The following is a 288,358-nucleotide window of genomic DNA, read 5'->3' on the forward strand; positions in this document are numbered from 1 at the left end:
CTCGCTCCCCCTCGCTCTCACTCCCTCAGCCTCGCTCTCCCTCTCTCCCTCTGCCTCTCTCGCTCGCTCTTGCTCCCTCCGTCCTCTCTCTCCCTCCCTCCCTCTCCCTCCCTCCCTCCGTCCTCTCTCGCTCTCCGTCCCTCCCTCCCTGTCGCTCTCCCTACCTCCCTCCCTCTCACTCTCCCTACCCCCTCCCTCTCACTCTCCCTACCCCCTCCCTCTCGCTCTCCCTCCCCAGCTCTCCCTACCTCCGCCTCGCTCTCCCTCCCTCCGCCTCGCTCTCCCTCCCTCCCTCCACGTCTCTCGCTCGCTCTTGCTCCCTCCCTCCGTCCTCTCTCACTCTCCCTCCCTCCCGTTCTCCCTCCACCCTCCCTCTCGCTCTCCCTCCCTCCCTCGTCCTCTCTCGCTCTCCCTCCCTCCCTCCCTCCCTGTCGCTCTCCCTACCCCCTCCCTCTCGCTCTCCCTACCCCCTCCCTCTCGCTCTCCCGACCCCCTCCCTCTTGCTCTCCCTCCCCAGCTCTCCCTACCTCCGCCTCGCTCTCCCTCCCTCCCTCCGCCTCGCTCTCCCTCCCTCCCTCCACGTCTCTCGCTCGCTCTTGCTCCCTCCCTCCGTCCTCTCTCACTCTCCCTCCCTCCCGTTCTCCCTCCACCCTCCCTCTCGCTCTCCCTCCCTCCCTCGTCCTCTCTCGCTCTCCCTCCCTCCCTCCCTCCCTGTCGCTCTCCCCTACCCCCTCCCTCTCGCTCTCCCTACCCCCTCCCTCTCGCTCTCCCGACCCCCTCCCTCTTGCTCTCCCTCCCCAGCTCTCCCTACCTCCGCCTCGCTCTCCCTCCCTCCCTCCGCCTCGCTCTCCCTCCCTCCCTCCGCCTCGCTCTCCCTCTCTCCCTCCGCCTCTCTCGCTCGCTCTTGCTCCCTCCGTCTTCTCTCTCCCTCCCTCCCTCCGTCTACTCCCTCCCTCCCTCCCTGTCGCTCTCCCTACCCCCACCCTCTCGCTCTCCCTACCCCCTCCCTCTCGCTCTCCCGAACCCCTCCCTCTCCCTCCCCAGCTCTCCCTACCTCCGCCTCGCTCTCCCTCCCTCCGCCTCACTCTCCCTCCCTCCGCCTCACTCTCCCTCCCTCCCTCCGCCTCTCTCGCTCGCTCTTGCTCCCTCCTTCCGTCCTCTCTCGCTCTCCCTCCCTCCCTCCTGCTCTCCCTCCACCCTCCATCTCGCTCTCCCTACCCCCTCCCTCTCGCTCTCCCTACCCCTCGCTCGCTCTCCCTCCCTCCGCCTCTCTCGCTCGCTCTCCCTCCCTCCCTCCCTCCGCCTCTCTCGCTCGCTCTCCCTCCCTCCCTCCGCCTCTCTCGCTCGCTCTAACTCCCTCCGCCTCTCTCGCTCCCCCTCTCTCGCTCCCTCTCCCTCCCTCCGCCTCTCTCGCTCCCTCTTCCTCCCTCCGCCTCTCTCGCTCCCTCTCCCTCCCTCCGCCTCTCTCGCTCCCTCTCCCTCCCTCCGCCTCTCTTGCACGCTCTCCCTCCCTCCGCCTCTCTCGCACGCTCTCCCTCCCTCGGCCTCGCACGCTCTCCCTCCCTCCGTCCTCGCTCTCCCTCCCCAGCTCTCCCTACCTCCGCCTTGCTCTCCCTCCCTCCGCCTCGCTCTCCCTCCCTCCGCCTCGCTCTCCCTCCCTCCCTCCGCCTCGCTCTCCCTTCCTCCGCCTCACTCGCTCGCTCTTGCTCCCTCCGTCCTCTCTCGCTCTCCCTCCCTCCCGCTCTCCCTCTCGCTCTCCCTACCCCCTCCCTCTCGCTCTCCCTACCCCTCGCTCGCTCTCCCTCCCCCTCCCCAGATCCCCCTCCCTCTGCCTCGCTCACCCTCCTTTCGCTCACCTTCCTTTCGCTCACCCTCGCTCTCCCCCCTCCCTCTCGCTCTCCCTCCCTCTGCCATGTTCACCCTCCTTTCGCTCACCCTCGCTCTCCCCCCTCCCTCTCGCTCTCCCTCCCTACCTCTGCCTCTCTTGCTCGTTCTCCCTCCCTCCACCTCTCTCCCTCCCTCCGCCTCTCGCTCTCCCTCCCTCTCGCTTCCTCCCCTTCACCCGCTCTCCCTCCCACCCCCCTTCGCTCTCTCTCCGCCTCGCTCACTCTCCCTCCCACCCCCTCTCCAGCTCGCTCGCTCTCCCTCCCTCTACCCCTCGCTCGCTCTCCCTCCCTCTACCCCTCGCTCGCTCGCTCTCCCTCCCTCTACCCCTCGCTCGCTCTCTCTCCCTCCCTCTACCCCTCACTCGCTCTCTCTCCCTCCCTCTACCCCTCGCTCGCTCTCCCTCCCTCCCTCTACCCCTCGCTCACTCTCCCTCCCTCTACCCCTCGCTCACTCGCTCTCCTTCCTTCCCTCGCTCGCTCTCCCTCCCTCCCCCTTCTCTCTTACCGTCTCATGCTGTGCATCCATGTGGGCCAGTTGCCCAGACAGTCTGCCGTCTCTACATCCACTTCCTACAGGAGGCAGCAGAGAGCTAGATCAATAGAAAACCAACAGCGCTCATCAGAAAACCACAAACACTATTAGTTGTTCCAACTAAATGGGTGGCATTTTCATAATATTGCTTACACTAGTATTTACCAATCTTGGTTCTGGGGACCCAAAGGGGAGCAATAAGACACTTGATTAAACTAATCAACTCATCATAAAGTCTTTAGCTTAATCAGGTGTATTGGTGCTAGGCAAAAACAAACATTTGTCCCTTTGACCAGGAGTGGAAAACACTGGCTTACACCAATCCAATCCTTTAATATCTACATGAGTGCCTAGGGGGAAAGAGGTAAGAAGAAGGGGCTAGGGTCGATTTGAAATTCAGCACATAAGAACCATGACACACTCTATTCCTTCAGCCAGCAGGTAGCAAGCTAGACACTGCAATGCAGAGAAGAGGGGGGGGGGGGGTGGAAAGAGCTAATTAGCTTTTAGCTCATCCAGCCCTTTTTAAGTGCCTGATTAATTGGTGATGAATTCAATTACTCCTGGTGCTAGCATTTACATCTGAATGAAAAACGGGATAGGTCCAGGGTGGGAACCTTTCTGCTGTGGCTGCTGGAACACATGGGGCCCTGATGGATGTCACACAAGAGGCAGGCGGTCTGTTGCTGTTATCTCTAGGCAAACATGAGCCTGTCAATTGGAGAGAGTTTTGCACTCGCAGACTGTGGACTGTAAAGACTAAAGAAATCCCCCCTACATGACCCTTCTCCTCTCATCGCTTAAGGTCAGCTGTGCTTTATCACACCGTCTACTGCTTTGAATTAGAATCAGCTAGCTCCTCCAGCCTTCAACGCGTTGTCGCTGCTGAACCAAACATTGTATCCATAGCCCCAGATACAAGCTCAAAAGAACACTCAGAGAAATAGCTGACCAGACAAGACCAGACCAGACAATGGAAGCTGTCCAAAATGTAGCTTAATCAATAGCCAATGGCAAGGCTGGACTTCAAATACCCAGCCATGCCTTGTTGACCTCTTCCAAGGCCTGTCTGTCGGCCGTCTGTCTTCCGAGAAAGACTGTAGCCTCCTCCCGAGGAGCTGCTTCCAACACTGGTTCACAATCACATTCAATCTCTCTTCTCCTTTCCACTCCCTGCCTGAGTCCTTTTCCCACCGGCTCTAGTCTCTCTCCACACTCCAGCTGCTTTCCTATCGGAGCCAGAGGCTGAGCCAGCCAGCAGCATTACTGCTCCGACTATATTACTGTCTGTATTACATCTGTATGGGATAAAAGCCTGAATGACTCAATAAGGAGACATGAAAACAGCATCTCCCACATCTGGGCTGACATTGGAGAGGGGTGTGATGTGGCAAGCAGGGAGGGAATGAGAGGAAATGGGATAGTAGGGTTTGTTAAGACTGGGGTTCTCGGGTTGCGTTGTGGCTGCTGGCCCAGACTGTAGGAATGATGATCAGTTCAACAAAGTGGGTAGAGATCTATAGAGCTACAGAGGAGCTGCTGGACTATGATGAGACACTCAGTTGATATTCGTTTAATAGGAGAGGATTAAACAGTGTTGGCAAGTCGTGGCAATAGTGCCATCTAGTGGTTATTATAATTTAGTGCAGTTGCATTAAGCTCCCAAAGAGATATTGGCCCTCTGAATGTTCAGATTAATTATCTTTCTTTCCACCCATCTTTGCCTATTTGCATTTCGAAATATTTTCTTTTTGAAGATGATTGTACTTCATTGCAGATGAAAATTGGGTACAAAAGTTGAGCTACCACAAGTTAGATCTATGTCTTTATGCATGTTCTATATCGACAGTAGCACACATTAAAAGTCTTCTCATTGTTTGAGAATATATAACAAACGAAGACAACAAATCAACACAACTACTAAACAATAACACCAAAATGGCCGCCAGGGGTGCAGGAGTGAGGTCATTCCCAGGCCAACATCCTCCCACTCCAGTCGGACACGCAGTGGCATATCAGTCTGGCACTGGTAGGTAGTGGTAACGGTCTGTCTCCTAGCTCCTCGTGGGATATGAATGCCTCCATTCCACTGTATTGTTAATATGTACCCTCTCCTTAAGCAGTCTCTCCACCGTGGCATCCAGGCTGCATTCAGGGACAGCTAGGACAGTGGAGGTGGTCTGTTGGCCAGCCAGCCTCTCCTGCAGCTCACAGGTCTGGGCCTCCAGAGACTCATTGTCCTCCTCAAAGCAGCACATCTAAAGGGCACAAACAGCACGTACAATGATATAGCATGTTTTTTTTACACAGGAAATGACATGCATGTTTAGGGTTGCAAAAGTCTGAATTGTTCAGAAAATTGCCTGGTTGTCCAAACATCCCGGTTGGAGGATTCAGGTGATTTGCTTATTTCCATCTGATATTCTAACCACCATATCTGAGAAAGATGGGACTTTGGGGAAAGTTACTGGAATTTTAGAACCCTGTGTATGTTACATTTAATGGGTTGCTTCCTTGGAGCATCCGACTACAACAGACTGACTACAACATACAGTATAAGAAAAACACTTTTGATTTATTGTAGAGTTTTGCACTGGTTATATGGTGTTGGTCCATCTCAAAACAATGTTTGCTCAACCTTAGGACAATGTTCCTACAACCGTAGGACAATGTTTAGAGGGTTGAATCCATCTCGGCTTCACCATGTTGATGAGTGCAACAAAACGATCAGGGCGAGAATAACGCTGTGGTCTTCAGTGAATTGGACCAGACTCTCCTTGTCGAGCGCCTTGGCAGCCACGAAGTCCAGCTTCTCACACGTACACTCCTCAGCAGCCACACCCCTGTGGGAGGGGTGCACACCACACACACACACACACACACACACACACACACACACACACACACACACACACACACACACACACACACACACACACACACACACACACACACACACACACACACACACACACACACACACACACACACACACACACACACACACACCCCTATAGGCTAAATATCACAAAAGTATTGGTTTGTTTTGTGCATGTACATTGAAAATCAAGGGCCACAAGATCAAAATCTCTGAAAAGTCTTGAATGAATAGCATTGCTGCCCCTCCCAAATCAGCTCTGTGTAAATAAACACCGCCCGGGGTAACCTGATTTCATTGTTTGATGCAAGTACAAAAGGCGTTTGTCATCATCTTTCAAACTTTTCCCTTGGGACGAACAAGGCGTAACTAACACTAAACACTGTTAAACGGAGTGACATTCTATACTGTATATAGAAATAGTGCAAAGCTTACTCAGACATACAAATTATCATAAACCTTACAAGTACTGTATGTCTCAACCCATCTCCAATTTGCACAACACAATACAAACATCATATTCTTTCCATTAGCCTCCTTCTAGTAAACCAGTGTCACTCAAACTCTGGTGACTGGACCAGAAACGGTCCCTCGGATGTTGCTGCCCGGTCCTTCAGAGGGTGGTCTGATACATTCTAGTTTAATGGAAGAAGTCCCCCAAGAAGCTTCCCAGCCTGTTATAAAAAAGGTTGATACACCCTGTAGTAAACCATCCTCGGTGCACAGTGTTCTCCACACAGCCCATCTCCTGTAGTAAACCATCCTCAGTGCACAGTGTTCTCCATACAGCCCATCTCCTGTAGTAAACCATCCTCGGCACAGTGTTCTCCATACAGCCCATCTCCTGTAGTAAACCATCCTCGGTGCACAGTGTTCTCCACACAGCCCATCTCCTGTAGTAAACCATCCTCGGTGCACAGTGTTCTCCACACAGCCCATCTCCTGTAGTAAACCATCCTCGGTGCACAGTGTTCTCCACACAGCCCATCTCCTGTAGTAAACCATCCTCGGCACAGTGTTCTCCATACAGCCCATCTCCTGTAGTAAACCATCCTCGGCACAGTGTTCTCCATACAGCCCATCTCCTGTAGTAAACCATCCTCGGCACAGTGTTCTCCATACAGCCCATCTCCTGTAGTAAACCATCCTCGGCACAGTGTTCTCCATACAGCCCATCTCCTGTAGTAAACCATCCTCGGCACAGTGTTCTCCATACAGCCCATCTCCTGTAGTAAACCATCCTCAGTGCACAGTGTTCTCCATACAGCCCATCTCCTGTAGTAAACCATCCTCAGTGCACAGTGTTCTCCATACAGCCTATCTCCTGTAGTAAACCATCCTCGGCACAGTGTTCTCCATACAGCCCATCTCCTGTATTAAACCATCCTCAGTGCACAGTGTTCTCCACACAGCCCACCTCCTGTAGTAAACCATCCTCGGTGCACAGTGTTCTCCACACAGCCCATCTCCTGTAGTAAACCATCCTCAGTGCACAGTGTTCTCCATACAGCCCATCTCCTGTAGTAAACCATCCTCAGTGCACAGTGTTCTCCATACAGCCCATCTCCTGTAGTAAACCATCCTCAGTGCACAGTGTTCTCCATACAGCCCATCTCCTGTATTAAACCATCCTCAGTGCACAGTGTTCTCCATACAGCCCATCTCCTGTAGTAAACCATCCTCAGTGCACAGTGTTCTCCATACAGCCCATCTCCTGTAGTAAACCATCCTCGGTGCACAGTGTTCTCCATACAGCCCATCTCCTGTAGTAAACCATCCTCGGTGCACAGTGTTCTCCACACAGCCCATCTCCTGTAGTAAACCATCCTCGGTGCACAGTGTTCTCCATACAGCCCATCTCCTGTAGTAAACCATCCTCGGTGCACAGTGTTCTCCATACAGCCCATCTCCTGTAGTAAACCATCCTCGGTGCACAGTGTTCTCCATACAGCCCATCTCCTGTAGTAAACCATCCTCGGTGCACAGTGTTCTCCATACAGCCCATCTCCTGTAGTAAACCATCCTCGGTGCACAGTGTTCTCCACACAGCCCATCTCCTGTAGTAAACCATCCTCGGTGCACAGTGTTCTCCACACAGCCCATCTCCTGTAGTAAACCATCCTCGGTGCACAGTGTTCTCCATACAGCCCATCTCCTGTAGTAAACCATCCTCGGTGCACAGTGTTCTCCATACAGCCCATCTCCTGTAGTAAACCATCCTCGGTGCACAGTGTTCTCCACACAGCCCATCTCCTGTAGTAAACCATCCTCGGTGCACAGTGTTCTCCATACAGCCCATCTCCTGTAGTAAACCATCCTCGGTGCACAGTGTTCTCCATACAGCCCATCTCCTGTAGTAAACCATCCTTGGTGCACAGTGTTCTCCACACAGCCCATCTCCTGTAGTAAACCATCCTCGGTGCACAGTGTTCTCCATACAGCCCATCTCCTGTAGTAAACCATCCTCGGTGCACAGTGTTCTCCATACAGCCCACCTCCTGTAGTAAACCATCCTCGGTGCACAGTGTTCTCCATACAGCCCATCTCCTGTAGTAAACCATCCTCGGTGCACAGTGTTCTCCATACAGCCCATCTCCTGTAGTAAACCATCCTCGGTGCACAGTGTTCTCCACACAGCCCATCTCCTGTAGTAAACCATCCTCGGTGCACAGTGTTCTCCACACAGCCCATCTCCTGTAGTAAACCATCCTCGGTGCACAGTGTTCTCCACACAGCCCATCTCCTGTAGTAAACCATCCTCGGTGCACAGTGTTCTCCACACAGCCCATCTCCTGTAGTAAACCATCCTCGGTGCACAGTGTTCTCCACACAGCCCATCTCCTGTAGTAAACCATCCTCGGTGCACAGTGTTCTCCATACAGCCCATCTCCTGTAGTAAACCATCCTCGGTGCACAGTGTTCTCCACACAGCCCATCTCCTGTAGTAAACCATCCTCGGTGCACAGTGTTCTCCACACAGCCCATCTCCTGTAGTAAACCATCCTCGGTGCACAGTGTTCTCCACACAGCCCATCTCCTGTAGTAAACCATCCTCGGTGCACAGTGTTCTCCACACAGCCCATCTCCTGTAGTAAACCATCCTCGGTGCACAGTGTTCTCCACACAGCCCATCTCCTGTAGTAAACCTTCCTCGGTGCACAGTGTTCTCCATACAGCCCATCTCCTGTAGTAAACCATCCTCGGTGCACAGTGTTCTCCACACAGCCCATCTCCTGTAGTAAACCATCCTCGGGCTGTATGGAGAACACTGTGCACCATCTCCTGTAGTAAACCATCCTCGGTGCACAGTGTTCTCCACACAGCCCATCTCCTGTAGTAAACCATCCTCGGTGCACAGTGTTCTCCATACAGCCCATCTCCTGTAGTAAACCATCCTCGGTGCACAGTGTTCTCCATACAGCCCATCTCCTGTAGTAAACCATCCTCGGTGCACAGTGTTCTCCATACAGCCCATCTCCTGTATTAAACCATCCTCGGTGCACAGTGTTCTCCACACAGCCCATCTCCTGTAGTAAACCATCCTCGGTGCACAGTGTTCTCCATACAGCCCATCTCCTGTAGTAAACCATCCTCGGTGCACAGTGTTCTCCACACAGCCCATCTCCTGTAGTAAACCTTCCTCGGTGCACAGTGTTCTCCATACAGCCCATCTCCTGTAGTAAACCATCCTCGGGCTGTATGGAGAACACTGTGCACCATCTCCTGTAGTAAACCATCCTCGGTGCACAGTGTTCTCCACACAGCCCATCTCCTGTAGTAAACCATCCTCGGTGCACAGTGTTCTCCATACAGCCCATCTCCTGTAGTAAACCATCCTCGGTGCACAGTGTTCTCCACACAGCCCATCTCCTGTATTAAACCATTCTCGGTGCACAGTGTTCTCCATACAGCCCATCTCCTGTAGTAAACCATTCTCGGTGCACAGTGTTCTCCATACAGCCCATCTCCTGTAGTAAACCATTCTCGGTGCACAGTGTTCTCCATACAGCCCATCTCCTGTAGTAAACCATCCTCAGTGCACAGTGTTCTCCATACTGCCCCACAATCTCTGTTGGACTCTCCATTCTCACTACACTGCTCCTCCTCAAACTGCCGGTGGTAGAAAGACTCTCACCATGGCCATGGTTGGTTTACTGGGACTGGTACTGCAGGCGGGGGCTACAGTAACGAACACAGCCAAACGTATGATAGTGAGTCCAGGTTGAAGACTTTATACATGGAGATGAGGGGGAATGTTTCATCCAGGCGATGGATCTCTCCCAGCCCACTGACTGGTCTAACTACAGGGGTTAGCGTCAGCAGCTGGACATTTGACATGTAGCAGACAAGTCAGCCATAGTAAGTATGTCACAATATTGTTGTTTTTCATCTAGATGGTGTTTTACAGGATAGAAAGGATTCCCAAAGGGCTGTTGAGTGTTTCACCTGTGAACAACCGGATACACCAATAAAAGGTTAGATACAAAGTGTTTTTTTCATACATTATTTTATTTCCGTTAAATAAATTAAAAATACCAAAAACAGCTGTGCACATGTAGCATTATTACTAGACATACCATTACAAAAGCCACAGTATGAAGGGGAGCAGAGCAATAAAAGACAACACATGAAAACACAGACAGGCCACAGATGAAGGGACAGCTAGGACAACATGAGTGTGGGCTCATCTCCCAAATTGAATATTAAATTCTGACAATATCTCTGCAGCTGGGGATGACCTCGTCTCTGATGTAAAAGCTTTGTGTTGTGAATGAGATGACAATCTCAGATTCACTGTTCCTCCTTGGTTAGAGTCCGAGACAACAGGTAGGACCAATCCATCCAGGGCCAATCATGGTTTGGCAAAGCTAAGCAAAGCGAATGTACTGTACGGATGATTGCAGTCAGGAAGTCACACACGACTTGGGCCAACTCCACTCAAAATCCTCTCTGGGTGAGAGCTGACAGAGAGACAACCAAACTGTTAAGTGCTTTGATTAACAGCCTGTCATTGTGTCAGCTACAAGATCATGCAATATTTAAAAAAACACTTTAAAACTTTGAATGCCTTTTCTGTAGCTTTTCTGGCTAGATTACAGTACATGTCTGTTAACAAAGTAACAGGCTTTTCTGGCTCGATTAGTTGACCGGAGACATAAGAGAGGGAAACGTTTCCAGTGGAAACAAGTGTCATAGACCAACCGTGTCACAACAGGCCAGCCAGGAGCTGTTTTCACACCTTATTACCAGTTACTAGACGACAGTGTGGAAAACAAAGGGAAGAAACACTGTAGAAATGTCACAGTATTAGAGTTCTTCGTTTCACAACCATAACACGTTCCACGACGGCATTTAGGGGGGAAAAAAACAGTTGTGTCTCAGCGGAGAGTAATGAACATCTAAATCCTGTTCAACCTGCACTGTACAAAATGCTTTGCCACTGAAAAAAGTATTAGGGTACGTCCGAAATGGCACCCTTTCCCCTATATAGCACACTACTTTTGACCAGCGCTCTCTGGTCAAAAGTAGTGCATTATATAGGGTATAGGGTGCTACTTTAGATGAAACTCAAGACAGTAAAACAGGGCATTATATTGTCTGAATCGACTGTGACAAGAAAGGCCCCTGCCTGAGCACACAGGCCCAATACAATGAGGCTCTAACCAGTATGAAGGCAGACAGCGAGGCAGACGAGGCTGAAGCGAGAAAATAAACATATAAACAAGCATTTAATCGATGGTACCTGCATGACCAACAAACAATACATACATATTGAACACACGGTTTGCACCACCATAATAAGAGGTGACAGCAGAGTCAAAAAACCCACAAGAGGTCAATGCGGACAGGAGCGGGACTGTTTGCAACAAATGTTAAGACGTCGATGCCGTAGTGGGTTTGTCTTTGTTATGTTCTGTAGCACACTGTAGGGAGGGTTTTTCCCAGACTCAAGACTAAAAGCCAACTAATTTTAGTCATGTAGCAGACACTCTTATCCAGAGCGACTTACAATTAGTGCATTCATCTTAAGATAGCTGGATGAGACAACCACATTGAACCACTCTTGAACAACAACAAAAAAGCATGCTCAATCGCGAATGTTAACTCTCCAATAAGATGAATCTGGGTCTGAAAAACTGGCCCGTAGAATAGCAGATACTGTACAAGCAGGAGGGATGACTGATCACTCTACTGTCAAGTTAGTGTCAAGTTAGTGTGACTTGGGTTCAGAGTTGTAATGTACTTGAATGGAGAAATCAGCCTAACTCACGATAACGCTCAATATCCAAAATGTGGTCTCTTAAAAGAAGTATGAAGTTGAAATAAACTCTAAAGATGGTCCAAAGTTATGTAAGGAAAGAATATAAATCATAAATAACATGTTTACACCATAGCTGACAGTTCTAACACATCTCCCAATATGTCTCCCAGATCCCAGAAAGGACTGCTCCGGATTGTCATCATTATCTTGTAGAAGAACGTCAAACTTCCTTGGACGGTATTTCGGACAAGCAAGGATTCATTTAGTCTCTCTGTGTTCCCCAGAAGTCTCTTGCCTGCGATATCACTACGTACCCATTGGTTGAATCATTCACTCTGAGAGGAGTATCCACCAGGTAGAATGCGATCCAAATTTTCTGCACGACCCTCTACGTGTATCTTTAGTGTAACGTACTAACAGATCATCATTATCTTAGTATCTGTGGGTTCATACATATTGTACTTCCATTCAGATTTCACATTCAAATCAGGTAAAGGGAGTCGTTTTGGCACGGAACAGTCCTCAGTGGGGGTTGAATGGGGCACGGAACAGTCCTCAGTGGGGGTTGAATGGGGCACGGAACAGTCCTCAGTGGGGGTTGAATGGGGCACGGAACAGTCCTCAGTGGGGGTTGAATGGGGCACGGAACAGTCCTCAGTGGGGGTTGAATGGGGCACGGAACAGTCCTCAGTGGGGGTTGAATGGGGCACGGAACAGTCCTCAGTGGGGGTTGAATGGGGCACGGAACAGTCCTCAGTGGGGGTTGAATGGGGCACGGAACAGTCCTCAGTGGGGGTTGAATGGGGCACAGAACAGTCCTCAGTGGGGGTTGAATGGGGCATGGGTTGCCTGGGGAGTGGGGCGTCAGCCAGTTGTCTGTTCACTTTCACTCCAAGCTGCCCAACACCTAAACTCCTGGTCCTGCAGCCACACAATGAGCAGACATGAAAACTATGGGACTTGGTTAATGGTGATGGTTGTGAGTGACTGAAGTACAGCACTACAAAGGCTGGGGGCTGGGGCATTGATAAGAGTCTGATAAGAGAGGGTCCCATATAATTGCAATGTTTGTTCTCCCACAACACAATCCACCATGGTCCCTTACACACATACATGGACCGTGTGTCCACCAAAACCCCATTCCTCGATCTGTCATCAAAAGGTCCCGGCTGTCTGATCCCCTGACCCCTCACTCCTCGTCCCCTCCCATGAGGAAGCCCAGAATGAAGTCGATGGCTCTCTGTCGGTCCTGCGCTGTCTGTCGGCCCACCATGTTGGGCGGGGGTCGGATGAGCAGGCTGGCAAAGAGGGTAGCTGGCATGGGACACAGTGGAGGAAAGAGAGGTAGAGGAAGATGTGAGAAAGAGGCATTTCTAAAGCAACATGGGTTTAGAGCCGTTTCATTTAAATTCAGTCAGGATTCACTGAATTGAAACTCCAGTTAAATGTTTTATCAACATTACTGAAAATAAATCACGTTTCTATTCTAGACTCGGGAATTTCATTTCCTGAATTGAAGTAGTATTGACCCTAAATCTGGGTTGTGTTCAGTATGGAAGATATGTTTTGAATTGGAGAGAAGCGGGGACATACTACTATATCTGAACAAGTCCAATAAGAACACAGATATTTGCATTCCGTGGCATAACGCTTTGCTACAGTGTACCCTACTGGAAAAGCACATGTAGGTTATAGAAATTGTGGCTATGGGGAACTGACCTATGAGGTTGGCAGTGAGGTTGTTGTTGTGGGCATATTTCAGCAGCTCCTTGAGGAAGGCCATCAGGTAGCGGAAGACGTTGCGGTGAGCCCGGGGCAGCTGGGAGATCAACTGACAAAACAGCCCAGAGAAAAGACAGATGAGAACTACAACCATCCCCTTGTAGAGCCGAGAGGACAAACTATGTCGTACGTTTTACAATGACTATACATATTAACTTTATTGATTCAACAGAAGTCAATGACTCCTACTCATATCCATTTCCAGATTCATATAAAATGACTTTTATGTGAAAATATTTAATGTTAGGTCACCCTAAAATCGGAATTGAATTCACTGCACCTGTTTGCAGAGGCGGCTGTCGTGGGAGCAGTCCAGGCTGCGCTGGTAGTTCTCGTAACAGACCACTGGCTCCGGCAGAGCTTCCAGAAATATCAACAGGGCCTCGGCCACGGAGTGGTTACAACCAGCTGACACACAGTCAGGGAACAGTCAGAAACAGACAGACAAAGTTGGGGGGACACAGATTTGTGGCCGAGGGTGGGTGTACAGTGTTTGAACATGACTACATGTTGAATCCCTGATCTACAAATCCCCTTGAATCCTAAACAGCTACTCATTACGTGATGAAGATTAGCAATCAGTTCAAAGTGATCCCCTCAAACAAGCTGGTTGTGTGTGTGTTGGTGCGTGAGCATACGGACGGACAGGAAGATTGCAAACCGTACACCCCCCAACTACCACAGATATCATACTTCCTCGACACTGTTAATCTATGTTGCGCCTTGGCACCAGTCTGTGTATAGCAGCCACTTTATCGCAGTGACCCAACTAACTGTGTGGCATCTCAGTCACAGTGTCCTGTTACAGGGCTGGGCTTACTAGCGGATCTGGGCCAGGGGGGTTGGAATGACTAGGGACATATGAGTAAGGATACGGATGGAGTCAGGAATGACTGGGGACATATGAGTAAGGATTACGGATGGAGTCAGGAATGACTGGGGACATATGAGTAAGGATACAGATGGAGTCAGGAATGACTGGGGACATATGAGTAAGGATTACGGATGGAGCCAGGAATGACTGGGGACATATGAGTAAGGATTACGGATGGAGTCAGGAATGACTGGGGACATATGAGTAAGGATACAGATGGAGTCAGGAATGACTGGGGACATATGAGTAAGGATACGGATGGAGCCAGGAATGACTGGGGACATATGAGTAAGGATACGGATGGAGCCAGGAATGACTGGGGACATATGAGTAAGGATACAGATGGAGCCAGGAATGACTGGGGACATATGAGTAAGGATACAGATGGAGTCAGGAATGACTGGGGACATATGAGTAAGGATACGGATGGAGCCAGGAATGACTGGGGACATATGAGTAAGGATTACGGATGGAGTCAGGAATGACTGGGGACATATGAGTAAGGATACAGATGGAGCCAGGAATGACTGGGGACATATGAGTAAGGATTCCGGATGGAGCCAGGAATGACTGGGGACATATGAGTAAGGATACAGATGGAGCCAGGAATGACTGGGGACATATGAGTAAGGATTCCGGATGGAGCCAGGAATGACTGGGGACATATGAGTAAGGATACAGATGGAGCCAGGAATGACTGGGGACATATGAGTAAGGATTCCGGATGGAGCCAGGAATGACTGGGGACATATGAGTAAGGATACAGATGGAGCCAGGAATGACTGGGGACATATGAGTAAGGATTCCGGATGGAGCCAGGAATGACTGGGGACATATGAGTAAGGATACAGATGGAGCCAGGAATGACTGGGGACATATGAGTAAGGATTACGGATGGAGTCAGGAATGACTGGGGACATATGAGTAAGGATACGGATGGAGCCAGGAATGACTGGGGACATATGAGTAAGGATACAGATGGAGTCAGGAATGACTGGGGACATATGAGTAAGGATACAGATGGAGCCAGGAATGACTGGGGACATATGAGTAAGGATACAGATGGAGTCAGGAATGACTGGGGACATATGAGTAAGGATACAGATGGAGTCAGGAATGACTGGGGACATATGAGTAAGGATACAGATGGAGTCAGGAATGACTGGGGACATATGAGTAAGGATACAGATGGAGCCAGGAATGACTGGGGACATATGAGTAAGGATACGGATGGAGCCAGGAATGACTGGGGACATATGAGTAAGGATACAGATGGAGTCAGGAATGACTGGGGACATATGAGTAAGGATACGGATGGAGCCAGGAATGACTGGGGACATATGAGTAAGGATTACGGATGGAGCCAGGAATGACTGGGGACATATGAGTAAGGATACGGATGGAGCCAGGAATGACTGGGGACATATGAGTAAGGATTACGGATGGAGCCAGGAATGACTGGGGACATATGAGTAAGGATACGGATGGAGCCAGGAATGACTGGGGACATATGAGTAAGGATACGGATGGAGCCAGGAATGACTGGGGTCATATGAGTAAGGATTACGGATGGAGCCAGGAATGACTGGGGACATATGAGTAAGGATTACGGATGGAGCCAGGAATGACTGGGGACATATGAGTAAGGATACGGATGGAGCCAGGAATGACTGGGGTCATATGAGTAAGGATTACGGATGGAGCCAGGAATGACTGGGGTCATATGAGTAAGGATTACGGATGGAGCCAGGAATGACTGGGGACATATGAGTAAGGATACAGATGGAGCCAGGAATGACTGGGGACATATGAGTAAGGATTACGGATGGAGCCAGGAATGACTGGGGACATATGAGTAAGGATACGGATGGAGCCAGGAATGACTGGGGTCATATGAGTAAGGATTACGGATGGAGCCAGGAATGACTGGGGTCATATGAGTAAGGATTACGGATGGAGCCAGGAATGACTGGGGACATATGAGTAAGGATACGGATGGAGCCAGGAATGACTGGGGACATATGAGTAAGGATACGGATGGAGTCAGGAATGCTGGTGTCCAGGCAGTCAATGACACCCTGCAGCTCCTCCTGCAGGCCCGGTGTCTGGAACAGGTCCTCCTGGAAGAACGGCAATGAGTTTACAGGAGAATGTTGTTTTGAAATGACGTTGAAATAAGGGTAGGGTAGAATACTATTTACGGGCTGAAAGACTAAGTCTAGAATAGTGCCTAGAAGAGTTAGCCTGGCATACAAACTGAATTTTGCTCTGTTTCACTTCTTCAAACCGAAGTGACAATAGTGAAATGGAGTGATATTCTGTTTGGATTCCTTGTTACCCAAGGTTACCCCTCTAAGGAATAGCTCATTCTGAAAATCATCCAAATTCACTGCAAACAGCATTTCAGAATCTTCATTACAGAGATTAAAAACAAACTCGGATGTGGTACGACCTAGAAATAAAAGTGCTGTGAACATTTCCCTGAACTATCCTCTCACCTGCTGGCAGGACATGGTAAAGAGGTGGTTCACCAGCAGCCACACCTCCTTGGGAATCTTTAAGGGCTTGTCCTCCGTGCCGGCACTGTCCACCATCAGGAAGCTCACCCTGGACTTCTCCTGAAGTAACACACAACCACAGCATGTTAGAAACATAAGATAATATACTGAGAGAACCATCACAACATGTTAGAAACATAGATACAATACTGAGAGAACCATCACAACATGTTAGAAACATAGATACTGTACTGAGAAAACCATCACAACATGTTAGAAACATAGATACGATACTGAGAGAACCATCACAACATGTTAGAAACATAGATACTATACTAAGAGAACCATCACATGTTAGAAACATAGATACTATACTGAGAGAACCATCACATGTTAGAAACATAGATACTATACTGAGAGAACCATCACATGTTAGAAACATAGATACTATACTGAGAGAACCATCACATGTTAGAAACATAGATACTATACTGAGAGAACCATCACATGTTAGAAACATAGATACTATACTGAGAGAACCATCACATGTTAGAAACATAGATACTGTACTGAGAAAACCATCACAACATTTTAGAAACATAGATACTATACTGAGAGAACCATCACAACATGTTAGAAACATAGATACTATACTGAGAGAACCATCACATGTTAGAAACATAGATACTATACTGAGAGAACCATCACATGTTAGAAACATAGATACTATACTGAGAGAACCATCACAACATGTTAGAAACATAGATACTATACTGAGAGAACCATCACAACATGTTAGAAACATAGATACTATACTGAGAGAACCATCACATGTTAGAAACATAGATACTATACTGAGAGAACCATCACATGTTAGAAACATAGACACTATACTGAGAGAACCACAACCTGTTAGAAACATAGATACTGTACTGAGAGAACCATCACATGTTAGAAACATAGATACTATACTGAGAGAACCATCACATGTTAGAAACATAGATACTATACTGAGAGAACCATCACAACATGTTAGAAACATAGATACTATACTGAGAGAACCATCACAACATGTTAGAAACATAGATACTATACTGAGAGAACCATCACATGTTAGAAACATAGATACTATACTGAGAGAACCATCACATGTTAGAAACATAGATACAATACTGAGAGAACCATCACGTTAGAAACATAGATACTATACTGAGAGAACCACAACATGTTAGAAACATAGATACAATACTGAGAGAACCATCACGTTAGAAACATAGATACAATACTGAGAGAACCACAACATGTTAGAAACATAGATACTATACTGAGAGAACCACAACATGTTAGAAACATAGATACTATACTGAGAGAACCATCACATGTTAGAAACATAGATACTATACTGAGAGAACCATCACATGTTAGAAACATAGATACTATACTGAGAGAACCACAACATGTTAGAAACATAGATACTATACTGAGAGAACCATCACATGTTAGAAACATAGATACTATACTGAGAGAACCATCACATGTTAGAAACATAGATACTATACTGAGAGAACCACAACATGTTAGAAACATAGATACTATACTGAGAGAACCATCACATGTTAGAAACATAGATACTATACTGAGAGAACCACAACATGTTAGAAACATATATACTATACTGAGAGAACCACAACATGTTAGAAACATAGATACTATACTGAGAGAACCACAACATGTTAGAAACATAGATACTATACTGAGAGAACCATCACATGTTAGAAACATAGATACTATACTGAGAGAACCATCACATGTTAGAAACTTAGATACTATACTGAGAGAACCATCACATGTTAGAAACATAGATACTATACTGAGAGAACCATCACATGTTAGAAACATAGATACTATACTGAGAGAACCACAACATGTTAGAAACATAGATACTATACTGAGAGAACCATCACATGTTAGAAACATAGATACTATACTGAGAGAACCATCACATGTTAGAAACATAGATACTATACTGAGAGAACCATCACATGTTAGAAACATAGATACTGTACTGAGAAAACCATCACAACATTTTAGAAACATAGATACTATACTGAGAGAACCATCACAACATGTTAGAAACATAGATACTATACTGAGAGAACCATCACATGTTAGAAACATAGATACTATACTGAGAGAACCATCACATGTTAGAAACATAGATACTATACTGAGAGAACCATCACATGTTAGAAACATAGATACTATACTGAGAGAACCATCACATGTTAGAAACATAGATACTATACTGAGAGAACCATCACATGTTAGAAACATAGATACTATACTGAGAGAACCACAACATGTTAGAAACATAGATACTATACTGAGAGAACCATCACATGTTAGAAACATAGATACTATACTGAGAGAACCATCACATGTTAGAAACATAGATACTATACTGAGAGAACCATCACATGTTAGAAACATAGATACTGTACTGAGAAAACCATCACAACATTTTAGAAACATAGATACTATACTGAGAGAACCATCACAACATGTTAGAAACATAGATACTATACTGAGAGAACCATCACATGTTAGAAACATAGATACTATACTGAGAGAACCATCACATGTTAGAAACATAGATACTATACTGAGAGAACCACAACATGTTAGAAACATAGATACAATACTGAGAGAACCATCACATGTTAGAAACATAGATACTATACTGAGAGAACCATCACATGTTAGAAACATAGATACTATACTGAGAGAACCACAACATGTTAGAAACATAGATACTATACTGAGAGAACCATCACATGTTAGAAACATAGATACTATACTGAGAGAACCATCACATGTTAGAAACATAGACACTATACTGAGAGAACCACAACATGTTAGAAACATAGATACTATACTGAGAGAACCATCACATGTTAGAAACATAGATACTATACTGAGAGAACCATCACATGTTAGAAACATAGATACTATACTGAGAGAACCATCACATGTTAGAAACATAGATACTATACTGAGAGAACCATCACATGTTAGAAACATAGATACTATACTGAGAGAACCACAACATGTTAGAAACATAGATACTATACTGAGAGAACCACAACATGTTAGAAACATAGATACTATACTGAGAGAACCACAACATGTTAGAAACATAGATACTATACTGAGAGAACCACAACATGTTAGAAACATAGATACTATACTGAGAGAACCATCACATGTTAGAAACATAGATACTATACTGAGAGAACCATCACATGTTAGAAACATAGATACTATACTGAGAGAACCATCACATGTTAGAAACATAGATACTATACTGAGAGAACCACAACATTTTAGAAACATAGATACTATACTGAGAGAACCACAACATGTTAGAAACATAGATACTATACTGAGAGAACCATCACATGTTAGAAACATAGATACGATACTGAGAGAATTCTGATTCTGACACATCATCTCTATGGTTTGTAACGTGACTGGAACCAGCTTTACCCGGTCGATTCAAATCCTCCTAAGGAGGTGCCATCACCTTCGCATTGATCAGAACGTTGATTCCATTCCTAAAATTATTACATAATATGGCACATTGCGTGTCATTTCAGGTATAGGGAACATATTACAGTGGATTATCTCGAGGTTTGGATGTCGGGTCGTCTTGGAGGACAGCCATTTAACTGGGAGTGGATCGCATTGTTTTTTATCTAGCTGAGAACAAGCGAGAGTGGTTCCAAAAATAAGCTCTGGCAGTGGGGGTCACACATACGGATACACACACTCACAGGACTGGAGTGGGACACCGTGATAGCCTGCAGAGCCAATTACAATATCAAGAGCAAGGCCGAAGTTACTGTAAGAGTTAGAGAGCCTCTCAAAGTGTTACTGTTGTTCCTTAAGGGTATTTGAGTGTAGCTTCTAATAATGATGTCGCCTTGGCTACAACCAGAAATAAAGGCTTTTACAGAGGCTCTATTACATCAGGCCCTGGATGTTGATTTACTACCCTCCTGTAGGTTTTAACTCCAACCCTGTTCCAGGAGAGCTACCCTCCTGTAGGTTTTAACTCCAACCCTGTTCCTGGAGTGCTACCCTCCTGTAGGTTTTAAATGTCAAATCAGAAAAGCAACATTACTTGACGAGAACCTGGGTTGCCTACATCGCTGAGCAACAGCAGGGCATCAGATTAGCATCACAGTGGAGAGTGGGACACCATAGAAATAGAACGACTCTAACTATTCTATTTCTACGGTGGACACACCGAGTAGAATGTACCTTTTCCATGTAGCTGTCCTCTCCCTTCGCCCCCAGCAGAGCAGTGAAGAGTTGGAAAGGAATGATCAAGGCAATGAGAGGCAATGAGGGAGGAGACAGAAAGAAGAGAGAACAGAGGAGATACTGTAGACAAGAGATAATGCATAACCACCAAGGAGTCAGGAAGATAATGATAGGCTGTGTTAAAAGTGCGATCTGTAGGTCATTTCTGATTTTAAAAAAGTATTGTCCCGGGCTGCCAAGACTGGGAGAGAGTCTTTATGTGAGTGTAATACACACTGATTGTAGTGTTTTTTTGTGTCAGCATTGATTTCTTGAGCATTTCAGGGGGTCAAAAAGTTACAGATTGAACCTTTAAAATTGAATTATTCCACCCAAATGTACCCGTGCATAGTCAAACAGAATGACATTAGAATAGTGACAGTGGAAGCAAGAGATCATTTGAAATGGATCATATAAACATAGAATCTAACTAAGGCCAAGGTGGATCTAGATAGCCCGTGTAAAATAACAATATGGAGAAATGCATGGACAGACTTTTTGTATTATAAAGTAGACCCGAGTATATGACTAGTCTCGACTTAGTCAGTGCTCCCAATGTTTCAGGAAAACCCTTCTGACATTTGTACACACTAATTGCCACTTCCTTATCCCCTTGGGGATTCTAAACACAGCCACAGGTTGAGACATGGACAAATATCTAGACCAAATCTATGTACTCTTCAACACCAGTCTTTGAGGCCTGCTGCAGTGTTAGCTGCTTTTGATTTCTTACCCATTTAGAGGGTTTAGGGTTAGGGAAGCCAAGTTTAGCGGAAACTCATGCCAAAAGTGTCATGGAGAAAAACAACTGTCTGCCATTGCGGCCTTCAATGACTAAAGAAGTATATTAAAAAAATGGACATTGTATTGACTGTTCAATTAATCCTGCATGAACACTAAATGTATTGACTGTTCAATGAATCCTGCATGAACACTAAATGTATTGATTGTTCAATTAATCCTGCATGAACACTAAATGTATTGACTGTTCAATTAATCCTGCATAAACACTATTTAAATGGCTTTTCAATACATACATCACTCCTATCCTATCTTGAACGTATCCCTCCCTGGTTGCTACAGCAACTTCACATTAGCGAGTTCCACTCACCAGGTCGATGAGCTTGGTGATGGGGACCTCCCGGATGGGCTTCTTTATGTGGCACAGGGTCTCCAGCGAGGTACCGAAGCAGCTGGGCAGGTAGTTGCCGGAGATGGTGATGAAGTAGTCCTTGCCTCGGTCCAGGTGCAGCACCAGGATGTCTTCGATGGCGTCCTCTCCCAAGTTGAGCAGCGTCACCGAGTCCTTGCTCACGTACACATCCAGGAAGATCTCTAAAGTTTCGTCTGGTGGGGAGAGACCGAGAAGGGAAGTGTTCATTTGGGTATGCCATTGACAACAATTTGTAATAAAAGTAGACATGAGCGTTTCTTATTGAACAAATCCAGGTAGGATTTGTTTGTCTATTTTCTTTGGTTTTGGTGCCTCAAGAAAACAGCCCTGGTGGTATGACAAAAGATGAATGACACCATTGAGAACAGTACATACAGTGGGGCAAAAAAGTATTTAGTCAGCCACCAATTGTGCAAGTTCTCCCACTTAAAAATATGAGAGAGGCCTGTAATGTTCATCATAGGTACACTTCAACTACGACAGACAAAATTAGAAAATAAATCCAGAAAATCACGTTGTAGGATTTTTTATGAATTTATTTGCAAATTATGGTGTGATAATTATGTGTGACTGCCTGGCTGAAAGTGAAGGAGACTTACTGGGCTCTAGGAAGCCTTCGCTGGGCTCAGCACGGAGCCAGTTCTTGCAGTATTGCAAGTCGTTGAGCTTGGGGATGAAGACAAAGTGGCAGGCGACCTGCCCATCGTTAGAGATCACAAAACTCTCCCGCTGCAGCTGGCGAAACTTGACGTCCTTAAAGGTGAACTATGGGAGGCGAGGGAGAGATGGAGAGCAGGGGAGAGAAAGAGAGAGGTTGAGAGGAGGACAGACTCACAGACATTGTTATAGTAAGCCAGAGTGCACGAATGTTTGTTTGATCTATGCAGTAGATTGTTTGAAATGCAAATAGATCCCCATACCATTCTACACCTGCAAAGTAACTCAAGCATCTGGGCAGACTTGTCCATTTTCTTAGGCTATCATTTTTCATCCGGATTTTAAATCACAAGTCCCTGACTCAGTACTTGCTGTCTTGGTATCAACATGACTTCACTGACAATCACTGACAAAACAGACTTATTGATCTGACACAAAATATCAGGGGGGAGGAAATGCTGGACAGGAAATGAATAAGATGAGAATCATGTCTCTGTGTTCTGTCGACTCACCTCTCTGTGGGTCAGTGCCAGAGACGGGAGGAATTCGTTCTCCATCCTGTCCATCATGCGCACGATCTCCTCAAAGACTTTCTTGTGGCGTGCCTCGTTCACCACCTTCACCTGTGACACACACAAATAGAATTTCTCAATCCAACAACGATCCATTCAATATAGCATAAAGCACGCTACTCAAGAACAAACCTGTATTTTATGATCCTCAATGAGCTGTATAGTATGTTAAAGGTACGTGTATTTTACTAAATGGACTCCTTGTGAATTGTGAATGTCAGGTCTCCCTTGACTGTCTCAACCTCAATCAGTCAGATGTGATTTCCAGATGCTGTATGTGTGTTTCCATGATCCTCACCCCGACACTGAAGAGGGAGCTGACAGGCTTGTGGTCGCTGGTCTTCAGTTCCATGTGACTCCTGTAGTGGAGCTGCTTCACATTACTGCCCCTCCACAGGATCCGATCGCACCACGCTGGGACACGACACTTCCCACTGCAGGAGAACCCCAGAGAAAAAGACAAGGGGTAGAGACACAGGGTCAGCTGTTCATTCGGCACCAAATGAAAGATAGCAGATTGAAAACAGTGATTAACAACGTGGACTAGTCCAATAAGGCAGTGGTTCCCAAACTGTGGGGCACGCCCCCCCCCCTAGGGGTCGGCAGGGGGGCAAGGGGGCCAGTAATAGTAGAATGCATGAGGTGCAATTTCGAAATTGGGTAGTCAGTCATTGCATACCTTACAGAGCTTTTTATAACTTGGTAGAAATGTCTAGAACAACAAAAAGTGTTGATTTTTTTGTCACTCAAATATCACATGAATACACATTAGACATGCCAACATTTATAGAATTGCAAGAAAATGTGCTTTAAAACTGCAGTGTTCTCTGCACCATGACAAAATGTGTAGGATTGCAGGGAGTAAGCTTTAAACCTGCTAAATCCTCTCCGACAATAAGAGGGGTTGAACAGTTTGTATCATTAACAGTGCTTGTGCCCTTAGAAATAGACATGGTGCCCACGGGGGGAGGGCCCTTGGAATAAGGAACAGTCATTTTCGTTTCCGTTACAAATGTTCAGTTAAATGCCACACAACCCAGTGTTTCCCTAAATACCATAGATTTCCAGGTAAGTCACATAAGCCCCCAAAGAAACATCCTGGGTCTTTTCAAGTTATTTAGGCAGTGGGGTACAAAGCTGCTCAGGGGGCCCGGCCCACCTCGTCAATATTGGAGACAATGGTTGGAAATATGACTTTTCAGGTTTGATCTTACCAGGTATGTTAACCTGAATAATCATGGCATATGAGGATTAGCCTACACAGGGTATATCCTTTGGACTCAGTTGGGTGGAGGGTGGGGGGGTAACAGCTGACACAAACTACAAAACTCTATGGGTGTTCTAGAAGTATGTGATTGGTGCGAAAGGAATCCGGATCAGTGGTATTTTACCTAGAGTCCCATCGGTCCGTCTTGGAGTCATACTTGTACGTGGGCATGAAATTGATCTCTCCCTCCATGAAGTCTGTGAAAGCTCGCTTGTTCTGTCTCTGGATATTCAGCTTCATAGAGGCAGAAGGGGAAATATACCAACAACACACATTATTCAGAGACAGACAGAGGAACTCCAGTATTTATAACCCTTTAAACAACCAGAGAAAAGAGGAAATGAGGAGGATACAGAAATCCTAACTCCACTGTACAAATCCGGCTTTGTTATATTGAATGTCTTTCTTTTTGTTGTTGTGCAGAACTTTAAAATGCCAACATGACTTCAAGCAGTATTAGTTCATTCGTATTTTAATATTTTTAAAAAGTGTTTAAAACATTGACAACGGACTAGATAACAGATGTGTGTGTGTGTGTGTATGTATTCTCACCTGGTCATACTCCTGCAGTTTCCTCAGTTGGTTGTGGGAGATGAGCTGTTTGACCTCAGCTGCATCGTACACAAACAACCGGTAGTTCAGATCTCCTACCCAGATCACTACACTGGACCACAGAATGGATGAAGAGTTATGTATTGTAACACAACAGCATGTAAACAGTCTTACAGTAATACCATACATTTACATATTACACTGTATGAAGAAAAAATACTGTGGCATGGTTACACTATTCTACAGCTAAATGACATGCCGGAGTATTACCTGAGAATGTCTCTCTCTGGGATTTAATTACATTAGCACCAAAGAATTCCATCTATAATAGCAATGACTACTGTAAGCCCCTTGACCCTGAAACATATAGTAGTACTGAGAATACATGGCTAATGCACTAAGTGGTATGCTAATGTAGACATTGGAACTATGACTCTACAGTATGGGTCTTGAAGGGGACTGACTCGTGTTTGACGATATTGTGGGGAGGATGGTCTAGCAGGTGGAAGCTCATGCGGGCACAGATGTCTTTGTAGTCCTGGTTCCTCCTCTCAAAGTCCTCGACATGGGCCGCCAGGTGGGAGTTGACAAAGCAGAAGCTGGTGTTGTGGAACACAAAGCGCACAGCCACACCTCCCTTGTTGCCCTGGAATGAGAAAAGAAAACATGTACATTGACTGACTGATTGATTTGTTTGTTTAGTAAAGCGTCCTTGCTGTCCCCAGTCCACCTGGCCGTGCTGCTGCTCCAGTTTCAACTGTTCTGCCTTATTATTATTCGACCATGCTGGTCATTTATGAACATTTGAACATCTTGGCCATGTTCTGTTATAATCTCCATCCGGCACAGCCAGAAGAGGACTAGCCACCCCACATAGCCTGGTTCCTCTCTAGGTTTCTTCCTAGGTTTTGGCCATTCTAGGGAGTGTTTCCTAACCACCGTGCTTCTACACCTGCATTGCTTGCTGTTTGGGGTTTTAGGCTGGGTTTTTGTACAGCACTTTGAGATATCAGCTGATGTACGAAGGGCTATATAAATACATTTGATTTGATTAGATGCTCAGCCCGTATGGGTTTAAAGGACACTTGTTACATGAAAAACTATACCTTTTACAGTATATGAACATAATAATACAATACTTTGCAGTAGCAGTATATTACTGTGGTATTCAAATATCTCATCATTTACATTATGTCTATGTTCTATGTACCTACTGTATCTATAAATGGCATAAAGTTTAAAGTTATGATGTTATTAAGTCATAAAGTTAATGGGAGCAAAAGGCAAACACAAACACTTCCTCTTAGTTGACTTGACTCGTTCGTACCATTTTCCCCATGATGCCAGTTCCCACGTGCTCCGCCGCAACCTCTTTAATGTGATTCTTGTGCACCTTGTTGACAAACACCACTAGCATCATGCCCACTAGTCGAATGGTACGCACCTGGGGAGACAGAATTGGATATGGATGCTTCTATCAACCTATTATGAACCAAACTTGTCATTTTATCAACATCTGCTGCTCTCAGTGTATAATTACAATAAGATAATATTGTAGTTGATTAAACCATTTGTGTTTTCCACTGAAGATGAGAAAATTCTGCTCATTGACTCACCATCTTGTACTTGGCTTTGGGGTGCAGACTTCTCTCCACAGCCTCTACCCACAGCTGCTCCTTAGAGGAGTCCAGATAGAAGAAGGCCTCTGTGCTCAGGTCCAGCTCCTGGAAACTACAGTACCCAGAATGCACAGGGAAATCAGTGCGGTAGTTCCAATGTTTGGGAAAGTCTTCAAAAGCACTCTTTATAGTATGTAATGAAATGTCTAGTTTACAACTAGCAACGTCCATCCCATCATTAATGAGGAATTAAGAGGATCCAATTGTTAGTTCCACAACTCTGGGTCATATTCACGAGGCAACAAACAGAAGAAAACGGACTGAAGAAGAGAGGGACTACCTGAAGTTGTCCAATAACAAACGCTTGTCTTCGTTTTTCGTTGCAAAACATTTTTGCTACGGTATGCACTGATGAATACGACCCAGGTTCATTCCTTCATACATGCTGTGTAGAAGACATTGGGTACTCAGATAGACATGTCACTGACCCCAGAGCGTAGACGTCAGGGGGTTCTAGCGAACAACAAAGCCAGGGCTCTAGACTGCTGTCTGGAGACTGGCCATTCACATTCCACGTTCCAGAAAAGAATCTGAAACACACAAAACATTCTTATATAGACATTCACATACTTATGTAGACAGAAACATGTGAGTTTAGTGCTAGAGTGTAGCCTGATAAGGGTTACAGCTAGAATAAGAACTTACAGCTCAGTGACTAAAAGTTGGCTTAGACACTTTTAGTTCAACCCAGGACCCTGCACATTTTGAAAATGGACCAAGGAAAAACTTCCGGAAAATGTGGAATATCTGCTGCTATAACCCACTTTCAATAGATCTCCTCAACTTTCAATGGATCTCCTCAACTTTCAATGGATCTCCTCAACTTTCAATGGATCTCCTCAACTTTCTGGCCAGACTCACAAGTGGCTACTGCAAGGGAGCATATGTAATGGAGCTGGTTCAATGAACCACTCTTGTGATGTTACCTTGGCTGAGACCTGAAGACTTGCATCATCTCCACAAGCTAATGTGGTCACACAGGAGGCCCAGGTTTGAACCCAGCCGGTGACTCACTGCCCCACCCACCATCCACACAAACCCATGGACAGTCACCTGAAGTCCTTGATGTCTACGTACTCCTTCTCCTTCTTGGCCAGGCGGTGTTTGATGAGGTACTCTCTCTGGCTGGCCTGAGTGGAGAACATGGCGTTCCGCATGCTGTTGGTGGTGGGGCTGTCACACCACGAGGTGGGCCGGTCAACACTAAGACTGCAACATCAGGTGAGGATGAGTCATTCCCACAGTTATTCCATTACATTATTTTTCAGGTAGGATGTGATGTAAAGGCTACAAATCAAGATCTAGGCCACCGAAATTATAAATAGAGGCCCTTTGACACCAAATGAGCCCCACAGTGAAGGTGCCATAATACCCATAAAACTTAGCGGTCAAACAAGGAAATGGTTCCATTAGTTTTTCTATTCATTTTTCCCATAGGGGATTTGATAAACACTTCAAATAAGGGCTGTATTTCGCTTAGGCTTACCCTGATGTGACGTTTTGATAACCATGTATATCTCTCTAGGACAAGGTGACTTATCAAAATGCTAATTAGCATCAAAGTAAATTACATGCAAAACTACAAGCTCCTGCACGTCATCTCTAGCTAACACCTTTGCTAACAGGTATTGTGTCAATTTAAAACTTGCATAAGACAGTTCATAGAATTGTCCATTTAAAGAAATATTGCCAATTTATTTATTACTACATTTAGCTAACATCAGATAGTTAATCCAGAGATCCTTACCGTTGACTCGGTTCAGCAGTCTCATCCAGATCATCATGGAATTTGTAGTTCTTTATGATAGCCACATTAGCAGCTAATTAGGATTTCATTTTTGAGGGTTAAATACAGGTGAATATAATGATAGAAGTCACCTTGTCCTAGAGAAATGTACATAGCTATCAAAACATCATGCCAGGGTAAGCCTACATGAAACACAGCCCCTATATTAAGTGTTTCTAAAATCCCCTATGGGAAAAATGAACGGTGGAAAAGTGATAGGAACCATTTCCCTGTTTGACCACTAGGTTTTATATGTATTATGACTCTTACTGTGGTATTCTACAGAAGCCAAATACAGATGGTTTTTTCCCTTTAAAGAACTATCTCCAATAGGATGAGCATACTATGGGACGGTCCTACTGGTAACACTCACTCTGTTTTGGCAGGCGTGATGAAGGCGGCATCTTTAGCCTGTATGGACGAAACTCTGTCTTTGGAAGTGGGGATGGGCGTGGGTGGGAGAGGATTGGAGGGAGTGTAGGAGCCTTTACGTGGAGGCAGAGGGGGAACTGGAGGAGCTTCCCGGGGGGGCCCGATGCCATTCTGATGGTTCTTCTTCTCCTCCACTTTGAGGGAATTATTGAAGTTGTCCTCAAAGCCAAAGTCTATGGCCAGAGAGAGAGCTGGGTCCTGTCTGTCAGCTGAGATAGAGAGATTCATATGTGAGAAACCTTGTGACATTCACTGTATCATTCAACCGTCATATGCAACAAGTGTCTAGGATTCACACCTGACCTCTTGACTGTAATGTGTGCTGATGTCTGGTAACTATCCGGTGCAAAATGTCTGCAGTAGCATCACCCAGCTGGGTGCTGGACATTGGTTCTGGATAAGGTTACGTTCCTCTATACAATATCAAGGGCTTTGAGAATCTGGAAAAGCTCTATATAAAATGCAATCAATTTGAACTTCTTCATTCAATTTGACCAATATTATCCATGTGTCCATACCTGTGCCGGTCTGGCAGGCTGAAAAGCTGTCGTTGAGGTTGGGAGGCGGTGGCGGTATGCCGGTGGGCTTGGTGTGAGAGTTGACAGCTTTGTGGATCCCTCTCTGAGGAGGGATGGGTGGGACTGGGACAGAGACCTTGCGGGGAGCCGGCATGATAGGATCCATCGCTTTGATTTGCGTGCTTTTGGACTCGACTGTGGAAAAGTTGGCAGCGCTGGATCACTCAATCAAGAGACAAAGCTCCTCTGTGAGTTACATGAGACAGCATTTCTCTACACGTTGCAAACTGCAAATGTGGAAAGCAACCTAATACGAGTGCTAAGAATGATCTCATAGATTACAGTAAATCTAGGTTGTTTTTTGCAGATCTAAAGAGAAATGCAATACAATGACAATAGCACGACAACACTCCCTTCCAAGGATCACACTCATTGTTCTATACACACCCATCTTGTTTCTATTGACCTTTCACAACGCAAATACTACTAGAGATAAAATGTTAGGGAAATGAGGCAACGCCCAGCACAGCAGGGCTGTTAGAGAGAAAGAGGATGTGTCACAAATGGCACCCTATTCCCTATAAAGTGCACTACTTTTGACCAGGGCCCATAGGAAATAGGGTGCCATTTGGGAAGCAACCCTCAGCCTGTGGTAATGAGGTTACACCTTCTCAATCATTAACCAGCCATCAAAGGCAACGGTTCGACATTTCAAAACTGTTACTGTCCCCAATCAAGCCAAACTGCTTGGGGACCTATATTTAAAATAGCTATTGCTACCTATTGCTTTCAATATTCCAGGAGTGGGTGTTGTAAATGAGGTCATAATCATTAAGAAATGTAATGGATTTTCTATATTTTTAGCACTGTTGGGGGGTTGAAAGATTAGTCTATATACAATGCATCTATAACAGAGAAGTGATGGGACACAGTCAGGGCTCTACAGTGAGACCATTTCACTCGCTTATGCGCCTAAATATTTTGTTGTTTAACCTGGAATGTTAATTTAGGAGCACCAGTGCGCTTAGAAGAATGAAGGATTCTATCTATAACACCGTTCATATTTTTAATTGTGCTCCTAAATGTCTTTGTGTGGGCCTACATTTTTCAACGTACACACACACACATGCACCTTGTAATAAAGGTCAGCGTAGAGCCCTGCCAGTCTTTTAACTGTGGCATATTATATGAAGACAGTGGACACCAATATTAACTTGATACGAGTAATCCCATTTAGATAAGCCACAATCCACATCAACCACAGTCAAAACTAAATCAAAAGACACGGCAACAGGAGATTATCAACTGTGGCTCTGGTAACTCAACATCAGAGATAGGACATACCAGTAGGTACGGTGCCACTGCCACCTTGAAAGGGGCCTCTGACCGTAAACATAGCTGAGGAATGTAACCGGTGGACATAGGTGAAACGTGAGAGAAGAGGACGTAGGGGGAAATTACTAAGGCGTGGAAGTCAGTCACCCTGGGGAAATAAATACATGTTGGATGAGTTCATGAATAATACATGCACTAGTGAGTAAGGGCGTCTGTAGGGTACAGTAGTGTTGAGCAGAGAGAGAAGCAAGAGAAAGAGAGAAGCAAGAGAGAGCGCGAGACAGCGAGACTAAGAGCATGAGACAGCGAGAGACAGAGAGCGAGAGAGCGAGACAGCGAGAGAGAGAGAGCGCGAGACAGCGAGAGATAGAGAGGGCGAGACAGCGAGAGACAGAGCAAGACAGCGAGAGACAGAGTGCGAGAGACAGAGCACGAGACAGCGACAGCGAGAGACAGCACGCGAGAGAGCGAGAGACGGAGAGCGCGAGACAGAGAGCGCGAGACAGAGAGCGCGACACAGAGAGCGCGACACAGAGAGCGCGACACAGAGAGCGCGACACAGAGAGCGCGACACAGAGAGCGCGACACAGAGAGCGCGACACAGAGAGCGCGACACAGAGAGCGCGACACAGAGAGCGCGACACAGAGAGCGCGACACAGAGAGCGCGACACAGAGAGCGCGACACAGAGAGCGCGACACAGAGAGCGCGACACAGAGAGCGCGACACAGAGAGCGCGAGACAGAGAGCGCGAGACAGAGAGCGCGACACAGAGAGCGCGACACAGAGAGCGCGACACAGAGAGCGCGACACAGAGAGCGCGACACAGAGAGCGCGACACAGAGAGCGCGACACAGAGAGCGCGACACAGAGAGCGCGACACAGAGAGCGCGAGACAGCGAGAGACAGAACGCGAGACAGCGAGAGACAGAACGCGAGACAGCGAGAGACAGAACGCGAGACAGCGAGCGCGAGACAGAAAGCGCGAGAGACCGAGAGCGCGAGACAGCGAGAGACAGCGAGAGACAGAGAGCGTGAGACAGAGAGCGCGAGACAGAGAGAGACAGAGAGCACGAAACAGCGAGAGACAGAGAGCGCGAAACAGCGAGAGAAAGAGAGCGCGAAACAGCGAGAGACAGAAAGCGCGAGACAGCGAGAGACAGAGAGCGCGAGACAGCGAGAGACAGAGAGCGCGAGACAGCGAGAGACAGCGAGACTAAGAGCATGAGACAGCGAGAGACAGAGAGCGAGAGACAGAGAGGGCGAGACAGCGAGACAGAGAGCGAGAGACAGAGAGGGCGAGAGACAGAGAGGGCGAGACAGCGAGAGACAGAGAGCGCGAAACAGCGAGAGACAGAGAGCGCGAAACAGCGAGAGACAGAGAGCGCGAAACAGCGAGAGACAGAGCGCGCGAAACAGCGAGAGACAGAGAGCGCGAGACAGCGAGAGACAGAGAGCACGAGACAGAGAGCACGAGACAGAGAGCACGAGACAGAGGGCACGAGACAGAGAGCACGAGACAGAGAGCACGAGACAGAGAGCACGAGACAGAGAGCACGAGACAGAGAGCACGAGACAGCGCAAGACAGCAAGAGAGCGAGAGACAGCGCGAGACAGCGAGAGACAGAGAGCGCGAGACAGAGAGAGACAGAGAGAGACAGAGAGCGCGAGACAGCGAGAGACAGCGAGAGACAGCGAGAGACAGCGAGAGACAGAGCGCGAGACAGCGAGAGACAGAGAGCGTAAGACAGCGAGCGCGAGACAGAAAGCGCGAGAGACCGAGAGTGCGAGACAGCGAGAGAGACAGCGAGAGAGACAGCGAGAGAGACAGCGAGAGAGACAGCGAGAGACAGAGAGCGCGAAACAGCGAGAGAGAGACAGCGCGAAACAGCGAGAGAGAGACAGCGCGAAACAGCGAGAGAGAGACAGCGCGAAACAGCGAGAGACAGAGAGCGCGAAACAGCGAGACAGAAAGCGCGAGACAGCGAGTGCGAGACAGCGAGAGACAGAGAGCGAGAGACAGAGAGCGAGAGACAGAGAGCGAGAGACAGAGAGCGAGAGACAGAGAGCGAGAGACAGAGAGCGAGAGACAGAGAGCGAGAGACAGAGAGCGAGAGACAGAGAGCGCGAAACAGCGCGAGAGAGAGCGTGAGACAGCGAGAGACAGAGAGCGCGAGACAGCGAGAGACAGAGAGCGAGAGACAGAGAGCGAGAGACAGAGAGCGAGAGACAGAGAGCGAGAGACAGAGAGCGAGAGACAGAGAGCGAGAGACAGAGAGCGAGAGACAGAGAGCAAGAGACAGAGAGCGAGAGACAGAGTGAAAAGAGAAAGAGAAAAAGAGAGAAAGGGCGAGGGCGAGAGAGAGACTGGCTCACCTTGCTGCTTGGCTCTCTTCAACTGGGAGAAGAAGGACTGGCTGCGCTCATCATCCTGGAGCTCCAGAATCAGCTCCAGGGCTTTCTCCCCTCTGACCCGTATCCTAACGCAAGCTGGAGGGGCAGGGAGAAACACACATCCACCATTGACTCCCCTTATGGCTACCACAGACTCATTCAATTCAATACACTATTTATTCCTAAGGGGCAATTATTGCTGGGTATAGAGTGACCGGCAGGAGGGGCAGGCAGACAACACATGACAGGATACGTTGTTACATTCACCACAACTTAGCCTATACAAATATACCATTTACTCACTCACCACAACCATGGAGACACTACCCATGTCCACTTGCATGTCTACCAAATCCGCAGAAAATGAGGTAGACAGTGATTTGCCAACAGTGAGCTATTTCAACAGAGTGCAGGTGGTCCCATCGCCACAGGCAACTCATGACCAACTTTTGCAACTAAATAAATCTGCAGAGACAACCAGGCATGGAGCTCAGGGCATAAACTAAAAATCTAACCAAATTGGATGAAGAGCTCTGTTACAAACGATTGTCATGTCTTTATTGTAGTACTGTTGCCACAACACTGGTCTTGCACATAAGCTCCTATAATAAAGGTAGAAACAACAACACAATGATGCTGAATTACTTATAGCAAACCTCCACTAGAAACAATTCCTATCAAGGTGGATGACCATTTAAAAAACGGAAGTATGAGGAGAAAAGTCTTACTTACTTTTTGATGGCAAGTCAATGAGCAGCGCTTCTTCGGCCTCTGAAATAAAGCAGATAAAAAAAGAACATTAAAGAGTTGTAAACGTGAGGCTCAAAGGTCTGTGGGGAAGAGTGAATATGTCATGGCAACAGGTTTCAATAGGCTCATGCTACTAGCTGTTGACTTTCAAATGTCTGGCCATCGTAAACAAAGCACCTTGGACTTGTTCCACTACGACAAGCAATAACCTTGAGTTAATACTGCTACCATGGTAGGGAGTTAAGGAATGTCAAGTTTAAATGCCTGCAGGCTTTATACAAGAGAGGGGCTCTGCATCACAATCAGCTGTCTGTTGGTACAGGAACTGTTCTATATCAAATCTCTGAAATCTGCTCTGAACTGTAGCAGTTCAATAACATTTCCAAAGCATTTCCTTAGCATGCACTGCAAACAATGGTACCATTCAATAACACTTCCCAAACATTTAGCCTAGTTACATTGAAAAACTAAATGGTAGGCATACATGGAATTTAAAAGGTGAATTGAGACCCGGTGGTCACTTACCTCGCACAATCTGAAAATGACTGTTGATGGGTATGGACAACTGATGTACCGGACAGGACACAACAGTATCAGGGTTAGCCAAAACACCTAACCTGGAGGGAGAGGAGGAAAGTATCTTTGAATACAGCACCCTACATGGTTGGTCTTCAGATAGGAAGTTTAATTTAATCTAATTTGTATAAAACCTCATGCAGTATAGTGAGCAAGAGAGGTGTTGTCATAGTGATTTTACAGACTTCCCTAAAACATTTAAGTGGAAAAAGATCAACGTAAACAGAACTTATGTAACTTAGCCCAAACAGTTGCCGTTTCATGATGTAAGATATTCAAATGCAAGCGCAATGAAAAGTAAATGATTAGGTATTTATGTTAGAGCTTCAGAGCTGTAATGTGTGGGTTAATGTAGGGTCATATTTCTCTCCCTGATGACGACAATGCAACAGCCAAAGCATCAGTGAACTGAGGTCGATTCCAACCGAAATCCATGCAAGACATTCAAATAAATGAGAGCCTCATATGAAAATGATCACAAGGCCTGAGCTTTAATCCAACTCAAATGGAGCGTCCGTCTGAGCTGTGATGATGGTTAATGTAGGTCAAGTCTCACTCCCTACCAATGACTGTACAGCAGCAGGCAGGGCGTCAGAACATGTCCACACTTCCTTTCAACTCTTAACAAGAAATGGGATTACTGTGCAGAAGTGGAAAATGATGTAACCATGGCTGCTTGTCTGAATGTGTCAGGTCAGGACACTCTGTTCCAAATAGGCTAGCTGGTGATGGCACCGTAAGTAGTATACCCAACTTCTCCTCCAAAACACCCATATAAAGTCCCTTGTCATTATATATAGACCTAATAGGTTCCACCTATCATCAACAAGTAGACCTAATAATACTATGGCAAGCTCTGTCCCTCCAGTTTCCCGGAAAGAAAACAATCAATTCAGTGTGTGACAGAACTGGGCGATAACCCTAACTCTAACACTAACCCATATTGTGATAAATTCCATGAATTGATGCGACCACGATAGATAGAACAATACGATCATAACATAGATGTCTACCACAGTTTAACGTTTTTTTTATGATCCTTTAAGCTACTACTAGTTTGATGGCTGGAGCCATCAATTGTCCCATTAACGAGTATTCAGACCCTTTGCTATGAGACTCGAAATTGAGCTCAAGTGCATCCTGTTTCCATTGATCATCCTGGAGATGTTTTTACAGCTTCATTAGAATCCACCTGTGGTAAATTCAATTGATTGGACATGATTTGGAAAGGAACACACCTGTCTATATAAGGTCCCACAGTTGCCAGTGCATATCAGAGCAAATACCAAGCAATGAGGTCGAAGGATTGTCTGTGGAACTCTGGGACAGGATTGTGTCGAAGCACTGGGGAAGAGTACCAAAAAAATGTCTGCAGCATAACACAGTAGCCTCCATCATTCTTAAATGGAAGAAGTTTGGAACCACCAAAACTCTTCCAAGAGCTGGCTCTGACAGAGCTCCGGAGTTCTTCTGTGGAGATGGGAGAACCATCCAGAAGCACAACCATGTCTGCAGCACCAATCAGGCCTTTATGGTAGAGTGGCCAGACGGAAGCCACTCCTCAAAAGGCACATGACAGCCCGCTTGGAGTTTGTCAAAAGGCACCTAAAGGACTCTCAGACCATGAGAAACAACATTCTCTGGTCTGATGAAACCAAGATTGAACTATTTGGCCTGAATGCCAAGCGTCACGTCTGGAAGAAACCTGGTCCCATCCCTACGGTGAAGCATGGTGGTGGCAGCATCATGATGTGGGGATGTTTTTCTGTAGCAGGGGCTAATAGTCTAGTCAGGATCGAGGGAAAGATGAACGGAGTAAAGTACAGGGAGATCCTTGATGACATGCCCCAGAGCACTCAGGACGTCAGACTGGGGCAAAGGTTCACCTTCCAACAGGACAACGACCCTAAGCACACAGCCAAGACAACGCAGGAGTGGCATCGGGACAAGTCTCTGAATGTCCTCGAGTGGCCCAGCCAGAGCCCGGACTTGAACCCGATCGAACATCTCTAGAGAGACCTGAAAATAGCTGTGCAGTGATGCTCCCTATCCAACCTGACAGAGCTTGAGAGGATCTGCAGAGAGGATTGGGAGAAACTTCCCAAATACAGGTGTTCCAAGAAGACAAGGCTGTAATCACTGCCAAAGGTACAGTGGAGAAAAAAGTATTTAGTCAGCCACCAATTGTGCAAGTTCTCCAAATTAAAAAGATGAGAGGCCTGTAATTTCCATCATAGGTACACCTCAACTATGACAGACAAAATTAGAAAAAAAAATCCAGAAAATCACATTGTAGGATTTTTTAGGAATTTATTTGCAAATTATGGTGGAAAATAAGTATTTGGTCAATAACAAAAGTTTCTCAATACTTTGTTATATACCCTTTGTTGGCAATGACAGAGGTCAAACGTTTTCTGTAAGTCTTCACAAGGTTTTCACACACTGTTGCTGGTATTTTGGCCCATTCCTCCATGCAGATCTCCTCTAGAGCAGTGATGTTTTGGGGCTGTTGCTGGGCAACACGGACTTTCAACTCCCTCCAAAGATATTCTATGGGGTTGAGATCTGGAGACTGGCGAGGCCACTCCAGGACCTTGAAATGCTTCTTACGAAGCCCCTCCTTCGTTGCCCGGGCGGTGTGTTTGGGATCATTGTCATGCTGAAAGACCCAGCCACGTTTCATCTTCAATGCCCTTGCTGATGGAAGGAGGTTTTCACTCAAAATCTCACGATACATGGCCCCATTCATTCTTTCCTTTACACGGATCAGTCGTCCTGGTCCCTTTGCAGAAAAACAGCCCCAAAGCATGATGTTTCCACCCCCATGCTTCACAGTAGGTATGGTGTTCTTTGGATGCAACTCAGCATTCTTTGTCCTCCAAACACGACGAGTTTTTACCAAAAAGTTCTATTTTGGTTTCATCTGACCATATGACATTCTCCCAATCTTCTTCTGGATCATCCAAATGCTCTCTAGCAAACTTCAGACGGGCCTGGACATGTACTGGCTTAAGCAGGGGGACACGTCTGGCACTGCAGGATTTGAGCCCCCGGTGGCGTAGTGTGTTACTGATGGTAGGCTTTGTTACTTTGATCCCAGCTCTGCCAGCTCTCTGCATTCACTAGGTCCCCCCATGTGGTTCTGGGATTTTTGCTCGCCATTCTTGTGATCATTTTGACCCCACGGGGTGAGATCTTGCGTGGAGCCCCAGATCGAGGGAGATTATCAGTGGTCTTGTATGTCTTCCATTTCCTAATAATTGCTCCCACAGTTGATTTCTTCAAACCAAGCTGCTTACCTATGCAGATTCAGTCTTCCCAGCCTTGTGCAGGTCTACAATTTTGTTTCTGGTGTCCTTTGACAGCTCTTTGGTCTTGGCCATAGTGGAGTTTGGAGTGTGCCTGTTTGAGGTTGTGGACAGGTGTCTTTTATACGGATAACAAGTTCAAACAGGTGCCATTAATACAGGTAACAAGTGGAGGACAGAGGAGCCTCTTAAAGAAGAAGTTACAGGTCTGTGAGAGACAGAAATCTTGCTTGTTTGTAGGTGACCAAATACTTATTTTCCACCATAATTTGCAAATAAATTCATTAAAAATCCTACAATGTGATTTTCTAGATTTTTTTTTCTAATTTTGTCTGTCATAGTTGAAGTGTGCCTATGATGAAAATTACAGGCCTCTCATCTTTTTAAGTGGGAGAACTTGCACAATTGGTGGCTGACTAAATACTTTTTTGCCCCACTGTACTTCAACAAAGTACGGAGTAAAGGGTCTGAATACTTATGGAAATATGATAGTTATTTTTTTTGTATCAATTTGCACACAAAGCAAATGTTTTTGCTTTGTCATTATGGGATAGTGTGTGTAGATTGAGGGGAAAAGACATTAATTACATTTTTGAATAAGGCTGTAACGTAACAAAATGCTGAAAAAGTCAAGGGGTCTGATATTTTCAGAATGCAATGTACATATACACAGGTTGGAGCAGGGGGCTGTTAGATACATAGAGGTTGGAGCAGGGGGCTGTTAGATACATAGAGTTTGGAGCAGGGGGCTGTTAGATACATAGTGGTTGGAGCAGGGGGCTGTTAGATACATAGAGGTTGGAGCAGGTTAAGTGCCTTGGCTCAGTGTGTACATAGTTTTAATGCATTTAGGTAGTCGACCATGGAGTTTGTGTGCGCTCTCATGTGAGTCTCATTAGAGTGGTGGTGGGATACAGACATAATAAGCAGCGTGATGGCTGGCACTGGGGCTAACCTCTGTCTCTCTACTGCACACACACACCAGCTGAAATGGTCCTGAGTATTATCACACACTAAACAAAAACATCAAACAAGCAACCATGTTCAGAGCTGATGACCGAGAATCTCCTCATGTGCTGGCTGTCAGATAAAGCCTAGAGTGGTACTGTAAACCCAGGCTTCTCAAAGTGGGGAGGTACTGCAGGGGGTCCGTGCCCAGATATCAAAACAATATATAAAAACATCTGATTGCAGAAAAAGCCACTTTGGCAGCTGACTGCCTCAACATGAGATTCTGACATGAAAACCACTAGGCAATCTGAGGTTTGTAATAAATGGTCTGCATGCATTTGGCAGTGAACTCCCATCAGGACACAGCCTGCGGATCAATTCAGGCATGCTGCACCGGTCTATCGTTTTATGCTGTAGTGCTGCACTGTGTCTTTCTAGAGGCATACCTGTCAATCATCACTCACCCTCAAACATTATGCTGCTAAAAACATAATGAGGAACCTTGTAATGCAAGGTAGACTACAGAACACCATGGCAAACATTGGTATGGTCTTTCTGCATAGTCTTGTACAGATGGTCCACACAAGCAAAAATGTCCTGCAAGTAGCAGTCGGACAGGAAGAGGTTTTGCAATGCAATGTTTCATCTCAAATTGTACACCACTACTTGACAGAAATAAACCTGACCACTTGAGTACAACTCATCATTATGACCCAGTATGGGTGAGAAAGGCAGATATGAATGAACATACATTTTCAGACACTGAGTTCTCTAATGTTAGTACTTACATAAACTCCCCAGAGAACTCAATCAGTGACAGTAGCCTGGGCTCCTTCTGACCGGACAACCTTACCTCCTGTCCTCTTACAGTTTGAGCATCACTATTAAGGAACCAGCAGCAATGATGAGAGGGCAGGGACACACACTAGGGCAGGCTAGAACTTGAAGATGAAACTACAAATAGGCCGAGTGACCAGAATATCGGCTATGATTTGGTCAACAAATACTTAACCACACTAGCTATTCCAGACTGTTGTCTATTCAAGGTTGTTGTGAAATACTTCAAATGGAGCTAACAATGGAAGACGTGTATAAGGCTTATGTGGTATTATTGAGAGAAAAAATTGTTAAGCTAGTTAGTACAGTTGCACAACCTACAAAACAGTAAGTCATCATGACCATATACTATATGGACCAAGTAACTGGTTATTTGGTTACATTGTTTTGGAAACTGAAGCAAAAAGCAAGAGTTTGTAGGCTGTTGCGATTCCAAGACATGCACATGGACAGAGCCATAGAGATCCTATTTAATTATATTTTGTATTATAATTATATGGACAGAATATTCCTAGCTAGCTAACTAGGCTTACTGGGTTAACAAATCACACTTTATGGATGCAAATGCAGAGAACAAGGACTGTAGAGTCTAATCTGTGGTAAAATATATATATATATATAAAATAAATTTAAAAAGCTGAAATGTAATAAAATAATATATACAAAATATTATTTATCTAAAAGAACTGAATGACTAAAAGACTAAGATCACCCTGTGGAAAAACAAAGATAAAAAGGTGTTAAATATCTCTTTTAAAAAATGCCCAAAGTTTCACAGTTTAAAAACTCAGGTTCTCTGGCAGGCTGTTCCAGGGGCTGAGGACATAGTAACTAAAGTCTGCCTCTTGGTCCAAGGCTTTGGGATAGTTAAAAGGCTAGTGCCAGAGGAACTGTGGGACCTACTGGGTACATTCTGCATGTCTGTCATGTATTGGGGTGTACAATCGTGAAGTGATTTAAAGACTAATAAAATAATATTGTCTAAATAAATTCTAAAACTTTCAAAATCTATTCTAAAAAACACACAGAAAATAAACACAGAGAATTAAAAACCGGTGTAAGGTGTGCTCTCCGTATGGTCTTGACCAAAGGCTTTCTCGGGTAGTATTAAATCAACCCTGCTAGTAAAACATGGATCATTACTTCAGTGTCAGACTGAGAAAAACACTAATCAGCTGAAATATTCAGAGTAAATACAACAAAATGTTTGACCTGCAAGACAATATTATTAAAATATAAAATGCAACCAAACCTAAACAGTTAATTTAGCTGGATAACTTAGCGACCTAAACACCTATAGCTATTTTAGCATGCTAACAGCTACCTAGTTTTTAAAAAGCAAAACAAAAAAAATGGCAGACTTTCATAAGGATATTGCCAAGCACTGCTCGTCACTCCCGAAGCCCGAGGAGGAATCCATTCTCACCAATATATATTTAGCTACGGGTGGTAACTAAGGGTATATACACGGACCGTCCAGACGTTTACCGAAGGAAAGTTCCAGGTGACAGCTGTCTACCGGGACGTTTAGCCGGCGGGGGAGTGCTAGGGCCTAGGCTTGTAGTAGTCATGCTATGTTGATATTGCTGTCATGAGAAAATGTTAGTCTGGTCCTGGAAGTTTGTTTTCAGACGCAACTCACGTTCGCAGTCACACAAAATATGAGTGGTAGTTAACGAACGTTAGCTGTGTTTATCAAAATGCCGGTAGCATAGCTAGCTTTTAAAATAATGTAATTAGATCGCTAGTAAATCCTCCATGTGGTACCTTGTCTTCAATGCTGTCTTCCCTCCTCTTCAATGTCACAGCTTCCAAGATGCCAGGCAAGACAGCTAGCCATCCAGCTGCTACGAAAACCGGACTTGCGAGGTGTGGTTACTGCCAGTGTCAGATTTCGCTAAAGAGAACTTCTACGCTGCGCATCATTTGCGCATATATATTAAAAGAGAAGGACGGTCATAATATGGGAAGGGGAAAAAAATATTCATTCCCATACACAGGCTACATCAGAACAGTCTGGACGTATATTATCAGAATCATAAGGCCTGCTCCAGCATCAAAGTGTGTTAGCCCAAAGGCCGGCAGATGGAGATATTGATTGAGTCTTTTCCATCATATCGTCCAACGCATTGTATGCAGCCGGCAATACAATCATATCCCGGTGGACCGGTTTGTACCTAAAACATTCTCCATGCAGGCTACAAATGCATCGATTTCCCCCTTAACTAGATTTAATGGCAAGAAGGGGGGAAATATGCGTACTTTCTTTATGAAACACCATTTTCCACAACTAAATGTTGCATATTGCATCCAGGTGGTGGAAAATTGAGTTTCATGAAGAAAGTATTCATATTTTCAGACATTAAATCTAGTTAAGGAGGAAATCGACGCGTTTACAGCATTCAATGCATTTGGACGGTAAAATGAAAGCATTAATACCAGCTCAACATAGCCATCTGCCGGTCTTTGGGCTATATGTGTGGGTATGATGAAAGGTATAGAATACAATTGGTTGCAAATTGATCATACCTTAAGGAATGAGTCCATAAAAACCCATTTAGCTCATATTCACTTTATTAGGCTAATACAGTACCTAATTAGGGACTACGTTTACAAAGCTCTCTGATCCGTTTATAAAAATGATAATCTCTTACCTGGACTAACATTATCAATAATGTATTTGAGACACAGTTGAACCTATGCAGCAGGAATCCTAGCGGTTAGAGTGTTGGGCCAGTTTTCAAAAGGTTGCCAATTTGAATCCCAGAGCCGACAAGGTGAATAAATCTGATGTGCTCTTGAGCAAGGCACTGAATGCTAATTGCTTCAGGGTCGCTGTTGATAATGGCTGACCGTGATCCCATTATCCAAGGGTGTTACAGGGGGAGTTGGGATATGCAAAAAAACACATTTCCAATTGTGAAATAGGACAAATATAAGCACCCACCAAATTCTTATTATATGCTTGATGGACAGTTTAGTGTAGGCTACATTAAGATCAAATCAAATGTATTTATAAAGCCCTTTTTACGTTAGCAGTTGTCACAAAGTGGTTGTACAGAATCCCATCCTAAAACCCCAAACAACAAGCAATGCAGATGTAGAAGTACAGTGGCTAGGAAAAACTCCCTAGAAAGGCAGGAACCTAGGAAGAAACCTAGAGCGGAACCAGGCTCTGATGGGTGGCCAGTCCTCTTCTGGCTGTGCCGGGTGGAGATAGTACATGGCCATGACCAGCAGGGTCATTTAGAGGTCAAGACAGCAGGCGTGGTAGAGGGAGAGAGAGTCCTCTTTACAGTTGAAGTCATTTAATAGTACAAAATCAAACAAACATTTGATTTGACTCAATGCAACTGAAATTGATCTGTAATTTCCCAAAACTTCAAAGCAATAAGTTGAAAGACCTCACCAACTAAAACCATGATGTCATGTTATTGTGTGTATTGTTCACTCAAGTCATCTCAATATAAAGAGGTTAGGTCACCATATCATATACTACCAGAGTTGGGTAGGTTACTTTCTGAACGTTATCTGTTACAGTTACTACTTACCTATCAAAATTGTATTCAATAGCGTAACTTTTGGATTCCACAAATTCAGTAATGTAATGTGATTACTTTCAGTTACTTTTGAATTACTTTCCCCTTCAGAAGCGTTAGAAGAAGACAAAAAAGGATCCAACAACAAACTTCAACATGCTCCTTTTTTCCATGCTGAATTGAATGTCATTGAGAAAACAGAAAGGTTTCATCATGAAAAAATAAATATTGGAAAAATCCTTTCTGAATTTAAAAGTAATCCAAGAAGTAATCATCTAGTTTTTCAAAAGTAACTGTAATCTGTTTACAATATTGTCACTGGTAATGTAACTGATTCATGTTTTGTAAACAGATTATATGTAACATTTACATGTAATCAGTTACTCCCCAACCCTGTATACTACGTATATTAAGGAAAGGTAGATCACATGAAATAACAAGAAAATAATTGGTACTAAATGTTCATTTTCAGTCCATGATTAATGTGTTGTTGCTGTCTATTCCCACCAGCTTCCCCGTGGATTCTCAGGTATTGCAGGCCTTTTAGAATATAATACCATACAATAAATCCCTGTAGATATTCAGACACTGCAGGCCTTTATCCCCCAGCTCTGTCAAGTCCTTGCCGTCCCTCACCACGGTGGAGCGCAGGCCGAACAGACAGAGCAGGAAGACTAGACCGGGGCAGATCCCTAAGACAAAGTAGAGGACCACTCTCTCTGGAAGACCTGTGGATGGAGGGATGATACACTAGTCTTGGGTGAAACTAGCATGACATTGTTCAATGAGGAATAAATAGAAGAACTAGCATAATATTATTTAATGAGGAATAAATAGAAGAACTATCATGATATTGTTCAATGAGAAATAAATAGAACTATCATGATATTGTTCAATGAGGAATAAATAAAAGAACTAGCATGATATTGTTCAATCAGGAATAAATAGAAGAACTATCATGATACTGTTCAATGAGGAATAAATAGAAGAACTATCATGATATTGTTCAATCAGGAATAAATAGAAGAACTATCATGATATTGTTCAATCAGGAATAGATAGAAAAACTAGGAGGATATTGTTCAATGAGAAATAGATAGAAGTAACATAATATTATTCAATGAGGAATAAATGGAAGAACTAGCATAATATTATTCAATGAGGAATAAATATAATAACTATCATGATATTGTTCAATGAGGAATAAATAGAAGAACTATCATGATATTGTTCAATCAGGAATAGATAGAAAAACTAGGAGGATATTGTTCAATGAGAAATAGATAGAAGTAACATGATATTATTCAATGAGGAATAAATGGAAGAACTAGCAGGATATTGTTAAATGAGTAATACATAGAAGACAAAGCCTAGGTTGACAGCTATACAATCAAGAGAGTTACATTTGGTTGGCCTGGTCCCAGATCTGTTTATGCTGTCTTTCCATCTCCTACAGCTATACAGCATAAACAGATCTGGGACCAGGCTAACGATTGGTGCCTGCTGATCATTAAAGTAAAACAAGGCATACTATATACAGTACAAAAAGCCCTGCGTATGAGAAACCAGCCTACATGCACACAGCAAACAATAGACATACCCAGTAAAGATTTCAAGAGAGTTGGTATGAAACACGTTTTGAGGCCTGATGATGCTGGGGCCGGTGTACCAGTAACAAAACACTGATACACTGATAGACAAGGACAGTCACACACATTTAAAATACAATTATATACAAACAATACAACTAAAATAATACAAATAATAAAATAATACAATAAAAAAATAATGTGTGTGTGTTAAAGTGTGTGTGTTAGTGTGTCTGTGTGTGTTTGTGTCTTAAAGTGTTTGTGTTTTAAAGTGTGTCTGTGTATGTGTTTGTGTGTTAAAGTGTGTGTGTTTGTGTTTTAAAGTGTGTCTGTCTATGTGTGTTAAAGTGTGTGTGTTTGTGTCTTACAGTGTGTGTGTGTTTGTGTTTTAAAGTGTGTGTGTGTTTGTGTTTTAAAGTGTGTCTGTCTATGTGTTTGTGTGTTAAAGTGTGTGTGTTTGTGTCTTACAGTGTGTTTGTGTTTTAAAGTGTGTCTGTCTATGTGTTTGTGTGTTAAAGTGTGTGTGTTTGTGTCTTACAGTGTGTGTGTGTTTGTGTTTTAAAGTGTGTCTGTCTATGTGTTTGTGTGTTAAAGTGTGTGTGTTAAAGTGTGTCTGTGTGTCCCCTCACAGTCCCCGCTGTTCCATGATATGTTGTTGAATCTTTTTTTAAAAGGTAATTTTGCTGTTTGCTTGAGTAATTGGAGATGGAAGGGAGTGATGGCAACACGTCATTCAGGGCAGGTGGACTGAGCCCCACCTGTTTTTTGGGGGGTTGTTGCTGGTTTTGCATGTTATTTTGGCATTAATATGTGTCAGATATCAGTTTGCAAACAATGTAAAAAAGTAAATAAATAGCCTCTTATCCGCTAGTTGTCCCCTTATGCCATAGTTGTCTCAATTGTCAGTAAAAACCACATTTGTTTAAGCAAGTCACCATTTCAGCTTTGTTTTTTTAAGGCAGTAAATGAGGCTGAATGAACTGTTTCACTGCCAGACAAGGCTCCGCTGATAGCCAGGTGAAGCAGTGGTAAGGATTCACTCCATGGTGCTCAAAAGAAAGCTCTGCTATTGGGACAGCTTTATGTAGCTATGGCTCAAACAGTTTGTGGGCACCGTTTGTCACCATAATAGTGCAATTAATGTATTGTTTAGTGTTGTGGTGTAAAGTACTTAAATACAAATATTTTAAAGTACTACATAAGTAGATTTTTGGGGTATCTGTACTTTACTTTACTATTTCTATTTTTGACAACTTTTACATTTACTTCACTACATTCCTGAAGAAAATACTGTACTTTTTACTCCATACATTTTCCCTGACACCCAAAAGTACTTGTTTTATGTTTTATGCTTCGCAGCAGAGGAAAATGGTTCAATTCACGCACTTATCAACAGAACATCCCTAGTCATCCCTACTGTCTCTGATCTGGCGGACTCATTAAACACACATGCTTCATTTGTAAATTATGTCTAAATGTCGGAGTGTTCCCCTGGCTATCCGTAACTGTAAAAAAACAAGACAATGGTGCAGTCTGGTTTGCTAAATATATGGAATTTGACATTATTTATTCTTTTTACTTTTGATAATTAAGTACATTTTAGTGATTAAATTAACTTTGATACTAAAATATATTTAAAACCAAATACTTTTAGATTTTAACTCAAGTAGTATTTTACTGGGTGTCTTTCACTTTTTCTATTGAGGTATCTTTATTTTTACTCAAGTATGACAATTGGGTACTTTTTCCACCAGCTTTGCTGGCATGCATCCAAGATTTGCTCCACCAAGATTTACATGCTGAAATTGCCACTGTAAGGAAGTTCCATGCTATCACGGCTCTGTATACTGTGCTTTGCCAGGAATTCGTTTTGGACTTGAGAACTGTGAAGAGACTCCTGGTGTCTTGTGGGGTATGTATTGGTGTCTGAGATGAATGTTATTTGATTATGCAGACAATCTGGAATTTTCATTACAGTAATACTTCTCATAAAAACTAGGAGATGCTATTCATCTCTGGTCAACCCTCAACCCAGAAAGACTGGCATGCATGCTGTTGATGTTAGTTCTGTATGTGCAATTAAGGGCAAGGCGTGCCGCTCCGTTTTGAGCCAACTGCAGCTTTGCAGGCATATTACCAGACAGTAATCAAGATGGGATGATACCAGAGACTGAACATCTAGATCTTTGTGTTACACAGATCATCTTTTTGTAACAGCCATACCCCTCCCCATCTTCATAACTTTATCAATATGACTTGACCATCCAGTGTTGCACCTAGGAATTTAGCTTCCTCAGCTTGCTCAACCGTCACACCCTTTATATGCAACATTATCAATAACTTCAAAGGCTGCACTGAAATATAAAAATACAGCTCCAACTATCCTCTTTTAATCCATATATTTTAACCAATCATCAGTCATCTGAGTCAGTGCAGTACAAGTTGAGGGCCTTTCTCTATATGCATGCTGAAAGTCAGTAGTTAACTTGTTCTCTGAAAAATAGCATTGTATTTGGTCAAACACAATTCCCACCATCAGTTTAGTAAGAGCATGCAGCAAACTGATTGGGCGGCTGTTGGAGCCAGCAAAGGGTGCTTTACAGTTTCACAATTAACACACGTTTGCTGAAACTACATCTCAGGTACTCAAAACAGTTAGCCAATTTCTCCAAACCCCACAGACATCTTGCAAAATGAAACACAGCAATCAAAATAATGTACTCCCTGCTCAAAATAAAAACATACATCAAATTAATCTAACTTTGTGATAACGAAGATCACACTAATGGGACATTCAAAACACTACTATCAGAACCTATTTCAGTGTAAAGACTGGTTTTGTTGTACTGTATGTTGTTTGTGTGTACTCAAACTAGAAAGTAACACAATTGCAAAAATGTACGTTTTATATTTCAACATTTATCAATACATGTCAAACAACATACTGTAAGCACACATACAGTAAAAATGCAAACATAAAGCAAATATATTTTGCATATTCAAAGGAATAAAAATAGGCATATTTGTACTACTGTACTGTATGTTAGATCAATTGTACAGAATAGATAAAGAAACTCTCAAAATACAGTAAAATCATAAGTCAGGAAACAAATACTCCATTGCAAAAACAAAATCAGTCATATCTGTTGTTTTGGCCCAGCAACAGATTTTCATCAACATCACAGGCAATATTCTCCTTGGCCAGACAGCGGGGGAAATTCCTTCTGGCATGACTCATCCGGAATGTCACCACAGGCCTCCCCATTGCCTGGAGAACAGCCATACGTTCATGGGGTGTGCGATCATACACCTTCCACCCCCATGTGGAAAACAAATCAATGGGATTGAGAAATGGTGAATATGGTGTGAGATAGAGAATTGTAAACCTGGGATGTCATGGAAGCAGTAGCGAAACTCACGTTGTCCCAAATTAGAACATACATTTGCTGCTCAGGATCGCCTGGCCCTCTCTGCTCTGTCTGAAAAAGATTGTCATGTAAAGTGTTCAGGAAATTAAGGAGATGGGCAGTGTGTATGGTCCAAGGGTGGCATGGCAGTGGAGGACCCCGTTGTGGCTCATAGCTGCGCATATGGTGACATTTCCCCCGCGCTGGTCTGATACCTCAATGATGGCGCGTTGACCAATGATGCTAAGTTGAATCCAGCCTCACTTATGAATATGAATTCCTGGGGGACAGGACTTGCATCCAACTCCATGATTCTCTGAAATAAGAGTAAATACTGTAATTGCTGTATGGTAAAGTTCACTGGCAACATCAATGAGTCTAATGTTTCAGGAGTGTAATACCACTACATTGCTTACTTGCACATATTCGTACAGTTTATCCTTCACTCTTTGGGAATTCCTTTCAAATTGGACTCTGTAGATTTGCTTCATCCGGAGATGGTGTTTCTTAAGGATGTGAGCTATTGTTGATAAGCTCACTGATGTTTTCAGTGTTTTCAATAATCTGTTGTTGGATTTCCGCAGTGTTATGGCATTATTTTCAACTACCATTTGCACAATGGCAGCCTCCACGTACGTGGTTGCAAAGTAGTAAAGTAGTTGCAAAGTAGTATATCTCCCAATTTCATACATACAGTAATACATGATACATTGACTTTGTTTCCCCTCACAGTATGTATTGGAATCTACAGTCTTTACTCAGCTTGATGTTGTACTACTGTCAGGTAGTAAAAGTAGTAGAGAGGTCCAATGTCTACAGTACATACCAATCCTCATTTTGGAACGTCCGGTTGATGGATGCTACGGTGAAGCAGCTCAGATTGGCCAGCACTCTCTGCCCAGCCTCTTGCATGGTCAAACCATTGGTTGGCAACATGGTCCACCATAGTTGCCCAAATTTCATCAGAGATTACTCTGTCCACCTCCACCTTTGTCCACCTCCACCTCTCTCTGCCAAATGTGCTTCCTGTCACGACTTCCACCGAAGGTGGCTCCCCTGCCTGTTCGGGCGGCACTCGTGGTCGTCGTCTCCAGTCTACTAGCTGCCGACGATCCCTTTTTTCCTTTTCTGTTTGTTATGTCTGTATTGATTTCACCTGATCCTTGTTTAAGATTTGTTTTAGGGCTATTTAAGCCGGTTAGGCCCGTCTGCTTTAGTGCGGGCTTGTTTTCTGTTTGTCTGTGGATGGTTGTGTGTGGTATGTTCTCGGACCTTTTTGGTGTCCCGTTTTGGGTTGGTCATATGTTGTTCGCCTGTTGTGTTGGCGTTGACCACTTTCCCATTGACCGAAATAAAGTCAGTTTTCTATGAATCCTCTGCTCTCTGCGCCTGACTCCGCACCCACCACTCCTAGCTGTGTGACACTTCCACTGTTCTCCAAACACCGGAGTACTCACTGGTGGCCTTTTTATCCATAACAAAAGGTCTGATTGCAAAGTGAACATTTAAGCAATTAGTGTTTTCACATGTGAAGAGTGAAAGTGATCAATTGGTAATTGAGCTTAGCTTGTTGAACAGTGTTGCTTTTCATTTACACACAATATATTTTAGTTGTGAAGGTTGTACCAAAGGTAGCGAATTGCATGTTGTGTTTTGTCAAATGTTTATTTTAGAATTGCAATCTGAGTGTAAAGCTAAACATGTGCCAGTAGTACCGCAGATCTGGTGTCTGGTTCTACTAAATGAGTTACAGGTGAGGGTCATTGTGTCTCATGGGCCAGTTTTAGTGTGTAAACATTTGGGCAAAACTGTAATAATAATACTAATTTATTCAACTTATATAGTGCTATTCATTATATAAAAAAGTTGATCGACGACCAAGAGACTGAAGGTTGAGAAAGTTCATAACAATAGTTTTTCCACCTCTACCACACTAACTTGACCAAATTCAAAACAGCAATCCTACTCCTTAATTATTAGATATTTTATACAAAAATATGGTTCACTATTCAATGTTGTCATTTCTCTTCTTAGTTTTTCCACTTTACTCGTGAAATAGTCATTGAAATGACTGCCAATATCTAAAGGTTTTGTTATAAATGACCCATCAACTTCAATGAACGATGGAGAGGAATTGGGTTTTCTGCCTATGATGTCATTTAAGGTATTCCAATTTATTTTTCCATTCTGCTTTATGTAATTTGCCTTGGTAATATAGTTTCTTCTTTGTTAAGTTTAGTCACAAAAGTTCTCAATTTACAGTATGTCAACCAATCAGCTGAGTAGCCTGACTTGTTTGCCACCTCTTTTCCATCATTTCATAGAAATACTTCCAGTGATGCATCTAGATTAACTTCCTCATACACATCAGAACAGCATAAATGTTTTACATCGTCACCTTAAAGAGTCCTGTCAAGACGTGTGTGTGTAGGTGACAGGGAAGTCAGGCGCAGGAGAATCAAGCTTGGTATAATGGAGTAGTTTCATAACGTAAAACAAAAACTCCAAAACCAAAGTCCATAATAAAATAAACGTGGGCACAAGAACGTGTCACACACCAATCCATAAATCACGAGCATAACAATAAACAATATCTGACAAGGACATGAGGGGAAACAGAGGGTTAAATACACAACAATTAATGAATGGGATTGGAACCAGGTGTGTAGGAAGACAAAACAAAATCAATGGAAAATGAAACATGGATCAATGATGGCGAGAAGACCGGTGACGTTGACCGCCCGAGCACCGCCCAAACAAGGAGAGGCATCGACTTCGGCAGAAGTCGTGACAATTCCTAAGAAAACATTTTTCATGATCTCTTATGAATTACTTTAGCCCCAACCTTTGGCACTTTGGCTTTCCTTGTTATTATTGCTTTGGGGCAAAACTCTGCAGCATTAGTGAAGATATGATCAATACAAGTGGATGTCACAGATCCAACATTATTGGTATACACTCTAGTTGGTTGAGTGATAACCTGGGTCATATAATAGGCATTAGACACATTTAGAAGCTTCCTCTTGAGAGGGCATCTAGTTGCTAACCAGTAAATGTTGAGGTCAGCAGGAAAATATACGTCTCTGGTAACATCACACACACTAGTAAGCATTGCACACATATCATCCAAATACTGACTGTTAGCACTTGGTTACCTATAGCAGCACCCCAAAAGACCTCCGGTCACTCACTACATATGACCTGGTGCCAGGGAAACATGGGTCCCCAAAGCTCTGAGTGTCCCCCTGAACTGAGTAGTTGGCTCGGCCATGACACCTGCATGACACCGTCATCAGGGCAGATAGTGACAGACACTCTGAAGGGTAGATATATACTCTGATCAGACGTGGGTCAAATGTCAAATACGTTCAAATGCTTGAGCTGTGCTTGATTTAGTCAGATACAAAGAGCCAATGGTGTAGTCCCACAAGCAGTGATGTAAAGTACTGAAGTAAAAATACTTTAAAGTACTACTTGAATAGTTTTTGGGGGTATCTGTACTTTTACTTCACTAGATTCCTAAAGAAAATAATGGACGTTTTCCCTGACATCCAAAAGTACTCGTTACATTTTTCAGGAAAATTGTCAAATTCACAAACTTATTATCAAGAGAACATCCCTGGTCATCCTCTGCCTCTGATCTGGCAGACTCATGAAACACAAATGCTTCGTTTGTAAGTTATTTCTAAGCGTTGGAGTGTGACCCTGGTTATCTGTAAAAAAAAATACATTAAAAAAGACAATTGTGCCTTCTGGTTTGCTTAATATAAGCAATTTTAAAGGATTTATACTTTTACTTTTGATACTATAGTATATTTTAAAAATTGCATTTACTTTTGATACTTCAGTATATTTAAAACCAAATACTTTTAGACTTTTACTAAAGTAGTATTTTACTGAGTGACTTTCACTTTTATTTGACTCATTTTCTATCAAGGTATCTTTACTTTTACTCAAGTATGACATTTGGGGACTCTTTCCACCACTGACCAAAAGGACAAACTCCAAGCTTAATCAAGCAAAAATATTTGAGATAGGTATTTGACCCTGGTTTGACTCTGATATACAGTAGACTATAAAGGTTGAAAACATGCATAGGTTGAGGGTATATCCATATAACCATGTGTATGTAGTAAGTGACATATTAGTAACACACTAACACACTATTGATATGCACATTATTTGCATCCTAGTATTTGACCACTAGATGACACTTTAGTTCCCTTTATCAGACCAATGACTGTCTGGTTTCAGACCCATGTCAGGCTGTGGTGCAGATTCCTGAGGACAGTTGAGACTCCCATGCAGCAGGTGGCCAAACGTAGCCGAATTGATAGCCAGGACAGTGTCATTCTTACACACCAGCTTCAGTGTCTTGCTTTCACACAACAAACTTAGTACGGTGGTGCTTTGAAAGATTAAAACAATAGTATGATCACTGACAAAGTGACTGTATAATATATTTCAATAGAATTCGATAATAATATTGTATTTTATAACAGACAAATGTCATTCTAAGTCCAATGATACATTTCCTGATATAGCTGATGTGTCCAGGAATACTTTCTTAGATATTTTGTCTCCTAAATTCACAACCACAGTTTATGACCGTTTATATTACCCGGTGGACTCGTCTCACCGAGGCTTGTAGGACACAATGAGGTACTTGCTGGTGAGGTTCCCGACCAAACACTGGACTGATGACAGGTATATGACAAGAACGCTGGTCCTGACACTCTGACACCACTTTCGGCAGGGACAAGATAACATAACGTTCAATCATTACGTCTCAGGAGAAACCTTGCCTGAGACCTAAGGACTTTCATTAGCTCCCAGAGCAGACTAACACAGTCTTGAGGCATACCAGAGACCCAAGTTCGAACCCACAACTTATTAAATCACTGTTGGAGTTATTCTTGACAGTATGTGATTAATATTATTTAGGTGAAGAGCAACATTTTCATAGACTTGTCAACTTTTGGGGCCAACTGCTGATAACTGCTTCTGTTTAGCTTTCATTAATAGAGGACAACTCTGAGTGGTACAGTACTGTACTCTACCTGGATAGAGGATAACTCTGAGTGGTACAGTACTGCACTCTACCTGGATAGAGGACAACTCTGAGTGGTACAGTACTGCACTCTACCTGGATAGAGGACAACTCTGAGTGGTACAGTACTGAACTCTACCTGGATAGAGGATAACTCTGAGTGGTACAGTACTGAACTCTACCTGGATAGAGGACAACTCTGAGTGGTACAGTACTGCACTCTACCTGGATAGAGGACAACTCTGAGTGGTACAGTACTGAACTCTACCTGGATAGAGGATAACTCTGAGTGGTACAGTACTGAACTCTACCTGGATAGAGGACAACTCTGAGTGGTACAGTACTGAACTCTACCTGGATAGAGGACAACTCTGAGTGGTACAGTACTGCACTCTACCTGGATAGAGGACAACTCTGAGTGGTACAGTACTGAACTCTACCTGGATAGAGGATAACTCTGAGTGGTACAGTACTGAACTCTACCTGGATAGAGGACAACTCTGAGTGGTACAGTACTGAACTCTACCTGGATAGAGGACAACTCTGAGTGGTACAGTACTGCACTCTACCTGGATAGAGGACAACTCTGAGTGGTACAGTACTGAACTCTACCTGGATAGAGGATAACTCTGAGTCGTACAGTACTGAACTCTACCTAGATAGAGGACAACTCTGAGTGGTACAGTACTGAACTCTACCTGGATAGAGGACAACTCTGAGTGGTACAGTGCTGTACTTTACCTGGATAGAGGACAACTCTTTATTTTCTTTCTTTATTATAATTTTATTTCACCTTTATTTAACCAGGTAGGCAAGTTGAGAACAAGTTCTCATTTACAACTGCAACCTGGCCAAGATAAAGCAAAGCAGTTCGACACATATAACAACACAAAGTTAGTTACACATGGAGTAAAACAAACATACAGTCAATAATACAGTAGAAAAATCTATATAGTCTATTTATACAATGTGAGCAAATGAGGTGAGATAAGGGAGGTAAAGGCAATAAATAGGCCATGGTGGCGAAGTAAATACAATATAGCAATTAAAACACTGGAATGGTAGATTTGACAGTAGATGAGTGTGCAAAGTAGAAATACTGGGGTGCAAAGGAGCTAAAGAAATAAATACAGTAGGGGAAGAGGTAGTTGTTTGGGCTATTTATAGATGGGCTATGTACAGGTGCAGTGATCTGTGAGCTGCTCTGACAGCTGGTGCTTAAAGCTAGTGAGGGAGATAAGTGTTTCCAGTTTCAGAGATTTTTGTAGTTCCTACTCTGTACTCTGAGTAGTACAGTACTGTACTCGACCTGGATAGCAAAATAGGAAGTGCATTCAGTGTTGTCCTTGGTTATGTTTCTGTTTGCGTGGGTGACACAAGTTCTTGCTTGGGACACAGCGTCTGTAGAATGCTGACAGGATGGATACAGAGGACCTGGAGGGACACTTGATAGACAGGGTGTCCCCATCACAGGCATGAGCAGTGTGGTTTCTCAGGACTGAAAAGGAACAGATGGTTTGCATAGAGAAGAGACTTAAACCTCACGCATCAACCTGGTGTCCTGCTGTTGATCATCATCAAATGTCCTATCACCACCTCTAAAGAAATTTAGCATCAATTTCACATAGAAATTGTTCTAACAAATAGGCCCTACACAGCGTGGATGGGGATTATTATGCAGAAATAATGTACTGTAATTTATTCTACATTTAACAGGCAGGCAATCTCAGCCAAATGCCAACAGTACAATATGACGCTGGTCAAACACCAAGTCAAATGTAATCTCCCAGGAGTGGTTTTAATCATCTTTTTATTACTTGACAAGCTGTTCAGAGTTTATGAAACATATGTCAGACATAAAGGATGACGTCACATCCAAGGAGCCGTATAGGGCTTGATACACTTGAACCAAGACTAAATAGAGATAGTAGTAAATAATTTGCCATACAATTCGAAGAACCGACCTAACGCAGAATTAGTTTTCTGTTCCTAAGTCAACATCTTTTAACAATGAAATTACATGACCTCTCCTAAACCCTCTTGGCTGGTTTCCCAGAAACAGATTAAGCCTATCCTGGACTAAAAAGCACTTTATATTGAGAATCTCCTTCAATTGAACATGCTTCTTAACCATAGCTTACTCTGCAAGAGCAAACAAACAGTTTGACACATTACACAATGTGTGTCCTGTGTCATTGTCCTCATGGTCACCCAGCCATAGTTACAAGAGGGTTGTGTCCCAAACACTGGGAGTATCTCTCCTGAGCAGTGTTGTAGTATGATACATAGACCTAGAAAAACACATAGGAGAACAAAGTTCATAATAGAGTTGGATCCATAGAAATAGAATCCCCTAGAAAGGACAAAACATTGACTTAAATGGGTATTATTCATTCTAGTCATTCTTATTCTATGGTTCAGTCTGCCCTCATCCCATTGTCACGATATCCTGGGCCATAGAAATAGAATGACTAGACAGAATATAATTTCTAGTCATTCTAGTCATTTCTTCTTCCTGACCCCTCTATGACTCTTCCTGGCTGGGTCTGTTTTGTGTTCCCCAGTGACAGGCAGCTCCACAGAGCCCGAGTAGGGCAGTACCAGGCTCTCCCTCACAATAAGCTATTCTTAGGGCAGCTCATAGCTCACACCCGTACACAGATGTTGATCCCTGTAAGGATCAAATATAATGTAGCAGTAGAGTGACAATGGCAAGCCCCCAGACAGAGGCAACACTGGTCAGTGGTGGTCACCCCTCGTGTGGACTGGCTGTCTATCTTGTCCAAACAAATCATCATGTAACATCTGTTTGTTGTCATGATGATGTGTCTTTCATTCGTCGATAAAGATGTAACCAGGACAACACAAATAAATCACTGCTATTATCTCAAATGGATGTCAATATCATTCTTATTTAACAACAAAAAATGACTATTACTATCATTCTAGATTCCCTTTGATATGTGTGTTGAAACAGACCATCGTGATGGCCAATCTCAATGATATGTGGCTTGAAACAGATCATCGTGATGGCCATTCTCAGTGATATGTGTGCTAAAACAGATCGTCGTGATGGCCATTCTCAGCGATATGTGTGTTGAAACAGATCGTCGTGATGGCCATTCTCAGTGATATGTGTGTTGAAACAGATCATCGTGATGGCCATTCTCAGTGATATGTGTGCTGAAACAGATCATCTTGATGACCACACTCAGTGATATGTGTGTTGAAACAGATCATCGTGATGACCATTCTCAGTGTTATGCGTGTTGAAACAGATCGTCTTGATGACCACACTCAATGATATGTGTGTTGAAACAGATCGTCGTGATGGCCATTCTCAGTGATATGTGGGCTAAAACAGATTGTCGTGATGGCCATTCTCAGCGATATGTGTGTTGAAACAGATCGTCGTGATGGCCATTCTCAGTGTTATGCGTGTTGAAACAGATTGTCGTGATGGCCATTCTCAGCGATATGTGTGTTGAAACAGATCATCGTGATGGCCATTCTCAGTGATATGTGTGTTGAAACAGATCGTCGTGATGGCCATTCTCAGTGATATGTGTGTTGAAACAGATCATCGTGATGGCCATTTTCAGTGATATGTGTGTTGAAACAGATCATCGTGATGGCCATTTTCAGTGATATGTGTGTTGAAACAGATCGTCGTGATGGCCATTTTCAGTGATATGTGTGTTGAAACAGATCATCGTGATGGCCATTCTCAGTGATATGTGTGTTGAAACAGATCGTCGTGATGGCCATTCTCAGTGATATGTGTGTTGAAACAGATCATCGTGATGGCCATCCTCAGTGATATGTGTGTTGAAACAGATCGTCGTGATGGCCATTTTCAGTGATATGTGTGTTGAAACAGATCGTCGTGATGACCACACTCAATGATATGTGTGCTGAAACAGATCATCTTGATGACCACACTCAATGATATATGTGTTGAAACAGATCATCGTGATGACCATTCTCAGTGATATGCGTGTTGAAACAGATCGTCTTGATGACCACACTCAATGATATGTGTGTTGAAACAGATCGTCGTGATGGCCATTTTCAGTGATATGTGTGTTGAAACAGATCAACGTGATGGCCATTCTCAGTGATATGTGTGTTGAAACAGATCATCGTGATGGCCATTCTCAGTGATATGTGTGTTGAAACAGATCGTCGTGATGGCCATTTTCAGTGATATGTGTGTTGAAACAGATCATCGTGATGACCATTCTCAGTGTTATGCGTGTTGAAACAGATCGTCTTGATGACCACACTCAATGATATGTGTGTTGAAACAGATCGTCGTGATGGCCATTTTCAGTGATATGTGTGTTGAAACAGATCATCGTAATGGCCATTCTCAGTGATATGTGTGTTGAAACAGATCGTCATGATGGCCATTCTCAGTGATATGTGTGTTGAAATAGATTGTCGTGATGGCCATTTTCAGTGATATGTGTGTTGAAACAGATTGTCGTGATGACCACACTCAATGATATGTGTGCTGAAACAGATCATCTTGATGACCACACTCAATGATATGTGTGTGGAAACAGATCATCGTGATGACCATTCTCAGTGTTATGCATGTTGAAACAGATCGTCTTGATGGCCATTTTCAGTAATATGTGTGCTGAAACAGATCGTCTTGATGACCATACTCAATGATATGTGTGCTGAAACAGATCGTTGTGATGACCATTTTCAGTGATATGTGTGCTGAAACAGATCGTTGTGATGACCATTCTCAGTGATATGTGGAGAATTTAACAAGAATTGTAATATTTTCAGAATTAAAAAGACTATTCTAATTTATTTATGTTGTTTTTATTGAACCTTTATTTAACCAGGAAGGGCTCATTGAGATTTGAAATCTCTTTTTCAAGAGTGTCCTGGCCTAAATTCCCTATAAAGTGCATCACCTTGGCTAAAGCCCTATTGGCCCTAGTCAAAGGTAAAGCATTCCATTGTGAACAGGGTGCCATTTGCCATTTAGTCACATGTACGGGGTTGATTCAGACTATTTAATAGTCACATGTACGGGGTTGATTCAGACTGTTTAATAGTCACATGTACAGGGTTGATTGACACTGTTTAATAGTCACATGTACGGGGTTGTTTCAGACTGTTTAATAGTCACATGTACAGGGTTGTTTCAGACTGTTTAATAGTCACATGTACAGGGTTGATTGACACTGTTTAATAGTCACATGTACAGGGTTGATTCAGACTGTTTAATAGTCACATGTACAGGGTTGATTGACACTGTTTAATAGTCACATGTACAGGGTTGATTCAGACTGTTTAATAGTCACATGTACAGGGTTGTTTCAGACTGTTTAATAGTCACATGTACGGGGTTGATTCAGACTGTTTAATAGTCACATGTACAGGGTTGATTCAGACTGTTTAATAGTCACATGTACGGGGTTGATTCAGACTATTTAATAGTCACATGTACAGGGTTGATTGACACTGTTTAATAGTCACATGTACAGGGTTGATTCAGACTGTTTAATAGTCACATGTACAGGGTTGTTTCAGACTGTTTAATAGTCACATGTACAGGGTTGATTCAGACTGTTTAATAGTCACATGTACAGGGTTGATTCAGACTGTTTAATAGTCACATGTACAGGGTTGATTGACACTGTTTAATAGTCACATGTACAGGGTTGATTCAGACTGTTTAATAGTCACATGTACAGGGTTGATTCAGACTATTTAATAGTCACATGTACGGGGTTGATTCAGACTATTTAATAGTCACATGTACGGGGTTGATTCAGACTGTTTAATAGTCACATGTACAGGGTTGATTGACACTGTTTAATAGTCACATGTACGGGGTTGTTTCAGACTGTTTAATAGTCACATGTACAGGGTTGTTTCAGACTGTTTAATAGTCACATGTACAGGGTTGATTGACACTGTTTAATAGTCACATGTACAGGGTTGATTCAGACTGTTTAATAGTCACATGTACAGGGTTGATTGACACTGTTTAATAGTCACATGTACAGGGTTGTTTCAGACTGTTTAATAGTCACATGTACAGGGTTGATTCAGACTGTTTAATAGTCACATGTACAGGGTTGATTCAGACTGTTTAATAGTCACATGTACAGGGTTGATTCAGACTGTTTAATAGTCACATGTACAGGGTTGATTCAGACTGTTTAATAGTCACATGTACAGGGTTGATTCAGACTGTTTAATAGTCACATGTACAGGGTTGATTCAGACTGTTTAATAGTCACATGTACAGGGTTGATTCAGACTGTTTAATAGTCACATGTACAGGGTTGATTCAGACTGTTTAATAGTCACATGTACAGGATTGCAGGTGTGATTGCAGGATACAATGAAAATCTTAGGCTCCTAGCTCCAACATGCAGGACTAAGTGACCATTGGGGGAGTGAGGGGGGTGACCATAGGGGGAGCAGCATGACCATTGGGGGAGTGAGGGGGTGACCATAGGGGGAGCAGCATGACCATTGGGGGAGTGAGGGGGGTGACCATAGGGGGAGCAGCATGACCATTGGGGGAGTGAAGGGGGTGACCATAGGGGGAGCAGCATGACCATTGGGGGAGTGAAGGGGGGTGACCATAGGGGGAGCAGCATGACCATTGAGGGAGTGGGGGGGGGGGGTGACCATAGGGGGAGCAGCATGACCATTGAGGTGACCATTATAATATACATATTAACAACTACAACAGTGAATCATGTTTTGGGGTGGGGGGGAGCAGCAGGTAAGGTACGTTATTGTTGAGGGAGGGTGTCCACATTTATCAATACATGTCAAACAGCATACTGTATGCACACATACAGTAAAAATGCAAACACACAGTATTTTGCATATGCTACTGTATTTGTAGTACTGTACTTTATGTTAGATCAATTTGACGGAATGGGGTTCCTTAAGGAATCGGGCTATGGTTGATAAGATCACTCTGATGTTATGGCAGATCGCAGGGTTTTCAATAATCTGTTGGATTTCACAATGGCAGCCTCCTGTTTGTTTGTAAATAGGCGTGTTCTACCACCACGTGATGGTCGTCTTTCAGTTCTACAAAAACAAAATAGCATACAGTACACAAGATAAACATGTTACAAAATAGTATAGCTCCCAATTTCATACATGAAACATTGACTTTAATTCCCCTTACAGTATGTATTGGAATCTACATTCTTTACTGTGCTTTGTTCTCCAAACACCGGAGTACTCACCGGGGGCCTTTTTATCCACAACAAAGGTCTGATATTTGAAAAGTGAACATTTAAGCAATTAGTGTTTGCACATGTGAAGAGTGAAAGTGATCAATTGGTAATTGAGCTTAGCTTGTTGAACAGTGTTGCTTTTCATTTGCACACATGAAATTTGAGTTTGTGTGTTGTGTTTTGCCAAATGTTTTTTTGTAGAATTGCAATCTGAGGGTAAGGCAAAACATGTGCCAGTAGTACTCCAGATTTGGTGTCTGGTTCTGCTAAATGAGTTGCAGGTTTGTGTCAGTGTGCCTCATGGGCCAGTTCTAGTGTGTAAACATTTGAGGAAAACTGTTATTGAGATATGGCTGATCTATCTTCCTGAGATAGGCCTTTCCTTTTGCTTTGATCTGAGGAAAGGGAAGAGAGAGGTCACTGGCAAGTAACACATTTCCAGCCAGCTCTGCATTTTTCAGTAACACTTCAGATCTCACAGGTCATTCTCACAATGTTTTTGTTAATACTGATTTCATTGCTCCATATGTTTGTGACTTACCTGCTGTTTCCCCTTTTCTTTTGCTGGTGAAATAAAAAGATGAACTAGGAAAAGTACATTACCCAAAGAAAAGTTGCATGTCAGCTGTCTAAAAGTAAAAGGGGATGAAAGTAAATAATAAGTAATATTTTGAATAACAGTAGTGTTCCTGCAAAACTCATTAATAAATATTGTCTTTTAGTAGACAGGTCTATTCAAAGCGACTTAAATGCACACCTGTATGTTCAATAGATGTGACCAGCGTGGTAACCAAACCTACCATGTTTCAACTGAGCTATCAGCACCACTCAGCGCAGTTGTCATAACAACCAAACATTGATAAATATAACTAGGAAACTCAGTATGTAGGTTCACCATTGCACCAAGTGGAGTGAGGAATGGCACAGTGTTATCAGTGAGAGTTGACTGTCTTGGATAAGAGCAGATAGCTAGTTGTTTATGGTGTAGGTCATCACATTTAGGAATGGCACTCCAGTGTTTTATTAGGAACCCTCCCAAACACAAACTCCCTCCTTGTCTCGAGAGGTCAAACAAGACCAAGAGGAGTCACACTCTTGGACATTCCTACTGTAATGGACTGATCCAGTAATTAAAATGGAATTCATAAGGGCTCGGGTAGATACACATCACTGCTGATCCTATTGCGAAACCCTATTCATCCCACATTTCCACCCTTTCCCTCACCACTTTATGATTCAGTTCTTTTAACATGATCCTGCATACATACCACTGAAATCCAGAACACCTCCCAAGGAGTGTCACTACGATGATTAAGTCCTCTAGGGAACTCCCACTATGTCTACTACACACTTAGAAACAAGGTGCTATCTACAACCGAAAAGGGTTCTTCGGAAACCCTTTTTCCTTTGATTGTATTGTGGAGCTGGGTGGACTGTAGAATCCCGGACATCAATACTTAATGGGAGTACTGGGAGGGGTGAGAAGAGCGTGTGTAAGAGATGAGGGCCGTGATATCCGACTCCAGCTACTTCAAACGTGGAAATGTGGGTCATTTCTGATTGAGACGTTGATGAGATTTCAATCGATATTCACCCATTTCAAAAGACAGTCAGATGTTTGTTGACATCCCAATGTGTTATCACGATGCTTTTCACCCTCCAAAAGAACAACCGAATTCCAATGGAAAAACCATGTAAGATTTTTGGTTTAGTTGTCACCTACTGTAAATGTATTATCATAGCACTTTCTACCATTTATAAGCACAACATAGTTCAAATGGGAATACAATGTCAGATATTTTGTATTTATACAACAAGTTAATGTGTTATTACTGTTCTGAATCTAATAGCACAACCAAATTACCTGGATTGTATTTGATATTACATGAACAGTACATAGCGCGATTGATCAATGCTGTTCAAGAGTCTGCACAGATATTTATATTGTGAAGATCCCCACAGACCTGCGACCTTTACATGCCATCTTGAACATGCAAACTTTCTATGATTGCATAAGAAAACATTTATAGTTACATTAACCTCAAAATGTGGTCATGGATGAGTTACTCATTTTCAGGTTGAATAAAGACTGTTACATTAGTTTGTAAGATGGTCTTAACTTTAGCCTATCTACTGTATTAAAAAAGTCATATTTAATTGTGTTAGGTTGACAACACAAGCAAATATCAACATTTAAAGTAGATCTACTGCTTGGATAATTTGAATGTTTATTTTTGGTTTAGTTGGAGATCCTTTGTTACTTTGTCGACAAGTTAATAGGCTATTTACTATATTGCAAAAGTGATGTTGAATTGTGTTTGAATGTCAACGCAACCAAATATCAACGTTGGAAGGAGATGTATATTTTGTGCCACTGATTTAGTCTAACTTTAATTTCAGCTTGTCAGCAAATGAATAATTGATATGTTGGATTCACATCTCCATCACAACCAGAAATCTAAGTGAAAGAATAGGACTAAATCAAATCAAACTTTAAATGCACTTTAAAAAAACGATGACTGAGAACGTTACAGAGGCATAAACATCACACCGTTCAAAAGGCTAACCTCCCCTGTTATTGTAATGGTGAGAGGTTAGAATGTCTTGGGGGGTATGATATTTGTGTGTCTGTAACTTTCTCACTCATTCATTCGGGATTACCCGTAATAATGGTAGCATCCAAATTAAACAAGTGTTTAGAAACATATTCTATTCTTATCTACAATAAAAAAGGGACTCCAAAATGACACAATACATTATTTACCATGAATTTCTATTGGGCACAAAATAATCTGAAACACAAACAAAACAAACAGCAATTGCATCCAACAAAGTTGTAGATTGTATGCTATGAATAGGGACCAAATACTTTGGACTGCGTTAATAGCAGCCTGGTGTCATAGACATAGATGTAGATGTAGATGTAACATAGTAAATATAAACTCGGGACACTCAAATTAAATCAAATCAAAACCAATGTAATTGGTCACATACACGGTTAGCAGTTCCTACATTGCAGTAATATCTCACAAGTAATCTAACAATACCTCCAAAAACAACTACCTAATACACACAAATCTAAAGGGATGGAATAAGAATATGTAGATACTGTATAAATATATGGATGAGTGATGGCCGAGCAGCTTAGGCAAGGTCCAACAGATGGTATGGTATAAGTGTCAGGACCCGGTTACGAACCTGGGTCTCCGGAGTGAGAAACAGTCACTTAACTAACTGAGCCACGAATAGTCAGCAGAACCCAGAAGATGAGGCAGACACAGCAGTACTTAAGACGGTGTATTTAATAAAGTAAAAAGGAGAAGTCCTTCAATACAAAAATGGCAAATCCAAAAGGTCGTAGGAATAGCACAAAAAAGCCTCAAGAGATACTCAAAAACAAAAACAGAATTCCACAAGAGCATCCACCGGAATCGACAAGAATACACAGAACACTAGGGCTGGGTGCTAACATACAAACACAGAGCACAGAACTGAGGGAAACTAAGGGTTTAAATACAATCAGGGGAAAACGAGGCACAGGTGCAAATAATAATGGGGAACAAGGGAAAAAACATAAGGTCAAAAAGCACAATGGGGGCATCTAGTGACCAAAATCCCGGAACAACCCTGGCCAAATCCTGACAATAAGGTACACTACCGTTTAAAAGTTTCGGGTCACTTCAACATTTCCTTGTTTTTTAAAGAAAGGGACATTTTTTTGTTCATTAAAATAGCATCGCATAGATCAGAAATACAGTTTAGACATTGTTAATGTTGTAAATGACTATTGTAGCTGGAAACGGCAGATTTTTCATGGAATATCTACATAGGCGTACAAATCAAATCAAATCAAATTTTATTTGTCACATACACATGGTTAGCAGATGTTAATGCGAGTGTAGCGAAATGCTTGTGCTTCCAGTTCCGACAATGCAGTAATAACCAACAAGTAATCTAACTAACAATTCCAAAACAAATTTCTTATACACAGTGTAAGGGGATAAAGAATATGTACATAAAGATATATGAATGAGTGATGGTACAGAGCAGCATAGGCAAGATACAGTAGATGGTATCGAGTACAGTATATACATATGAGTTTGAGTTTATTTATTTGAGTTTGAGGTTATTTTTATTTTTACAGGGACAGTGCACATTAATCAACGTTTCAGTAAAAGTGCCGGTTTTAGCCAGCCGGCTAATTTTCAACCCCAGTCCCTGGGCAGGTTATTAAAAACAATTACAATATAGACAATAGCAACATAGAACAAGCAAGACATAGCAACATAGGACAAGCAAGACATAGCATACAGACAGAGCAACATAGGACAAGCAAGACGTAGCATACAGACAGAGCAACATAGAGCAAAAAGCAGCAAGACAAAATTCATAAAAGCAACAAAGTGTTTCCACACCTCACAAGCTACAGACAACAGACAACATGGAAAGCGGCAACACACAGCTAGGGACCATGTTCACAAATCTGATTGACCTTTAGCCATGTCTTCAAGCATTTTTGTGAAAGTGTGATATGTGGTGCAGTTATGTGTGTCTGATGGCAGTGTATTCCAGACATGGGAAGCTCTCACAGAGAATGCAGATTTACTAAAGGTGCTTTTCCTTAGGGGAACTATACAGTCACCTCTCATGGCAGACCTTGTGGATCTGCTGCCATATGTCTGGGTTTTCTGTTTAACAAAAATATTGAGTGGAGGGGGAGCCAGGCCATTAAGGATCTTGAATACAAGACATGCGTCAGTGTATTGCACAAGATTTTCCCAACTCAAGAGCTCATGCTTTCTAAGGATGTGACAATGATGATGGCTATTGGGCTTCCTATCAAGCACTTTGAGAGCCTGTTTGTAGACAGGTTTTAATGTTGTACAGCAAGCTTGGGCCCAACTAGTCAAGCAGTATGTTAAGTGGGGGAGTATCATAGAGTTGAAGTACAGTTTTGCTACCTCTGTAGTCAAACAATTTCGTATATATCGGAAATTAGCTAGGTTGAATTTAGTTATTTGAATTACCTTTTTCACATGCTTTTTAAAAGAGAGGTTGGAATCAAGTATGATGCCAAGGTACTTAAAATCGGATACCACCTGCAGCTTCTCCCCTGACACATAGACATCTGGCTCAGTAGCATCTGTTGCCCTCTTTGTGAAGAACATGCAAACAGTTTTTTTCACATTGAGATGCAAACACGAGTCACTGAGCCACTATGTAACCTGGACCATTACAATAGTGAGTTCTTGTGCAGCTTGTTGTTTGCTCTTTGCATGCACATATATCACTGTATCATCTGCATACATTTGAACTTCAGACCCAGTACAGACAGAAGGCAGATCATTAATGTACAGGCTGAACAGGAGGGGCCCCAGTATTGACCCTTGGGGCACGCCCACATCATAGCTACGAGTGGGCGACAGCTTATTGCTCACTCTGACACACTGAGTTCTGCCTTCAAGGTATGATTTCATCCATCTCAAGGCATCAGGGGAAAAGTTGAACTTGGACAATTTTGTGATGAGAATCTCATGGTTAACAGTATCAAAACCCTTCCTTAGGTCCAGAAACACAGCCCCAACAGCACCCCCTTTGTCCATCTTGGACTTCACATTTTCCAGAAGAAAGCAGTTGGCCGTTTCTGTGGAGTGTTTCGCTCTGAAGCCAAACTGCATGGAGTGTAATGTGAAGGGGCTGTTGTTGAGGTGGGCAATCAGTTGTTCTGCTATACACTTTTCAACAACCTTTAACACCACAGGTATGAGATGAGTATGTAAGCAAAGTGGCATAGTTAAAGTGGCTAGTGATACATGTATTACATAAGGATGCAGTAGATGATAGAGTACAGTATATACGTATACATATGAGATGAATAATGTAGGGTTTAAAGTGGCTAGTGATACATGTATTACATAAAGATGGCAAGATGCAGTAGATGGTGTAGAGTACAGTATATACATATGAGATGAGTAATGTAGGGTATGCAAACATTATATTAAGTGCCATTGTTTAAAGTGGCTAGTGATACATTTTTTACGTCCATTTTTCCATCATTAAAGTGGCTGGAGTTGAGTCAGTATGTTGGCAGCAGCAACTCAATGTTAGTGGTGGCTGTTTAACAGTCTGATGGCCTTGAGATAGAAGCGTGCATTCTGAGCCCTCTCCTGTACTCCCTGTTCACCCACGACTGCGCGGCAACGCACGCCTCCAACTCAATCATCAAGTTTGCGGACGACACAACAGTGTTAGGCTTGATTACCAACAACGACGAGACGGCCTACAGGGAGGAGGTGAGGGCCCTCAGAGTGTGGTGTCAGGACAATAACCTCACACTCAACGTCAACAAAACTAAGTAGATGATTGTGGACTTCTGCTGCTGCCAAACAGCAGAGGGAACACCCCCCTATCCACATCGATGGAACAGTAGTGGAGAGGGTAGTAAGTTTTAAGTTCCTCGGCATACACATCACAGACAAACTGAATTGGTCCACTCACACAGACAGCATCGTGAAGAAGGCGCAGCAGTGCCTCTTCAACCTCAGGAGGCTGAAAAAATTTGGCTTGTCACAAAAAGCACTCACAAACTTCTACAGATGCACAACCGAGGGCATCCTGGCGGGCTGTATCACCGCCTGGTACCGCAACTGCTCCGCCCACAACTGTAAGGCTCTCCAGAGGGTAGTGAGGTCTGCACAACGTATCACCGGGGGCAAACTACCTGCCCTTCAGGACACCTACACCACCCGATGTTACAGGAAGGCCACAAAGATCATCAAGGACAACACCCACCCGAGCCACTGCCTGTTCACCCCGCTATCATCCAGAAGGCGAGGTCAGTACAGGTGCATCAAAGCAGGGACCGAGGTCCATTATCAGCAACAATCACTCCTGTGTTCCAATGGCACGTTGTGTTAGCTAATCCAAGTTTATAATTTTTAAAAGGCTAATTGATCATTAGAAAACCCTTTTGCAATTATGTTAGCACAGCTGGAAACTCTTGTACTGATTAAAGAAGCAATAAAACTGGCCTTCTTTAGACTAGTTGAGTATCTGGAGAATCAGCATTTGTGGGTTCAATTACAGGCTCAAAATGGCCAGAAACAAAAACCTTTCTTCTGAAACTCATCCGTCTATTCTTGTTCTGAGAAATGAAGGCTATTCCATGTGAGAAATTGCCAAGAAACTGAATATCGCCTTCCGGGTGGCAGATTGGTTTAAGGCACTGCATCGCAGTGCTAGCTGTGCCACCAGAGATTCTGGGTTTGCGCCCAGGCTCTGTCGTAACCGGCTGCGACCGGGAGGTCCGTGGGGCGACGCACAATTGGCCTAGCGTCGTCTGGGTTAGGGATATCCTTGTCTCATCGCGCACCAGCGCCTCCTGTGGCGGGCCGGGCGCAGTGCGTGCTAACCAAGGTTGCCAGGTGCATGGTGTTGGGGAGAAAAAGGGGTAAAAAATAATAATAATAATAAAATAAAAAACAACCACTGAATTGCATAGCGCCACATTCAAATAATATTACTAAAAATATTTATATTCATGAAATCACAAGTGCAATATTGCAAAACACAGCTTAGCATTTTGTTAATCCACCTGTCGTCTCAGATTTTGAAAATATGCTTTACAGCGAAAGTAATCCAAGCGTTTGTGTAAGTTTATCGATCGCTCGACAAAATATTATGTACACTTAGCATCAAGTAGCTTGGTCACGAAAATCAGAAAAGCAATCAAATTAATAATTTACCTTTGATGGTCTTCGGATGTTTTCACTCACGAGATCCCAGTTACACAATAAATGTTCCTTTTGTTCCATAAAGATTATTTATATGTCCAAAATACCTCTGTTTGTTTGGCGTGTTATGTTCAGAAGTCCACAGGAAATAGCGGTCACGAAAACGCAGACAAATTCCAAATAATATCCGTAATGTCCACAGAAACATGTTAAACGTTTTTTATAATCAATCCTCAGGTTGTTTTTAAAATATATAATCGATAATATATCAACCGCAACTGTCTTTATCAGTAGGAGAGGGAGAGGCAATGGCTGCCCAAACTCTGCTGCGCGAGCAAAACTCGTTATCTTTCTCGCTAATTTTTCAAAATAAAAGCCTGAAACTGTCTAAAGACTGTCGACACCTTGAGGAAGCGATAGGAAAAGGAATCTGGTTGATATCCCTTTAAATGGAGCGAAGGCAGTCTATGGAACATGGAGCTTTCAAAATAGAAGCCACTTCCTGGTTTGATTTTCCTCAGGTTTCGCCTGCAATGTCAGTTCTGTTATACAGGCAATATTTTGACAGTTTTGGAAACTTTAGAGTGTTTTATATCCCAATCTGTCAATTATATGCATATTCTAGCATCTGGTCCTGAGAAATAGCCCGTTTACTTTGGGAATGTTATTTTTCCAAACATAAAAATAGTGCCCCCTAGCTTCAAGAGGTTAAACCCTTTCCGTTTCCTTACAGTTCCTGCCACTCATCTGCTCCATGCCCTCACCCAGGGGACGTAGGCTGGTGGTTCTTCTATCATGACTTGATGACCCTGACCTTCCCCTCCCCTGTGACTCACCAAGCACCAACATTTCCCACAAACACCCATGTGGTTTCACTAAAATCATGCTGGCCAGTATCTACTGCCTGGCCAGGTATCATGCATTCCTGACATATTCTAAATGTAATTCAATAAATGCTTTATCACACATTTTTTCCAGGGAGGGAATACAGCTGTGTTGATGTTGGTAGATGTTAGTTTTATATTTAGGCAACTAACCGTGTAAAGGTTATGGGACATTTTGGGCAATTTCTTTTTTAATTGGTCAGAAATCCTAACACAGCATAAATAATATGTCATGTTTATTTGTGTCTCATGCATCTCGTCACAAGATATCCGCAGTGAGAGTTAACTAATGAGCACAACACATTCAGACTTTGTTGACTTACAGTAGCAGGTATCAAAACATTTCCAAATGAGGTGTTACTGGTTCCCAGTGTATTCCAACACAGTACATGCTTTGTATAGGGAGAGACAAAAACTTCAAAGTGTACACTGTTATTAGTGTGACAGATCATGAAAACACTATATTCAATATGTTGCTACGGTTGGCTTTATAGGGGGATATGATGGTTTTATGTCACATGGTGAAACTATATTTCTACATTGTTTGATTAACCATTATTAACTGACAAGTACTAGGACCTATTTTAGGCTCTCCTCACAGAGAGAGCTTGGCACTGTGTTTATATGAGAGAGGACCACACCCATCCTCAGGGCCCTCCCCCTCCTCCTACGTTTAAAATGTGTTCAGAGTGATAGCCTCAAGGAGCCCACAAACAAAACGTCCCAGCTACAAGGGTCTTACACTGCCTCCTAAGATCCATATATAAACCAGCTCACTGGAGCACAGAGATATATAGAAGACTCAAGGGAAGAGTGACGTTTTACATCCGTGGACTTGGAGTCTTCAAAGTTAACAGGTTTGTTTTGCTGAGACCTGACACTTGTTGGAGAAGCATTTCTGAACTTTGCACAACACAGCACAGCTTTTGAAAAGAATGGCGCAACGACAGAACTCCGACAAAGACCCGACTATTGAACTCTTCATAAAGGTCAGTATTTTGTTCATCCTTTAGTTTAGAATAAGAAAATAATAATTTGTATTAATTCTAACATAGTCTATGCATATAATTTCAACAATATGTGAAAAGATGTAAATCGTGTGATGATTGTAATACAGAAAAACATACCGCAATATTGTTTCATGTTAAAGCTAATGAAATGTACAAGATGTAATGCAAAGCTTCAGTCACTTCAGCCATAGCCTCTATTTCACAAAATGGCTCAATGCTTGTAGTGTTGTGTTAGGTAAACACTGGCATCTGAGCAAGATTTCATGTTCACTTAATAGCACTCTGAGAGTGTGTGTGTGTGTGTGTTTTTTTACTTGCCTAGTTACCTTTATTTAACTAGGCAAGTCAGTTAAGAACAATTTTTTATTTTCAATGACGGCCTAGGAACAGTAGGTTAACTGCCTGTTCAGGGGTAGAACGACAGATTTGTACCTTGTCAGCTCGGTGATTTGAACTTGCAACCTTCCGGTTACTAGTCCAACACTCTAACTACTTGGCTACCCTGCCACCCTGTGTGTGTGTGTGTGTGTGTGTGTGTGTGTGTGTGTGTGTGTGTGTGTGTGTGTGTGTGTGTGTGTGTGTGTGTGTGTGTGTGTGTGTGTGTGTGTGTGTGTGTGTGTGTGTGTGTGTGTGTGTGTGTGTGTGTGTGTGTGTGTGTGTGCGTGTGTGTGTGCGTGTGTGCGTGCGTGTGAGAGAGAGAGAGAGAGAGAGAGAGAGAGAGAGAGAGAGAGAGAGAGAGTGTGTGAGGGTGTGTCGGTGAGAGTGAGGGTGGCCTTTATCACTGTGTAATGACACCAGACACTGGAGGCCACCTTATCACCACCTAGAAGAGCAGGCGTGCGGCACACACACACAAGCTCTAACACACATGCACATTCTGAAAACTGAAATAAGATTGCAAATAAGTAGATATGGACGGTATCTTTGTAAAGTCATATGCGTACAGTACATAATGGTACATATTTGAAGCACACACATACACACATACACACACACACACGCAGAGAACCATCCCATTTGTTTATCCATACCAGAGGTAGAGTAGCATTGGTGGGTCAGTAATCAGACTCTGTGCAATAGGTGGGTACTGAGGAGAGCCCATGTCAATTTCTGTTAGCTTCCTCTCCAACTCAATGCCTGCTTTTCCTCTCAAGTAGCAGTTCCTAAAATAACCCAGCCAGTCTCAACACTACAAGTGTGTGTATTTGTGTCTTTGATCATGAGATGAATATGAATTGCATGATAGGGCAGGAGATCAGGACTTACTGTAATAGATAACATGGACAATGTCAACATCAACCATTGGAATTTGAATAGGGCTCCCTATCTTATGTGTGACCATGAGTCTTTGGTGTTTAAGGAGTTATCGTGTATTTCTGTCTGTGAAATAAACTACCACTAAACTAGCCTGGTCCCAGATGTGTTAATATTGTTTTGCCAACTACTATGGTCATTGTTTGGTGTGACAATGACCCTAGGAGTTGGCAAGACAGCACAAACAGATTTGGCAACAGGCTATAACTAAACCTAAACTAAAAAAATAATGTTGCTTGTCTTTCAGGCTGGCCACGATGGAGAGAACATGGGCAACTGCCCCTTCTGCCAGAGGCTCTTCATGGTCCTGTGGCTAAAAGGAGTCAAGTTCACCGTGACAACCGTCGACATGAGGAAGTAAGCCCCCGCCTCCCTGGCTTCCCGCCCTTCCAATTCCTGTTCATCTGTTTAAAGGTCGCTCACCCAGGGCTCTATAAAGAGTTCAGCAAGAACAAGGATGTTTTTCAGAAACCAAACTGTTTAATGGGGTGTGATACAGAGAGGTGATAGAGGGTGGGGCTTGAAAAACTAAAACATTTGCATAAAGGAGAAAGAGCTCTGTGTAGAATTGAACAAACACCTTTTCTTAATCTATCCCCTTTCTTGTGTAAATTTCTCAGGCCCATTACCGGTGAGCAAATAGGATCAGGAAACGTTGAAAGGATGCTGATAATTGAGTGATTGAGGAGCCACTCCCATGCCAGTGTGTTTTACTTACTGAATCATAGATTGCTGGAATCATGGCTTGATAACCTTTGTGTTCGTTGTGACTGTGTCAATGAATGATTAAGCATGGTATCTGTTGAAATAAAAGCTGGAATGATCCCATATTTGACCATGTCTACTCCCTTTCTTTTTTCCTGCCCGTTGCCAACCTCTCCACCCAACCCTGCCCTGGTACACTCTAGAAAACCAGCAGAGCTGAAGGATCTGGCACCTGGGACCAACCCTCCATTCCTGCTGTACAACGGCACCCTCAAGACGGACTTTATCAAGATCGAGGAGTTTCTGGAACAGACATTGGCCCCTCCCAGGTAAAGTATTATTATATTAAAGAAAAAGTGAATGGCACTAACCTTCTTCAAACAAACTCATACTCCTCTGGTCCCACTCCCTTCAGGTATCCACACCTTAGCCCACTCAGCAAAGAGTCCTTTGACGTGGGAGCTGACATTTTCGCCAAGTTTTCCGCTTTCATTAAGAATAGACCAGCCAACAGTACTTGTAAGTAAAGTTTCAGTCAGTCCACATTCATGTTTTAAATTAGACAATGTCTTATGAGGCAATGGAAAATATGACAATTAAATATACTGATGGAATTCCGACAATGCCCATGATTCAGTTATTAAAGCACACTGGCAATGGCGTATGCCTTAATGAAATGCTGGTTTGATGTGAATTTTAGGGCCCAGCCCAAGCCTACTCCTGGTCTGTATAGCATACTCAATGGAGAATCTCAACTGAAAGTGTTTTTTTAAATATCCATAAGGAATATCTCCAAAGCTCCAGACCTGTCTGACATACATGCCTGTGTCTCTCTAAATCCATAGTCCATGAGAAGGCGCTGCTGCGGGAGTTCAAGCGTCTGGATCTCTACCTGACCTCCCCCATCCCTGAAGAGATTAACCAAAACTCCAGAGAAAACATCCTTGTCTCCAAGAGGAAGTTCCTGGATGGCAACCATCTCACCCTGGCAGACTGCAACCTGCTGCCCAAGCTGCATGTCATCAAGGTGAAACAAATAGGCATATGGCATAAACAGTTTGAAATATGAATTTGATTATTTTCTGGTATTAGGCATGTCTTATGACTATACTACACAACCTATGCAATGACAGGACCCATCCTTACTTTCTAATAATTTTGGGGTGGCAGGTAGCCTAGTGGTTAGAGCGTTGGGCCAGTAAGCGAAAGGTTGCTAGATTGAATCTCTGAGCTGACAGTGTAAAAATCTGAACAAGGCAGTTAACTCACTGTTCCCTGGTAGGCAGTCATTGTAAATTAGAATTAGTTCTTAACTGACTTGCCTAGTTAAATAAAGGTTCAGTTTAAAATCAACTTTTAAAAATCCTATGAGAAGTATAACTCCATTTTGAACCATTGGGAACATTCTCTGCACATATTCTCTATTCTCCTTTACTTTAATAGTGTAATATGACTATTATGTTTATAGTGTCTCACAATTCAACTGTTTTGGTTTGGTTTTATTTGGTTTGGTTTTATTTGATAGATTGCTGCCAAGAAGTACTGTGACTTTGACATCCCGGTCCAGTTCACTGGTGTATGGAGGTACCTGAACAATGCCTACGAGAGGGAGGAGTTCAGTCAGACCTGTCCTGCCAACATCGAGATCGAGAAGGCTTACCTGGACGTAGCCAATAAGAGGCTGTAAACCTATAAACAATCTTTAGCCAACAATTACACAACCATTACACAACTATTACACAACATTTCCTCTTTTACTGTTACCATGGAAATGGTAAGCCATTCACAAAACATGAAGGAATTTTGGGAGGGGCCAGCAATCATTATTGAAATATCTCATGTCAACTGTTTAAAAATCAGCATTTATAAATTCCTGTGTGAGGATGCAGATAGGCATTCTAGAAATCAAAGTTCACAAAGAGACCCCCTCCTGCTTAATGTGCATTATGTTAATTTAGCACTAGGGTATGCACAAGATGAATGACTATGCCATATGTTTTACAGAGTGTGTAATAGTAGGCTGCTACAGTAACTAAGGTCTATGTATGAAGACAAGTACAGACTATTTATTTCATGTAATTATACTGGCAAATTTCATTATATGCCACACTAAATAGGCCAAGTGTGCAATTTGACTGTTTATCTAATTTAGTGAGTTTCTTTGTCCATAGTGTAAATATATATTTCTTACCTTGTTGTTTATGACCTGCACACCCATACTATAAGAATATATGAGTGTATTCTAATTATGTTTATGTGTAATTGAAACTAGTGATACAAAACCTATTGTTGATAGTTACCATTACCACTCATAATATTAAGCTCTCACCAACAAGACTGCAGTCAATTAGCATGTAAATAAGTTTAGGTATCAGGAAAAGATGTTTTACCATAATACAGTACACCTGTTCAAACTATGATGTGAAAGAAAATGTCTGACCCTTGAGTGTGTACGTATGTTTGTTTGTATGTGTGTTTGTTTGCATGTGTGTGTGTGTGTGTGTGTGTGTGTGTGTGTGTGTGTGTGTGTGTGTGTGTGTGTGTGTGTGTGTGTGTGTGTGTGTGTGTGTGTGTGTGCTGATCATTTCAAAGCATCCCATATACAGTATATGCAGTCAGTGATTTATGTGGTATGATTACACAAAATATGTATTTACTGTGCATTTCTAAATTAGTCAACTAAAATATAGTTGAAGTCTAATTTTAGTGTTTAATGTTGTTGACTTTATTCTGCTTCCAAGCATTGGTTTGAGGCATATACGTTGTGTATTTGTATAGAAATTGATATGAAATCTTACACAGTGTTGGTCTCTCAAAAACAAATTTGTTCCATTCAATCCACATGATATATTTAATTTTATTGTCAGCCAGTCTCAACGCAAGGCCCTTTTCAACCGGATTAAAAAATATATTTTCATAAATAATTTAGTCTAGGGTTATAAGTATAAACATTGTGTTGGGGACGTACATTTAATATGTAATAAGGGACACAGCTTGTTGTCCAGGCATCGTCGAAATGTCTCTTATCCTCCTTCACCACACAGCTTCTAGTTGGTCACACAGTATTTCCAGAAGCATGCTATCCAGGGAAGAAAGCGACAAAGATAGACACATGTCAAGATTCTGTGCATCAATTCTGCCTTCATGAGTCCTATCATGTTACATCTCCTACTGTTTGTATCCTGCTAGGCTATACCCACCGGGCACAGACGTTAATTCAACATCTATTCCACATTAGTTCAATAAACAACATTGCTTCACCCACTGTGTGCCCAATGGGTAGTTACTCCATCTCACCTTCGACGAGACAGTCCTTAGTGAAACATCCGTACCAAACACTTTATTGCATTGTAAATATGCCAGCATATATATGGTATTTTCTTAAGTTGTTGACGCAATACTGTGCTTTCAACTGTCCTCAGCAAACCTGCTCTTACTATGATCATAAGGAACACATAAGGAAAGGTGTTGCGACAGAGTCGGTCCAGGATAACGTTGATTTTACTCACCTCTCTTGTTAGTTTTCGGCAAGTTCTGCTCAGAACGAAGGAAGCCCTGAGAGCGAAGCTTGTCGGCTGCAGCGAGCTTCAACACCACCACCTTCAGATCATCAACCTAAAAAAACAGACAGAATATATTTTATTACACATTGATCCATATAGAATGTAATAGAATAGAACAGGTTCACCAGAGGGTTCTTTTGTATCACACAGTCAATAGAAATGTCTAGCACACTTACCATGTTGACAAATTTATCCTGCTGCACAGAATCTTTAGCTCCTGAAGGAAAATTGAGAAAATAAACCCAGTAAATATAGACCTCATCACGTTATATGGGTGACTAGCTGCTTAGAATAAAACCAACTGTCCTTTTGACTAACTCGTCTGCATATGGCAAAGAGTCATGGGATATCAGAACATTCACGTCCAATCCTTGGTATCTTCATTGAAGGTTTCGTCTCTCCTCACCTGCTTTATTCCATGTATCCCTGACTCCATCACGCTGCAGCAGGAGAGGGTAGAGATTCTTCACCTCTCTTTGGTCAGTCAATTCAGTGTTCTCTCCATCCTCCACCTCTGCCACCAACTGCTGGATCAGCACTGCTCAGACCAAACAGCTCTCAATAATCAAACAGTATTATCTCAGTACTGAGATTCACACCATTGCTGAAAGTTCCAGTAAACCCAATGACATGTTACTCAAAACTGGTGTTAAAAATCCAGACTCCGAGTGAAGTTAACTGTCAAAATAGCTATTGCCTTCAATGTTCTCAGAGGAAAATCTATCCCCATTTGTCATCTATGGTAGAACCACATTATCAGACAAAAGTTTGCACACACATACTCATTCAAGGGTTTTTCTTTATTTTTACTATTTTCTACGTTGTAGAATAATAGTGAAGACATCAAAACTGTGAAATAACACACATGGAATCATGTACTAACCAAAAAATGTGTCTATGTACACTGACGACTCAACAGTATGCATGTCGGCTGCAACCGTACAATAAATAACTGAGACGCTTAACATAGAGCTCAAGTCAGTTTTAGAATGGGTAACTGGCAATAGGCTGGTGCTAAATATCTCAAAAACTAAAAGCATCATTTTTGGGACAAATCACTCGCTCAACGCTGAACCTCGTTTAGATCTATTATTGAATAATGTGGCTATTGAGCAAGTTGAGGAGACTAACCTGCTGGGTGTAACCCTAGATAGCAAGCTTTCATGGTCAAAACATACTCAATGGTTGCTAAAATGGGAAAGGTTTGTCCATGATTGGGCATTGCTCTGCCTTCTTGACATCCGTGTCGACTAGACTGGACTACTGCCCAGCTGTGTGGTCATGTAAGGCAAAGAAAGACAGGACAATTGCAGTTGGTCCAGAACAAAGCAGAACGTATCGCACTTAGATGTACACAGACAGAACGTGTCAGTAATATGCATGTCAGTCCCTCCTGGCTCAAAGTTGAGGAGAGATTGACTGCATCACTATTGGTCTTTGTGAGAGGTATTGATGTGTTGAAGGTACTGAACTGTCTGTTCAAGCAGTTGGCACACAGTTCGGACAGGCATCGGTACAACACAAGACATGTAACCAGAGGTCTCTTCACAGTCCCAAGTTCCAGAACAGAGGCTGGGAAATGCACAGTATTAAATAGAGCCATGATTACATGGAACTCTGACAGCCCAGGTAACTCAAGCTCGCAAAATAACCAGTTTAAAAAAAAACAGATAAAAGGACACCTTACTGCACAAAGGGGACTGTGAAGAGACACGGCCATTTTATATATCTTGTATTGCATTTCCGACTGTGATGTATTAGACCTACACAAACGGTCAATAGTTTTAGAATGCCTACTCATTCAAGGGTTTTTCTTTATTTTTTTTTACTCTTTTCTACATTGTAGAATAATAGTGAAGACATCAAAACTATGAAATAACACACATGAAATCATGTAGTAACCAAAAAAGTGTTTTTATTTTATTAGTTTAACACATTTTTGGTTACCACATGATTCCATATGCGTTATTTCATAGTTTTGATGTCTTCACTATTATTCTACAATGTAGAAAATAGTAAAAATAAAGAAAAACCCTTGAATGAGTAACTGTGTCCAAACTTTTGACATGGTTGTAGATAATGAACTGAGACTTTCAGAGTTCAACATTGCCCTCACAACATTATGCATAGGGATCTAAGAATGAATACCAGAAATCTAAACACTATAAATGATACCAAGAAAAGATGAGACATCTTACAGCATGTCTCATAAGGAAGGTTCAGCTAGACAGGCCCTAAAATAGAACATCATAGACATGGTCAGATCAAAAGAATTCAAAGATACCACAGATTCGCTTGCCTACCTTCTTGGGGTTCCAAGCTTGTGTCTGGATACAGTGGTAGAGCATGTCTGGCAGGGCAAATAACAGCTAAAAAGTAGAACAGTGCTAAGGACAGCATGATGACAATAGCTTACGTGGCTCTGTACTGCACTACTTTATCTTGACTAGGAACTTCACTTTTATATCTTACTCGACCATCCATCACGACGGGATCGATACATCGTCATGTCACCCAGTCTCAGTCTTAATGGTTTGGACGTGATGGGCCCATCATCATGAACACAATTCAGGGGGCTCTGTCAAAGCAACTGGGGCCTATCTCTGCTTGTTCAGAGGGCCCTACAAATGTTTCCTCTCCAATAGCAATCAGTGGCCAGTCAGCAATCTCAAATTCTTTATATGTGACTGAAACCATTTTCTTGTTCAAATGGGTTGTTCATCCTACCCCAGACAACATGGTGGAACAACATGTATCACTGTTCTGATCAAGTCCCCTTTTAAGCACAGAGACTCTTTAGAAATATGTTGGGGTCTCTTTGTTTATTTTCTTTGTCTTACCCTTTGTCTTACACTCTCAGAAAAAAAGAGTATGGTTAGGGTACAGTATGGTTCCCCAGGGTATAAAACCACACCCTCATTAGCATATTTCCCAGCATGCTGTATTGCTAGTTTATTTTAAAAATTTTAATTGTTTTTAGATGCACATTGTGTGTTTTTGCATGTACATTGATTGATTGATAGATTGATCTTATGTTACACAAAGACAAAAAACATCATTTTTTAAATTACTAATCCAATCTATTAGTAATTATTGAACCCGTTACTGAGATAGTTGTTCCTGTTTAAATGGTTTAGGTACTCTCATTTATAAACTGATACTGTGGCAGTCATGATTAAATGTTCACATTTTGCGATTTCCTCATTTCCAACAGGAATAAATATCACTTTGCAAACTAGCATGATGTAATTTAACTGATTTCAGATTACTGTATTGGGATAAAACTAGACTGTTAAAGTATGGCTTTATGATATGTGTAATGTATTGTCACAAAAGGTTCTATGATAAAATATTAATTTAGGCACTTGGTGAAGGCTACAGGACTGAAAGTCATTGAATGCAACAACCATGTTTCATCCCCTGAGGCAGTGGTTCCCAAACGTTTTGGGTTACTGTACCGCCAAATGAATTTTACTCTGGGTGGAGTACTCCTGAAGTACACTCTCATCTGCATTTTAGTACCCCAAGTTGGAAACCACTGCTCTAAAATATATACTATTGGCTCTTAATGGTATGAACTGCGAGGGTACAATTAGGTACCTATAACTAAAGGTACAATGGACATACCTTACAGGGTTCCACTAAAGTGACAAGCATTTGTACCCCTTTAAGTAACAGTTGTCTACATCATTTTGTGTTTAGAGACCATCATTAGGCAAGCTTCAGGGAAATCGCTCACTCGGTAGTCTTCAGCCATTTCTCATTGTCCTAACATGAAGCAACACCCAATTACTGGCAAAGATAATTGTGTGCCCTGCTTTTCTAATGTCAGTTTATATGGGAAGTCATTTGAATGTTGTACATAAATAAATATTGTTGTATATGTATTTGCAAAACTATCCAATCATTTACATTTCACACATAACCTTGATCATACATAACCTTGTGATCCGTAGAAAAGAGAACACTAAAGTTCAAAGGGGCACAAAGAATGACATAGGGTGGTGTGTCATTGCTCTGAGTTTTAGCGGTCTCTTTGTCAAAATGAAAGGTTTCTAATAAACAGGAAATAGGAGTATGATCAAAAGGCCCAGACTGTTGTAAGTGATTGATAAGGTTATCATAAGCGTGTCTGCACAGGTTTCTGTTGAAATTACTGTTGAAAGCAATCTGGTGTCTCGCAAAACATCACAGGTGTCAAACTCCACGAGGCAGAGTGGCTGCGGGTTTTAGCTCCCCCCTTGTACTTCATTGATGAATTAAGGTCACTGATTAGTAAGGAACTCCCCACACCTGGTTGTCTAGAGCTTAATTGAAAGGAAAAAACATCCTGCAGACACTAGGCCCTTCCATGGAATGAGTTTGACACACCTGGTGTACATCATCTCAACTGCTAATTCTTAGGTGAAACATTTTGCTGAAAAACTTGTGCTGAAAGCAAGAAGAAATTCCTACATACAGTATTGTGGTTCTCAATTTCAAAATAAAAACCATGTATGATGTGTCAAAGTCTAATTTCAATGTAAGGCTATATAAAATAAAATGTTATATGATGAGTTATGTCATCCATGTAAGTTTGTACCATGGCTTTGAATCTGGTTTGCACCAACATAACTGGAATTTGATATATTCAACACATAGTTTAAGTTGACATAAGACATATTTTATTTTGCTTTTTTGTGTGCTTTTTATCTCACCGCCACAGAGATGAGCTGTCAATGATAAGTGAGTCACATGACTTCAGAACCCGGAAGTGGGTGATGAACCCTGAGATGATCCCAGGCAGTGTTTCCTTGTTGTATATAACTTTTTTTACCAGTTGTAGGTAGGGTATATTTGTAGGTAGGGTATACACTAGAACTGATGCACATCAACAAATAATGGAGATAAAGCACTGGAAAAAGACGTTGGGCGCATTACATAAATTCGCTCGGAGATGGTTAAAACTGCATTCTAATGGCGACTGCTTAATTTGAAAGAAAACGGTATCAAGCGAAGTGCTTTATGCATGTTCAGTTATTCGGTCTCGGGGGCTGCCCGAATGGATATTTGAAGTTATGGGGAAAAGGCCTCAATGAGACTGACATTATTCTAAATGTGAAGAATTATACATTTGCCTCTGTTGGCCATCAAGTAGCCGTAATGTATATGCCATTGTAGGCTACCATTTGATACAATAAATATGTTGAAATTACGATATCACTGGAGTCATTGCAAATCAATTTGTGGCACTTGTGTAGCCTACCTGGAGCTGGCAAACTAATGTAATAAATATAGCCTATAACTTCAGTTTATTGTTGTTGTAACCTTGTGTTGCTATGCAATTATTAATGAACACGTTTAGTTAATTACATTTGAAATTTCCAAAGCTCTATCGCAATTGCCGATCAGTTGATAGAAAGCATCAGATTGACGTTAACGTCAGATTAGGTTACAGGTAAAAATTTAAAAAAAAAAGTAAACACTGGCTGTTGTTGACAAGTATATTCAGTTCATATACATATTATTAATATTTAATTCAGTGATTGAAATGATTACCCCATCCTCAGTAACCTATTCCAGCAGGCTATTAATAAACACAAGCACTTCTTACCTCTTCATCACCTCGCTATTCATGTTGAAAAAATTAGTCTGTTCATTTGAACTAAGCAAGCTGCTAAATCGTTCAGTTTACACTTGCCTCATGTCTAGGCACCTGTAGATCTGAAATTAGATGTAGGCCTATCAGAGGCTATTGTCTACCTGCTTTTATCAAAGCAAACCATGGCAAAATTGAATTACAATCATAAACCAAGATTTTAATCTGTAGCCCATGCCTATCAGAAGGATAAATCAATCTGCAAATGGACCATTTGTAGTCTTAACATTTGGCACATAATAACAGCACAATTGCAAGAAAATAGCCTACATTAGTTTTTTATGTCCATCCAAGTTTTCTTGCTCATAGATTGAGATCTGTCGGGTGTATCTACAGTTATGCACATGTGCAAAGGGGATTTATTTACAATTATAAACCTGGTTTGAGCCCTGAATGCTGATTGGCTGAAAGCCGTGGTATATTTAAGCAATTAGGCCCGAGGGGGTGAGGTATATGGCCAATATACCACGGCTAAGGGCTGTTATTAGTCACGATGCAACGCAAAGTGCCTATGTACAGCCCTTAGCCATAGTATATTGGCCATATCTCACAAACCCCTGAGGGACCTTACTGCTATTATAAACTGGTTACCAATGTAATTAGAGCAGTTAAAATAAATGTTTTGTCATATACGTGGTATACGGTCTGATATAAGACGGCTGTCAGCCAATCAGCATTCAGGGTTCGAACCACCCAGTTTATAACAGACCATATACCAGGGGTATGACAAAATATTACTTTTTACTGTTATAATTACGTTGCTAACCGGTTTATAATAGCAATAAGGCACCTCCGGGGTTTGCGGTATATGGCCAATATACCACGGCTAACAGCTGTATCCAGGTACTCCGAGTTGCGTCATGCTTAAGAACAGCCCTTAGCCGTGGTATATTAGCCATATACCATACCCCCTTGTGCAAATGATCTGGTGAGTTTAGTGAGAGTGATTATATTTTCTCTTGCCACATATTCAAATTCCTTTATTATGTCACGTCATATCTTGCAATAATTATTATTTTGAGGAAACCTACATTTTGCTTCTAACGTCGTTACAAGTTACTATGATATTATTTCTTGGTTGGCTCGATAATGTTATAGAAAAAAGTTTTATTGTATAAATATGGCCTCTCGCTGTGAAAAAAATAATTGGGTTAGTTTTCAAACCTTTTGGGCAGGTCTTGAGTGGTCATTGGGCTAGAAATATTTTCTTGAACTGGCAACCGTGATCCCAGTGAGTAAGTAGTAGATTTGTGTCAGTACAGAAGGATAGGCCATTAAGTGTTTTGAGTAGCTTTCATACCAATGGTTATCATCTGTATTGCAGAAATGGAACATAAATCACAGAAAAAAAGATGTTGGCGGTGGCAGCTGCAGAGAAGTATTTGGGTAAACGAGATTTGACTTCTGACGAGTTACAGGGTGTGTTGAGTGAGGGTGCCCCATCCTTCCAGGCCATAGGCATGGTGTGGGAGAAAATAGTAGTGGAATGGGGTAGTGGGTTTTTTAATGAGTGTAGGTGTGGCAGCTGCAGTGAAGTACCTGGGTGTATGACATTTTACCGCAGAAGAGTTATAAGATGTTTTGAGATTCTTTATGAAATAGCGGTATATAGGTGTATGGTTGGTTGGTGTGCAATTTATTATTTCCCACCCCATTTTATTTTTTGTATCACAAATGCAAAGTGATTGAACACAGTAGGTGGCGGCATTCATAAACAAGGTGTGCGAACGCCATGATAGCAAAGAAGAAGAACCCGGAAGTTTGTTGTGTTTGTAAATCCAACAGCAAGCTTGCAACCTTGAGGTATATCAGCATACGGAAACTTCCTTCGACAGGAGTGGAAACAAAAAAGGAAAGGAGGGAATTCTCTGTCAGCTGCAATCGTTTGTAGGTAAGTGTTTTCTTGATTATATTTTTTTATTTTGGGGGGGGGGTTGAAACGTTTCTATTAATGAGATGCCTTTTTGTGACTATAGCTAATCGAGCTAGCTATCTGTAACGTTCGCTAGATATCAAGCTAACTAGCTATTCGCCTTGCTTCATTACTTGTAACCTGCTTGTCAAGTTATAGCTAGGGTAGCCAGCCATTAAATATTTTTTATAGTTTTGCACTGACAGTTGAGTCATGTCCTTGCTAATGCTAACAGCAAAAAGTTAGCTTGCTAACAGTAGTTAACTAGCAACACACTCGAATAACATGAAATGATAGTCATTGTTAGGTATGTAACTAGTGTGTTCTTTAACGGTCATGAGTATCCAGTTTGATTAGTAATATGGTGAATTAATGGTTTGTTCCTACTTTCAGCGTGTACTGTTGACAAACATGTTGTCGGAAGGCAGCTCCTTTGTGAAGGGGATAGCCCTGGGAGGCACATTCTGCCTGTTGTTGTCCCTGTTGGGGAGCTTTGCACCAGGCATGCAGTCCAGCCCAGAGGACCACCACCACCACCACATCAAGGCTCCCACCAAGGACGAGCTACAGAGCCTGTCTGATTCCCAGATGGTGGAGCTGAGCCAGAGAGTGCGAGTCTATTGCGTCATCATGGTTCAGCCTTCTGTCCTGGTGTATTGGTCCACAGCCAAGAACACCTGGGGTAAACACTGCGACCAAGCCGTATTCTACAGCTCTGAGTCAGCCAAAGCTCTGGAAGCGGTGGACCTTAACGAACAGGACGAGTGGGCCAAGCTGCGCAAGGCCCTGAAGCATGCGTATGACAATGCCGGCGACCTGCGCTGGTTCTTCGTGGCACGGCCCACCACCTTCGCCATTATCGAGAACCTCAAGTATCTCATTCTGGCCAAGGACCCCAACGAGCCCTTCTACATTGGCCATGCCATGAAATCGGGTGAACTGGAGTACGTGGAGTACCAGAGCGGCATTGTGCTGAGCTATGAGGCACTCAAGAGGCTGGTGAATGTGTTCAAGGATGCGGAGAAGTGTCCGGAGCGAGGCAGAGCCCTGTGGAAGCTGAGCGAGGAGAAACAATTAGCTATATGTCTGAAGTACACCGGAGTCTTTGCAGAGAATGGCGAGGATACACAGGGTAAGGGCCTGTTCAACAGTAAGAGTGTGGGTTCACTCATCCAAGACAGCATGGACAAAAAAAACTTGGATGTGGTGGAGGGCTGCTGCTCGGACTTAGCCATCACCTTCAGCGGAATGTCACCAAACCAGATGCAGGTCATGATGTTTGGAGTTTACAGACTACGCCCGTATGGGCACAACTTTCATGATTCCTTGATATTCCTGCCCCCTGAGGGCTCTGACAATGATTAAAGTGCAAGGCTTCCCACTTTGGGGCAGATATGGCATTAACCAGACTGCTGCTGTCAAGTGAATAAAGACAGTTTTCTTATTCAGTTTGTGAGCATGAGGGAGCTTGGCAAGTACTCGGGGGAGGCAAATCATTATTCTTAGTCTTCTATACCTTTTTGAATTTGCACTCTGCACATAATACCATAGTGGAAAAGTAATGAACAGATGAAGAAATTTGAAGAGCAAATGTGCCACGCATTCCACAGGGGGCCAAGTGTCTGCAGGTTTTTGCTCCAACCCTGTACTTGATTGATGAATCAAGGTCACTAATTAGTAAGGAACTCCCCTTGCATGGTTTAACACTCCATGGAATGAGTTTTTGACATTCCTGTAATCTAGTGTATACAATTTTCGTTAACACAATTGACATTTTTATTGGTATTTGTGGCTGATTTAGTTTAGGCTATTAAACTCAACAACAAAAATAAACGTCCTCACTGTCAACTACGTTTATTTTCAGCAAACTTAACTTGTAAATATTTGTATGAACATAAGATTCAACAACAGAGACATAAACTAAACAAGTTCCATAGACATGTGACAAACAGAAATGGAATAATGTGTCCCTGAACAAAGGGGGGTCAAAAGTAAATCTGTATCTGGTGGCCACCAGCTGCATTAGGTACTGCAGTGCATCTCCTCATGGACTGTGCCAGATTTGCCAGTGCTTGCTGTGAGATGTTATCCCACTCTTCCACCAAGGCACCTGCAAATTCATTCATTTCTGGGGGGGAATGGCCATAGCCCTCACCCTCCGATCCAACAAGTCCCAGGTGTGCTCAATGGGATTGAGTTCCGGGCTCTTCGCTGGCCATGGCAGAACACTGACATTCCTGTCTTGCCTGAAATCATGCACAGAACGAGCAGTATGGCTGGTGGCATTGTCATTCTGGAGGGTCATGTCAGGATGAGCCTGCAGGAAGGATACCACATGAGGGAGAGGATGTCTTCCCTGTAACGCACAGTGTTGAGATTGCCGGCAATGATAACAAGCTCAGTCTGATGATGCTGTGCCACACCGCCCCAGACCACGACGGACCCTCCACCTCCAAATCAATCCCGTTCCAGAGTACAGGCCTTGGTGTAAAGCTCATTCTTTCGCCGATAAACGCGAATCCGACCATCGCCCCTGGTGAGACAACCGCGACTCGTCGGTGAAGAGCACTTTTTGCCAGTTCTGTCTGGTCCAGTGATGGTGGGTTTGTTTGTGCACATAGGTGACGTTGTTGCCGGTGATGTCTGGTGAGAACCTGCCTGACAATAGGCCTTACAGGCCCTCAGTCCAGCCTCTCAGCATATTGCAGACAGTCTGAGCACTGATGGAGGGATTGTGCGTTCCTGGTGTAACTCGGGCAGTTGTTGTTGCCATCCTATACCTGTCCCGCAAGTGTGATGTTCGGCTCTACCGATCCTGTGCAGGTATTGTAACACGTGGTCTGCCACTGCGAGGACCATCCGCTGTCCTTCCTGTCTCCCTGTAGCGCTGTCTTAGGCATCTCACAGTACAGACATGGCAATTTATTGCCCTGGCCACATCTGCAGTCCTCATGCCTCCTTGCAGCATGCCTAAGGCACATTCACGCGGATGAACAGGGACCCTGGGCATCTTTCTTTTGGTGTTTTTCAAGAGTCAGTAGAAAGGCCTCTTTCGTGTCCTACGTTTTCATAACTGTGACCTTAATTGCCTACCCGTCTGTAAGCTGTTAGTGTCTTAACGACCGTTCCACAATTGTAAAAGAAAAAAGCATGAAAGTGTTTAAACCCTTTACAATGAATATCTGAAGTTATTTGGAATTTTATGAATTATCTTTGAAAGACAGGGTCTTTTTTTTTTTTTGCTGAGTTTATAAGGCCACATTGAGTGAACATTTTGAAATAATCTTGAAGTATTGAGATGTCTCTAAACAGTTTGCTACACATGTTTGGATGCCACCATTGTAATAGAAATTGTTGGTGGATTTGTTTGTTTAATTTTGGGGTATCTATTTTACTCACTTGAAACACCTGATGAAATAAATTGGCAGCCATGTTTATCCTCTTACCAAAAACTAAATTAAATGAATTGTTCTGCTGAGACTGCTGCATTTAGTCATAATGGGAAATCAGTTCTTACAGACAAGTGCTAAACCAAATACTGAGCACTGTAAAGCCAAATAGGCCTATCTCATAGTGAAGCAGTTTCTTACCCCTTGTTATTGATAAGCTAATAGATATATACGCACAGTGCTTTCAGGAAAGTATTCAGACCCCTTGACCTTTTCCACATGGTTACGTTAGTCTTTTTCTAAAATGTTTTTTTTTCCCCCTAAATCTACACACAATACCCTATAATGACGATGCAAAAACAGGTTTTTAGACATTTTTGCAAATTATACAAAATAAAAAGATTACATTTACAATTCAGACCCTTACTCAGTACTTTAATCTTTGGCAGGGATTGCAGCCTTGAGTCTTCTTGGGTATGGCGCTACAAGCTTGGCACACCTGTATTTGGAGTTTCTCCCATTCTTCTCTGCAAATCCACAAGCTCTGACATGTTGAATGGGAGTGTTACTGCACAGCTATTTTCAGGTCTCTCCAGTTGTTCGTCCAGGTTTGGGCTGGGCCACTCAAGGACATTCTGAACCAGGTTTTCCTCTATGATTTCGCTGTTTTTAAAGTCATCATTGCCCTCATTGTGAAATCCCGGAGCAGTTTCCTTCCTCTCCGGCAACTGAGTTAGGAAGAACGCCTGTATCTTTGACGGTGTATTGATACACCATCAAATGTAATTAATAACTTCATGCTCAAAGGGATGTTCAACATCTGCTTTAAAAAAATTAAAACATTAACAATAGGTTCCCTTTTCGATGCATTGGAAAAGCTCCCTGGTCTTTGTGGTTGAATCAGTTTAATTCACTGCTTGACCTTACAATTATCTGTGTGTGGGGAACAGATGAGGTAGTCATTCATGTTAAACACATTATACACAGTGAGTCCATGCAACTTATGACTCTATAAGCACATTTTTACTCCTAAACTCATTTAGGATTGCCATAGAAAAGGGGTTGAATACTTAACTCAGGACATTTCAGCTTTTGGTAAAAAATGTGAAAACTAATTGCACTTTGACATTATGGGGTATTCTGTGTAGGCCATTGACAAATCTCAATCCATTTTAAATTCCGGCTGTAACAAAATGTGGAAAAAGTCAAGGGGTGTGAATACTTTGAAGACACTATATATATAAAACATTAGGAACACCTCTTTCCATGAGACTGACCAGGTGAAAGTTATTCATGTCACTTGTTAAATCCACTTCCATCAGTGTAGATGAAGTGGAGGAGACAAGTTAAAGGATTTTTAAGTCTTGAGACATGGATTGTTGCCCATTGCAAGACAAAAGATTTTAAATGACTTTGAACAGGGGTAGTAGGTGGCAGGCACACCGGTTTGAGTGTGTCAGGAAATGCAACTATACTGGTTCACGCTCAACAGTTTCCCGTGTGTATCAATGGTCCACCACCCAAATGACATCCAGCCAACTTGACACAACGGTGGGAAGCATCGGAGTCAATGCCCCGACGAATTGAAGCTGTTCTGAAAGCAAAAGCAAGTCAATATTAGGAAGGTGTTCCTAATGTTTTGTACACTTTTTGGGACTAATGACTGTAATATGGCGAAGTCTGAAGCATTTGTATGTCCTTCAAAAATTGTCAGGCCCATTCCTTAATACCCCACTATCTGATAACTGGCTGAAACTGTAACCCTCATTTTGTAATCAGTTAATTTGCGCCAGTATGTGTCCATTATATTTTGTGGAAGTATTCTATGGATTATGTTTTCACTGATGTCAAAGCCATAATTTCATACCCATAACCTTTAAACGCCTACTGAGATTGGAAAGCAGGTATGACAGGTTTTTCCAAGGCCAAGTCTGCTTTTCAGTCGAGACCATGCAAGGAGACAACTTATTTCCGGATCACATCTTCTCTACCGACTTCCCAATGCTGTCAGAACAGGACCACGGCTGTATCCAACAACCAATAGGTGGTTCTCAATTGGGAGAAAGTCTGCTTTGTGACCCGAAAAGGGGCCGACATATGTAGGAGTGTGAATTTGTTAATAAGCAGGTGTGCTATCGAGGAGAAGTGGACAACTGTATCCTCTTGGCTCCCTATCGCTGAAGCCTTTTGAAATCTGCCACACCCCTTTTTAACAATTTCTGAGAAATGCGCACACGTTTAAAAACACGCCTGTATTCATGCCCCATCAAGCGTCATTGTACACCCTGGAATAGATTTCATATGGACAAGTGTCAGCTAGATTGCTTGTTTTCTCATACATAACAACACCTGAAATGTTGAATATGACCATTTTTATTTATTTTAGGAGTTTATCTTCAGTTAGCCTCCAATTCACTAAAGAGATTTTATTTATCATAAATCCATGTAACAGCATATACGTGGTACTATGATCTACAATCCATTTAAAATGTTTTGCTCCTGGTAGCAAGTGAATCCCAATGACATTGGCAAAGAAACCATGAAATGTAAAGGCTGTGAAAAGGGGAAAATATCTTGAATGCAGGTTTTTATTTGTGCATTAATTGGGGATTGGTTCAAAGCCTCCAGCTAGTTACACAGCTAAGTCCATTGGTGTAAACAATTGACTGGCAGCCTCACTGTCAAGAGCTTCACGTTGTCCAGGGGGGTTGGTGAAGACATCTCACTTATACGTCTTCATGTGCCACAGTCCATCATTAAGATAGTGAACAGTTTCAACTCCTACTCCCTTGTTGACTTTCTCTCTGCTCACAAAAAAAGTGAAGTGGAATGAGCATTAGGCAAGTTTACAAAAGTACAGTAGTATACACACAAGGAGGTTGGTGGCACCTTAATTGGGGAGGATGGGCTCGTTAATGGCTGGAGCGGAATAGTTTCCATATGTTTGAGGCCACTCCATTTGCTCTGTTCCAGCCATTATGAGCCTTCCTCCCCTCAGCCTGCACTGGGTACACATACAAGTACATTTATGCGGTGTAAATGGGTCTTTCTATAAATAAGGGGGCCAATGTGTGACTGATCAACATTTCAAAATGGTTTGAAAGAAAATGTTTTATGCAGTTCCACATGTGTACTTTAGAGGAATAAAAGTAAATATGCAAAGTGGCCCATAACTCCACCTATACAACATAGACCTTGGACTACACATCCTTTAAGTAGAGTACACATACATTGGCAAGTCAAATTCAGGGACTTTTTCGAGAACCTAATTGTCATTTGTTTATAGGGCCTAATATAGACCCCCCCCCCCCCCAAAGAAAAAGCATAGTGTCAAAGGTAGGCCATTACCACTTAAACTCCACCCAAAAACTTTTAGTCCATTGTTGATATACTGCCAAAATATATAAAGATGTCAGCAATCAGGTTTAAGATATGGAACTTTCAAAATATAGAATTCTGTCACATATGATACAAAATGTTGCAACTATTAGATAGCAACCATAGACTAATGAAACAACATACCAAAAATAAGAATGTATTTTTAGGCCTCTGCAATGCATTGATATTCAAATGATTAATTTCTAAAATGTGAGAATATTGTGGACATTGCCCAACTAAATAGACTGGATGCATGGCGATCTTTCTGTAGTCTGTGGCCAACGCAGGCACACATAATGGAAGGATTTGTATCGAAAGCCAACAGATGTTGTCGTCCTCAATAACCGCACGTGGTTTTACCACAACAGAGTAGGGCTTCACCCTTCAATTGAAGCAGCGGGAAACAAACAACTGGCCACATCGCTCACAAAAACAGATCAAAACTGAAATCACTGATAATTATATGGGAGCAGAACTTACAAATTGGCTACAATAATTACAAGGACTTTTCAAACACCAAATTAAGGTCAATATTTGATTTTCAAGCTCGGCCTATACCAGCAGTCTACTTGAAATTCTGAGCTCCAATTCAAGTTGGCTACTTTCAAGCCCCTTGTATTGTTTAAAATTGCAGGTGTAACAAGGAAAATAAAATGTATTTCTACCTAAGTTGTTTTTTGAGGGGGTATCTGTACTTAACTATTTATATTTTACTTTTCAACATTCCTTAAAATATTGTACATTTTACTCCATACATTTGCCTTGACACCCAAAAGTACTGGGTACATTTTGAATGCTTAGCAGGACAGGAAAATAGTCCAATTCACGCACTTATCAACCGAACATCCCTGGTCATCCTTACTGACTGATCTGGCGGACTCACTAAACACACATGCTTAGTTTGTGGCTTTCCATAAATAAATAAAATGGTGCCATCTGGTTATTAAATTATTTATACTTTTACTTTTGATACTTAAGTATATTTTAAACCAAATACTTTTAAGTCGAATGTTACTGGGTGACTTTTACATGAGCCATTTAATACGGTCAAGTATGACAGTTGGGTACTTTTTCCACCACTGTTTCATGTTATTTCATTACCAGATCATATTGTGAATACGCCCACGGGGCTATGAAATGTTATTTACAGTGTTTTCAGTTTTCCTTGACTTATTCCATATTTTGTTACGTTACAGCCTTATTCTAAATATCCCTCCCCTCTCAATCTACACACAATAGCCCATAATGACAAAGCGAAAACAGGTTTAGACATTTGCTAATGTATTACAAATAAAACATACCTTATTTACATAAGTATTCAGACCCTTTGATAAGACTTGATTGAACTCCGGTGCATCCTGTTTTGATCATACTTGATGTTTCTAAAACTTGATTGGAGTCCACCTGTGGTAATTTCAATTGATTGGGCATGATTTGGAAAGGCACAACTGTCTATATATGTCCCACAGTTGACAGTGCATGTCAGAGTAAAAAGCAAGCCATGGCGTCGAAAGAATTGTAGGTAGAGCTCAGACAGGATTGTCGAGGCACAGATCTGGGGAAGGCTACCAACAAATGTCTGCAGCATTAAAAAAGGTCCCCAAGAACACAGTTGGAACCACCAAAACTCTTCCTAGAGCTGGCCGCCCAGCCAAATTGAGCAATCGGGGGAGAAGGGACTTGGGTCAGGGAGGTGACCAAGAACCCGATGGTCACTGACAGAGCTTTAGAGTTCCTCTGTGGAGATGGTTGTCCTTCTGGAAGGTTCTTCCTCTACCAATTAGGCCTTTATGGTAGAGTGGCCAGACGGAAGCCCGCTTGGAGTTTGCAAAAATGCACCTAAAGGAATCAGACCATGAAAAACAAGATTTTCTGGTCTGATGAAACCAAGATTGAACTCTTTGGCCTGAATGCAAAGCATCACGTCTGGAGGAAACCTGGCACCATCCCAATGGTGAAACATGGTGGCAGCATCATGCTGCAGGGATGTTTTTCAGCGGCGGGACTGAGACTAGTCAGGATCAAGGAGAAAGATGAATGGAGCAAAATACAGAGCGATCCTTGATGAAAGCCTGCTCCAGAGCAGAGCTCAGGACCTCAGACTGGGGCAAAGGTTCACCTTCCAACAGGACAACGACCCTAAGCACACAGCCAAGACAACGCAGGAGTGGCATCGGGACAAGTAACAATGTCCGAGTGGCCCAGCTAGAACCTGGACTTGAACCCAATCTAACAACTCTGGAGAGACCTGAAAATAGCTGTGCAGTGACGCTCCCCATCCAACCTGATAGAGCTTGAGGATCTGCGAAACTCTGCAAATATAGGTGTGCCAAGCTTGAAGCATAATACCCAAGACTCAAGGCTGTAATCGATGCCAAAGGTGCTTCAACAAAGCACTGAGTAAATGGTCTGAATAATTATGTAAATGTATTAAAAAGTGTATAATTTGGCTAAAATTTCTAAAAAAATGTTTTTGCTTTGTCATTATGGGGTATTGTGTGTAGATAAGGGGGGGAAAAAAATCGAATACATTTTATAACAAGGCTGTAACGTAACAAAATGTGAAAAGTCAAGGGGTCTGAATACTTTGCGAATGCACTATATATCCAGAATAATTAATAGGAAAAGCGCTGGGTGTTGTGCAATAGTCTATCCTATAGAATTCTGCACAGTAGACTCAGTGTCCAATCTGAGGCGCAAAAACATATGTAAAGGAACTCATTACCTTGAGGCTTTCGCAGTTCAATCTTGGGATATTAGAACCAATGTGGATCCAGGGCACAACTGTCTTCACTGGTGTAATGAATGAGACACATTCTGGACATTCCTCAAACATTAAATGCGCTCTAACAACAGCTGAAAATTCCTTCCTGGATCAGATGTGAGAAAATATCACACTTAAATAAATCAGCTGGACACCAAATGCGCATCCAAGTATCAATGCATAATTATTTTAGAACCATGTTAATGACCGTATGAGTTTAAGTTAAGGTGACTCTTTCTGAGAGCCTTTTCTCCTGGGAAGATGGTGAGCTTATCAATGCCGTAACATCTGTTCCTTTGTTATTCTGTTTTATACGTTTTCATTGGCTGGTAACATGTATGTGCCTTTTGTGTCAAACGGATTCTCACGCAAAGTGTGAGCAATAATGTTAACCTATCTGGAAGAAGAGGGACAGAACATTCTTATGACTGAAATGCCATTTCCCCCCAGACAGGGAAGTCTGAAACCCCTGGTTTACAGAGCACCAGGACTAGTTATGCTGAGATACCATAAAAAGGGGAGATTGTGGCAGAGTACATTTTGATTTGTTATCTTATATGACCTGTAGAAGGGACAGGTCATTCTGTTCCTCATCTTGTCTGTAAGGTTGCTCTGTTCCCTGATATGCTCAAATCGCACTGTTTCAAGTTGCCCTTTTGTAATATAACTAGGGATGCGCAATATATTGGTAAGCAGATCGGAATCGGCCGATATTAGCTACAAAATGTCAGCATTGGATCTGTCTAGTTTAACGCTGTTGTGCAAAACCGATGTCAAAGCTGACATGAATACCTATATAATGTAGGTAGATGACGGCATGAAAAATACAGCGCTAGATGTGCAACACAGCATTTTTAACCTGGCCCACAATGTCTGCTGTGTGGATCTATTTTCAAGTTTCAAAGGAAACTAACAAAAAGGCCATATGTAACGTTTGTGCTGCTATTATTTCCAGAGGGAAAAAGTGAAATATTTCAATACCACAAACCTAATCACCCATTTGAAAGTGCATCCCCCCCCAGACGTTCAGCGACTACTTAGAACCAAAGCAGAAAAAAAAACTTGCCACACTTCCGACAACTAAACAAGTTCAAGTCCAGCAGTCATTTGAAAGAGTAAGAACATTTCAGCGAGACAACTCAAAGGCGAAATCGATTAATGCCAAGATAATGACAATCATCTGTGCTCTGTCGTGGATGTTGGCTTTCGCCGACTGGTTGAGCACCTCGAGCCCCGGTACACACTACCAAGTAGGCGCTATTTTTCAGATGCTGCCCTACCAGAGTTACACAGCATCCATGAGCTACTTGCTATGGGCGTCACTGCTATTAGCTTCACGACTGACATTTGGACCAGCGACGCCAGCCCCATAAGCATTATGAGTTTGACAGCACAGTGGGTCGACGAGGATTTCATACTAAGGAAAGCCGTACTGCAGGCTCAAGAATGTGCTGGTTCTCATACCGCTGCTGCCATTTCAATGGCATTTGAGAACATGTTTGAAACATGAACACTCCTAACTACATTCGAACAACTGACTGGAGAATTAAGCTCAAACTGTGTCTGCAGCAGACGTGTCATGGCAGTGAAACACCTGCACAACAAAACTGCAGACACAGACCGTGGAAAAGTAAAAAAAAGTACTCTACTAGAGGCTGTGAACAAGCGATTCGGTGGCATTCTCTCTGACCTGCTTTACTGTGTCGCCACCTTTTTCGATGCTAGGGACAAGGGCCGCTACTTCGATGCAGACAAACAGGGTTCATGTGAAATGTTAGACACAGCTGGACAAGATGGAAATGGACACAGTGCGCACCGAGGAAGAGGACCCATGACAGAAGAGGCCACGGACAGACAGAGCTGAAACTTCACTGCTTGACATTGTTGAAATCCTGGTTGAGAATGAAAAGACTGAACAAATGAACAACGAAACCCAGCAAATAAGTAAAATAAATGGGTTTCGATTGTTTTACAGGTAATGGGGACATATGTAAATGCCAACAAAACTTTTTGGTCCGTGTGTGTTATAGTTAACTGTACTAGACTATTTTAAAGGCCTTATCGGTATTAAGTTTATTGGCAAGGAAAACAATCGGGTATCCGCCAAAAATGTAATATCGGCGCATCCCTAAATATAACCAGTCTGTTTCTAAACTACTGTGTTCTAACTTCCTGTGAAACAATCCATCTATTGATAAGCAGAAGTAACAGGCTCATTCAAAGGACATGTGCAACATCCCTCCCATCCTGGGTCTGTATAAATGTCTGAAATCACCCCTCCCATCCTGGGTCTGTATAAATGTCTGAAATCTAAGAGCGAGTCGAATTGGTTTTTACCTTGCATGCATGCTTGTAATAAAGCTTTTTAGAATGAGATCTGACTGCCTTCTGAGTGGTTTTCCACCACAACAGCTGCACTGCATTTCTGAGAGCTCTATACAAAAAAAATACAAAACTGTCTGACAGCTAGATCCAGGATTCTTAAAGGGTTCAAGTTCAATGTCTAATTTAACTGATGAATGCTTCATACATGATAACGCCATCTTAAATGAAAGGTCAGAAAAGTAATGTTGCATGCTGCTCAATTTTGGGAAAAATCCATCAAGACACCAACCATGATAAAGGCTTAAACATCAACTCATGAATTTGATTGAATATGGCTATGCCCCCTTATATTAATGTAATGACATGAAGATTTTTTGCAGATTATTATCAATAACTTTCAACAGCTGAAACAAGTTGTTCAGTGTAGGAAATCCTCCCTGGTACCCTAGATTATAGAAAGACCCAAATAGGAAAAAGCACATGTGATACTTACATGTCTTCTGCAGACATCTTCATGACTCCGACACAAAGGGCATGTTGCTTGCCCTCCGCCATTATGGCCTGAAACCAATTGTCAAGGAAACACCATCTCACATGCACTTGATACTAACAGGAAGTGTCAAAAACACCAATGCTGGTGTATGACATCATTACAAGCTGACATAACGGTGTGTTCAGAAGGTAAAAATGTGTAAGAACATGTATGGGTCAAACTGCAACATTATACACACAAGGTTGTAAATGGCCTTGTTTTACCATATTTTGGTCAGAGAGTTGAAAGGTCAGTGACTCACACTCTGGTATCAAAATGCTGCTCTGAGTTTCCCACTTGGAACTCCAACTTGAGGGCCGATCTAGTGGTAAGCCATTTCCAACAGGAACTTGGACCTCCTAGTTTCTGAAAGCATCATCATGATCACAATGAATATGATTACATGGATGGGGGCCAGATCCTAAATAAACACTTTCACTATTAGACACTGAGAATACAGCCCAGTAAGATGTTGTACTGAACATAAATGATCAGCATAATCGGTCATAGGAAGGATACAACTACTGTTTCTGAGGCCGAGGGGTAGAGTTTGGCGCCTGGGGACGTCAATCCAGGACACATGATATTGGCTCCACTTAAGACAAACTTGATGGCCCCTTTGTCTACTTGTTGGTGTGGAAGAATAAAGGGGTCTGTAAAATATGAACAGAGAAACTTACTGAACAGTACACTGCAACACAGCAATTCATCAGACACCTGCACATCAAAAAGAGCAGAGGTCTTACACTTATGCAGCAGTCGGAGGGTTGGGTAGAACGGTCCTTCTCTTTGTCTGAAGAAGAGCAATTCTCCATTCACCGTCAAGATTTCAATGTGTTCATGGCTGCAGGTTGGAGGACGGAACACAAAACAACATGTCAAACTCTTCTCTTGTTCACCCAAGGGGGGGGCAATACCCAGCCCTCTTGGGTTCTCAGCCGAAGCATGCAACGCGGCCAATGTGTACAACAATCCCGACACCATTTCTAAATAGATATCCAGCATCTCCGAACACCTGTGTGTAACGGAAGAAGGAAGCTAGAAAAGTGTTGAAAGTTTTTTTTTAAATACTGTTGGCTGCAACAGTTAAAATGTAGAATAAGTGTTTTTTGCATTTGTAAAATTATTTTGATGTGATATGAAAGTAGAGGGCCTTGTATTTCTTGAACCAAATTGCAATTGAGAATCCATTCACATTTATATGGAGTATCAGACTGTTTTGGATGCCAGAGTCAATTTGCCTCTAGACATAACTTAAGGGCCTTGGATGGTAAGGAGTAGGCTAGACTACACTCCTTCACAGTCCACCTTGGCCTAGTAAAACTGATGTCAACAAATATTCCAAATACAATGGACTTGTTCGACATTGCAGCAGACAGTGCAGGTGACTTGTGACTGACTGATCAACTAATCACCTTGCATGATCATAAATAACTACTAATTATTATTTGTAGATCAGTCAGTCGGTCAACATTTACCCACACTGGGAAAGGGGGATACCTAGTCAGTTGTCCAATTGAATGTATTCAACTGAAATGTGTCTTCCGCATTTAACCCAACCCCTCAATCAGAGAGGTGCATCGTGGACATGCTGATCTGAAACCATTGACTGTACATAGTCTCGAACACGGCCACTGATAAGGGGGAAAATATTATCTTCTTGACTTACCATCGCACTATTTTGACAGGGTCCTTTTTTGGCATGATATGGTTGAGCCATGACTCAATGTCTGGAAACTGGTCCAACAGCTGGTTTTTGATGCCTTTGATTACAGAGGTCTTCAGCTGAATACAGTTGGAAACATTTTCCTTCTCATCAAATCTGAAACGAGACAATAGTAACACATTCATGTTAGTTTGACCCTTCATTCAAATGAAAGCTAATCAAGAGTTATCAGTTGATAAGTCTATTTGGAAGACTAAGAACATGTTATAGTTAGCTAGCTAAGTGGCTATAGTTAGCCTACTAGCTGCCTGGTCATGTAGATAGCGAGTTAGCTAGGGAAATCATGCGTAATACCTACTTCTTAAACATCCTCGTTGGTCGCGTTTACTGTGTTCTTCTCTACCTAGACAAGTCTATTATTTTTGCTTGATGATTGACTTTGATGAACAAAAATCCAATAACATGTATTTCAATTCAATAGTCTCCCCACGCCTGTTTCGCAGTTTATAGGCAGCAAGTGACGTCAACTTGCGACATGCATGCGACAGTTTCGAACGAAATACGGCAGGCTCCGAACCCGAAGGCCCCATTCGAATATTTTAAAGATGAGTCCTTCCTTCCACCCTTCTTTCTATGTTTTATTCTTTTCCATGTCCTTTCTATACGTTGAAAATACGTTGTAAACCATAACTTTTGACAGTAAACCAAAATACTTTAGATAGGAAAACATAGTTGGGTTACTTGGGTACATTAAAGCACACTATTAGACCATGTCAGAAGATGTTACTTCATGTAGCAGGCAGGTAGCCTAGTGGTTAGTGCGTTAGACTAGTAGCCGAAAGGTTGCAAGATCGAATCCCCGAGCGAACAAGCTAAAATGTCGTTCTGCCCCTGAACAAGGCTAGGAACTCACTGTTCCTAGGCCGTCATTGAAAATAAGAATTTGCTCATCACTGACTTGCCTAATAAAATGGAAATACATTTGCGCCATCTTGCGGTACATGACAGTTGTACAGCTTGCTTTTAGTAGCATAGCCACTTTTGCAGGTCGTCATTAGTTACTACAGACACAAAGTCCTAAACCCCGCCCATTTCTACAATTTATCTTCTGAAATGTATTATTTTAAACCTAACCATAACCCCACTGCTAACCTTATGCCTAACTCTAACCTTAAATTAAGATTAAAAGAATACATTTAATTTTAATTTTATGGCTGTGTTAACTAGTGGAAACCACTTTTGCAGCAGTAACATGTGGGGAAAGCACTTCCGGTAGGTCATGGAATCGCTTGGAGAAGGTACGTTTTGATATTGAACTTCCCAGGTGCTATGGCAATTTAACACTTGATACATTACATATTTCGGCTAGAAATAAGTCTCTATTGGATGCCGACAAAACTAACTACCGCTCCACAACATGGATATTAAAGAGAGGCCAAGCAATAGGAAGCAGTAATCAACCATCTTTCTTCTGCCAGCAGAAATAACAAGAACAGTGAGAGGGTCCAAGTCATTGAGCTGGTCCAAATGGGGCTATAGTTTGCAATGTATTGTCTGTTTCTTAGCTAGATACTTGTAAAAGACCGGACGACTCGGTTGGAATATAGCAAGATAAACCTTGGAATCGCGACTTGTTAACCCACGGCACATCTGGAGGTTTATGATTAGTAGACTGGCTATAGCTATTAGAATTTGTATTCATTTTTTCATGTTTCCAATAGGTTTACCTTCCCCTAATCCCCCACCGCCAACCCAAGAGGCTAGACCAGCAGCTTCAGATGTAAATAACGACAGCAGTATCACGTCTTCGAAGAAGAGGAAAATAAACAGTTCTGAGAGGGAAGACATTGATTCAATCTCTTCATCTCCTAAAACCACAAATTATTCATCTTCCTCCTGCACCTCCACTTCGCAACACATTCAGAAGAAGTTGAGGTTCGAAGATTCAGTAGATTTCATTGGACTGGATGTGAAAATGGCCGAGGAGTCGTCTGCATCGTGTTCTTCTAACAAGATGAAAACAGTTTTTTTGGCTGGGGGTGTTGGGCACCATGCAAACGGGCTGACGAAAACGGCAGGCTCCACTACGTTCTCCAACAGCAAACCTGGCGCTGCAAAGAAACTAGTCATCAAGAACTTCAAAGGTAGTGTGATATTCAAAACATTCTAGTGATGGATGGATGCAATGCATTGCTTGCTGTAATCCCATTTGTCCCTTTATAGTGAACGTTTCTTTTAAAATTGTGTTAATTACTTGGCCTTGCCTAAAATATGTGCTTTAGTCTGGCTAATCTATGCAATTTTACAGTTGAATATGTGTCATTGTAAAATAGGTGGTTCGAGCCCTGAATGCTGACAGCCATGGTATATCAAACCGTATACCACGGATATGACAAAATATTTATTTTTACTGCTCTAATTACACCGGTAACCACTTTCTAATCGCAATAAGGCACCTCGGGGGTTTGTGGTATATGGCCAATATACCACGGCTAAGCGCTGTATCCAGGCACGCCGCGTTGCGCGTAAGAACAGCACTTAGCCAGTGGCCATATGCCACACCCCCTCTGGCATTATTGCTTAGTTATAAAATGCACAATGATAAACTACTATTTAAATGCCTGACATGATGCAGCTCATTTGTCTGAATATTTTTTTTTTAGATGTTAGACTGATTGTGTAAAAAAAAACAAAAAAAAAAAACAGTGGTACAGATAAAAGAATGACACATCAGAGAATTACTGTTCTCAAACTGCTTCCCTGTCTCTTTCATTTTCTTCACAGAAAAGCCCAAACTGCCAGAGAACTACACACACGAGACCTGGCAAAAGCTAAAGGAGGCGGTCGAGGCCATTCAGAACAGCATTTCAATCAAGTACAATCTTGAGGAGCTCTACCAGGTACCTCAAAATGCTGCACCTGCCTCATGTCCCTTCAGAACAGCCCTGGGTCATGTTCGCATAATATTTTATTTTTCACATGCTTTGTAGACTAACAGTGCAATGCTTACTTACGGGTTGTTTTTCAACAATGCAGAGTTAAAGATAATAAATAGAAATAGTGACACAGAATAAATACACAGTGACTAACAAATAACAATGACGAGTAAAAATAACATGGCATTTGGCACCAAACCTGGACTTGTCCAATAAGAAGTGCTTCTTTTCATTGACCAATGCAAAATGTTTTATGCTCCCTGCCCTAATGAACACTACTCTGTGGTTGTGGTTATTATGATGATTGGCCACAGATGGGAAGCCCTCCTCCCCTGTGACCTTGACTTCTTATTCAAACCTATGATTTTGCAGTCAGTAAGCTAAACACAGTCTTAACAAACAAGCTATTTTGTTCTTCATGTCTCCAGGCCAGTATCTTGCGAAAGAACTTGACAATCATTTGTGTGATATGTCTGCACTGTTTAATAGCTGTGTTGAGTTATGGGATGTTTAGATTACTTGGTGGCGATGTCTTCTGTAGGATATTACATGCATAGATAATCAGTGTTTTAGCCCTGAAATGTAATAAACTCTTTAAGCACTCTCCTTTCTGTTTGTTGTTTTAGGCTGTGGAGAACCTCTGCTCCCATAAGATATCAGCCAAGCTCTACAAACAACTACAGGTTGTGTGTGAAGACCACATCAAGGCACAAATCGATCAATTCAGAGAATATCTTTTTTCTGTGTGTGTAAATAGATGGTACTAGAAAGATGGTTCAATATATGTTTAGACACTGCTCAATCCTTGATCACTCAATGTAGGCTTTCATAAGTGTAATGATTTTGTTCAAGTATTTAGTAGGGGAATAGCTTTTGTCATTTGAACTACAGAAACTGAAATCATGTTCTTATAAAGGTTGATATTGAATGCATGTCCTTTTAATCATGTGTACTGAAAGGACACTGCTGCTGCTTTGTGTTGTTATGCATATGAAACCGGCTACATCCTTGACTCAGTGCTCACGGATGCACTGGACAGTACACTCTTCCTGAAGAAAATAGACAAGTGTTGGCAAGATCACTGCAGACAAATGGTATGTCTAGGACTCTGTCCTTGATAGGATGTCATTTGATTCAATCTCATTCAAATCATTTCCTATAAAGAATTTCTTTCCTCTTTCACAGATCATGATTAGAAGTATATTTTTGTTCTTGGACCGCACCTATGTTTTACAAAATTCAATGCTCCCGTCAGTCTGGTGAGTTTCTCTCCCTCAAATCAAAATTCTGTAGAAATTGAACATTGTTTTCTAACGGTGTTCTGTCAATAGTAATTGGCTTTGGTTCATATTAATATCACCCCTCTTTCCTTCAGGGACATGGGCCTGGAGTTGTTTAGGTTTTACATTATCAGCGACATGAAGGTCCAGAGCAAGACCATCGACGGAATCCTGCTGCTCATCGAGAGGGAGCGCAGCGGCGAGACCGTCGACCGTAGCCTGCTGCGGAGTCTATTGAGCATGCTTTCTGACCTGCAGGTATGGCTAAGCCCCTTCACACAGGGCATGGGAAAACCTACTCAGTGGATTTCTTGTCCTATTCGCCCGGTTAATCAACCCTTAGCCCCTACCCCAGTGGTTCCCAAACAAGGGGTCGTGACCCCATGTGGGGTCATCTGATGAAAATAGGGTACAGGAGAATTTCCAAAATCCTGAAGGAAAAAAATATATACCAAAAATTTAAACGCAACAATTTCAACAATTTTATTTACAGTTCATATAAGAAAATCATTCAATTGAAATACATAAGTTAGGCCCTAATCAATGGATTTTACATGACTGGGCAGGGGCGCAGCCATGGGTGGGCCTGGTAGGGTAGAGGCCCACCCACTTGGGAGCCAGGATTAGTTTTTCCACACACAAACACTTTATTACAGACAGAAATACTCCTCAGTTTCATCAGCTGTCTGCGTGGCTGGTCTCACACGATCCCGCAGGTGAAGAAGCCGTACATGGAGGTCTAGGGCTGGTATGGCTACACGTGGTCTGGGGTCGTGAGGCCGGTTGGACATACTGCCGAATTCTCTAAAACGATGTTGGAGACAGCTTGTGGAAAATAAATTAACATTAAATTGTCTGGCAACAGCTCTGGTGGACATTCCTGCAGTCAGCATGCCAATTGCACACTCCCTCAACTCGAGACTTCTTTGGCATTGTGTTGTGTGACCTGCACATTTGAGTGGCCTTTTATTGTCCCCCGCACAAGGTGCACCTGTGTAATGACCATGCTGATGTAAACAAATATTTTAGAGAAGTAAGCCTTTTGTGTTTATGGAACATTTTGGGTATCTTTTATTTCAGCTCATGAAACACTTGAATCATTCCCATGGTGAAAGGCTATGACCGCGACGCACACTATTGCAGAGACCTTTATGTTTTCGGCGGCAATTGATATGGTGATAAAAATGTGTGGGGAGGCACAGAAACTCTTATCATTACCTATGTCGGATAACTGGTAAACAAAGAATTTATGCTATTGCTAGCAATCAAGAGGAAAGTCTGACTGACTCAAACTCCCCAGCTTATGCTTTCCAAATGGGTGTGAGGGCCAAGATGCCCATGCGTTGACTTGTCGGGGATGCTATTCATGAGGACCTATTGTTCTGTCCCACGATTCGTGAGCATGAAACAGCATAGCGGATGTTGGGATCGAATGGTGGGCTTTTGCACAGATGGGGCTCCATCTACAGTATGGCGGGCAGGCCTCTGCACTCTCGTTATGAATGTGTTTTCCTCTGCCGTATGGACACATTGTATGACACACTGAAAAAAAACTGGCGGCAAAAGAGCTGAGCACAGAACTCTGAGATACTGTATATGGCAGCAGGTAACTTTGATTGTAAACTACATCAAACCACATCCACTGTAGGCACACGTGTTCACAAAACTGTGGATATATGGGATCAGAGCATGACAATGTTCTATTTCACACTGAGGTTTGGTGGTTATAGAGGGGGAGTATTGGAATTTTTTTCTCGTTGGAAGAGCAGTTTGGTACCTACTTTCCAATCCATTTGACTGTGGTCCTGGCTCAGTTGACATGCCGGTAAGTGAAATCGAACAGTTGATCGAGCTGTCATGTGCTTGAATGCAGCAGACAACGCATTCACGGGTCACTACAGAGGGGTTTTGGTTCCTGACTCAAAGGGAATGCCCTGCCGTCTCCCTTTGAGAATTAATGTCGCGTTCATAACAACTCGGAAATCTCTGACTTCTGTGCGTTCAAGATAACTGGGAACTCGGAAAGAAACGAGCTCAGACTGGGAAAAATCATTTTGAATGGTTATCCAACTCAGAATTCCTTGTCGGGAACTCGGGCCTCTTTTTATAGACTTTCTGACCTTGAAGAGCACTAACGTCATGATTTGACCTCGTATTTTTCAGTTCCCAGTTGTTTTGAAAGCACCGTAAAACTCATGGTAGGCTACCTTTCACCAGCTCATATCTGTATGAAGCTGGATTCGGTGCTCTCAACTGCATTAAAAAAAAACAAATATCGACCCAGGTTGGATGTGACAGCAGAGATGAGGGGCGCCCTGTCGACCACGCCCCCTGACTGAAAACTTCCGATGCGACATGCTCGGCACTGACACAAATGACTAATGATTGGCTGAAAGACATGTATAGTAAGAATGTGGGAGCTGTTTTGTTCAACTTCAGTTCAGCTTTTGATGTTATTGATCATAATCTATTGTTGAAAAAAGGTTGGTGTTATGGATTTGCATCCTCTGCCTTTTATTATGGATTGAGAGTTACCTATCTAATAGAACAGAGGATTTTTGTTAATGGAAGCCTCTCATGCAATTTCATTTGAGTGTGGTGTACCGCAGGGCAGCCGGCTAGGGCTGTTATTGTTTTCTGTTTTTACAACTGACCTTCCACTGACCTGGATTAAAGCCTGTGTGTCTATGTATGCTGACAACTCAACACTATGCGCATCGGCTGCAACTGTAAAATAAATGAGACACTTAACATAGAGCTCCAGTCAGTTTTAGAATAGGTAACTGGCAATAGGCTGGTGCTAAATATCTCAAAAACTAAAAGGATAATTTTTGGGACAAATCACTCGCTCAACGCTGAACCTCGTTTAGATCTATTATTGAATAATGTGGCTATTGAGCAAGTTGAGGAGACTAACCTGCTGGGTGTAACCCTAGATAGCAAGCTTTCATGGTCAAAACATACTCAATGGTTGCTAAAATGGGAAAGGTTTGTCCATGATTGGGCATTGCTCTGCCTTCTTGACATCCGTGTCGACTAGACTGGACTACTGCCCAGCTGTGTGGTCATGTAAGGCAAAGAAAGACAGGACAATTGCAGTTGGTCCAGAACAAAGCAGAACGTATCGCACTTAGATGTACACAGACAGAACGTGTCAGTAATATGCATGTCAGTCCCTCCTGGCTCAAAGTTGAGGAGAGATTGACTGCATCACTATTGGTCTTTGTGAGAGGTATTGATGTGCTGAAGGTACCGAACTGTCTGTTCAAGCAGTTGGCACACAGTTCGGACAGGCATCGGTACAACACAAGACATGTAACCAGAGGTCTCTTCACAGTCCCAAGTTCCAGAACAGAGGCTGGGAAATGCACAGTATTAAATAGAGCCATGATTACATGGAACTCTGACAGCCCAGGTAACTCAAGCTCGCAAAATAACCAGTTTAAAAAAACAGATAAAAGAACACGTTATTGCACAAAGGGGACTGTGAAGAGACACGGCCATGCAATTCTGACTGTGATGTATTAGACCTACACAACCGGTTAAAAGTTTTCGAACACCTACTCATTCAAGGGTTTTTCTTTTCTTTTTCACTCTTTTCTACAGTGGTGAAGACATTGAAACTATGAAATAACACATGGAATCATGTAGGAACCAAAAAAGTGTTAAACAAATCAAAATATATTTGAGATTCTTTAAATAGCCACCCTTTGCCTTGATGACAACTCTTCCATTGGTTATTTCATATTCTTGATGTCTTCACTATTAGGAAACATAAAGAAAACCCATGAATGAGTAGGTGTTCTAAAACTTTTGACGGGTAGTGTCGATATTGTGTGTATGTAGTGATTTGTAGGCTGTGTGTGATGTTATAAATGTATGCAGTTCAATCCTTGACTAATAATGTTCTGTATTATGTCATGTTTCATGTGGACCCCAGGAAGAGTAGCTGATGCTTTTGCAGCAGCTAATGTGGATCCTAATAAATACTGAATCTCCGACACTGCTGTGTCTAAGACATCATGGGGTGTTTGTCAGCTGTGTTATTAGCGATCAACAACACCCGCGTTGGAATTTGAGTTGATGTACTATCACCTCCCCCACTTAAGAAATGGCTTTAATGACACCCAATGTTCTCCCTCCTCCTGACAGATTTATCAGGACTCCTTTGAGCAGCGTTTTTTGGAGGAGACTAATCGTTTGTATGCCGCTGAGGGACAGAGGCTGATGCAGGAGAGAGAGGTGATTTATCCCCCTGGGCAGTGCAACACCACTGACTGTCTACTCCAGACCTCAGAGCCCTATGTCATCATAAATTAGAATATTCTGAGTCTGACTGGAGGCCACATTTTGATAGCCTGGTTCCAGATCTGTTTGTGCTGTATAGCCAAACATGACATTGTACTGCCAAAACTTGACAATGATCATAGAAATTGGCAAGGTCTGTTCTTGCTCTTTTGCCAACTCCAATGATTGTCATGTTTGACAGTAAAATGTATTGTTTGGCTATACAGCACAAACCGATCTGGGACATGGCTAGCATTTAGAGTCTTGAGTCACCTTACAGTTACTTCTGGTAAAGAAAATATGTGATATGTGGAGTTGTTTTACATGGCACTAGATGTTTGTCTGACCCTGTAAGGATAGGTTGCTGTTGACTTCGTATCCCAAATGATTTAGCAGCTACTTGATGGTTTAATCTGATCACTTCTTGAATATCTCATCAGGTCCCAGATTATCTCCATCACGTCAACAAACGCTTAGAGGAGGAAGCGGACAGAGTCATCACGTATCTAGACCAGAGCACACAGTGAGTATTCTTTGTTAGAATACAAGGGGTTCGTCTTCCAAGAGTCCATCAGTATTGGTGTCATCTGTTTTCAGTTCCACATTTGACGTAATGAATTTTTGATTTGCTGCTGCCTTGGCACCGGTCTCAACGGGATCTACCTGTCTATATATAAAGGATGAAAAAAGAGAGATTTGACTCCTCATTTCCTCCCTCTCCCGCATTCCTTTTTCAGAAAACCTCTCATTGCCACTGTGGAAAAGCAACTACTTGGTGAACATCTCACTGCAACACTACAGAAAGGTATATATCAGAGACTACAGACTTACCACACTGGGGCATTTGTTTGCTTACAATGGATTACATTTTAACAGAGTAAAAAAAATATTGATGCTATTGTCATATCACTTATCACATGATGAGAACATCAAATGTAAAAATAAAAAAAAGATATGGACTGTTTTTTTTTAGTTACATGAACTAAATTGTCACTAAATACCTTAAACTAAACTACTATTTTCCATCTCCAGGCTTGAATCACCTGCTAGATGAGAACAGGATCCAGGACTTGTGTCTTCTCTATCAGCTCTTCAGTCGGGTGAGAGGGGGCGTGCTAGTCCTCCTACAACACTGGATCGAGTACATCAAGGTATGCTTGAAAATATCAGTAGTCCGAATCTGTAATTTACTCTTACTAATTCACGTTTTGAAGGTGTGGGGATACTTCCTTCCAAGTACAAAACAGCTGGAGATTTGGATCATTCATTTGTATAGTATATAACCTAAAGCAACCCTTGACACCTCTACCAACATCACACAGGCCTTTGGAAGTACGATGGTCATTAACCCTGAGAAGGACAAGACCATGGTACAGGAGCTGCTGGACTTCAAGGACAAGGTGGACCACATCATCCACGTCTGTTTCATGAAGAATGAGAAGTTTGTCAATGCCATGAAGGAAGCCTTCGAGACCTTCATCAACAAGAGGACAAACAAACCTGCTGAGCTCATTGGTTGGTATCTCATGATGATCGCTATGGGAAACATGGTAACGATAGCACTACAACGAGTGAACTGACTGAAAGAGAACTCATCTTTTCAAATTGTCTTCGTTCATAGACGTTTGTGTGCATTATCCTCCCATCAGTTTAAAGCTTCAGAATAAAGCTATTAAGCAAAAATTCTATTCCAGTTTTTTTATTTTTTTTTACAAGTAAACTACAAAAATGTAAATAAAACAACACATGGTTGTATTTTGTAGCAAAACACGTGGATTGGAAGCTGAGGGCGGGGAACAAGGAGGCCACGGACGAGGAGCTGGAGAAGATGTTGGACAAGATCATGATCATCTTCCGATTCATTTATGGTAATGTGGTCCCAACATATTCATTTATGGTCATGTGGTCCCAACATATTCATTTATGGTCATGTGGTCCCAACATATTCATTTATGGTCATGTGGTCCCAACATATTCATTTATGGTCATGTGGTCCCAACATATTCATTTATGGTCATGTGGTCCCAACATATTCATTTATGGTCATGTGGTCCCAACATATTCATTTATGGTCATGTGGTCCCAACATATTTCACCAAACCGTCATCTACTTCCAGGTTCTTTTAACTTTCCTCTTTGACAGGTCTCTTCGAAGCCTGTTGAAGTCTGTCTTTGTACTTTAACTTCATCCTCACCTTTTGAATTCTTGAATAGGAAAAGACGTTTTTGAGGCCTTCTACAAGAAAGATCTGGCCAAGAGGTTGCTGGTGGGAAAGAGTGCCTCCGTGGATGCCGAGAAGTCCATGCTGTCGAAACTGAAACATGGTCAGTGGGTTCCCATCAGACCTGGGTTCAAATAGTATACATTTTCCATCAAATGGCTGTGCTTGATTGACTGAGGCAGTGGAAAGGTGCTCAACCTACCCCACCCATCCGACACTTCAGGCAAGCTCAATCAAACGCTCAAAATAATTTTAAATATTTCAAATAGTATTTTAGAACAATTCCACACACAATCCCCCACCACTGTCTACATCAGAATCCACCACTAGGACTGGGAATGATATCACAATACTTAGGTGCCGATACGATATGTATTGCAATTCTTATGATTCTACATGTATTGCGATTTGATGTTCCAAACATATTGCTCACTATATGGGTTCTATCTTCGGCTGGCGGCACGGCGGCGGTAGTGCCAAACACACGTTAGTTTGCAATTTCAGCGTGTAAAAACTGATGCTCTGGTGTTTTCCACCCCATGCAACAGGTTCAATTTACTTGCTGCAGAGAGACATGAGAGAGTATGAGAAGATTAGTTTTGATCAGTCATATAAATATAAGTCCTGGAAACATGTTGGCTCACTATTTAAAAACTATATACAGTACCAGTCAAAGGTTTGGACACACCTACTCATTCAAGGGTTTTACTTTATTTTTTAACTATTTTCTACATTGTAGTAAAGACATCAAATCTATGAAATAACACATGGAATCATGTAGTAACCAAAAAAAGTGTTAAACGAAACAAAATATATTTTATATTTGAGATTCTTCAAATATCCACCCTTTGCCTTGATGACAGCTTTGCACACTCTTGGCATTATCTCAACCAGCTTCACCTGGAATGCTTTTCCAACAGTCTTGAAGGAGTTCCCACATATGCTGAGCACCTGTTGGCTGCTTTTCCTTCTCTCTGCGGTCCATCTCATCCCAAACCATCTCAATTGTTTTGATGTTGGGTGATTGTGGAGGCCAGGTCATCTGATGCAGCACTCCATCACTCTCCTTCTTGGTCAAATAGCCCTTACACAGTCTGGAATTGTGTTTGGTCATTGTCCTGTTGAAAATCAATTGATAGTCCCACTAAGCGCAAACCAGATGGGATGGAGTATCACTGCAGAATGCTGTGGTAGCCATTCTGGTTAAGTGTGCCTTGAATTCTAAATATATCAGACAGTGTCACCAACAAACAGCATCACACCTCCATGCTTCACAGTGGGAACCACACATGCGGAGATCATCCGTTTACCTACTCTGCATCTCACAAAGACACGGCGGTTGGAACCAAAATTCTCAAATTTGGACTATTCAGACCAAAGGACGGATTTCCACCGTTCCAAGCAAGTCTCTTCTTCTTATTGGTGTCTTTCAGTAGTGGCTTCTTTGCAGCAATTCGACCATGAAGGCCTGATTCACGCAGTCTCCTCTGAACAGTTTATGTTGAGATGTGTCTGTTACTTGAAATCTGTGAAGCATTTATTTGGGCTGCAGTTTCTGAGGCTGGTAACTCTAATGAACTTGCCCTCTGCAGGAGAGGTAACTCTAGGTCTTCCTTTCCTGTGGCGGTCCTCATGAGAGCCAGTTTCTTCACAGCACATGATGGTTTTTGCGACTGCACTGGAAGAAACTTTCAATGTTCTTGAAATTTTCCAGATTGACTGACCTTCATGTCTTCAAGTAATGATGGACTGTCGTTCTTTGCTTATTTGAGCTGTTCTTGTCATAATATGGATTTTGTCTTTTACCAAATAGGGTTATCTTTTGTATACCCCCCTACCTTGTCACAACACAACTGATTGGCTCAAACGTGTTAAGGAAAGAAATTCCACAAATGAACTTTTCACAAGGCACACCTATTAATTGAAATGCATTCCATGTGACTACCTCATGAAGCTGGTTGAGCGAATGCCAAGAGTGTGCAAAGCTGCCATGAAGGCAAAGGGTGGCTACTTTGAAGACTCTCAAATATAAAATATATTTAGATGTAACTTTTTTTTGTTGCTAACTACATGATTCTATGTGTTATTTCACAGTTTTGATGTCTTCACTATTATTCTACAATGTAGAAAATAGTACAAATAAAGAAAAACCCTTGAACAAGTAGGTGTGTTCAAACTTTTGACGTGTATGTGTGTCCGTGCACTTGGAAAGTATTCAGACCCCTTCGGTTTTACCACTTTTTGTTACTTTACCCCTACCGACATGTACAAATGACCTGGACTAACCTGTACCCCCCACAGTGACTCGGTACCGGTACACCCTGTATATAGCCTCGTTATTGTTATTTTATTGTAACAGCATTTTTTTAAATTATTTTTTTAACTTTAATTTATTCAGTAAATATTTTTTTAACTATATTTTCTTAACTGCTTTGTTGGTTAAGGGCTTGGATGTAAGCATTTTTTGGTATTCAGCGCATGTGACAAATACATTTGATTATTCTAAAATGTATTTAAATACATTTTTTGGACTAAGCGAAAACAGGTTTTTATTTTTTCCACTTATATAAACAGAAATACCTTATTTACATAAAAATTCAGACCCTTTGCTATGAGGTTTAAAATTGAGCTCCTGAGCGTCCTGTTTCCATTCATCCTTGATGTTTCTACAACTTGATTGGAGTCCACATGTGGTAAATTCAATTGATTGGACATGATTTGGAAAGGCACACACCTGTCTATATGAGGTCCCACAGTTAACAGTGCATGTCAGAGCAAAAACCAAGCCAAGAGGTTGAAGGAATTGTCCGTAGAGCTCAGAGACAGTGTCTCGGCACAGATCTGGGGAAGGGTACCAAAACATTTCTGCAGTATTGAAAGTCGCCAAGAACACAGTCTTAAATGGAAGAAGTTTGGAACCACCAAGACTCTTAGAGCTGGCCGTCCGGCCAAACTGAGCAATCGGGGGAGAAGGGCCTTGGTCAGGGAGGTGACCAAGAACCTGATGGTCACTTTGACAGAGCTCCACAGATGAACTCTGGAAATAGAAGAACCTTCCAGAAGGACACCCATCTTTGCAGCACCAATCAGGCCTTTATGGTGGAGTGGCCAGATGGAAGCCACTCTTCAGTAAAAGGCACATGACAGCCCGCTTGCTATTGGCAAAAAGGCACCGAAAGGCCTCTCAAACCATGAGAAACAAGATTCTCTGGTCTGATGAAACCAAGATTGAACACTTTGGCCTGAATGCCAAGCATTGCGTCGAGAGGAAACCAGGCACCAGTCATCACCTGGCCAGTACCATCCCTACGGTGAAGCATGGTGGTGGCAGCATCATGCTGTGGGGATGTTTTTCAGTGGCAGGGGGCTGGGAGACTAGTCAGCATTGAGGCAAAGATGAATGGAGCAAAGTACAGAGAGATCCTTGATGAAAACCTGCTCCAGAGCTCTCAGGACCTCCGACTGGGGTGAAGGTTCACCTTCCAACAGGACAATGACCCTAAGCACACAGCCAAGACAACGCAGGAGTGGCTTCGGGGCAAGTCTTTAAATGTCCTTGAGTGGCCCAGCCAGAGCCCTGACTTGAACCCAATCGAACATCTCTGGAGACCTGAAAATAGCTGTGCAATGACGCTCCCCATCCAATTTGACCTTGGGAGGATCTGCAGAGAAGAATGGGAGAAACTCCCCAAATACAGGTGTGCCAAGCTTGTAGCGGCATACCCAGTAAGACTTGAGGCTGTAATCGCTGCCAAAGGTGCTTCAACAAAGTAAAGGATCTGAATACTTACAGTTGAAGTCAGAAGTTTACATATACTAAACTTCTGACATTTAATCCCAGTAAAAATTCCCTGTCTTAGGTCAGTTAGGATCACCACTTTATTTTAAGAATGTGAAATGTCAGAATAATAGTAGAGAGAATTATTTATTTCAACTTTAATTTCTTTCATCACATTCCCAGTGGGTCAGAAGTTTACATACACTCAATTAGTGTTTGGTAGCATTGCCTTTTAAATTGTTTAACTTGGGTCAAATGTTTCGGGTGGCCTTCCACAAGCTTCCCACAATAATAAATTGGTTGAATTTTGGCCCATTCCTCCGGACAGAGCTGGTGGAACTGAGTCAGGTTTGTAGAACTCCTTGCTCGCACACACTTTTTTAGGTCTGGCCTCAAATGTTCTATAGAATTGAGGTCAGGGCTTTGTGATGGCCAATCCAATACCTGGACTTTGTCGTCCTTAAGCCATTTTGCCACAACTTTGAAAGTATACTTGGGGTCATTGTCCATTTGGAAGAATTTTGTGAAGTGTACCATTCCCTCCTGCAGCAAAGTACCCCCACAACATGACGCTTGAAATACATCCACAGGTACACCTCCAATTGACTCAAATGATGTCAATTAGCCTATCAGAAGCTTCTAAAGCCATGACATAATTTTCTGAAATTTTCCAAGCTGTTTAAAAGGTACAGTCAACTTAGTGTATGTAAACTTCTGACCCACTGGAATTGTGAATTATAAGTGAAATAATCTGTCTGTAAACAATTTTGGGAAAAATTACTTGTGTCATGCACAAAGTAGATGTTCTTACCGACTTGCCAAAACTATAGTTCATTAACAAGAAATTTGTGGGGTGGTTGAAAAATGAGTTTTAATGACTTCAACGTAAGTGTATGCAAACTTCTGACTTCAACTGTATGCAAATGTAATATCAGGTTTTTTTATTTATACATTTGCCACAATTTCAAAAACCTATTTTTGCTTTGTCATTATGGGCTAGTGTGTGTAGGTTGATGAGGGGGAAAAACAATTTGAATACATTTTAGAATAAGGCTGTAACGTAACAAAATGTGGAAAATGTCAAGGTAGGTGAAGGTGATTAATATATATCAGTATATGCTGTATATATGTGTTTATGTATTATTTTATTACAAAAATACTTTTGAGTCAAAGTATCAATATAATATTGCAGTATGTAACTATAATCAATCCCCCCATCACTAGCTACTACTATTAACTGTACAAATAGAACTTTGACCAACAACTATGAAGCATGTGACACTGAATGAAACTAGGGACTCGTAACCTTGGTCCTTTCTTTAGAATGTGGAGCGGCATTCACCAGCAAGCTGGAAGGCATGTTCAAGGACATGGAGCTTTCCAAGGACATCATGGTGCAGTTCAAACAGGTACACATGCTTTTGTCATTCTCTGTTTTAGGACAACAGTATCAAAGACGTTACGCAGTCAGCTATCCATATGTAAAAAAAATTATGTCTTTGCAACTTGTTGTTGTGGCAATATTTTTACAACTAACTTTAGAATTATTAGCTTAAATGTGTCTCATTAGACACCATTGATTGGTTGGTTTGTTTCTCCCTTTTCCTATTACATAGTGTCAAAACCTCCCTGGTAACATTGAGCTGACGGTGAACATCCTCACCATGGGATACTGGCCCACCTACGTCCCAATGGAGGTCCATCTGCTCCCAGAGGTTAGTGCAAGTATCAAACCCTTCAGTCTCTGTTATTTTATGACCTGCTATGTAATACATTTGGTTTATGTCACACCCTGTTCCCTTTTTTTATAGTGCAGTACTTTTGACCAGGGAACTATATAGGGAATAAGGTGCAATTTGGGACAAAGCCATAGTCATTGTCTATGATTATTTTAACACTCTTTTTTGGCCAGATGGTGCGGCTGCAGGAGATTTTCAAGACGTTTTACCTCGGCAAGCACAGTGGCAGAAAGCTACAGTGGCAGTCGACATTAGGCCATTGTGTTTTAAAAGCTGAATTTAAAGAGGTACAGTAGCTAGTAATTTTTATTAATCTAGTATGTTAGGCAGAAATTCATTGTGATAACATTTCCTTTTCCACAAACAGGGCAAAAAGGAGCTTCAGGTATCCCTGTTTCAGACACTAGTGCTGCTCATGTTCAATGAAGGAGAGGAATTCACCTTAGAGGAGATCAAACTTGCTACAGGAATAGGTCTGTATGATCACAATGTACTCAGTCATGACACAAATCCTAATGGATCCAATATAGCAGTCCTCTTGAGACATTTTCAGACATGTTGCTTAAACTGTATCAATTATTATCACTCATCTTTTCTATTTGATTGAAACAAGCTTTTGCCCAGTCTTTTTGGTTTGAGTTTGCGTTGACCTAAAGTGAGATGTGTGTGCAGAGGATGGCGAGCTGCGGCGGACCCTGCAGTCGTTGGCGTGTGGCAAGGCGCGCGTCATCCATAAAGTCCCCAAAAGCAAAGACGTGGAGGACGGAGACAAGTTCTCGTGTAACGATGACTTCAAACACAAACTCTTCAGGATCAAGATCAATCAGATCCAGATGAAAGAAACGGTATATTCTCTTTCTTTCTCAGCAGGGCTGTAGTCATTAGGAGGAAATATTTGTCATGTTTTTATTGGACAGGTTTGTTTTAGTGCATAATGAATATGTCGCAATGCTATTTAGATGGGAATATGAGTCTCAGTCCAGTCTAGTTCTCGCACTAACGTTTCTGAACTATGCATTGCCCCTTAGAGGCGGGTGTTCAAGTCTGCTACTCTCCACTATGTTGTAATGATAATAATATGCCATTTAGCAGACTTTTTTTTCCTAAGCCACTTAGTCATGTACGGTTGAAGTCAGAAGTATGCATACACCTGAGCAAAATACATTTAATCCCAGTAAAAATGCCCTGTCTTAGGTCAGTTAAGAACACCACTTTATTTTAAGAATGTGAAATGCCAGAATAGAGAGAATTATTTTTTTTAGATTTTATTTATTTCATCACATTCCCAGTGGGTCAAAGGTTTACATACACTCAATTAGTATTTGACAGCATTGCCTTTAAATTGTTTAACTTGGGTCAAACGTTCAAAGTAGCCTTCCACAAGCTTCACACAATAAGTTGGGTGAATTTTGGCCTATTCCTCCTGACAGAGCTGGTGGAACTGAGTCAGGTTTGTAGGCCTCCTTTCTCACACATGCTTTTTCAGTTCTGCACACACATTTTCTATAGGATTGAGGTTAGGGCTTTGTGATGGCCACTCCAATACCTTGACTTTGTTGTCCTTAAGCCATTTTGCCACAACTTTGGAAGTATGCTTGGGGTCGTTGTCCATTTGGAAGACCCATTTGTGACCAAGCTTTAACTTCCTGACTGATGTCTTGAAATGTTGCTTCAATAGTATCCACATAATTTTCCATCATGATGATATCATCTATTTTGTGAAGTGCACCAGTCCCTCCTGCAGTAAAGCATCCCCACACCATGATGCTGCCACCCCGTGCTTCACAGTTGGGATGGTTTTCTTTGGCTTGCAAGCCTCCCCCTTTTTCCCTCCAAACATAACGATGGTCATTATGGCCAAACAGTTCTATTTTTGTTTCATCAGACCAGAGGACATTTCTCCAAAAAGTACAACCTTAGTCCCCATGTGCTGTTGCAAACCGTAGTCTGGCTTTTTTATGGCGGTTTTGGAGCTTCTCTGTTGTTGAGTGGCCTTTCAGGTTATGTCAATATAGGACTCGTTTTACTGTGGATATAGATACTTTTGTACCTGTTTCCTCCAGCATCTTCACAAGGTCCTTTGCTGCTGTTCTGGGATTGATTTGCACTTTCTGCACCAAGGTATATTAATCTCTAGGAGACAGAACCCGTCTCCTTCCTGAGCGGAATGGCGGCTGCGTGGTCTCATGGTGTTTATACTTGCATACTATTGTTTGTATAGATGAACGTGGTACCTTCAGGCATTTGGTAATTGCGCCCAAGGAGGAACCAGACTTGTGGAGGTCTACAATTTTGTTTGAGGTCTTGGTTGATTTTCTTTTGATTTTCCCACGATGTCAAGCAAAAAGGCACTGAGTTTGAAGGTAGGCCTTGAAATACATCCACAGGTACTCCTCCAATTGACTCAAATGATGTCAATTAGCCTATCAGAAGCTTCTAAAGCCATGACATCATTTTCTGGAATTTTCCAAGCTGTTTAAAGGCACAGTCAACTTAGTGTATGTAAACTTCTGACCCACTGGAATTGTGATACAGTGAATTATAAGAGAAACAATCTGTCTGTAAACAATTGTTGGAAAAATGACAAGCAGATATCCTAACCGACTTGCCAAAACTATAGTTTGTTAACAAGAAGTTTTTGGAGTCGTTGAAAAATTTGTTTTAATGACTCCAACTTAAACTTAATTATGTAAACTTTCGACTTCAACTGTATACATTTTACTTTTAGGTAGTCCCGGGAATTGAACCCACTAACCTGGCGTTTCCAGTGCCATGCCCTACTAACTGAGCTACTTCATCAATCTCACCCATTTGATTCTATCTGTATCTGTCTATCTATAATTAAAAGGAAAATGGGTGGGGGGGGATATTAGCCACTCATTCATTTGGTGGATTGTCCTTGGTAGGTGGAGGAGCAAGCCAGCACCACGGAACGAGTCTACCAGGACCGGCAGTATCAGATCGATGCCGCCATCGTCAGGATCATGAAGATGAGGAAGACTCTGAGCCATAACCTCTTGGTGTCGGAAGTTTACAACCAACTCAAGTTCCCTGTCAAGGTGAGTGAACGAAGAACAAACGTGTGAAACACATGACCCTGTGTGCAAGAAGACTACTCACTCAGGGGGGAAGTTTTCCGAAAGGATTGTAGGGAACGTGGTACTTTATTTACACAGACTGACCTTCCAACATACATTTTGCAATTGTTTCTCCGGTCCCTGTTCATAACCTGGTCTCAGAGCATTTTGTATTATTCTGTATGCAAATCTAACAATCCATTTAGTATTATATGTTACGTTTTGTATGGTATTTATTATTTGTGGATGTCCATCACCCATTTCGTATGATATGTTACGAATTACAATTCAAATTATATGTTAAGAATTTGCGAAACGTACAATGTGTTACGAATTTGCAAAATGTAACGAATTTGCAAATCGTATGATATTTTTGAAATATATTAGTGGCTACGGTTAGCTCGCTCACTAATGTTAGCTGGGTTAGGGATAAGTTTAGGAGTTAGCATTTCTACCTTTATTTAACTAGGCAAGTCAGTAAAAAACAAATTCTTATTTTCAATGACGGCCTAGGAACAGTGGGTTAACTACCTTGTTCAGGGGCAGAACGACAGATTTTTACCTTGTCAGCTCGGGAATTCGATCTTGCAACCTTTCGGTTACTAGTCCAACGCTCTAACCACTAGGGGAAGGGTTAGTTAAAACAGAAACCCAGTTTAAAACCACAAACAGCAAGCAATGCAGATGTAGAAGCACGGTGGCTAGGAAAGACTTCCTAGAAAGGCAGGAACCTAGGAAGACACCTAGAGAGGAACCAGGCTCTGAGGGGTGGCCAGTCCTCTTCTGGCTGTGTCGGGTGAAGATAGAATATGGCCATGAAGGCCAGATTGTTCTTCAAGCTGTTCATAGATGACCAGCAGGGTCATTCAGAGGTCGAGACAGCAGGTGTGGTAGAGGGAGAGAGAATCAAAAACAGCAGGTCCAGGACAGGGTAGCACATCTGGTGAACAGGTCAGGGTTCCATAGCCGCAGGCAGAACAGTTGAAACTGGAGTAGCAGCACGACCAGGTGGACTGGGGACAGCCAGGAGTCATCGGGACAGGTAGTCCTGAGGCATGGTCCTGGGGCTCAGATCCTCAGAGAGGAGAGGGAGGGAATTAGAGGGAGCATACTTAAATTCATGCAGGACACCACATAAGACAGGAGAATTACAACAGATATAACAGACTGACCCTAGCCCCCTGTGGACACTGTGGCCCTGTCCAATGATGTCCCCGGAGACCCTTCCACCCCAACCAACCTCCTTTTGTTTTTGCCTTAAGTAACCATCTGTCTTGTTACCAAACAAAACATATCATACCAAATGGAGTGTCTCGGCTATATGTACAGATTAATATGAAATGCTCTGAAACCAGTTTGCTGTGTGACTTGGTGGCTGAGAGAAAGTGCCTTGTTCGCTACGAGGCTTTAGGATAACTCATGTATGATCCAAGCACATTTCCAAGCACTTCAGAGTGGACTGTAATTTTGAGATTTTCTGTTTGCTGACACTCACTTTCTCAACAGCCTGCTGACCTAAAGAAGAGAATAGAGTCTCTCATTGACAGAGATTACATGGAGCGCGACAAGGAGAACCCCAACCAATACAACTATGTGGCTTAAAGCAAGTTAGACAGAGCGAGGGATGAAGAGAGGGAGATGGAGAGCAGGTGGTCCAGTCAGGCTGAAGGCTTCCCTGAGCACTCTGTCTCATGGATGCTCTTCCTCTTGCTCTTCTGCACACATGGATGTCAGCGTTATCCTCTTTAACCCAGCAACCGACAACTGAATGGATACTGCTCAGCGGGATTTTATCAGGGGCCTGTTTTCCTGTGGACTGCATGCCCATTAAACAAGAATATCGTCCATTCATTTCTCAGTGCCGCTCGGTGAGAATTGGACTAGCTACCTTGGACAAAAAAAGACAAACCAATGTTGTTCAGTTTGTTCTTTTTTTACGGAGAGGGGAAAAAAAGTATTTATTTTCAAACTTAGATCTCTGTCCATTGTCATTTGTTTATGGCATTCTGTCCCTTGTTTTTTAAGTCACTACTTTATTTGATTTTAATTCACTCTGTACTGTCCCATGCAAATGTTCAAACACCTAACATGGCTCTTAATACTACACTTGGAAGAAAAGAGAAAAACAAAAGTAAAGCTTGTCTCATCAATCAATGTTGTATGTGAGACCCATGGATAAACATTCACAGTAGGATATTATTTTTCTGTGGTTGATTTCAGTGTCAAATGTGCGCACCTGCAGCCAAGTCAAACAATTCTCAGTATCTATTAGTCGCAACCTACTCCTGTTTATTAACAGCAACAACAGCAATCAATGGGACGATTGTTAAGTAGCAATATGAGGAATTGACAATATGTGCCAAAAATAGAGCACTTCTTTTGTTATATGATTTGTAAATGCTGCTAAACAAACACTTTAACTTGTACATGTTATATGCATTTAGTTTTCCATTTTACTTTAGCCCTGACTGTTTCAATGTTTTCTTTTTTTATAGACAAGACTTTACAAATGTATTAAAATTTTAGTTGCGAACTTCGACAGAGATTATGTACTATTAAAAGCACAGCCACATCAGCCCCCGTTTCCCTTCATGTTCCCAAGTATGATATCTCTTATGTTCCAAGCATTATATTCTTTGTAAGTCCTCTCTGTAGGCCTTATGGAAGGCCATGTGTTTGTGGATAGATGGAGTTGTTTGATATCTCAACAGATGAAACTGTTTATTGAGAAATCACGCTTGACTGGACTTTATGCCCTGTCTGAATAAATGTTTGTTTTACTGCTTCAGATTAAAATAATTGTCAGTGTTTCTATTTTGTTTCCCCCCTTCATATCTGTCAATTTTCATAGACCCCCCCCCCCCCCCCCCCCAATAGTAAGATAGTATTGGCATGTAGTATATAATATTGGGTTACCAACATATCAGCTGCACCTTTTTATTACAAGAAGTTATCCATATCAGAGTTTCTAAACCATCTTTGTCCGTATTGTCATACGATGTAAATAGTAAAATGTGTTCCCTCAAAAAAAGGGAGGAAATAGTATCTTTTGATTGGTTGTTTGGGTGATGTGTGTCACAAAATAAACAGGAACATGATTCTACAAAATCCATATTTTGTCACTTATTCAGGGGGAGAAGTAGCGACTAAGTTTATTCAAAGCACACGTATTGTGGAGTTCCGATACGTGCTTGGTATATAGGAAGCTCTGCCCGCAGGTCATATGACTTTAATTTCCTGGTGCTTTTGCGGTAGATGCTCGGGAGCTGCACATTTGGAAGGTAGCCGAAGTCGAACGCTGTTGTTTCCGGGTGAAGTGTTTTGGCTACCAAGTTATCATGTTTTGGTGCGCGTTTGTGGTTTTCTTCCTGGCTCTTGGAAATGGTATGTTTAGACAATTGAAATTAATATTGCTTTGTGTCACCGTTAGCTAATATTGTGGGTCACAAAAGAGGAAACTTTCGGTGCTCCGTCACTTCAGGCCTATCCTCTACCAGATTGTTAGCTTGATAGCTATTTATTTTCTACGCCAGTAGTTAGCAAACAAACGTTAACTATAATTTAGTTTAACGTTGTTTCAAAAAAATTGCTGTCCATAATCTCAGAAGTTTATGGAACTGCTGACCTGTCATGCTTATTTAGCTAGGTAATGCGCCTGTTGTGTTATTTAGCAGTTGCAGATAGGACTTCTTCCCGGATGGACAGGGAAAATAACTAGTTTTTCCTGTGTCTTTGGCCATAACCCAATGTCATGTTTAGACATTATATTTGGCTTTATATCGTCATTATTGTGTATCAAACCTTAACCTGTCAACAATCCACCAGTTCCATTCACCCAATTTATTTGGAACATGTGATAAAATGACTTGGCTCAGAACACTTATCTAGCTAGTTACTAATCTGCTAACGTCGTTAGTCACGTCGTTGCATGACATTTTCGTAGTTAGCAACCAGTTACTGTTGTGAATCCAAAATCTTGGTTTAAAGGAAATTAAGGATTCACACCTCTAAGGTTGTATCTTATTTAGCTAACGTTACCTTGCAAGCTTGTTGATCAGGAAGTTGTCTCATGACCAAGCTACAGATTTTACGCCAGATAAAGTGATATACCAAAGATTGGTGTCCATTACAACAGAGCCCCATACAAACTAACCTGCTTTCCTGTAACGCCAAGTAATGGACACCAACAGTCGTTGGTTTTTAACATTAGCTCGCGTACAATCTTTAGCAACTCATGACCAAGCATCTCTTGATTGCCCTTTCCCAACAGTATTGTTCAATTGTGAAACGGCTGCTGACTGCTGTGAAATCTTAAACAAGGGATCAACTAGATCCAGCCGTCCGGGGGGAGGAACAGAACAATAAATATGTTTAGACTACAAATTGACTGGAAGAAAGCTAAACAGATCATATTTGACAAAAAATATAATCATTTCAAACCTTGATTAAATTTGGGGACATTGCCCTGCTTAGGGTGATGTCTTTCATATGGGATGTTAAAATGGGTGTCCTGACTGGTCAATCAAAATCCCATAAAACTTATTGTAAGAGTAGGGGTGTTCACCCCCCTCATGGGTAAAGCCCCAACTTGGCCACATTCCATCATGGCCACCTAATCATCCCCCTCATTCCTAATTGGCATATCACACCTCATGTCCCACCTTATGCCGGAGTAGATGGCTGCTGTTTTACAGGTTCCTAACCAATTGTGCTATTTTTTTGTGTGCGTTATTTGTAACTTATATTGTACATAATGTTTCTGCCACCGTCTCTTATGACCGAAAAGAGCTTCTGTATATCAGGACAGTGATTACTCACCCCGTACTGGATGAATACTTTTTCTTAAAGAGTCAGCTGAGAAAGATTTACTTCAGACACTGGACATGGCCCAAATCCCCATCATTTGCATGAAGAAGAGCCAAGATATCGGGAACGTAGGTCAGGGTCCCTTGTAAGGATTTGATGGCGAGTTGGTAATCCGCCTCTACCATCAGTCCTATTAGCCAACGTGAAATCGTTGGATAACAAACTGGATGAGCTCCTATTAAGACTATCCTACTAACGAGACATTAAAAACTGTCAAATATGTTTCACTGAGTCGTAGCTGAATGATGACATGGATAACTTACAGCTGGCGGGATTTTCCATGTATCGGTAAGACGAGGTTGTCGGTCTGTGTCTTTGTCAATAACAGCTGGTGCACCGGGACAGTTCCCGGTGGCCTGAGGGTTGTTTTGTCCTGCCATGAATAGTAAACTTGACAAGCGACAATATAGCAAGCAGGAATGAGTAGACGGAGAATCCACGCATCAGGCGTGACTCTCCCTCTCGCTGCAGTGTCCCCGTGCCAAAAATGACATCAGGTCTCTCCGCGACGCACATAGCAATCGTCAACCTGCTTCTCTACCGACAACATTTTCGACAAGTCACATGGCGAAATGGACGGCCAGAAAAGGAAAGGTGGAGCAGAGAGTGAGAATAAAAAAAAGAAAGGCCCTTGCCACAGACGCTGCAAAATAGGCAACATGTTTGCCAGTAAGGGAGTCAAAAACACTAGCTAAAACACACACACCCACACGACACCCAGCATGGTTAACTAAGTAGCCTAGTTAATAATAGTGACACAACGGCCAGTAGGCTAAACAGTTTGCACGTCTTCGTGGAGGAATTATATCATGGCAATGAGTGCAACAGTGATCATAATGACATTGAAGGCAATATGTTTCAACTAGTAAAAAAGAATAAACCTAGACTATGGACATGCCAGCATTCAGTCATGATTCATGCCACATAAGCGAGGGAAAGCAGCAGCACTAGGGCGTCTGCGTCAGTTCAGAGTCAGACTCAGAGCAGGAACCTTCAGGTACAACCTGAGCACAAACCTAAACATATAGGCTATGATTTTAGGTTAATATGTTCTTTATTTATGAGATTATCAGTAGGACTGTAATCGGGGGGCATACAATCGATGACTGCACAAGTAATACAAGTTTAAGTTTAGGTTATTTACAATGTTAATCTCATTCTGCAGAGCAACCAGATGTGCAGAGAGAGAGGTTCAGAGCCCAGTACAGGGAAAACAGAAAGACAGTGAAAGCACTGAAAATCCGTTTGATTATTTTGCCCGTCCTCAGTCCAAGGATTTAGATTTTTTTTTTTCAGTACCACCCAAAACAAACCCCTCAGTCATTCCGAATGTATTCCACTCCAAAGATGGCACAAACAGAAAATGGCTAACATACAATGAAGTAACTCACTCCTTGTCCCTGCTCAATATCTCTTTCGTTCGCAAAACCTTCAGCCAGTGCATTTGTCAAAGGAGGCATGTAGGCCTGAAACATGCCCATTAGAGCGTACAGGAACATGAGAGAAGCAAGAACCATAGAGAAAGTGCAGAAGCCTTTTTCCTCAGAGCCAGCAAAACAGACATCCGTACCCTTCTGAGTGATAAGGAAATGTCAGTTCAACTTAAACAGGTCAGAAAGAGGAGGCAGGTCATGGAACATGTGATTGAGGTAGTTAAAATTATTGGTAAATGTGGGCTTAGCTACAGAGGACACAGACACGAAGCTGCATATAACTTGGAAAACATGGCTGTCAATCATGGCAAGTTTCTTGAGCTTATATTGTTGCTAAGCAAATATGATCTCTTCCTACCTGAGCATGTTAGTGATTGCATTGAGAAGAGCAAGAAGCAGATGGAAAGTAAAGGGAGAGGGTTCTTGGTAACTATGATGTCCAAAACAACAGCAAATAAAGTAATTTAAGTCAGAATGTTGATTCAGTAGACAATTGCTGTTGAAGTGAGAAAGGCAGGGATGGTCTCAGTACAAATGGACACAACACAGGATTTAACATCCAAAGAACAGTGGGCAGTAGTTCTGCGATATTTCACTGTTGTCCACGAGAGACTCATTGCGGTCATTGACCGTGAGTCATCAACTGGACAGTACTTTGTGGACCTTGTGAAAAAGACCCTTGAGAGATGGACAAAGATATCAAACAGTGTGTTGGTAATGCAACAGGCGGAGTAGCTAATATGCAGGACAATACAGGGTCTTCTCTGCATTGCTAACAGGAGAGTCTCCTAACCAAGTACACATATGGTGTCATCAACCTTGTGCTAACTGACACCACTGGGGTTTGGCAAGTGAATCCCTTTTCTCACTATTGAATGACAATGCTGTGTTCGCGCAAGATTCCTACAAGCGCATGAAGCTATGGGAGGAAACCAGTGAGGACAGGAGACGCAGACGGCTTGATGCAATTGGTGAAACACTGGTGGGTCAAAGTTGAGGCCTTGAGGAAAGTATTTGGAGGCTTTGCAAAGCCTGACCATGCACTTCACACGGATGTGGTCATCACGATGGAAAGAATTGAAAATGATGCGACCATAAAACCTGCCATCCGATGCAAGGCCCAAGGATACAAGGATGCTCTCCTAATGTATGAAACTATACTTACAGCTGAGGTTTCTCTCAGGATTCTTGAGCAGACGTCCCCCCCCTCTCTAAATACTTGCAAACAAGTGGCATGGATATCGTAACAGCACAGCACTTGGTGACGGGAATGGAGGATAACCTGAGAAAGTGTGCCCGAGACTTTGTGGGTGTGAAGAGGGCAGCAGACAACTTTGTTGGGTGGGCCAATGGCATTCTGGAGGAGCAGCAGGACTGTGATGCTGAAGCTCAGACTGCTCTCCCAGAGAAGAGAACAAAACAAATGAAGAGAACCAGGTGAGTTGGCAGAAGATAAGTCCATTGCTTATGCTGACATGGATTACAAAATCAAGATCCACAATGTGGTACTGGACACTTGTTGAAAGTATTCACCGCCATTATGCAGTAAACACAGTGCTGTGTGCAGATGTCTCCTGCATGAATCCGAAGCATTTTCCTGAGATCAGAGAAAAGGGCCTTCCAAAGACAGCCATGAAGGAGCTCAGCGAATGCTTACTGGAATTTGATGACCATGCCACTGTTGAGGCATTGCAGGCTGAACTGATCAGCCTTGCACAACAGTGGGAAAGACTGAAACAGTCAGCATTGGAGGAGTACAACACCGGGGCTGCCGCCGCCAGTGATGAATCATGGGAAGGCTTTGAGGATCCCGATGAAAGTGTGGAGTTGGTGAGCAGAAGTAGTTCTACGTGTAAAAACTGCCCGATGTGCTGCAATCTTCTCCTGTCTCAGTACAATCTGCTCAAGGAAGTGTTTCACATCATTGGTTTGGGCTACAAGTTCCTCCTCACCCTATCCATCACTCAAGTGGCTTGTGAGAGGACCTTCTCCACCCTGAAATTCATGAAGAACCGCCTAAGAACCTCCCTCACTCGAGAACCTTGACACGTTCCTTTTGATGGCAACCGAGAAGTGAGATTCTTATGGGACTTGACATAGATGACGACATTGACAAGATGCCAGTGAGTTACTGTGCCACCTGCTGGTTTACTAGTGGTAATTACAGGCTGACATGGGTGAAAGACAATTTGCTGTGAGTTAAAGCTTTTGTACAGAGGCATGTTTTTTTGGACTTTCGTATTATACTTGCAGTTATGTAGCCAATGTTCAATTTCATTGCCTCAGTGTTTAGATGTGTTTATTTTTGTGCTGTTTGCATTATGGGCACCAGTGAGTGAACATTGTAATCTACATTTTTTTGAAGAGTGCTTTTTTGACTTTTGTATTATACTTACTTACATTGTTGTAGCTTAGGTTCAGTGAATGTGTGTGTGAAGTTTTTTTGATATGCTTAATGCTTGAATATAGAGATAATCATTTGAGCTAACTTTGTATATCTCATTCTCTTTTAAAAAAAAGTGTAGGCTAATTGTTTTGTGTCTAGCCTTGTACATTTGTATGTGCTATGGTTGGTGTATTCCTAGTGAGATTGATGGTGGACCCATAACCATAGTTTACCTTACTCTGTGTTCAGATAGGCTACTTGTTGGTCAGTCCCAAATGTTTGTATTTTGTAATGTGGATAACTTTCTTCCCCAATGAACATAGTGGCCAAATGTATAACTCGTTTGGTACCCGTTACTTTAACAAATAGGGTTAGCCTACAAAAGTAGCCATCTGGTGGTTAGCGTGAACAGGGTGTCCTGGGATGGAGTCAAATTCCTGGCCTGAATTGTTGTTTCAGTCCGCCCCTGCAGACCACCATGGTCTCTGTGTCCAAGAACACCAAGGTAACCAGCCTAAATGACTACTGACCCGTAGCACTCACGTCTGTAGGCATGAAGTGCTTTGAAAGACTGGTCATGGCTCACATCAGCACCATCATCCCAGAAACCCTAGACCCACTCCAATTTGCATACCGCCCCAACAGATCCACAGATGATGCCATCTCTATTGCACTCCACACTGTCCTTTCCCACCCGAACCAAAGGAACACCTATGTGAGAATTCTATTCATTGATTACATCTCAGCGTTCAACACCATAGTGCCCTCAAAGCTCATCACTAAGCTAAGGACCCGGGGACAAAACACCTCCCTCTGCAACTGGAGCCTGGATTTCCTGACGGGCTGCCCCCAGGTGGTAAGGGTAGGTAACAACACCTGCCACCCTGATCCTCAACACAGGGGCCCCTCAGGGGTGCGGGCTCAGTCCCCTCCTATACTCCCTGTTCACTCATGACTGCACGGCCAGGCACGACTCCAACACCATTAAGTTTGCTGATGACACAACCAGTGGTCTGGCTCCAACACCATCATTAAGTTTGCTGATGACACAACCAGTGGTAGGCCTGATCACTAACAAAGATGACAGTCTTTTGGGAGGAGGTCAGAGACCTGCAGTGTGGTGCCCAGGATAACAACTTCTCCCTCAATGTGATCAAGACAAAGGATATATGATCGTGGACTACAGGAATCTACATTCTCATCAAAGGGGTTGTTTTGGAGCAGGTTGAGAGCTTCAAGTTCATTGGTGTCCACACGACCAACTAACTATTATGGTCCGAACACACCAAGACAGTTGTGAAGAGGGCACAACAACACCTATTCCCCTTCAGGAGACTGAAAATATTTGGCATGGGTCCTCACATCCTCAACTTTCTACAGCTGCACCATCGAGAGCATCCTGACTGGTTGCATCACTGCCTGGTATCGCAACTGCTCGGCCTCCGACCGCAAGGCACTACAGAGGGTAGTGCGTATGCACCAGTACATTACTGTGGCCAAGATTCCTGCCATCCAAGACCTCTATACCAGGCGTTGTCAGATGAAGGCCCTAAAAAATGTCAGACTCCAACCACCCTAGTCATAGACTGTTCTCTCTGCTACCGCACGGCAAGCGTTACTGGCGCACCATGTCTAGATCCCAAAGGCTTCTTAACAGCTTCTACCCCCAAGACAACTCCTGAACAGCTATTCAAATGGCTACCCGGACTATTTTCATTGACCCTCACCTCCATTTTTACGCTGCTGCTACTGTTTATTATCTATGCATAGTCACTGTACCTACATGTACATAATACCTCAACTAACTTGTGCCCCCGCACATTGACTCTGTACCGGTACCCCCTGTATATAGCCTCATTACTTTATTGTTGTGCTTTAATTATTTATTTTTATATGTATTTTTTTTACATGTATTTTATTTTAGTAAATACTTTCTTTAACTTATTTTTCTTAACTGCATTGTTTGTTAACGGCTTGTAAGTAAGCATTTCACTAAGGTATTCGGTGCATGTGACAAATACAATTTGTTTTGATAGCTGATGTGTGGTGAGCGTTCTGGCACAAAAATGGTTACTGTGCAGCACTGAGGTGGGTGCTACACATTGATAGGGGGTAAGGTGAGTTTCCCCCTACTCTGTAAAGTGCTTTGAGTACCCCAATTGGTGGAAAAGCACTATATAAATCCAATTAAATATTATTTTGTATTATGATCACAACTCTCTATTATACTTGGTAACAGATTTTAAAAATGAAAATCACTTGGAGCGGATTTCCTGGTGTTTTTAGTCTTATGTCCAACAATAAAAAAAATATATATAAAAAAATATATATTTATTTTTCATTAATTTTTGGGGGCCAAATAAAAGCAGTTGGGGAACTGTGTCTTAGACCCTCCCAGTTAGATAGACAGCAGCTGCTACAGCAATCACTTGTCTGCCATGATTCACTTTTAATATTCAATACAGTCAGAATCCTAGTTTTGTTTTCAGTAGTAAATCTCTGATTCCCCCCCCCCCATATGCATACAGTTTATATATACATCAATGTGTTCATTTGGCCTGAGAAATGGCCCCCAGAGTCCTCTTTTGCAAGCTAGTGCCTCTGATATCAGGTCACTCGGGGTGACGTGGTCCTTGTCACTCCAGGTCAAGCCTAACCGTGACCTACCATTTAGTCCCATGTGAGAGTAATCTGCTGATGAATGGTTTATTCAACAGTTTAAAAATGAAGGTTAGGAAATCGTTAGCCCATGTCGTGTTCCCCACTCTGACTTTTACAGTGATTTGAGGCCATTAGGCTACTTGTATAAGGGAAGTAGAGAATATCCAAAACGCATGTTCGACTAGCCTACCTATGCTGGTAGGATGTGCGTTTACCTTGAATTTATTGAAAAGGGATTTATTTACACATCTGCCTCGTGTTTTTTTTGTCTTCTCATTATAAAATGCAAGACTTTATTTCTATTTCAGAACTCCACCTGTCACATGCGACTGAGGTGTCAGTCAACAACACAGAGAATAAATTATGCCTCTACGCCAATTTGATGGTCAACTTCTCCGTCACCTATGAAGTTGGTGTAAATAAGGTGCGTAATCTGTATATTTACTCCTATTTAAATGGTTTTTAATTTGCAGGCTAGTACATCTAAGCCTTTAGAGAACTCCTAAAACAGTACAGGTATCAAGGGAGAGGGATGCTATGCTACTAGCCTCATGCCATGAATATGCATAGCCATCGAAAGACAACTCCGATATGTTTTTTTTTTCTCAGTCATCATCTGTCCTACTTATATCAATACACTTTTTACAACTTAAGCATTACTTGCAGCCACGTGAGTGCTAGTTGGCTACCAAACAGAACATTAAGCGAGCTAAGAACAGCCACACAAATAAACTGACTACATGAATATTGACTCTGGGTATAGGGGTGTAGCCCAGATGCTGAGATGTCTTCTGTTCATCCATTTTCTGTTTAGTTTTTTCCCCCTGTTGACTAAATAGTTGTGAGCCAAAATATTGACACCCTTTTGCACTTTTTTCAAGTAATGAACCATTTCTTGCTGAAACGTCTTGAAAGTAATACATATTTTGGTATCCACATATTAATGTATTTGGTTTGCAGTTGGAAAAAAAAGAAATCTGAATAATTTACTAAATGTTAACTTATTCAACAAAGAAATCATAAAATGGCCCGGACAATATTATTGGCACCTTCTAGAAGTAGTTACAAATAATTAATTTCAAGCAGGTGATTCTCCTTTACTTTGGAATTGAACTCGCCTGTGGTGAGTTGCAGGTGTCTACTATATAAAAAAATTACTAATTCAACCAGTTTGAATAGAGAAAAGGACTCATTCTCCTATTTCGTGTCACTGTGTACCGCAATGAGCATAGGGGAAAGAAAGAAAACCAGAAAATTATTTGAGGTCAGATACAAGATTGTAGCCAGGCATGGACAATCTCCAGAGACCTTGATGTTCATATTTCCACTGTATGTAATGTTAACAAGAAGTTTGAAGCCGATGCCACTGTAGCCAACCTTCCTGGACTTGGCCACTAAGGGGGCCCTTAAGGGATTTATATGGTAGTAGACCCAAGAGGACCCAACTGCTGAGAGAAAGACATACAGTGCCAAATAAAGTATTCATCCCCCTTGGCATTTTTCCTATTTTGTTGCATTACAACCTGTAATTTAAATGGATTTTTATTTGGATTTCATGTAATGGACCTAAACAAAATGGTCCCAATTGGTGAAATGAAAAAAATTACAGAAAATTGCTACATGCATATGTATTCACCCCCCTTTGCTATGAAGCCCCTAAATAAGATTTGGTGCAACCAATTCCCATCAGAAGTCACATAATTAGTTAGATTGCACACAGGTGGACTTTATTTAAGTGTCACATCTCGGTATATATACAGTTGAAGTCGGAAGTTTACATACACTTAGGTTGGAGTCATTAAAACTCGTTTTTCAACCACTCCACAAATTTAACAAAATATAGCTTTGGCAAGTCTGTTAGGACATCTACTTTGCATGACACAAGTCATTTTTCCAACAATTGTTTACAGACAGATTATTTCACTTACAATTCACTGTATCACAATTCCAGTTGGTCAGAAGAGTACATACACTAAGTTGACTGTGCCTTTTTAAACAGCTTGGAAAATTCCAGAAAATGATGTCATGGCTTTAGAAACTTCTGATAGGCTAATTGACATAATTTGAGTCAATTGGAGGTGTACCTGTGGATGTAATTCAAGGCCTACCTTCAAACTCAGTACCTCTTTGCTTGACATCATGGGAAAATCAAAAGAAATCAGCCAAGATCTCAGAAAATAATTGTAGCCCTCCACAAGTCTGGTTCTTCCTTGGGAGCAATTTCCAGTGTAAATCAATCCCAGAACAACAGCAAAGGACCTTGTGAAGATGCTGGTAAAACAAGTCCTATATCGACATAACCTGAAAGGCCACTAATCAAGGAAGAAGCCACTGCTCCAAAACCACCATGAAAAAGCCAGACTACGGTTTGCAACTGCACTTGGGGACAAAGATCGTACTTTTTGGAGAAATGTCCTCTGGTCTGATGAAACAAAAATAGAACTGTTTGGCCATAATGACCATCATTATGTTTGGAGGAAAAAGGGGAAGGCTTGCAAGCCGAAGAACACCATCCCAACACTGAAGCACGGCGGTGGCAGCATCATGTTGTGGGGGTGCTTTGCTGCAGGAGGGACTGGTGCACTTCACAAAATAGATGGCATCATGAATGAGGAAAATGATGAGGATATATTGAAGCAACATCTCAAGACATCAGTCAGGAAGTTAAAGCTTGGTCGCAAAGGGGTCTTCCAAATGGACAATGTTCCCAAGCATACTTCCAAATGTGTGGCAAAATGGCTTAAGGACAACAAAGTCAAGGTATTTGAGTTGCCGTCACAAAGCCCTGACAACAATTCTATAGAGAGTTTGTGGGCAGAACTGGAAAAGCGTGTGCAAGCAAGGAGGCCAACAAACCTGACTCAATTACACCAGCTCTGTCCGGAAGAATAGGCCAAAATTCACCCAACTTATTGTGGGAAGCTTGTGGAAGGCGACCTGACGTGTTTGACCCAAGTTAAACAATTTAAAGGCAATGCTACCAAATACTAATTGAGTGTATGTAAACTTCTGACCCACTGGGATTGTGATGAAAGAAATAAAAGCTGAAATAAAAAATTATCTATACTATTATTCCTACATTTCACATTCTTAAAATAAAGTAGTGATCCTAACTGACCTAAGACAGGGAATTTTTACTGGGATTAAATGTCAGGAATTGTGAAACTGAGTTTAAATGTATTTGGCTAAGGTGTATGTAAACTTGCGACTTCAACTGTACACATGTTCTGACAGCCCCAGAGTCTGCAACACCACTAAGCAAGGGGCACCACCAAGCAAGCGGCAATATGAAGACCAAGGAGCTCTCCAAACAGGTTAGGGACAAAGTTGTGGAGAAGTACAGATCAGGGTTGAGTTGTAAAAAAAATATAATTAATTTTGAACATCCCACAGAGCACCATTAAATCCATTATTAAAAAATGTTAAAAATGGAAAGAATATAGTACCACAACAAACCTGACGAGCGGGCCGCCCGCCAAATCTCACGGACCAGGCAAGGCTTTAATCAGAGAGACAACAGAGACCTAAGATGTCCGCTGTGGAGCTTTGCAGCTCCTTCAGGGTTATTGGAGTATCTGTCCATAGGACCACTTTAAGCCGTACACTCCACAGAGCTGGGCTTTACAGAAGTGGCCAGAAAAAAAAGCCATTGCTTTAAAAAAAATAAGCAAACATGTTTGGTGTTCACCAAATGGCATGAGGGACAGACTCCCTAACCATATGGAAGAAAGTGCTCAGGTCAGATGAGACTAAAATGGAGCTTTTTGGCCAATGAGGAAAACACTTTGTCTGGTGCAAACTCAACACCTCACATTACCCCAATAACACCATCCCCACAGTGAAGCATGGTGGTGGCAGCATCATGCTGTGGGGATGTATTTCATCGGCAGGGACTGGAAAACTGGTCGGAATTGAAGGAATGATGGTTGGCGCTAAATACAGGGAAATTCTTGAGGGAAACCGGTTTTGTCTACCAGAGATTTGAGACCGGGACTGAGGTTCGCCTTCCAGCAGGACAATGACCCTAAGGATACTGCTAAAGCAACACTCGAGTGGTTTAAGGGGAAACATTTAAATGTCTTGGAATGGCCTAGTCAAAGCCCAGACCTCAATCCAATTTAGAATCTGTGGAATGACTTAAAGATTGCTGTACACCAGCAGAACCCATCCAACATGAAGGAGCTGGAGCAGTTTTGTCTTGAAGAATGGTCAAAAATCACAGTGGCTAGATGTGCCAAGCTTATAGAGACAAGAAAAAATAATTTGCATCTTCAAAGTGGTAGGTATGTTGTGTAAATCCAATGATCCAACCCCCAAAAATCTATTTTAATTCCAGGTTGTAAAACAACAAATTAGGAAAAATGCCAAAGGGGGTGAATACTTACGAAAGCGGCCTGACTGCAATTTGCCAAAACACACCTGAACATGCCAAAATCTGCCTGGGAGAATGAGATGAGACCAACTTAGAGCTTTTTGGTAAAACACACCATCTCTGTTTACAGAAAACAAAATTAAGCCTTTAAAGAAAAGAACACCTTCCCTACAGTCAAACATGGAGGTTCAGTGATGATTTGTGGTTGCCTCTGGCACTGGGTGTCTTAAACGTATGCATGGCATCATGAAATCAGGACAATACCAAGGCCTTTTAGAGCGCAATGTCGGACCCGGTGTCGAAAAACTGGGTCTCCATCGAATATCATGGTTCTTCCAGCAGGACAATGACCCCAAGCACCCAGGAATGGTTCAAGACAAAACGCTGGACTGTTCTGAAGTGGCCAGCAATGAGCCCAGATCTAAATCCCATTGAAAACCTGTGGAGAGATCTGAAAACAGCAGTTGGTCGAAAGCACCCTCCTAATCTGGGACAACTGGAACTGTTTACATGAGGAGTGGGCCAAACTTCCAGTGCAGAGGTTCAGGAAGCTCATCGATGGCTATAGGATGTGCTTGATTGCGGTTATTTTGACCAAATATTAAGTCTCGGGTGTGGATCATTTTGTCAATGCCATTTCTGTTTATTTTAAATGGCTATATTAAGTTCTGAATAAAAAATAAAGGTTCTGTACTAACAGTGAAATAAAGAATTGTGGAGTCCAAATACTTTAGTCAATTTCAACTTATTTTGGTGGGACATTGTGAGTTACTTGAAAAAAGTGCAAGGGTGCCATTATTTTGGGCCACAACTGTATCCTGTAATTGTCATGGCTTGTCTATTTCACCAAGGTTCATCAAAGTTATAGCCCTTATATATAAAACAAACAAAAAAATGTTCTTCTCTTTAATAACTCCCATCTCAGTCTGATTTATAGTCCTAGATATTTCCCAGGATATAAAATATTTTATTTTGTTCCTTTTTTTCCTCCTAATCCATCATAAGAACCGACACACTGTTATGTCAACAATACTATTTTCTCATGACCTAAGCATCTGAAATAGCCCTGTTCCTGAGAAAGTACTTGACAGGAATGGGATTCCCCTCTTGTCACTTTCTTAATGACTGTCCAATATTTTCGTCCCCTTTCAGAGTGAAACGGTTCTTTTTGTACTGCCTGAAAATGTGACAACAGAAGGGAGCATCTGCAATAACACAACATCAACGTTGAAACTTGGTTTTGGAGACGGGCACAGCTGGGCGGTTGAATTCACTAAGGACAACAAAACGTACCAAGTAGATTCCATTGTCTTCACCTACAACCTCAAAGACTCGAGCGTCTTCACCAACTCCACGTCAAACGGTAACTAGTAACTACACAGCCTTGTCATGATACTGTTCATTCATGATATACCAATTCGGTACTGTAGTTGATATGACGCATACTGATATTTGACTGAATCTCTCTTGGGTTTAGAAACCAAGTCTGTGACAGCAAAGCCAAGGATCACCAACGTGGGTGTGGATACCTACTACTCTTGCAAGAGCGAAAATGTCCAGAGAGTAGAGTCTGTCACTCAGACACTGTATGATGTTACTTTACAGGCGTTTGTCACAAACGGCAGCAAAAGTGACACCGGTAGGTTGTACGAGAACAAGCATCAGGCCATTGTGGGATCAACTGTGACAAAATGATCTGATTTATTGTGCATTATGTCAAACACTATTACTGTGTCTGTTCTCCAGGTTTGAAGTCTCTTCCATTTCAATACAATCAATTCAAGAAGTGAACTGAATATCAGTTTACTTACTGAATTGATCCCAACCCTGTTGGTTCTCTGAAAAGTCTTTCTCTGTCCTTCTTACACAGACACTGTATGCACTGCTGACCTAACCTCCACCACTGTGGCGCCCACCACGACCGTTACCACCACAGCTGCCCCCACTTCTACCCCTACCCCTACACTGCCCACACCCACCACTGGAAATTACAGCATCGCACCCGACTTCAACAGTACAGCCTGCTTAATGGCCACCTTCGGCCTGCGGATCGGCTTCAAGCAAGGAGACGTATGTATAGCCATTTTAAAATGGGCTCTTTTGATGTTATCGTGTAATTGCCTGTTCAGTAAAAAGGGTTCAGACATGTTTGTCGCAGAGAACTTGACTTGTCTATGAAGATAGGTTGTTGTTACTAGTATGTTAATGTTCTTGTTGTTTATCAACCTGTGTTTTCAGTTGAATGCGTTGTTGTACAACTGACTAGGTATCGCACCCTCCCTTTCCCCTTTATTAGAAAGTGGAGACCATCAACCTGGTGCCCAGTGCGACTGAAGTGGGCGGGGCTTGTGGGGTCAACAGCAGCATCCTCATACTGACATCGGACACAATCAACATCATGTTCACTTTCAGCAACGTAAGTTGACGAGGCCAAATATCTGAAACCAAGGCCGTTATTATCCTGGTTGTCTGCATTTAACTTGTAGACAGCTGGACTAAGGCGGTAGGATGCAGCATAAGGTCTGTTTGTCTCCTGTTCAAGGGGTTTCCTTGCTCGTTACAGGACAGCAAGAAGTTCCACCTGCACGCTCTGAACGTCACAGTGAAACCAGCCACTGGTAGGCAACCTAGCACTACAAACCTTTTCAGAAAGCACTAGCGTAGTAAACCAAGTCTCTATTTGGACGATAGTATAGGATCAACTTTATTGTCCCCAAGGGGAAAGTTGTCTTGGACACCGTGCGGCTTTATAAGAAATAAACACTATACATTACATACATACACAGTATATACAATGCATATTAAAACCTCTACTATCTTTGCTCACTCTGTGTGTTACGTCCAGGGGTGGCTGTTGTTGCAGCCAATACCAACATGTCCATTTGGGTGGCGGCGGTAGGCAGCTCCTACATGTGCAACAAGGAGCAGACATTAACTGTCACCGAAACGCTCACTCTCTACACGTTCAAGCTTCGCGTCCAGCCCTTTGGGGTTGAAAAAGGGGAATTTGCTACAGGTAGGTGACTCTGAGATGGTGAATTGTTATCAATACCTTTGTTTTGTGTTAGCCATATGCTACAGTTTACTAGGGTTACTAGAGCCAAATGCAGCAAATATGCTTGAAACTGAGGCATAGGCCATAATAACCACTCTTGGTATCAGTAGAATAGGTCAACTGTCCAGTTTGATGAGAAACAGCAAAGTATTTAGAGCAGCAGGTATCCTAGCAGTTAATTTCGTGGGTAACCGAAAGGTTCCTGGTTCGAATCCCCGAGCCAACTAAGTAAACAATATCTGTGCCCTTGAGTAAGGCACTTAACCCTAATTGCTCGTTTAAGTTGCTCTGGATAAGATCGTCTGCTAAATGACTCGAATGTTCATATGTATTTTATACTATGCCATGTTTCTGCCCCTGCTTAAACTGATTGACAACCAAATGAGCATGAGAAGATGAGATTTTCCGAGTCATGCTCATTGATTCTCTCTCTCGTCTGCAGCCCATGAATGTTCACTGGATGACACCAGCATCTTAATCCCAGTCATTGTTGGTGCCGCCCTGGCCATCTTGATTCTCATTGTAGTGATTGCTTACGTGATTGGTCGAAGGAAGACCTATGTGGGATATCAAACCCTCTAAAAAGCTCTGTGATCATGAATCCAGAACACAGTTTGATCCTTATGTGTCTGGGGGGGTCCCAAAACCTGATCCTGGATTGGCTGTGTAATCTTTCCATTAATCACTGACTCACAAACTGGAATAGTCAGACTATAGTCTCTTTACTTCAGCCACTCTTAAGAGCTGCTTTTAGACTTGAGATTAGGCTAGCTTCGCTTAGGTTTAGACTTGAGTAGCTTTGTTCAGGTAATTCTGAATACTCAAAACGCTCTCCAGGACCAGGTTGGACCACCCATGTTCTTTGTGTAATTTCCCTTTTTGTTTGATTTGCTTTGTCTGTGTCTCCCCCCCCCTTTGTTGAAAGGAGCAGTGCAGGATTCTCTGCCTCTGTACAGTATAGAAGGCCTTATTTATTGCAGCATATCTGAAAGTGATTGTTTCTTAGGACACTCCATTTCCTTGCACCACTTTCCAGATTCTTGTTCAGTGTAGGCTCTCTTTTGATCAAGTAGAACATTTTATAGAAACTCCGGTCAGAGTACAGAGTACTTGTGCTACTGTTTGCACATTTTCACGAGGAGTTGTGACAATTGGGTGTTGTGCCCTTGTCACTGTGAATCATGCTCCCTCCCTCTCCCTCACCTTTTTTGTTTCATATGTTTTTATTTAATGTCTGTGTACATTTTAGTTTAACCTTTCTTTTGTGATTTCATTCATCCTCACACTTTATTGTAGCAGCGCAACATTTTGACAACTTGAACATTTTAGAATTTGCCTCGCAGCTCAATGAGACGACATTGAGTAGCTTTGTTGATTTGTCTCAGGAACTCCTTACTAACTAACCAGGACAAAGGTCTGCTGCTTCGCTCTCCTCTCTCACCTTACTGATAATCCACTAGTCACAGTAGTTTGAATCTGGAAAGGGAAGACATTACGACTGAAATCTGTGTGGCCACATTAAAAAACAGTGATGTTATTGGCATGTAGTGCCTTCTCCAAGTTGACGTTACCAAACAAGGGATCTGTCCCTATATGTTCACACATGGCACTAGTTGACATAATGTTTGCCACTAATGTCTGTTTGTCTCAGAATTATGTGTTAACCCTTTGACTTGCTCATTTTGTGAGGTGTGAAATCTACCTTGAAGTGTTACTTTAACTCTGAAAAGTCCATGAGGATGTAAAAGATGAACCTGAAAGGAGAATTGAAACCAAACCCCCTCTCCCGTCATGACATGTTGGCATTAGGTTTCAAAAAGGGATAGCTGTAGTTGACTTATTTGCTGCCATTCAAATGTGTTTTTCGCAGATGGTGATTATTTTGTACATATAAATGCATTAAATTGTTCAGTAAGTTTGACGTAAGTTTAAAATGCATGCTGCAATATTACACCTGTGTATAGTCTTTGCTCCAGTGTTACGCCAGAAAGCTGCCAGTTAGTAAGGGGAACTTGTAAACAGAGCTGGGGTCAATTCCATTTTTACAATCAAGTCAATTTCATTAAATTGATTTCTAACTCCAATTGTACTCTCTGCTCTTCAGTGAGGAACATTTGAATGTGAATTTTTGTTTACTTCCTGAATTGACTAAAATTAAATGGAATTAACCCCAACCCTGCCCAGTTGTACCTATCGACAGAGAGTGGTAGTAAAGGTCATTGTCCACAGGATGTGTATATTTTTGTACTGTTAGGATGGGATACAATGGGTATTATGTTGTAGTGCGGTGGTCAGCATGAGGCATGAATACATTTGATTGCTGCCTTTAGTTGCTTTTGATTCAACAATTTTTTCTTCAGATTATGTGAATGATTCATTTATTCCTTATCAAATATTATTTTTGTTTATTGCATTACAGTCTGGTGTGATGTGTCTTGGAAAAGTGACTGCTTTTCTACAAATCCTGTTTGTTACTATGATTCTAAAATTTTCTTCTCAGACCCTGTATAAAGTCAATTCTAAAATACCCTTTGGAATCTTAACATTTACTACTCTCAAGTTTCATTCACTTGACAATGTTATGATTGTGACAAATTTGTGCCTTACTCAATGAAGCTTGTCCATTTGAGATTCATTCAGGTTTGATATCTTTACAGTTAATGGATTCTCCACTAGTCTAAATATCTCCTATTTTATGAATTCAAAAATGCATCATGTTAAGAAAAGGGAAATCCCTATTTCAGGAGAGGCCCATCCTCCAAATGTAAGATGCATTGTATTTTCTTCTGTGTAACTCCAAACAAATGTTCATTTTTGAATTCCTTTTCAATAGGCTTTGAGCTGCAATAAATGGGAATGGAAATTGTCCCCCAAAACAATGGCGTGGAACATTTATTTTATATTTTACAATTATGAAAATAAGCGTTATTGGTCCCTGGTCATTTTAGTAAATTGCTCTTTGTTTTCCCAACTATTCTTGACTGAGAAGCCTCCTAGTATGACCATGCATTCACTATTTTCATGTTTTACCTTTCTTCCACCCTGCAACGTCCCTCATGCCCACTTTCTTTACTGTCACCCAGCGGAGGATTGCGGAGACGACACGAAAGGGAGCTGGATCGTTCCTATAGCCTTCGGGGTTGCTCTGGCTGTGCTGATCTTCATTGTATTGATCGCATATTTTATTGGGAGAAAGAGAAACCAAGGCTCTAGCTATGAGCACTTCTAAATGACCCCACTGGCTATGCTGAGGTTGTATCTTTCCTCATCAGGATACATGTTGATTTTAATTTAACTACAAATTGATATGTGCTGTGCATAGTTAACCTTAATGTACAATTCACCTGAAGCAAAGCTCTTTCCCATGAAACAATGAGTTGGAGAAGATGTTTGTGTTAAAGAAATTGCTTGGCTCCATTGATAACATTTGGCATGTAACAGTTCTTGTAGATATATTTAGAATTGATTGGCTGACTGTTATTCCTTACTTATAACATGGTTGACTATAGCTGGCAGATGATGGCCAAATATTTTCCTAACTGCTGTCACTGCCCATGTTCTGACAGAATCCCCAGTGTTGTTGTAGATCCGCCATCACCGAATATGCTCTGACAGAACCGCCCCCATGTTGTAGATGAATGTCTGGGTTCTGATCTGATGTCTTGCTGCTTTTCGAGCCTTGTCATCCATGTTGCCTGTAAAGAGCTTAACCAAATCCTGTTTCTTCTCTCTTCACTAAAATGTGTTTTCTGCTAACTAATTGCTAGCATGCTAATGTCGCTAACCCTTCTTCTGTCTCTTCTCTGTGGCAGCCGTGGAGTGCTTCATGGACTCTGATTTGAGCTTTCTGGTGCCCATCGCTGTGGGCGTGGCCCTCTGCTTCCTAATCATCCTTGTGCTTATCTCTTACCTGATTGGCCGGAGGAAGAGTCGCACCGGCTACCAGTCTGTATAATCTAACCAATCCCAGCTGCTTCTGCCTCTACCCATTCCTTCCCACCCTCCCCCACCCAAGCCCGTCACAACACGTTGGCTCCTCATCCCCAAATCTTCTATGGCATCCGATTGGAAATGGAAGGAAAAAATGTATCTTTCCTTGACGTTACCCCCAGCAAATTCCCTGTTCAGAGTCCCACCCGAAGTATCACCCCACCCAACAGTAATTTTGAAAGTTGACCGTCTGTTGCTATTTTTTGACACCAACAATGACTGGAATCATTTACCACCAAAACCTGTCAACATAATCAGTGGTATTGCACCAGGTGTGTGTGGATGTAAATTGCACGGAGTGAAGTAACATGGGTCATCTTAATAACAGACCATCAGTTTCTTTATTCCCAGAGGCTCATATGAATGAGACTGTTTTGTGTTGCATTATATTTCTATGTTTCTAATGAATTACTCTCTTGTATAGAATTAATTATGTTGATTTTGGATAAATAGGGACTTGAAATTGTGCAAAGAATTTATTGAAAGTTCATAGATACAAATTGAGGCATTGCTATTCATAAGTAACCATTGTTAAACATTTGTAGAATTAGAAAATATCCTATTTTTGTGAAATCCCTGTAATTTAAATGTTATTATACCACCTGCACTAATCTTCTCTTAGTGTACCTTTATTGTACTAGGACTAACTTTACAAAGACACGTACCAACCAGCATTTGGAGCAGTTGCATAAACATGTGATTTTGATGTTTTAGAGAAAATATAATGTTTAAGTCCCCTCTCAGGGAACGGAAGACAGCGGTATAGACTCCGGTCGGGGATCACAAATGGCTCTGTTAAGACGGAGGCTATAGGGACTCTAAAGGCATTTACTACCTGAATCATGTTCAGTAGGTAGGGCGTTTTGAAACTTAGTGAAATGGGGAGGTACTGCCTGAACAATAACCTTTTTTCGTTGCAAACAGTTGCTACGGTGTGTCATTCTGAACACTGCCCAGGCCTTATAATAGAAAGCATAATAATTTACATATTCTAGCACAAATTATTTTATGACCAAAGCTTGGACAGAAAGGAAACTTATTTCTGGACCTCTGCATTTCAGAGCAGGTAAATGAACAACCTGAGTTTTTAATAAACCAGTGACATGCATTGTGTTTGACCAAGGATGATGTTTCTATTATCAGGCTTGTTATTCTGTTCCGTACCAATACATAAGACCTCTGGTTAATTTTGCCCCAAAGATGTGGTTGTGTGCCTTTTTTGTTGCACTAGTATTCCCCTCATCCAAGCCTGTCTAAATCCGATGAAGAATGTTGAGATGATGTTAACTTGTTGAACTTCAGTTGGAGCCGAGAATTAAAATAGTTGCTTTCCTGTTTTGTAGCACTTTGCCTCTTCTTTCGTTACCCACTGGTGTTTCCTTTCCTTTTACTGCGCTTGTTATGACAAGGACATTGTGTGTGTGTGTGTTGCAAACAGTTGTAAATCTAGCCCTGGCAATGTTACACACTTCTTTTTTTTTTTTACCTTTATTTAACCAGGACGGGCTCAATGAGATTAAAATATATTTTTCAAGAGCGCCCTGGCCAAGATGGGCAGCACCAATTCATTACAACAACAAAAAATAGACAGACAAACTACAAGTAATCTAGTAACAACCATTGAATTCACAAGAGTATAAAACAGCAAGTTTAAAAAATTGACAGGTCAGGGAATCAGCCTCAAAATCCTTCATCAGTGATTTAAAAACACCAATCGGGACAAGTTCTTCCAGTTTAAAAGTATTTCGTAAGGTGTTCCAAGACGATGGCGCAGAGTACAAAAGCCTTTACCAAATTCAGTTCGGACATTTGGAACAGTTAGCAGGATAAAGGCCAGCGAACGAAGAGAGAACCCACCACATTTCTGAACAATAAAAATTCACAAAAAGGTAGTCAACTCAGTGGCTTTGTAAATAAAAGTATACCAGTGACTGAGCCTACGAGTGACTCGAGAAAGCCAGCCAACCCTGGTATACAAAGTGCAGTGGTGCGTAAGGGTTTTGCCGTTTAAAATAAATCTCAAAGTGCCATGGTAAAGAGTATCAATTGATCTCAAACATTGAGCGGAAGCATTCATATATAAAATATCCCCATAGTCTAGTAAAGGCATAAATGTAGCTGATACTAGCCTCCTTCTGGCTTCAAAAGAAAAACGGGCCTTATTCCTAAAATAAAATCCTAATTTCAGCTTCAATTTTTTTGTAAGTTGTTGAATATGCAATTTAAAAGAGAGGCCGTCATCAATTAAAATTCCAAGATATTTACGTGGTTACAACCTCAATCTCCTTGCCCTGACAGGTAGTAATAGATGAAAGGTTCAGAGGTCTATTTCTTGCATTAGAAAACACCATTAGTTTTGTCAGTATTGAGGATAAGCCTCAATTGACACAAGGTATGTTGAGCAGTATAAAAAGCAGTTTGCAAATTCTGGAAAGCTTTTGTAAGAGACGAGGCACAACAGTAAATAACAGTATCATCAGCATAAAAATGAGGTTGTGCATTTTGGACATTTTTGTCTAAATTTATATAAATAGTGAATAAGAGACGACCAAGTACAGAGCCTTGGGGCACACCATTCAAGACAGACAATTTAACAGACAAACCCATCAATTTGAGTGCACTCAGTTCTATCAGACAGATAGTTAGCAAACCATGCAACTGCATGCTCTGAAAGACCTACACTCGACAATCTCTGCCTTAGTATAGCATGATCAACTGTATCAAACTGTATCGAGTGATCAATAAAAAGTGAGACACAGTGCTGTTTTTTGTCAATGGCTTCAGTGATATCATTTAAAACCTTCATGGCTGTAATTGTGCTATGCTTCTTCCTGAAGCCCGATTGGTACATTGATAAAATAGAGTTAGTAAATAAAAACTAATGCAATGTCCAGGCCCACAGATCAGACTTTGATCAGGATCATGACTGTACAATCTCTATTGGCATGACTGTCGTCTAGGATACATCCCAAATGGCACCCTATTACCTAGTGCCTTCAGAGTATTCATACCCTTTGATTTGTTCCCACCTTTCGTGTTACAGCCTGCATTTAAAATATATACAGTGGGGCAAAAAAGTATTTAGTCAGCCACCAATTGTGCAAGTTCTCCCACTTAAAAAGATGAGAGGCCTGTAATTTTCATCATAGGTACACTTCAACTATGACAGACAAAATGAGGGGGAAAAATCCAATTGTAGGATTTTTAATTAATTTATTTGCAAATTATGGTGGAAAATAAGTATTTGGTCAATAACAAAAGTTTACCTCAATAATTCGTTATATATCCTTTGTTGGCAATGACAGAGGTCAAATGTTTTCTGTAAGTCTTCACAAGGTTTTCACACACTGTTGCTGGTATTTTGGTCCATTCCTCCATGCAGATCTCCTCTAGAGCAGTGATGTTTTGGGGTTGTTGCTGGGCAACACAGACTTTCAACTCCCTCCAAAGATTTTCTATGGGGTTGAGATCTGGAGACTGGCTAGGCCACTCCAGGACCTTGAAATGCTTCTTACGAAGCCACTCCTTCGTTGCCCGGGCAGTGATTTTGGGGTCATTGTCATGCTGAGACCCAGCCACGTTTCATCTTCAATGCCCTTGTTGATGGAAGGTGGTTTTCACTCAAAATCTCACGATACATGGCCCCATTCATTCTTTCCTTTACACGGATCAGTCGTCCTGGTCCCTTTGCAGAAAAACAGCCCCAAAGCATGATGTTTCCACCCCCATGCTTCACAGTAGGTATGGTGTTCTTTGGATGTAACTCAATATTCTTTGTCCTCCAAACACGACGAGTTGAGTTTTTACCAAAAAGTTATATTTCGGTTTCATCTGACCATATGACATTCTCCCAATCTTCTTCTGGATCATCCAAATGCTCTCTAGCAAACTTCAGATGGGCCTGGACATGTACTGGCTTAAGCAGGGGGACACGTCTGGCACTGCAGGATTTGAGTCCCTGGCGGCGTAGTGTGTTACTGATGGTAGGCTTTGTTACTTTGGTCCCAGCTCTCTGCAGGTCATTCACTAGGTCCCCCCCCGTGTGGTTCTGGGATTTTTGCTCACCGTTCTTGTGATCAAGTTCAAACAGGTGCCATTAATACAGGTAACGAGTGGAGGACAGAGGAGCCTTTTAAAGAAGGTCTGTGAGAGCCAGAAGTCTTGCTTGTAGGTGACCAAATACTTATTTTCCACCATAATTTGCAAATAAATTCATTAAAAATCCTACAATGTGATTTTCTGTTTTTTTTTCTAATTTTGTCTTTCATAGTTGAAGTGTACCTTTGATGAAAATTACAGGCCTCTCATCTTTTTAAGTGGGAGAACTTGCACAATTGGTGGCTGATTAAATACTTTTTTGCCCCACTGTATATTTTTCTCACCAATCTACACACAGTACCCCATAACGACAAAGTGAAAGCATGCTTTTAGACATTTTTGCAAATGTATTTTAAATAAAATATCAAATTTTATACTGAACAAAAATATAAACGCAACATGTAAAGTGTTGGTCCCATGAGCTGAAGTAAAAGACCCCAGCAATGTTCCTATATGCGCAAATATTTCTTATTTCTCTCAAATGTTGGAAACATTTGTTTACATCCCTGTTAGTGAGCGTTTCTCCTTTGCCAAGATACACTACACCTGTCAGGTGGGTTATCAAGAAGCCAATTAAACAGCATGATAATTACACAGGTGCACCTTGTGCTGGGGACATAAAAGACCACTCGTGCAGTTTTGTCACACAGCGCAATGCCACAGATGTCAAGTTTTGAGGGAGCGTGCAATTGGCATGCTGACTGGACGAATGTCCATCAGAGCTATTGCCAGATAATTTAATGTTCATTGCTCTACCATAAGCTGCCTCCAACATCGTTTTAGAGAATTTGGCAGTATGCACAACCGCCTCAAAACCGCAGACCACGTGTAACCACGCCAGCCCAGGACCTCCACATCCGGCTTCTTCACCTGCGCTATCGTCTGAGACCAGCCAACCGGACAGCAGATAAAACTGAGGAGTATTTCTGTCTGGAATAATGCCCTTTTGTGGAGAAAAAAATTATTCTGATTGGTTGGGCCTGGCTCCCAAGTGGGTGGGCCTATGCCATACTAGGCCCACCCATGGCTGCACCTAATTTAATTGACTGATTTCCTTATATGAGCTGTAACTCAGTAAAACCTTTGAAATTGTTGCATGTTGCAATTATGTTTTTGTTCTGTATACATAAGTATTCACACCCCTGAGTGAATAATTTGTAGAAGCAACTTTGGCAGCGATTTCAGCTGTGAGTCTTTCTGTGAAGAGCTTTCGAAACCTGGATAGTACAATATTTGCCCATTTTATTTTCTAAATTCTTCAAGCTATGTAAAATTGGTTGTTGATCTTTTGTTAATCAACCATTTTCAAGTCATGCCGTAGATCTTTTTGCAGATTTAAGTCAAAACTGTAACTCGTCCACTCAGGGAACACTGTCTTCTTGGTAAACAACTCCAGTGTACATTTGGCCTTGTGTTTTAGGTTATTATCCTGCTGTCAGGTAAATTAATCTCCCAATATCTGGTGGAAAGCAGACTGAACTGGGTTTTCCTCTAGGATTTTGTCTGTGCTTGGCTCCATTCCATTTATTTTGTATCCTGAAAACCTCCCCAGTCCTTCACAATAACAAGCATACCCATAACATAATGCAGCCACCACTATGCTTGAAAATATGGAGAGTGGTACTTAGTAATGTGTTGTATTGGATTTGCACCAAACATAACGCTTTGTATTCAGGACAAGAAGTAAATTGCTTAGCCAATTTTTCTGCAGTATTTAATGGCTTGTTGCAAACAGGATGCATGTTTTGGAATATTTATATTCTGTAGAGGCTTCCTTCTTTTCACTCTTTCAATTAGGTTAGTATTGTGGAGTAACTACAATGTTCTTAATCCATCCTCAGTTTTCTCTGATGAATACTTATTAACTCAAGACATTTCAGAGATTTCAAAAAACATAATTTCACTTTGAAATGGAGTGTTGTGTGTTGGCCAATGACCAACCAATCTCAATTCAATCCATTTTAAATTCAGACTGTAACACAACAAAATGTGGAAAAGGTCAAGGGATGTGAATACTTTATGAAGGAACTGTATTCTCTATAGGCCCTGTTCAAAAGTAGTGCACGATAAAGGGAATAGAGTGTCCATTATGGACATCCCAGTGCTATGTTATGGGTGCAGTCATCACTGGTATATTAGTAGGTGCCCAAATCTGTCTCCTTTTAAGGTCATATGAGCCTATTTCTATGGAAGGTCAATGTGTTGCAGAGAACAAAGGATAGATCTACACTTAATCACTCCAATGGATTGGTTGGATTCCCATATTGTTTAGTGTTTAGCGCATCAATACGCCTCAAATAAACAATGTAATTTAATCTGACTTGATACGTTGTGGTTTTATACTTGATGCGTCAAATCATGTCATTTTCTTTCAGGATTTTGTGTGAATTCCTTAATGTTTGTAGTACATGACAGATACACATTGTTCAATTAGTCAATATAATTTAATGTTTATTGTTAACATTTGCTACAGTTTTTTTATTAAACAATATGAATTGGCATATAACTCTCACCATTTTAATATTTCTTAGGCAGTTTTGATCATTGACTGTACCATATAAACATAATGAATAAAATGAATAAATCATTCTGCAATGCTTTTAAATATACACACCACAACTTATTTATTTGGATAGTGAAGCTAAAACCTTTAATTTGGCACTCTACTCCAGCATTTTGGATTTGAGATAAATTATATGACACGAGGCGACAGTACAGAATGTCACCTTTTATTTGAGGGTATTTTCAAATCTTTTTTACCATTTAGAAATGAAAGCACTTTATTTATCTAGTCCCCCTATTTCAATGTGTCATAAGCATTTGGACTAATCACGTATAGAGCTGGATTCCTGGAAACAGACTAAGTCTAGTACTAGACTAAAAAGCTTGTAGAGAATCTCCATTAAAATAGCTTTTTAGTACAAGACTAGGCTTAGTCTGTTTCCCGGAAACCAACCCTTAGTGTATCACATTTTGTCTAAAGTTTAGTATTTGGTCCCATATTCCTAGCACGCAATGAGTGCATCAAACTTTTGACATTTCACATTTGTTGGATGGCAATGGGTGCATCATACTTTTGACTCTTCACATTTGTTGGATGGCAATGAGTGCATCAAACTTTTGACTCTTTACATTTGTTGGATGGCAACGGGTGCATCAAACTTTTGACTCTTCACATTTGTTGGATGGCAACGAGTGCATCAAACTTTTGACTCTTCACATTTGTTGGATGGCAATGAGTGCATCAAACTTTTGACTCTTCACATTTGTTGGATGGCAATGGGTGCATCAAACTTTTGACCCTTCACATTTGTTGGATGGTAATGAGTGCATCAAACTTTTGACTCTTCACATTTGTTGGATGGCAATGGGTGCATCAAACTTTTGACTCTTCACATTTGTTGGATGGCAATGCGTGCATCAAACTTTTGACTCTTCACATTTGTTGGATGCCAATGGGTGCATCAAACTTTTGACTCTTCACATTTGTTGGATGGCAATGGGTGCATCAAACTTTTGACTCTTCACATTTGTTGGATGGCAATGGGTGCATCAAACTTTTGACTCTTCACATTTGTTGGATGGCAATGGGTGCATCAAACTTTTGACTCTTCACATTTGTTGGATGGCAATGGGTGCATCAAACTTTTGACTCTTCACATTTGTTGGATGGCAATGGGTGCATTTGCATTTTGTTTTGGTTGTGTTTCCTTACGGACTATGTTTTGCGCAATAGAAATTAATGGAAAATAATGTATTGTGTCATTTTGTAGCCACTTTTATTGTAAATAAGAATAGAATATGTTCCTGAACACTTCAACATTAATGTGGATGCTACTGTGATCACAGATGTTAATGTATTTAACTAGGCAAGTCAGTTAAGAACAAATTCTTATTTTCAATGATGGCCTAGGAACATTGGGTTAACTGCCTGTTCAGGGGCAGAACGACAGATTTGTAACTTGGGGATTTGAATTTGCAACCTTCCGGTTACTAGTCCAACGCTCTAACCACTAGGCTACCCTGCCACCCCATGAATGAATTGTGAATAATGATGAGTAAGAATTACAGAAGCATAAATAGCTTACGTAGAGGCACAAGCTTGATGTAGTCATTGGGTGCTATGAATATGGGACCAAATACTTAACATTTAACTAAATGTAATACACTATAAGTGAATTTATCCAAATACTTATGACACCATCGAATGGGGGGACTAGATACATAAAGTGCTTTATTTTCTAAACGGTAAAAACGATATATATATCAAAATACCCTCAAATAAAAGGTGACATTCTGTTCTGTCGCCTCATACAGAAAAAAAAACATTTGATCTCAAATCCAAAATGATCGAGAAATCTTAGGTTCACTGTCCAAATAAATACGCAGGGAAGTGTATATCTGGGCAAAGTAGACCTTCAGAGAATGATGGCTAAAAGATAGTCATTACTTTATCTTGTTTGTGTATGTGTAATAAGTTATGTTTAATATACTGTGCTTGACAACCTTCAACGTAAGAAAAGAGTTGCATGTAAAGAATATATAATACATTCCTATGGAAAAAAAGCATTGTTCTTATCAACATTGTATTTATTATAGTATTAAATCAGAATAAATACATGGATACCAGGTTTAGTAGAATCATAGCAAAGGTACAGTAACAAGGATTAATTCTAGGCCTAAATCAAAATAGCCTGTTATTTCATGAAGAGTGTGCAAGACTGGCGTACAAGTTTAGCAACAATGTGACCTCTGTCAGTTTCCACAGTAGATCTTACTTTCCATCAGCTAATATAGAGATCAAAGTCAGCCTGCAGTATTACAGTCTCAGTAGCAGTCTTGTGTTCATCCAAAATAAAACAAAATGGCAGCATACACTGAGTATACAAAACATTAAGAACACCGGCTCTTTCCATGACATAGACTGACCAGGTGAAAGCTATGATCCCTTGTCAAATCCACTTCAATCCGTGTAGATGAAGGGGATGAGACAGGTTAAATATGGATTTTTAAGCCTTGAGACAATTGAGAAATGGATTGTGTGTGTGTGCCATTCAAAGGGTGAATGGGCAAGACAAAAGATTTCAGTGCCTTTGAACAGGGTATGGTAGTAGGTGCCAGGCGCACCGGTTTGTGTCAAGAACTGCAACGCTGCTGGGTTTTTCACACTCAATAGTTTACCATGTGTATCAACAATGGTCCACTACCTAAAGGACATCCAACCAACTTGACACAATTGTGGGAAGCATTGGAGCAACATGGGCCAGCATCCCTGTGGAATGCTTTCGACACCTTGTAGAACCCATGCCACAACAAATTGAGGCTGTTCTGAGAGCAAACGGGGGTGCAACTCAATATTAATGTTTTGTACACTCAATGTATATTATCAATAAATGTAGAATAAGGAGCTATCAAAAAACAACAACAAAACCTGAAATGTAACCTAGTCATTTACTGTTTATCTTACTGAAATGTAACCTAGTCATTTACTGTTTATCTTATTGAAATTGAACCTAGTCATTTACTGTTTAGCTTACTATGTAAAACCTGAAATGTAACTTAGTCATTTACTGTTTATCTTACTGTGTAAGTAAAAGTGTCCTGCCTTCACCATTCTTCATATTGTAGCCCTTGGAGTCTACAAAACACAATAGATATGCTGTTGAAAAGTACAAACTCAAGAGAAATTAGTACACAATTTGATTTAAAATCAAAATGTGCTTAACATGTTCCTCTTATATCCTTATTGTACAGTGGGTATTTATGTCTATTAATAATGTCTTAAATTATAAATTGCATAGCTACAGAGACAAACTACCTGTGAGATGAGCCTTGCGTTTCATAAACCTAGCTAGTGGCATTAATCTAGCTAGGTATTCAATGGTAATATTCAGTTTCTATACTTAGCGTGTGCTCAAGACTATCGGTGAGGTGTCTGTGTCGTGTGTGTGTGTGCTTATGATCCATTAACATTCCAAATGATTGCTTTTTTCAGCAAAAGGCACAAGAGTACATGAGGAAATGGGAGAAGAGAGAAGCTGGTCAACTATTTTATGCAAAACAAGGATTCAACATAATGAGATTTTTTCCTATATTCTCTTGTCTCCTGGTTGTCATGGGGACAGCATTCAGCATGGGGAATACTACTATGCGCCCACATCGAAGGAGAAGGACACACTGCCTAGGAAGCGATCGGTAGGCGAATCATTGATGATGCCCTTGCCATTGAGTTTGCATTTTACAACAATGTGGGTGTCATACTGCAGCCCATTGAAGCGCACGGCCACCACCGGTGCTGTGTAGTTTACCTGGGAGAAGGGATATGGGACACAAGCAACTTGAGTGGCTATTGTCACTATGATCATGCATATAATCTAGTTCATGAGAGCAACAGTGGAAGTCATGATGCTGAAAATCTTCACTTACATGTCTCAGCTTCCCATAGTAAGGGTAGTACATCAGGTTGAACATGCTTTTTGGGAAGAACTGAAGTTCTCCTAAGCTTTCTGGCGCACCTTTCTGAAAGAGTGAGAGGTCACCTAGTGAGTTATATTTTGGTGACTAAAGCAGTTATTATATTCAGTTACGAAGAGATGATGTTTGGAAGGAGTAATGCTGGTCGTTACTGTACCTTGACTCCACAGGTCACGTTTACCGGAGTGCCATGGCCAGGTAAATAGCCCAGTATCTACAGGGAAAGAAATGAGAGCAAAGAAATGACCCTTGTGTTGTTATAACGTCATTTTGATGAGAAACCATGTAAATCTGTGCATATTTATAATTCACAGTGGTTATCTTCCGTTTTCTACCCAGCGATAATATTAATTTTGGATATCCCCACCAGGTTTCACTCTAAAACGTTAAAAATGGGGACAATAAAACGATATGCTACATTATATAATGGTAACAATAACATTGATTTGATTCACAGGAACACTGTAATCATATAACAAGACTGTTTTTATCTGCTCCTCACAATGGCCACAAGATGTCACTGAAATCTATCTATCTCAGATTACCTCAATGGCATCCTCCATTTCATCGATAAACTCTATTTTACGTCTACAACACAGATAACACTATCTGTTAGCAAACACTGATTATATATGCAGCTTTAGGATGAAGTTCATGTTAGGTGACTGATGCTGTAGAGGGATAGTGTGGTCCTGGATCTGTTTGTGCTGGGAGAATGACTCCTGTGATCGATGTCATGCCAAACGTGCTTGGCACACTCATAGAAGTTGGCAAAGACAGTCCAAACAGATCTGGGATCAGGCTATCCCTCTATAGCATCATCTTGTGGCCATTATGAGGAGCAGATAAAAACGGTCTTGTGATATGATTACAGTGTTCCTGTGACTACTGTAGCATATAGTTTTATTGTCCCCATTATGAACGTTTTAATATTATCGCTAGGTAAAAAAATGAAGATAACCACTGTGAATTTTAAATATGCATAGATTTACAACATTGTTTCTCATCAAAATTATGTTATAACAATGGGTCCTCCATGGGGGAGATCTCTACGATCTGATCTGAGCTGTGTCTTACCCGGTTCATTCGGAGGAGGATGCAGGGTTTCCCCTGGGAGAATCCAAAGTGGGGGTCCTGGAGCCCCGAGCACTCGCCCAGCCAGGACCTCTTGAACTGGCACGCCTTCCTCTCTGTACTTTCCCCTTGTTCATCCTGCATGAAGTACGCGTCCTGCGGACACTGGATGTTTCTCTGCTCCTGTACGGCGTCATTGTATGCTGAAAGAGATACATAAAAGAAAATGGTCCTTTTTTCATGGGGGGTTCATGGTTAGCACTGAAACACCATTGATAATTTAAAGAATGGTATATGCTACTGTGTGTCAAGAAGTGTGACTGGTTGAAAAAATAGGGACATGAGGTGGATGGGAGGGGTGGGCTCCCATAAATAAACCAATTGTTCCGCCAGGCCTCTGATTCAGGCAGCCTGACCAAAGCGGGGAACTGAAGAAGGGGGAAAATGTAGCAGAACTCAATGGATACGCTCTGCCCACAAAGAGACTTCCCTTCCTAGCATGCAGTTCTGCCAGTGGTGGTTTGGGCATAGGACAAAGGTAGGGAAGGTGGGGGGAGAGGATTAACTTACTGTGTGCCTGTTCTGCTTCAATATCATACCCCCAACATTCCCCAACATTTGAATCCCATTGACAAACACTATCCTCAGCTAACTTTCAGCACACATTCCACATTTTTGTACAGCTAAAAGTAGCATTTGAATCAACATGGTAATGTCATGTTCACGGTGGAATTCATGTTTCTATTCAAGTTTGGCCAAATGCTAACTATTCCATCATGCATCTGACTCACGTCTTAGTTGTTCTTCCATTAGCTTTGCATACTTCTTCCAAGACTTGCGGTCAGATGCATTGAAGGCGATCTCATAGTGCCCATCCAGTTGTGGGGACATCGTCATACCTGCCAAAGGAAACCCATAGACAGTCAACTGTGCTTACGTTCAGATAGAATGGACAGATAGAAGGATGGAGGAGTGATAGAGGGATAGAATGACAGAGAAATAGGGAGTTGTGGGGTAGAGTTTATATTTACCTGGTGGCATCACCCTGTCGTTGTGGGTTGGATGGTAGGGGCTGATAGACAGCATGAGGCACCACATACAGGCACCAAACATGGCCGCCAGGAATGCATACAGTGCCGTGTAGAAGAGGATGATCAGAACTAGAAGGAGGTAACATGGATGTCAGATAAAGAGAATGAATTCAAACCAGTCATTATAACTCAATTTCATGGAGATGATGAGAAGAACGGCGAGGGTAACAGTGGTTATGGCTATCAGCGTGATTTGGAAAGACACAATCACAGCATCAGAACAGAAAGTCATTGATTTGAATTGCCTATATGATGAAGTATAATGAATCCCCTGTTATTATGTTGGAAGTTGGAATTGTCTGGGCTGTCTAGACACTCCTAATGGCTTTACTCAGAATGCTCACTATTGTGTTAATTAAACCAATACAAAAGAGTTGTCTCTCCAAGTCTGCAAATGGGAATCACTCCAATCAGTTTGTATTTTGTTATGAAATATATTTGTTAACAAACTCATTCACATTATCTGAACTATATGAAAAAAAGAAAACCCTGGGAACTGCCATTGTTCTCCCCCGATTGCAATTAGTCCATTAGCAACTAATCAAACCCAAACGTGCCCTAAACTAAAGGCTTTTACTGCGCAGGCAATTTCACAGGAGACTAGTTGCAGCCAGCCTTGCGTCCCCTGAGCCCACAAAGGCCTTACTGTTTGAGCTCAGTGAGAATTCACCCAGCAGTCCTTTCACTCAGGAACACAGTGAACCTCCGGTTGCCATCGTAGTGACGGTCTTTTGCAGCCATAGAACCATGGCCAGCTCCAAGTAGCCCCAATCACCCCACTCTGTTAATGTGTCCCCCTCTCACACTCCTCTCACACAGGAGACACATCACAGACTTCAAACTCAGTCCCCTCTCCTTTCTTGCCAGGGGGCACATGGGGCCCCATTCCTTCACAAGTGTGCATACATTGCTTTCTGAAACTATCGCTCCTTTTCCTGAGCCTGGCCTTTTGTCTTCTGTAGTACTGGTCACGATGATGAAAAACAGCAAGTTTTCAGCTTCTGACGTTTTCAGGAGGAACATGCTCTTTCTTGAGACATTTTTCAAAACTTGGCTCCTTGGACTGTTCTCGTATGGTAGAGTTCAAACCCAAACGCGTCACATAGCAACAAGGCTGTCGGATCAAGAGCCCTGCTCCATCATCCCTGATTCAACAAGCCCCAGGACACAGCCTCTGAAACCCCAGGAAACAACCTCTGCCAAGAAAGTTTGTCTGACGACTGCGCCGAACAGTCACTTGTCTACTCCATATGTGTTTGCCTGTGACCGTGAGGCCGAGAGCACGCTAGGGTCAAATGCAGAGTTCACGGGAGCTTTGGGAAAGAGGCAGTGGAAAGCCAGGTGAGGGGTATGAGGAATGTGATTCCTGGCCAGTGCGCTGCCCGGAACAGCGCACTCCCACCGGGAATCCGTCCCCAGGCAGCCTTGTTTTTGTCCACATCGGGACAGAGTTGTCTGTGCACCTATGTAAACATGAAGCTTGGGGACACACACACTCACAGTCCAGTGAGCAGAGGCGAGGAACGAGGTCCCCCCCCCCCAGCTACAGCCCATCCCAGCCCATCACCCAAAAACAATAAGCCACGAAACCACCACTTTTGCTTCAACCATTGGCGATTAACATTGTAATGATTACATTACATTACATTTAAGTCATTTAGCAGACGCTCTTATCCAGAGCGACTTACAAATTACAAATGAGAGAGGTTAATGGCTCTATAAAGAGGTTAAGTACCAATGTGTCAGTAGACCTAATGTTGCAGTTTTGAACACTGCATAATGTACACGCTTTAGCTGTTATCTTGGGGGTGGAATATTTTGTGTGATATGATATGTAAGCGCAACATGCAGTTCTGCTACTACTGAGCACTTCTACTTACACCAGCTATGCCCAGTGCGGCCCATGAACTCTCTGGTCTCTGCGTTCCATAGATATGTCTTCACATCGCCTGCTTTCTCGTGGAGCGTTCTCTTAGGTTTGGGCTTGGGCTTCCATTTCTCAAAGTTCAGGTCTTCCTGCTCCAGAGGTTGATGTTCTATCAATTCCTCCTGCACCTCTTCCAAGGCCTCTGACACTGCGTGCTTTCCAGGTGGCACCTCTGCAGACTGGCACAAGGAATAAATAGAGGGAGAAAAGGAAGGTAAGAATCACCCCAGTCCGACTTTGCCTTGCCACGATTGTTGTCAATCAATATCTATTGGTTCTAACTCATTATAGAAAGCCATTTTTGGATTATTATAATCAGCCATGTTTTTTAGGTTAAGCTCCATGTATATTTTTACATAAAGACTATTATTCCCTATTTATCGAGTAAATGCAATTTTCCAAAACAGCATGACATTCGCTGTAGCAACGCTCCTCCGCGATGGTCCTGTCCCATCATGTTTCGTAGTCCTCTTTGGGAGGGCTCTCCTCCTCGAGGTTGACCTTCCTGCTTGGAGCAACAGCTGCATCCGAGCTGGAGGGTCACGACGACAGCCAGATGTAAAACACTGATTCTCAGCATAGAGAGGCCCAAGAAAGATCTCCAGTGGTCATTGAAACCCCCTGGGGTTTTAAGAATGTTACTTTCTTAATGAAGTGGAGTTTTTAAGAACTTTTTCTATGGCTTTGTTGTAAGATCAAATGCACTTTTAAAAAAAGCATCATGTTATTTGCAGATGGATCAATTACTGGTAGGCCTTCTGGATGTTTAAAGAATCAAAATCAGAACTAGATCTGATATATGGCATGCAGGTTTGATGGGTTAACAGTTAGAGGCAGATAGGGATTTAATTTTATTCTATTCTGACATAAATGGGTAAGAACTGAATTAATTATTAATTAAATCCATGAGGTATGGTACCCCAATCCTCTTGCAAGGTGCACTTGTAGACAGCAGAATGAGTCCCAGAAATCAATTAGTTTTCATGTCATCCTCTGTTTTCTAAAGTGGACTTACTGGATTTGGTGAGTAGTTTCCATGGTGCTTTTCCTCAGCCCCTCCCGCCGTAGAAATGGGCTCCATGATTCTTCACAGAGAGAAAGGTACTTGTTAAACCAATCACATCTACTACCTTCTCCAAGGAATTAAAGCGGCACATCCTAACATCCTTAGAAAGTAAAACAAATCCATTGCACCCACTGTTTCCGACATTTTTGCGTGAGGTCTACCAAATAACCTTGAAAAACCATTACAAATGTTTTTATCCACAATTGATTTTGGCACAGCTCCAGGGTGTGATTTCCCAAAAATATATATATTTTTTAAACGAATCTTGACATACCTGAGTTTTCTTTAGCAGGGAAAGTTCTTTGAGTGTCTTGAATCCCTCTTGACCCTAAGTAGAACGAATTCTAAATTGGTCAAAAATAAATTTGGGATTTCATTAGAAAGTTTTACGCACACAAGGGGAGCCGGGCACAAGAAGCTCCTCACAGCTAGGCGAGCATCATAGTGAATGAGTGCATACTGAAAAGAGGAACACGGGGGAGGGGGGGGGGGGGCTCGTGGGAGAGAGGGAGCAATGTCTTTTTTTAATCCCAGACAAACTTTTGGCAACAGTGTAGGGGCCGATGTACGGCATTCTGCACACGCACACCAGAGTCACATTGTCTGTTGAGCTGAACTGAGACTCAGCGCACCGAAAATACTATTTCTATGTTATTCCCAACATGCTACTGTCTGTCAATCACTGCCGTGCATAAAGCTGCATTAACTGTTTTTTTAAATTCATAATGTATCTATTTTTGTGCTTTTTAAATGGCCACTGCTTGTTGTAGGCTATGCTAAATGTAATGCAACGAGTAAATTCCAATAGTGTGATCCTCTGGGCCTAATATGGTAATCTATTCGTTCTTCCAGGTTTCCTCAAACTGCTCCCTTTCATTGTGATCTGCGCTAATAGGTGCTATATGCGTCATGATTAGGTTTATGCAGATAGCTCTTGATGACTAAGACTACTTGAACTTCACAGAACAACAGTTTTATGGCAAGCAGCCGATGGTGGTCGGTTGCAAATTTGCACACGTTGGGTCTGATCGTAAATGAAGTCTACACCTCTCTCTGACAGTGACAGACCCAGCGTGTGCAAGTTTGCAACCGACCACAATCGGCTGCTCGCCATAAAACTGTTGTTCTGTGAAGTGCTAGTAGTCTTAGTCATCATGAGCTATCTGCGTAAACCTAATCATGAAGAATATAGGACCTATTAGCGCAGATCACAATGAAAGGGAGCAGTTTGAGGAAACCTGGAAGAACGAATAGATTACTCAGAGGTTAGGCCATGAAGATTATAGCAGTTGATGGTAACAATTTTGAATGTTGACATTGGGTGGCGCTCGAACGTCTCCAAATTGCTAGCCTATCCTACTCCACTCTTGCTAATTATGAGCCTTTTTATCAGCTAATGTCTTCCTGTCTGATCAAAATAACGGTTATATTCTAATGACTGTATATAACAATAATAAAGACGAATACAAAAAAGCAGAAACTAAATACATCTATATATTTTGGTTATAAGTAGGCTATATGAAAATGTTCAGCTAATAATTTGAGATAAAACAAGCCTACGATTATTTTAGGACTGATTTAAATGAGTTAATGTCCTGAGTGTGACTGGGGTGCATGCGTAAAACTGTGCACCTATTGACGCTCCGCGGTTCACGACGGATGAAGACAGTAGAGAGTGGACATGTCAATAGACACTAATGTAAAAGAGACAGCCATGGACGTGGCGCGGGGAGGTCTGCTATTAGAGAATGCCACTGCAATCAAATGTCACGCGTGCATTAGCTCTTAGCAGTAAACACGTTTTTGTTCCGCTTGTTTTGTGTCTAGTTTTAACCTTGAATCATCATTTTGGGCCTATATTCAGCTCCCGCGGTTAATTAGAAAATGCCTCTTGTACAGAATCAACAAGCCGGAATAATTTTGACAGAAACTCCTATAGGTACAGTATGTATGCGCGAGGTCAACCGCATGGTTACAGCAAAAATGATAGGCTACTTGGTGCAATATATTTTTTTGTCTGTAGCCTACTGGCTAGTATGGCTAATGTAGGTTACATTGGACTGGCTGACTGATTTTCTTTTTTGTGGGTTTGTCAAAATCCTGAAGAAAGGTACAATTTGTCACATTGTCAGGATAAATAGATAGAATGTAATACTAACTATGTGGGAATTAAATGTGTTTGACACGAGCAGAGCAGTTCTTGATTAATATGGGAAAGCCGCTGGTTTACATTAGATAGATACAGTATATTTCTGTTCTTTTTGCTCGGGCCACTGCAGGTGCAGCCATGCAGCATTAGATACAGCGATGATGTATTTGTTACTTTGCCAACAACATTCACACACCCACGGCACGTTACATTGTATTTGTGTTTCTTACAAAGTAGTTCTATAAGATGTTATTACCATGCAATTATTCATTAATTACATGGTTACAACAACACGTGCACCTGATTCGACATCAGACAATTTGAGCGTTTAGGACACGTATTAATTTTTTGTCGAAATTTAGTTCTTTAAATAGTCTTGTCATGTTCAATTCTCTAACAATATAGCATTCTAAATACCCCAAATCATGTTGTTAAAGACAAAATAATACTAGATAAAGCCAGTATTATCAAAAATGTATGCTACCGTGAATCGTCACATTGAATCGATAATGTTAATAATGAGAAACAAATTATCAATGTCTAGATGATAATATATTTTAACTACACATGCATGCATTTTGAATGGAATGGAGCAAGGGGAACGACAGGGTTAGTTTAATCAAGGCTTTAGATTCCTTGGTTTATTACACAGCTAACTATAATACACTCCTATTGATATTGCCCTATCAGTTGAAGAGGAGTGTATTATGACTTACACAGGAATACTACTGTCAAAAACTATATTAGTACAATCCCAAAAAAGTGGTATATTGAGGGTATATACAGGTATATTGAGGGTATCTAGAGGTATATTGAGGCGATATAGAAGTTTGTTGAGGGTATATATAGGTACACTACATTACCAAAAGTATGTGGATACCTGCTCAACAAACATCTCATTCCAAAATCATGGGCATTAACATGGAGTTGGTCGCCCCTTTGCTGCGATAACAGCCTCCACACTTCTGGGAAAGCTTTCCACTAGATGTTGGAACATTGCCTCTGGGAGTTTCTTCCATTCAGTCACAAGAGCATTAGTGAGGTCGGGCACTGCTGTTGGGCTTTTAGGCCTGGCTTGTAGTCGCTTTCCAATTCATTCCCAAGGTGTTAGGTGGAGTTGAGGTCAGGGCTCTGTCCGTCCCCTCGCCCCGAACCAGGGACGCTCCGCACACGTCAACATTCACCCTCGAAGCATCGTTACCCATCGCTCCACAAAAGCCACGGCTCTTGCAGAGCAAGGGGAACCACTACTTCAAGGTCTCAGAGCAAGTGACGTCACCGATTGAAACGCCACTAGTGCGCACCACCGCTAACTAGCTAGCCATTTCACATCGGCTTAACAAAGGGCATTGTCATGCTGAAACAGGAAAGGGCCTTCCTCAAACTGCCACTAAGTTGGAAGCACAGAATCATCTAGAATGTATTGTATGCTGTAGCATTAATATTTCCCTTCACTGGAACTAAGGGGCCTAGCCCGTACCATGAAAAACAGTGTCAGACCATCATTGCTCTACCACCAAACTTTACAGTTGACACTGCATTCGGGGCAGGTAGCGTTCTCCTGGCATCCGCCAAACCCAGATTAGTCCGTCGGACTACCAGATGGTGCGACTCCAGGTAACGCGTTTCCACTGCTTCAGAGTCCAATGGCGGCAAGCTTTAAACCACTCCAGCCGACCCTTGGTATTGCTCATGGTGGTCTTAGGCTTGTGTGCGGCTGCTCGGCCATTGAACCCCATTTCATGAAGCTCCCGACGAACAGTTCATGTGCTGACGTTGCTTCCAGAGGCAGTTTGGAACTCGATAGTGAATGTTGCCACCGAGGACAGACGATTTTTACGTGCTATGCACTTCAGCACTCGGCGGTCCCGTTCCACGAGCTTGTGTGGCCTACCACTTCGCAGCTGAGCTGTTGTTGCTCCTAGACGTTTCCACTTCACAATAACAGCACTTACAGTTGACTGGGGTAGCGCTAGCAGGGCAGAAAATTGACAAACTGACTTGTTGAAAAGGTGGCATCTAATGACGGTGCCACATTGAAAGTCACTGAGCTCTTCAGTAAAGCCATTCTACTGCCAATGTTTGTCTATGGAGATTGCATGTTTGTGTACTCGATTTATACATCTGTCAGCAACGGGTGTGGCTGAAATAGCCGAATCAACTAATTTGAAAGGTTGTCCATATAGTTTTGTATATATAGTGTGTATTGAGGGTATATATAGGTATAGTGAGGGTATATACAGGTATATTGGCGGTATATACAGATATATTGATGGTATATAGAGGTATATTGACAGTGTATACAAGTATATTGAGGGTATATAGAGGTATATTGAAGGTATATACAGGTATATTGTGGTTATATAGAGGTGTATATACAGGTATATTGAGGGTATATACAGGTACAGTGCATTCGGAAAGTATTAAGACCCCTTGTATTTTTCCACATTTTTTTATATTACAGCCTTATTCTAAAAGTGATTAAATTAAAACATTATCTCATCAATGACTCCAAATTGGGTTCAGGTGCATCCTGTTTCCATTGATCATCCTTGAGATGTTTCTACAACTTGATTGGATACCACCTGTGGTAAATTCAATTGATTGGACATGATTTGGAAAGACACACACCTGTCTATACAAGGTCCCACATTTGACAGTAAGAGCAAAAACAAAGTAATGAGGTCGAAGGAATTGTCCATAGAGCTCCGAGATAGGATTGTGTCAAGGCACAGATCTGGGGAAGGGTACTGATTATTATTGTTAATTGGAATTTTTTTAGGTGGTGCTTTGTTTGTAAATTATGTCTGAGTGTTGGAGAGTGCCCCTGGCGATCCAGAAATAAATAAAAAAGAAAACTGTGCCGTCTGGTTTGCTTAATATAAGGAATTTGAAATGATTTATACTTTTACTTTTGATACTTAAGTATAGTTTAGCATTTACATTTACTTTTGATACTTAAGTATATTTAAAACCAAATACTTTTAGACTTTTAGTAGTAATTTACGAGGTGACTTTCACTTTTACATGAGTCATTTTGTATTAAGGTATCTTTACTTTTACTCAAGTATGACAATTAGGTACTTTTTCCACCACTGTGGTATATACAGGTATATTGAGGGTATATACAGGTATATTGACTAAAGCTGTGTTTGTCTTCCAGGATCATTCAAACAGAGGAAACGGAAGTCCATCATGGTCACTATGATGTTGCTCATTGTGTCTGTACTCATCCTTATCTTTGGACTGGCAGCCACCACCAGGACACAGAACATCACAGTCGGTGGCTACTACCCTGGAGTCATTGTAAGTAGAAGTCTAACATCTTACTGTCTTAGCGATATGTCATACCTCAACGAGAAGAGGGTAACACTATAATGCATCACAAGACTTGTCATGAGTATATGACCCTCTTGTAATGGCTTATCATCCTCTCGTTCCTGACTAAATACCAGCCATTTTGAGAAAGTTGAAATGTTGTTACACAGAGAAAAATAACATATTAAAAGCTGGATTCTTATAATACATTTTACTTTTATACATGCTTATACATGCTCCTATAATAGCATTATTATTGTTATTATTATAATAATAATTAGTTATAAACAAGAAATTCAGTCACAGATTTACTATTCTACTCTATTCTATACCATTGTATTCTATTATACTCTATTCTGTTCTACTCTATTCTTTTCTACTCTAAAGCGCGTTATGCCTGCAGACTTTAATTAACTTTAAATGTTTCTGAAAAGAGTATACCATCCAGGGTAATATGCTCTGGCTGATGTAAGCTCTCTTTTAGCTGCTTTGGAGTGATAATTTGAGTGATAATTTATGATGGTCTCTCAGAGGGTGGCATTTCCCCCCACATTCATTATTTAGCATGTTTGTCATTAGAGGATGAAACATGTACTCATCATCCATAAATTGGCTTCAGAATCCCCATCTATACAACCCTCAGCATTCTGCCTCAGTTGAAAGCAACAGTGGTGGTCCTATAGAGCTTATACTAATATATTGTAAGCCTTATTCTAAGCCATTATAAAGACTCATACATGCTTTTAACAAGTTCTAAAGAAGAAGCTTCCTAACAGTAAAAATAAATGTCCTTCGTTCTATTCTATTCAGTGTGGATTATCAAGGCACAAGGCGAGACCCAGATGCAGACACAGGAGGCAGATAGTTAAGAGTCTTTGATATTTATTGACAATTCAAAAGGGGTAGGCAAGAGAATGGTCGTGGACAGGCAAAAGGTCAAAACCAGTTCAGAGTCCAGGAGGTACAGAGTGGCAGGTGGGCTCGAGGTCAGGGCAGGCAGACTGGTCAGGCAGGCGGGTATGAAGTCCAGAAAACAGGCAAGGGTCAAAACCGGGAGGACTAGCAAAAGAGAAAGCAGGAGCACGGGGAAAACACACTGGTTGACTTGAAAAACGTACAAGACGATCTGGCACAGAGAGACAGGAATAACAGGATAAATACACTGGGAAAAATAAGCGACACCTGGAGGGGGTGGAGGCAAACACAAGAAACAGGTCAGAGCGTGACAGTGGATGTTGATTAGGCTGTCTACAAGAAGAAATCAACTATGGTCATTCTTCTGAAGAAATACCAGTGAATCAAATTTCAGATACAATAATAAGCCAGATATTTAAGAACAGCATTGGCTAGGATAGATCAAGATAAATGTTATTGTGAACTTGTGTGAATAGAGCTGAGACTGGCTGTACTTTCACCACATGTATCTTACTGAGTGATCAATGTCACAATCATAGATATGGGCCCTGTTCGAATACTTCAGAAATGTATCCTTCCTTACCTTCCTACCAGTGATGTTGTGGTAAAAAATAGGTGGGTAAACGCTGATCACCGATTGTGGTGAAAAAAGTAACGCACCCTATACTTTCAATGCCTTTTTCAGCAAAAGGTGGGTAAACTGTTACAGACCTGTGATTACTTCCATGAAGTAATCACAGATCTGAATTTGTTTGATTGATGAAAGTAAGAAGGTGGTGATCTTGGACACTTATGCAATCATTTATAGATTTTTACTTGCCTCAAGGAAACAAGGAAGGGAGGATGCATTTGTATAGTATTTGAACTTGGCCATTTTATTATTTCTGGGGAAAGATCATTTGGGTGAACCGAATGGAAGGGCCATTTCCTGATCCTGAGGGACTCAGTGTTGTGTTGTATTTGCTGATTCAAATGGATTTCCTATTTATTCCAGTTCCACTGGCGCCCTATCAACAGTCTGCTCTTTTTTCAGCTGGGCTTTGGCTCCTTTCTGGGAATCATCGGAGCCCATCTGATAGAAAACAAGAGGCAGATGGTAAGAGGAATTATATTACGCCTGCACTTCCGTATCAGTTTCTATGCCACGGCTCTATATCTCTCTCTGCAGACATACACCACCAACAACCCAATCCAATTCTTTAAGCCTCATTCACTTGACATATACTACATCCAAATTGCGGTCTTCATGTGGCATGGGCACACAACCACAGCTACCTTCTCTAGCAGAATGACACAGTTGGCTCACGGGGGTTTTAGCGTGGCTATCAGAAAATAGCTCCTAGCGCTTCTTGTGAGATGCACCCAGAAATAGACATGTGTAAGAGGAGGAGGACAGATGTCCACGCAGGAATGTACAGAAGGAACTGCAGATGAAGGGTGTTGCCAGGGGCATAGCCACTCTCCATAGCTCCCAAAATAAATAATGAGTGTGTAGCATGACAGCCTTAACGCACAGAAACTACAGGGGGGCTGGATGAGGAGCATATAGCAGTAAACAACTTACATCCAAAGCACCCTAGTGCATTCCTCCCACATAATACAGTGGAGCTGTTGCCACCCTAGTGCATTCCTCCCACATAATACAGTGGAGTTGTTGCCACCCTAGTGCATTCCTCCCACATAATACAGTGGAGCTGTTGCCACCCTAGTGCATTCCTCCCACATAATACAGTGGAGCTGTTGCCACCCTAGTTTATTCCTCCCACATAATACAGTGGAGCTGTTGCCACCCTAGTGCATTCCTCCCACATAATACAGTGGAGCTGTTGCCACCCTAGTGCATTCTTCCCACATAATACAGTGGAGCTGTTGCCACCCTAGTGCATTCCTCCCACATAATACAGTGGAGCTGTTGCCACCCTAGTGCATTCCTCCCACATAATACAGTGGAGCTGTTGCCACCCTAGTGCATTCCTCCCACATAATACAGTGGAGCTGTTGCCACCCTAGTGCATTCCTCCCACATAATACAGTGGAGCTGTTGCCACCCTAGTGCATTCCTCCCACATAATACAGTGGAGCTGTTGCCACCCAAGTGCATTCCTCCCACATAATACAGTGGAGCTGTTGCCACCCTAGTGCATTCCTCCCACATAATACAGTGGAGCTGTTGCCACCCTAGTGCATTCCTCCCACATAATACAGTGGAGCTGTTGCCACCCTAGTGCATTCCTCCCACATAATACAGTGGAGCTGTTGCCACCCTAGTGCATTGCTCCCACATAATACAGTGGAGCTGTTGCCACCCTAGTGCATTGCTCCCACATAATACAGTGGAGCTGTTGCCACCCAAGTGCATTCCTCCCACATAATACAGTGGACAACATATGGATATATCCGGCACCATCCACACATGTATACATGATGTCAAAATGTGGAAATATTGTTGTTGTTGATGTTGCCAAACATAGATGGAATATATTCCCATGAAATGAATCTTGGCTCAGACCCAAGTCCCTACAGTTGCTGGTTTCTTTTGAATGTGTGGTGTCCCTGGCTACTGCTTCCTTCCTCTCCTCTCCTCCCAGGGAGGGCAGTAGAGTGTTGTAGAAAGGGTGGGGTGATGTGTCATTGAATACATGCTGTCTTTCTTTGAGCAGTGAAAGGACTTGAGGGTGAGGGTAGCGGTGCCTGAAAAGAGTTGGGCACTGTGCCACGTGGGGCGGGCACCGCAGGACCGAGGTGACAGTCAGAGCACTCTATCACAGTTGTCCTGTGCCCACCCCCAATATACACCCCCACCCCCTCTCCTCACCGGGAACATTCATACTCACGCACCCAATGTTGCATTCTCAGTGACTTGGTTTACACGTGTCCTCACACACTCACACAGTGGGGCAAAAAAGTATTTAGTCAGCCACCAATTGTGCAAGTTCTCCCACTTAAAAATATGAGAGAGGCCTGTAATTTTCAGCATAGGTACACTTCAACTATGACAGACAAAATTAGAAGAAAAAAATCCAGAAAATCACATTGTAGGATTTTTAAGTAATTAATTTGCAAATTATGGTGGAAAATAATACTGTAGTAGACAATATTGTAGTAGATAATACTGTAGTAGATAATACTGTAGTAGATAATATTGTAGTAGATAATACATCATGTAGTAGATAATACATCATGTAGTAGATAATGCTGTTATAGATGATACATAATGTAGATAATACATCATGTAGTAGATAATACATCATGTAGTAGATAATGCTGTTATAGATGATACATAATGTAGATAATACTGTAGTAGATAATATTGTAGTAGATAATACATTATGTAGTAGATAATACATAATGCAGTAGATGATACATAATGTAGTAGATAATACTGTAGTAGATAATACATAATGTAGTAGATAATATTGTAGTAGATAATACATAATGTAGTAGATAATACATAATGTAGTAGATAATACATGCTGTAGTAGATAATACATACTGTAGTAGATAATGCATAATGTAATAAATAATACATACTGTAGTAGATAGTAGATAATGTAGTAGATAATGCATGATGAAGTAGATGATAGATAATGTAGTAGATAATGCACGATGTAGTAGATAATAATGTAGTAAATAATACATCATGTAATAGACAATACTGTAGTAGATAATGCATAATGTAATAATAATACATACTGTAGTAGATCATTCATAATGTAGTAGATAATACATAATGTAGTAGATGATGCATAATGTAATAAATAATACATACTGTAGTAGATAGTCGATAATGTAGTAGATAATGCACGATGTAGTAGATAATAATGTAGTAGATAATACATCATGTAATAGATAATACTGTAGTAGATAATGCATAATGTAATAAATAATACATACTGTAGTAGATCATTCATAATGTAGTAGATGATGCATGATGTAGTAGATAATAATGTAGTAGATAATACATCATGTAGTAGATAATACATCATGTAGTGGATAATACATCATGTAGTGGATAATACATCATGTAGTGGATAGTACATCATGTGTCACGTTCTTTCAAAATCGAACCCAGAAGCAGACCAGGACAAGGAGAGTAGGAAGAAGGTGAGTATTTATTTACAAGTGAATATGAATGGGTAGATATATCCAGGTGGCATAGCGGGCAGCGGTGGTGAGTTGATGGGAGTAAATAGGTGGATCCAATGGGGTAGCGGAATTCTCCGACGACCAGGCGGGAATGGGGTAAATGATCCGGGTGAGTAACTGAAGACAGAACAAACGGAGGTAAGTTTAAGGCAAGCAATACGTAAAAAACAACAAAACAAATTCTAACTTGAGGCTGATACTATGGCACGACATACTGTTCATGGCTAACGATCCGGCAGGGAATGGATGGCAGTTCCGGGCTTATGAAGAGGAGAGATGATGATCAGGACCAGGTGTGCAGATAGCTGATGGGATACAGGTGCGGGTAATCAGAACTCCCAACTGGCTACATTGCCCGGCAACCAGACAGGGTGCGTTCCAGGACGCCGGAAAAAACACTCCAGGACAGAACACAGGCAAAAAACAGACTCAGGAAACGGGATTCGTAACAGTACCCCCCTCCGACGAACGCCACCGGACGGACTACCCGGAGCGCCAGGGTGGAGGCGGTAAAAGTCACGAAGCAGGTCATCGTCAAGGATCTGACGCCAAGGAATCCAACTCCTCTCCTCAGGACCATATCCTTCCCAATCCACTAAATACTGGAACCCTCGACCCCGCCGTCTGGAGTCCATGATGCGGCGCACCGTGTAGACAGGACCACCTCCGATCATCAGAGGAGGAGGAGGACGAGGAGGAGGGGGCAACAGAGGACTGAGGAGAACCGGCTTGAGGCAGGAGACATGAAAGGTGGGATGTACTCTTAGTGTAGCAGGCAACTTGAGTCGGACCACAACAGGATTAATGATTTTCTCCACTACAAACGGACCAATGAACTTCGGTGACAGTTTCCTCGAATCAGTCCGTAGAGGAAGATCCCGTGTAGCCAACCAAACCCTATCTCCGACGGTATAAGCGGGGGCAGGAATATGGCGACGATTTGCCTGGATCTGATACCGGTCAGAAACCTTAAGGAGGGCCTCCCTGGCCCGATGCCAGGTGCGGTGGCAACGACAAATATGGGTCTGGACAGAAGGAACCGAGAGATCCCGCTCCTGAGAAGGAAACAAGGGAGGTTGGTAACCGTACAGGCACTGGAAGGGAGACATCCCAGTGGCAGATGAAGGGAGAGTATTATGAGCATACTCGACCCAGGGTAATTGAGAGGACCAAGAGGTGGGATCAGAGGAAACAAGACAGCGCAGCGTGGACTCCATCTTCTGGTTGGCTCTCTCCGCCTGACCATTAGATTGGGGGTGAAATCCAGATGTGAGACTGACTGTAGCTCCAATGGCCAAACAGAAGGATTTCCAGACAGCAGAGGTAAACTGAGGACCACGGTCAGAAACAATGTCACAGGGCAACCCGTGGACCCTGAACACCTCCCTAACCAGGATCTCGGACGTCTCAGTGGCAGAAGGCAGCTTGGAGAGGGGAACAAAGTGGGCAAACTTGCTGAATCTATCCACAATGGTCAGAATAACCGTGTTACCAACAGAAGAGGGCAACCCCGTGACAAAATCCAGGGCCAGATGCGACCAAGGTCGCCGGGGAATAGGTAGGGGGTGAAGAAGCCCAGAGCTGGCCCGATTGGTACTCTTATTCTGCGCACAAACAGGACAAGCGGCAACAAACCTCCGGGTATCTTCTCCCATGGCAGGCCACCAAAATCGTCTGCGTAGTAGCGCCATAGTTCGAGCAACACCAGAGTGACAAGCTATCTTGCTGGCGTGGGACCACTGAAGGACAGCAGAACGAACCGACTCAGGCACGAACAACCGACCGGGTGGACCGTTACCGGGCCCGGGCTGTGTCCGAAGAGCCGCCATCACCTCCTCCTCAATCCTCCATGTAACGGCTCCCACGACAACGTTCTGGGGAAGAATCGTCTCAGTCTTGACCCCACTCTCCTCCGTCTTGGAGAACATCCGGGACAGGGCGTCTGCCTGCCCGTTCTTCGACCCAGGTCGGAACGTCAGGGAAAAATTGAAGTGTCCAAAAAACAAAGCACACCGGGCCTGACGGGAGTTGAGACGTTTAGCCGATTGCACGTAAGCCAGATTCTTGTGGTCAGTCCAGACCACAAACGGTTGCTCCGCTCCCTCCAACCAGTGACGCCACTCCTCCAAGGCAAGCTTCACAGCGAGAAGCTCCCGGTTACCCACATCGTAGTTTCTTTCAGCTGGAGAAAGACAACAAGAGTAGAAGGCGCAGGGATGGAGTTTACCGTCAGTGGAGCTACGCTGGGACGGGATGGCGCCCACCCCCACATCAGACGCAACCACCTCCACAACGAACTGACGGGAAGTGTCAGGTTGAGAGAGAATCGGGGTGTTGGTGAATCGGCTCTTCAAATCTAGAAATGCTCGGTCTGCCTCAGGAGACCAGCAGAACATTCTGGTGCAAGACGTCAGTACAGTTAAAGGGGCGGCCACCCGGCTGTAATCACAGATAAACCTCAGATAAAAATCCGCAAACCCCAGGAATCTCTGGAGCTGCAATCTCGTACCGGGCTGGACCCAATCCCGAACCGCCCGAACCTTCTCTTGGTCCATCTTGATCTCTCCGCTGGAGATGATGTACCCGAGGAAGGACGTCGTGTGGGCGTGAAAATCACACTTCTCAGCCTTCACGAACAGACGGTTCTCCAATAACTGCTGCAGGACCTGCTTGACATGCTGAACGTGGCTAGAAAGCTCATTCGAGAAGATGAGGATATCATCCAGGTAAACGAACACAAAAATACCAATCATATCTCTCAGAACGTCATTCACCATACTTTGGAACACAGCAGGAGCGTTGGTCAGTCCAAACGGCATCACCTGGTACTCAAAATGTCCCATCGGAGTATTGAACCCAGTCAACCACTCGTCCCCCTCTTTGATCCGAACCAAATGATAAGCATTACATAAATCAAGCTTCGTAAAAAACGTAGCACCCTGTAAAGAATCGAAAGCCGAGCTCATCAAGGGCAGGGGATACTTGTTCTTGACCGTAATATCATTCAAACCCCAATAATCAATACACGGTCGAAGAGAGCCATCCTTCTTGCTCACAAAAAAAATCCTGCTCCCAGAGGTGATGACGAGATTCGGATGAGACCTGCAGCTAGAGACTCCTTGATGTAGGTCTCCAAGGCCTCACGTTCAGATCGAGAGATACTGTATAACCGTCCCTTGGGAAAGGCAGCTCCAGGAAACAGATTAATCGCACAGTCATAAGGTCGGTGGGGAGGAAGGGACAGAGCCTTCTGTTTACTGAATACTTCACCCAACTCGTGATATGTTTCTGGAACCATGGACAAATCAGGAGGAGCAGAGTCACTGACCTGACTGGAAACGGCAGGAGAACAGGCAGTCCTAAGGCAGTTAGCATGACAATCAATGCTCCAACTAGTTATCTTACCCGTCACCCAAACAAACGAGGGATTGTGTTCCTTCAGCCAGGGGTAACCAAGAACCAGAGGAACATGGGGCGAGGACAGAATGAAGAAGGAGATAAACTCTGAATGATTCCCCGACAACAACATCTTAACCGGTTCAGTCCTCATAGTGATCCGTGCCAGACTACTGCCGTTCAGAGTGGTTGCTTCAATGGCTTCCGGCAATTGCTCCTTGGAAAGCCCCAGCTGTTCCACCAAGTCGGCATCAATAAAGCTGCCATCGGCACCTGAATCGATAAAAGCGTTCATCTCTAAGCTCTGATCCTTATTCATAAGGGTCGCAGGAAAACGGGGTCTGACAGGATCTTTGAGAGGTTGAAACTGGCTCGCTAAAATTCCTCCCAAAACTAGCGAGCCGGGCAGTTTAACGGGCGCTGTGGACAAGCGGAGATGTAATGTCCCGAGCTACCACAGTACAAACAGCTGTTGGTCTCACGTCTACGTTGGCGCTCCTCCTTAGTTAGCCCGTGTCGCCCCACTTGCATTGGTTCAGGATCTGGTGGCAAGACCCCTCCACTAATCCCATGTGGGGAATAACGATCAATACGTTCTGTTTCACTTCCTGAACCAAATGGTAACTGAGTTGCTGATTGATTGGATGGGCCCCACTGCTTCTCCCTCCTTCTCTCTCGGACTCTATTATCTACCCGAATAGATAAAGTGACCAAGCTGTCTAGGTCACTAGGCTCTGGATAGGATATCAGCTCGTCCTTGAGTTGCTCCGACAACCCCTGGTAAAAAGCTGCTTGTAGTGACTCCTCATTCCAACCACTCTCCACAGACAATGTCCTGAACTCGATCATAAAGTCTGCCACACTGCGAGCTCCTTGGCGAAGAGTGAACAAACGTTTAGCTGCGTCCTTACCTCGGACTGGATGGTCAAAAAGCTTTCTCATCTCTCCCGTGAACTCCTGGTATGAAGCCATGCAGGTCTCCTGTCGTTCCCAAATGGCTGAAGCCCATTCCAGAGCTCTTCCACGCAGCAGTTCAATAACAAAGGCTATCCTAGCCTTGTCAGTGGCGTAAGAATGGGGCTGCAGATCAAACACTAACCCACACTGCATAAGAAACGAATGGCATCTTCCCAAATCCCCTTTATATTTATCAGGCGTCGGTACCTTGGGTTCACGGAAGGAAACCGCACCAGACACGGCAGGTGAGATGGGTGAAACAGGTGGTGAATGAATCGCCGGCAAACTGAGCTGATCCTGGATTTGTGTCAAGCTAGCAGATAAGTTCTGGATTGAACCCGCTATCTCCTGTAGCGCCGTCTTGTGTTGTCCCAATGTCTTCCCCTGCTGGGTAATGGCATGGCAAACGGAGTCCAGGTCCGCTGGGTTCATCCTTGGCCGGATCGTTCTGTCACGTTCTTTCAAAATCAAACCCAGAAGCAGACCAGGACAAGGAGAGTAGGAAGAAGGTGAGTATTTATTTACAAGTGAATATGAATGGGTAGATATATCCAGGTGGCATAGCGGGCAGCGGTGGTGAGTTGATGGGAGTAAATAGGTGGATCCAATGGGGTAGCGGAATTCTCCGACGACCAGGCGGGAATGGGGTAAATGATCCGGGTGAGTAACTGAAGACAGAACAAACAGAGGTAAGTTTAAGGCAAGCAATACGTAAAAAACAACAAAACTAATTCTATCTAACTTGAGGCTGATACTATGGCACGACATACTGTTCATGGCTAACGATCCGGCAGGGAATGGATGTCAGGTCCGGGCTTATGAAGAGGAGAGATGATGATCAGGACCAGGTGTGCAGATAGCTGATGGGATACAGGTGCGGGTAATCAGAACTCCCAACTGGCTACATTGCCCGGCAACCAGACAGGGTGCGTTCCAGGACGCCGGAAAAAACACTCCAGGACAGAACACAGGCAAAAAACAGACTCAGGAAACGGGATTTGTGACACATGTAGTAGATAATACATCATGTAGTGGATAATACATCATGTAGTAGATAATACATCATGTAGTAGATAATACATCATGTAGTAGATAATACATCATGTAGTAGATAGTACATCATGTAGTAGATAATACATCATGTAGTGGATAATACATCATGTAGTAGATAATACATCATGTAGTAGATAATACATCATGTAGTGGATAATACATCATGTAGTAGGTAATACATCATGTAGTAGATAATACATCATGTAGTAGATAATACATCATGTAGTAGATAATACATCATGTAGTAGATAATACATCATGTAGTAAATAGTACATCATGTAGTAGATAATACATCATGTAGTAGATAATACATCATGTAGTAGATAATACATCATGTAGTAGATAATACATCATGTAGTAAATAGTACATCATGTAGTAGATAATACATAATGTAGTAGGTAATACATCATGTAGTAGATAATACATACTGTAGTAGATAATACATACTGTAGTAGATAATACGTCATGTAGTAGATAATACATCATGTAGTAGATAATACATACTGTAGTAGATAATACATCATGTAGTAGATAATACATCATGTAGTAGATAATACATAATGTAGTAGATAATACATCATGTAGTAGATAATACATCATGTAGTAGATAATACATAATGTAGTAGATAATACATCATGTAGTAGATAATACATACTGTAGTAGATAATACATCATGTAGTGGATAATACATACTGTAGTAGATAATACATCATGTAGTGGATAATACATCATGTCCAACATTAGATGCAGAACAACAAACACAATAATTTATTCATGGAATGAGAATATTTCCCCTGAGTTGACTTTCCAATGGAAGGTAATAAGACTAAGGTCTGAGTGGATAACTCTTTGTTTCTCTCCTCACTCTTTGTTTCTCTTACAGCTGGTGGCGTCCATTGTGTTCATCAGTTTTGGAGTGGTGGCTGCCTTCTGCTGTGCCATTGTGGATGGGGTGTTTGCAGCCAGACACATAGTGAGTAGCAGTACCAAGCAGAGGCAATAAGCCAAGCTCTAATGCAGTTAACATGCAGTCATATGGAATATCAACGTGTTGGTGTTATTACACAGTAACCACACTAGTAACTGATTTCATATATAATATGACCATTGTCAATTATTTTCAATTATAAACTGGGTGGTTCAAGCCCTGAATGCTGATTGGCTGACAGTCATGGTATATCAGACCTTATACCACGGGTATGACCAAAACATTCATTTTTACTCCTCTAATTACGTTGGTAACCAGTTTATAATAGCAATAAGGCACCTCGGGGGTTTGTGATATATGGCCGATATACCACGACTAAGGGCTGTGTACAGGCACTCCGTGTTGCATTGTGCTTAAGAACAGCCCTTAGCCATGGTATACTGGCTATATACCACACTCCCCCGTGCTTTATTGCTTAATTATATCATTGTTTTTGTACCTTTTCTGTATTTTCCATGAGAAAGTATTCATTACATACTGGTTACTTACGTATAGAGTAACTAAAAGACATTTTAATCTAGTGTTGTTGCAGTGTATCCTGCTGGTGTGGTTGATGCTGTTGTTTCTTCTCTAATGATGTGTAAAACCTAAACAGTAGGATGAAATGTTTGTATGTTTTGTTACGCCCCAGGACCTTAGACCTTACTATGCCGGCCGCTGTGATTTCTACACCAATTCAAAATCCTCTGTGGATTATGAAGACGTAAGAATACACTCATATCACCACTTTGTTGAAAGGTTGCCTTGAAGTTGTTTATATGTTGCCTTAAAGTTAAAAAGTTGACTTAAAGTGGTTTAAACATTGCCTTAGAGTTGAAAATCCATCAGTTTCCCAATATAGAGAGCATGATCCATATGCTTTACTGTGTGATAACAGTGACGACTTGTGTGAAATCTAGGTTCACTGCCAGACAGCATCCCGTGCAACCTGTAACCTACGTGTGAAATCCAATACCTGCTACTGCTGTGACCTCTACAACTGTGGCAAGTGAGTTTCCCAAGCCTCTTTCACCAACTTCTGTCATCACAGGATTATTTTGATATTATCTTGCAGTCTGAGAGGCAGCTTAACTCATCTCAATTTGATTGTTTTCTTAGTTTGATTATTTCCTTGTTTACCTCATGTATTTACCCTTGTGCTGTTTTAGTGTATTTTATGTTGCTGTAAGGTCAGCACCGGTGGAAAAATGAAATTGTAAAAACTTTTTTGGGCTTATGTTTCAGAGAACATCCTCTTTTGGGACATGCGAATAAAGATGTTTTGAAAAAGTTTAGGAAAACGTCCATGATTTGGAAGTAGGTCCCTTTCTTTTAGCCCCTTGAGATTCATTAACAACCCATTTTCTGTTGTTGTGGTTGATTTTAACAGTAGCTGTGTAGAAGTCTTCTTGCTTGGAACACACCATGGGAATGAGTATATGAAGACTATGGGAATGAGTGTGTCACTCCTGCATGAAGACCAGTCCACCTACCTGTCCCCCAGCTCTTACTCTCTAGTAGTTGTAGCTAGTTCCTCCATTTCTGCTCCATTTGACAGCCAAAGGCCAACTTATGTTCATGTATTTATATTCTGTTGTCATTTTCTATCAAATAATTAAATACACAGTGAATGTGGTACAAATTACACTTTTCTCTGTAGCCTTGCGTCTCAAGTAGGTGGTTCTTACTTACTTCTGTATGTCTTTACTCTTTGTCCTTCCTGATCTCGTACACCCACCTCTCCCACACACTGGCCCAGCCGTGTGGAGCTGATGGGGGGCTACCACGAGTACACGGAGGTGGGGAGCTGCGAGGATGTGGTGCACCTTTATCACCTGCTGTGGTCCGTCACCATCCTCAACATCATCGCTCTTTTCCTGGGCATCATCACCGCCGCCGTGCTGGGAGGCTTCAAGGACATGGTGAGATGAACAGCAGGACATATCTGGGTTGATTTATTTAGGGCACATCCTAGCATTAAGTTTTAAAGTGTTTTTCAACAGAAACCGAAAGAAAGTGGTTCTTATTGGACTAGTTCAGGTATTCCCTCCCAGTTTCAGTCCGCTTTCTGCCGTTTGGTGCCTAATGAATATGACCCTGGGACGTATATAGTGTACTTAGTTCAAGAAAGAAAGGGGGATACCTAGTCAGTTGTACAACTGAATGCATTCAACTGAACTGTATCTTCCGCATTTAACCCAACCCCTCTGAATCAGAGAGGTGAGGACGGATGCACGGCGCCTGGGAACAGTGTGTTAACGACAGATTTTTGCCTTGTCAGCTCGGGAATTCGATCCAGCAACCTTTCGCCAGGCTACCTGCCGCCCCTACCTAGTTATGTCAAATAGTTTGAAATACTTGAGCTGCGATTGATTCAGTTTAACGCGGTATAATGAAAGCAATGGAATAGTCCCAAATGTGCAAACCTCAAGCTGAATCAATTTAAATGGATTTATTGGATTTATTTGACCCAGAGATGGAGGAGCAGACATGATATAATACACGGACCCAGAGATGGAGGAGCAGACATGATATAAGACACTGACCCAGAGATGGAGGAGCAGACATGATATAAGACACTGACCCAGAGATGGAGGAGCAGACATGATATAAGACACTGACCCAGAGATGGAGGAGCAGACATGATATAAGACACTGACCCAGAGATGGAGGAGCAGACATGATATAAGACACTGACCCAGAGATGGAGGAGCAGACATGATATAAGACACTGACCTAGAGATGGAGGAGCAGACATGATATAAGACACTGACCCAGAGATGGAGGAGCAGACATGATATAAGACACTGACCCAGAGATGGAGGAGCAGACATGATATAAGACACTGACCCAGAGATGGAGGAGCAGACATGATATAAGACACTGACCCAGAGATGGAGGAGCAGACATGGTATAAGACACTGACCCAGAGATGGAGGAGCAGACATGATATAAGACACTGACCCAGAGATGGAGGAGAAGACATGATATAAGACACTGACCCAGAGATGGAGGAGCAGACATGGTATAAGACACTGACCCAGAGATGGAAGAGCAGACATGATATAAGACACTGACCCAGAGATGGAGGAGCAGACATGATATAAGACACTGACCCAGAGATGGAGGAGCAGACATGATATAAGACACTGACCCAGAGATGGAGGAGCAGACATGATATAAGACACTGACCCAGAGATGGAGGAGCAGACATGATATAAGACACTGACCCAGAGATGGAGGAGCAGACATGATATAAGACACTGACCCAGAGATGGAGGAGCAGACATGATATAAGACACTGACCCAGAGATGGAGGAGCAGACATGGTATAAGACACTGACCCAGAGATGGAGGAGCAGACATGGTATAAGACACTGACCCAGAGATGGAGGAGCAGACATGGTATAAGACACTGACCCAGAGATGGAGGAGCAGACATGGTATAAGACACTGAACCAGAGATGGAGGAGCAGACATGGTATAAGACACTGACCCAGAGATGGAGGAGCAGACATGGTATAAGACACTGACCCAGAGATGGAGGAGCAGACATGATATAAGACACTGACCCAGAGATGGAGGAGCAGACATGGTATAAGACACTGACCCAGAGATGGAGGAGCAGACATGGTATAAGACACTGACCCAGAGATGGAGGAGCAGACATGGTATAAGACACTGACCCAGAGATGGAGGAGCAGACATGGTATAAGACACTGACCTAGAGATGGAGGAGCAGACATGATATAAGACACTGACCCAGAGATGGAGGAGCAGACATGATATAAGACACTGACCCAGAGATGGAGGAGCAGACATGATATAAGACACTGACCCAGAGATGGAGGAGCAGACATGATATAAGACACTGACCCAGAGATGGAGGAGCAGACATGGTATAAGACACTGACCCAGAGATGGAGGAGCAGACATGATATAAGACACTGACCCAGAGATGGAGGAGAAGACATGATATAAGACACCGACCCAGAGATGGAGGAGCAGACATGGTATAAGACACTGACCCAGAGATGGAAGAGCAGACATGATATAAGACACTGACCCAGAGATGGAGGAGCAGACATGATATAAGACACTGACCCAGAGATGGAGGAGCAGACATGATATAAGACACTGACCCAGAGATGGAGGAGCAGACATGATATAAGACACTGACCCAGAGATGGAGGAGCAGACATGATATAAGACACTGACCCAGAGATGGAGGAGCAGACATGATATAAGACACTGACCCAGAGATGGAGGAGCAGACATGATATAAGACACTGACCCAGAGATGGAGGAGCAGACATGGTATAAGACACTGACCCAGAGATGGAGGAGCAGACATGGTATAAGACACTGACCCAGAGATGGAGGAGCAGACATGGTATAAGACACTGACCCAGAGATGGAGGAGCAGACATCATATAAGACACTGAACCAGAGATGGAGGAGCAGACATGGTATAAGACACTGACCCAGAGATGGAGGAGCAGACATGGTATAAGACACTGACCCAGAGATGGAGGAGCAGACATGATATAAGACACTGACCCAGAGATGGAGGAGCAGACATGGTATAAGACACTGACCCAGAGATGGAGGAGCAGACATGGTATAAGACACTGACCCAGAGATGGAGGAGCAGACATGGTATAAGACACTGACCCAGAGATGGAGGAGCAGACATGGTATAAGACACTGACCCAGAGATGGAGGAGCAGACATGGTATAAGACACTGACCCAGAGATGGAGGAGCAGACATGGTATAAGACACTGACCCAGAGATGGAGGAGCAGAGACATGATATAATACACGGACCCAGAGATGGAGGAGCAGACATGATATAAGACACTGACCCAGAGATGGAGGAGCAGACATGATATAAGACACTGACCCAGAGATGGAGGAGCAGACATGATATAAGACACTGACCCAGAGATGGAGGAGCAGACATGATATAAGACACGGACCCAGAGATGGAGGAGCAGACATGATATAAGACACTGACCCAGAGATGGAGGAGCAGACATGATATAAGACACTGACCCAGAGATGGAGGAGCAGACATGATATAAGACACTGACCCAGAGATGGAGGAGCAGACATGATATAATACACGGACCCAGAGATGGAGGAGCAGACATGATATAAGACACTGACCCAGAGATGGAGGAGCAGACATGATATAAGACACTGACCCAGAGATGGAGGAGCAGACATGATATAAGACACTGACCCAGAGATGGAGGAGCAGACATGATATAAGACACTGACCCAGAGATGGAGGAGCAGACATGATATAAGACACTGACCCAGAGATGGAGGAGCAGACATGATATAAGACACTGACCCAGAGATGGAGGAGCAGACATGATATAAGACACTGACCCAGAGATGGAGGAGCAGACATGGTATAAGACACTGACCCAGAGATGGAGGAGCAGACATGGTATAAGACACTGACCCAGAGATGGAGGAGCAGACATGGTATAAGACACTGACCCAGAGATGGAGGAGCAGACATCATATAAGACACTGAACCAGAGATGGAGGAGCAGACATGGTATAAGACACTGACCCAGAGATGGAGGAGCAGACATGATATAAGACACTGACCCAGAGATGGAGGAGCAGACATGGTATAAGACACTGACCCAGAGATGGAGGAGCAGACATGGTATAAGACACTGACCCAGGGATGGAGGAGCAGACATGGTATAAGACACTGACCCAGAGATGGAGGAGCAGACATGGTATAAGACACTGACCCAGAGATGGAGGAGCAGAGACATGGTATAAGACACTGACCCAGAGATGGAGGAGCAGACATGGTATAAGACACTGACCCAGAGATGGAGGAGCAGACATGGTATAAGACACTGACCCAGAGATGGAGGAGCAGACATGATATAAGACACTGACCCAGAGATGGAGGAGAAGACATGATATAAGACACTGACCCAGAGATGGAGGAGCAGACATGATATAAGACACTGACCCAGAGATGGAGGAGCAGACATGATATAAGACACTGACCCAGAGATGGAGGAGCAGACATGATATAAGACACTGACCCAGAGATGGAGGAGCAGACATGATATAAGACACTGACCCAGAGATGGAGGAGCAGACATGGTATAAGACACTGACCCAGAGATGGAGGAGCAGAGACATGGTATAAGACACTGACCCAGAGATGGAGGAGCAGACATGGTATAAGACACTGACCCAGAGATGGAGGAGCAGACATGGTATAAGACACTGACCCAGAGATGGAGGAGCAGACATGATATAAGACACTGACCCAGAGATGGAGGAGAAGACATGATATAAGACACTGACCCAGAGATGGAAAGCAGACATGATATAAGACACTGACCCAGAGATGGAGGAGCAGACATGATATAAGACACTGACCCAGAGATGGAGGAGCAGACATGATATAAGACACTGACCCAGAGATGGAGGAGCAGACATGATATAAGACACTGACCCAGAGATGGAGGAGCAGACATGATATAAGACACTGACCCAGAGATGGAGGAGCAGACATGATATAAGACACTGACCCAGAGATGGAGGAGCAGACATGGTATAAGACACTGACCCAGAGATGGAGGAGCAGAGACATGGTATAAGACACTGACCCAGAGATGGAGGAGCAGACATGGTATAAGACACTGACCCAGAGATGGAGGAGCAGACATGGTATAAGACACTGACCCAGAGATGGAGGAGCAGACATGATATAAGACACTGACCCAGAGATGGAGGAGAAGACATGATATAAGACACTGACCCAGAGATGGAGGAGCAGACATGGTATAAGACACTGACCCAGAGATGGAGGAGCAGACATGGTATAAGACACTGACCCAGAGATGGAGGAGCAGACATGGTATAAGACACTGACCCAGAGATGGAGGAGCAGACATGGTATAAGACACTGACCCAGAGATGGAGGAGCAGACATGGTATAAGACACTGACCCAGAGATGGAGGAGCAGAGACATGATATAATACACGGACCCAGAGATGGAGGAGCAGACATGATATAAGACACTGACCCAGAGATGGAGGAGCAGACATGATATAAGACACTGACCCAGAGATGGAGGAGCAGACATGATATAAGACACTGACCCAGAGATGGAGGAGCAGACATGATATAAGACACGGACCCAGAGATGGAGGAGCAGACATGATATAAGACACTGACCCAGAGATGGAGGAGCAGACATGATATAAGACACTGACCCAGAGATGGAGGAGCAGACATGATATAAGACACTGACCCAGAGATGGAGGAGCAGACATGATATAATACACGGACCCAGAGATGGAGGAGCAGACATGATATAAGACACTGACCCAGAGATGGAGGAGCAGACATGATATAAGACACTGACCCAGAGATGGAGGAGCAGACATGATATAAGACACTGACCCAGAGATGGAGGAGCAGACATGATATAAGACACTGACCCAGAGATGGAGGAGCAGACATGATATAAGACACTGACCCAGAGATGGAGGAGCAGACATGATATAAGACACTGACCCAGAGATGGAGGAGCAGACATGATATAAGACACTGACCCAGAGATGGAGGAGCAGACATGGTATAAGACACTGACCCAGAGATGGAGGAGCAGACATGGTATAAGACACTGACCCAGAGATGGAGGAGCAGACATGGTATAAGACACTGACCCAGAGATGGAGGAGCAGACATCATATAAGACACTGAACCAGAGATGGAGGAGCAGACATGGTATAAGACACTGACCCAGAGATGGAGGAGCAGACATGATATAAGACACTGACCCAGAGATGGAGGAGCAGACATGGTATAAGACACTGACCCAGAGATGGAGGAGCAGACATGGTATAAGACACTGACCCAGGGATGGAGGAGCAGACATGGTATAAGACACTGACCCAGAGATGGAGGAGCAGACATGGTATAAGACACTGACCCAGAGATGGAGGAGCAGAGACATGGTATAAGACACTGACCCAGAGATGGAGGAGCAGACATGGTATAAGACACTGACCCAGAGATGGAGGAGCAGACATGGTATAAGACACTGACCCAGAGATGGAGGAGCAGACATGATATAAGACACTGACCCAGAGATGGAGGAGAAGACATGATATAAGACACTGACCCAGAGATGGAGGAGCAGACATGATATAAGACACTGACCCAGAGATGGAGGAGCAGACATGATATAAGACACTGACCCAGAGATGGAGGAGCAGACATGATATAAGACACTGACCCAGAGATGGAGGAGCAGACATGATATAAGACACTGACCCAGAGATGGAGGAGCAGACATGGTATAAGACACTGACCCAGAGATGGAGGAGCAGAGACATGGTATAAGACACTGACCCAGAGATGGAGGAGCAGACATGGTATAAGACACTGACCCAGAGATGGAGGAGCAGACATGGTATAAGACACTGACCCAGAGATGGAGGAGCAGACATGATATAAGACACTGACCCAGAGATGGAGGAGAAGACATGATATAAGACACTGACCCAGAGATGGAAAGCAGACATGATATAAGACACTGACCCAGAGATGGAGGAGCAGACATGATATAAGACACTGACCCAGAGATGGAGGAGCAGACATGATATAAGACACTGACCCAGAGATGGAGGAGCAGACATGATATAAGACACTGACCCAGAGATGGAGGAGCAGACATGATATAAGACACTGACCCAGAGATGGAGGAGCAGACATGATATAAGACACTGACCCAGAGATGGAGGAGCAGACATGGTATAAGACACTGACCCAGAGATGGAGGAGCAGAGACATGGTATAAGACACTGACCCAGAGATGGAGGAGCAGACATGGTATAAGACACTGACCCAGAGATGGAGGAGCAGACATGGTATAAGACACTGACCCAGAGATGGAGGAGCAGACATGATATAAGACACTGACCCAGAGATGGAGGAGAAGACATGATATAAGACACTGACCCAGAGATGGAGGAGCAGACATGGTATAAGACACTGACCCAGAGATGGAAGAGCAGACATGATATAAGACACTGACCCAGAGATGGAGGAGCAGACATGATATAAGACACTGACCCAGAGATGGAGGAGCAGACATGATATAAGACACTGACCCAGAGATGGAGGAGCAGACATGATATAAGACACTGACCCAGAGATGGAGGAGCAGACATGATATAAGACACTGACCCAGAGATGGAGGAGAAGACATGATATAAGACACTGACCCAGAGATGGAGGAGCAGACATGGTATAAGACACTGACCCAGAGATGGAAGAGCAGACATGATATAAGACACTGACCCAGAGATGGAGGAGCAGACATGATATAAGACACTGACCCAGAGATGGAGGAGCAGACATGATATAAGACACTGACCCAGAGATGGAGGAGCAGACATGATATAAGACACTGACCCAGAGATGGAGGAGCAGACATGATATAAGACACTGACCCAGAGATGGAGGAGCAGACATGATATAAGACACTGACCCAGAGATGGAGGAGCAGACATGGTATAAGACACTGACCCAGAGATGGAGGAGCAGAGACATGGTATAAGACACTGACCCAGAGATGGAGGAGCAGACATGGTATAAGACACTGACCCAGAGATGGAGGAGCAGACATGGTATAAGACACTGACCCAGAGATGGAGGAGCAGACATGATATAAGACACTGACCCAGAGATGGAGGAGAAGACATGATATAAGACACTGACCCAGAGATGGAGGAGCAGACATGGTATAAGACACTGACCCAGAGATGGAAGAGCAGACATGATATAAGACACTGACCCAGAGATGGAGGAGCAGACATGATATAAGACACTGACCCAGAGATGGAGGAGCAGACATGATATAAGACACTGACCCAGAGATGGAGGAGCAGACATGATATAAGACACTGACCCAGAGATGGAGGAGCAGACATGATATAAGACACTGACCCAGAGATGGAGGAGCAGACATGATATAAGACACTGACCCAGAGATGGAGGAGCAGACATGATATAAGATAGTAACCCGGTGGGCAGAAACGAACAATTCTTAAAAAGTTGCCCAACCATTCTTAAAAGGTTGAATGATGTTAATTAGGCATTTTAGGCATTTGATTTACTTAGGGTTTGCTCAAGATGAAAACTTAGCACCTCGGCCCTTAGTGTGACCCTTAGCGTGGCCCTTCGTCAATCATTGTTGTGTGTGTGCGCGTGTGTGTGCGTGAGGGTGTATTGCTCATTCTATCTGTATGTGTTTTGTACAGACGCCCATGCTGACCCCTGACTCGTGTGAGTCAGAGCCCCTCCCAGCAGCCCCTGTCTCCACAGAGCTTCCAGCTCCCAGCACCTCCTCCTTCAACTGCTACTACAGCAATGCCCCCTACCTGCCACCCTATACTGCCTACGACCTGCAGGTAATAAACTACTAATACCCATCATACATTACCCCCCCAGAAAGCCACAACTAACAGGAATAATTCAGTGGGACTGAAGATTAATTTAAACTATGTGTGGGTAGCTCAAACTCTTGAGGAGATGACGAGTTTATGTCAATGGTGTTATGATTCTGTCCTCACTGCTCGACCATAGGATGAGTACTGTACAAACTCAAGTCGCCTGTCTTGTTTCAACCCCGGCTCACCTTCCCCCTCATGTCTCTTCAGGGCTCCAGTATGATGTTCCCAGACTCTTCTGGCCTGTCTGATGAGTCCCAGTCGGGGGCCAGCCACATGTGGTCCTCCTTGGTCCCCCCGTGCTACTCTCCACCTTACTGCCCACCCGACGAGAAGCCCCCGCCATACAGCCCCTAGGAGAGAGGCTGGAACTGGGAAAGAACAGGGGAGGACATCCGGTATCATCTCCTCTTTTGCCAGCTACATTGGCAACAAAGGGCAATGGGTATTGATGGGTGTTAGTGGACCTTGAATATTAACTTGTTTGAACGCGAGCTGCTGCTGCATCTGGTGCTCCAAACTGTTCCTGAGCAGCCAAGCCTGCCTGAGCTGTGTGGAATATAAAGATACAAGGAGTTAGTGGAAGAAAGAAAGAGCATGAGTCACTGATGTGACTAGAAGCCAGTGCTGTGAGGTTTAATTCATCCCCCAGTAAGCATAGCCTGTTAGGATTCAGCCAAACCTGGATGGAGTGGGGGGTATAGCAAGACCCTGCTTGGCCTACACCCCCTTTTCTCAGCAGACTCTCTCAGTTGGTGCCAGTTTGCTCCCTAACTCTTCCCCTTGGCCCTAACTCTTCCATGTCTGTATTTCTAAGGGGTCTGGATAACTATAAGCAGCGTAGTGGGGGAAGCAACATCCTATCGTTTACACCTTACAGGTCTGCACACATCAAAGGGTTATTTGATTTGATGTCATTAGGATCCCCATTAGCCGACACCAATGGTGACATCTAGTCTACCTGGGATCCGACACACAACGAAAAAATACATTACAGGCAAAAATACTATAATTTACATACATTTAAAAATATTAACACTAGCTAGGTTTCCATCCCATTGAGGACAGATTTTCATGCAAATATTCTAGAATCCGCATAAAGAAAACATGCGCATTTTCCCATCAGTGGTGTATTTCCACCAAATAGACTTGTTGCGCATAAAAATCAGTGCGTGATGACAATTTACTTTTTCACATAAGTTTTCATGTACAGAAAACATTTTTTTAAGTTCAATGTGTTTCCATCGCATTTTTAACTTTACTTACTACTAACACTGTTGCGTTAATGTGCCTACTCTGGTATTGGCAGTGTGCTCTAGCCAACAACTCACAGATACAGTGTGGGTAGGCTGTGCAGGTAGTCTAAAATTATAAGATTATTATGGATAAGAGCAAGACTATTTTTATTTGTCAAATGGCATTTAAGCATCGATCCTCATGACACCAGAAAAGGACCCTCGATAGTTATTGGAAAGGAGCAACAAGATCACTTTGTACTTTCAGCACCCTGTGAAGTTCATCACAACATATTTCATCTGTAGCCTAAAAACTGCATGGTTTCCCGAGTTGTAGTGGGAGGATTACACACCATATCATAGCATGACTCCAAGTTTACTTTGATATATTTGCGCATAAAGGTGTTACCACTGCCTTTTCTTGCCTAATTAATTGTACAGACACAAAAAGATCCCACCATGTCGAACAAACAAATGATCTGTCGGTGTTTATAAAATTGTACTGAAACATCCTGTTTCCTTCACAGCTGTCATGATTGTTTTTTGTACGGTATGACTTTATCCGCATAAAAACTGCGGATGGAAACGTGGTTAGTGACATTACAGACTTAAATATAAACTACAAATAAGGACACATTTAATAAAACTTAAGAATAATAATGTGTGGGTGTGTGTAGAGTGTGTAGAGTGTGTGTGTGTGTGTGTGTGTGTGTGTGTGTGTGTGTGTGTGTGTGTGTGTGTGTGTGTGTGTGTGTGTGTGTGTGTGTGTGCGTGCATGTGCATCGATCAGTTACACATACATGTCAGTACATACACACAACAAGGTCACATGGGGGAGAGGTGTTGCTTTATTTGTTTTTGATATCAAGTTTGCGGTTCACTTTAGCAATATGAGAGGGAAGGGAGTTCCATGCAATCGTGGCTCTATATAATACTGTATGTTTCCTTTAATTTGTTCTGGACCTGGGAAATGTGAAGAGACCCCTGGTGGCATGTCTGGTGGTGTAAGTATTTCTGTCAGAGCTATATGTACGTTGATTATGCAGACAATTTAGCATTTTCAACACATTAATATTTCTGACAAAAACAAGAACTGATGCAGTCAATCTCTCCTCTATTTTGAGCAAAGAGAGACTGACGTGCATACTGTAGACAATTGCCCTCAGAGTACATTGAAGGGCAAGACGTGCTGCAGGGGCCAGCTGCAACTTTTCTAGGTTCTTCTTTGTAGCACTTGACCATATCACCGGGCAATAGTCAAAAGATTAGATAAAATTGGGCTTTTGGTTGACTGTGAGTTTAAAAATTCTGAGCATCTCTTTATCACAGACAGACCTCTCCCCATCTTTACAACAATTGAGTCAATATGTCTTGACCATTACAATGTATAATCTAGGGCGACACCGAGAAGTTTAGTTTCCTCAACTTGTTCAACAGCCACATAATTCATTACCAGATTCAGCTGAGGTCTAGAACTTACGGAATGATTTGCACCAAATATGTGTTATGGCTTTACATCCTATGGTAAAGAATGTAAAGCCATAACACATACGTTTATCCAACAACAGGCTATGGTCAATAATATTAGAGGTTGTTCTGAAGTCTAACAATACAGCTCCCACCATCTTTTTATTATCAATTTCTTTCAGCCAATCATCAGTCATTTGTGTCAGTGCAGTACATGTTGAGTGCCTTTCTCTGTTGTTAATTAGATTACAGAGAAATAGCATTGTATTTGGTCAAACACCATTTTTTCCTGAAGTTTGCTAAGAGCTGGCAGAAAGCTTATTAGTCAGCTGTTTAGAACCAGTAAAGAATGATTTACCATTCTTGTGTAGCAGAATGACCTTCCTCAGTAGTTTTCCATCTAATTTGTCAATGCCAGGTCGTTTCTCATTATTGATGGATAACAATTTTTCAACCATAAATATGATGGCTCACAGTCTGTTTTGGGCATGAGTTTGTCAACTCTGCCAATGAAATACTCATTAAAATAATTGTCAATTTCAAAAGGTTACAGCCAAGGGGAAGGGGTAGGAGCGAATTGGGATTGGCTGTAGTGTATCAAAAACAAGCTGACCTTTCTTAAAATGCCAGGACTGTCTACAGATGTGCCTTATCCATATCTGTCAACTCAAGAGAAGCACTAGTTATCCTGGCCAGATGATAAGCTCACCTCAAACAATGTGCTCTCCTCCTTGGACAATGTGGTCTCCTCCTTGGACTATGTGGTGTCTTCCTTGGACAATGTGCTCTCCTCCTTGGACAATGTGCTCTCCTCCTTGGACAATGTGCTCTCCTCCTTGGACAATGTGCTCTCCTTGGACAATGTACTCTCCTCCTTGGACAATGTGCTCTCCTTGGACAATGTGCTCTCCTCCTTGGACAATGTGCTCTCCTGTAATGTACTCTACAACATCATTATCACCCCAGTACAAGAAATATCAGCTGTAACGGTGCTTGGATTTATGTAAAGGTACACAATTTTCTCTAGTAGTGCAATTGAAAATGAAGGTATTGAAGAATCGATACTGAAGATCACAGTTCACCCTATTAATCTAGCTCACAGTATTGTTGTTATAGAAAGGTCACAGTTCACCCTATTAATCTAGCTCACAGTATTGTTGTTATAGATAGGTCACAGTTCACCCTATTAATCTAGCTCACAGTATTGTTGTTATAGATAGGTCACAGTTCACCCTATTAATCTAGCTCACAGTATTGTTGTTATAGATAGGTCACAGTTCACCCTATTAATCTAGCTCACAGTATTGTTGTTATAGATAGGTCACAGTTCACCCTATTAATCTAGCTCACAGTATTGTTGTTATAGATAGGTCACAGTTCACCCTATTAATCTAGCTCACAGTATTGTTGTTATAGATAGTTCACCTTAATACTATACCTCACAGTATTGTTGTTATAGATTGTGAACAGGGTTATAGCAGAGCAAATAATGAGAACATACTCTAAGTCTGTTTGTTGTAAGGGGTGGATTAGGGGGAATCTGAAACATAAATTGTCACTCCGAACGTTATGTAATGTATTTTATAAATTGCAAAGGGACTGGCTAAACACAAACCTATTCTGTTTCTTTCTAGGTGTGATATAACAGGCTTTTACACTTGAATATAGCAAAAAACAGCGTTGTGTGTTGTATCTTAATCACAATATGCATAGACCTCAAAGTAAAGAGCAGCGTCTTGAGATCATCGATTAAAGTAATCAGCTTTGTTTTTGCATAATTTTTTTGAACAACACTTTCTCAACAGCTGAAGATGTACTTCTGCTGACTGGAGTGGATTGATTGTCTCGCCATTAAAAATGTTTTTGGTGAAAGAATGCATGTACGGTGTTACTTTCCATAGACAACGTACACTGATTATAGAAAACAGCCTCAATTTGTCGGGGCATCGTCTATGCAAAGCGTTCCACAGGGATGCTGGCCCATGTTGACTCCAATGTTTCCCACAGTAGTGTCAAGTTGCCTGGATTTCCTTTGGATGCTAGACCATTCTTGATACACATGGGAAACTGTTGAGCATGAAATCCCCAGCAGCATTGCAGTTCTTGACACAAACAGGGGAGCCTGGCACCGACTACTATACCATATTCAAAGGCACTTAAGTATTTTGTATTGGCAATTCACCCTTTGAATGGCACACTAACACAATCCATGTCTCAATTGCCTCAAGGCTTAAAAATCATTTTTCTCCTACCCTTCTTCTACACTGATTTAGTGGATTTAGTGGATTTAACAAGTGACATCAATAAGGGGTCATAGATTTCACCTGGATTCACCTGGTCAGTCTGTCATGGAAAGAGCAGACGTTCCCGATGTATTGTACAGTCAGTGTATACTATCAGTATAGGGTAAATAAAGTCAACAAACATCATACGGTGTTGAATACACAACTCACAAGGAGCATTTGATTTTTGTTTCTTTAAATAAAAGAATCAACTGGGGTTGAGGGAATGCCAATGGAGGGGCCTTCATTACTGTGGGAGTTAGGGCAACAACCATACAACAATATTTACCTTCCTTCATTACTATGGGAGTTAGGGCAACAACCATACAACAATATTTACCTTCCTTCATTACTATGGGAGTAAGGGCAACAACCATACAACAATATTTACCTTCCTTCATTACTATGGGAGTTAGGGCAACAACCATACAACAATATTTACCTTCCTTCATCACTATGGGAGTTAGGGCAACAACCATACAACAATATTTACCTTCCTTCATTACTATGGGAGTTAGGGCAACAACCATACAACAATATTTACCTTCCTTCATTACTATGGGAGTTAGGGCAACAACCATACAACAATATTTACCTTCCTTCATTACTATGGGAGTTAGGGCAACAACCATACAACAATATTTAGCTTCCTTCATTACTATGGGAGTTAGGGCAACAACCATACAACAATATTTACCTTCCTTCATCACTATGGGAGTTAGGGCAACAACCATACAACAATATTTACCTTCCTTCATTACTATGGGAGTTAGGGCAACAACCATACAACAATATTTAGCTTTCTTCATTACTATGGGAGTTAGGGCAACAACCATACAACAATATTTACCTTCCTTCATTACTATGGGAGTTAGGGCAACAACCATACAACAATATTTACCTTCCTTCATTACTATGGGAGTTAGGGCAACAACCATACAACAATATTTACCTTCCTTCATTACTATGGGAGTTAGGGCAACAACCATACAACAATATTTAGCTTCCTTCATTACTATGGGAGTTAGGGCAACAACCATACAACAATATTTACCTTCCTTCATCACTATGGGAGTTAGGGCAACAACCATACAACAATATTTACCTTCCTTCATTACTATGGGAGTTAGGGCAACAACCATACAACAATATTTAGCTTTCTTCATTACTATGGGAGTTAGGGCAACAACCATACAACAATATTTACCTTCCTTCATTACTATGGGAGTTAGGGCAACAACCATACAACAATATTTACCTTCCTTCATTACTATGGGAGTTAGGGCAACAACCATACAACAATATTTAGCTTCCTTCATTACTATGGGAGTTAGGGCAACAACCATACAACAATATTTACCTTCCTTCATTACTATGGGAGTTAGGGCAACAACCATACAACAATATTTACCTTCCTTCATTACTATGGGAGTTAGGGCAACAACCATACAACAATATTTACCTTCCTTCATTACTATGGGAGTTAGGGCAACAACCATACAACAATATTTACCTTCCTTCATTACTATGGGAGTTAGGGCAACAAACATACAACAATATTTACCTTCCTTCATTACTATGGGAGTTAGGGCAACAACCATACAACAATATTTACCTTCCTTCATTACTATGGGAGTTAGGGCAACAACCATACAACAATATTTACCTTCCTTCATTACTATGGGAGTTAGGGCAACAACCATACAACAATATTTACCTTCCTTCATTACTATGGGAGTTAGGGCAACAACCATACAACAATATTTACCTTCCTTCATTACTATGGGAGTTAGGGCAACAACCATACAACAATATTTACCTTCCTTCATTACTATGGGAGTTAGGGCAACAACCATACAACAATATTTACCTTCCTTCATTACTATGGGAGTTAGGGCAACAACCATACAACAATATTTACCTTCCTTCATTACTATGGGAGTTAGGACAACAACCATACAACAATATTTACCTTCCTTCATCACTATGGGAGTTAGGGCAACAACCATACAACAATATTTACCTTCCTTCATTACTATGGGAGTTAGGGCAACAACCATACAACAATATTTACCTTCCTTCATTACTATGGGAGTTAGGGCAACAACCATACAACAATATTTACCTTCCTTCATTAATATGGGAGTTAGGGCAACAACCATACAACAATATTCACCTTCCTTCATTACTATGGGAGTTAGGGCAACAACCATACAACAATATTTACCTTCCTTCATCACTATGGGAGTTAGGGCAACAACCATACAACAATATTTACCTTCCTTCATTACTATGGGAGTTAGGGCAACAACCATACAACAATATTTACCTTCCTTCATTACTATGGGAGTTAGGGCAACAACCATACAACAATATTTACCTTCCTTCATTACTATGGGAGTTAGGGCAACAACCATACAACAATATTTACCTTCCTTCATCACTATGGGAGTTAGGGCAACAACCAGATGTATGTATCAAAGATTAATCCTCCTTCATTACTACGGTAGTCAGGACAACTACCAGATGTGTCCTCCTTCAGTACTATGGGAGTTAGGACAACTACCAGTTCTATCTTAATTTGTTTCTTTGGGAGTTAGGACCACTACCAGATTCATTGTCCTTCATTACTACGGGACTTAGGACCACTGTCATGTCTTTGGCTATGCCGGATTAAGTGATATGACATGCTATTCTATAAAATAATTTATCCGTAATTAACATTACCTGATTGAGCTAATCATGTAAATGTAATTAACAAGAGTCGGGGCACCACAAAAGAACATTTATAGAACTGTTATCTTCCGAATAAACTCTTAAAGACCTAGTAATATTTTAAATCAATAGCAGTCAATATTAATCGTCACCTTAATTCAGTCTCATCTGAAAGTTGTAAATTCTTGGTTATCTTCATGAACCCTGGCCAACAAGTTGAATCAGCAATACAAAATCTAATTATTTATTTACTAAATACCTAACTAATCACACAGAATTACACATACACATAATTAATCATAACTTGATTACAAATTACGTCCTTGCGGGCAGAACAGATATGACAGCTTGTTACTATGGGAGTCAAGGACAACTACCAGATTCCTTTTCCTCCGTTCCTATGGGTGTTAGGACACCTACCAGAAATGTCCTCCTTCTTTACTAAGGGAATCAGGACAACTACCAGATTCATCCTCCTCCATTACCATGTGATTCAGGACAAGTACCAGATGAATCATCCTTCATTACTAAGGGAGTTAGGACAACTACCAGATTCATCCTCCTCCATTACCATGTGATTCAGGACAAGTACCAGATGAATCATCCTTCATTACTAAGGGAGTTAGGACAACTACCAGATTCATCCTCCTCCATTACCATGTGATTCAGGACAAGTACCAGATGAATCATCCTTCATTACTAAGGGAGTTAGGACAACTACCAGATTCATCCTCCTCCATTACCATGTGATTCAGGACAAGTACCAGATGAATCATCCTTCATTACTATGGGAATAAGGACAACTACAAGATGAATCCTCCTTCATTACTATGAGAGATAGGACAACTTCTAGATTCATCCTCCTTCATTTCTATGGGAGTCAGGACAACTTCCAGAGTTAATCTCCTTCATTACTACGGGAGTCAGGACAACTACCAGATTTATCCTACTTCGTTACTACGGGAGTCAGGAAAACTACCAGATTCATTGTCCTTCATTACTGTGGGAGTCAGGACAACTACCTTATTTATCCTACTTCGTTACTATGGGAGTCAGGAAAACTACCAGATTTATCCTACTTCGTTACTACGGTAGTCAGGAAAACTACCAGATTCATTGTCCTTCATTACTATGGGAGTCAGGACAACTACCAGATTTATACTCCTTCATTACTATGGGAGTCAGGACAACTACCAGATTAATTATTCTCCATTACTATGGGAGTTAAGACAACTACCGGATGTATCCTCCATTTCTATGGGAGTCAGGACAACTACGTGATGTATCCTCCTTCATTACGATGGGAGTCAATACAACTACCAGATTAATTATTCTCCATTACTATGGGAGTCAGGACAACTACGTGATGTATCCTCCTTCATTACGATGGGAGTCAATACAACTACCAGATTCATCGTCCTCCATTACTATGGGAGTTGGGACAACTACCAGATTCAACCTCCTTCATTACTACGGGAGTCAGGACCACTACCAGATGTATCCTCCTTCATTACTATGGGAATCAGGACAACTACCCGAGTCATTCTCCTCCATTTCTATGAGAGTCAGGACAACTACCAGAAGCATCCTCCTTCATTACTATGGGAATAAAGACAACTTCCAGATCCAATTTCCTCCATTACTATGGGAGTTGGGACAACTTGTCATGTCTTGTTATGTCTGTTCCTGTCCTTTCTCTTCACTCTGTCTCTCTCTACTGGTCTTTTTAGGTTACCTTCTCTGTCTCTCATTCTTCAGCTGTTCTACATCTCCCCTAACTAGCTCATTCACTCCTTCCCACCTGTTCTCTCTTCCCCCTCTGATTAGGTCTCTATTTCTCTCTCTGTTCCTGCTACTTTCAGTGTCTGATTCTTGTTTGTGTTTTTGATGCCAGAAGCAAGCTGTCGTCCCGTTTGCTTCCACCTTGTCCTATCCTGTCGGAGTCTGCCTGGCAGGTGCATCCTGCATTATACTAACGTTCTTTTTGTTCCATTGACTACGTTGGAAGAGGATTTATGCCATTCCTGTTTTTCATTAAAGAACTCTGTTTTCTGTTAAAACCGCTTTTGGGTCTTCACTCAAGTACATAACAGAAGAATCAGACCAAGAATGGACCCAGCGGCTCCGGACCCTTTTCACTCCGCCGTCGAGATCCAGGGAGCGATGCTAGGCAGACACGAGGAGGAATTGTCTGCTGCTCGACATGCCGTTGAGACCCTGGCCGTCCAAGTCTCCGACCTCACAAGACAGGTTCACCAACTCCACCTCGATCCACCGCCCACTTCCAGGGTTTCCGAGTCTCCGGAGCCCAGGATCAACAACCCGCCGTGTTACTCTGGGGAGCCCACTGAGTGCCGCTCATTCCTCACTCAGTGTGATGTGGTGTTCTCTCTCCAGCCCAACACTTACTCCAGGAGCGCAGCCCGCATCGCCTACGTCATTTCTCTCCTTACCGGACGGGCGCGTGAGTGGGGCACGGCAATCTGGGAGGCGAGGGCTGAGTGTATTAACCAGTATCAGGACTTTAAGGAGGAGATGATACGGGTTTTTGACCGTTCTGTTTTTGGGGAGGAGGCTTCCAGGGTCCTGTCTTCCCTATGTCAGGGGAATCGATCCATAACGGATTATTCTATTGAGTTTCGCACTCTCGCTGCCTCTAGTGACTGGAACGAGCCGGCTTTGCTCGCTCGTTTTCTGGAGGGTCTCCTCGTCGAGGTTAAGGATGAGATCCTCTCCCGGGAGGTTCCTTCCAGTCTGGACTCCTTAATAGCTCTCGCTATTCGCATAGAGCGACGGTTTGATCTTCGTCGCCGAGCTCGTGGAAAGGAGCTCGCGTTCTCCGTTGCCCCCTCTCCACATCACTGCCACCTGCCGCATCACTGCCACCCTCCTCCGCCGGCTCGGATGCTGAGCCTATGCAGCTGGGGGTATCCGCATCTCGGCCAAGGAGAAGGAACGGAGAATCACCAATCGCCTCTGTCTCTACTGCGGCTCCGCTGGTCATTTTGTCACCTCATGTCCAGTAAAAGCCAGAGCTCATCAGTAAGAGGAGGGCTACTGGTGAGCGCAACTACTCAGGCCTCTCCTTCTGGATCACGCACTACCTTTCCGGTCCATCTCCGCTGGCCCGGTTCATCTGCTTCCTGCAGTGCCTTGATAGACTCTGGGGCGGAGGGCTGTTTTATGGAAGAGACCTGGGCTCGGGAACATGACATTCCTCTCAGACAGTTAGGGGAGCCCACGGCCTTGTTCGCTTTAGATGGTAGTTCTCTCCCCAAGATTCAGCGTGAGACGCTGCCTTTAACCCTCACTGTTTCTGGTAATCATAGCGAAACCATTTCTTTTCTAATTTTTCGTTCACCTTTTACACCTGTTGTTTTGGGTCATCCCTGGCTAGTGCGCCATAACCCTTCTATTAATTGGTCTAGTAATACTATCCTATCCTGGAATGTTTCTTGTCATGTGACCTGTTTAATGTCTGCTATCCCTCCTGTTTCCTCTGTCTCTTCTTCACAGGAGGAGCCTGGCGATTTGACAGGGGTGCCGGAGGAGTATCACGATCTGCGCACGGTGTTCAGTCGTTCCAAGGCCACTTCTCTCCCTCCACACCGGTCGTATGACTGTAGTATTGATCTCCTTCCGGGAACTACTCCCCCGGGGGTAGATTATACTCTCTGTCGGCTCCCGAACGTAAGGCTCTCGAGGATTATTTGTCGGTTTCGCTCGACGCCGGTACCATAGTCTCCTCCTCCTCTCCCGCCGGAGCGGGGTTTTTTTGTTCAGAAGAAGGACGGGTCCCTGCGCCCATGCGTGGATTATCGAGGGCTGAATGACATAACAGTTAAGAATCGTTATCCGCTTCCTCTTATGTCTTCAGCCTTCGAGATCCTGCAGGGAGCCAGGTTTTTCACCAAATTGGACCTTCGTAACGCCTACCATCTCGTGCGCATCAGGGAGGGGGACGAGTGGAAGACGGCGTTTAACACTCCGTTAGGGCACTTTGAATACCGGGTTCTTCCTTTCGGCCTCGTTAACGCTCCAGCTGTCTTTCAGGCACTAGTTAACGACGTCCTGAGAGACATGCTGAACATTTTTGTTTTCGTTTACATGGACGATATCCTGATTTTTTCACCGTCTCTCTCGATTCATGTTCAGCACGTGCGACGCGTCCTCCAGCGCCTTTTGGAGAACTGTCTTTATGTGAAGGCTGAGAAGTGCACTTTTCATGCCGCCTCTGTCCCTTTTCTCGGTTCCGTTATTTCCGCTGAGGGCATTAAGATGGATCCCGCTAAGGTCCAGGCTGTCATTGATTGGCCCGTTCCTAAGTCACGCGTCGAGCTGCAGCGCTTTCTGGGCTTCGCTAATTTCTAAATCAAATCAAATCAAATCAAATTTATTTATATAGCCCTTCGTACATCAGCTGATATCTCAAAGTGCTGTACAGAAACCCAGCCTAAAACCCCAAACAGCAAGCAATGCAGGTGTAGAAGCACGGTGGCTAGGAAAAACTCCCTAGAAAAGCCAAAACCTAGGAAGAAACCTAGAGAGGAACCAGGCTATGTGGGGTGGCCAGTCCTCTTCTGGCTGTGCCGGGTAGAGATTATAACAGAACATGGCCAAGATGTTCAAATGTTCATAAATGACCAGCATGGTCGAATAATAATAAGGCAGAACAGTTGAAACTGGAGCAGCAGCACGGCCAGGTGGACTGGGGACAGCAAGGAGTCATCATGTCAAGTAGTCCTGGGGCATGGTCCTAGGGCCGCGGTTCAGTTGAAACTGGAGCAGCAGCACGGCCAGGTGGACTGGGGACAGCAAGGAGTCATCATGTCAGGTAGTCCTGGGGCATGGTCCTAGGGCTCAGGTCCTCCGAGAGAGAGAAGGAGAGAATTAGAGAACGCACACTTAGATTCACACAGGACACCGAATTGGACAGGAGAAGTACTCCAGATATAACAAACTGACCCCAGCCCCCGACACATAAACTACTGCAGCATAAATACTGAAGGCTGAGACAGGAGGGGTCAGGAGACACTGTGGCCCCACCCGAGGACACCCCCGGACAGGGCCAAACAGGAAGGATATAACCCCACCCACTATGCCAAAGCACAGCCCCCACACCACTGGAGGGATATCTTCAACCACCAACTTACCATCCTGAGACAAAGCTGAGTATAGCCCGCAAAGATCTCCGCCACGGCACAACCCAAGGGGGGCGCCAACCCAGACAGGATGACCACATCAGTGAATCAACCCACTCAGGTGACGCACCCCCTCAGGGACGGCATGAGAGAGCCCCAGCAAGCCAGTGACTCAGCCCCTGTAATAGGGTTAGAGGCAGAGAATCCCAGTGGAAAGAGGGGAACCGGCCAGGCAGAGACAGCAAGGGTGGTTCGTTGCTCCAGAGCCTTTCCGTTCACCTTCCCACTCCTGGGCCAGACTACACTCAATCATATGACCCACTGAAGAGATGAGTCTTCAGTAAAGACTTAAAGGTTGAGACCGAGTTTGCGTCTCTGACATGGGTAGGCAGACCGTTCCATAAAAATGGAGCTCTATAGGAGAAAGCCCTGCCTCCAGCTGTTTGCTTAGAAATTCTAGGGACAATTAGGAGGCCTGCGTCTTGTGACCGTAGCGTACGTGTAGGTATGTACGGCAGGACCAAATCAGAGAGATAGGTAGGAGCAAGCCCATGCAATGCTTTGTAGGTTAGCAGTAAAACCTTGAAATCAGCCCTTGCTTTGACAGGAAGCCAGTGTAGGGAGGCTAGCACTGGAGTAATATAGTATAGTATATAGTTCTATCGTCGTTTCATCCGTAATTTCGGTCAGGTGGCAGCTCCCCTCACAGCCCTTACATACCTTAAGGGAACATTTCGACAATCACCGTATGGTTAGTGAGAAAGTCCCTATTGGAAATGTACGGTCCCTTACTAGACGTCCGAAAACATTTTAGAAATTCGGGGACGGCGTCGGGCCGAGCGGTAGGGCCAGACCTACCGGGAAGTCATCAAATGAACTTTGTCGGACATTCGGTTTTCGTTTAATAAAATAAACAAATTTTAGCCCATTTTTGCGCAATGCCGGAATATCCCACAAGAGGGCATAAGCAATCATATTGCTATTGGACAAAACATCACGAATCACGACGTGCCATATCTCGGAAACCGAAAATATTTCGAAGCCGAAACTTGGTGAGCGTAGGTTTGGCATTATGGGAAGATGGCCCCGAACAAGATGGCGTCTAGGCCTCAACGGTTTTTGAGTTATGGCCATATTTCTGGGATTAAAGGTCCAAAATGAAAATAGAGAAAAGATTTTTTCACTTCACGTCAAAGTCAAGGAGCCTCCGGTGTCAATAAAAAAAATCGGCCATTTATCTATCGTCATTTACGAGAAATCGTACGGTGACCAGATCGTGATGTTCAGATATAGGTGTTTTTTTTTTTCAACGGTTACAGATCCAGTTGCAGGGTGTTCATACGAGTATTTTTAAAATGTGCTGCGGAGCTCTGCGACATTTCTGTGATTTTCTATGATTTTCTGAAATAACACACACTCACTAAACCCTCCGTAAATAACTCAGTTCTTAACGTAAAGACTTAAAACTCAGGATTCTGTAAAGGCATACCCCAATGAGGATATGAGTTTATTTATAGCTTCCTGTGCCAACCGGAAGTGCCATAATTGGTGTCTCAGGGGCTGTTTGGAAGGGTTAAAAAAATCAGATCTGTCCAAAACTTCATATGTGTGATTAGACAACCCCCATGAACTGTAAATCAGTCATTTTTCCCAACAGATGTCAAAGAAAAGCTCTCACACACACACACACAGCAAGGATGGAGTGACAAAGCGTGGTGTTTAAAGACACAGAGAGCAGGCAATGGCATAAACATAATCCCAAGGCAGGGCCGAGTCCAACGAGGTGCCCCGCTTGACCGTAGCTCACTCGGTCTGAGCGCAGCGACCATGAGAAAAATAGGCCCACAATGAAGCCTGCACCACAATGTCATTTGATTTTGGGTGACAGCGGCGGAACCGTTAGGTTTAGAAGGACAATTCAAACACAGGACTGTTCCTAAGGTCCTCCCGATCTGTGCAAGCCTAACCTTGACTGTGTGGCATTAACCTTTCACAGTTAAAAGAAGGTGTTTACAAAAAAACAGTGTGCATTGACTTCTCTCCCCATAGGAATACATTGCCTGCTCCCCTAAATACAACCTGGGGTCTTTATGGGTTATGAATGCTGTATGAACCTGTCTTCTATGACATTCCATCAGACCACTATGAGGTCTACCTGTGTCGATTCTAAGCTTCCTGGAGCAACCGGAAGTGGTTAAATTGACCAAAAAGGTATTTGGATGTACATCACCTCGAAAGGTGCCGAGGCCTCTGCATTATTCAACCCTGTGTAGATCAGTCAATTCTCAACTTAAAGACTTAAAACTCAGGATTCCCTAGGTTTCTATGTCAGTCAAGACATGTGTGTATTTATAGCTTCCTGTGCCAACCGGAAGTGCCATAATTGGTGACTCAGGGGCTGTTTGGAAGGGTTAAAAAAATCAGATCTGTCCAAAACTTCATATGTGTGATTAGACAACCCCCATGAACTGTAAATCAGTCATTTTTCCCAACAGATGTCAAAGAAAAGCTCTCACACACACACACAGCAAGGATGGAGTGACAAAGCGTGGTGTTTAAAGACACAGAGAGCAGGCAATGGCATAAACATAATCCCAAGGCCGTGCCGAGTCCAACGAGGTGCCCCTCTTGACCGTAGCTCGCTCGGTCTGAGCGCAGCGACCATGAGAAAAATAGGCCCACAATGATGCCTGCACCACAATGTCATTGGATTTTGGGTGACAGCGGCGGAACCGTTAGGTTTAGAAGGACAATTCAAACACAGGACTGTTCCTAAGGTCCTCCCGATCTGTGCAAGCCTAACCTTGACTGTGTGGCATTAACCTTTCACAGTTAAAAGAAGGTGTTTACAAAAAAACAGTGTGCATTGACTTCTCTCCCCATAGGAATACATTGCCTGCTCCCCTAAATACAACCTGGGGTCTTTATGGGTTATGAATGCTGTATGAACCTGTCTTCTATGACATTCCATCAGACCACTATGAGGTCTACCTGTGTCGATTCTAAGCTTCCTGGAGCAACCGGAAGTGGTTAGATTGACCCAAAAGGTATTTGGATGTACATCACCTCGAAAGGTGCCGAGGCCTCTGCATTATTCAACCCTGTGTAGATCAGTCAATTCTCAACTTAAAGACTTAAAACTCAGGATTCCCTAGGTTTCTATGTCAGTCAAGACATGTGTGTATTTATAGCTTCCTGTGCCAACCGGAAGTGCCATAATTGGTGTCTCAGGGGCTGTTTGGAAGGGTTAAAAAAATCAGATCTGTCCAAAACTTCATATGTGTGATTAGACAACCCCCATGAACTGTAAATCAGTCATTTTTCCCATAAAAATTCAAAGGAAAAATAAATCACACAGATACACAACTTGGATGGAGGGACGTATTGGGGTGTGTAGAGACTGACAGTGCCTCCAATAGTTAGCTTTGTTCGAGCTAAAAAAGAACCGTCAGACCTAGAGTTCCGAAACTTTAGAATCCTGTTCTAGACCTCAGGTAGATAGTGCGTGGTGAGTTACGGCGCTCTAGGAGGTTCTCGGACCGAGAAACAGCGTCGAACATTTGCAATGACTTCAATTCATTTTGACCATTACGAAAATGGCGACATTTAGAAATGTCCCAGAGACACAAGACTAGGTGCATTGTGACCGTCTCGGCCCATAGAGACAGAACCCAACATCTCGGTCCGATAGCTCATTCAAGGACCCCGTAGCAAGGCATTGAAAAAAGTGGATTTTCAGCACCAATTAGGCTTTTACTCGGACACCAAATGACCTATCGGGCCGAAACTCGGGATTCGGGGTCGCCTCACATAGGACTACACATAATGTCCGAACTGGCCCCGCAGCTAGAAAGTAACTATGTGTTTTATGGTTTTTTAATGTTTTGTACCGAAGGCCTTGTGAATTTTGGGCCAGCTCTGAAGTATGTTATACTTGGCTCCTAAATGAGTTGGGAAAAGTGGGTTTGGTGTCAGTTTGTATCAGTTTGGTGTCAGAATGATATCAAATTGACTGATGGACGGTGACTTGCAGGTGACTCTTGTCCATTAGCAATATGTTTAAGCGGTGAGGTACCATCACCAAAAGCGACATTCTGAAATCAACCCAAACGAGCGATGGAGAGGTACCAGTATCACTGCCCAGACATCCCTATGTCATCGGGCCAGTCAATTTGGCATTCCTGCATGATTTTTATGGCATGACAAATTGGTAATGGTGACTGCCCAGTTAACCATATGGCAAATGCACAGTGACTTTGAAAGAGTGAGAAAAATCACCAAATGGACATTCTGGAATCAACCCTAACGAGTGATGGAGAGGTACCAGAATCACTGCCAAGCCATCCCGACTTCATCGGGCCAGTCAATTTGGCATTCCTGCACAAATTTTCAGTGACTTTGCAAAAGTAAGGAACATTTGCAATATGTTTTAACAGTGAGGTACCATCACCAAAAGCGACATTCTGAAATCAACCCAAACGAGCGATGGAGAGGTACCAAAATCACTGCCCAGCCATCCCTATGTCATCGGGCCAGTCAATTTGGCATTCCTGCATGATTTTTATGGCATGACAAATTGGTGATGGTGTCTGCCCAGTTAACCATATGGCAAATGCACAGTGACTTTGCAAAAGTGAGAAAACATGACCAAATGGACATTCTGAAATCAACCCTAACAAGTGATGGAGAGGTACCAGAATCACTGCCAAGCCATCCCGAGTTCATCGGGCCAGTCAATTTGGCATTCCTGCACAAATTTTCAGTGACTTTGCAAAAGTAAGGAACATTTGCAATATGTTTTAACAGTGAGGTACCATCACCAAAAGCGACATTCTGAAATCAACCCAAACGAGCCATGGAGAGGTACCAGTATCACTGCCCAGCCATCCCGAGGTCATCGGGCCAGTCAATTTGGCATTCCTGCAAAAATTTTCAGTGACTTTGCAAAAGTAAGGAACATTTGCAATATGTTTTAACAGTGAGGTACCATCACCAAAAGCGACATTCTGAAATCAACCCAAACGAGCCATGGAGAGGTACCAGTATCACTGCCCAGACATCCCTATGTCATCGGGCCAGTCAATTTGGCATTCCTGCATGATTTTTATGGCATGACAAATTGGTGATGGTGACTGCCCAGTTAACCATATGGCAAATGCACAGTGACTTTGCAAAAGTGAGAAAACATGACCAAATGGACATTCTGAAATCAACACAAACAATGGCATCACCATAGTGTCCAGACTATGCCGAGTCCAACGAGGTGCCCCGCTTGACCGTAGCTCGCTCGGTCTGAGCGCGGCGACCATGAGAAAAATAGGCCCAATATGAAGCCTTCACCAGTACGTCATTTGATTTTGGGTGACAGCGGCGGAACCGTTAGGTTTAGAAAGACAATTCAACCACAGGACTGTTCCTAAGGTCCTCCTGATCTGTCCAAGCCTATCCTTGACCGTGTGACATTAACCCTTCACAGTCAAAAGAAGGTGTTTACATAAAAACAGTGTTCATTGACTTCTCTCCCCATAGGAATATATTGGCTGCTCCACTAAATACAACCTGGAGTCTATATGGGTTATGAATGTTGTATGAACCTGTCTTTGGTACCAGTCCATCAGACCACTATAAGGTCTACCTGTGTCGATTCTAAGCTTCCTGGACCAACCGGAAGTGGTTCAAATCGCCCTAAAAGTGTATACCCATACACTGCCTGCAATTTGATGGACATAGTGCATTGAACCCTGTGTAAATCAGTCAGTTTTCATGGTAAAGACTTAAAACTCAGGATTCTCTAATGGAATAGCCCAATGAGGATGTATGTTGAGTTACAGCTTCCTGTGCCAACCGGAAGTGCCATAATTGGTGTCTCATGGGCTGTTTGGAGGGGTTAAAAATATCAGATCTTTCCAAAACTTCATCTGTGTGATTAGACAACCCCCATGAACTGTAAATCAGTCATTTTTCCCAACAGATGTCAAAGAAAAGCTCTCACACACACACACAGCAAGGATGGAGTGACAAAGCGTGGTGTTTAAAGACACAGAGAGCAGGCAATGGCATAAACATAATCCCAAGGCCGTGCCGAGTCCAACGAGGTGCCCCTCTTGACCGTAGCTCGCTCGGTCTGAGCGCAGCGACCATGAGAAAAATAGGCCCACAATGATGCCTGCACCACAATGTCATTGGATTTTGGGTGACAGCGGCGGAACCGTTAGGTTTAGAAGGACAATTCAAACACAGGACTGTTCCTAAGGTCCTCCCGATCTGTGCAAGCCTAACCTTGACTGTGTGGCATTAACCTTTCACAGTTAAAAGAAGGTGTTTACAAAAAAACAGTGTGCATTGACTTCTCTCCCCATAGGAATACATTGCCTGCTCCCCTAAATACAACCTGGAGTCTATATGGGTTATGAATGCTGTATGAACCTGTCTTCTATGACATTCCATCAGACCACTATGAGGTCTACCTGTGTCGATTCTAAGCTTCCTGGAGCAACCGGAAGTGGTTAGATTGACCCAAAAGGTATTTGGATGTACATCACCTCGAAAGGTGCCGAGGCCTCTGCATTATTCAACCCTGTGTAGATCAGTCAATTCTCAACTTAAAGACTTAAAACTCAGGATTCCCTAGGTTTCTATGTCAGTCAAGACATGTGTGTATTTATAGCTTCCTGTGCCAACCGGAAGTGCCATAATTGGTGACTCAGGGGCTGTTTGGAAGGGTTAAAAAAATCATCAGATCTGTCCAAAACTTCATATGTGTGATTAGACAACCCCCATGAACTGTAAATCAGTCATTTTTCCCAACAGATGTCAAAGAAAAGCTCTCACACACACACACAGCAAGGATGGAGTGACAAAGCGTGGTGTTTAAAGACACAGAGAGCAGGCAATGGCATAAACATAATCCCAAGGCCGTGCCGAGTCCAACGAGGTGCCCCTCTTGACCGTAGCTCGCTCGGTCTGAGCGCAGCGACCATGAGAAAAATAGGCCCACAATGATGCCTGCACCACAATGTCATTGGATTTTGGGTGACAGCGGCGGAACCGTTAGGTTTAGAAGGACAATTCAAACACAGGACTGTTCCTAAGGTCCTCCCGATCTGTGCAAGCCTAACCTTGACTGTGTGGCATTAACCTTTCACAGTTAAAAGAAGGTGTTTACATAAAAACAGTGTGCATTGACTTCTCTCCCCATAGGAATACATTGCCTGCTCCCCTAAATACAACCTGGGGTCTTTATGGGTTATGAATGCTGTATGAACCTGTCTTCTATGACATTCCATCAGACCACTATGAGGTCTACCTGTGTCGATTCTAAGCTTCCTGGAGCAACCGGAAGTGGTTAAATTGACCCAAAAGGTATTTGGATGTACATCACCTCGAAAGGTGCCGAGGCCTCTGCATTATTCAACCCTGTGTAGATCAGTCAATTCTCAACTTAAAGACTTAAAACTCAGGATTCCCTAGGTTTCTATGTCAGTCAAGACATGTGTGTATTTATAGCTTCCTGTGCCAACCGGAAGTGCCATAATTGGTGTCTCAGGGGCTGTTTGGAAGGGTTAAAAAAATCAGATCTGTCCAAAACTTCATATGTGTGATTAGACAACCCCCATGAACTGTAAATCAGTCATTTTTCCCATAAAAATTCAAAGGAAAAATAAATCACACAGATACACAACTTGGATGGAGGGACGTATTGGGGTGTGTAGAGACTGACAGTGCCTCCAATAGTTAGCTTTGTTCGAGCTAAAAAAGAACCGTCAGACCTAGAGTTCCGAAACTTTAGAATCCTGTTCTAGACCTCAGGTAGATAGTGCGTGGTGAGTTACGGCGCTCTAGAATGTTCTCGGACCGAGAAACAGCGTCGAACATTTGCAATGACTTCAATTCATTTTGACCATTACGAAAATGGCGACATTTAGAAATGTCCCAGAGACACAAGACTAGGTGCATTGTGACCGTCTCGGCCCATAGAGACAGAACCCAACATCTCGGTCCGATAGCTCATTCAAGGACCCCGTAGCAAGGCATTGAAAAAAGTGGATTTTCAGCACCAATTAGGCTTTTACTCGGACACCAAATGACCTATCGGGCCGAAACTCGGGATTCGGGGTCGCCTCACATAGGACTACACATAATGTCCGAACTGGCCCCACAGCTAGAAAGTAACTATGTGTTTTATGGTTTTTTAATGTTTTGTACCGAAGGCCTTGTGAATTTTGGGCCAGCTCTGAAGTATGTTATACTTGGCTCCTAAATGAGTTGGGAAAAGTGGGTTTGGTGTCAGTTTGTATCAGTTTGGTGTCAGAATGATATCAAATTGACTGATGGACGGTGACTTGCAGGTGACTCTTGTCCATTAGCAATATGTTTAAGCGGTGAGGTACCATCACCAAAAGCGACATTCTGAAATCAACCCAAACGAGCGATGGAGAGGTACCAGTATCACTGCCCAGACATCCCTATGTCATCGGGCCAGTCAATTTGGCATTCCTGCATGATTTTTATGGCATGACAAATTGGTAATGGTGACTGCCCAGTTAACCATATGGCAAATGCACAGTGACTTTGAAAGAGTGAGAAAAATCACCAAATGGACATTCTGAAATCAACCCTAACGAGCGATGGAGAGGTACCAGAATCACTGCCAAGCCATCCCGACTTCATCGGGCCAGTCAATTTGGCATTCCTGCACAAATTTTCAGTGACTTTGCAAAAGTAAGGAACATTTGCAATATGTTTTAACAGTGAGGTACCATCACCAAAAGCGACATTCTGAAATCAACCCAAACGAGCCATGGAGAGGTACCAGAATAACTGCCCAGCCATCCCGAGGTCATCGGGCCAGTCAATTTGGCATTCCTGCAAAAATTTTCAGTGACTTTGCAAAAGTAAGGAACATTTGCAATATGTTTTAACAGTGAGGTACCATCACCAAAAGCGACATTCTGAAATCAACCCAAACGAGCGATGGAGAGGTACCAAAATCACTGCCCAGCCATCCTGAGGTCATCGGGCCAGTCAATTTGGCATTCCTGCAAGAATTTTTAGTGACTTTGCAAAAGTAAGGAACATTTGCAATATGTTTAAGCGGTGAGGTACCATCACCAAAAGCGACATTCTGAAATCAGCCCAAACGAGCGATGGAGAGGTACCAGTATCACTGCCCAGACATCCCTATGTCATCGGGCCAGTCAATTTGGCATTCCTGCATGATTTTTATGGCATGACAAATTGGTGATGGTGACTGCCCAGTTAACCATATGGCAAATGCACAGTGACTTTGCAAAAGTGAGAAAACATGACCAAATGGACATTCTGAAATCAACCCTAACGAGTGATGGAGAGGTACCAGAATCACTGCCAAGCCATCCCGAGTTCATCGGGCCAGTCAATTTGGCATTCCTGCACAAATTTTCAGTGACTTTGCAAAAGTAAGGAACATTTGCAATATGTTTTAACAGTGAGGTACCATCACCAAAAGCGACATTCTGAAATCAACCCAAACGAGCCATGGAGAGGTACCAGTATCACTGCCCAGCCATCCCGAGGTCATCGGGCCAGTCAATTTGGCATTCCTGCAAAAATTTTCAGTGACTTTGCAAAAGTAAGGAACATTTGCAATATGTTTTAACAGTGAGGTACCATCACCAAAAGCGACATTCTGAAATCAACCCAAACGAGCGATGGAGAGGTACCAGAATAACTGCCCAGCCATCCCTATGTCATCGGGCCAGTCAATTTGGCATTCCTGCATGATTTTTATGGCATGACAAATTGGTGATGGTGACTGCCCAGTTAACCATATGGCAAATGCACAGTGACTTTGCAAAAGTGAGAAAACATGACCAAATGGACATTCTGAAATCAACACAAACAATGGCATGACCATAGTGTCCAGACTGTGCCGAGTCCAACGAGGTGCCCCGCTTGACCGTAGCTCGCTCGGTCTGAGCGCGGCGACCATGAGAAAAATAGGCCCAATATGAAGCCTTCACCAGTACGTCATTTGATTTTGGGTGACAGCGGCGGAACCGTTAGGTTTAGAAAGACAATTCAACCACAGGACTGTTCCTAAGGTCCTCCTGATCTGTCCAAGCCTATCCTTGACCGTGTGACATTAACCCTTCACAGTCAAAAGAAGGTGTTTACATAAAAACAGTGTTCATTGACTTCTCTCCCCATAGGAATATATTGGCTGCTCCACTAAATACAACCTGGAGTCTATATGGGTTATGAATGTTGTATGAACCTGTCTTTGGTACCAGTCCATCAGACCACTATAAGGTCTACCTGTGTCGATTCTAAGCTTCCTGGACCAACCGGAAGTGGTCCAAATCGCCCTAAAAGTGTATACCCATACACTGCCTGCAATTTGATGGACATAGTGCATTGAACCCTGTGTAAATCAGTCAGTTTTCATGGTAAAGACTTAAAACTCAGGATTCTCTAATGGAATAGCCCAATGAGGATGTATGTTGAGTTACAGCTTCCTGTGCCAACCGGAAGTGCCATAATTGGTCTCTCATGGGCTGTTTGGAGGGGTTAAAAATATCAGATCTTTCCAAAACTTCATATATATGATTAGGCAACCCCCATGAACTGTAAATCAGTCATTTTTCCCATAAAAATTCAAAGGAAAACTAAATCACACAGATACACAACATGGATGGAGGGACGTATCATTGGGGTGCGTAGAGACTGACAGTGCCTCCAATAGTTAGCTTTGAATGATATCAAATTGACTGATGGACAGTGACTTGCAGGTGACTCTTGTCCATTAGCAATATGTTTAAGCGGTGAGGTACCATCACCAAAAGCGACATTCTGAAATCAACCCAAACGAGCGATGGAGAGGTACCAGTATCACTGCCCAGCCATCCCGAGGTCATCGGGCCAGTCAATTTGGCATTCCTGCATGATTTTTATAGCATGACAAATTGGTAATGGTGACTGCCCAGTTAACCATATGGCAAATGCACAGTGACTTTGAAAAGTGAGAAAAATCACCAAATGGACATTCTGGAATCAACCCTAACGAGCGATGGAGAGGTACCAGAATCACTGCCAAGCCATCCCGAGTTCATCGGGCCAGTCAATTTGGCATTCCTGCACAAATTTTCAGTGACTTTGCAAAAGTAAGGAACATTTGCAATATGTTTTAACAGTGAGGTACCATCACCAAAAGCGACATTCTGAAATCAACCCAAACGAGCGATGGAGAGGTACCAGAATCACTGCCCAGCCATCCCGAGTCATCGGGCCAGTCAATTTGGCATTCCTGCATGATTTTTATGGCATGACAAATTGGTGATGGTGAATGCCCAGTTAACCATATGGCAAATGCACAGTGACTTTGCAAAAAGTGAGTTTTAAAAAATCACCAAATGGACATTCTGGAATCAACCCTAACGAGCGATGGAGAGGTACCAGAATCACTGCCCAGCCATCCCGAGGTCATCGGGCCAGTCAATTTGGCATTCCTGCACAAATTTTCAGTGACTTTGCAAAAGTAAGTAACATTTGCAATATGTTTTAACAGTGAGGTACCATCACCAAAAGCGACATTCTGAAATCAACCCAAACGAGCGATGGAGAGGTACCAGTATCACTGCCCAGCCATCCCGAGGTCATCGGGCCAGTCAATTTGGCATTCCTGCATGATTTTTATGGCATGACAAATTGGTGATGGTGACTGCCCAGTTAACCATATGGCAAATGCACAGTGACTTTGAAAGAGTGAGAAAAATCACCAAATGGACATTCTGAAATCAACCCAAACGAGCCATGGAGAGGTACCAGTATCACTGCCCAGCCATCCCGAGGTCATCGGGCCAGTCAATTTGGCATTCCTGCAAGAATTTTTAGTGACTTTGCAAAAGTAAGGAACATTTGCAATATGTTTTAACAGTGAGGTACCATCACCAAAAGCGACATTCTGAAATCAACCCAAACGAGCGATGGAGAGGTACCAGAATCACTGCCCAGCCATCCCTATGTCATCGGGCCAGTCAATTTGGCATTCCTACATGATTTTTATGGCATGACAAATTGGTGATGGTGACTGCCCAGTTAACCATATGGCAAATGCACAGTGACTTTGCAAAAGTGAGAAAACATGACCAAATGGACATTCTGAAATCAACACAAACAATGGCATGACCATAGTGTCCAGACTGTGCCGAGTCCAACGAGGTGCCCCGCTTGACCGTAGCTCGCTCGGTCTGAGCGCGGCGACCATGAGAAAAATAGGCCCAATATGAAGCCTTCACCAGTACGTCATTTGATTTTGGGTGACAGCGGCGGAACCGTTAGGTTTAGAAAGACAATTCAACCACAGGACTGTTCCTAAGGTCCTCCTGATCTGTCCAAGCCTATCCTTGACCGTGTGACATTAACCCTTCACAGTCAAAAGAAGGTGTTTACATAAAAACAGTGTTCATTGACTTCTCTCCCCATAGGAATATATTGGCTGCTCCACTAAATACAACCTGGAGTCTATATGGGTTATGAATGTTGTATGAACCTGTCTTTGGTACCAGTCCATCAGACCACTATAAGGTCTACCTGTGTCGATTCTAAGCTTCCTGGACCAACCGGAAGTGGTTCAAATCGCCCTAAAAGTGTATACCCATACACTGCCTGCAATTTGATGGACATAGTGCATTGAACCCTGTGTAAATCAGTCAGTTTTCATGGTAAAGACTTAAAACTCAGGATTCTCTAATGGAATAGCCCAATGAGGATGTATGTTGAGTTACAGCTTCCTGTGCCAACCGGAAGTGCCATAATTGGTGTCTCATGGGCTGTTTGGAGGGGTTAAAAAAATCAGATCTTTCCAAAACTTCATATATATGATTAGGCAACCCCCATGAACTGTAAATCAGTCATTTTTCCCATAAAAATTCAAAGGAAAACTAAATCACACAGATACACAACATGGATGGAGGGACGTATCATTGGGGTGCGTAGAGACTGACAGTGCCTCCAATAGTTAGCTTTGAATGATATCAAATTGACTGATGGACAGTGACTTGCAGGTGACTCTTGTCCATTAGCAATATGTTTAAGCGGTGAGGTACCATCACCAAAAGCGACATTCTGAAATCAACCCAAAAGAGCCATGGAGAGGTACCAGTATCACTGCCCAGACATCCCGAGGTCATCGGGCCAGTCAATTTGGCATTCCTGCGTGATTTTTACAGCATGACAAATTGGTAATGGTGACTGCCCAGTTACACCATATGGCAAATGCACAGTGACTTTGAAAGAGTGAGAAAAATCACCAAATGGACATTCTGGAATCGACCCTAACGAGTGATGGAGAGGTACCAGAATCACTGCCAAGCCATCCCGAGTTCATCGGGCCAGTCAATTTGGCATTCCTGCACAAATTTTCAGTGACTTTGCAAAAGTAAGGAACATTTGCAATATGTTTTAACAGTGAGGTACCATCACCAAAAGCGACATTCTGAAATCAACCCAAACGAGCCATGGAGAGGTACCAGTATCACTGCCCAGCCATCCCGAGGTCATCGGGCCAGTCAATTTGGCATTCCTGCAAAAATTTTCAGTGACTTTGCAAAAGTAAGGAACATTTGCAATATGTTTTAACAGTGAGGTACCATCACCAAAAGCGACATTCTGAAATCAACCCAAACGAGCCATGGAGAGGTACCAGTATCACTGCCCAGCCATCCCGAGGTCATCGGGCCAGTCAATTTGGCATTCCTGCATGATTTTTATAGCATGACAAATTGGTGATGGTGACTGCCCAGTTAACCATATGGCAAATGCACAGTGACTTTGAAAGAGTGAGAAAAATCACCAAATGGACATTCTGGAATCAACCCTAACGAGCGATGGAGAGGTACCAGAATCACTGCCAAGCCATCCCGACTTCATCGGGCCAGTCAATTTGGCATTCCTGCACAAATTTTCAGTGACTTTGCAAAAGTAAGGAACATTTGCAATATGTTTTAACAGTGAGGTACCATCACCAAAAGCGACATTCTGAAATCAACCCAAACGAGCCATGGAGAGGTACCAGTATCACTGCCCAGCCATCCCGAGGTCATCGGGCCAGTCAATTTGGCATTCCTGCAAAAATTTTCAGTGACTTTGCAAAAGTAAGGAACATTTGCAATATGTTTTAACAGTGAGGTACCATCACCAAAAGCGACATTCTGAAATCAACCCAAACGAGCCATGGAGAGGTACCAGTATCACTGCCCAGCCATCCCGAGGTCATCGGGCCAGTCAATTTGGCATTCCTGCATGATTTTTATAGCATGACAAATTGGTGATGGTGACTTTGCCCAGTTAACCATATGGCAAATGCACAGTGACTTTGAAAGAGTGAGAAAAATCACCAAATGGACATTCTGGAATCAACCCTAACGAGCGATGGAGAGGTACCAGAATCACTGCCAAGCCATCCCGACTTCATCGGGCCAGTCAATTTGGCATTCCTGCAAAAATTTTCAGTGACTTTGCAAAAGTAAGGAACATTTGCAATATGTTTTAACAGTGAGGTACCATCACCAAAAGCGACATTCTGAAATCAACCCAAACGAGCGATGGAGAGGTACCAGTATCACTGCCCAGCCATCCTGAGGTCATCGGGCCAGTCAATTTGGCATTCCTGCATGATTTTTATGGCATGACAAATTGGTGATGGTGACTGCCCAGTTAACCATATGGCAAATGCACAGTGACTTTGCAAAAGTGAGAAAACATGACCAAATGGACATTCTGAAATCAACACAAACAATGGCATCACCATAGTGTCCAGACTGTGCCGAGTCCAACGAGGTGCCCCGCTTGACCGTAGCTCGCTCGGTCTGAGCGCGGCGACCATGAGAAAAATAGGCCCAATATGAAGCCTTCACCAGTACGTCATTTGATTTTGGGTGACAGCGGCGGAACCGTTAGGTTTAGAAAGACAATTCAACCACAGGACTGTTCCTAAGGTCCTCCTGATCTGTCCAAGCCTATCCTTGACCGTGTGACATTAACCCTTCACAGTCAAAAGAAGGTGTTTACATAAAAACAGTGTTCATTGACTTCTCTCCCCATAGGAATATATTGGCTGCTCCACTAAATACAACCTGGAGTCTATATGGGTTATGAATGTTGTATGAACCTGTCTTTGGTACCAGTCCATCAGACCACTATAAGGTCTACCTGTGTCGATTCTAAGCTTCCTGGACCAACCGGAAGTGGTTCAAATCGCCCTAAAAGTGTATACCCATACACTGCCTGCAATTTGATGGACATAGTGCATTGAACCCTGTGTAAATCAGTCAGTTTTCATGGTAAAGACTTAAAACTCAGGATTCTCTAATGGAATACCCCAATGAGGATGTATGTTGAGTTACAGCTTCCTGTGCCAACCGGAAGTGCCATAATTGGTGTCTCATGGGCTGTTTGGAGGGGTTAAAAAAATCAGATCTTTCCAAAACTTCATATATATGATTAGGCAACCCCCATGAACTGTAAATCAGTCATTTTTCCCATAAAAATTCAAAGGAAAACTAAATCACACAGATACACAACATGGATGGAGGGACGTATCATTGGGGTGCGTAGAGACTGACAGTGCCTCCAATAGTTAGCTTTGAATGATATCAAATTGACTGATGGACAGTGACTTGCAGGTGACTCTTGTCCATTAGCAATATGTTTAAGCGGTGAGGTACCATCACCAAAAGCGACATTCTGAAATCAACCCAAAAGAGCCATGGAGAGGTACCAGTATCACTGCCCAGACATCCCGAGGTCATCGGGCCAGTCAATTTGGCATTCCTGCGTGATTTTTACAGCATGACAAATTGGTAATGGTGACTGCCCAGTTAACCATATGGCAAATGCACAGTGACTTTGAAAGAGTGAGAAAAATCACCAAATGGACATTCTGGAATCGACCCTAACGAGTGATGGAGAGGTACCAGAATCACTGCCAAGCCATCCCGAGTTCATCGGGCCAGTCAATTTGGCATTCCTGCACAAATTTTCAGTGACTTTGCAAAAGTAAGGAACATTTGCAATATGTTTTAACAGTGAGGTACCATCACCAAAAGCGACATTCTGAAATCAACCCAAACGAGCCATGGAGAGGTACCAGTATCACTGCCCAGCCATCCCGAGGTCATCGGGCCAGTCAATTTGGCATTCCTGCAAAAATTTTCAGTGACTTTGCAAAAGTAAGGAACATTTGCAATATGTTTTAACAGTGAGGTACCATCACCAAAAGCGACATTCTGAAATCAACCCAAACGAGCCATGGAGAGGTACCAGTATCACTGCCCAGCCATCCCGAGGTCATCGGGCCAGTCAATTTGGCATTCCTGCATGATTTTTATAGCATGACAAATTGGTGATGGTGACTGCCCAGTTAACCATATGGCAAATGCACAGTGACTTTGAAAGAGTGAGAAAAATCACCAAATGGACATTCTGGAATCAACCCTAACGAGCGATGGAGAGGTACCAGAATCACTGCCAAGCCATCCCGACTTCATCGGGCCAGTCAATTTGGCATTCCTGCACAAATTTTCAGTGACTTTGCAAAAGTAAGGAACATTTGCAATATGTTTTAACAGTGAGGTACCATCACCAAAAGCGACATTCTGAAATCAACCCAAACGAGCCATGGAGAGGTACCAGTATCACTGCCCAGCCATCCCGAGGTCATCGGGCCAGTCAATTTGGCATTCCTGCAAAAATTTTCAGTGACTTTGCAAAAGTAAGGAACATTTGCAATATGTTTTAACAGTGAGGTACCATCACCAAAAGCGACATTCTGAAATCAACCCAAACGAGCCATGGAGAGGTACCAGTATCACTGCCCAGCCATCCCGAGGTCATCGGGCCAGTCAATTTGGCATTCCTGCATGATTTTTATAGCATGACAAATTGGTGATGGTGACTGCCCAGTTAACCATATGGCAAATGCACAGTGACTTTGAAAGAGTGAGAAAAATCACCAAATGGACATTCTGGAATCAACCCAAACGAGCGATGGAGAGGTACCAGAATCACTGCCAAGCCATCCCGACTTCATCGGGCCAGTCAATTTGGCATTCCTGCAAAAATTTTCAGTGACTTTGCAAAAGTAAGGAACATTTGCAATATGTTTTAACAGTGAGGTACCATCACCAAAAGCGACATTCTGAAATCAACCCAAACGAGCGATGGAGAGGTACCAGTATCACTGCCCAGCCATCCTGAGGTCATCGGGCCAGTCAATTTGGCATTCCTGCATGATTTTTATGGCATGACAAATTGGTGATGGTGACTGCCCAGTTAACCATATGGCAAATGCACAGTGACTTTGCAAAAGTGAGAAAACATGACCAAATGGACATTCTGAAATCAACACAAACAATGGCATCACCATAGAGTCCAGACTGTGCCGAGTCCAACGAGGCGCCCCGCTTGACCGTAGCTCGCTCGGTCTGAGCGCGGCGACCATGAGAAAAATAGGCCCAATATGAAGCCTTCACCAGTACGTCATTTGATTTTGGGTGACAGCGGCGGAACCGTTAGGTTTAGAAAGACAATTCAACCACAGGACTGTTCCTAAGGTCCTCCTGATCTGTCCAAGCCTATCCTTGACCGTGTGACATTAACCCTTCACAGTCAAAAGAAGGTGTTTACATAAAAACAGTGTTCATTGACTTCTCTCCCCATAGGAATATATTGGCTGCTCCACTAAATACAACCTGGAGTCTATATGGTATGAATGTTGTATGAACCTGTCTTTGGTACCAGTCCATCAGACCACTATAAGGTCTACCTGTGTCGATTCTAAGCTTCCTGGACCAACCGGAAGTGGTTCAAATCGCCCTAAAAGTGTATACCCATACACTGCCTGCAATTTGATGGACATAGTGCATTGAACCCTGTGTAAATCAGTCAGTTTTCATGGTAAAGACTTAAAACTCAGGATTCTCTAATGGAATACCCCAATGAGGATGTATGTTGAGTTACAGCTTCCTGTGCCAACCGGAAGTGCCATAATTGGTGTCTCAGGGGCTGTTTGGAGGGGTTAAAAAAATCAGATCTTTCCAAAACTTCATATATATGATTAGGCAACCCCCATGAACTGTAAATCAGTCATTTTTCCCATAAAAATTCAAAGGAAAACTAAATCACACAGATACACAACATGGATGGAGGGACGTATCATTGGGGTGCGTAGAGACTGACAGTGCCTCCAATAGTTAGCTTTGAATGATATCAAATTGACTGATGGACGGTGACTTGCAGGTGACTCTTGTCCATTAGCAATATGTTTAAGCGGTGAGGTACCATCACCAAAAGCGACATTCTGAAATCAAGCCAAACGAGCGATGGAGAGGTTCCAGAATCACTGCCCAGCCATCCCGAGTTCATCGGGCCAGTCAATTTGGCATTCCTGCATGATTTTTATGGCATGACAAATTGGTGATGGTGACTGCCCAGTTAACCATATGGCAAATGCACAGTGACTTTGCAAAAGTGAGAAAACATAAACAAATGGACATGATGAAATCAACACCACGAGTGATTGAAAGGAACAACAATCACTGCCCGGCCATCCCGAGTTCATCAGGCCAGTCAATTTTGCATTTCTGAAGGATTTTTGAGCATGTCAAATTTCTTATGACATTTGGTCCCCACAAAACATATGCCTTATGCACAAGCAAAAAAAAAAAAAAACATTATGATAATAAAATATGACTAAAGTATGTTGATACAGTTCTTATACTTGTGTAACTGACACAAAATTCGAAAATTTTTCGAAAAACGGTCCAGAAAGCACTTTTTTAGGGGTGTGTGAAGTTTTTTATGAAATTTTATAATTTTTGACTTTTGACTTCTGACTTCCTATGAAATCATATTGCAAATGGACAAAACATATGCAATATGCACAAGTAAAAAAATTAAAAAAATTATGATAATAAAATTGGACAAAAGTATTTTCATACAGTTCTTATACATGTGTAATTGTCAAAAAAAGCGAAAGAATTTCGAAAAACGGTCCAGAAAGCACTTTTTTAAGGGGTGATACGTTTTTTTCAAAAAATTCGTTTTTTCAAAATTTGGCTTTTGGATGTTGACTTGGAGTCCAATACCAATATGAAAAACCATGGTGGAGTGCAATCGCCACCTGTTGGATTTTTGAAGTGTTACAACTGGCAATACCCATATGGCAATAGAAGTAAACTTTGCATGAATCAACGCCGCTTTGGGTGGTATTGGCCAATGTGTGCATGGTTTGTCCTATGCCAATAACTTGCCATTCATTTTTGTCCACTACGGGGGTGAAATCCCTTACTTCTGTTAAGACGTGCTTTAAGTGGTCCGTTTCCGCCCAGGGAGCTTTTGATCTTCTTAAGAATCGTTTTACATCCGCACCTATTCTTGTTACACCTGACATCTCTAGTCAGTTTGTTGTTGAGGTTGACGCGTCAGAGGTGGGCGTGGGAGCCATTCTTTCTCAGCACTCTCACTCTGACGGCAAGGTCCATCCTTGCGCGTTTTTCTCTCATCGCTTATCGCCGTCAGAACGTAACTATGATGTTGGTAATCGCGAACTGCTCGCCATCCGCTTAGCCCTAGGCGAATGGCGACAGTGGTTGGAGGGGCGACCGTTCCTTTTGTCGTTTGGACTGACCATAGGAACCTTGAGTACATCCGTTCAGCCAAACGACTTAATGCGCGTCAGGCTCGTTGGGCTCTGTTTTTCGCTCGTTTCGAGTTTGTTATTTCTTATCGTCCGGGCTCAAAAAACACCAAGCCTGATGCTTTATCTCGTCTCTTCAGTTCTTCTGAGGTCTCCACCGACCCCGAGGGGATTCTCCCTGACGGGCGTGTTGTCGGGTTGACTGTCTGGGGAATTGAGAGGCAGGTAAAGCAAGCACTCGCTCACACTCCGTCGCCGCGAGCTTGTCCTAGGAACCTTCTGTTCGTTCCCGTTCCTACTCGTCCGGCCATTCTTCAGTGGGCCCACTCTGCCAAGTTAGCCGGCCACCCCGGCGTTCGGGTACGCTCGCTTCCATTCGCCAGCGTTTCTGGTGGCCCACTCGGGAACGTGACGCGCGTCGATTTGTCGCCGCTTGTTCGGTCTGCGCGCAGACTAAATCTGGGAACTCTCCTCCTGCCGGCCGTCTCAGACCGCTTCCCATTCCCTCTCGACCGTGGTCTCACATCGCTTTAGATTTTATCACCGGACTGCCTTCATCAGCGGGGAAGACAGTTATTCTTACGGTTGTCGATAGATTCTCTAAGGCGGCTCATTTCATTCCTCTCGCTAAGCTCCCTTCTGCTAAGGAGACGGCTCAGATCATTATCGAGAATGTTTTCCGAATTCATGGCCTTCCGTCTGACGTCGTTTCCGACAGAGGCCCGCAGTTCACGTCTCAATTTTGGAGGGAGTTTTGCCGTTTGATTGGGGCTTCCGTCAGTCTCTCGTCCGGCTTTCATCCCCAGTCTAACGGTCAAGCCGAACGGGCCAATCAGACTGTTTGGTCGCATTTTACGCAGTCTTTCTTTTCGTAACCCTGCGTCTTGGTCAGAACAGCTCCCCTGGGCAGAGTACGCCCACAACTCGCTTCCCTCGTCTGCTACCGGTCTATCTCCTTTTCAGAGTAGCCTCGGGTACCAGCCTCCGCTGTTCTCATCTCAGCTCGCCGAGTCCTGCGTCCCCTCCGCTCAGGCTTTTGTCCAGCGTTGCGAGCGCACCTGGAAGGGGGTCAGGTCGGCACTTTGCCGTAATAGGGCGCAGACTGTGAGGGCCGCTAATAAGCGTAGGACCAAGAGTCCTAGATATTGTTGCGGTCAGAGAGTATGGCTCTCCACTCAGAACCTTCCCCTTAAGACAGCTTCTCGCAAGTTGGCCCCGCGGTTCATTGGTCCGTTCCGTATTTCTCAGGTCATTAATCCTGTCGCAGTGCGACTTCTTCTCCCGCGCTATCTTCGTCGCGTTCACCCGGTCTTCCATGTCTCCTGTGTTAAGCCCGTTCTTCGCGCCCCCGCTCGTCCCTCCCCCCCCATCCTTGTCGAGGGCGCACCCATCTACAGGGTTCGTAAGATTTTGGACATGCGCCCTCGGGGCCGTGGTCATCAGTACCTAGTGGATTGGGAGGGGTACGGTCCTGAGGAGAGGAGTTGGGTTCCCTCTCGGGACGTGCTGGACCGTTCGCTGATCGATGATTTCCTCCGTTGCCGCCAGGTTTCCTCCTCGAGTGCGCCAGGAGGCGCTCGGTGAGTGGGGGGTACTGTCATGTCTTGTTATGTCTGTTCCTGTCCTTTCTCTTCACTCTGTCTCTCTCTACTGGTCTTTTTAGGTTACCTTCTCTGTCTCTCATTCTTCAGCTGTTCTACATCTCCCCTAACTAGCTCATTCACTCCTTCCCACCTGTTCTCTCTTCCCCTCTGATTAGGTCTCTATTTCTCTCTCTGTTCCTGCTACTTTCAGTGTCTGATTCTTGTTTGTGTTTTTGATGCCAGAAGCAAGCTGTCGTCCCGTTTGCTTCCACCTTGTCCTATCCTGTCGGAGTCTGCCTGGCAGGTGCATCCTGCATTATACTAACGTTCTTTTTGTTCCATTGACTACGTTGGAAGAGGATTTATGCCATTCCTGTTTTTCATTAAAGAACTCTGTTTTCTGTTAAAACCGCTTTTGGGTCTTCACTCAAGTACATAACACAACTACCAGATTTATCCTACTTCGTTACTACGGCACTCAGGAAAACTATCAGATTCATCGTCCTTCATTACTATGGGAGTTGGGACAACTACCAGATTCAACCTCCTTCATTACTACGGGAGTCAGGACCACTACCAGATGTATCCTCCTTCATTACTATGGGAATCAGGACAACTACCCGAGTCATTCTCCTCCATTTCTATGAGAGTCAGGACAACTACCAGAAGCATCCTCCTTCATTACTATGGGAATAAAGACAACTTCCAGATCCAATTTCCTCCATTACTATGGGAGTTGGGACAACTACCAGATTTATCCTACTTCGTTACTACGGCACTCAGGAAAACTATCAGATTCATCGTCCTTCATTACTATGGGAGTCAGGACAACTACCAGATTTAACCTCCTCCATTACTATGGGAGTTAGGACAACTACCAGATTTATCCTCCTTCGTTAATATGGGAGTCAGGAAAACTACCAGATTCATCCTCCTCCATTCCTATTGGAGTTTAGACAACTACCAGATTTATCCTCCTTCATTACTATGGGAGTGTCACGACTCCGACCGAAGGTGGTTCCCCTTCCCGTTCGGGTGACGCTCGGCGGTCGTCGTCGCCAGCCTACTAGCTGCCACATATTTTTTCCTCCCCCTCCTTATGTGTTCATTGAGTACACCTGTTTTGAGTTGGATATAATTAGGGCGGCTTTATAAATCAGCCGGCCCGCCAGGTTCTTTGTGCGGGATTAATTATTGTGACCTTCTGTTTTGTAGTAGAGGAACGTGTTTGTTCCTGGTCGTGTATTTTGGTTGTGAGCACCCTGTGTTACGTTTTGTGCATTAAAAAGCACAGCATCGCACTCTCTATTTCCTGCGTCTGACTCCACACCCACAACACCAGGAACGTTACAGGGAGTCAGGAAAAACACCAGATTCATTTTGCTCCATTACTATGGGAGTCAGGACAACTACGTGATGTATCCTCCTTCGTTACTATGGGAGTCATGACAACTACCAGATTAATTTTGCTCCATTACTATGGGAGTTAGGACAACTACGTGATGTATCCTCCTTCGTTACTATGGGAGTCATGACAACTACCAGATTAATTTTGCTCCATTACTATGGGAGTCAGGACAACTACGTGATGTATCCTCCTTCGTTACTATGGGAGTCATGACAACTACCAGATTAATTTTGCTCCATTACTATGGGAGTCAGGACAACTACGTGATGTATCCTCCTTCGTTACTATGGGAGTCATGACAACTACCAGATTCATCGTCCTCCATTACTATGGGAGTTGGGACAACTACCAGATTCAACCTCCTTCATTACTACGGGAGTCAGGACCACTACCAGATGTATCCTCCTTCATTACTATGGGAATCAGGACAACTACCAGATTCATTCTCCTCCATTACTATGGGAGTTAGGACAACTACCAGAAGCATCCTCCTTCATTACTACGGGAATCAGGACACTACCAGATTTAACCTCCTCCATTACTATGGGAGTTAGGACAACTACCAGATTCATCGTCCTCCATTTCTATGGGAGTCAGAACAACTACCAGATTTATCCTCTTTCATTACTATGGGAGTCAGGACCAGTACCAGATTTAACCTCCTCCATTACTATGGGAGTTAGGACAACTACCAGATTTGTCGTCCTTCGATAATATGGGAGTCAGGATAACTACCAGATTCATCCTCCTCTATTCCTATTGGATTTTAGACAACTACTAGATTTATCCTCTTTCATTACTTCTGGAGTCAGGACAACTACCAGATTCATCGTCCTTCATTACTATGAGAGTCAGGACAACTACCAGATGTGTCCTGCTTCATTACTATGGGAGTTAGGACAACTGCCAGATGTATCCTCTTTCATTACTTCTGGAGTCAGGACAACTACCAGATTCATCGTCCTCCATTACTATGGGAGTTGGGACAACTACCAGATTCAACCTCCTTCATTACTACGGGAGTCAGGACCACTACCAGATGTATCCTCCTTCATTACTATGGGAATCAGGACAACTACCAGATTCATTCTCCTCCATTACTATGGGAGTTAGGACAACTACCAGAAGCATCCTCCTTCATTACTACGGGAATCAGGACACTACCAGATTTAACCTCCTCCATTACTATGGGAGTTAGGACAACTACCAGATTCATCGTCCTCCATTTCTATGGGAGTCAGAACAACTACCAGATTTATCCTCTTTCATTACTATGGGAGTCAGGACCAGTACCAGATTTAACCTCCTCCATTACTATGGGAGTTAGGACAACTACCAGATTTGTCGTCCTTCGATAATATGGGAGTCAGGATAACTACCAGATTCATCCTCCTCTATTCCTATTGGATTTTAGACAACTACTAGATTTATCCTCTTTCATTACTTCTGGAGTCAGGACAACTACCAGATTCATCGTCCTTCATTACTATGAGAGTCAGGACAACTACCAGATGTGTCCTGCTTCATTACTATGGGAGTTAGGACAACTGCCAGATGTATCCTCTTTCATTACTTCTGGAGTCAGGACAACTACCAGATTCATCGTCCTTCATTACTATGAGAGTTAGGACAACTACCAGATGTGTCCTGCTTCATTACTATGGGAGTTAGGACAACTGCCAGATGTATCCTCTTTCATTACTTCTGGAGTCAGGACAACTACCAGATTCATCGTCCTTCATTACTATGAGAGTCAGGACAACTACCAGATTCATTCTCCATTATTATGGGAGTTAAGACAACTACCAGATGATTTATCCACCTACGTTACTATGGAAATCAGGACAACTACCAGATTCATTCTCCTCCATTACTACGGGAGTCAGGACAACTCCCAGAATTATCCTCCTTCATTACTATGGGAATCAGGACAACTACCAGATTCATTTCCCTCTATTACTATGGGAGTCAGGACAACTACTTGATGTATCCTCCTTCGTTACTAAGGGAGTCATGACAACTACCAGATTCATCGTCTTCCATTACTACGGGAGTCAGGACAACTACCAGATTTATCGTCCTTCATTACTATGGGAATCAGGACAACTACCAGATTCATTCTCCTCCAATATAATGGGAGTTAGGACAACTACCAGATTTATCCTCCTTCGTTACTACGGGAGTCAGGAAAACTACCAGATTCATTGTCCTGCATTACTAAGAGGGTCAGGACAACTACCAGATTAATTTTCCTCCATTACTTTGGTAGTCAGGACAACTACCAGATTTATCCTCCTCCATTACTATGGGAGTTAGGACAACTACCAGATGTATCTTCCTTCATTACTATGGGAGTCAGGACAACTACCAGATTTATCCTCCTCCATTACTATGGGAGTCAGGACAACTACCAGAATGATCTTCTTTCATTTCTATGGGAGTCAGGACAACAACCAGAATTATCCTTCTTCATACAAAAAGGACAGCCATCTCAAGCTAACGATTTCTTCCCTTCTGTGAAATGAGACACACTTTAGTTTTATTTACTTTATTAACAGTTGTTCAGCACTAAGACCTAATAAATACATTATTTAAACAAAGAACATTTAAAAATTAAAAAGGTGTTTAGCACAATTATGTAGAAGACACCACTGTTAATTTTGTAATTTTTGCTTTAAACCATAAAAGCTGGAAGTGCCCTTATTGAAGGACATACTGAAGCAGTATAAAATGTCAAGTTAGCTCTACAGTCCAACTCTATTCAACTACATACTGACAAGACAAGACTGGGAAGAAAAAGGAACATGATTCCAATGAGTTACATGAGTACTATGATACACTACATAGACTAACTTTATACATACAAAGTAGCAGGCGGCTTCATCCTTGACAGAACATGACTTTTAGAAAGACTGCAAAATATATGGCCAGCATATGAAAGGAAAAAAAGGTCCCAACAAAAGAGTAGACCATGTAAGGTAAGTCATGATCAAACCATTTGCAAGGACTTCAACATTTAATGGACATAATTAAGTCTTAAATAGGTTTGTGCAACCAATTCAACTACTAAATAATTATTGCGTTTCCCTTCAACATTGGGCAGAAGTGTGATAATCAACCATTAATTACAAACACAGCAAAACCAGTCATTTGAGCTCATTGCCTCTTCATTTGTGGCACAAAAATAATCTAATAGAAATTTGAACAATCCAGATTTTAATCAACACATATGGTATTTGAAGCAATGTATCCCATCAATGAGCTGGTATCTGAATCCCTGTGTGCAGAAAGAGCATCGTTTCAGTATCAATTAATTCCATCAATATCCCACATCCTGATCCAATCTCTGTGGTTTGAAAATAAACTGTACATTATCTTCTCAAAGGCATAACATATTTTGCCTCTATAAAAAAAAATCATAAAATAAAAATATGTACCAACAATAAATACATTTATATGACTAGATTGAGGGTCCTTCTGTTGAACAGCATGAGCACTCCAAAGTTCTTGGAAATATTTACCATTAAAAAGCGTCAGTAGAAATACAATGAGACAATAGACAGTTCAATGACGAGCATGATAAGAACAAAAAAGTCATACTACACTCCAGATGGGTTAGCTAGTGCACATAGGAACTTCCTACAAAACAACTGTTGAACATTTTAAAAAGACAACATGGATGATATTTGACATGGATCCAGGAAACAGAATTCGAGAAGGGGACCCCACTGACAAGGCACAGATCGGTGAGCCACCCTGCTCAGTAGGTCTCTGGTATGACAAACTCAAACTCCGACGAGCCTGGGGGAGGTTGGATGGGGTGGCTCCCTGGTCGGTGGGCGTGCGCAGCTGGTCGAGGCTGTGCCTCATGCGCCACAAATATGTCATCCCAGTTTAACATCTTGCCCTGGGTGGACTGTAACGGTAGTGGGTTGGGCTGCCCCCTTCCAGGGTTAATGTGCTGGACGCTCCCATCCTCTTGGATAATAGGGACCCCTCCTGGATCTGAACCGTCCGTCTCATGAGAGTAGGTCTTGAACTGCACCGTTTTGCAAGGGAGCAGGCGGTACAAGTTGTTGTCGGTGTCGTCCTTCTGTTTCCTCCCAGACGGGTCTTGGTTGTGGGCCTGTTTGCAGTGAGTTGACAGTAGCTGGTAGTTGATTAACATCTCGTTGCATAGCAGGCACTGGTACCTCCGCTCACCCGTGTGGTGGATCTCGTGTTTCGTCCGGTACTCAGCCAGGGCGAACACCTTGTCACAGTAGTGGCATGGGTACTTCTTCTCCCAAGAGTGGGTGTTGAAGTGGCGCCGGAGGCTCGTCAGGCACACGTAGGGACGCTTACAGACCACGCACACAAAGAAGGTCTTCCCGTCCATGATGAGCTCATAGTGATCGTCCTGCTCGCTTTTGGCCTTCTTCTTGCTCGAAGCACCCTGTGGCAGTTGAGAGGTGTTGAAAGGTTGAAGAGGTGTGGCCATCAGAGACCTCTTTGCCCCTCTACTGTTTTTAGAATCTCCCTCACCGGGATCGTCCTTCATGGGGACAATGTCATATGTGTTCTCCCCGATATTGGCATACACCTTGCAGCCTGGAGAAATTGAGCCGAGCTCTGAGGCCTTATCTAGTGTGATTGTCTTTTTTGCAGCTGCAGCCGCTTGGGGAATGCTAATGCCTGCCTCATTGATGAATCCGCCTGGTGAAGTCACATCCGAGAGCTTGATTTTTAAGTTGCCCTTTTGAGCTAGTGTGACCTGCTTCTTATGGATCCCTATTATCTCTGGGGTTTCTGAGGGCAGGGAGGTGCTGTGGAGTTTGGGGATGAAAGTGCCAATTCTAGCCGGCATTGTGGATGTGCTGCAAGACGAGGCTACAGCAGGTGAAGATGGAATATTGGAACTGGGGTCAGGGGACACCATAGGGATGTTCAGAGGACTGTGGTCTCGCAGGGTCTGAGAGGAGCTGTTAAGGTGCGGGGCTGCTTTGACCATTTTCTCTTGGTCCTTTGTCAAAGCAGGGGGTCTGGCCTCTCCCGGTTGCTTTGTCACAGAGGCTTCCTCTGTTTCGGGTGCATCCAAATCAATGATTTCAGAGGGCTTGCATTTTTTGATGGCGTCCGTTTTGGACACAAACATAATGTCATCGTCTGAGTCCTGATCCGTACTTCGGTCAGTCTGGTTGAACTCCTCTGCAGACAGTGAAAAGGACTCGGTGATAATGGGCATCGTTGGCTCTGTACTGTTTTTGTCCACAGAGCTCACCTCATTGTTTTCTGTGTCTTTGGACAGGCCAGGTAGGCCCTTGACTTGTGAGAGCGGTACGCCTAGATTCGCAATGAACTTCACCCCCAACATCTGCCCAGCATGGATAAGCTCCTTGAGCATGTCAGAGCGAACGCGGACAATCTTGGAACTGTAAATGTAATTCAGGATTTCCTCAAAGATTTCCGCCTTTATGAAATTTAACTCAATCACCTGTCCAGCCACTGAGAAAAGTTGGTGGAAATAAGTACTCGACGCCGACAATATGTTTTTGTGCGCTCTAAATTTACGGTCCTGTATAATTATGGTGACGTCGCAGAACAATCCGTTATTTCGTTGTCTATTCATCGACTTCAGCACCGTTCCTGAATATCGGGTGTCAGTTGCAGAGATCAGCTTTAGGCCCGACATCCCTGTGGGGTGAAGACAAGAGCAACGAATAAATGCATTCACTTGACAGTCTATTATATCAATATACAAAAATGTCCTCCATCCCAGGTCTTACAGTTCCTTTACTGCCCTATTAGCTGTAAATTGCAAATCACCTTTCACTTCTTGTTGGATGACCTCATCATGCATTCATAGTACCTCATTGTTTTAAAGGCAGAGGGAGTCAGCAAGCTACCCATTCTGCTGGCTGTTGGGGTGAATAAAATAGTTGGCAAACTAGCTACATTGCTAGCTAGCTAACGAGATAAAGCCATAATTGATCAATAAAAGTCAAAGTCTGTACAAATATTGTTGGGGGAGGAGAGAGCGACAACCAATATCATTATTTGTAACTTGCCATCTAGCTAACGTTAGCTCGTTAGCCTAACACCATTCACAAACAGAAGGCCGGTCTACACAATAGTCTTGCATGCCAATCACATCTAATGTATTTTTCAAATAAAAAGCTATTATGGTAGTGATTTAAGGTAGCCTTGTACAATGTCTTATTTTACATTAGGGAAATACGGCTTCATATTGATAGATTATATGAAGAGGATCTAGTTTAGCTAGCTATTAACATAGGTACGGATGTTCCCTTCCTGGTTCGCGGCCTTTTGGTGAGAGTTGATCTTCCATCATTACACAATTATTGTATGGGGCCAATATACGATGTTGGTTTCTACAAGTAGCTAACACTTGGTATTTACCTGCAACGCCAAGCCGTATGATTGATGTTCTTTCCAAACGAAGTATCGGTAGATGGTTGTAGACAACAAAACGTCAATCTCCTTGTTACCGTCGGTGTGACCTACTGCTAGTTCATGCATGGCCAACAGGAGTCGCAACAACTGTGTCAAAATAGTTCCACATTTGCTGCAGTTCAAACCTTTGAAACTAAATATGCTCAATGGCATTATTTGAGATAATTAATACAGACCACAATTATTATTTTTTAAGCCAGCGACATTGCTTAAGCGACTGCTAAAAGTCAGTTCCAGTCTAATGTACTATGCGGAACATCGAGCATCGTGCTGCATTGTTTCAAGGGGGACCTGTTTACACTCGCACCCCATCATGTACTGTTTCTGAAGCTCGTATATAAACAACGCAGAATGACCGAAACAGCAGATTAGGTAGTCATTCCTGATTATTCTTTACCAAGCTCTCATCTTTAGGATGTTAGCATAAAAAACGCTAGCTACGCCTCTGTCCGATCAAGAACAGAGAAGCCCCAGAAGACGACGGAACCGATCTGGCAGCGGCAGTCGATCTCGCGACTCCAGTCCAGTCTTTGGTCCCATGCCCAAGGCCCCCCAAAATGAAGTAGATCATAAACCTCCTCGAATATTCGAGATAGAGAGAAATGACAAAGGGTTTCGTACGGAAAACCCCCGCGAAAGGTGCAGCAATCAGCGAAGTGGCGGCAGGAATGATGATCAACGCCAGAGACAAACGCCTTCATCTCGTGGTAAATGTAGTTCGCTTGCGCAAGTTAATTAGTTACCACCTGGTCTCACAGCTGTGTTTACGAACAGCCAGCTAGTTAGCATTGTCTGACTCACACAATCTAACGACACAATTGTTTCAGGGGTTTGTGAAGTCACTTGATCCCCCACATACTCAACTTTCGGGGGAGGTTCTCTTCTGCACTGTTCAACCAATACAGTAAATGTGGAGGAGGAGTTAATTAATCTATAAGGCCTAATGGGGTGTGGTATATGGCCAATATACCATGGCTCGGGGCTGTTCTTATGTGCAGCGCAGAGTTCCTGGATTTTGGCCTTAACCACAAACCCTTGAGGTGCCTTATTGCTATTCTAAACTGGTTGCCAATGTAATTAGATCAGTAAAAATAAATGTTTTGTCATACCTGTGGTATACGGTCTGATATACCACGGCTGTCAGCCAATCAGCATCTCCTGATTACATGCCGTTACTTTTAGATGACTTTCCCCTTAAGAGGCATTAGACAAAGACACAAATGTATGTTACCAATTGAACAAAATCTGTTTCAGGATAAATCAATGTTAAAGTTTACATAGCTGGCCATATATGGGTGTTAAATTTGACTTTATGGGTTGGTTATGTAGGCTTCTTCTCACCCATCTCAAAAGAAATGTTGTGCTCATGGAATGGCATGCTTTGAGCACTACTGAATAGCGCTATTTACATGTGAAAAATGAATGCCATATGCAGCATTTGCTGTAGGCTATTGTTTAAATGTTTTGTTGGTGACACTTTGATATCTTGACAATCCACTTTTTTGGTAAAAAGCTGAGGGATGGGCCTGGAGAAATGTAACCACTCAGATTAATAGACAGCTATGGATGCAAGGACTGACCATCCATGATATCAACATTATTGTTTTAACATTATTGTTTTAACCATGTTATGAGGATATACAGTGGTTGTTTACATGTATAATGTTTACAAACATTGGAGAAAAACAAGCTTATATTTTGGGTTCTCATGGAGTGTCACAGTTGAACTAAGCTCATGAGGCATTTATAAGTTATATTCTTCAAGAATCAATGGATATACAGTACGAGTCAAACATTTGGACAAACCTACTCATTCAAGGGTTTATCTTAATTTTTAAAACTATTTTCTACATTGTAGAAAAGTAGTGAAGACATCAAAACTATGAAATAACACATATGGAATCATGTAATAACCAAAGAAGTGTTAAACAAATCAAAATATATTTTATATTTGAGATTCTTCAAATATCCACCCTTTGCCTTGCTGATAGCTTTGCACACTCTTGGAATTCTCTCAACCTGCTTCACCTGGAATGCTTTTCTAACAGCCTTGAAGGAGTTCCCACATATGCTAAGCACTTGCTTTTCCTTCACTCTGCGGTCCAACTCATCCCAAACCATCTCAATTGGGTTGAGGTCGGGTGATTGTGGAGGCCAGGTCATCTGTTGCAGCACTCCATCACTCTCCTTCTCGGTCAAATAGCCATAACACAACCTGAAGGTGTGTTGGGTCATTGTCCTGTTGTAAAACAAATGATAGTCCCACTAAGCGCAAACCAGATGGGATGGCATATCGCTGCAGAATGATGTAGTATTTCATTTTTTAATTTAACGGTTACAATAGAGGGAGAGAATTGGTGAACTTGGATGACCTGAGGTCTGGGGCTATTCACCAAGAGTAATGGTGCCAGAGTAACTTATTCTTATGCATTTTATTGAACTAATCAAGTACAAGATTATGAAGAGTTGAGCTATACACACCAACTATCAAATGATCTAAATTTAGATAATTTTGTGACCTTTTCCAATAAGCTCTGATGACCATTCACCAGTTGAAGAGTATGTGGAAACAGAGGCTCAGATTCAAGCTCATCGGGTGAGTGTGCTGAATTAGCTTCTGTAGTAGTCTTTATAATAATTTTTCTATGAAAGTCTGCCCTGAGTTAGCCTATATCTGACTGAATGACATGCATCGACTAGTCAAGAACAAAGTGGAAACTGGGAATTCTATATTATGTAGTAAGTCAAATGTATGTTCTGATTACACCCTTGAATTGGGGAGAGATCAAGACAAGTGCAGTCTAATTCATAGATGATAAGAAGAAGAAAAGGAAGAAATCCAAAAGAAAGAACAAGAAACACTCCGATGACAGCGAGGAAGAGTCGGACTCTGGTGTTGAGAAATGTTTCACCTTGAAAAAGGTTCAATTCAATTATAAAGGCTGCTTGTCTGGCTAAGTTTATTTCACCCTCTAATGTTGTTTTATTTCATATCAGGAAGTGAAAAAGAAGAGCAAAAAGTAAATGAATCTACATTCTACCTCTAGTCAACCGTCCATAACATAAATACATGACATACCTACACACTACAGCATTTTCCTTAACCGTGTTTTGTCTTCTCTTCACAGGTCAAAGAAGTTCAAAAAGAAGAAGACTATGAAGAACCGCAAGCAGTCAGCGAGCAACTCCAGCAGCGACGGGTCAGAGGAGGAGGACACCAACGGGGATCTGTGGGTGGAGTGGACCTGCATTGACAAACACATGGTGGGCCCAGAGGCCCCACTCACCCACCTGTCCCAGGACAACAAGCCTCTCGAGTAAGTATGCATAGAGTAATCTTTCTTACATTTAATAATCTACCTGGTGCTGTTGCTGGGGTTATGCAATAGCAAAGTTATGGAAACATTTTGAAATTCCTCTCAGATGTTATGAAATTATAGTAACTTTATTACCACGTTTTATTATAACTTTAGAGATGTTAATAGCTTACTATTGTTAACATTATAAGGGATACTCCACACTGTCTACAACTCTTGACAGTAGTTAATCACATTGTAATTATGTGGCATTAAGTGGAAAACAAAGCCAGGGCCATATTTGTTAGTGCACACTGTAGCAAAATGTTTTGCACTTTAATAGAATGGTTTGCGATTGAAAACGAAAACCAGCATTTCTTATTGGACACATTCAGGTAGCCCAGTTTATTTCTTAGTGACTATGACACAAGCGCCTTAATTTTAGTGTGCTACTAGGTACATACAACTTGCTTCCACAGTTTGTAATGACATTGCCACACAATATATTCAGTTTTTAAAATGCAGCTCTATTATTTTTTTAATTATTATCAATGAATGGCTGATTTATTGATTTACATAATTTTTCTCTTTCCCCCTAATTTTGGTCATGCCCTGCTGCCAGGTGAGGGTGCCGCTATGGCAGAATATGTGAAAGCAAGCAAGCGTATCCCAAGAAGAGGTGAAATCAGGTTGACTAGTGACGAAATCGCAACCTTTGAGATGTCTGGCTTCGTGATGAGCGGGAGCAGGTACATTACTACTCTTCTGATTTCATTTGGACATTTCCAATATTTCATCATTTTTTGCACATTTGGTCGACTGCTTTGTAACGCTCATTGCAATTTTGTAACCCTCCAGACATCGTCGTATGGAGGCTGTGCGTCTGAGAAAGGAAAACCAGATCAACAGTGTGGATTAAAAGAGAGCCTCGGCATCATTCAACCAGGAGGAAAGAGGGAGAGCAAAATCCTCTCGAGCTTCAGAGAAATGGTGTACAGGAAAACTAAAGGCAAAGAGGACAAATTAGCCTTTTTGTTCCTCTTTCGGGAACTTTCAGCTTCGGATAACTTTTTCTCCCGGCATTATCTTTCGTTGTGTTTTTTTTTCTCATCGTTTTGTGATTTGAGAATGTTATTTCTTTCCTCTTTGTATTGGGAATTAGGCTTATATTACTTATATTTTAAAACCTCTCTGACACAGTGGACTATTTTGTTTATTTAGAAAGTAGTCAATTGAATATTGGAAAGTGCTTGTTTGTCACAAAGCAAACGTATTCAAAGACGAGCACAAGACTGGACCATGCAGATGTATGGTGTATAGATTTGGAGACCCATCCGGAGAGACATTTTGTATTGGGCTATTACAATATTGTGCATCTGTAACTTTAGACCGTCCCTTCGCCCATACCCGAGCGCGAACCAGGGACCCTCTGCACACATCAACAACAGTCACCCACGAAGCATCGTTACCCATCGCTCCACAAAAGCCACTTAGTGTACAAAACATTAGGCTCTTGCTCTTGTCATGACAGACTGACCAGGTGAAGGCTATGATCTCTTATTGATGTCACTTGTTAAATCCACTTCAATCAGTGTGGAAGAGGAAGAGACTGGTTAAAGAAGGATTTTTAAGCCTGGAGACAATTGAGTTATGGAATGTGTATGTGTGCGATTCAGAGGGTGCATGGGCAAGAGAAAAGATTGCTGTGCCTTTGAACGGGGAATGGTAGTAGGTGCCAAGCGCACTGGTTTTCGTGTCAAGAACTGCAACGCTGATGGGTTTTTCACACTCAACAGTGTATCAACACCCGTTGAATATGGCCGCCACCCAAAGGACATCCAGCCAACTTGACACAACTGTGGGAAGCATTGGAGTCAACATGGGCCAGCATCCCTGTGGTACGCTTTCGCCACTTGTAGAGTCCATGCCCCGACGAATTGAGGCTGTTCTGGGGGCAAATGGGGGCGCAACGCAATATGAGTAAGGTGTTCCTAATGCTTTGTACACTCATTGTAAATCAAATCCAATCCATCCCAGAACCTTCTACCTATGTAACGTTTAACGTAGGAAACGTGTATGTAATATCACATATTCAGAATTAATAAATAATTTAAAAATAGTGGGGCTTTATGCAATACGTCAATTTAGTTGATGTTTAAAATTAGGTTGGATCTTTCTCTGGGAAATTGATTAAATACTGAACAAAAATATAAATGCAAAATGCAACAATTTCAAGTTTTACTGAGTTACAGTTCATATAAGGATATTGAAATAAACTGATATGGGTGGGCATAGACCCACCCACTTGGGAGCCAGGCCCACCCAATCAGAATTAGTTTTTCCCACAAAAGGGCTTTATTACAGACAGAAATACTCCTCAGTTTCATCAGCTGTCCGGTCTGACGATCCTGCATGTGAAGAAGCCAGATGTGGAAGGCCTGGGCTGGTGTGGTTACACATGGTCTGCGGTTGTAAGGCCAGTTGGACATATTGCAAAATTCTCTAAAATGACGTTGGAGGTCAATACAGTCAATACCAATAGTCTGTCTAGACTGGAAGAATTGTAATTATTTGCCACGATGTGCTTGTGCAGCCTTATGATGTCCTTGAAATTCAATACCACCAGTCTCTTGTAGAGATGGCACAATGCTGAGTGTATGGTAGATTTGTAGATCAGTGAGTCTGTGGAGTAGGTTACTTAGGGTGAGTTTGTAAATTGAATCTGGAGATCTGGAGTGCAAGATTGCAACTCAGAGTGCGCTCGTAAATTCAGAGTGTTGTCAGATTGTCCGTTATTCTGAGCGTTTCACTCTGAGCGTTCAGAGTGTGCACTGGACGCTCTGGTGGAGGAGTAGGGTTGAGCCAAGCATTCTGACCTCACAACAGCAGTTAAGCATCCAAGCTGTCTAGCTAGATAGCTACTTCCAGTTAAATTAGAGAAAATCTCACTGACCAGTTGACTACCCCGAGCAGAGCTGGTTAAGTTGTTTTTATGTTATCCAGAGCACTGGTGACTGTAACGGTGCTGCTGGCTACAATTTAATGCTGACGTTTACTGATGCCGGCCATATTCAACAGATGTTGAGCGTTCGTAAATTCATCAGTTATTATGTGCTCTAGCACACTCAAAAGTGCTCTGAAATCAGAGTAGATAGCCAGAGTGAATTTATGAACGCACCCTCAGGCCAATCCTTGAATACAACGATAAGCTGTGTTCCAGGCCATCGTTGATGCAGTCATGTCACACTATTTTCAGATATCATTATGCTCTGAGATTACTAAATGTGATTTGTTTCAAGTGTTTAACATCTCAGGAACCACATGTTACATGTGCAGCATGACTGCAGTAAAGACAACCTGGTACGTGCCCAGTCAAGCAACTAGGGTCATCTAGAACCATACATCTGCATACATCTTAGTTGAGGCTTGTGGTAATGGCTGGAGTGGAATGGTATCTAATACATGGTTTGCATGTGTTTGATGCCATTCGCCCAGCCATTATTATTAGCTGTTCTCCCCTGATATCAGTGAATAGGAGCAATTCCTTAGGAGTCATAGAAAGTAGTTACAAATTGTCTATTGAATACATTCAAAACTCTGCAAACCTGACGTGTTAATTCATATGGTTTTCAACATAATCAGCAGTAACTACACAAAGAAACTGGTTAATTCAGACAATTCATAACTTTTAATGTACAACGAATTCTTGACAGAAATCCATTCCATAGGTGAGATCTGGGATCAGTGGATATTCTCAAGTCCCTGTAAAGATGAGAAAGATTTAGGTAGGCCTAAGCAATGCCCGACAGACACTATTAATATAACGTTACAGTACTTCGTTATTGCAAAAACGTGAATTCATTGCCTGTTTACCTTCGATTTGTAATACAAATCCACTCCTGACACACGTTTGTCTCTCTCCATCAGATACCACTGATATGGAACCCGGGCGATTCTCTTTTCCTAAAAGTCAAAGAGAAGTGTTAGCATAGCTAATTTAGTATATAGAACTAGCTAATGGTATTACTTCAACCAGTTCAAAACTTCACATTTAGCTAGCTAGCTATTGCTGTCATTCAACACATCGTTAAGCATATATCTCTCACCTTCCCCCCGTTGGTGAGTTTGTGGATCTGTGCAGTGAAAACCCCAGGAAGGATGAGACAAACAGTCATGACTCCGAGACCGGGAAGAATTTCATACCACATAACTGCAATGTGGTTGACGCAAGTGACAAAGGCGTTTATTTGTCAGACACGCCAAATACGACAGTTTATTTTGCTAACTTGCTAACAAAATGTCGACGAACATGAATAGTTCACGGTCATCCGTTCACTTCCGGAAGTTTCACATTGAGGAAGCGGAAGAGAGAGGCCCAACTCTGCGGAAAATCTATCTCCCTCGAAGCAGGTGACGTTTTTTCGATGTTTCGCCCACCAAGGAGTGTTTCAATGGAGGTCAATGAGTGTCGAATTTGTCCCCCCTCCACAATTTGTTTTTATTTATTTGCTTCGTGAGGTTTATTTGATCGAATATAAGTTTCGTAATGCTTAGGTTGTTACGAGTGGTATAAGTAGGACACGTAACATCCAGGAAATTGAGAAATACAATTTATATCGGAGATGTCTCAAAATGCTATGCATATTCATGTCACGAGGTTAGTAGCATCGCATTTCAATTAAATACAGGCAGTTGACGTCAACAACCCTCGTCAAATAGTAAAGCATGATTACAATAATGAGCTCTATCCACCAATCCAAAGAAAGGATAGGCGGGAGCTAGATAGCCCGTCGTGCAGCTTTGTGGACAACGGCTCACATTGTTAGGGCGTAGAAAGATGTATCTCGTCCGTATATCCATAATCTTTGGTCTCCCAAAAGCCAATCAACAATCGTTAGCAAACAAGCAAGTAAAAAAAGTTGATACAGGGCTGTTGATTGCAACAGGTTTATGGCATAACGATGAAAGAGGACAAGGAAAACACTCGTCCAATTGAGAAAATTATGGAGATAAAATGCGAAGATACTGAAAAAACGGAGAAGCCAAAGCCGGAGAAGAAAGAAGCCATGACGAAGGTACGCCAGCTAACAACATTTAGCTAGCTAAGCCAAATAGCTAACGTTAGCTAGCTACATGGGTTTCACTAGGCTAGCTACTCCTGTATTGCTGGCAAGCTAGCTAGCTAGTAGAGCAGGCGTGATTAACCTTTATAATTGAACTTGGTTAACGTTAGCTAGCTTTTGAATGAAGAGATATTTAAGTTATACAAAACAAAAAAAGAAACGCAACAATGTCATTGGTTTTCCTGAGTTACAGTTCATATGAGGAAATCGGTCAAGTTAAATGAATTCATTAGGCCCTAATGGATTGCACATGACTGGGAATACAGATATGTATTTGTTGGACACATACCTTATGGGCCTCGATCTCCCAACGGTATTTTGTGCATTAAGATTGCCATCAATAAAATGCAATTGTGTTTGTTGTCCGTAGCTTATGCCTGCACGTACCATAACCCCACCGCCATTATGAGGCACTATTAACAAGGTTGACATGAAAACGATTGCCCACACAACGCCATACACGTGGTCTGCGGTTGTGAGGCTGGTTGGACATAAATGCCAAATTCTCTAAAACAACTTTGGTAGCAGCTTATGCTAGAGAAATTCATATTAAATTATCTGGCAACAGCTCTGGTGGACATTCCTGCAGTCGCATGCCAATTGCATGCTCCCTCAATTTGAGAAATCTGTGGTGTTGTGACATCTGCACATTTTAGTAGCCTTTTGTCCCCAGCACAAGGTGCACCTGTGTAATGATCATGCTATTTAGTCAGTTTCTTGATATGCCACACATGTCAGGTTGATGGATTATTTTGGCAAAGCATAAATGCTCACTTAAAGGGATGTAAATACATTTGTGAGCAAACTTTGAGAGAATTTTTTCTGGGATCTTTTTCAGCTCATGAAACATGATACCAACACTTTACGTGTTGCGTTTATATTTTTGTTCAGTGTATTTAGCTAGTGAGTCTGTTAACTAATACGTTTAACCATCTGGCTTTGAGGGCTCGGATATTCAATTGATAAGTTGGTTAACATTTGAGTGTCTTGTTTTTCCACAGATCATTATCCGACGTCTGCCTCCTAGCATAACCAAGGAGGAACTGGAGGATCAATTGCAGCCACTTCCAGAAGTGGACTACCTCGAATTTTTCTCCAATGACAGCAGGTGCATATAGTCTGTTGTTGATTACCATTGTCTGTCAGAATCACATATTTGGTACCCTGGTTACTTACTTAGCTTTTCTCCTGTACAGCATGTACCCCCACGTCTTCGCCAGAGCATACATCAACTTCAAGAATCAGGAAGATATTGTCCTTTTCAGAGACCGGTTTGATGGATATGTGTTCATTGATAATAGAGGTGTGATTATTTTCAGTTCATTAAAAGATTGACGGTTAAGGCCTCTCGAGTGGCGCGGTGTTCTAAGGTACTGCATCGCAGTGCCAGCTGTGCCACTAGAGATCCTGGTTCCAGTCCAGGCTCTGTCGCAGCCGGCCACGACCGGGAGACCCATGGGGCCCAGCGTTGTCTGGGTTAGGGGAGGTGGAGGTTCTTGTCCCATCGCGCACTAGCGACTCCTGTGGCGGCCCGGGCGCAATGCACGCTGACACTGTCGCCAGGTGCACAGTGTTGCCATGCAACACATTGGTGCGGCTGGCTTCTGGGTTAAGTGGGCATTGTGTCAAGAAACAGTGCGGCTCCGCTGGGTTGTGTTTCGGTGGATGCGCGGCTCTCGACCTTCAACTCTCCCGAGTCTGTACGGGAGTTGCAGCGATGGGACAAGACTAACTACCAATTGGATACCACAAAATTGGGGAGAAAAAGGGGTAAAAAAAACCAAGATTGACATCTAATAAGAACCACACAATATAAGCCTACATTGCAGCAACTCCTGAGTGAATTGTGTATTAGTGTTGCCCCTTTGTTTTCAACAGGGCAGGAGTATCCAGCCATTGTTGAATTTGCTCCCTTTCAAAAGATTGCCAAAAAAAGGAGTAAGAAAAAGGATGCCAAAAGTGGAACAATCGACGAAGGTGAAAATGTTACATTAGTCATTATATGGTTGCAATTGCACACCATGTACAATGCATTTGGATACAGACCCCTTGACTTTTGTTATGTTACAGCCTTATTCTAAAATGTGTTAAAATAAAAAAATATATAATCAACAACTCACCATACCCCATAATGACAAAGCGAAAGCAGGTTTTTAGTAATGTTTGCAAATACCTTATATACAAGTATTCAGACCCTTTGCTATGAGACTTGAACTTGAGCTCAGGTGCATCCTGTTTCCATTGATCATCCTTGATGTTTTAACAACTTGATTGGAGTCCACCTGTGGTAAATTAAATTGATTGGACATGATTTAGAAAGGCACACACCTGTCTACATAATGTCCCACAGTTGGAAATGCATGTCAGATCAAAAACCAAGCCATGAGGTTGAAGGATTTATCTGTAGAGCTCAGAGACAAGATTGTGTCGAGGCACAGATCTGGGGAAGGGTACAAAAATTCCTACAAAATTGAAGGTCCCCAAGAACACAGTGGCCTCCATCATTCTTAAATGGAAGACATTTGGAACCATCAAGACTCTTCCTCGAGCAATCGTAGGAGAAGGGCCTTGGTCAGGGAGGTGACCAAAAACCCAATGGTTACTCTGACAGAGCTCCAGAGTTCCTCTGTGGAGATGGTTGTCCTTCTGGAAGGTTCTTCCGTCTCGGCAGCACTCCACCAATCAGGCTTTTATGGTGGACAGAAGCCAGTCCTCAGTAAAAGGCACATGACAGCCTGCTTGGAGTTTGCCAAAAGGCACCTAAAGGACTCTTGACCATGAGAAACAAGATTCTCTGGTCTGATGAAACCAAGATTGTACTCTTTGGCCTAAATGCCAAGCATCATGTCTGGAGGAAACCTGGCACCATCCCTATGGTGGTGGCAGCATCATGCTGTGGGGGATGTTCTTCGGGTGCAGAGAAAGATGAACAGAGCAAAGTACAGAGAGATCCTTGATGAAAACCTGCTCCAGAGCGCTCAGGATCTCAGACTGGGGTGAAGGTTCACCTTCCAACAAAACGACCCTAAGCACACAGCGAAGATAATGCAGGCTTCGGGACAAGTCCGTGAGTGACCCAGCCGGAACCTGGACTTGAACCCGATCGAACATCTCTGGAGAGACCTGAAAATAGCTGTGCAGCGACGCTCCCCATTCAACCTTAGAGCTTGAGAGGATCTGCAGAGAAGAATGGGAGCAACTCCCCAAATACAGATGTGCAAAGCCGCTGCCAAAGGTGCTTCAACAAAGTACTGAGTAAAGGTTCTGAATACTTATGGAAATGTGATAATTCTGTTTTATATTAATTTGCTAAAATTTCTAGACCTGTTTTTGGTGTGTCATTACGGGGTATTGTGTGTAGATTGGTGAGGAAAAAATGTATGTCATAAATTTTAGACTAAGGCTGTAACGTAACAAAATGTGGAAAAAGTCAAAGGGTCTGAATACTTTCCAAATGCACTGAACAAAAATATATATAACATGTAAGGTGTTGTTCCCATGTTTTTATGGGCTGAAATAAAAGATCCCAGAAATGTTCCGTACACGCACAACTTATTTCGCTCATATTTTGTGCACACATTTGTTTACATCCCCGTTACTGAGCATTTCTCCTTTGCCAAGATAATCCATCCACCTGATGTGTAGCATATCAAGAAGCTAACCACGCCATGACTTTCACATCCGGTTTCTTCATCTGCGAGATCGTTTGAGACCAGCCACCCGGATAGATGATGAAACTGTGTTTGCACAACTGAAGAATTTCTGCAGAAGTTGTCAAACTGTCTCAGGGAAGCTCATCTGTGTGCTCGTCATCCTCACCAGGATCCTTACCTGACTGCAGTTCGGCATCGTAACCATCCGCAGTGGACAAATTCTCACCTTCAATGGCATGTTTGAGAAGTGTGATTTCATAGGTGAATCCTCAATGTCACCCATTGGGCATTTTTGGGATGCTCTGGATCGACGTGTACGACAGTGTGTTCCAGTTCCTGCCAATATCTTGCAATTTTCGCACACAGCCATTGACGAGTGGTACCACATTCCACAGGCCACAATCAGCCTGATCAACTCTATGCAAAGGAGATGTCATGCAGCATGAGGCAAATGGTGGTCACACCAGATACTGACTGGTTTTCTGATCCACGCCCCTACCATTTTTTTGAAAGGTATCTGTGACCAACAGATGCGTATCTGTATTGCCAGTCATGTGAAATTCATAGATTAGGGCCTAATGGATTTATTTCAATTCACTGATTTCCTTATGAACTGTAACTCAATTCAAATCTTTGAAATTGTTGCGTTTTAATATTTTTGTTCACTGTAGATCCTCTAGCTGTAATGTCCCACTGAGACACTGTTTGTTCATTAGATGCTGACTACAAGAAATTCCTGGAGATTTATAATGGCGATGATGAAAAGTTTACATCCACTCCTGAGACACTACTGGAGGAAATAGAGGCTAAAACAAAGGAACTAGTGGGTATGTAAACATGGCGGTAAACATTTTCTGGTTCCATTTGGTTGAAACACAAGTCAGATGAAACACGCTAGATGAGTGTTAATGTGAGATGAAGTAGTCTGCCAAAGGGGTATTTCAGTAATGGGGGATTTTGCTTATTTTCTCCGCCTTTAGCTAAGAAAACGACTCCCCTCTTGGACTTCTTGAAGAACAAACAGGTATGTATAGCCAGTTTGGAATCTATGTATTTTAGCTGTGTATTTTAGCTTCTCTTGCATAGTATATGAGGGTGGACAGACTATTCATGTGGCGTTGACTGCTGATGGTCAGAGAATCCGTGAGGAAAAGAAAGAGGAGAGGAGGAGACGAGAGCTAGAACGGAAGCGCCAGCGGGATGAGGAACGTCGGAAGTGGAGGGAGGAGGACAGGAGGAAGCGCAAAGAAGCCGAGAAGTTTAAGAAAGGGGACAAAACTGCAGAGAAAGATAAAGACCAGGCAAAGGAGGAGCCAAAAATCAAGGTAAGGAAAGGAGGAATCCTTTCAAACTACTCAACTGTGTGATGATACAGGGGATCCCAAAGCGATTGTAGCAGAATAACACAAGACTGCTCTTTTCATGTTGGTAATGCGTTTGTCTCTGTTCAGCTCCTGAGAAAACCAGACCGGGGAGATGACGTGGATGTGGAAAAGTCTAAAGAGAAGTCAAAGAAACCTGAGAAGGACAAGATGAAAGACGACAGAGGTCCAGGGGGTTCTGATATGAAGAAGCGCCAAAACCATGAAAGCAGGGAGGATAGGGGATCACGGAAGTAAGTTGTCACTGCCATTTTTATTTTACAGATGTCACAGGTCTTTAAAACCTCTACAGGATCGGTCCCCCCCGCACAACGGTTGAGCTAATGTGATTAGCACGAGGTCGTAGGTAACAAAATACATTTCCAGGACATAGACATATCTGATATGGGCGGAAAGATTAACAAGAATTTAAGCTAAAGGCACTGTCCAATTTACAGTAGCTATTACAGTGAAAGAATACCATGCTATTGTTTGAGAAGAGTGCACAATTATGAACTTAAATTTATTAATTAACCTTTTAGGCACATTTTGGCAGTCATGATAAAACATTTTGAACAGATATCAAATGGTTCATTGGATCAGTCTAAAACTTTTCACATACACTGCTGCCATCTAGTGGCCAAAATTAAAATTTCGCCTGGGCTGGAATAATACATTATGGCCTTTCTCTTGCATTTGAAAGATGGTACAAAGAAAAGGCATGTTTTTTAATTTGAATGATCTTTTACCAGATCTAATGGGTTATTCTCCTATGTTAATTTCACATTTCCACAAACTTCAGTGTTTCCTTTCAAATGGAATCAAGAATATGCATATCCTTGCTTCATGTCCGAAGCTACAGGCTGTTAGATTTGGCTATTTCATTTTAGGCAAAATTTGAAAAAAGGGGTACGATCCTTAAGGCTTATATTGTATTCATGTCAATGTGTTTTGTCTTTCACAGAGCTGATGAAGATGGACACAAAGAGGGACATAGAGATGGACACAAAGACTTCAGAGAGCGAGACATAGAAAGATACAGGGACCGCGAACGAGACAGGGAGAGGGAACGGCGGCAGAAAGAGAAGGAGCGCATCAGACGACAGGATGAGGATCGACGAAGGAGGAGGGAACGGCACGACGGAGAGAACTCGTACAGAAAGCGAGAGGACGAAGGGAAAAAGGAGAAAGGAGATCGTGTCTGGGAAAAGAGAAAGGGCGAGAATACAGGAGACTCTGTAAGCCATACTTCAAGCCATACCGATAAGCCTAAAAAGTCAGAAGAAACCCTGAGGGAGGAGAAAGCTAAAAGAGATCGTTTAAGAAACAAGGTAGTAACTTCAGTCTTTGTTGGAATGTAGTCAAATATACATTTTTCTGTATCAATCAATAATTCTGTCCTGATGTTTTGACTTGGGGTAATCGGGATACTTTTTATTATATTTATACAATTTTCTCCCGATCACATTCCTGAATACTTTTGTCCATTTTTTTGTCTCTTAACCATAGTCATGTTGTTCCCTTGTGCATCAGGATCGGCCTGCCATTCAGCTTTACCAGCCAGGTGCTAGGAACCGAGGAGCTCGAGGTGGTGGAGGAGGAGGAGAATCTCATGCTGGGGAGAGAAAGTCGGAGAGTGAGAGCAAGAGATCCCAAGAGAAGGGAGATGAATGATTAAAAAAATGACCACAAATAAAGAATGATAAAACGAGTGAGGAGAGGGAGAGAGACTTGCTCTGAGCCAAGCAAACTGGTGCCAGAGAGGCGCCTACAATGATAATCCTGCAGAGCCACATCCCATCCTCCCACTCACAACCAGAGGCAGGGATGTGACCATGGTGCCCCCCTCAGTGCCTGAATGTGCCCCTCTTAGTTTTGTTTCTGAAGAAAATCAAGGGAAAATTAGCACTTCCTTTTAATGTTTGTGAGAGTTTGATTATAGGGTACAACGAGACAAAGCCAAAGCTTTCTAGGACCACATGAATTTTAAGTGACCTTACTACAGTATTGGTACACAGTCTGTGCTACACAGTTGCAAAGCACGGTTCTTATATTGAATAGGCTTTCACCCTGATTGGTTGTGTATTCTCTTTTTATCACATAAAATAGAACATTCTCTACTTTCGGAACAGTATCGGAGATTACTGATTTAAAGATGTCCTGTTGCATCTATTAAAATCTATTTTGTTAACTTTTAGGCATATTTTAGGTTTATATTCTGTACATTTAAGGACCGACTGCCTTTAAAAAGCAACAAATCCCTTTGAAGATGGCCAATGTGGCATCGATATGAGTAAAACTGTTATTCTAGTGTCAAAATGGACAAAGTGTAAATTGGATACATTTGGTCATAAAGTCAGTCCGTGCGTCACAACGGGTAAATTAAGGTTTGCGTTTTGATTTGACGATGACCATTTGCCCAATAACATGGGGTGAACAGCTGCAGTGATTGCGCTTTATCCAATAGCATCGACAGTGAGACAGACCTGCCCAGCACCGCCGACATTGTTTACGTAAGACAACACCTTGTGGATTTTGTTAGTTTTTTAAACTTGAGAAATACTACCAATCACCTTAGATGTAAAATCGCGCAACTAAAACATCCTCGGCAAAAACTCTGAAAATCTGTTATTATTTTAAGTTATGTTATATTCATTCTGGGGATATTGAGGAAGTGAAATAGGCATCCGGGTCTACAGTGTCATGGGGACAAACAACCAAACACGTATACAAGACTGATATCTAGTTTTTCAAATAAGCAACAGAAATAGTCTACAGGTAACAAAACAATAATACAATATTAAGTTATGTTATTTCACCGATTCGGGAGAATGAAATAGCCATTTAATTGTACATATTAAACTGAGCTATGCCTTGATTTGAGACTACAAGGAACCCCCAATGGGTGACTATTAACCTTAACTTGTGGCCTTCCCCGTCATACATATATGCATCTTCATACGTAAACAATGCTACTGTATGGTTAACAAAATTCTAATTGGAATAAACATTTTGTGTTTCTTTCATAATTGATGTAGCCTTGCTAAACAATGACAAATGACCGCAATAAATAATGTTTTGTTCTAAATTGTGTATGGGATTTATTCATTACTCCATATTGGTATGTACTGTAAATAGTTTCAAGAACGAAAAAACAACTCGGAACTTTTTACAAGTGGTACACAGACATCATGATGCAATGCGGAAGGGATCCTCGTGATGGCGCTGTGGGCGCGTAGCGCAAGTATTTTCTCCACTCTTGATTGGTTCGGATTGCATACATCACCACCGCTTCCCCTCTTGCTTTCTCTTCGGCCTCCGCCATTGTGGTGTAAGGACTGTACACGAAATGGTAAGTTGAAATCTTATAACATCCTTGTCCAGCTAAGTGAAATGCGTACTTGTTAATATCATTCGCGAAGTGTTTTTTTACGGCCACACCGAAAGCCTTTATATTGTCTCCGATAGCAGTATTCAGTCCTTTAGAAAAATACATTTTAGTATAGTGTAAACCAAGCCGGTTTCTATTGAAAAATGGCATGTTACGTAAACAGAGCTGCCTACAGTAACAGTTGTCACACTAACAATATTCTCATAAATGTAATGTCAAAATTGTGACCTTTCTACTTACACTCGTCTACCGGTAACATAAGTGCAAAACACTAAGCTAGCTAGCAGGCTTAGCAAGAAAAACACGTCAGTTACGCCTGGCACGTGATTAAATAAATGCAGGTTTAGCTAGTTAACATGGCTCATCTCTTCATTTCAGTCGTCCCACAAGACTTTCAGGATCAAACGCTTTCTCGCCAAGAAGCAGAAGCAGAACAGGCCAATTCCACAGTGGATTAGAATGAAGACTGGCAACAAGATCAGGTATGCGTGTTATCTGCCTAGCCTCCCTCTGTACGGTGTAACTGGTGTTGAATGCACGATATGTCGGTCTAAAGCAGGTCTGCAATTACAGTGCTTCCATTCAGTGGGAATGGTGTCATTAATCCTGCTGAGAGTAATCTAATCTATATCAAATTGTATTTGTCATGTGCCAAATACAAAAGGTGTAGATCTTACAGGGAAATGCTTACTTACAGGCCCTTAACCAAAAATGCAGTTAAAAATAAGTTTGATGTATTTAGTATAATTTAAAGTAGTTAATAATTAAATGTGCCATCTACTTTGGAGTTCACAGTACCTGTGATGTATTCTCTTTTAGTAGAGCAATGGAGAAGTATCATAGCTGTCTTATCCAATAGTAAGGTTGAACGTCTTTCAATCATATTGGGGCTGACATCCCCATTGTGGATGTAATCTATTGGCTGTACCTCAACCTCATTTCCTTGCTTTTGGGCATATGGGAATTACTCATTGGATGTCTGCCAAGTTATTAAGTTACATATAGAAACAAGCTAGTATTAACAGCTAGACAAGCCTAAGTTCAACCTGTCTTAATACCAAGGAACTTTAATGATTCAAAAAATATATTATTTTTTACTAGCGCCACCATGGAGACTGCTTGGTAGTTCTATTATCAGTCCAACTCATTCCTTGTTTCAATGTTCCAGGTACAACTCCAAGAGGAGACACTGGAGGAGGACCAAGTTGGGCTTGTAAATGCACAGGTCTTCAGATCTCCAGCATCTTCCACCTGCTGGGCCCTGATCTGGAGGGGAAGCCATACTATCTGGAACAGTGGTCTTTTTGTACAGATACTGTGGTTATGCTTGTGTTTGACAATTAAAGATTTGTGATAAATTAGATTGTTGTGCCATGTGAGTTTTCAAAACTCAATAAATCAGTGTTTCCCAAACTGTCCTGCAGACCCCAAGGAGTGCACGTGTCGTTTTGTCATAGCACCAAACTGCTGATTCAAAGCTTCATGATTAGTTGGGACAAAAAAACAAATTGTGCTCCCCTTGGGGGTTCTCAGGACTGAGTTTGGGGAAACTGCAATACATCCTTCACTCAGGAAATGCTTATGGAAATGTAGAAAGCTTCCAGTTAATGTCGCTTACCCAATATTTGCCAGCCATGTTTCATTGGTGTTACCTACTTTGATAGCGTGGGCATTAGTGCAAAGCTCTACATCTGATAATAGAAAGCCATTACACTCTAGGGTCACAGGGCATATGATAAATTGACTAAATGACTGGCTAGTGACCCTGTCACTTCAGAATTGTTTGCTCAAACCAAAATATGGGATGGTCAGATTATTCTACTTTAAGCCACCAGGGGGAGAATGGTGCCCTTTCTGCCGGCGTAATGTTTGTCCACTAAAAAACCTACACTTAAATGAGGCTAATGCATTGATCAGTGATTCGGACTTATTTAGGAACGGGTTTACGTGGGCGCAAGTCTAAATGTTCAATCCAAATAAACCAGTGTGTAATTGAAGCGAAGACTAGTGTTTTTATAATGACCATAAAATCCTAAGCAGAATTGTTACTTTACAAGTTCATTTTTAGAATGATAGGCTGTATTTGAGAATATAACATGTATCTGGTTCTGTAGCAATTGCTATACCTATGCTAACACAATTTGCAGGAAGTGCCAAAATTAGTGTTGATAAACAACTCTTTCGGCGTAGAAAACAAGAGCACGCGCGAATGCCTTCAAATAGAAGTGTATTTAATGTCAATATTGTTGAATACAGAACATTCTGAAGAGGAACGTAGAACTTTTCCACTGCAACCCATAATCTTTTTTTCGCCAAGCCTTGGGGTGCGTAAAAGTCTTTACAAACGATGCTCAATGAGTCGTGATGAAAACGCTTGATTTCGCGTGGGAAAACATGTGGCCATCTGACCTTTTAATTTTTGTTCACAAATGACAAGAATGGAGCCAACAACTTTTTAAATGACCCGCGCCAGCTCCCATTCCTTCGAGTCCGGTCAAAGTAGACTAGGTCGTCTCTCTCCTCATCACTCAATTCTGACTTGGGCACTAGTGTGGCACTGTTGTTAGTGTTCTGCTGACCCACGCTACGGTGCTCATCATCCCAAGTGCCAAGAAGCTCCTTCATCTCCTCAGGAGCGTTGCCCTTCAGATATTGCCAAGCTTTCCTTCCATTGTAATCCATGGCATCGATATTGGCACCGAACGCACCGACTAGAATTTTAATTACCATGTATTGACTGTGCATAGCTGCTACGTGGAGTGGGGTGAGCCCCCCACTGCCCTTCAAATTCACGTTGACTGGAATCCCCTCCTTTTCAGCATGCCTTAGCAATTGTATTAGTGTCTCATCCTGGCCACTTTTGCCTAACCAGTGTAGCACTGTAAACCCACTGACAAAATCTTTCCTGGTTAGTAGACTAGAATCTTCGGAAAGAAAGTCCATGATGGTTTCATAGTTTCCATCTACAACAGACAACATCCATGCATGCTCCATGGGGCAAAGAGCCCAACCTTCCACCACCTCCTCACCAATCTCCCTTGAAGACGCACAGGAACCTTTCGAAGATCGAACACTTGCAAATCCACCGGACGAGTTCAAAAATAAGTCCTTCAAGTATATTTTACGCATGGCGGGTGTGAGCGAGCCTCTCTCGGATGAGCTACTGTTGGTGTCACACACCTCTGGCTGTCTCTGCAGTCTTGATCTGCGTGCCGAAGCATAAGTAGTGACACTGGCAGGGAATGCCCGCACACCAGCTCTAGACAAGCGGTCCAAGACGTTGGCCTGTCCAGATTGCTTGACATGGGAGTCTTGCCCATTATTAGTTTCTTCAGATCCAGACTCCAATGCGCCTCCGTCTTGCAGGGGTTGGAAATGTGTCACCGAGTTGTCTGTCGGCTCTCTGATGCTGGTGCCGTTATACATGTTGCCTGACTAAGTTGCCTTTTCTCGTTTCCTCAATTTATATAAGTATTTTGGATAGCATTAAACAAGGAAATGCTTGTCTCCATTGCGCATTGGACCTTCAATAATTGTCTCTGAAAAAACAACAAAATGTTTATTAGCCTATAGGTCACTCATTTTGTATTTTATTATTTAGTTAAAAAAATACATGTTATAGGCTAAAACGTTTAATTCTATTCGGTCTTTGAAAATAAGAAAATGGTAGTGCAGACGTACTTCTCCCCAATAAAGTTATATCATATAAGCCTACATTTTTGTGAAACTTAAACATGTTTATTTTTTAAAATAATCCTTCATTGCTCGTTTAAAAACCAAATTAGACATTTCCTTTCCTGTTTTCAATAGCCCAATTACACAGGCTTGTAGGCATTGGCTACATCGTGATAAGCAGACAGTTTAGTGACATCTCTTGTAGACTCACATGTAAACAAAGTTTAAAAAAAGCTGTTTTTCTTTATATTGGATGGGTCACAAATAACAGTTCCGCTCACCTGTAGTCAGTCTACTTGGTGCCAAGAAGCATTTAGTATATCCTCTTAGCGTGAGTCATTTTAACTTTCTCTTTAACCAGCGATTCAAGCTTAAACCTATTTTGTCAACAGCAACCACCCTTCTACACCGATAGGATCTCTGTAACTATTTTAAAGTTGAAGTTCGCCCTCCCAAATTTTTTTAAAATAATTGTAACTTCCTATTCTCTCCTCTCTCCCCTAGCCTCAACAGTAACTGACAAAGTTCAATTCTAATTCGTGATTAAACCAACAGCACTACAACCTCAAGCACACGTGACCACTAGTGGACTTCTCAAAGGGAGGGAAGTAAAACTTAGAAAAAAAAATACAGCCAGTCACCATGTTGACTCACTCCCAATTCATCACTTATTAATACACAGAGATAAGGAGTTACTGTTAGGTGTGGACTATACCATGTAGCCTACATGCAGGTAGAGAGTACATGCAATTACATTATCTAGCTTGTATTGTCATGCTCAGTCTCTGGAATCAGGTCTCCTGGCCCCAGATCTGTTTCTGCAGTCATGCCAACTCCTATGGCCATTGGGGCATTACAATTACCAAAGGAGTTGACAAGACAGCAGCACAGACAGGTCTTGGACCAGGCAAGGAATCACTGACAGCACTGCTCACACATATCCTAAAGGATTAGCCTTGATTAGGTATAGGCAACACTGACTTGTGAGACTACCAAGGGATCATTCAGCATTATCATATTGCAACTGTCCTAGATTTCTGGCAGCCAATGTGACAAAAATACAATTAAACTCACTAGAAAACTATTCAGGCTAAAACTTTATTCATAAAAAAACAATTATACAGATTAAGTTTTCAACTGTACAAAGCTATAGACTCATACATTCATCTCTGGGGGCAGATCAATGGTCAGCTGTTGATAGTTTGAAGGAAGGCATCCAATTCCGTAGTGCAATTGTCAGAAAAAAAGGAGAGAAATTGAAATATGACTGACAATATACTGACAATCTCACAATGGAATTTAACCCCAAATCCTATGCAGGTTCTTCATTGGAGACAAACGTGTGTATGTCTCGAGCACTTCAAAGTCCTCTTCAGGCAAACATGGCATTTGTGGAAGATATACCAGTCCTGCCAGCACAAGATGACTCATAATGAGAACATTATGATCACTACACATATATAAGCACATCACCTGGCTAACATGATTTGTGAAATTGAGTTTGTGACCTGTGTCTCAAGGAGTTTATTTTATCCATTTATAGTTGGAGTTGAGGTGATCTTGTTCACTACCCCCAAAGCCTTACGACCAGACTAAAGGAACATGCAACTTTTTTCCTGTCAGCGGAGTCTTCAAGAGGATGGTAGTGCATGCGAGTTCTCATTGGAATTAACTCAACCAATGTAGGTTATGAAGCATCACAGAGAACTCTAGTAAGATAGACACAAAGGTCAATGATTGACAATTGTGAGTAGGTATAGGGCAGACTACCTGGAGCAGATATCAACCGCTGGCGCGTCTTTAGCACAGGTGTATGGAGGGTGGCATTTTCTCTCTGCGAAGATTATTGAAGCCATTTCCTGTTTGGGTAAAGTAGTAGCTAATTAGTAAAATATTGTTACCTAGCTATCTCAGACAATTACCTAGGCTATGTATTGTAATGAAACAACAGGGATCAGGTATCGAACCCTCGAGCCCGAGGTCCGGCGCGCTATCGACTGTGCCGTAAAAGCATGCTCGTGCGGCAGACTCGATTTCCGAGCTTATAAACCCAGGGTCGTTACGCTACTCCTTTTCAAAGAGCGCGTTCTCGCGCTAGCTTGCGGTTCTACGTCTTACAGGAACGCGCTCACCGGACAAGCACACGTACTGCCGTGGATGCAAGGTCCGACCACTTCTGACACCATTGTAAATAAACAGCAGGGAGCAGGTCACGTACCCTCGACCTTCGAGCCCGAGGTCCGGCGCGCTATCGATTGTGCCGCAAAAGTATGCTCGTGCGGCAGAGTCGATTTCCGCGCTTATAAACCCAGGGTCGTTACAGTATTATCAACTACCAGGGTATCAAAATACGCTTGAGTTTTGTGACAACCCAGAAAACAAACCCCGAGAGTAACATTATAATGTGCTAAATTATACCGTGTCGAGGACTTGCCGTTTGGTGGCAAGTGGTCATATGGGTGCATTTTATCGTATTCGTGTCCGGTATCATGGGCTTGTCCGTTTGTTTTGATTTGTATAAAGCAGAAACGTCTTCGCGGCTTCCTTTTCATCCCATTGCATTGGTTTACGTGCGCACGGGGGAGCCAGTCGCACGGTTAGTGCTATACGAGACCCTTGGGACATCCATACCCTAATAACCATAACACTCACTTAACCGTACCTTCACCACGTCAACAGGGTAAAGTCGGAGTTGGAACGTCCCAAGGACCCCGAATAGCAAGGATAACAGTTAACTACCAAACTTGCATTGTAACAATGACACTTCAATGACACTAGTGATTGTCATTCACCTCTACTGCAGACAGTGTGTTTAATGTGTTTTTTTAGTTCTGATAATAAACTTGCTCTGTAATATCATAAATCAATTGTTCACTTTTTAAAACAGCTTGATGTTTTCACTTATGTAAAATATTTGCACTGATATAAAATTCCCTCTCTCTTTTATTTGTTTCCCCCTTGATAAATCGTACACTTCCTATTATAAAGCTTAAAATTTGAATGAAAGGCTATTGGCTTTGATAAAAATGGCACATGTATTTTACAATTTCAGCAAAAAGATGAGTATTTCATGGCATCTTACTGGTCCAGCCGGTCCAGCCTACTCAGAAGGTTCCAATAAAAATAGGGGTATACCATATAATTAAGGTGTATGTTATGTATGTAATTAATTGGTTATGCAAACGTTATTTTATCAGCTTAACATGGTGTATGCTACCACCCGTTTTCAAAAGTTTATATTTTAATGCTCTTACCATTTTGGATATTTTATTTTGTTTATATAAATATCTGCGGACAAGTGGTACATTCTCTCGTGTATGAAGCCAACTCTTGTTGTATGCAGCTTCCTGCATAAGGGTCTTCATCCCAAACAATAACCATGGCGGCCACTGAAATAGCTAGGCAAGCGGTGAGTACTATAATTGAGGATGCTTTTCCTGCTCTTTTGGCTAGGGCATCGATGTAACTTGCTAAAATTAATACATTCGAGTAATGGGTGAATTTAACTCAAACAGCATAGATACATACATGTAGGTGGAAAGCCCATCTCCCCATGGTTGTTGTACTGTTTTTACAAGCTAGCTCCATATCAAATTACCTCTTTATTACAACGTTAATATCGCATTGATACAATGTATCTAGATAAATATCGCTCATTACGAAACCGCATGGTTTATGGGGAAAAAATGATCGCGAATATTCAATTGTCTGATTTAGGCTATTGCCCGCGTGCGTTCCCTTACTTGGTTATCGTTGCGATCTAGTATCCTCATCCTTTCTCCATTTCGCAGTTAAAACTATTTATACATAACATTGATATGGTATTATTGATTTGATATTATGACTGTATTTATTTATGGACATTGCAATTTGCATGCATATCCGCCGTCTCTCGTGAGTTCGATTATGTTAGTAGACTATCACATTGTTTCTGGTCCTCAGTCCCGTTACTTCGCTGGGCGTTGTCTGGTGTGCATAACGAATCATATAGGTTAACCGCTTGGGGATTATTAATATTATTGATATACAACTAAATAATAACGAGGCTAATAATGTGGATTCATCAAAAGGGATTTACTTAATGTCAGAATGTGTCAGCTTGAAAAATCACTGGGTGAAGGATTGGTAGGCTAAACTAAATAGGTTTTCCGGTTATGTTCACCTACATCCACGCTTTTTTGTGCAATTAATTCAACCCAAATGTCTCAAAAAATGAAGTCAACAACACGCGTTATGTCATTGTGACCCCATGTAGGCCTTGGGCTTGGGAATGCTGCACATGTAGGCCAGCTGAGGAGTGTGTTGAGTCAAGAAATACTGTCTGTTTAACCAAGAAATACTGTCTGTTTAACCAATAGCCTTTCAGCTTTTATAACCAATTCAAACTATCCAAATAATTGACAACTGTTTACCCAAGTCTGTGTAACTATTTTCAACCTCAACTTTTAGCTGAGCGGATTTTGCTGTCTGCCTCAAAATATTTCAAAAGCACATTTTTGTTACATTTAGGCATTTTAGTGTTGGAGTTGCTGTGTTTCAGTTGATTCACTATTGATGGCACACATGTCAGTTCCATGTCATCTAAATTCCTTGTTTTACTACCGACACCACCACCCTGTGCAGTTCTTGAAACAGGATGTCTGATGATGCTAGCTTTCTACTCTCTCTCTCACAGACACACACACACACATCCATATTAGGCCCTTATGGATTTGGGGTAAGGCCTACAACATTTCCTATTGGATTCGTAGGATTCATGTCCTCCTGTATCAAGTTGGGTCATCTGATATAATACATGTATTACTCTCACATAACAATGCCCTTGTTCTACAGTACCCCTCAAAATGTGATGTTTTACCTGCCATATATGGACATTGTGATTTCAACAGTAGGCTGTGCTTTAAGCAAATATGTCAGCATACAGGAAACAGGAAGTGTATTACAACTAGAGCACAGATCAAATCAAACTTTATTTGTCACATGCGCCGAAACAAACAAGTGTAGACCTTACCGTGAAATGCTTACTTACAAGCCCTTAACCAACAGTGCAGTTCAAGAAGAGTTAAGAAAATATTTACCAAATAGACTAAAGTAAAAAATTGACACAATAAGAATAACAAGGCTATATACAGCGTGTACCGGTACTGAGTGAGTGTGCGGGATACAGGTTAGTTGAAGTAATTTGTACATGTAGGTAAGGGTGAAGTGACTATGCATAGATAATAAACAATGAGTAGCAGTAGTGTACAAAAGGGAGCGGGTGGGGTGGGGGGGGGTGGGGGGGGTCAATGTAAATAGTCCAGTGGCGATTTTATTAATTGTTCAGCAGTTTAATGGCTTGGGGGTGGAAGTTGTTGAGGAGCCTTTTGGCCCAAGACTTGGCGCTCCAGTACCGCTTGCAGTGCGGTAGCAGAGAAAACAGTCTTTAACTTGGGTGACTGACATTTTATGGGCTTTCCTCTGACACCGCCTATTATATAGGTCCTGGATGGCATGAAGTTTGGCTCCAGTAATGTACTGGGCCGTACGCACTACACTCTGACCTCCTCCCTATAGGCCGTCTCATTGTTGTCGGTCAGCAAACTTAATGATGGTGTTGGAGTCGTGTTTGGCCATTCAGTCGTGGTTGAACAGGGAGTACAGGAGGGTACTAAGCACACACCCCTGAGGGGCCCCAGTGTTAAGGATCAGCGTGTTTCTGCCTACTCTTGCAATTTGGGGGCAACCCATCAGGAAGTCCAGTTGCAGAGGGAGTTTCTAAACCTGAGAATTGAGCGTTATCTTGCTAGAATACAATGGAATGTGTGAAACTAGTCTGGCAAAAATAACAAAATTGTAGCTTAAACCATAGATTGTAGCTGTGGTTAACACTTCAACAGTTTGAATTTAGAATTCACACCAGCAGTAGTTGTGGGAGGGAATGTTTGACATGTCATATTGCTGTGTCATCATGTTCTACATGAAATGTGTAAACTGAGGTGAAATAATAATGTTATTATGATCAGCCTTATGTTAACCTAAATTACAATAGCCTAATCCGTACCACCCCTGTTTCATATGTATCTGTGATTATACCTGGTGGTTAATAATTAATTACACATCTTTACTCAGTGTTCCTAATCTCAAAATCATTCTCTTATCTTTAGGGAGAAGGTGCTCGCGCCGTCCCTCTCGCCGGCCATGTCGGTTTCGACAGCATGCCTGACCAGTTGGTCAACAAGTCTGTCAACCACGGCTTTTGCTTCAACATCCTCTGCATTGGTGAGTGTGTCATGCGTGAAACCTCCCTTTTCTCCTCACGGCAAAATGGGAGCAATTCTCCGCCGCAATTTATTTATTGCGTTTCCACTGTGAATGTAAACCTAATTCATTCTGTCTTTGACCCACTTTGGTTGTTTCTCACTGGTCAATAGTAGGGCTGGTCGGTATACCGTATTTGACTATATACTGGTATTTATGCACAGACCGGTTTGGGTTTTTACTTTACCTTCTATAACGGTATTTTAATGTTTGGTTTGTTAAATGTGAAACGCTGTGTGTAACGTCCATTTTTATAGTTTATTCCGCTACTTGAGTCATCTCTCTCCGCTCTCTCTCTCTCCATGCTGCTTTGAGTCATCCCTCTCCTCTCTCTCTCCATGCTGCTTTGAGTCATCCCTCTCCTCTCTCTCTCTCCATGCTGCTTTGAGTCATCCCTCTCCGCTCTCTCTCTCTCCATGCTGCTTTGAGTCATCCCTCTCCGCTCTCTCTCTCTCCATGCTGCTTTGAGTCATCTCTCTCCTCTCTCTCTGTCTCCATGCTGCTTTGAGTCATCCCTCTCCTCTCTCTCTCTCTCTCCATGCTGCTTTGAGTCATCCCTCTCCGCTCTCTCTCTCTCCATGCTGCTTTGAGTCATCTCTCTCCTCTCTCTGTCTCCATGCTGCTTTGAGTCATCCCTCTCTTCTCTCTCTCTCTCCATGCTGCTTTGAGTCATCCCTCTCCGCTCTCTCTCTCTCCATGCTGCTTTGAGTCATCCCTCTCCGCTCTCTCTCTCCATGCTGCTTTGAGTCATCCCTCTCCTCTCTCTCTCTCTCCCCATGCTGCTTTGAGTCATCCCTCTCCTCTCTCTCTCTCCATGCTGCTTTGAGTCATCCCTCTCCGCTCTCTCTCTCTCCATGCTGCTTTGAGTCATCCCTCTCCTCTCTCTCTCTCCATGCTGCTTTGAGTCATCCCTCTCCGCTCTCTCTCTCTCCATGCTGCTTTGAGTCATCCCTCTCCTCTCTCTCCATGCTGCTTTGAGTCATCCCTCTCCGCTCTCTCTCTCCATGCTGCTTTGAGTCATCCCTCTCCGCTCTCTCTCTCTCCATGCTGCTTTGAGTCATCCCTCTCCTCTCTCTCTCTCTCCATGCTGCTTTGAGTCATCCCTCTCCGCTCTCTCCCTCCATGCTGCTTTGAGTCATCCCTCTCCTCTCTCTCTCTCCATGCTGCTTTGAGTCATCCCTCTCCTCTCTCTCTCTCTCCAAGGGATTAAAAATAAAAATGTGGACAAAGCACACATGATAAGAGAGACACCACAACACTACATAAAGAGAGACCTAAGAAAGCAACACATCATGGCAGCAACACATGATAACACAGCATGGTAGCAACATGAGACACCACAACACTACATAAAGAGAGACACCACAACAGTTACATAAAGAGTGACACCACAACACTACATAAAGAGAGACACCACAACACTACATAAAGAGAGACACCACAACACTACATAAAGAGAGACACCACAACACTACATAAACAGAGACACCACAACACCACATAAAGAGAGACACCACAACACTATATAGAGGAGCAGCAGCACCACATGGCAGCAGTACCATATGGTAGCAGCACCATATGATACAAACCTTGTTAGGCACAGACAGCACGAAAGGCAAAAAGGTAGCGACAACAATAATCAGACGAAGCAGCCACTGTCAGCTAGAGTGTCCATGATTGAGTCTTTGAATGTAGAGATGGAGATAAAACTGTCCAGTTTGTGTGTTGTTTTTGCAGCTCGTTCCAGTCTAGCTGAACTGAGAAGAGGAGTGACCCAGGGATGTATAATAGCAGCACAACATTGCTTACAGGTCAAGGGCAGTGGTGACATCATTGAGGACCTTTAAGGTTGCAGTGACACATCCATAACCTGAGCAGAAACCAGATTGCATACCAGTGAGAATACTATAGACATCAAGAAAGCCAGTCAGTTTATTATTGACAAGTTTTCCCAACATTTTTGATAAACAGGGCAAAATATAACATTTAGGATCAGCTTAATCTCCCCCTGCCTTCCAAGCACTGGGACATTCCCAGAGAGGAGAGACAAGCTTGGTGATGATAGGGGCAGCAACCTTAAAGAAGAAAGGATCTAAATCATCTGAGCCATATGTTTTTTTCGGGTCAAGTTTAAGAAGCTCCTTTAGCACCACAAAATCAGTGAACGCCTGCAGGGAGAAGCTGTGTAGGGGGAAAAAGAGGGAGAAGCATCAGGACTAGTCAGATTAGAGGGGCTGGGAGATGAGGAAGTGTTTGATTGGCAAAGAGGCATCCAACAAAGAGGTCAGCCATACGCTCCTTGTCAGTAACAACCACATCAACATTAAGGGACATGGGCAGCTGTGAGGAGGAGGGTTTATTATCCAGGTCTTCACGGAGCAGTGGTGCGGGGTTAGCGGTGCGTGCTTGTTAACAATACCACTGAAAATATTAAAAAAGAAGGTCCAAGAATCTTCGACAGAGGGGATCAAGCAGATTCAAGAATCTTCGACAGAGGGGATCAAGCGGATTCTATACCAATTCAGGCCAGGCCATGAAGGAAGGTGGTTTATGCATTTCCCATTTTATGTCACCTAGCAGCACAAATTCAGACTTAGTGGGGCCAAGAGAGAGCTTAGGGCAGGTAGGGTACAGGTCGGTGTTGATGGTGGATGATAACACCCAGCAACAGTCAACAAAGAGCTATTTGCTTAATGCTTAAAACCAGCAAATCAAATTGTGGAGACAACCGAGCACTGACCGGGTTCCTTGGTAAAGATTGACGTTCCACCAGCTTTGGAAGATCTGTCTTGCCGAAAAAGATAATAACTAGAAAGGCTAACATCAGTGTTCAGAATACTCTTTCTTAACCATGGCTTAGTAATGACCAACACATCTGGCTGGATAAGAGCTGTGAACCCACACTTTCAATTGATACATTTGAGGTAATAAGCTTCTAGTGTTATCGTGCAGAAAACCCAGGCTTCTAGTGCCTGCATGCTCCCATCCCTAGTGCCTGCTTTAGTGTTTGCCACTTGGCCTTAAATTGTATCGATTTGTTTTTCTCTGTTGCCTATGCTATTTAAATATTTAAATAATAAATCCACTTTTTTCATTGTGTTAACGTTTTTTCAAGATGAGTGATGAGAATGAATCAATCGTCCAGCCCATTGGGTATCTCACTACAGGCCCATATGCCATGTCTTCAAATATGTAGACGGAAGGATTAAAAGTCATTTTACATGTTGAACATTTTTTCATGTGCTAACATTTCAATGACCTAAACTGGGACATGCTTAAACCACCTGACCAAGTCTTAAAGCAATGGGACTTCCTAAATCTTTCTTAGATTATTACCAAATGCAATGGGACTCCCTAAATATTTCTTAGATTATTACCAAAAGCAATGGGACTCCCTAAATCTTTCTTAGATTATTACCAAAAGCAATGGGACTCCCTAAATCTTTCTTAGATTATTACCAAAAGCAATGGGACTCCCTAAATCTTTCTTAGATTATTACCAGTCCCACAAGGTATGACTCCAAACACCCAGAAAAGGCTACTCTCCTCGATGTTATCCTCACAAATAATCCTAATAGGTATCAGTCTGGTGTTTTCTTGTAATGACCTTAGTGGTCACTGTTTTACAGCCTGTGTTCGTAATGGCTGCTCCGTGAATTGACCTGTCCTGATTTGTCATAAATGCTTGCTAAAAAACATTAATGAGCAAGTCTTCCTTCATGTACTGGCCTCTGTATATGGTATAGAATCAGCTTGATACCCTCTATCGAAGATGCTTGGACATTCTTTTTTAATATTTTCAGTGGTATTGTTAACAAACACGCCCCCATTTAATTTTTTTTTTTTACCTTTATTTTACTAGGCAAGTCAGTTAAGAACAAATTCTTATTTTCAATGACGGCCTAGGAACAGTGGGTTAACTGCCTGTTCAGGGGCAGAACAACAGATTTGTACCTTGTCAGCTCGGGGATTCAAACTTGCAACCTTTCGGTTACTAGTCCAACGCTCTAACCACTAGGCTACCCTGCCCATAAAGACATTTTGAATTAAAAACACGTTCAGCCCCTGGTTCAACCGTGATCTGGCAGAGTTACTGCACCTCAAGAATTCCATTTGGCAAATCTCTCGGCACACGCATACTCAGGCTGACTGGCTCTCGTTCAGGCAAATGAGAAATACGTGCACTCAGGCTATCCGGAAGGCCAAAGTTAGTTACTTTAAGGAACAGTTCTCTCTTCAGTCTAACCCAAAGAAGTTCTGGAAAACGGTTAAAGACCTAGAGAATAAACCCTCCTCCTCATAGCTGCCCATGTCCCTCAATGTTGTTGATGTGGTTTTTACTGACAAGAAAAGAAGCACATTGCTGAACTCTTTAATTACCACTTCATTAAGTCAGGATTCCTATTTGACTCAGCCATGCCTCCTTGCCCGTCCAACATTTCCTCATTTCTCACCCCTTCTAATGCGACGCTTTTACCCCTGCCCGTTACAAAGTTTCTCTCTGCAGGCGGTCACTGAGTCCGAGGTGCTAAAGGAGCTCCTTTAACTTGACCCCCAAAAAACATCTGGCAGCAACTTTCTTCTTTAAAGTTGCTGCCCCTATCATTGCCACGCCCATTTCCAACCTTTTTTTCTCTCCTCGCTGGGGAGTTCCCCATTGCTTGGAAGGCAGCCACGGTTCATCCTTTATTTAAAGGGGGAGATCAAGCTGATCCTAACTGTTATAGGCCTATTTCGATTTTGCCCTATTTATCAAAAGTGTTGGAAAAATCTGTCAATAATCAACTGACAGCCTTTCTTGATGTCTATAGTATTCGCTCTGGTATGCAATCTGGTTTCCGCTCAGGTTATGGATGTGTCACTGCAACCTTAAAGGTCCTCAATGATGTCACCATTGCCCTTGATTCTAAGCAATGTTGTGCTGCTATTTTTATTGACTTGGCTAAAGTTTTAGATGCAGTTGACTTTAGATACTGTGTCTCTGAGGGGTCTTTGGCTTGGTTTGCTAACTAACTCTCTTGAAGAGTGCAGTGTATAAAGCCAGAACATCTGCTGTCTCAGCCATTGCCTGTCACAAAGAGAGTACCCCAAGGCTTGATCCTAGGCCCCACGCTCTTCTCAATTTACATCAACAACATAGCTCAGGCAGCAGTAAGCTCACTCATCCATTTATATGCAGATGATGCCGTTTTATACTCAGCTGGCCCCTCCCCAGATGTTGTCTTAAACACTCTACAACAAAGCTTCTTAATATCCAGCAAGTTTTCTCTGCCTTTAACCTTGTTCTGAACACCTCCAAAACAAAGGTCATGTGGTTGGGTAAGAAGAAGGACCCTCTCCCCATTGGTGTGATTACCTCCTCTGAGAGTTTAGAGCTTGATACAAGTACTTGGGAGTATGGCTAGACGGTACACTGTCCTACTCTCAGCACATATCAAAGCTGCAGGCTAAAGTTAAATCTAGACTTGGTTTCCTCTATCGTAATGGCTCCTCTTTCATCCCAGCTGCCAAACTAACCATAGTTCAGATGACCAACCTATCCATGCTAGATTACGGAGACTAAATGTATAGATCGGTAATGGTGCTCTTGAGCGGCTAGATGTCCTTTACCATTTGGCCATCAGATTTGCCACCAGTGCTCCTTATAGGACACATCTCTGCACTCCCCGCTATCTGAGATATATACTGCAGCCCTCATCCTCCACATACAACACCTGTTCTGCCAGTCACATTCTGTTAAAGGTCCCCAAAGCACACACATCCCTGGGTCGCTCATCTTTTCTTGGCCTTTTTTTGGCCTTTTTTTGGCCATCCTACAAGGGTAAAACGACCAATAAGTTTTGAACATATTTTGATAGAGATGAGGTTTGGACCATGGGTTTTATTAGAGTATTATCTACACAATGAACATATAATTTTACTCATTGGTCAAAATATGCGTTTTTGATTGGACAGCCATTTCCATTACACATGTCGCAAACATTATTTTGGTGACATTGCTTTTGTCTAAATAAACCTGGCTCAATGGAAACCTGCCTATTGACAGATATAGTTTTAATATATTAGCCTTATTTTAAAGTAAATGGTCAATTTTGTCAATTTTGTTGAATGTAGGAAACAGATAATATAATTCTCTCAATTTTCCATACTCTGAATTACTTGAAAGTTATCAGTGGCACTCAAAACATTAAAAAGCAATGGCAGAAGCCCTAGAACCTCTATTATTACAGTCTACTCTATGAGTCTGGTGTGTGTGGATCCCAGAAATCAAAGCTGTTGTAAAATTGCTGCCTATAGCTCAAGCCCCAGAAATGTGATCCGGAGGCATGTGGCAAGAACTTAATCGAGAGCAAAACATTTTGTCTTCACGAGACTTAGATTTCTTATGCTTTTTGCTGGTACATTCAAATGGAAACCTTTGGATGGCAGGGCCCCATCTTTAGCATGGGGTTCAGCGTGGGTCCCTGCCAAGCGAGATGCTTATCCAGCCCTTTATATGAGGATGATGAGAGACCACGGAAACATCTTGACGATGACCTGAGGTGGACTTAACTTCAGATGCAGGAAATGGGAGGGGAGAATCTGGCACTGTGCTGTTCCATTCTAACCCCCCTCCCCCTACACTATTTAGTGTGCACTCAGAGTGAAAGCCTGATGCCTTGTGAAAGGAAGACTAATATATCGTTGGCAGTGTAGAGCTCTGCGTGCTCTGAGTGTAGATGTGGTGTCTGATGAACAGAAGTAAGCCTAGGGTGGCATCCCAAATGGCACCCTATTCCCTATATAGTACACTACTTAGTGAATACGGTGCCATTTGGGATGTACAACTAGATTTTCTTGCACTGGGAAAGGAAGGTGCCTTCTCACTCGACTGACAGCTTTGAACAGTGTGAGTTTGTCAGAACGCATCAGGACATCCGTGACTCAGACCCATGCAGCCATTTTTAGGATGGTCTGCTCTAGATATCAACTCTGGTGGCCATAGGATTAGCTTGTTGTGCTGCGCCGATGCAAGATGTCACATTCAATGTAGTCCCTCCTAAAGGCTCCCAAGTTATCAGACATTTCTGCAGCGCATCTTTTTTATTCCATTAAAAAGCGCCTCCTGCCAAAAGCAGTGGAGGAGCCAGAGGGAGGGGCTCACATAGCTAAATGTATAGGGAAGTGACAAATGGGAAGAGTCCATATCATTAACATTCTGGTGGCATTGGAGAGATCTGCTCTGTAGCCCGAGTCCAAATGGTAAAACTGAAGTATTTTCAACAGGATGTACTAAATCCTGTAATGTACAGTATGGGAGAATATTTTAAGGCCACATTTATTCTGACAATGGCCCAATCTGGAATATTCCCTGCTGTTCAATGCTAATTTCCATTAATTTTCATTAATGATTAATGATATACTGTGACCTATACCCAAGAACATAGTTTATGAATGCCTAATGAGCTAAGTAAAACTATCTCACACAAACCCAAACTCCAGATAGTAGAGTCCACAAAAAAATTGCACAATGGTGAATGAACTGAAAGGTATGTGTGTATTTTAGGGGAGACGGGCCTGGGCAAGTCCACTCTCATGGACACCCTGTTCAATACCAAGTTCGAGGGCGAACCCACCCAGCACAACCAGCCGGGCGTGCAGCTCAAGTCCAACACCTACGAGCTCCAGGAGAGCAATGTGCGCCTCAAGCTGACCGTGGTCAACACTGTGGGCTTTGGAGACCAGATCAACAAAGAGGACAGGTGAGAGACAATGATGTATGTAAACATGAATATACTGTATGTTTGTCTGTCTATCTGTCTGTTTTTGGGATTAAAGCCCCAGGTTCCGCTTCATGTGTCTGAGATGCCCCCTATGAAGTGTGGACTTGAGGTCATCCCCTTTGGAGTCTGGTGGAACTTTAGGTACTACTCTTATGATGCCTCTCCCATACCTTATGAAAACAGTGAGTCACTGATAGATTTATTGTTAGACAATATGGATAACAGTAGTCTGACACTTGAGCCAGGAGTCTCAAGGGCTACGTTTTCCCTCCCTCCTGTCATGTGAACCTCATTCCTCGTCATGAGAGATCAGAGAGAGGATGGATGATGTCATGTGAGCACCAGGCAGCTCTCTCTAATCTCAGTCCTCAGTCTGTCCCAGACCTCTCTAGCTGCTCTGGTTAGGGCCCCGAGGGGGACGCTGTGCTAGTTACAGGAACCCTCATGTAGGTCAGCGCTCCAGGTTCAAACTGCTTCACATCACTATCAAATGGTGGCTGGATGAGGGTGAGCTAAGGGCTAGCAGTTTACGTCGGATTAGTTTCTTATGGGGGGGGGGGGGGGTGGAGGTGGGAAGAAGTGTGTGGGAAGAGGTGTGTGTGTGTATGTGTCTGTGCACTCACACGTGTGTGTGTTGAAGGGCAGAGGTAAAACCTGTGTTTAATCAGAGGTTCCTATCCGCCTTCGGCTGTGCGGTGAATCTTCCCCTTCCTTGGCGATGGTATGCCTCTCCTCTGCTCCCTGATCCGTGCGGTCCCACGTCTCTTCCCCACCATGTTCTGCCTGATGACTCCCAGCTAATGAGACCCAGCTCAGCTGAATGATGGATCAGCAGATCACTATTATGGAGCTGAGCTGTACTCACTTAGCATCTAGCTACCTCCCACTGACAACACTCTGGGATTAAAGTACAAACTGGCTTAAATCTCTCACTTAAAGGGATACTTCTGAATTTTGGCATTGAAGCCCTTTATCTGCTCCCCCAGATTCAGATTAACCATGTGTGTGTCTGCTGGCATACTGGATGCAGAGACATAAAAATGGTATCCATAAGTTCGCCTGACTTTGGGGAAATAGGTAAAGGGCTTCATTGCCAAAATCCCTTTAAGAGAGGCTTTACAACACCCTCTCGTATTCTATGGTGGTGGAAAGATAAAGGTATAGCCTACCCTTAATCCTATATGACTATAGTAAGACACATTTTCTCTTTTTGGTGCACAGCTACATCTTCATTCCGGTTTCCTTATCAGCTGTTTATGGTGTGTTTATAACACCTTGAAACACATGCTTTTCTCTCCACAGCTACAAGTCTATTGTGGAGTTTATCGACACCCAGTTTGAGGCCTATCTGCAGGAGGAGCTGAAAATCAAGCGCACGTTACACAGCTACCATGACACACGCATCCATGCCTGTCTGTACTTCATCGCACCCACCGGACACTCCCTCAAGTCCCTGGACCTGGTCACTATGAAGAAACTGGACAGCAAGGTGGGCTGCAAGGCTAGCTAATGACACTGATTCCAATGGTTCACTGAGTTCAAATCCTGCATGGGACAGATATAGTACACTGAGTTGACCTATATGTGTCACTGTCAAGGTTGGCTTCTGTAAGCCGTTTTGGAAAAAGATATCTGCTAAATTACCATATTATGCAAGTCATTCATTAAACTCTGCTGATTTGAAGTGCCACTTGAAAAGCAGCTTCCCTAATATGATAACCTCGGGTTGAAGAGTAAAAAAAAATTCATAGCTATTTATAAAATGCAGGGGGAAAAGAGAATGCTCTCTAGCCTCAAGATGATGTCACCATGTAGATGCAGGGCATCATTGATGTCATCACAGAGCATCGTGGCTCATAAACTCTTCTACACCATTTGCACGCTCAAAGATGGGCTCCTGTCCCGTGACGGTGTAGGTCAGCCGTGAAACGGCCCTTGGTCGTCATGGTGACACTAACTCTATTTTTCTAAGGCCAATCCGAAAGGCCCTATTTGCATAGAAACTTCCTGACTTTCGAGTGTTTGCCAGGGCAGCTGTACCCTAGCCACCTTCCAGCCTCTGTGATCCAAAGCAGAAGCCTCCCTGTGTATGCAGGCAGCAACAATGAAACAAAGCCTGTTGCGTAGATAGGAGTGCAGTGTCTCTTGAGTTTATGGGTGAGAAGTGGTGGTGGGTGTTGTTTGACAAAGACCCCCCTGCATCCTCAGGCCTCCTATTTCGTCCTATGCCTCCATTGAAGCAGATATGCTGGCATTGTGTTTGGAGATCTCTTCACGAGATAGATCCTGCGTTAGAGATTAACTAGTACTACCCTCTCTGGTAAATGCTCTTACTGCTCTGCTGTCAATTTTTCTATCTTTGCTTCGTTCCAAGCTCTGATTATGGCAGAAATGCACATAGATATGCCCAAATCAAACATCCCTGAAGCTAGTAGAGGCTAGAGGTGTTCAGATATAAAAATACATACATTTCTAGCTGTTGTATCCGTCTGCATGATATCCCTGCTGTAGACCAAGGCACAAGGCATCCAGAGAAGCATAAGAAAGGGAGGTGTAGGCCCAGATCTCAAGGTCTATTTATATCCTGTCTTGGCCAGATGTTCCCCACTTGTCTCAGGGGGTTTAGCTAGCTAGCTGTGATGTAATGACCTGGCTGCATAGGAGATGCTCGCATCATCCGGCCCCGCTCTGCTACCTTCCAGCTGAGGTCTCCCCAGCAAACACAGAACGTACCCGTAATGTTCCCAGAAGGTTCTCCTTTGGTTATTTGCTAGCTGGGTACACTCTACAATCAGAACACCAGCTTGATGCTGCTGCACAATATAGGCTAAACCCAGCAGCTTGGGTACAACTTTGGTTTGATATGGGTTTAGTAGCCCATACAGAAAAAGTATATAATAACCTAGATTTTAACAACCAACATATATGTACATGTATTTAAGTGTATGTAAATTACAGATATAAATATATGTTTAAGCCATTAAAAAAATGTCTGTTTTCATATATTTCTACATATGTTTCTGTATTTAAATATATGCTGTGGAAATAGATTTAGACAGTATGCTGTGGTTGGTTGTAAAATATATTCCCAAATATATTTCAGAATTATAAACTGGGTGGTTTGCTGTGGTATATCAGACCGTATACCATGGGTATGACTAAACATTTGTTTTTACTGCTCTAATTATGTTGGTAACTAGTTTATAATAGCAATGATGCACCTCTGGGTTTGTCATATATGGTCAATATACCACGGCTAAGGGCTGTGTCCTAGCAATGTGTTGCGTCGTGGATATGAACAGCTCTTAACCGTGGTATATTGGCAATATATTGGCAATATACCACACCCCTCTCAGGCCTCATTGCTTAAATAGACACTGAGTGTACAAAACATTAGGACCCATTTCCATGACATAGACTGACCAGGTGAATCCAGGTGAAAGCTATGCTCCCTTAATGATGTCATTTGTTAAATATACTTCAATCAGTGTAGATGAAGGGGAGGAAACAGGTTAAAGAAGGATTTTTAATCCTTGAGACATAGATTGTGGTTTTGTGCCATTCAGAAGGTAAATGGGCAAAATATTTTTGTGCCTTTGAACGGGGTATGGTAATAGGTGTCAGACGCACCGGTTTGAGTGTGTCAAGAACTGCAGCCCTGCTGGGTTTTTCACACTCAACAGTTTCCCGCGTGTATCAAGAATGGTCCACCCTCAAAGGACATCCAGCCAACTTGACACAACTGTGGGAAGCATTGGAGTCAACATGAACCTGTGGAACACTTTCGACACATTGTAGAGTCCATCCCCCGACGAATTGAGGCTGTTCCGGGGGCAAAAGGGGGTGCAACTCTATATTAGGAAGGTGTTCCTTATGTTTTGTACATTGTATGTTGCCATGTATTTTACGAATGGACCATTTAGTTTTTTATACCACGTACTGTAGCTAGCCTACATTAAAATGAAATGCATAGAACTACATAGTTCAGCACTAAATCACAACAGCATGCCCTAGGGAGTTTTTCCTAGCCACCATGCTTCTACAACTGCATTGCTTGCTGTTTGGGGTTTTAGACTGGGTTTCTGTACAGCACTTTGTGACATCAGCTGATGTAAGAAGGGCTTTATAAATAAATGTGATTGTATACTTTGAAAAGTTTGAATGACCAACTAAAAGAGTGCTTTCAAAATGTTTTGCTCAAATAACTTGGTCTATTGTTGAATTGTGGCATGGGAGTCACAGGTTGAATCTGAAACACAAAATATAATGTACAAATGACCACTTTGCACTTAACATCTTTATTTGAACATAATGCCTCTGAATATCAAATGCGGATTCCTTCATCTCCAATGTACATTTTCAGACTTACAAGTTGACAGTTACCCTGCGGATAATGCAGAGACAGTCAGTGAAACAATTCCACACAAGTTAAAGAATTAGGGGTTAATGTTCATGAACATTAAATTGAGACTTACAATGCAGATTCCTTCACCTCCAGTGTCGATTGCAGACTCACAAGTTGACACTTACCGTGTGGATAATGCAGAGATGGAGTCGGCTAAATCATTGCTGCACCCCCAGCTTCAAACATCTTCCCACGGCTATGGAGACAAAGTCATTGAAACAATCCCACACTAGATGGCTCATGTTCATGAACACATTTTAATTTAATTGGGAACTAGCTAGCTAAAGGACAATGACCCAACACACCTCCAGGCTGTGTAAGGGCTTTTTTACCAAGAAGGAGAGTGATGGAGTGCTGTATCAGATAACCTGGCCTCCAAAATCCCCTGACCTCAACCAAATTGAGATGGTTTGGGATGAGTCGGGCCGCAGAGTGAAGGAAAAGCAGCCAACAAGTGCTCAGCATATGTGGGAACTTCAGACCAACTCCAGACCAACTCCACACCAAAGGACACATTTTCACCGGTCTAATTGATCGTGTTTCTTGGCCCAAGCAAGTTTCTTTTTTTTTGGTGTCCTTTAGTCGTGGCTTCATTACAGCAATTTGACCATGAAGGCCTGATTCACACAGTCTCCTCCTCTGAACAGTTAATGTTGACATGTGTCTGTTACTTGAACACTGTGATGCATTTATTTGGGCTGAAATTTATGAGGCTGGTAACTCTAATGAACGTGTCCTCTGCAGCAGAGGAGTCTTCCATTCCTTTGGTGGTCCTCATAAGAGCCAGTTTCATCATAGTGCTTGATGGTTTTTGCGACTGCACTTGAAGAAACTTTCAATGTTATTGACATTTTCCGTATTGACTGGAAGATATGATATGAACATGTCTTAAAGTAATGATGGACTGTCATTTCCCTTTGCTTATTTGAGCTGTTTTTGCCATAATATTGACTTGTTTTTTTACCAAATAGAGCTATCTTCTGTATACCCCCCAACTTGTCACACACAACTGATTGGCTCAAGCACATTAAGAAGGAAATTCCACAAATTAACTTTTAACAAGGCACACCTGTTAATTGAATTCCAGGTGACTACCTCATGACGCTGGTTGAGAGAATGCCAAGCGTGTGCAAAGCTGTAATCAAGGCAAAGGGTGGCTATTTGAAGATTCTCAAATATAATATATATTTTGATTTGTTTAACACTTTTTTGGTTACTACATGATTCCATATGTGTTATTTCATAGTTTTGATGTCTTCACTATTATTCTACAATATCGAAAATTGTAAGAATAAAGGGAAAAGCCTTGAATGAGAAGGTGTTCTAAAACTTTTGACCGGTGGTGTATATATTTTATTGAAATGTATTCCAATTTATTATTTTTCGAATGGGAGTGTTTTGTATGTGCTTATTATAGATTAAGCTTAGTCTTGTACTTACAAATTATCAATGCAGAAGCTCCAGGGAAAAGGGCTTTTTAATCCAGGACTAGGCTTAATCTGTATCTGGGAAACAAACCCTTAATGTGTGGAGCTGAGAGGTTTTGGATCAAATGATTATAGGATTATCTTGATCTACATTGTTTTCATGGGCTCTGATTTGAAAGTACAGCCAATTTAGTTTCAGTAGTTTTTTTAGTCCTGCTGAAAGTGGAGGGTTGTAAAATTGCATTTGACATGAGCCTCAAAGCTGTTCCTTATTTAGCTACATCCCAATGTGTGGGCATTATTTGTTCACACCTTGTCACTGTCAGCCCATCATAACAATCCTTCATCTGCTCTGCTCCCTAGCTGCTAACATGCACTTTGTACTAAATATTGTAATCCTGATTTTAAAACTTGATGCAAGTCTGTAAAAAACAAACAAATCAATGCCTGTGTTTTAGTATGTATTTTGAATGATTGTTTTGTCTATGTGCCTTTGTCACCGATGTGAAATGGCTACCTACTTAGCGGTGGTGCGCACTAATAGCGTTTCAATCGGCGACGTCACTCGCTCTGAGACCTGAAGTAGTTGTTCCCCAAGCTCAGCAAGGGCCGTGGCTTTTGTGGAGCGATGGGTAATGATGCTTCGTGGGTGACTGTTGTTGATGTGTGCAGAGGGTCCCTGGTTCGAGCCCGGGTCGGGCGAGGGGACGGAAGCTAATACTGTTACACCTTCACATATCATTTCCTCATTAGTGGATAGCCTAATAACATTTTCTGATCTAATTTCATCTCCTCAAACAACAGGTCAACATCATCCCCATCATCGCCAAATCAGACGCCATCTCCAAAAGCGAGCTGACCAAGTTCAAGATCAAGATCACCAGTGAGCTGGTCAGCAACGGTGTTCTGATCTACCAATTCCCCATCGACGATGAGACGGTGGCAGAGATCAACTCCACCATGAACGTAAGATAACCCTTCTATGATGCTGCTCATTTTAGTTCAGCAGCATTTCAGAAAGTTATACAGACTTACTAGTTATAGTTGAGAAGTATGAGATTGACTGACAAGGTTTGGTTAGGAAGAAATATCAAGTGAATACGATAGTTGATGCTTTTCATGGATTTTTTTTTTTGTGAGGCCAAGTAATACAATATACGTACATCTACAGGAGTAGATGTAGTTGTGTATCTGTTCCCCTCGAGTGAGTTTCCTTTCACTATGAGTTGTGAGTCATTTATTCTGTTAATTCTCAGAACATTGAAACAGCAGCACTAGAGCAGGATACGAGCACCATCTGTGTCCTCCTCCTCAACCAGTCCAGTACAGTGTATGACAATCAGCTAGCTCTTGCTACAGGAAGCTCTGTGTGGGAAAGGGCCCCTGGCCGCTGACTAACGGGCCGGGGTTAAATGAGCGGACCATGAGGAGTGACATAAGCGAGTGGAGAATGCCAATGCTTCTGACTGAGCAGAACCCAGCTGATTTGCGTTAGTCAATTAGCTCTCAAGACTCTCGCCCTCCGATCTCACGAAGACGCCACCACTCTGGCAGAAAGGCCATCCACTCCGATCACTGCAGTCAGAAGCCCTTGCTGTTGGATGAATGGAACGTGTATTAACTTGCAGTATAGACCTAACATGATTCACATCACTTGCAATTAACTTTGTGTTAGGTTCACTCTGCCAATTGTTTTGCCTGTCAAGAGATGTGCTCCAATTGATCCAAATCTAAACAAATAAATAATCAAGTTGTGTAATGGAGTGATAACATGGGATGATAATTGCAGGATGTGTCAATAGTGTGTGTGCTTGCATGATGTGTGTGATATGCGTGCTGTGTTTGATAAAAAGAGAGAAAGGCAGAAAGATGGACTCAGGTGTCACTGCATTAACGAGAATCCCTTCTGCTCCGCAGGCCCATTTGCCGTTCGCCGTGGTGGGAAGCACGGAGGAAGTGAAGATTGGCAACAAGATGGTGAAAGCGCGGCAGTACCCCTGGGGGACGGTACAGGGTAAGCTAGGTCACGTACAACAGGGGAAATGAGAGGGGGGGTGTCCTTCCATTTTTGGCCACCATTTCCCTCCCACTCATTCTGCCCCAACTCCCTTAACAACTACATTCATACCGTCAAGAGGGAAGCTATCACTACTGCTTATGTAATCTCATTCAAGTTTGTCTATTTAACAATGCATGCGCCCACTCTTCCATAACTGTATGAGCTACAGCAGCGGTTGCTTGAGTCATGTCACAAATGTCTTAGGGTTCTATGGGATTGATTTATTTCAAACGAGTCAATGATGCTTGAAAAGTGGTAGGTCATGAAACCTGTGAGCATTATCAGGGTAAGTCACTGATTTACCATAGGAATACAGATGTGAAACATCTCGTATTCTGAGTATATCAAATGACAAGATATTCAAATTATATGACACTTCCTCCATATTCCCACACCTTATCACCTGTCAATTTGTTATTTGGCCACCTTACGTGGCCCTCCACTAGATTCTAAAACCAGAAATGAACCCTCCATAGGGCATGAATGGAGCTGTGTACATTTGTTATTAGTGTTCACTGAGTATTACACATGCCTGCACATTTCAATCACAGTTAAATCAGAAATGTGTTTAAAACAAGCAATTATGTGAGTTGTGAATGTGTGGTTCTGGTCTTTTACAATGGCTGTTGTTTGTTCAATCTGTAGTGGTTAATGGATTGACCCACGTTGTCAACCAGTGGTAGTGTTTTAATCAAACGCTGTTGAGTAGTAGCTGTCTGACGTGTGTGTGTGTATGTGTGTGTGTGTGTGTGTGTGTGTGTGTGTGTGTGTGTGTGTGTGTGTCGGCAGTGGAGAATGAAAACCACTGTGACTTTGTGAAGCTGAGAGAGATGCTAATCAGGGTGAACATGGAGGATCTTAGAGAGCAGACTCACACCAGACACTACGAGCTCTACCGTCGCTGCAAGCTGGAGGAGATGGGCTTCAAGGACACAGACCCCGACTGCAAACCCTTCAGGTGAGGCTGCTTCTCTCCATATTTCCTCCTTACTTCCTGTTTCCTCTTAACTCCCTACATCCCTCAGAGACTGCATCCCGATTCTCCACCCTGCTGCACACTCCTTGTCGTGGATTTAACAATGGTGTAAACTGCCTCCACAGGGAAACCTTTTGTCTGGTTATTTATTTTCTTTAGCCACAAAACCCCTAGCAACAATAATTAGAGCTCATGGCTCAATCCGGGGCATAGAGATTGGTGGAGATCAACATGTGACATCATTGTATGCAGATTACATTTTACTTTATTGATCTGAACCAGAACATTCTCTGACATGCCTTTTATTACTGTTGGACACATAGTGCTGTGTCCATATTCAAAGTAAATTGGGAGAACTGAAATAATGCCCATCTGTAATCATGACTTCTCAAGCTTCGAAAATACATCTAAGTGGAAATAGACAAAGACATATGACATCCCTGGGAGTAGTGATACCATGCAGTCTGGAGGAGGCATATAAAATCAATTACTCTCCTTTAGTAGATAGGTTGAATCCGATGTTCAGAGATGGAGCTCGCTCCCTTTCACTATGATGCATAGGGTCAACATAATCTAAATGAATACATTAATAAGGTTGATGTATTTATTCCAGGCCCTGCCAGTTTCAATTCCATCCAACTGTTTAAAATAAAATGGCCTCTGCTCTCCAACTTTAATTGGAATGGAAAGACCTCAAGAATCTAATTGACTGTTTAACACTTCCTCTAGAAAGCTGGAGGTCTTGGACTAACTCATAGGAAGATGTATTACTGGGCTGTACAACTGCTTTCACTTAAACAATGGAAATCAGTCTATCCTCCTATTGAAGCCGTACATGTAATACGTTGTGATCTAAAATATATTCACTATATTCACTACTAAAAACAGACAGTCCAATGATTCTCAATGTCATTAATGTTTTGGAAAATGTACATTAATTCATGAGGTGGAACAAATATCGCCAGGCACCCCTATTTGGAATAACCCCACCTTACCTCCAGTGTTTAATGATAACACCTTTATGTCCTTGTTCCAAAGTGGCATTATGAATTTTGAACATGGATCTCTACTAATTCAATCAATTACAAGAAAGACTTGGATTATCCAAGGCCGATTTCTTTTAAGTTCTTCCATTCAGAAAGCTTATTCAATCACTTCAACAGAATCTAGATGAACCGACGGCTTCTAGCATAGAAAAAATATGGAAAAAGGCTGCTACGCTAAAGAAGTTGATTGCCAAGTTATATCAAGGGTTGATTTAAACTCTACCAGATGGTTCAGAACCTAGATGGAAACCATGGGAAACAGATCTAAAGGAAGAAATTGAGGAGAACTATTGGTCACAGATATGTTCCAAGATGGCATAGCAGTCGGATGTCTATTTGGCCTGTCCCGTCCCATGTATATATAGTTTTATTCGTATATATTTTTTTATATTTTTAATCTTAATTTCCATCTACGGACTGAACATACTCTCCTGCAACCCTCCTCACCCAATGTGGTACGGATCTGCAATTCTTTTACACTTTGGAACTGGAACCTCCATTAGAAGCTAGCCAGCTAACTAGCTACTAGCTAGTAGTCAGTTAGCCAGTGCTAGCGGTCATCACCGTTAACTCGGACATCAGCCAGCCTCAGCCCGGTCAATTCCTGCCAGTCTGCACAGCGCGATATCAACACAGAGCATACTGGACTGCTTTTTCCATACCACATCTCTGGATTCCTACCGCAAGCTCTGAACCTTTACACCGGATCATCGCAGCTAGCTGCTATCCGAGTGCCTACTCCTGGCTAACGTCTCTGTCTCGAAGCAAGCACCAGTTAGCCTGGAGCAAGCCTCGAGCTAGGCCCATCTCCCGGCTAGCCAAAGAGGTCATCCAGCCAATTATTGTGCTACAATAACTATTTTGCCAATTGGCTTGGACCCTTTTCCTGCTGACATGGAGCCCCACCGATCCATCACGACCGGTCTACCGACGTAACTGTCCGAGGGGGTCTCAACAGGCTATTCTGTTATGATGTCGCCGAAGAATCATCTACTAGCCCCGGCCCGCTAGCTTTTCTGAACGATGTGTCCCCTGCTCGCCTAGCGTAGTAGTGACTACAGAACGGCACCCTGACTCACCTATTGCTGCTCCTTTGACCCTTTGACCCAATGATTACTCAGCTACTCAGCTGATGCACTCTGGACTGTTTCAATAACACGGTACCTCTTTTTGTTTACTTGTCGGCCCCAGCCTCAAACTTAGGTCCTGTATGTACCTAACTAACCCGCCCGCCCATTCATCGCCAATTACCCATTGTTATCTTAGCTCTCCTGATCAACACCTGTGTTTGCTTTATGTCTCTCTCTAAGGTCAATATGCCTTGTCTACTGCTGCCTTGGCTAGTTTTTACTGTTTTATTTCACTGTAGAGCCCTCAGTCCCGCTCAAAATGCCTTAGATAGCTCTTTGTCCCACCCCATGCACATGCGGAGACCTCACCTGGCTTAAATGGTGCCTCCAGAGATGAAACCTCTCTCATTTTCACTCAATGCCTAGGTTTACCTCCACTATACTCACATCTTACCTTACCATTGTCTGTACGTTATGCCCTGAATGTATTCTACCATGCCCAGAAATCTGCTCCTTTTATTCTCTGTCCCCAATGCACTAGATGACCAGTTCTTATAGCCTTTAGCCTTACCCTTATCCTACTCCTCCTCTTTTCCTCTGGTGATGTAGAGGTTAACCCAGGCCCTGTAGTCCCCAGTTCCACTCCTATTCCCCAGGCGCTATCTTTTGTTGACTTCTGTAACCGTAAAAGCCTTGGTTTCATGCATGCTAACATTAGAAGCCTCCTCCCTAAGTTTGTTTTATTCACTGCTTTAGTACACTCCACCAACCCTGATGTCCTAGCCATGTCTGAATCCTGGCTTAGGAAGGCCACCAAAAATTCTGGAATTTCCATTCCCAACTACAACATTTTCCTCCAAGATAGAACTGCCAAAGGGGGTGGAGTTGCAATCTACTGCAGAGATAGCCTGTAGAGTTCTGTCATGCTATCCAGGTCTGTGCCCAAACAGTTTGAGCTCCTACTTTTAAAAATACACCTTTCCAGAAATAAGTCTCTCACTGTTGCCGCTTGTTATTGACCCCCCTCAGCCTCCAGCTGTGCCCTGGACACCATATGTGAATTAATTGCCCCCCATTAATCTTCAGAGTTTGTACTGTTATGTGACCTAAACTGGGATATGCTTAACACCCCTACCGTCCTACAATCTAAGCTGGATGCCCTCAATCTCATACAAATAATCAAGGAACCTACCAGGTACAACCCTAAGTCCGTAAACACGGGCACCCTCTTAGATATCATCCTGACCAACCTGCCCTCTAAATACACCTCTGCTCTCATCAACCAGGATCTCAGAGATCACTGCCTCATTGCCTGCGTTCACGGTCAAACGACCACCCTTCATCACTGTCAAACGCTCCCTAAAACACTTCAGCGAGCAGTTCTTTCTAATCAACCTGGCCCGGAAATCCTGGAGGGATATTGACCTCATCCTCATCTGCACCCCCCACAGCAACTTGCCCAATCCTCCCCCATTTCTCCTTCTTTCCTGAAATCACAAGTGCAATACATCAAAATAAAGCTTAACTTGTTGTTAATCCATCCGCCGTGTCAGATTTCAAAAAGGCTTTACGGCGAAAGCAAACCATGTGATTATCTGAGGACAGCGCCCAGCACACAAATGCATAACAAATCATTTTCAACCAGGGAGTTGCGACACGAAAGTCAGAAATAGCGATATAATATATGCCTTACCTTTGAAGATCTTCTTCTGTTGGCACTCCAAAAGGTCCCAGTTAAATTACAAATGGTCCTTTTGTTTGATAATGTCCTTCTTTATATCCATAAAAACTCAGTTTACCTGGCACGCTTCAGTCAATAATCCACTCGGTTTCCTCTTTCAAAATGCATACACAATGAATCCCAAGCGTTAGCGATAAACGTATCCAAACAAGTCAATCAATGTTTATAATCAAACCTTAGGTGCCCTAATACGCAAATAAACAATACAATTTAAGACGGAGAATCGTTATTGTCTTTACCGGAGAAAAATACCAAAGAACGCGCTCTCATTCACACGACTGGAAACACTACAGCCAAAATGGGAGCCACCTAGAAAAACTACAATTTCTGGCTCATTTTTTCCAAAAACCAGCCTGAAACCCTTTCTAAATACTGTTGACATCAAGTGGAAGCCCTAGGAACTGCAATCGGGCACAATTTCGCCCTATTATAAAAGTGCCAGCAATTGAAATCTTTTTTTTGGGGGGGGGGGTTGTCCTCGGGGTGGGATGGTTTGTCCTCGGTGTTGTGCCTGCCATTTCAGTTCTGTTATACTCACAGGCATTATTTTAACAGTTTTAGAAACTTTTAAAGCATATCCTAGCTTCTGGGCCTGAGTAGCAGGCAGTTTACTTTGGGCACGCTTTTCATCCGGACTTCAAAATACCGCCCCCTATCCCAAGGAAGTTAACAAACTTCTAGGCGCGCTTCAATGCCATGCAACACTCCTTCCATAGTCTCCAACTGCTCTTAAATGCAAGTAAAACTAAATGCATGCTCTTCAACCGATCGCTGCCCGCACCTGCCCGCCCATCCAGCATCACTACCCTGGACGGTTCTGACTTAGAAGATGTGGACAACTACAAATACCTAGGTATCTGGTTAGACTGTAAACTCTCCTCCCAGCTACTCCAATCAAAAATGTCATCAAGAATCTACTTCCTATTTCGCAACATAGCATCCTTCATTCATGCTGCCAAACGTACCCTCGTAAAACTGACTATCCTACTGATCCTTGACTTCAGCGATGTCGTTTACAAAATAGCCTCCAACACTCTACTCAGCAAATTGGATGTAGTCTATCACAGTGCCATCCGTTTTGTCACCATAGCCCCATATACTACCCACCACTGCGACCTGTATGCTCTCGTTGGCTCGCCCTCGCTTCATATTCGTCACCAAACCCACTGGCTCCAGGTCATCTATAAGTCTTTGCTTGGTAAATCCCCGCCTTATCTCAGCTCACTGGTCACCATAGCAGCACCCACCTGTAGCACGCGCTCCAGCAGGTATATTTCACTGGTCATCCCCAAAGCCAACTCCTCCTTTGGCTACCTTTCCTTCCAGTTATCTGCTGCCAATGACTTGAACGAATTGCAAAAATCACTGAAGCTGGAGACTCATATCTCCCTCACTAACTTTAAGCATCAGCTGTCAGAGCAGCTTACCGATCATTGCACCTGTACATAGCCCATCTGTAAATAGCCCACCCAACTACCTCATCCCTATATTGTTTTTTTTTTCACCTTTGCACCCCAGTATCTCTACTTGCACATTCATCTTATGCACATCTATCACTCCAGTGTTTAATTGTAATTATTTCGCCACTATGGCCTATTTATTGCCTTACTTCCCTAATCTTACCTCATTTTCACACACTGTATATAGACTTTTCTATTGTGTTATTGACTGTACGTTTGTTTATTCCATGTGTAACTCTATGTTGTTGTTTGTGTCGCATTGCTTTGCTTTATCTTGGCCAGGTTGATTCATACCTGCTCCTACAACAGTAGACAGAAACTACTGCAATTTAATATAATTCATAGGACTTACTACACTCCTGCCAGAATGCATCTAATGCACCCAGAAATGCCACATCTCTGGGAACCCTAGGAACCCTATTACATATGCTGTGGTCCTGTGGTAAAATGACAATGTATGTGCTATCGTTTCATTGTGTTTAGTCATTCATATATATTTATACAAGATTATGTCTGTTGGGAAATGTAAATATTGGTGATCAATATCAGAGGACATTTTGTAATCTAGGTCTAATTGCTGCAAAAAATGGAACCCCATCAATTGGAAAGCCTTCAATAACAAACAGGAGGACTGAACTATCTAGCTACAATCCCATAAGACTATATATTATAAAATGAAACATAAACCAGGCATGTTTGACCGAATTTGGAAAATATATGTTGACCACCTTAAAGAATGCTTTGTATAGTGTGCGTTTTATTTTTGTGTTGTAGTCATGTAGAAAACCCTTTTTTAATTTTTTTTAAAATAGTTTAAAAAAATAAAGGAACTCCCTCCAGTCAATTCCCGAACATAATTCCAATGCTTTGAACTCCATGGCGAGGAGTGTGCCAGAGCACTCTTTAGGAGAAGGGTGAAGAAACGGTACGCACCACTTTCCACTTTCTACCACCCCCTTAGTTAATCACAACCACTTGTATCATTTTGATTTAAATGGCAATCTGCTCTATTCCACTGTAATGATAGACATAGTACTAACATATATGACTCATTAGTATGACATCATTTATGTCTTTCCTCTTTATGTGTGGACCCCAGTCTGCAGGAGACGTACGAAGCCAAGAGGAACGAGTTCATGGGAGAGCTGCAGAAGAAAGAGGAAGAGATGAGGCAGATGTTCGTCCAGAGAGTCAAGGAAAAGGAGGCTGAGCTGAAGGAGGCAGAGAAAGAGGTTTGTGTATGTGTGTATACAGGAAGGTATCTATTTTACTAGTTAACGCTGTAATTTTGCCCTGTCATCACCAATCCTACCAACCTAAGAAGAACTAGGGTTACATGTGCGACATCTCTGTTTGCTACAGATATCACACCAAAATTAGTTTCTATCTGAGATGTAAGTCTTCTCCCTCGCAACACAGCTGCACGAGAAGTTTGACCGGCTCAAGAAGCTGCACCAGGATGAGAAGAAGAAGCTGGAGGACAAGAAGAAATCCCTGGATGACGAGCTCAACGGGTTCAAGCAGAAAAAGACGGCCGCTGAGCTCCTACAGTCCCAGGCTCTGCAGGCAGGGGGCTCCACCACACTCAAGAGGGACAAGGAGAGGAAAAAGTAAGTGTCTCCTGCGTTCACCTCCCTACTACTCACACAGCAGGCAGTGTTCGGGGTCATGGTCATTAGGCACCCAAACAGAATTGAACAGACTGAAACAGGGAGGGACTCCCTGGACCTGTCAAATGAGAAATGCTCATTTTCATGTTTAGTTCGAAACGCTTTAACATGGTTCATGTTGCCTGCCTTAATGAACACAACCCAGCTATACTTGAGGATTCCTTAGGGATACTAGACTGGAGCAGTCTGATCTAGGAGGATCAAAGACCAACTGGATATATTGTGACTATAGTGTTTCCCCTAGATTGTTTTCCAGGCTGAGCACAAAGGCCCCCAAATCAACATTCAGAGCCTCATTCACCAAAATGAGGGGTGCTCCGCCTATACAATAATAGGGGAACACTGGGTCATTCATTCCACTTAGAATAGGTGCCATCCAAAATTATGTAGTACTGTCCTTCCCTATCCACGCATGTGTATTTGGTGATACAGATAGTGGGATGGACTGATCAAAATAGAAATGTGATTTAATTCTGTGCTGTATGTATGTGGACCACTGTATGCTGTTGTTGCATCACTGCACCTCAGATATAAAGAAGCCTGGCACACACCACACCTAGAAAAACAACAAACTCCTTATCGAAGCTTTAATTTGCCTTGTGTCGATGCATTTCCAGGAACTCTTTGCCTGGCCGTTAATGTCACTGAGCACTAAGTGGTTTCTCTCCCCAGTCTAATGGATGAGTGATAATCAACGGAACTGACTGATTACTTTGAAATGGAGGAGCAATAGATGTCGTGATGCTTAGCTTAACAGTCTAGCAAGCCTTTGCTCTTATTCCTTTATAACTATGGTATAGAGGTGGACTTGCTATTCTAGAGGTGGAGTGCTATATCTAGTAACATCCTAAACCAGATGTAAACCAGATTCATCTATATTAGACTTGGTATTACAGGAATCTGATTGTATTGACCCTAGACTAGGGACACTGCTGGTATAGGCCTATATCCCATAGGAATGTTGGTCGTCATTTTTACAGCTTGTTTTATCTGTAGTATAAGGGCTGCAGTATTAGGGCCATGGTGACAGAGTTGTTGTCGTGGGTCCCTTCATGTTGGTAATCACTCCTGGTTGTGTATTCAAGCTGATGTGAGACCTGTCACCGGCCCCGTTAGAAAGAAAGAAGACACTTGCACTGAGAAAGTTTTTTTTTCCATTCTAAATGATTTTCTTTACAGTTCTTCTGTCCTTTCTCTCCACTATCTCTGAACTCTGGACTTTTCCCCCCTGCCAGGCAGCTGTTTTTCCACCTCACATGGTTCACTTTACTCTCCTCCCCATTCACTTCATGTCTCTGGGTTACTGATCAAAACATTATTGGCCAGTTTCCTGGACACAGATTAAGGCTTGACCTAGACTAAAAAGCCTAGCTTAATCTTGTCTGAGAAACTGGCCGTATGAATGATAGTTAATACTTCCTCGTTTGCTAAACATATGGATCCCAAACTTGGAGCATTTCTAGTTCCTTATCTAAGTGCAAAATATAAGCCTGTAGATAGCTTATGCTACAAATTAATGTTTTGTTCAGGAACCAAAGGACATGAGCATGGCATGTTTTAGTGAGTGGTGTAGATGTGACATGTGTATGTATTGCCGCGTTCAAGACAACTCGGTTGTAGAAAGATGAGGCCCAAGTTTCCCACTTTGAAAATATCTGAATCAGCCAATAGAAAGTTCTACACAAAAAAAAAACATATTTAACCTAGTTTCCAAGCTGTCTTGAATGCACCATATTTCTCCTGTGAGTGCATGTGTCACCTATGTTCATCCATGCTGTTTTACAGTTAACTCCTCCACTTGCTGCATGCTGCATGAGGCATCTTGTCCTGGTAAGGCTTGCATACTCAACTGTTCCCCTGGTAACCAATGACAAAAAGCACATAAATCAATGTTTAAATACATGTTAATCAGATGTGAGTTCAACACATATTTGAACTTAAATGAGAAGGGAGTCCTCAAATTATAATTAGAAATGTATTTCAATAAGTATTTTAACTTCTAGCAGCTGGTAGAAATGCAGGCAACAATATGTCTACTATCAACACCACAACAATCTGCTTTTGTGGTCCACCCTGCCCAGCCACTACACAAAGAGACATTCAGAGTCCTGTAGAAACTGCAGGGTCACGCTAGTGCTCTGTTCAGCTACAGTGCCAATCCTTGTGTACAAGGATTTTTTATAGCAATGTTTTTGTTGTTGATCCTTCAGCTGTTTGACACCCACCTCTTTGTTGATACAAAAGAAAAACCCACTGAGAGATTCGCTATTCATACAGCCTCAGCCATACACTCATCAACAGAACGGGTTCCAAAAGGGTTCTTCGGCTGTCCATAAAGTAAGGAGCCTTGCACGAGCCTATCTCCTGTTTCTGTAGCGTGAGTCAGCTTGAAGTAAACCCCTGGACAGGACACTAGTCTATCACAGGACCTTACCCCCAAACCTTGATGCTGAATGCCAAGCAGAGACACATCAGGTCCCATTTTTATAGTCTTTGGTATGACCTGGCCGGGATGGAACTCCCAACCTTCCAATCCCAGGGCGGAAACTCTAACCACAAGGCCACTGAGTTGGTGTGGTGTCTATTAGCATACCAAGTCAATTTAGTTTCAACAGATACTCTAAATCTCCCCACCCCCATTCACTCATAAGTCCTATAAACAGTAACAACCTAAGTACATGTTCTTTTCAACGTGACATTTTACCACTAACATGAAGAATGTGATTCTGTCAGTTGATTAAAAAGTATGTCTATCACAGGAAGTTGGTGGCACCTTCATTGGCGAGGACAGGCTCGTGGTAATGGCTGGTTTCCATGTGTTTGATGCCATTCCATTAGTGCCGTTTCGGCCATTATTATGAGCCGTCCTCCCTTCAGCAGCCTCCTGTGGTATCTACCAGTGTTAGCGTTAACCCCTACAAAGCAGTAATGGTCCTTCTCTCTCATTTCCAGTTAAGGATTCCTGTAGGAATGATTTTTCACCCCATCCCTGGCAGTGCCATGCTGTTCTCTGTGCCCTCCAGCCCCCCCCCCTCCCCCATTCCAAACCCCACACATGCCCCTGCACTGTGGAAGAATCCAGCCATTACTGTGAATGGGAATCCTTGACTCAAACACATCCTTTTTGCGCTAAAGATGCTTGTTTTTGTACGTTCTTTTTGTTACGAGCCATCATCCTCTGTTTGCCTGTTTGCTTTCTGTTGGAAAGTAGATTTATTTTCTTGTTGTTTTTGTTGTTGACCTGTTCTGCATGTCTGAGTGTGCTTTTTACTTTTACATGCACAACTACTGCACAACTACTGTTGTGACAGGCAGGAGTTTGTGGAGGCTAAGGTGAAATGTATATCAGCTGTGGTCTGACCAGGCCAGTGGAGTGTGTGTGTGTGTGTGTGTGTGTGTGTGTGTGTGTGTGTGTGTGTGTGTGTGTGTGTGTGTGTGTGTGTGTGTGTGTGTGTGTGTGGTGTGTGTGGTGTGTGTGTGTGTGTGTGTGTGTGTGTGTGTGTGTGTGTGTGTGTGTGTGTGTGTGTGTGTGTGTGTGTGTGTGTGTGTGTGGTGTGTGTGGTGTGTGTGTGTGTGTGGACACGTGTTTACTATACTTGTAAGTACCTGAAGTCTTCTCAAGAATAGTAAACCAACTAACATTCAGAGAAGAGAGGACATTTTGTTGGTCTTCACTTGTAATATGACTATTTTAGGGTTAGATTTTGGGTTCAAATTAGGGTTAGAGGTTAAGATTAGGTTAAGAGTTAGGGTTAGAGGTTAAGATTAGGTTAAGGGTTAGGGTTAGCGGTTAGGGAAAATTTGATTTTGAATGGAAATCAGTTGTTGGTCCCCCAAAAGACCTCACTAGTATAGTAAGACAGCTGTCTGTGTGCGTACTCATTAGCATCTTCAGGTCCATGTTTCAGACCACCACTATTCTACTCACTACCAGGGTATAATCAACCACTCCAATAGTATGACATTATGACGATGTGCGCTGATATCGTGTTGCAATATAATGTGTAATTATTGAAAATTAAGATACTATTATTGTATGTTTTGAATGAGGGTATGTTGTCCACCACCTATCAAGAGAGTAGCCTAGTTCCAGATCTGTTTGTGCTTTTGCCTGCTCATAACATGGCATGAATAATGAGTTACAGGGAGTTGGCATGACAGCACAAACAGACTGGCACTCAGGCTACGGAGAGAGTGAGTGTTAGTCAACTGCTGATGTTATTTCATCTTAGCCTAGTGCATGTGCAAATATTAATGATTTCTTGTCATGTCTTTGCACATTCCTCATTGTTTTTCATATACTGTACGCTATCTGCATACTTGTTAGCTTTTCACGTTTGCACATTTTACACAAATGTGATTTTGTATATTTCCAGTGCAATTGTGACTTTTAGATTTTTTTCTACATATAACATCATATTTGAAGCCTTTTAACCAAATAACAATAATGTAGGGATCAGTATTGCACTTGTATCAGTGTTACACAAAAAATACTTCATCTCCAAGGGAAATAAAGAGGGAATTTCACCAAATATTTCAACTGTGGCCACGATTATTGTGTATGAAATATTTAATGGAGCAATAACATAGTATGTAAGTGGGTTCTGCATGTGAGGATATTAGGGTTTCACATAGATTCTGATTACAGTTGAAAACACTAGCTTTGGTCTACATATTTAACTCTCATTCAAGGGTTTTGAGATATCACGCCATTGTTATTGTCAAAACAACTCTCCTTACAGAGCTTTACAGAGCAAAATTGTCCGCTAACCTGATTTCTTAGGGCTGGATCCTAACTTGGGATATGCGCACGTAACTTGGAATTTCACATAAATCCTGAATTGAATTCAGTGGGAGACTTGCATGAGCATTTTAGTATTCAGCCTTATACTACTGCACTGCTTTTGTCTGAACAAACTGAGCCAGCAGTCATTCTCCATCCCTCCTGGAGAAACAGGATAGGAACACTCCTTTAATTGGCAGATAAGTGTCAGTGCCAATGAGATTGTTGGGTTTTATTTTCTAATCCACTTCCTTCACATCTGTATCTTGAGGACAGGGTGTTGTTTATCAGAAAAACATTTCCACCCTCCAAAAACATGTCTGTGTGTCCTTGCTCAATATAATCATGTGGGACAGTTGGTCTGACGAGTGTCCACAGATGTGGGCCTTTTGTTTCCATCTAAATATATTGAAATGGTCTCTTATACGCTTACACATTCTTGTACAAGGGTGTAGTAGGTATGGTTTACAACTTCTCACAATCCCTTCTCAAGTTGCTCTTTGTCTCAACATTTCTGGGGAACTGTTGTCCTCAGCTCTTTGGGTTGGCAGGGTGTGCCTTGGTGTGTGGTGTCATTCACACCCTGCTTCAGTCCCGCTGTTCACTGCTCTATGTATTTACCTTTCCTTTGCAGTAATCCCTGGCTCTGCACTGAGTAGGTGCTTCCACCCTCAAGCTTTGCTAAGGGACCAGGCATTGTGGGTAGCCGGTACCCCAAGGCTGAGGAGAGGCATTGCGGACCCTGGTTTCAAAAAACATTAATCTGCTCAATGTACTAACTAAAAGATACCCCTATACAGTTGAAGTCGGAAGTTTACATACACTTAGTTTGGAGTCATTAAAACTTGTTTTCAACCACTCCGCAAATTTCTTGTTAACAAACTATAGTTTTGGCAAGTCGGTTAGGACATCTACTTTGTGCATGACACAATTCATTTTTCCAACAATTGTTTACAGACAGATTAATTCACTGTATCACAATTCCAGTGGGTCAGAAGTTTACATACACTAAGTTGACTGTGCCTTTAAACAGCTTTGAAAATTCCAGAAAATGATGTCATGGCTTTAGAAGCTTCTGATAGGCTAATTGACATAATTTGAGTCAATTGGAGGTGTACCTGTGGACGTATTTCAAGGCCTGCCTTCAAACTCAGTGCCTCTTTGCTTGACATAATGGGAAAATCAAAAGAAATCAGCCAAGACCTCAGAAAAGAATTTGTGGACCTCCACAGGTCTGGTTCATCCTTGAGAGCAATTTCCAAATAAATGCCTGAAAGTACCACGTTCATCTGTATAAACAATAGTATGCAAGTATAATCACCATGGGACCACAAAGCCGTCATATCGCTCAGGAAGGAGACGCATTCTGTCTCCTAGAGATGAACGTACTTTGGTGCGAAAAGTGCAAATCAATCCCAGAACAACAGCAAAGGACCTTGTGAAAATGCTGGAGGAAACAGGTACAAAAGTATCTATATCCACAGTAAAATGAATCCTATATTGACATAACCTGAAAGGCTGCTCAGCAAGGAAGAAGCCACTTCTCAAAAACCGCCATAAAAAAGCCAGACTACGGTTTGCAACTGCACATGGGGACAAAGATCGTACTTTTTGGAAAAATGTCCTCTGGTCTGATGAAACAAAAATGGAACTGTTTGGCCATACTGACCACCATATGTTTGGAGGAAAAAGGGGGAGGCTTGCAAGCCAAAGAACACCATCCCAACCGTGACGTATGGGGCTGGCAGCATTATGTTGTGGAGATGCTTTGCTGCAGGAGGGACTGGTGTACTTCACAAAACAGATGGCATCATGAGGGAGGACAATTATGTGGATATATTGAAGCAACATCTCAAGACATCAGTCAGGAAGTTAAAGTGGGTCTTCCAAATGGACAATGACCCCAAGCATACTTCCAAATGTGTTGCAAAATGGCTTAAGGACAACAAAGTCAAGGTATTGGAGTGGCCATCACAAAGCCCTGACCTCAATCCCATAGAACATTTGTGGGAAGAACTGAAAAAACCTGTACAAGCAAGGAGGTCTACAAACCTGACTCAGTTACACCAGCTCTGTTAGGGGGAATGGGCCAAAATTCACCCAACTTATTGTGGGAAGCTTGTGGAAGGCTACCTGAAACATTTGACCCAAGTTAAACCATTTATTTTTAAAGGCAATGCTACCAAATACTTAATTGACTGTATGTACACTTCTGACCCACTGGGAATGTGATGAAAGAAATAAAAGCTGAAATAAATCATTCTCTACTATTATTCTGCCATTTCACATTCTTTAAATAAAGTGGTGATCCTAACTGACCAAAAACACTAGGATTAAATGTCAGGAATTGTGAAAAACGGAGTTTAAATGCATTTGGCTAAGGTGTATATACACTTTCGACTTCAACTGTATGTATATCACTGCTGCTCTAACTATATGTGCTCACTATGTGGCTTAATCTTAATATCTTGTCTATGGCTATGCCTTTTGTCATGTCGTGTGTTTTTGCTGTGCTGACTTTGATGACTAATATCAGCATTTGCTCTTTGTTTCTGTAAGATTGACATTTCTGGACTATGTTGTTGTGCACGTCTTGGTAGTTTCTCCATCATATTAGGTGTATTAATATTGTCCATGTTTGATTTATTAAATGACATTGAATACCCTTTTGGGATTTTCAGAGGACGTAATATCTGCTGCGAGCAGTTAATTAGACTTGTCTCGATGAAGAGATTAAGCTATTTATTAAATGTTTTAAATCAGTATTATGCTCAAATCGAATTCGTCAGCTATAGTATGGTATTATATTAGTAATTGTTTTACGACACTGACAGTACATTTGTAATGTAGTTTGTGTAATTTGAAGTACAGTAGCAACTATACATGCCTTAGGAAAAAACAAATACTTTCTGTCTTTCCTCCCAAAATGTCAGTAATCCTGGTTTCTTATTTATCTTGAACCTTGCCTTTTTGGTAAGCACTGTTGCCTGGGCCTCTCTTGTAACTTTGCATTTGTCTCTTCCTCTCTTTAGCTTCTTTTAATCTGTCTTGCCCACCTGTCTGAAGAGGGGATTGCAGCTTCAACGAGAACTAAGCACCCGTTTCCTCTTCCTGTCTTTTCTCTCTGCATCAACCTTTTTTAAACTTCTATCTCATCTGCTTTGTTGACCATGGCCTAATGTGGGCTTCACATGGTATTTTTGGATAGTTTACGTTTTGTCACCTAATCAAGGTACACTTTGGCTAGTGGGAGACCTTCACACTTAATATTTTGCAGCTCCGTCTTGGTGTATGAATGAACAAAGCTTTGCTCAGGTAGGATCCTAAACGGTTGTTCAAGAGAAACACATCTAATCAATAGTTTTGTCATACCAATTGTAACAGAGCCAAGGCTCTGGATTAATTTATGTTTCACAAAACTATCTGAATTTCATTGACAGTTAATTTTAAGGAAGTCTTTATGTAATAACATTCAATCATATATTACATCCATTTTGAGAAGGGCTTATTCTGTTTGAAATAACCAATACTATTACAAATAGCCTATATGATTAATGTGCTCCTCATTCAAAGGGGGAGTTAGTTTTGAATACAAATAGCATAACCCAGATCTCAATAAAACACTGATAAAACCAAAATACATTAATTTGGTGATTGATAGAGCAATGTGTGACATCTAACCTTACATGTGTGACTAGTAGATACTTTTGTCAGTTAGAAACCAAAAGACAATTGCGATCCAAAACAGTGTTCTTTATGTTCACTGCATAGGTTGTTTCATTGCAACTTAGAAGAGCCAGAGACGTATTCATGTCAGGCACTTATTTAGTGAAAACACCTTTTCCGTTCTGAAATACCATGTAGGTCACATTTAATGCCCTTTACACATTGTGCTTTAACTACCATCACCCTATTCTGTATTTTGCATGTCTAATTCTATTTTGTTTCATCACTTCTGTGATCTTGACCTTTTGCTCCCATGGCTGTTTTCTCACCTAACAGTGCCGTCTTGCACTATTTCACATTTGGTGCTCTATATTGTTTGGATCAGTTTTATCTTGTGTATTACTCCTTGTTATACCCTTCTCCACAATTTTCAGCATCCATATTGCCAAATATTACAATGAGATGGAGTTGAATCCTAGGTACAGATGGAAATATTTGTATAATTTATAAGGATATATTTTGTGTATTGAAGTATGAGATATGAGATATATTCTTTGGATGTGACTCTTCTCTCTGTGTAGTTACATTTTGGTGTAAGAAATTGTCATACATTTTTCTAGCATCTGCCATAATCACCCCTCCTAGTGAATTATCTGTCCACGCCACAAATTAATTCTGAAATATTTTATTGTAGTTTGATTCCATTGATGTACTTTTTCAATAAAATTATGAAAATAAAGTGTGCATTTGTTTTGTTAAGCCAAATTACTTAGTTGTGCAAATAAGCATTGGTGTTATATAAATATTCACACATTGAAATAAGCCCACATTTTTGGTGCACTTTGAAAGTAAAGAGGAAGACTGACACCTTCTGGTTCTCAGGTGGAGCGCATGCATGCGGAAACATTCCAGACGCCATGATTTTAGATGGACTAGAAAATGGAGGGTTGTAAAAGCAAAGATTTTTATGACTAACCCCAGAAAGACCACCACACGTCATTTTCAATGGGAACAAAATGAGGAAGTGGGCAGAGGAATCAAGTAGGGAGGCAGAGCCAAGTACGAGGCAGCGATATCCTATTGGCGCGTTGTAGCATGTATTTGCATATTTCTGTTAGGGAACGCCTGCTTTGTAGAGTGCGCGTGTGCAATAGCTCAATTCGCCCTTGCACTCCGAAACAACGAACATTTTCGTAAAATCTACAAAACGCAGTCCACTCCGTTCGTATCATATAGTTTTGGGAGCAGAAAACGGTATTGAAACCAAATGTTTCATCGATGAGAAAATGTCCATAATGTTGGCAAAAATTAATCTGCTCAATATTCTCCCACTGTCTATTGGGCTTCCTCTCACCACCATATGTGGTAGTGAGTGGATACGCCAACCGAATGCTTCACACTTATACATTCGCTGAAATATCTGTCTCATTGTTCTATCTGTGGTTTTATGGGACGTTGACGGGTTGTCACTAGTTACTACAGCTACAAAGTCAATATTGTCTGTATCGTAAAAATGAATGAAAACAAAAAATAGCTTTTTGATCTTAATTTAAGGTTAGCAGTGTGGTTAAGATTAGGTTTAAAATCAGATTTTAAGGAAATAAATAGGCGATGTTGGTGTTTATCCATAATTATGACTTTGTGACTGTGATGATTTTACTGACGACCCCCCCGGATGTTATGGTGATGACCAAAGGCGAAGCCGCTCGCTAGACATTGAACTATGTTAGTGGAAGACTGACACCAAGGGCACAAAGAAACATCGGACTTATTACTTTGCATTGAGGTAAGTGGCTAATATATTAATTTGAGCTAAAAACAATTCGACAATTAGCTATCTGTCTCGTGCTCCATATCACATTCCCGTGCAAGATGATGCATCAATCTTTTTTCAATGAGCTAGCTAGCTAGCCAGCCATCTTTGCTCGTTTACTGCGTCACTTGTTTCGTCTGCTAAAATCTGGTTTACTTTAAAATAGATTGTTAGTTATACCATTTAATCAGTAGACAACTCAAATTAGCAAACGAAGACTTGATTGTGTGCGTCAATGATAACGTAGCTAGCTGTTATGCTAAAGTTAGCTAGCTAGTTGCTACGTAGCGTGCTAGTTAACTCGATAACGTTATACCAAAGACAGTACAGTATGAAGATAGGCCAAAACTGCTTCTCCAATAGAAATCCCAGATCTCACTTGTTGGCTATGTCATGGCGACGTTGGCTAGTTAAGCTCATGCGTAGAGACACGTCATCGGGGCTAACGGTCGTCTCTTGCAGAACTGCGCATGTACATACAGGCTGTTAAATCATAGGCTCTCCGTCAATGTAAAGTTGTTTTTGGCTTTTGACATTGGCTTGAATCTAGGTTGTGTCTTTAGATTGAGAAAATTAACTAAGGAATAATTGTTCACTTCTCAAACCCTGGTTTGTTTCGCAAGCGTTCCGGCGAAGTTGCCCCTCTGGGTTTAGAAGTTATGTGGTTATACTTCGTAGGAAATACGGTTTTGAGAAGTTGTGCACACAAAGGAGTAATAATTAATCAGAAATGTAGTTAATGTTGCCATAAATAATAGCATTTTTATCCACATCAGTCTGCCTATTCTTAGCTAGTTATCTAACGTTAGCCATAACATTAATTCTTAGCGACTCATGATGGTGGCCTTTCTGTCAGCTGGGGCGTATTCATTATGCTGTCTCAGTTGCAAAACGTTTCTCAAACGAAATGAGGAGGGGCCTACTTGACTTTGTCCAATAGAAACATGTCTGGGTAATGATTACACTCCTGGAAACGTTCGCTAATCTTCTTTGTTGCAGTCTGTAAACTGATCTTGTTAGCTAGCACTAGTTATTTTTTGCCATCATTCCAATAATTACCTTTACAGAGCCAAGTCACTGTCAATACGTTTCGAAAGTGAGAAACAGTGATTGGCCATAAAATAATTTATTGTGAAACAAATGCAAATAAAAAATTGAGCAGCCTCAGTAGTTCTCGTTGTTCATGTGGTGCAGGATGGTCTTCTCTGTCCACAAGGCCTTTCCTGACACCTGGATAAGGACATAGGCGCACCTTGTCGGAATCATGGCCAAATATGAACCTGTGTTCATATGTAGCCTACAGATTTGTTTTTAGCCCTCAGTTTGATGTGGGAATTATGTGGGAACAAAAGTTCTTTCCCTAATAGAGTATTTCCGGTAGTAGAGCTGTTAACTGTTTTACTGTGCTAGCATAGAAATACACATTATGCTTGTTTACCTTTTTTATATGGCTCTGTTTTCTTTTAAAGGTATGGCTCTGATCTGAGGTGAGAGGTGCTGGACATGGCTGAAAGGATTGACATTGGCGAAATGCCCTCCTTTGACCTGGTTCCAAGTGCTGAAGCAAAGAAGCGACCCAATTCATCAGATGGCAGTGAGTGATTTTGGTTCATCAAATTGAACTCCTTGCCACTGTTTTAAAGTATTTTTCTAATTTACTGGAAGATGAAAAATTACTCATTGATTGTTATACGCTTGTCATTGATTGATTCTCTGTTTTGTTCTTTAATGTTAGGAGAAGAGCCAATGAGGAAAATGCCGGTGTCCAAATTTGGTTCCAGACCACGATTTGAGCCTGTGCACTTTGTTAGTGGTGGCAGGTCTGGCAATGATGAGAAGGAGAATGACAAGGAGCGCCGTAGGAGTGAGGTGAACAGTGTGAGACAGTGGGACTCAGACTCTGACCGTCCCTCTTATGGCAGCAACCGAGCTCCAGACTCCTCTGCAGCTAGGCCTGCGTTCGACAGAGTTTCATCATACGGTTCTTCTGACTCTTGGCGGGATAGAGAAAGAGATAGAGACATACCCTCAGGTAGTACAAGTGGTTTAGGTCATGGAAGCCAAGGATCCGCCTCAAATTATATGACTAAAATGCAGCAGGACTACTCGGCCAGATACGAGTTCCACAGCACTAGGCATCCGGACACATACACTCATGCCCCTAGATTTGATGGATATGGAGGGGGCAGTCGATCAGGGGGCTGGGGGGATTCAGGACGCCAAGGCCTTGGCTTCAGGCAGCAGGACAGACCCACATCCAGCAGACCATTCAGCAGAGTCTACAGCAGCCCAGGGAGGAGCAGCCCCTCATCTGTCTCTGGGTCTTCTTCACAACCCATCCCCATATCTCAAGCCGTGCTGGATGAAAAGCAAAGGCTGATCAATAGTGTGGCATCCGCCATAGCTGTCACTTTAAGAGACCCTGCGTTCATGTGTGGAGCTGAATCTCCTAACTACAATTTCATGCTGAGCCGTAGCATCCAGGCCTGTAAAACAAATCCGGAGTATGTCTATGTCAACCTCAAGGATATCCCTCCAGCAGACCTACCCAAGAACAGGAAAGTACCGACTGATGGCTATGCCTGTGAGCTGAGATGCCAGTGTGTTTACCTTGCTACTGGCTACTCTGGCAGCAAAAACGGGGCCAGGGACCGTGCTTCTGAGCAGGCTATGAAGCTTTTCTTTAAACTGGTGGAGGTCCGTGTAGTGCAGCGCAAATTCAAACACTCCTTGGTCAATGATATTGTGGTCTGCCAAACGCACTGCCCTACCCCTGCGTTTCTACCGGCACTGCGTAACCCAGAGGACAAGCCTACGCCTAGCTCCAAGGGTCAATACGAGCCTGACAAACGCAAGCACTGGACAGATTTTGTCGTTGTTGACAACGCTCATGATGCCATCTGCATTCTTAACAACTCTGCCGCCTTCAACCGCATGAAGATTGACTACAAGTTCGACGTGGTCCCCAACAGCAGTGCATGGCAATGTAGCGTGT

The 288,358-nt window shown here is 42.6% G+C and overlaps 16 protein-coding genes, 1 long non-coding RNA gene, 1 other non-coding gene and 1 pseudogene across 33 annotated transcripts in view; 11 read left to right on the forward strand and 8 right to left on the reverse strand.

Moving 5' to 3' along the window:
• Positions 1-11,006: 11,006 nt before the first annotated feature.
• On the reverse strand, positions 11,007-41,762 carry LOC135526529 (inositol polyphosphate 5-phosphatase OCRL-like). 4 transcript variants are annotated; one of them, XM_064954990.1, is made up of 24 exons: positions 41,632-41,762; positions 34,718-34,809; positions 34,175-34,213; positions 33,750-34,044; positions 33,425-33,538; positions 29,715-29,909; positions 29,138-29,405; positions 28,032-28,187; positions 27,407-27,508; positions 26,916-27,030; positions 26,627-26,743; positions 25,764-25,945; positions 25,300-25,411; positions 24,872-24,981; positions 23,779-23,914; positions 23,421-23,531; positions 22,851-23,016; positions 22,189-22,424; positions 21,036-21,059; positions 16,713-16,832; positions 16,250-16,334; positions 13,621-13,748; positions 13,278-13,389; positions 11,007-12,872 (listed from the first exon to the last, which is right to left on the reverse strand). In XM_064954990.1, the coding sequence occupies exons 6-24, from the start codon at positions 29,878-29,880 to the stop codon at positions 12,748-12,750; spliced, it is 2,571 nt and encodes an 856-aa protein (XP_064811062.1). In that variant the 5' UTR covers positions 29,881-29,909; positions 33,425-33,538; positions 33,750-34,044; positions 34,175-34,213; positions 34,718-34,809; positions 41,632-41,762; the 3' UTR covers positions 11,007-12,747. The 4 variants fall into 4 exon arrangements, with proteins under 4 accessions (XP_064811062.1, XP_064811061.1, XP_064811065.1 ...); XM_064954989.1 differs by lacking the exon at positions 21,036-21,059 and adding an exon at positions 31,059-31,197; XM_064954993.1 differs by lacking the exons at positions 33,750-34,044; positions 41,632-41,762 and having other exon boundaries at positions 34,175-34,211; positions 34,718-34,796.
• On the reverse strand, positions 31,193-54,972 carry LOC135527255 (protein eva-1 homolog C-like; annotated as a pseudogene).
• Positions 54,973-69,994: 15,022 nt separating this feature from the next.
• LOC135526530 (chloride intracellular channel protein 2-like) lies at positions 69,995-75,590 on the forward strand. Its single transcript, XM_064954994.1, has 6 exons — positions 69,995-70,290; positions 71,873-71,982; positions 72,534-72,659; positions 72,746-72,849; positions 73,176-73,357; positions 73,856-75,590. The coding sequence occupies exons 1-6, from the start codon at positions 70,237-70,239 to the stop codon at positions 74,015-74,017; spliced, it is 738 nt and encodes a 245-aa protein (XP_064811066.1). The 5' UTR covers positions 69,995-70,236; the 3' UTR covers positions 74,018-75,590.
• A 7,695-nt stretch (positions 75,591-83,285) lies between these two features.
• Positions 83,286-87,920, forward strand: LOC135526531 (C1GALT1-specific chaperone 1-like). Of its 2 annotated transcripts, none has more exons than XM_064954995.1 (2): positions 83,286-83,422; positions 83,837-87,920. In XM_064954995.1, exon 2 carries the CDS (start codon positions 83,855-83,857, stop codon positions 84,806-84,808), a length of 954 nt encoding a protein of 317 aa, XP_064811067.1. In that variant the 5' UTR covers positions 83,286-83,422; positions 83,837-83,854; the 3' UTR covers positions 84,809-87,920. The 2 variants fall into 2 exon arrangements, with proteins under 2 accessions (XP_064811067.1, XP_064811068.1); XM_064954996.1 differs by having other exon boundaries at positions 83,286-83,418.
• A 1,269-nt stretch (positions 87,921-89,189) lies between these two features.
• mcts1 (MCTS1 re-initiation and release factor) lies at positions 89,190-98,047 on the reverse strand. 2 transcript variants are annotated; one of them, XM_064954998.1, is made up of 6 exons: positions 97,856-98,043; positions 97,501-97,653; positions 96,578-96,675; positions 96,351-96,484; positions 95,793-95,860; positions 89,190-89,636 (listed from the first exon to the last, which is right to left on the reverse strand). In XM_064954998.1, the coding sequence occupies exons 1-6, from the start codon at positions 97,864-97,866 to the stop codon at positions 89,555-89,557; spliced, it is 546 nt and encodes a 181-aa protein (XP_064811070.1). In that variant the 5' UTR covers positions 97,867-98,043; the 3' UTR covers positions 89,190-89,554. The 2 variants fall into 2 exon arrangements, with proteins under 2 accessions (XP_064811070.1, XP_064811069.1); XM_064954997.1 differs by lacking the exon at positions 89,190-89,636 and adding an exon at positions 90,213-93,080 and having other exon boundaries at positions 97,856-98,047.
• A 703-nt stretch (positions 98,048-98,750) lies between these two features.
• On the forward strand, positions 98,751-119,349 carry LOC135526533 (cullin-4B-like). Of its 2 annotated transcripts, XM_064955000.1 has the most exons (21): positions 98,751-98,795; positions 99,219-99,641; positions 100,282-100,397; positions 101,060-101,163; positions 101,458-101,527; positions 101,619-101,692; positions 101,809-101,971; positions 105,866-105,955; positions 106,441-106,523; positions 106,738-106,805; positions 107,033-107,151; positions 107,323-107,515; positions 107,764-107,868; positions 108,215-108,325; positions 113,324-113,409; positions 113,617-113,715; positions 113,913-114,026; positions 114,107-114,212; positions 114,412-114,584; positions 116,646-116,798; positions 118,323-119,349. In XM_064955000.1, exons 1-21 carry the CDS (start codon positions 98,777-98,779, stop codon positions 118,416-118,418), a joined length of 2,565 nt encoding a protein of 854 aa, XP_064811072.1. In that variant the 5' UTR covers positions 98,751-98,776; the 3' UTR covers positions 118,419-119,349. The 2 variants fall into 2 exon arrangements, with proteins under 2 accessions (XP_064811072.1, XP_064811071.1); XM_064954999.1 differs by lacking the exon at positions 98,751-98,795 and having other exon boundaries at positions 98,814-99,641.
• A 106-nt stretch (positions 119,350-119,455) lies between these two features.
• Positions 119,456-140,914, forward strand: LOC135526535 (lysosome-associated membrane glycoprotein 2-like). Of its 3 annotated transcripts, none has more exons than XM_064955002.1 (9): positions 119,456-120,200; positions 128,471-128,586; positions 133,687-133,897; positions 134,012-134,173; positions 134,405-134,604; positions 134,831-134,950; positions 135,098-135,152; positions 135,380-135,550; positions 139,402-140,914. In XM_064955002.1, the coding sequence occupies exons 1-9, from the start codon at positions 120,155-120,157 to the stop codon at positions 139,542-139,544; spliced, it is 1,224 nt and encodes a 407-aa protein (XP_064811074.1). In that variant the 5' UTR covers positions 119,456-120,154; the 3' UTR covers positions 139,545-140,914. The 3 variants fall into 3 exon arrangements, with proteins under 3 accessions (XP_064811074.1, XP_064811073.1, XP_064811075.1); XM_064955001.1 differs by lacking the exon at positions 139,402-140,914 and adding an exon at positions 138,673-139,392; XM_064955003.1 differs by lacking the exon at positions 139,402-140,914 and adding an exon at positions 136,032-138,468 and having other exon boundaries at positions 119,927-120,200.
• A 5,185-nt stretch (positions 140,915-146,099) lies between these two features.
• Positions 146,100-155,753, reverse strand: LOC135526536 (protein ATP1B4-like). Its single transcript, XM_064955005.1, has 9 exons — positions 155,584-155,753; positions 155,259-155,328; positions 154,197-154,422; positions 152,257-152,385; positions 152,017-152,124; positions 151,229-151,428; positions 150,309-150,365; positions 150,104-150,196; positions 146,100-149,985 (listed from the first exon to the last, which is right to left on the reverse strand). The coding sequence occupies exons 2-9, from the start codon at positions 155,322-155,324 to the stop codon at positions 149,824-149,826; spliced, it is 1,041 nt and encodes a 346-aa protein (XP_064811077.1). The 5' UTR covers positions 155,325-155,328; positions 155,584-155,753; the 3' UTR covers positions 146,100-149,823.
• A 1,222-nt stretch (positions 155,754-156,975) lies between these two features.
• Positions 156,976-187,303, forward strand: LOC135526537 (transmembrane protein 255A-like). The gene is made up of 10 exons (XM_064955006.1): positions 156,976-157,248; positions 160,622-160,764; positions 162,725-162,787; positions 172,130-172,219; positions 172,866-172,937; positions 173,134-173,222; positions 173,459-173,530; positions 173,973-174,135; positions 182,538-182,687; positions 182,937-187,303. Exons 1-10 carry the CDS (start codon positions 157,194-157,196, stop codon positions 183,081-183,083), a joined length of 1,044 nt encoding a protein of 347 aa, XP_064811078.1. The 5' UTR covers positions 156,976-157,193; the 3' UTR covers positions 183,084-187,303.
• A 33,461-nt stretch (positions 187,304-220,764) lies between these two features.
• On the reverse strand, positions 220,765-224,935 carry zbtb33 (zinc finger and BTB domain containing 33). Its single transcript, XM_064955007.1, has 2 exons — positions 224,632-224,935; positions 220,765-223,905 (listed from the first exon to the last, which is right to left on the reverse strand). Exon 2 carries the CDS (start codon positions 223,901-223,903, stop codon positions 221,993-221,995), a length of 1,911 nt encoding a protein of 636 aa, XP_064811079.1. The 5' UTR covers positions 223,904-223,905; positions 224,632-224,935; the 3' UTR covers positions 220,765-221,992.
• A 44-nt stretch (positions 224,936-224,979) lies between these two features.
• LOC135526541 (NKAP-like protein) lies at positions 224,980-229,183 on the forward strand. Its single transcript, XM_064955010.1, has 5 exons — positions 224,980-225,392; positions 227,218-227,281; positions 227,814-228,002; positions 228,604-228,730; positions 228,840-229,183. The coding sequence occupies exons 1-4, from the start codon at positions 225,224-225,226 to the stop codon at positions 228,605-228,607; spliced, it is 426 nt and encodes a 141-aa protein (XP_064811082.1). The 5' UTR covers positions 224,980-225,223; the 3' UTR covers positions 228,608-228,730; positions 228,840-229,183.
• A 2,463-nt stretch (positions 229,184-231,646) lies between these two features.
• Positions 231,647-232,342, reverse strand: ndufa1 (NADH:ubiquinone oxidoreductase subunit A1). The gene is made up of 3 exons (XM_064955011.1): positions 232,088-232,342; positions 231,855-231,944; positions 231,647-231,743 (listed from the first exon to the last, which is right to left on the reverse strand). The coding sequence occupies exons 1-3, from the start codon at positions 232,187-232,189 to the stop codon at positions 231,723-231,725; spliced, it is 213 nt and encodes a 70-aa protein (XP_064811083.1). The 5' UTR covers positions 232,190-232,342; the 3' UTR covers positions 231,647-231,722.
• A 389-nt stretch (positions 232,343-232,731) lies between these two features.
• Positions 232,732-241,206, forward strand: upf3b (UPF3B regulator of nonsense mediated mRNA decay). Its single transcript, XM_064955008.1, has 10 exons — positions 232,732-233,056; positions 234,106-234,212; positions 234,301-234,407; positions 234,983-235,081; positions 237,474-237,584; positions 237,738-237,781; positions 237,894-238,082; positions 238,209-238,372; positions 239,083-239,449; positions 239,652-241,206. Exons 1-10 carry the CDS (start codon positions 232,943-232,945, stop codon positions 239,790-239,792), a joined length of 1,443 nt encoding a protein of 480 aa, XP_064811080.1. The 5' UTR covers positions 232,732-232,942; the 3' UTR covers positions 239,793-241,206.
• Positions 241,207-241,365: 159 nt separating this feature from the next.
• On the forward strand, positions 241,366-242,940 carry rpl39 (ribosomal protein L39). The gene is made up of 3 exons (XM_064955012.1): positions 241,366-241,470; positions 241,888-241,991; positions 242,678-242,940. The coding sequence occupies exons 1-3, from the start codon at positions 241,468-241,470 to the stop codon at positions 242,724-242,726; spliced, it is 156 nt and encodes a 51-aa protein (XP_064811084.1). The 5' UTR covers positions 241,366-241,467; the 3' UTR covers positions 242,727-242,940.
• Positions 242,062-242,190, forward strand: LOC135527306 (small nucleolar RNA SNORA69). The gene has a single exon (XR_010453423.1). It is a non-coding gene; the product is annotated as a small nucleolar RNA SNORA69 (small nucleolar RNA).
• A 779-nt stretch (positions 242,941-243,719) lies between the features above and the next one.
• On the reverse strand, positions 243,720-245,718 carry sowahd (sosondowah ankyrin repeat domain family d). The gene is made up of 2 exons (XM_064955009.1): positions 245,466-245,718; positions 243,720-245,048 (listed from the first exon to the last, which is right to left on the reverse strand). The coding sequence occupies exon 2, from the start codon at positions 244,933-244,935 to the stop codon at positions 243,922-243,924; it is 1,014 nt and encodes a 337-aa protein (XP_064811081.1). The 5' UTR covers positions 244,936-245,048; positions 245,466-245,718; the 3' UTR covers positions 243,720-243,921.
• Positions 245,719-246,268: 550 nt separating this feature from the next.
• On the reverse strand, positions 246,269-247,210 carry LOC135527090 (uncharacterized). The gene is made up of 2 exons (XR_010453403.1): positions 246,955-247,210; positions 246,269-246,593 (listed from the first exon to the last, which is right to left on the reverse strand). It is a non-coding gene; the product is annotated as an uncharacterized LOC135527090 (long non-coding RNA).
• A 1,301-nt stretch (positions 247,211-248,511) lies between these two features.
• Positions 248,512-284,289, forward strand: LOC135526545 (septin-6-like). 7 transcript variants are annotated; one of them, XR_010453299.1, is made up of 12 exons: positions 248,512-248,593; positions 251,331-251,445; positions 259,031-259,226; positions 260,550-260,736; positions 265,884-266,045; positions 266,997-267,093; positions 267,928-268,096; positions 274,531-274,663; positions 274,851-275,041; positions 276,887-276,931; positions 277,312-277,438; positions 278,054-279,641. XR_010453299.1 is itself a non-coding variant. In XM_064955017.1 (11 exons), the coding sequence occupies exons 1-10, from the start codon at positions 248,564-248,566 to the stop codon at positions 276,888-276,890; spliced, it is 1,284 nt and encodes a 427-aa protein (XP_064811089.1). In that variant the 5' UTR covers positions 248,512-248,563; the 3' UTR covers positions 276,891-276,931; positions 282,917-284,289. The 7 variants fall into 7 exon arrangements, 4 of the variants coding, with proteins under 4 accessions (XP_064811089.1, XP_064811086.1, XP_064811085.1 ...); XR_010453300.1 differs by having other exon boundaries at positions 277,346-277,438; XR_010453298.1 differs by having other exon boundaries at positions 276,887-277,438.
• A 397-nt stretch (positions 284,290-284,686) lies between these two features.
• LOC135526546 (NF-kappa-B-repressing factor-like) overlaps positions 284,687-288,358 on the forward strand; it is a 5,326-nt gene continuing 1,654 nt past the window's right edge. The window contains exons 1-3 of one of the 2 annotated variants that reach the window (XM_064955018.1): positions 284,687-285,336; positions 286,833-286,957; positions 287,099-288,358. The exon at positions 287,099-288,358 is cut by the window's right edge and continues 1,654 nt beyond it. In XM_064955018.1, the coding sequence (XP_064811090.1) occupies positions 286,867-286,957; positions 287,099-288,358 (1,351 nt within the window). In that variant the 5' untranslated portion in view covers positions 284,687-285,336; positions 286,833-286,866. Of the gene's footprint in view, positions 285,337-286,832; positions 286,962-287,098 lie in introns of those variants that run through there. The other variant, XM_064955019.1, reaches the window with a different exon arrangement.

This window comes from Oncorhynchus masou, chromosome 32, assembly GCF_036934945.1.
Source record: "Oncorhynchus masou masou isolate Uvic2021 chromosome 32, UVic_Omas_1.1, whole genome shotgun sequence".
Taxonomy (NCBI): domain Eukaryota; kingdom Metazoa; phylum Chordata; class Actinopteri; order Salmoniformes; family Salmonidae; genus Oncorhynchus; species Oncorhynchus masou.

What these genes read in the sequence shown, in the direction of transcription:
- LOC135526529 (XM_064954989.1), bottom strand. Translation starts at nt 31,110, where the DNA reads ATGTTTACGGTCAGAGGCCCCTTTCAAGGTGGCAGTGGCACCGTACCT. An exon ending in AGCCTGCCAGACCGGCACAG is followed by an intron (nt 29,406 to 29,714) that starts GTATGGACACAT and finishes TCTCTATCTCAG; the next exon opens with CTGACAGACAGGACCCAGCT. An exon ending in CAGCATTCCTGACTCCATCC is followed by an intron (nt 13,749 to 16,249) that starts GTATCCTTACTC and finishes ACTGTGTGTCAG; the next exon opens with CTGGTTGTAACCACTCCGTG.
- LOC135526530 (XM_064954994.1), top strand. Translation starts at nt 70,237, where the DNA reads ATGGCGCAACGACAGAACTCCGACAAAGACCCGACTATTGAACTCTTC. An exon ending in CTATTGAACTCTTCATAAAG is followed by an intron (nt 70,291 to 71,872) that starts GTCAGTATTTTG and finishes CTTGTCTTTCAG; the next exon opens with GCTGGCCACGATGGAGAGAA. An exon ending in TAGACCAGCCAACAGTACTT is followed by an intron (nt 72,850 to 73,175) that starts GTAAGTAAAGTT and finishes CTAAATCCATAG; the next exon opens with TCCATGAGAAGGCGCTGCTG.
- LOC135526531 (XM_064954995.1), top strand. Translation starts at nt 83,855, where the DNA reads ATGTTGTCGGAAGGCAGCTCCTTTGTGAAGGGGATAGCCCTGGGAGGC.
- mcts1 (XM_064954997.1), bottom strand. An exon ending in CCTCCGACTGCTGCATAAGT is followed by an intron (nt 96,485 to 96,577) that starts GTAAGACCTCTG and finishes CATATTTTACAG; the next exon opens with ACCCCTTTATTCTTCCACAC. An exon ending in CGGCCTCAGAAACAGTAGTT is followed by an intron (nt 95,861 to 96,350) that starts GTATCCTTCCTA and finishes AATTGGTTTCAG; the next exon opens with GCCATAATGGCGGAGGGCAA.
- LOC135526533 (XM_064954999.1), top strand. Translation starts at nt 99,158, where the DNA reads ATGATTAGTAGACTGGCTATAGCTATTAGAATTTGTATTCATTTTTTC. An exon ending in CAAATCGATCAATTCAGAGA is followed by an intron (nt 101,164 to 101,457) that starts ATATCTTTTTTC and finishes CTCAGTGCTCAC; the next exon opens with GGATGCACTGGACAGTACAC. An exon ending in CATCTTCCGATTCATTTATG is followed by an intron (nt 107,869 to 108,214) that starts GTAATGTGGTCC and finishes ATTCTTGAATAG; the next exon opens with GAAAAGACGTTTTTGAGGCC.
- LOC135526535 (XM_064955001.1), top strand. Translation starts at nt 120,155, where the DNA reads ATGTTTTGGTGCGCGTTTGTGGTTTTCTTCCTGGCTCTTGGAAATG. An exon ending in ATGAAGTTGGTGTAAATAAG is followed by an intron (nt 128,587 to 133,686) that starts GTGCGTAATCTG and finishes GTCCCCTTTCAG; the next exon opens with AGTGAAACGGTTCTTTTTGT. An exon ending in CACAGTGAAACCAGCCACTG is followed by an intron (nt 135,153 to 135,379) that starts GTAGGCAACCTA and finishes TGTTACGTCCAG; the next exon opens with GGGTGGCTGTTGTTGCAGCC.
- LOC135526536 (XM_064955005.1), bottom strand. Translation starts at nt 155,324, where the DNA reads ATGGAGCCCATTTCTACGGCGGGAGGGGCTGAGGAAAAGCACCATGGA. An exon ending in AATGGAAGAACAACTAAGAC is followed by an intron (nt 151,429 to 152,016) that starts GTGAGTCAGATG and finishes TATCTCTTTCAG; the next exon opens with CATACAATGACGCCGTACAG. An exon ending in ACTATGGGAAGCTGAGACAT is followed by an intron (nt 149,986 to 150,103) that starts GTAAGTGAAGAT and finishes CCCTTCTCCCAG; the next exon opens with GTAAACTACACAGCACCGGT.
- LOC135526537 (XM_064955006.1), top strand. Translation starts at nt 157,194, where the DNA reads ATGCCTCTTGTACAGAATCAACAAGCCGGAATAATTTTGACAGAAACT. An exon ending in TAGAAAACAAGAGGCAGATG is followed by an intron (nt 162,788 to 172,129) that starts GTAAGAGGAATT and finishes TTTCTCTTACAG; the next exon opens with CTGGTGGCGTCCATTGTGTT. An exon ending in AAAACGTCCATGATTTGGAA is followed by an intron (nt 173,531 to 173,972) that starts GTAGGTCCCTTT and finishes ACACTGGCCCAG; the next exon opens with CCGTGTGGAGCTGATGGGGG.
- zbtb33 (XM_064955007.1), bottom strand. Translation starts at nt 223,903, where the DNA reads ATGTCGGGCCTAAAGCTGATCTCTGCAACTGACACCCGATATTCAGGA.
- LOC135526541 (XM_064955010.1), top strand. Translation starts at nt 225,224, where the DNA reads ATGCCCAAGGCCCCCCAAAATGAAGTAGATCATAAACCTCCTCGAATA. An exon ending in ACAAACGCCTTCATCTCGTG is followed by an intron (nt 225,393 to 227,217) that starts GTAAATGTAGTT and finishes TTTTCCAATAAG; the next exon opens with CTCTGATGACCATTCACCAG. An exon ending in CTCAGATTCAAGCTCATCGG is followed by an intron (nt 227,282 to 227,813) that starts GTGAGTGTGCTG and finishes TTCTCTTCACAG; the next exon opens with GTCAAAGAAGTTCAAAAAGA.
- ndufa1 (XM_064955011.1), bottom strand. Translation starts at nt 232,189, where the DNA reads ATGTGGTATGAAATTCTTCCCGGTCTCGGAGTCATGACTGTTTGTCTC. An exon ending in AACTCACCAACGGGGGGAAG is followed by an intron (nt 231,945 to 232,087) that starts GTGAGAGATATA and finishes TTTGACTTTTAG; the next exon opens with GAAAAGAGAATCGCCCGGGT. An exon ending in ATTTGTATTACAAATCGAAG is followed by an intron (nt 231,744 to 231,854) that starts GTAAACAGGCAA and finishes TCATCTTTACAG; the next exon opens with GGACTTGAGAATATCCACTG.
- upf3b (XM_064955008.1), top strand. Translation starts at nt 232,943, where the DNA reads ATGAAAGAGGACAAGGAAAACACTCGTCCAATTGAGAAAATTATGGAG. An exon ending in GAGGATAGGGGATCACGGAA is followed by an intron (nt 238,373 to 239,082) that starts GTAAGTTGTCAC and finishes TGTCTTTCACAG; the next exon opens with AGCTGATGAAGATGGACACA. An exon ending in GAGATCGTTTAAGAAACAAG is followed by an intron (nt 239,450 to 239,651) that starts GTAGTAACTTCA and finishes CTTGTGCATCAG; the next exon opens with GATCGGCCTGCCATTCAGCT.
- rpl39 (XM_064955012.1), top strand. An exon ending in AAGACTGGCAACAAGATCAG is followed by an intron (nt 241,992 to 242,677) that starts GTATGCGTGTTA and finishes TCAATGTTCCAG; the next exon opens with GTACAACTCCAAGAGGAGAC.
- sowahd (XM_064955009.1), bottom strand. Translation starts at nt 244,935, where the DNA reads ATGTATAACGGCACCAGCATCAGAGAGCCGACAGACAACTCGGTGACA.
- LOC135526545 (XM_064955013.1), top strand. Translation starts at nt 248,564, where the DNA reads ATGGCGGCCACTGAAATAGCTAGGCAAGCG. An exon ending in TGAAGAAACTGGACAGCAAG is followed by an intron (nt 260,737 to 265,883) that starts GTGGGCTGCAAG and finishes CTCAAACAACAG; the next exon opens with GTCAACATCATCCCCATCAT. An exon ending in AGATCAACTCCACCATGAAC is followed by an intron (nt 266,046 to 266,996) that starts GTAAGATAACCC and finishes TCTGCTCCGCAG; the next exon opens with GCCCATTTGCCGTTCGCCGT.